This window comes from Eubalaena glacialis, chromosome 1 (assembly GCF_028564815.1).
Source record: "Eubalaena glacialis isolate mEubGla1 chromosome 1, mEubGla1.1.hap2.+ XY, whole genome shotgun sequence".
Taxonomy (NCBI): Eukaryota; Metazoa; Chordata; class Mammalia; order Artiodactyla; family Balaenidae; genus Eubalaena; species Eubalaena glacialis.
This window is the reverse complement of record NC_083716.1, coordinates 25032250-25235652: the sequence shown is the minus strand read 5'-3', so window position 1 is coordinate 25235652 and position 203403 is coordinate 25032250. Positions and strand designations below refer to the sequence as shown.

Below are 203403 nucleotides of genomic sequence, written 5' to 3'. Positions count from 1 at the left end.
AGTGGGTCTCTTGTAGACAGCATATAGATGGGTCCATTTGTATCCATTCAGTAAGCCTGTGTCTTTTGGTTGGAGCATTTAATCCATTCACATTTAAGGTAATTATTGATACGTATGTTCCTACTACCATTTTCTTAATTGTTTGGGGTTTGTTTTTGTAGGTCCTTTTCTTCTCTTTTGTTTCCCACCTAGAGAAGTTCCTTTAGCATTTGTTGTAGAGCTGGTTTGGTGGTGCTGAATTCTCTTAGCTTTTGCTTGTCTGTAAAGCTTTTGATTTCTCCATTGAATCTGAATGAGATGCTTGCTGGGTAGAGTAATCTTGATTCTAGTTTCTTCCCTTTCATCACTTTAAATATATCATGCCACTCCCTTCTGGCTTGTAGAGTTTCTGCTGAGAAATTAGCTGTTAACCTTATGGGAATTCCCGTGTATGTTATTTGTCATTTTTCCCTTGTTGCTTTTAATAATTTTTCTTTTTTTAATAAATTTATTTATTTATTTATTTATTTTTGGCTGCATTGTGTCTTCATTGTTGGGTCTTCATTGCTGTGCACGGGCTTTCTCTACTTGCGGTGAGCGGGGGCTACTCTTCATTGCAGTGCGCAGGCTTCTCATTGCGGTGGTTTCTCTTGTTGCAGAGCTCGGGCTCTAGGCGTGTGGGCTTTGGTAGTTGTGGCACACAGGCTCAGTAGTTGTGGCTCGCGGGCTCTAGAGTGCAGGCTCTAGTTGTGACACATGGGCTTAGTTGCTCTGTGCATGTCGGATCTTCCCAGACCAGGGCTTGAACCTGTGTCCCCTGCATTGGCAGGCAGATTCTCAACCACTGCACCACCAGGGAAGTCCCAATAATTTTTCCTTGTCTTTAATTTTTGTCAGTTTGATTACTATGTGTCTCAGTGTGTTTCTCCTTGGGTTTATCCTGCCTGGGACTCTCTGCACTTCCTGGACTTGGGTGGCTATTTCTTTTCCCATGTTAGGGAATTTTTCGACTATAATCTCTTCAGATATTTTCTCGGGTCCTTTCTCTCTCTCTTCTCCTTCTGGGACCCCTATAATGTGAATGTTGGTGCATTTAATGTTGTCCTAGATGTCTCTTAGGCTGTCTTCATTTCTTTTCATTCTTTTTTCTTTATTCTGTTCTGCAGCAGTGAATTCCACCATTCTGTCTTCCAGGTCACTTATCCATTCTTCTGCCTCAGTTATTCTGCTATTGATTCCTTCTAGTGTAGTTTTCATTTCAGTTATTGTATTGCTCATCTCTGTTTGTTTGTTCTTTAATTCTTCTAGATCTTTGTTAAACATTTCTTACATCTTCTCCATCTTTGCCTCCATTCTTTTTCCGAGGTCCTGGATCATCTTCACTATCATTGTTTTGAATTCTTTTTCTGGAAGGTTGCCTATCCACTTCATTTAGTTGTTTTCTGGGGTTTTATCTTGTTCCTTCATGTGGTACAAAGTCCTCTGCCTTTTCATTTTGTCTATCTTTCTGTGAATGTGGTTTTCGTTCCACAGGCTTCAGGATTGTAGTTCTTCTTGCTTCTGCTGTCTGCCCTCTGGTGGATGAGGCTATCTAAGAGGCTTGTGCAAGCTTCCTGATGGGAGGGACTGGTGGTGGGTAGAGCTGGGTGTTGCTCTGGTGGACAGAGCTCAGTAAAACTTTAATCCGCTTATCTGCTGATGGGTGGGGCTGAGTTCCCTCCCTGTTGGTTGTTTGGCCTGAGACGACCCAGCACTGGAGTCTACAGGCCCTTTGGTGGGGCTAATGGCGAACTCTGGGAGGGTTCAAAACAAGGAGTACTTCCCAGAACTTCTGCTGCCAGTGTCCTTGTCCCCGCGGTGAGCCACAGTTGCCCCCCGCCTCTGCAGGAGACCCTCCAACACTAGCAGGTAGGTCTGGTTCAGTCTCCTATAGGGTCACTGCTCCTTTCCCCTGGGTTCTGATGTGCACACTACTTTGTGTGTGCCCTCCATGAGCGGAGTTTCTGTTTCCCCCAGACCTGTTGAAGTCCTGCAATCAAATCCCGCTAACCTTCAAAGTCTGATTGTCTGGGAATTTCTCCTCCTGTTGCTGGACCCCCAGGTTGGGAAGCCTGACGTGGGGCTCAGAACTTTCACTCCAGTGGGTGGACTTCTGTGGCATAAGTGTTCTCCAGTTTGTGAGTCACCTACCCAGTGGTTATGGGATTTGATTTTGTAATTGCGCCCCTCCTACCATCTCATTGTGGCTTCTCCTTTTTCTTTGGATGTGGGGTATCTCTTTTGGTGAGTTCCAGTGTCTTCCTGTCGATGACTGTTCAGCAGTTAGTTGTGATTCCGCTGCTCTCACAAGAGGGAGTGAGTCTCAACTTCTTTCTTTGAGGAATTAACATTTTACTTTATTGATTAACTGGATCTTTCTAATCATTACAACAAAATGTTGCATTATTCATACTAATTAGGGGACGGGCCATTCCAAATAAAAGTTCTCAAATAGATCAGCTCGGTGCTTTGTGACCACCTAGAGGGGTGGGATAGGGAGGGTGGGAGGGAGGGAGATGCAAGAGGGAAGAGATATGGGAACATATGTATATGTATAACTGATTTACTTTGTTATAAAGCAGAAACTAACACACCATTGTAAAGCAATTATACTTCAATAAAGATGTTTAAAAAAAAAAAAAAAGTTCTCAAATAATCCCTACACCTGGAATCACTAGTTTGGCCAATCAGAGGTTTTGCCTTGCTATGTTTAAATTCACAGGGTTAATTTGCATTTCATTAATGTGCTAAAGACCTTCTAAACAGTTAATTTTCTAAAAAAGAGTTAAGCAAGACTCATGTTTTAGCAAAAATGTGGTCTAATTTTTTTGTTTAGTATCTAATAATAACAAACATTTATTTAACATTCATTCTGTGCCAAGAACTAAGTATTTCTTTTGTTTTGTTTTTTTAAGGAATTCCTTTATTTTATTTATTTATTTATTTATGGCTGTGTTGGGTCTTCGTTTCTGTGCAAGGGCTTTCTCTAGTTGCGGCAAGCGGGGGCCACTCTTCATCGCGGTGCGCGGGCCTCTCACTATCGCGGCCTCTCTTGTTGCGGAGCACAAGCTCCAGACGCGCAGGCTCAGTAGTTGTGGCTCACGGGCCTAGTTGCTCCGTGGCATGTGGGATCTTCCCAGACCAGGGCTCGAACCCGTGTCCCCTGCATTGGCAGGCAGATTCTCAACCACTGTGCCACCAGGGAAGCCCAGTATTTCTTATTTATTAACTAATTTAATCTTTCTTCAAACTCTATAAGAGAGGCATTAAGTTTCTACCACCACATTTTACAGAAGAGGGAACTGAAACACAGAGAGAACTTGCCCACATTCACATGGTTAATAAGGGATTATTATAATTCATATGGTTTCATAATAAATTTATAAGTTAAATTATGAAATTATGAATTCATAAATTCGTATGTTAAAGCCCTAACCCTCAGTACATCAGAATGTGATCTTATTTGGAAATAGGTTCATTGCAGTTGTAATTAGTTAAATTAAGATGAGGTCATACTGGAGTAGGATGGGCCCATAATCCAATATGACCAGTGTCTTTATAAAGAGGGGAAATTTGGACACAGACATGCACCCAAGGAGAAGGGCATGTGAAGATGAAGGCAGCTATTTGATGATACTTCTACACTCCAAGGAGCACCAAAGATTGCCACCTAACCGTAAGAAGCTAGAGGAGAGGCACAGAACAGATTCTCCCTCACAGCCTTCAGAAGGAACCAACCCTGCTCACACCTTGATCTGGGACTTACAGCCTCCAGAACTGTGAGAATAAATTTCCAGCGTTTAAGTCACTCAGTTTGTGGTATTTTGTTAATGGCAACCCTAGCAAACTAATACAGGCATGGAGTCAGGATCAAACTCAGGCAGGAAGCCTCCAAGATGGGCATGCTTATCACCTCACTCTGCAGCTCCAAATATAGAGCTAATCAAAATAAAAACACTCCCTGCTCCTTCCTCCCCAAATAAACAGCACAGGAGGTACCAGCTTGGAAATCTATGCAGACAAATAAAACATTGACTGCTCTTTTCCAGTATCTGTACTATGTGCCCTGGAACCCCCTCTTTCCTAATTGAGGCGGCTGATTGAGTGGATGATCTGGCCAGACATTTTTCATAGACCTGCAGACTAAATTCACTAACCCACCTGCCTGACTCTAAGCATGTGCCCCTACTAGGGCTTCAAAATCGCCGTATTTAATAGATTTTTGAAAGTAGCATCATCATTCTGAGATTAGTACTGTTTCCTTTGGGTTAAAATTAAAAGGATGTGTCCTAAGGGTGACAGTAGAGACAGTGACCCTCCCCAGTAGTCATATTAAGTTAGTACAGACAGAAAAAGGAAATGGCTCTCCAGGTGGCTGGGCGACCTGGCCCTGGGCTATGGAAAGGAGAGCATGTTCTGGAACCTTGAGCAAGCACTGGCCCCGGGGGCCGGCCACAGGCTCTGAAGTAAGGGCAGCCTTTGGGTGGAGGGAGAGCTGCAACCAAGTTGGAGCCACGTGACTGCGGCCTGGGCGCGCGTCCCTGCCGCCAGGGCGCGGGGTGTGGGAGGTCAGGGTCTGGATCCGGTGTGGACCCACGTGCCGGCAGACTGGAGACCACTATCCGTCGGGGTCAGGGAAAGGCTCTGAGGATTTTGAGCTTCATTTGTGCTTTTTTTTTTTTTTCCATTGCACCAAGAGAACACCAAGTCTTTATTACACGAATTCCTATGAAACAGCTCCAAGAAAAAACCCACACGTAGGAGAAAAAACAAAAACAAAAAAACAAAGCCACACACACGGACGGGGTGGGGGTGGGGGTGGGGCGACTGGTGCTCCCCCTCTTCTGTGCCCGGGCCACTGGGGGTCGGTGAGGATCGGAGGGCGGCCGCACTTCCGCACTCGCTCGGGATGCTGAGCCGGGCCAGGGTACCCCTCCAGCACCGTGGGGAGCCCACCACGCCCTCATTATCTCTGGGTGACTTAGGGCCACCAAGCCTGCTCCCAATGCCCCAACGCTGTGCGGCTGGGCTAGCTCGTCATGGGAGCACCTCTCGGCCAGCAGGCTGAACTTGGGTGCGACCGCCATCTGCAGTGTACGAAGCTTTGCCCCAGCAAACCGGGAAGGCCGGCCCTGGGTCGGGGCTTACTGGGTGGGCGTCTGGCTACGATCTCCCACAAGGCACGCGGGAGGCGGCGGCGGCGCGTTCCTTCTCGCAGAGGGTGGGGAAGCCGAAGTCAGCCTGGGCGCGGGGTCGGATCGCCCAGGAGGCCTGCGCGCGGGTTGCTGGCACTACTGGGAGAGACGGGGAGGGAGGGAGAGGGGGAGGGAGGGAGGGAAGGGGGAAGGGCGGGGCGACCGACTTTCTGAATCGCCTGCAAGCCCCGGCGCGAGCTGGGCCCGTGCTGCGCCGAGATGTCCGGAGGATCAGCCAGGAGCCTGGGGAAGGGTGAGGCCTGCCCGCCGCGATCCGCGGCGACCCTCAGACGCGTGTCGGGGCCAGGGCCTGGGGGCCGTGCTGCTCCGGAGCGGAGCCACGCAGGAGGTCTTCCACCCGCAGGAAACTGGCCCGGCCCGGGGGGGCGGCGGGAGGCTGGGAGTCCCCGCTGCTGTCGGGTTTGTAACCGCCTCCGCTTCTCCCCGAAGGAAGCGCGCCCCCGGGGCCGGTCCCCGAGGGCCTGATTCGCGTCTACAGCATGAGGTTCTGCCCGTTCGCCAAGAGGACGCTCCTGGTCCTGAAGGCCAAGGGAATTGGGTGAGGATCAAGGCGCGGGCCGCTCCCAGAGCCAGCCAGGAACCAACAGCTGCCGGAAGAGCAGGCGGAAATCTTCGATAGGGTCCCCGCAGCTTCCTTTACTACAAAATACACTACATCAGCCTTTTTTGGGGGGGAGGGGGGAACATAGAAAGTTATGAACCCTATCCTCGGGGGGCGGGAAGAATGCCACAGACACCACCAGTCTAGGACACCCCATTTAGATTAACCATTTTATGGATCAGAAAAGCTGAGGCTCCAGTAAAGTTGGTGGCATGCAGAGATCACTCGAATGGTAATCACAGGCAACTCTTTTAGCTCTGGCAGACCCCTGATTTCTGCTGTACTTCCTTCTCTTTCACCCCACTTCTTTCATGTCCTGTTTATATTGTTTGCTGTTATTCTGAGGCTATAGTCCCTTCCTGAATAGTCGGTAATTTACCCCCTTGAAGAGTCCAGACCTTGACCCTCCGCTGGACAGAGTGCTGAGTTAACTGTACTGTGAATATTCCTATAGATTGGGTTGTTGGTTGAATGAAATAAAGTGTTTATGCCTAAAAATTCAGACTTTTGGGAAGCCTCACTGAAACTATTAAGGTGACTGACATATGGGTTATCCACAGGAAATATGCAAGTCATTGGCTTTTCCCTGAGCTGAATAGCCATTGAACCGCCTCCCTTCCAATGACCTTTGGAATCTGTTGAACAGACATTAGATACCTGTAGTGTGGAAGTTTAAAACAAAGCCCCCATTACAAAGAAATTTTCCATGTATGTGCTTAGAATTTATAAACTAATTTTAGTCTTCTTGGGGGAGAATTAAGCAGGCAATTCTTTTCCCTAAAAAAAAAAAAGTAAGATATAGTCTAAAGAAAAAAAACTAATTACCTTTGGATTAGTCATCACTTCAGTAAGATCTGCATCTTATTTTGGATGAAACAGATTGTGAACACATAGCAAAATATTCAACAATTAGTAACTTTATCAAAACATTATTTTATCCAACTCTTGTTATGTTTACTGTATTAGTCAGGATTCTTTTATTGCATTTAAGAGATATCCAATTCAGTTGGATTGAAAAAAGACATATCTTGTGGTCATACAATTGAAAAGTCCAGGAGCAAGACACAGCTGGATCTGGGGCCACAAAGTCCTGGGTTAGTGCCCTTCTGGAACTCTGGGTTGAAAACAACCATATCTTACTGGGACAGTTTTCCAAAGGAAAATTGCAGTGATTTTATCATAAAAGTGTGTGTATGGAAGGTGAAGGGTGTAATAGCTGCCAGGCAGTGCGAACAACAGAGGTCTGCTATGTTTATGGATCAGTTTTAAGTTTGAGTCCCAGAAGGCTTTGATTAGAGAGGTACTAGATTTTACCACATGATAGAATTTACTAAAGCATGGTTTTCTCTAAAAGGTGAATCTTCCAACTTGTTGCAGCAGATATGTTGCCTTGTTGGCTCACCATGCCAGGTTAGCAAAATGCATGTGTGTTCTGAGAACTTTCTTTATTACAAAAGCCCAGCATTTACCTTTTCTTTTCATACTATAAAATTTCAGAAATGTTGATAATTCCTTAGCAGGGAACATCATTTTTCTTGCAGTAGCTTGTATCTGAAGTGTCCAGTAATCTGACAGCACACAAACCTTTTCATACATACACTCAGATGCCAGTGTTCAATCTGGCTATTCCTTTGTTTCAATGGGGGGAGGGATTGCATATTTAAATCCTCAAGATAATGCTGTTATAGCTAGCTACTGAGGTGGATGAGGAAATAGGAAACAAAAGGTGTTGGGTATATTATTTTTGAGTAGCTAATCTGTTCTATTGAACACTCATCCAGCTTTGACAATGATATGGACCTGGCTTTAACAATTATGTGAAACTTTCTTTTCTCTTATTTCCCCTAAAATCTCTTAGGCAAGATACAAGTTAGTTCTAAAAACAATCTTAATATAGCATGGACTTCACCTGTTTTTCACACTTAGTGTGATTTACCCATGTAACATTTTTAAAAAGTATGTGCATGGAGATTTAATCTGAAAGTTTATTTTGTGGATGGATTTTTTGGATTCCCTAATATTCTTGAAAAAAATGAGGAAATTTCTATTAAAATTAGCAAAAGGAATTGAATTTTATCATGTTGATTCTCATACAGTGGAGTGGCGGGGTGTGGAGAAACTCAATTAGTTGGCTCATATATTTTTACAATTAAGATTACCTCTTAGTCCCAAATGGAGTATCTAATTGACAATCTTGAAGCATTTCCACTTATTTATTCAACAAATGTGTACTGAGTACCTATCTGAAAATGTTTATGTTTCTTCATAGCATTTATAACTTTGCTCATTTACATGTTGGTTTATGAATATGACCAAGACACACAAGATCCCTGCTTTCATGGAGCTTACATTCTAGGGAGGTGACATAACAAACGTAATTAAGTAAGCAAAGTAATTTCAGTTACATATCATCAGTACAATGAAGAAAGTAATTCAAGAAATATAAAAAAGGCCAGTGTGGCCAGATCATAATGACCAAAGGAGAAGTCATAGGAAGCAGATGTGACAGGTAAGCAGGGGCCAGATCAAGGGGTTTAGAGTTTATCCTCATTGCAATGAGGAGCAATCGAGGGGTTGTAAGTAAGCAGGAGGGTGGCCTCATCCAATTTACTTTTGTGTGTGGAGAATGGACTGTAGGGAGGTCACAGTGGAAGCAGAGGGGCTGGTGGGACTATTGTAGAGGTCCAGGTGGCAGATGACATCTTAGATGAGGTGGCAGTGTTAAAGCTGAGAAGTGGATGAAGCCAGAATGTGATTTGAAGGTCTAGCTGACAGGTCTTGCTGATCCATTTGATTTGAGGAAGAGGTGGCAGGGGGAAGGAATCAAGGCCAAGCTGACTCCGAAATTTCCGGTCTGACCAGCTAAGTGGATGATAAGACCAATGAGGCTTTATTCAGGAGTACAAGAAAAATGTTACTCTCTTCATTGTCCTCTATGTGTTTTTCAGGCATGAAGTCATTAACATCAACCTAAAAAATAAGCCTGAGTGGTTCTTCAAGAAGAATCCCTTCGGCCTGGTGCCAGTTCTGGAAAACAGTCAGGGTCAAGTGATCTACGAATCTGCCATCACTTGTGAGTACCTGGATGAAGCATATCCAGGAAAGAAGCTGTTGCCAGATGACCCCTATGAGAAAGCTTGCCAAAAGATGGTCTTTGAGTTGTTTTCTAAGGTGTGTGTTCAAGAAATTTCAGCTCCTATATAACACCTTTGTTTTTTAAGCTAAATCATTGCTGTCACTGATGGTTCAGTGATTTGGGTGGGGAAGACAAACAGGATTATGCTTTTGTCCGCTCGGACATGTCCTATGAGCCCTTTCATGGTCCGGATCCTGTTTACTTCCCAAAGTTACGCCTCTCCACTCTTCTCCTAACACTTTATATTCCTGTCATGCTGAATGTTTTTATTTTTCCCAAACTTGCCACCTTCTTCTCAACTCTTGCTGGAAGACTCTTCCCCCTTCTCACTTTGCTGGTTGTCTCCAAGTCCTCTTTCCTGTACAGTCTGCGCTCCTGTATGTGCAGAACGTGAGGAAGCTGAGGGCCCACTATACTATGCCGTTTTATAAAGGACTTGTGCATCAGTGGATTTTGGTATCTGCTGGGGGCCCTGGAACCAATCCTTCAAGGAACCAAGGGACAACTGCCTTTGCTCAGATACCTTTGTCTTCCAGAAGCTTGTCCGGGCTGGGTTAATGCCCAGCTCTGTGTGCCCACGTGTGCTAACTTTCCCCTGTGGGGACTGCCGCCTTCTTGCCTGTATCTTGTACCAGGGCTGTGAGCTCCTTGAGGGTGAGGGCCGTGTTTCCATCACTGTTGGCCCACTGCCTAGGCTTGCGACCAGCCCTTCCTAGTTATGTGACGGTGAGCTAGTTGCTTATTACTTTACCTCTGTGCCTCAGCTCATGTGTAAACTGAGTATAGTAATTGATCCCATCCCATTGATAAAAATCAGTTAACACCTAGAGTCCAACAGATGGTAGATACTCAATGTTAGCTCTTGTTGTTCTAGCCACATTGTCTAGTTGTGAGCATCTTCTGTGTGTTGGCAATAGCTCCTTGTGGACTGAGTAAATGGCATTCCTATAGGTGAACTGCCTGTGTCTTAATTAGCATCAATGTTAAATCAAACATTTAGGTGAGTTCAAACAATTAGTATTAACAAAGAAATGACCAACAGTAGACAATGCGAATAGCATGGTCAGGTTATATCTCTATAATTCTGTTACTTTTGTCAGGATATATCTCAGCATAATAAGAAACATCTTGTCTCTAGGGAAATAAATGGTTAGAGAAATATCCAGAAGGTGAAACTTGTAGGGAGAACATTTTCTTAAAGGAGACATTGCAAAGGGAAGTCAATGGGGAAGGAAGAGGGAGTTGTCTGGCTTAGCAGAATGAGAGTGAAAGAATACTAGAGATGGTTGCCATCAAAGATGATGGACAGGGGATATGGCATTTACAAGAAAGATGTTGGAGAATTTTTAAAAATAGTAACGAGATTCATTGTACTGTCCAGAAAGAAAATGAGCTAACAGCTGGAGATGCCCACCATTACTTCCCTCCTCACACTCAGGGAAGAGGTGGCCTTAAGTACTATTATGACACCACCCTCCTGGCCCCAGTTCAGCAAACCAGAAATGCCCCCACCTGCACCCACAGCCAAATCACCTTCTCCTGGGAACCTGGAAATGAGACACAGAGACTAAGACAATAAATGTGTTGAGGTTTTAGAGGTGTATGTATATATCATTGGAGACGACAAATCAAAGTCACACAAAAAAAGAATTTTTAAGGAATCAAATAAAGAGCATTGCAAAGGGATCTGACATTTGGAAAATAACAAGGAGCAGACATTTAAGGAGAAGCAGAGATGAAAGACCAGGCAGGCCCAGATGGAAACATGGAAGGAAGGGCTGCCTGCACACCTTCAGTTCCAATGACGGCAAGCTGTACCCTGGGGTGGATGGGCTTTCAGGACGTTCTCCTGTATTTTTACAAGTGCCTGTTTACTTCCACTGGACGAGTGGACTTTTGTCTCTTGCAGTGAGACAATACCAAAGACCGAGCATTAAAACACAGACACCTCCACCACAAGCATGAAAGCATCTGACAGGACACCTGTCAAGTCTTCAGGTCATCAACCACTTTGAACTGTCTTCTCATGCCCTCCCCAAGATAGAAATCAGGAAAATCCCCTTCCCAGCTCTCTTTGCAGCTGGGGCCAAGGCCTGGACCTAGGCTCTTCCTCTCAGACACACACATGGTAGAGTTCAATTCAGAAATGAGACATGTGGGGAAACGGGCTTGGTGTGGGGTGCTGGTTCTACTGGGGAGGGTGGCTGGTGGCAGAGCTCCTGGCTTTCAGGAGCTGGGGTGGTTGCCAGGTTGAATTCCGGAGTGGCATTGGTTACCTCAGAGTCCAACTTCTGGCAGCAGCACAGACTGTAGCATCTAGTGCTCGGTTCACTGGTGGCAGTGGGTGCTTCCCATCAGGTCAGTTCCCAGCATGATTTTGAAATGTTCCAGACCTGTTTGTTCAGCCTCTCAACAATTCTATGAGCCACTCAGTGTCCTTTTAGGACATTTTGACCCAAGCTCACCAATCGGCTTCTCTTATTTGCAGCTTATAAAATCCTGACCAGTACAGCATCTAAGCCACAAAACTTTTTAAGATCAGTACCCGACCTCTGTGAGCAAAGGAATTGGTGTACTTTTGAAGTTTCTAGAACATCCTGACACTGGGACTATGAGGGTTCTATGGTGCTTTTATATGAGGGGGCTGGTATAGTTAGCCTCACACTGATAAACTAAGAAATTACTCTCTGTCTAGGTACCACCTTTGTTATTAAGCTTTCTTAGAAGGCAAAATAAGGAAGACTGCTCTGGCGTGAAAGAAGAATTGCATAAAGAATTCAGCAAGCTAGAGGAGGTAATTAATCCCTTCTCCTTGATTTTTATTGAAGTGATACATTGTATCTGCTCTTACCTTCTACTCTTTTCTTCATACTCCCATTTCCAAAATCACTTTAAGGTAATTAGCAATAACACCAAATAGGAAATTTTAGTTTACAACAGATAGCAGCTGTAAGCTGTTGTGTTTAAGATACAAACCAAAACACCTAAAAATGGTTTGTCATGGGCTTGCTTTTAAAACATTTTATCACACTGACATGAAAATATCACGGAAAAATTTCACCCACATTTCCAGTTTTTCACCTGTTGTCATTTTTCCATGCTTGTTTTCAGTCCTTGAACATATATATTTTTTATATATATAAATTTATTTATTTATTTATTTTTGGCTGAGTTGGGTCTTTGCTGCTGTGCGCGGGCTTTCTCTAGTTGCAGCGAGAGGGGGCTACTCTTCATTGCGGTGTGCGGGCTTCTCATTGCGGTGGTTTCTCTTGTTGCGGAGCACGGGCTCTAGGCACGTGGGATCAGTAGTTGTGGCTCGCGGGCTCTAGAGCGCAGGCTCAGTAGTTGTGGCGCACGGACTTAGTTGCTCCGCGGCATGTGGGATCTTCCCGGACCAGGGCTTGAACCCGTGTCCCCTGCATTGGCAGGCGGATTCTTAACCACTGCACCACCAGGGAAGCCCAGTCCTTGAACATATATTAAAAAGTTAACATAACTATAATCAGAGTATAAGTCATTGTGTTCTTTTTCCCACTTAGTATTATATAATAAACTTATATAAACTTATATAAAAAGAAATAAAATTATTTGTATAAAAACTTAAATAAAATTATATAAAAATGTTTATAATAAACATTTCCCACAAGAGTTTGCCATTAGTCAGACAGACGTTTGGGCAAGCCCAGATGTGTTTTTACCTGCTTTGTGGGAGAGCTGCCATTTGGACCTGTATATGGAATCATCATCCTCCATTCACACTCAACCTTAGGTTTTTACTGAGAGAAGATACAGTCCTGTCTCGTATGGGAATGCATCCTAACCTTTTATCATTAAGTATCATTAAGTATGAACTTTGCTGGAGATTTTTTCAGAAACCTTTTTTTTTTCATTAAGAAAGTTCTATTACTAGTTTTCTAATTTAAAAAAAAGTCATGAGTGAGTGTTTGATTTTTAGTGTTTTGTTTGCATCTATTACATCTATTGAAATGTTCATTGAACATTTAATCTGGTGAATATATATGGTGGTACTGACAGATTTTTCTGGTGTTGAACCATGCCAGTATTTCTGTGTAAAACCTACTTGTTTTCAGTGGATTTTCACATATACTTTAGAATTAGTTGATATTTAAATGACTTTTGCATATTTGTTCATAAAGGAGATTATTTTGTTCTTATCATATCTTTATTTGGTTTTTATATCAAGGCTACTGTAACCTCATAAAATGCGTTGGCTTACTTTCTCTGGATTTCTAAGGTCTGAAACCATTTGATAGGGTTTGGCTATTTCTTTAAAACATTTGAGTCCGGTGTCTTTTATGGGGGTGGAGTTTAATAGTATAGTTCAGTTTCCTTAATGTTAATTGATTTTCAGGATTTTTATATTCTTTCTTGAATCAGGTTTTGTTTGTTTGTTTGTTTTTTATTTTTGGCCACACCACATGCCATGGGGGATCTTAAGTTCCCCGACCAGGGATCGAACCCACGCCTCCTGCACTGGAAGGCAGAGTCTTAACCACTGGACCGCCAGGCAATCAGTTTTCACATATAGGGACACGAAGATAATCATGTTTCCTGATTTCAAATAATCTCTATGTACAACTACAGTTGACTCTTGAACAAGGTGGAGGTTGAAGGTACCAGCCCCTGGAGCAGTATAACATCCACATACTACCTGCTAAATTTGGGGTTAGTTGGGGGACATATAATTTTCTTCCCATCTGAGTTCACAGAACTCCAGGTTAAGGACTCACACTTTACAGTGAGTGGTACCATTTCCATGTTTCAGGCTGCTGAGAGGGCATTTCCTTCTGAGTGAAACTATCATACTTATTTTATTTATGCATAATATTACCAGGCACTACAGTTTAAGGACAGCCCCAAACAATAGTGATTCATTGTACAATTCTGAGTGCCTAATAATTGCAAGGCACTCTGCTGGACAGCATGGGAGGTAGAAGGTGAGATGCGGCCCATACTGCTCAGATGATTAGTTTGGTGGTAGACCAAAGACAAATACTCAGGTAGATATAAATGATCTATCTTAATGCAGAATGTTATAAGGGCCCTGAGAAAAACTATGGATGTTTTATAAAATGGTTTGGTGTTGATTAGCCAGATGATATTCTCAGTTCTTCTGTTTGCAAAACCATAATACCAATTCACCTTGTTAAATTTCAGAATCATAGTATTTGTGTTTGGTTTTCAAAGAATTTTATTTGGCATCTGTTTAACAGTTAATCTAGTTATTTCCAATATATTTTAAGTAAATTTTTTAAAAATTAATTATTTATTTTTGGCTGTGTTGGGTCTTCGTTTCTGTGTGAGGGTTTTCTCCAGTTGCGGCGAGTGGGGGCCACTCTTCATCGTGGTGCGCGGGCCTCTCACTGTCACGGCCTCTCCCATTGCGGAGCACAGGCTCCAGACGCGCAGGCTCAGTAGTTGTGGCTCACGGGCCTAGTTGCTCCGCGGCATGTGGGATCTTCCCAGACCAGGGCTTGAACCCGTGTCCCCTGCATTGGCAGGCAGATTCTCAACCGCTGCGCCACCAGGGAAGCCCTTATTGAAGTATTATATGCAGAGATTTACCCAAAGCATAAGAGTACAGCTTGGTGAATTTTTACAAAGTGAACACAGCCATGATACTAGCATCCATATCTAGAAACAGAATATTAGTTTTGGATGGTTTTTGTACTTTATACAAATGGAATCATATAATATGCACTCTTTGGGGTCTGGCTTCTTTCATACAATATCAAGTTTCTGGGGTTCATCTATATTGTGTGTAGTTCATTCCTATTCTTTGTATAGTGTTCCAATGTATGACTACTGTACAATTTATCCATTTTAGTCCTGACAGACAGTAAACATTTCCACTTTGGGGATGTAACAAACAGTTCTGCAATGAACGTCTTATACCTATATTTTGGTGAACATATGTTCACATTTCCAAGTAATATAATTACTGGGTTATACAGTATGCATGAACTCATGCGTGAAGCTTTAGTAGATACTGTTAAAACATGGTTGTACCAAATTATTGATACATTCCTATCAGCAGTAGATCCACACCCTTACTAAGTTTGTCTTGTTGTTTTAGCCATTCTGATGGATGTGAAGTGGTATGACATTTTGGTTCTAATTTGCATTTCCCTGATGACTAATGTAATTGAGCACCTTTTCAAATGGTTATTGGCCATTTAGACCTCCTCTTTTGTGAAGTCCAAGTCTTGCCCAGTTTTCTGATGGGTTTTCTGCTTTTTTTCTTTTTGATTCCCAGGAGTTCTTTCTATATTCTGAATACCAGTCCTTTGTTGGATATATCTATTACAAAGATCATGTACTCTGTAGCTTGTTTTATTTTTCTCCATTTTCCAGTTTATTTTATTGACCGTTTTGCTTCATCCCAAACCAAGAGATTCTAAAGCTTAAACTAATCAGACAAAAAGCTAACTTGAATATGTCAGGGTAAAACCTGCTGCTCTCACTTGCTTAACTTAACTCTTGCCTTCATCATTTCTTTTGATGAATCTTACCAGATGCACAAATAAGAAGTACTCTTATGCTGTTTAATGTTCAGGTTCTGACTAATAAGAAGACAGCCTTCTTTGGTGGCAGCTCTCTTTCTATGATTGATTACCTCATCTGGCCCTGGTTTGAATGGCTGATAGCCCCGGAGTTAAATGAGTAAGATATTTGAATATTTTGTGCTTAATTTAGGATAATGATAACTGAAATAGTATATACTAACCTTTTTTTATGAACAAAAATTAACATATCTCATTCAACTGGCATGAATGGGAGCAAGCAGACAGGAGGAGACTTGGACTTTCCAGGGCATGTCCTATACCTACACTGACCATTTTTCATCCTTGGGGCCGGTAGGGGTGGGGAGTTCTGTGACATGTAGTAAAATGTTTTCAAAATAATTTACTCCTTCCCTCCTGGTTAAAAATCCATAAGGATGTGCATTTTCATAAGGATTTCAGGAAGGATTGTATGACCAATGCTACCTCCCACTTACCATCAAGAGTCCCACACTATTTTCCAAACTCTGTGTTTCGAAGTTTGGCAGCGACCTTGGCTTACTGCCACTTCTTAGAGCTTAGAGCTATTCAGGGTTACTTTTAGTCACAATCTGACCATAGAATAACAAATATATAACATTCTTGGTTGTCTTTCATGTTCTCCTTTTAAAAAACTATCAGCCTCCGTTTGGACAAGTTCTCATGCTAACTGAGCAAGTCACTTCACTCTAGTCTTAGATTCCTCTTCACAAAACAAGGACCTCTAAAATATCTTCCAAATCTCATATTCAATGATTACATGCATCTTAAATAAGTATTTTTAAAGAACTATTTTAAAAAGTTAGAGGAAAACAATATGAAACTGCAGAGTGGTAATAATGATATATAGGAGAATTTGCAATGCCTTCCTACTTAGCCTTGCTCACACCTTCATTCTTTCCATCTCCCACAGATGTGTAGACCACACTCCAAATCTTAAGCTCTGGATGGCAGCCATGATGAAAGATCCTGCAGTATCATCCCTCTTCATTGATCCAAAGGCCTTTCGAGGTTTCTTAGATCTCTACTTGCAGAACAACCTCGAGGCCTGTGACTATGGGCTCTGAAGGGGACAGGAGTCAACAATGAAAATATATCTGACATTTTCCTTCACTAATATGAATAATAACATGCTTTTATTTTACCAAGTGCTCTCATGTCTCACTGGATCACCTTCTCTGATTTGACACTATGGCCTTACTGTGGGCTTTCCTCAAGTCCCTCCTGCAGAAATGTAAACACATTTCCTGTCTCAGGATGCTCAAAGGATGCTAAGGGTTCTATCACAGTCCATGCTGAAAACCTCTAAATCATCTCTAGTGAGAGCTGAACTTCAATCTGGGTTTCTAACTGCCCACAGGACATTTCCACTTGGATACCGTGTTGTCATTTCAAGAGATGCCCTTTCAAGTTTGTCTTCTGGGTTCTGAGTTAAGAACCTTTCAATTCCTCATTCTTTCCTTTCCATCACTGACTCAGTTTTACACCTTTCTTCTTACTGTCGTTGCCACTGAAGTCCAGACCCACGTCACCTCAAAGCCAGGTGACTAGGTGGTCTCCTATTTGTTCTCCCAGTCTCCAGTCACTAACCCCTTCAAATCCTTCCTACCAAATCTTATGCTGGGCACACAGAAGGTGTCCCATATATGTAACTGAATACTGTGAAGACCACCTCCATCAATTCAGCATATAAGGCTGGATTTCATTCTACAGATGATTCAACTAAGGTCCTGAGGTTAAGTGAGGCCTTAAGACGCTGGCAGAAAGTTCTGGGGAAACACACCCAGCACAGGGCTCTTATATCAGAACTAGGGGGCGGGCTGTCGACCTGCCCCAGTACAGTCTAGTTTCCTGTACTTATTCTTAAACGTAAGAGCGCGTTAACAGCCACCTAAGGCTCACCCCTGGATTTCCGATTCGGTAGGGTGGGCCGGGGAGTTCACATCTGAAATGAGTCCTCCGCCCCATGGTGATGCAGGCGACCTGGGGGCCGCACCCTGAGCAGCAGCTGATAATTGGCTGACTTCACAAACGGCCTCCAGCCGCCCACCTCGGCCGCCACCAACGCCCAGGCTCCGGGCGGACCCATCTCTGCCGCCGTCCGCCTGCCCCACCCGGGGCAGGCTGCGGGCGGACTTCAGTCGGATGTAGACCAGGGGACTGAGGTGCCATGACCAGCCACCACCTGCCTTCCACTTTGCCCAGCCACAGACACCCGCGGGGATCCAAGACTCCGGGACCCAGGAGCCTGTAACACGGCCGCCCATTGGCTCAGCTTGGCACTGCTAGGCCGGGGCACTTCCAAAGGCTTGGAAGATTGGCTGAAGCTCCGGGCGCCGCGGCCAATTGGCGGATAGGATCGCGTTCTAGGGGGCGGGTTCCGCCTGGGCCCCGCCTCTTTCTGCGGCCCTCTTCGCTTCACATCCGGTTTCGTCCGCCGTGCGCCTGGAGGTGCCTCGGGCTCGGCTTTCATTTCTGCTGCGCCGGGTGGGTTGCTGGTGCCTGCGTAGCATTTGAAGGGGCGAGGGGTTAGAGGTCAATTTTGAATTTTGAGATTTTTCACGAATTTGGTGACCCAGAATAGGGTTGCCAACTTTTAATTTTGCGTAACCGTTTTAAAAGAAAGCTCAACTACTTATCTTAACCAAAGTTTCATCAGATTTTACCATCAAAAAACAAAAGAAAGAAAAAAAAAGCGCAAGGGCTATAATCTGAGAGTAAGGAACAGGTCTTTAAAGCGAATACCTTTAACTTAAAGGGGGGAAAAAAGTCATTAAATTGTTCTCGTTTTCTGATTTGACTGGAGACAAGTAAAGACGACCCCATATCACTAATTGTCAACCCTGCATTGGGCACCACTAATTTAGCTACATTATAGGGCACTGGCAGACGGGCATTTGGTCCCCAGGAACGTTCTGTCTTGTCAGAACTATGGGTCTTCCCTGCAACATTCAAATAATAAAAATAATAGCTAACGGTTGCTACGTATTAAATGCTTCTCATCCATAGTCTGAATTACTTCAACCCAGACCATACAATGTGTTGGTACCATTAGCTCTGAATTACAGATGAGAACATCAGGGCATAGAAAGTTGCTGTGATTTGTCCAGGGTCGACCAGTAAATGCTGAAGAGGTGATTCAAACCCAGCCTGAACTCTTACAGTCATTCAGACCATTCTTAAAATAAGCGTTTAAATATGCCTCTGCCTCAGACTCTTTATTCATCAACTTTTAAGTTTTAGAGATTGAGCTGAGAGAGGACTGTAGCCACCTTTTTGACACACCACTATTGTTCCTGGGATAGGACAGGAAGTGTTGATGTTCCTTTTCGAAACCCAAACAAATCGAAATTTGTTTGATTTTACAAATGTTTGATTTTGGCTTATTTTAGGATCTTGAAAATCTGCCTTTGCTTATTCAAGTGTTATTATGTAAAGTTGTTAATTTTTTTTTCTTTGATCCCTTAAGCTATAAAATAGGGACGGGAAAGCAGAATCAGGTACTTAAAGAGAAAGTCTCCTTTGACCCTGCTTTCCCCAGTGGGAAGATGAAGTTCCCCCACTGACAACTTTAGTAATCTTATTTAATGTCCCAAAGACATTAGAACATAGGATTCTCTCTGATCCTAACTTCTTTGAAACAAGTCCTAAATCTAGGCCCATTTGAAAAAGAGCCTTTTTCCTCACTTGCCTAACTCTTTGAACTTGGTGAATAATAGTGGAACTCCCAGTAACACAATCTGTCATGTAAATTAGGCTTCTGAAATATTAAGAGGAATGTCCTCCAGGTTCTGCCACTATCAGAGGTTGGTAAAAAAAAAAATTTTTTTTTAATTGCAAAATGCAAACCCCACTTCCTCTCCTCAAAACAGAGACTCATGTAAATAGAGTGAAGAGATTATTATTAATGTGGTGGCACTGTTTTCCTAGAAGGCTTAAGTCATCATCACCCAGGACTGAAGATCTCCCCATTTTCAAAACAGATGCGATCATATTTCAGGTAGCTGGAAACCAATTTGGAGTAGGTTTAATATAGCCTTATTACCATTTGTTTCTTGCTTGAGTGACTCAGTATAATAGAGGTGTAAACATGATATAACATACAAGGAACATTTGCAAAGAGGATTTCAAAGAGGTACTTACTGAGTTTTAAAGAGGAAATAGGCTTAAGCTTAAAGGTCACAATTAAAATCTTTCTAGGGAAACCATAGTGTTCAGTGGTTAAGATTAAAAACCACATTACTGAAAGGTAGCCTGCAGCATTCAACCCATTCAATTGGTATTAAACTGGTAACTGATGAAATAAGCATTCTGAGTTAAATTTTAATTCTAATGTGCTTGGCAAAGCTGAATTGCAGTGCACTTTATCTTTTTGGATATAAAATCAGAATGCACTATGCTATTAAAAATGTGTCCTTATTTACTAGTATTAATCATTAATTTTGAAGTACACTAAACTCTTACTATACTGAGGACGGCCACCTGAACAATTTCATTCGCTACATCAAAACCCTTCAAGTAGGTACTTAGTGTTCTCATTTTACAGGTGAGGAAGTTGAAGGTCAAAGAGGTTAGATAGCTTGCCTAAGTGCCAAAGCCAGGGTTTGAATATAGTGCCCAGTGAGAACTTTGACATAATATAGCTTCCATTCAGAGGAAGAACTTTCCATCCCTTTGTCCATTCTCCCCTGACTACATCAAATAGACTTGCATCTCGGAATGTGACTTCCCATATACAGGTGTACAGTTGACCCTTGAACGACATGGGTTTGAACCGCAAGGGTCCACTTATACATGGATTTTTTTCACTAAATATGTACCGCAGCACTATATGATCCGCAGTTGGTTGAATCTGCAGGTGCATAACCACGGATGCAGAGGGCTGACTGTAAGGTTATACTTGGATTTTCTTCTGTGTGGCGGACCAGCACCCTGAAACCCCTAGTTGTTAAGGGTCAGCCATACTTTTAATAAACAATATTTTCCAACTCTCGGAGTTGCTTTTCTTGAAAAGGTGGGAATGAGGAGACACAACATGAAAATACATTCTCTTCTGGCATGGTAGAAAGGTGGATCCAGGAACCTTTTACTTTACAAATGGAATCCTTAGCTTGGCTATTGCTAATCCAGTCATTGTCAGTGTATACCAGGGATGGGCAAACTAAAACCAATGGGCCAAGTCCAGCCCCCTGCTCATTTTTGCACAGTTCAAGAACTAGGAATGGTTGGAAAAAACATCAAGTGAAGAATTATGATTCGTGACATGTGAAAATTACGTGGAACTCCTCAATGGTAAGAAATGCCCCTCCCACCCTGATGCAGGATGCTCATAGTCGGGGAGGCTGTGCACGTGTGGGGGTCGGAGGTTAGTGGGAAACCTCTATATATTCGGCTAAATTTTGCTGTGAACCTAAAACTTCTCTAAAAAACAAAGCCTATTAAAATATATATGAAGTTCAAATTCAACATTCATAAGTAATGTTTTATTGGAACACAGCCACACCCATTTATTTATATCTTATCTACGGCTGTTTTCACCCTACAAGGATAGAGTTGAGTAGTTGAGACAAGATGGCTTGAGAAGCCTAAAATATTTACCGTCTTGGCCTTTACAGAAAAAGTTTTCCCATCTCTCGTATAGATTAAGATCCTGGTTGGAGTGATGCCCCTGGAGTCAAACTTCCAGGCTTCATAGTACCCTTTGCACCTCTTACTAGATGTGAGGCTTTTGACAAGTGACCTAACCTTGCTAACCTCAGTTTACTGAGGCAAGAATACAACCCTTATAGGACTATTTTAAAGATTAAATGAGTTAATACACATAAAGCACCAAATCCATGTTAGTATAATTTATTTTGATTTTTGAGAATTTCACATTCCTCATACGGCCTTTCCTTTTAGAATCTGTTTATATTTTCTCTCAACTATTTGAAATATACTTTCTCTATGTGAGTGTTATATTTGTCTGATCAGGAGTCAGCTCCTTGTCTACCAGAAGCCCTCACATGACATGGTTATGTTGATTGTTCCTATTTTACCCTCCAGTTTGTACTTTTTGATCAAAATTAGCTCCAGAAGAGTAGTTATCTTATTACTTCCTCTGTCTTCCAGATGCAAAACTGCCAGCATGGCAAGTCAAGAACCAATTTGTCTTTTCCAATGCCAGGTTTCTTGGTGGCATATATGCATTTTCTTTCCAGAGGACATTGATTCAAACATTTTGCCATTCCCCAGTTCTTAGAAAGTGACAACTTACCATATCTTACATAAAATCACTCTGAGTAACTTGACAAAGAATGTAGTTGAGTGACTATTCTGAAGATTTTCAAAGATTCTTATTCAGCAGAAAAAAATGTAAACACTGTTAGCCAAGAATTTCTGGATAGGTTGGAATTCCAGAGACCAAAAAGTGCCCGTTCATAAGCTACATAATTAGGTTCTGTTATTTTAGTAAAAGATATTTAGATTCAGCTAACATTTGTTGAGCACCTATGATGCACTATATCTTTTTTGGGATTTATGTCCTTTCCTCTCCACACTGTTGCCAGCTTTAGAGACCAAGTCAATGAGCCAGACTTCGGACTTTTAAAGTTCTTCAACCCTACTAACTGGTCACTTTGGGCAAATAATTTTCTTTTTCTGTTTTTTTTTTGGCCACGCCGCGCAGCTTGCAGGATCCTAGTTCCCTGACCAGGGTTAGAACCCAGGCCCCTCGCAGTGGAAGCACCGAGTCCTAACCAATGGACCACCAGGGCATTTCATATTTTTCTGAGATTATTTTCTAACTTGTAAAATAGGAATAATAATAATAGCTGACTGAGTAGTTGTGGGAATCAAATAAGGTAACCCACGGAAATCATTTAGTCACTGTGAGTGAAACGTGATACTTTTCTTTCCTTCTTTACCTGTCAACCCCATAAAATGCATTTACAAGCAATTCCCATTTCAGCTCTATCCTGTAAAAATTAAAAGAATTATCTTTCCACCTGCTAAATTTTAGGATCTCAGCTTCTTAAGGTCAGAGCAAAAGCTAGCTACCTCCTTTATCTCATGTAGATGGGTGTGCTATCGAAGTGGCCCCTGTATTTGCTGGCTGTTCGCAATGTGTCCTTGGTAATTAAAAAGGGTCTTCTCTGAAATGTATACTGGGAGTTGGAAAGAGCTCACAAATTTGTCTTTGCCTCTAGGTATCTTGTTTCTGTTCATCACCAGTTTTTCATAGTTTGGGTAAAATCTCATAAATATGGCCAGAACTAGGGTGAGGCAATGAGGACACAAAATTTAAGGAGACACTTTTAGGGTCGTGCAAGATCTTAACACTAATACGTTTTTCTTCTTATCTGCTAGATCATGAAAAAGTTTGGCCTTATTTTAAAATAAAGTACTCATTATACAGAGGGTATGGCCAATTGTCTTAGGTACGCAAGAGGGAGGGTTTAGAATGGGAAAGAAAACGTTAGCATTACCCTGGTCAATTTTTATTAAACTCCTTTGAAATAAGTGGAGTTTAAATGCCCATTCTTCACGGATTCTTGATGCAGAGAAGAGACCGCACAGGATGTTGTGAGTTCAAAGCAAGGGGTACTTTTCAGGTGTTTTTTGTTTGTTTGTTTTTTGTTGTTTTGTTTTTTGCTTTTTGTTCTTTCCCCACTCCTGCTACGGCTTCTGAATCTGGGGCTATGTCTCTGCAGGTTGAATTATCCTAGCTGCTGTCCTGGATCACTACCCCTCTACCTCGCCACTGCCCTGTTGCTCCAAAGATGAATTTGGGGCAAGAGGGGAGAGCCGGAGCGCCGCTGTCCTTGGAGTCTGCAGCAGCGGCAGCAAGCCACACGGCCGCGACTGTGAGCGTTGGTCGCTGTGCAGACGCCAGGAGAGCATGACTGATGATGCGACCAGGACCTTGGGGAAAGGTGAGTCCTCTTGACAGCTGTCCGCGGGCTGGGGGCGCCCCGTGGCTGGATGTTGGCTCTGGTGAGGCGGCTGCCGGCCTTGGCCTCCAGACCAGCGTGGCGAGGAGGGACAGGGTTCCTCCGCACAAAAGCCACGTGCAAAAAAAAGGTGTCTTCTCTGGGACACGGGAGGCGGAGCGCCCGCGGCCCTCTTGGGGTCCTGGGGAGGCGAGTGAGCCCCTCTTCTCTCTGGGCTAATCCACCTCCCTGTATCCCCCTCCGCCCGCAGGGAGCGCCCCCCCAGGGCCTGTCCCAGAGGGCCTGATCCGCCTCTACAGCATGAGGTTCTGCCCCTACGCGCACAGGACGCGCCTGGTCCTCTGGGCCAAAGGCATCAGGTGAGAAGTGGGGTGGGGGGTGCCCATAGGCATGTGGGAACGTCTAATATCTGGGGAGCCCTGTTCAGATTTCAGAGGCTCTCTGTGCCTTTCTTCTGAGGCAAAGTCAATAAACGGTTAGCAAAGGACAGGTTCTTGACAGTGCCGTCCTGAAATGCAGAGACAGGCCTGTGCAGGAAACTTTTAGGACAACTCAGAGTAAACTGAATGATGGCTCTGGTGAGCTGCTTCCTCCCCTAAAGCTTGTGAAGAAAGGCACCACGGAGGCTACCGAGGCCTTCCCTGACTGCTCCATCCAATGTAAACCCCACCCCAGGCATCTTCAGGTCAATTCTGTTCTCTTCATTGCGCTTGCAATGTTTTCTTATTTGTTTATCCGCCTCTCCTTTACATCCCCCAGCCCCACTTCCACTGCCTCTCCCCCTCCCCCAACACACATAGAAACACACACTCACACACACACAAATGTAAGTTCTTGAAGGTAGGGACTTGTCTCTCTTATTCATGGGCCAGAAGAGAGCCTGGCACGTAGTAGGTGCTTAAAACTATTTTTTGAATGAATGAACAAATAGTTCCAAACAGTGAAATAGAAGGAACTGCTATCAAAGAGGTATCCTGAAGGTACCCACACACCTGATAAATAGGTACACACCCGTCCAGAAGGAATTTTGCAAGACGAGCTCCTGCAAAGGACATCTGGATTTGGAAGGCAGAGCAACTTTGCTGGAATGTGGACGGCTGGATGGAGCCAGCTCAAAGCCAAGGTGTTGAGAAGTATTACTCCAGCCTCTTGACTCTGGCCTTGGAGAATCGGTAGTTCGGGAGTTTAGGATTCATGTTAAAGAGATGCAGAGACTAATACAGAGACGTTTTAAAGAAAATTATGTAGTTCTGCTCTGTGGAGTTTCTATGGCTTATATTTCCAGGTTCTTCCCTCTTGCTCAATTCTACTTGGCCTTAAGGTTACTTTTTTTTTTTTTTTTAAGAAAAATAACAATTGATGTTTTACCCCCAGTGATGAAGTGGCAGCTTAGGAACTGATGTAAATACTTCTTTGGGGCAGGGTTTCTCACCCTTGGCACTGTTGACGTTCGGAGCTGGATAGTTCTTTGCTCTGTGCGTTTGGTGAGGGCAGGAGCTATCCTGTGCACTGCTGGATGTCTAACGGCGTCCCTGGCCTCTACCCGTTAGATGGCAGTAGAATCCCCCTCCCTCCAGTTGTGGCAAACGAAAAATGTCTCCAGATATCAGATTTGTACTTTCAAACTTTAAAATGTACTGAAATCTGTGGTGCCATGGTTAAGCTTGTGAGCTCTGAGTCAGACTGCCTGGCCTCCCATCTCGGCTCTGCTACTTCTTAGTGGGTGATATTGGGCAGGAGATTGAACCACAAGGAGCCTTATTTCTCATAGGGGCTGTGTTAAATGTTTTCTTTGCCTCCCCTCCGTTGCTCCTCATCATGATTCCCCGATTCACTGGGGAATCATGGGGAGCTAATGGGATAAGGCATCGAAAGCATCTAACACATCTTACTGCAGGAATGAAGACAGTGATGTTGTTATGTATTTTTCTTTGTAGAAACCTAAATTTTAAAAAAAACTTATTGCAAATTTTAATTTTATAGGTTGATTGCTTCTGCTTTCAAGATGAGTGTCTGCCTGCCTAAGCCTTTCATTTTTGTTCTGTCCTGTTTTCCCTTTGCTTTGTAAGACATGAAGTTATCAACATTAACCTGAGAAACAAGCCTGAGTGGTACTTTACAAAGCACCCTTTTGGCCAAATTCCTGTCCTGGAGAACAGCAAAGGTCAACTGATCTATGAATCTGTCATTGCTTGTGAGTACCTGGATGACACTTATCCTGGAAGGAAGCTGTATCCATATGACTCTTATGAGCGAGCTCGCCAAAAGATGTTATTGGAGCTATTCTATAAGGTATATCCAATTTTTTTTAAAGCCACTTACACTCTGTTTTACTTTGTATGTCTTTCCCAAACTCCAATCCATTTTAAAAGTGAAATCGTTGGTGAAATCGATATGTTTAAATACATATGTGTGCCTTAGGAGGATGACTGGTGTGGAATTATAGTAAAGCTGTGACCTCTGATATTAAAGGTTAAAGGCTTAGCCGATAGGTACTTTTCCATTTGAACTAGCAGTCTCAAGAGTTACGGTTATGGTATAGTTATGACTGTGTAACTTGAGACAGGAATATTGAAAGAATTGAAAACTGGTGATAGTTTAAAGGAACCATTTCCAAGATCCCAGGTTAAAAAAAAAAAATAGGGGTGTGAAAAGGGTAATGCACAGAAGGAGATTGTCCTTTATGGGGAACAAGAGTGCCAAGCATCCAGGAAATGTGTAGAAGAGAGAAAAGGGGGCACCTGTTGATAGTGGGAGAGAATATGGTGGAGAAATTTTAAGACAGTTCTCTTTGAAAAGAAACAAAAATAACTCAATGATATTACTAGCTGATGTCTGTTGAGCACTTGTGATGTGCCAAGCACTGTTCTAACTACCTTATAAAGGTTAACTCGTTTAATCCTCACCACTGCCCTTTAAAGTGGGTACTATTATTGCTCCATTCCTCAGATGAGAACACTGAGGCTTAGAGAGGGTAAGTGCCCTACCCAAGATTGTACAGCATGGAAATAGCTGACCAAGTAAGGAGCACCGGAGAGCCCCCTCTAAAGCACCTTGTTTACCAGGGTGCTGTGACAAGTGGATTCCTGAAACCACAGAGGTGGCCCTCAGAGGGAGCTGGGGAGCCTGGATGTGGGTGTTGTCCTGTTCAGCTGGAGTGACAAAGCTCTGGCTGCATTTTTAGGCAGAGCAGGAGCCCTCAGACTTCTCCACTAAGAACCTGTGTCCTCTGATCAGGTCCCACATTTGACCAAGGAGTGTCTGGTAACATTGAGATGTGGGAGAGAATGCGCTGATCTGAAGCTAGCCCTGCGTCAGGAGTTCTGCAACCTGGAAGAGGTACAAAACGGGCCCCCCTCCTGGCCAGATGCAGTGGAAGAAGTGATGCAGGTCCCCACCCTGGTCACCCTGGCACCCTCCACTTTCACAGACTTATTCTTTTCCTGCCAGACTTTGATAAGTTCAGTTACTAGGCATCTGATTTTAACTTGTGGGTACTTGCCCTCTGCTAACGTGCTCTGGAACTTTTCTTGGAAATCTGGCAAGGAGTGAGGGAGGGCATGTGATGAATTTCTTCCTTTCCCAGAATCACCACATTCCTTAAGTATCTCTGCACGGATCCTCTAGCTTCTGCCACTGAGTCCAAGATCTATGTTGCTTAGAGATTGTGTTCGGCTGCTAGTAATAGGGACCTAACCACTGTAAATTTGTCCTATAAGGATTTATTCTTTCACACACACACACACACACACACACACACACACACAGAGGTAAGGTAGTACAGTGCTGTTTTGATGCCTTCTTCATGAAGTTACCAGCGACTGAGGCTTTTTCTCTCTTCCTGTTTGTTATTTTTGGTGCAAGGCTTATATCCTCAAAATAACAAGATAGCTGCTAGAACTGCAGCCATCACATCCAAGTCCAGGTCACAGAAAGGACAACAGAAAGGAAAAAATGGCAAAAGGCCATACTACTTTAAAGGCTTTTCTAGAAGTCCTACCCCATGACTACTTAAATCTCATTGGCCAGAACTTAGTTGTAGAGTCATTAGTATCTGCAGGGGAGCCTGGGAAATTTAGTCTTTTAGCTGGGAACACCCTGCATAAAATCAGAGTTCTATAATCAAGAAAGAAGGGGAAAGTGTCTATGGGTAAGCAAGGAGCAATGACTGTTACCAGATCCTCCATTAATCTGGCAGTATGGGGAATTCTCTGGTGGTCCAGTGGTTAGGACTCTGCACTCTCACTGCTGAGGGCCTGGGTTCAATCCCTGGTTGGGGAACTAAGATCCCACCAGCCCTATGGCAAGGCCAAAAAAAAAAAAAATCCAGCAGTAATAGGGCTACTTACCCTGTACATCTAGAATAACCTGGAAGGCGGTTCTTTGACTTCCTTAATCTTTGTTCCAGAAACTGATAAATTCCCCCTATGAGTGGGTTGTAATTCTTTTGGCAGCCAGAGAATGCTATTTTTATCCCCTTAAGGGAAGGCTGATTACTAATATGCTTCCATTTGACCTTTGTTAAGTGGAAGCAGTTCGATTTATTTACAATTCCAGCTGCCTATCTTAGATTTATACAGTTGCAGTATTTCTGGATGATGAATAGTCATGTGTAAGAAATGTCAGCCTTTGGTCCTGAGAACACAGACTGTGGTCTTGACTCCAAGGAGGCAACTAACTAGGATGAGGTAGACTCTTGGATCCTAGACTTGGTTTTACTAGATTACAGAACCTTTGGCAAGGTTCTGGTCCTCTCTGTGCCTTGGTTTCCACATTTATAGAATGAGGGAGTGTTTTAAAACAGAGAGTTTCTGGGTTCTACAGAGGGACCACTGAGTAGGGGAGGTCTGGTGGGTGGTTCCAGATCCTGCTTCAGCCAGACCAGCCCTGCTCTTATCACCGAATTTAACAAGACATCCAATAAGGTCGAATTTGGAGAGGGAGGGGGACCTCTGCTTTCAAAAAGAAGTTTGAAAGCTCTTGCCCATAGAGAATGTTTAAGGTCTTTATTTCAAAGATTAGCTGAACTGATTTTATAATGTCTGGTTACCTTTTTACAGTTAATTGCTGGGCCAGGGAAAGGAGCTGGGAAACAAAACCCTTTAAATTCAGAGATAATTAAAAACACGTTTTGAACTGTGTTCCTCCTACTCTGTGTTTGGATGATGGATGAACTTTGAAAATTACAGATTGCTAAAGAAACGTATAATATTACGACGGAGGCACAGTTCTTTAGTTGGGTTCTTCCAGGGGAAGTGAACCTGCATTTTTATGCCAGGCATGATGCTACAGGTGCTTTGCATAATCCTCTCATTTAATCTTGCCAACAACCCTGTCAGATCTAATAAATAGCATCAGTGAAAGCTACCTAAACCAGGGCTAGTTTAAGGACCACTCAGTATTCAGCATTGTTCTACCAGATTTGAATGTAGCTTTTGTCCCCTAAAATGTTAGCAGGAATTATAACTACATCAAAGGCAATATCAGAATCTGAAACATGCCCACTGAGCTTGAATTATTTGATTCATTCCTCTCAATACCAGTATATTGACTCTAGGAGATTCTAGTGAAATTGAAACTTGTCAGAATAACTCTAATAGAGATGGTCCCTCTCTATTAATAGAGATGACGTGTACAATTTTTTCCCATGGTTTTGTACAATCAGGATTTTCTGTGAGTTGAAAATATCTTAAATATCCTTGGGCTTTCTGAGTGATAAACAACTCGAGACCAATGTATAATTTTCTGCTACATTATCCTCAAGCGAACGGCTCAGTTTAACTTTTGCAGCCTTACACTCTGACATTTTCTTCTTTTGAAATAAATGCCCTGTTTGACTCCTAAATTTTTCTTTAAAAAAAGTTTCATCGAAATTAAAGGCTTATTGTGCTTGTTATATAACCATATTTTTCTGTGTTATTTTTACAATTCTTTGAGATACATTACTGCTGTTTTTCTTTCTAACCAGCAGGCTCCCCACTTGCTTTCCTGTTCTGAACATTTTCCTGAGTTTTGGAAACTGCCGGGCTGCCCTTCTCTAACCACACGTTCTGTCTTCAAACCAATTTGCTAGTCTTTACTGAATCATTAATCTCAGCAGCATAATTTTTTTAAGGTTTAGTTTTTTAATCTTTATTGCTGACTTTCATTTCAAAATAGCACCTGATCCCACCTTTCTTTTATCTTTGTGGATTGGAATGTTGGCAGAACCTTTCAGCTGTTCTTTTTTCGGGTGGCAGTGCCTTCATTCTAAATATTTTCATTATGGAAGTAGTCCAATCAAGTCCAAGTGCAGTGAAGGACATGATTCAGCCAGATTACAGTCACTCCCCATCTCCTCCCAACCCTCCCAGTTATAGGCAACTACTAATTTACTTTCTTTCTCTATGGATTTACCTGTTTTGGACATTTCATATACATGGAATCATTTAACGTTAGCCTTCCATGTGCTTCTTTTACTTAGTGTAACGTTTTCAAGTTTCATCCTTTATTCCTTTTTATGGCTTAGTAGTATTTCATTGTATGGATACACCAATCTTGTTTATCCACGCATCAGTTGATGGATCCTTCGGTTGTTTCCACTTTTTGGCTCTTATGAATTGTGTTGCTGTGAACATTCATGTATGAGATTTTGGCTCGGACATATGTTGTCAGTTCTCTTGGATTTGTTAGCTAATTTAGCATGTCCACCTACGTGCCATTTTTTGGTTGTAATCACCATTCCTCCACACTAGGGAACTGGTTATCTTCTAGTCACCATGGCTACTTGAGCAGTTTTAGTGCTGCTAGTTTGGTAACTTAATTCATTGTCCAATTCTGACAGCTGCTTTCTAGGTAAACTAATATATGCTGTATTTCTTTTAATAAACTTCCTCTATACCTTCTCCCACCATGTAAACAATAGAATAATAGTTCTTCTTGTTATTTAAAAATTAATTTTACTCATCTTTGATTATAAAGTACTACTTGTTCATTACAGAAAGTTTGGAAAATATAGAAACTAAGAAAAGAAATTCATAATCCCACTACCCAGAAACAACCACTGTTATTATTTTTTTCTCTCCTTTTCTTATGTATATTATTATGTAGTTGAAATTGTACTGTATATAGGACTTGGTTACCATTATGACATAAGGATTTTTCCCATATTTTAATAAACTCTATAAATGCTTATTTATGGGTATAAGGGTGTTTATTAGAGCAGCCTTATTTGTTATGGTGAAAAATTATAAACCTTAATGTACATTAGATAGGGAATGGTTAAATGAAGGCTTCCCTGGTGGCGCAGTGGTTAAGAATCCGCCTGCCAATGCAGGGGCCACAGGTTCGAGCCCTGGTCCAGGAAGATCCCACATGCCACAGAGCAACTAAAGCCATGCACCACAACTACTGAGCCTGTGCTCTAGAGCCGCGAGCCAGAACTACTGAAGCCCACGCGCGCCTAGAGCCTGTGCTCTGCAACAAGAGAAGCCACCACAATGAGAAGCGTGCGCTCTCTGCAACTAGAGAAAAGCCCGCGCACAGCAACAAAGACCTAATGCAGCCAAAAATAAAATAAATAGAATTTTAAAAATTTATAAAAAAAAAAGAATGAGGTAGATCCATGTGTACTGAGATGAAAAGATTGCCTAGGAATATTAAATGAATTACACAGTAATACAAGTGATATGATCCAATTTTGTAGAAGAAAACAAAACTTAACTATATATGCATATATATATATACATGTAAATAAACGCCTGGAAAAATATCTGGACATTTTTCAGACACACATCAGACTCCTACTGGTGACTACTACTGGGAAGGGGATTAGCACTGGGGTGGGAAAGAAAAGTGGTTAAGAGCAGGGATAGGAAGGGAGAGTCTTTACCTTTTATACTGCTTTCTGTGTTTGAATTTTTTTTAAATAATGAGAATGTATTTCTCTATTAGATGTGTAATTATTAAAGATGGAAAAAAATCACTTTTCATTCTGCATAATTTGCCATATGTATAAGCCATAGTTATTTATCCAGCAACACTCATTAGAGTTATTTAGTTTGTTTCAGTTGCTTACCTTTGTGAATGATGCTGCCAGGAACAGCAGCTTCTTTGCATAAAAATCCTTTTCTCTATTTTAGAATATGTCCTTAGGCCGTACTTCCAGGAATGGAGTTACCAGATCAAAGGGTATGACCACTTTAGAGGCTGGAGCTGGATGTTGCGAAATTGCTTCCTCCAAGACATGTGCTGTATACCCCCCACCCTGAGTGTATGGAAAATGCCCTTTGTATCGTCCCCTTTTCACTGTCGGGAGATTTCATTTAAAAAGATATTTGCCTGTTTTGAGAAACAGTAGTTTCTCATCGTTGATTTAATGTATATTTCTTTGATTGCTAGTGAGGTGGTAGATTTCCCCCCAAAGTATTCCATCTCTTCGTGTTTTATTTATGAAAATGGTCTACTACCCATCTGTTTCTCAAGGTCTTACTGATTTTCCTTGTTGATTTGTTTTTTTAGAGTTCCTTATATATAAAGGATATTGGCCTGTTTTTAAGGCACATTTTTTGGGTTTTTTTTACCTTTTCATCTTTGTTTTGTACATATATAAATATAACATTATTGTTCTATAAGTCTTTCCTGTTGTAATTTCTTCTGATGCTTTTATACATAGGAAATCCTCTCCTCCTTCAGAGATTTGATATTCATTTATGTTTTCATCCACCACCCATCACTTTAAAGATATTTGACTTGTCAAGACTTACCCGACTAGCTTTTCCCCCCTACTATCTTACAAATATATTTTGACAAAAAAATTAAGCCCATGAAAAGGATTCCAGGATAGAATTTTCAGGGTGGTCCTTTGATCCCCCCAGATGTTGACAGGTTGCATTCTGAATCTTCACGGGGAGCTCCAGGTTGTAAGTGGTGATCAGCAGGAGGGGCGTGTTCTGCACAGACCCTACTTCTCAGGCTTCTTTCTAGAGAAGTGGTTTTATCTATACTCTAAGTTTGTTCTATACCCTTGGTTTGTTTTAAAGGGAATCAGTTCATCTTCGATAGCTCAGCCTCAGCTCTAGTATGTCAGTGTAGCAGGGACCTGAAATTTGAAATCTTGAGAATCTCCCCCTTGTCTTATATGAACTTAAAAGATTTCTGCCCTGGAGTTGAGTACTTTGCTTCTGCTTCTGGATAAGGGCCTGCATTGCTGATGTACCGGCAGGTGGCTTTGTGTATTTTATTGGGGGAGGGGGGTCTGCTTCATTTTTTTTTTTTAAATAAATTGCTATTTTATTTTTTTAATTTATTATTTATTTATGGCTGCGTTGGGTCTTCGTTGCTGCATGGGGGCTTTCTCTAGTGGTGGCAAGCAGGGACTACTCTTCATTGCGGTGTGCGGGCTTCTCACTGCAGTGGCTTCTCTTGTTGCGGAGCACGGGCTCTAGGCATGCGGACTTCAGTAGTTGTGGCAAGCGGGCTCAGTAGTTGTGGCTCACGGGCTTCAGTAGTTGTGGCACGTGGGCTCAGTAGTTATGCTGCACGGGCTCAGTTGCTCCGTGGCATGTGGGATCTTCCCGGACCAGGGCTCGAACCCGTGTCCCCTGCGTTGGCAGGCAGATTCTTAACCACTGTGCCACCAGGGAAGTCCCGGGTCTGCTTCTTAAGAGCTATTTCCATCAAGAAAAACCTCTTTCTTCCTCCTCCAACCAGGATAGCAGCACCCGCTGAGAGCCACCAGGCTGTCCTGGTTAGAGGTCCGGGGTTTGTCGGCTGTGGTGTAAATGACCACGTGCAGGGCAGGTGGCCAAGTCAAGGTCTAAAGTGCAGTTATTGAAGCTGCACTTGAGAGTCCAAGATTGCAGACTGAAGCGTTTTAGAATGCCTGGTTTGAGGAAGTCTGGGCTTCGCTTCTCTTTACAATCTTGCTCCTTAAAAAAATTTTGCAGATTTCCTTTTCCTCCTTGTTGAACCTCCTGGCGGGGAAGCCCCGGCCAGTGAGCCTCACCACGATGGCCACGAGGGAGAGCCCCGAGCGCTTCTTCCTTTTACGTGCGCTCTAGCGCGAACCTCCTTTCGTCCGCCTGGGGGAGCCCAAGAGGCCTTCGCAGTAGATGAGTGGCCCTTCCAGGCTTTTCAAGTTCAGGGGTGGAAGTAGCGATACTCACGTCTCACCAAGCAGTCCCTCCCTCTTGATTTGCATGCTCACTCCTAATCCCTTGTCACATCTAAAAGCAAGAAAAGGATCTGTAGTCATTTTTCAGTGAACTGGAGAACAGAAAAGTTTTAAAAATAGAGTTTTCTACTATTCCAGAACATCAAATGGCTTTCCCTAAAATATCTCAATTCTTAATCTGAATTGAAGATGTGCTAACACTTTAAGGAAGCCTGAGGGCTTGAAGCTAGAGGCTCAGTTCCCTCCCCAGGCCATGCATGGCCTTGTGGGGATGTCTAGGGCCTTGGTGGAAAAGTGTCTTCTCTAAGCAGGCCATCTTGCCTTGCTTGACGATTCCAAGGACAATAGTTCTGAGAGTGAGGGAGTCCATCATGAGAAAAGCTATTCAACATTAAGAATGGCCAATATCATTATATGTGGCAGGTGGGTGACAGGAATAACTCATAACAGAGTTTTTTAAAATGACATTGGATATTAACATAAGCACCACTAAGTGGGTCGAGGTATAGCCACAGCTTCCTGTTCTGTTTCTGATGACAGAACACTTAGGAACGATAAGACATTGGACATTGAGACTGTCGGTTTATTTTACTCCTGAGTATCTGAAAAATTGTCAGAGCAGCTAATTGGCTGTAAGCAAGGGACTTAGTTTAAACTGAGAACACAGAAGAACTATTTTAAGTCAAGTTGCCTGAAGACCTTCTTATCCATGGAATGAAACAGGAAGGAGAGAATTTTGAAAAGCTCTTTTGCCATGATTGTGTCATACCTCTTGGTTAGTTAGGTGCTCTGGCAGAGCCCCTGACAGAGAGACTGAGAAAGAGGAAAATTGAGCGGGAAGTTCTCACAGGGACGCTCAGAGCTGGGCCAGTCCTTGGATGTAGAGGGAAAGAGGCTTTCAGAGTTTGCTGATTCTAAGCTTTTTGCTGCTACTTAAATTTTAAGAACAGGCAAAGAATTCACAAGAGACTTGGGGAAGGCTCTGTGATTAGAGTCATCATACATACATATTTGAAGTTGAATGACACAGAGTTGACACTAGTCTGGGACTTAGGAGAATGGTGTTTTTGTCTCAGCTCTGGCACTAACCAGAGAGCCCTCTTACTTCCCTGGGATGGAGTTTCCTCCTCTGTAAGCGAGAGTCTCTTGTGCTTCCACGCAGAAGACAAGAATCAGCTCACCAGCATGTTTTCCTCTCCACTTGAACTGCCAGGAAACTCAAGTCAAATCCAAAGGTTTATTTATTAAAGAACTCTGCAGGAGCCTTGGTTTGATATCTTGAGACCGTTTTCCTTCCTTATTTTGACCTTCTGTTCTAACTTTTATTTTCCCTGATCTTAGCAGTTATTATTTTTCATATTTAATATTTTAGTGTACACGTTTTTGTACACTGCAACTCTAATCCTTTGTGTAATGAGCATGGTATAAATAAATGGAAAAATGGAAGGGGAGTCACACTAGATGAATCCCAGTAACCCTTCCAGTACTGAAGTTCTGTGATTCTAAGGGGACAAGTCATTTCACATGTCCGGAAAGTCTCAGGTTTGCAGAGGAGGGAGCTCTCCTATTGAAGATCCTAAAGACGGTAATAAACCTCCAGGGAGGCCTGGCCAGGTTGTGCTCCTGGGTCACTGCAATGTGTCTGTAGGGGAGCCAGCGCTCTGTGCTGGTTTATAGGAAGACTGCTTTTCTATTGGGATTTTTAGACTTGCTCTATATGAAATCTGGTGGAGAAATGCCTGTTTGAGGCAGGGCTCAAGAATCTACAGCTGTATCAAGAACTCCAAGGAATTTTGATGTCACACTTGGATTAAAGAAAGTCTGAGGGAATGTGTAAATGTATTTCAGGGGCGAGGGAGAGGCTGGCAGAAGATAATTGATGCCTCATTCATTTCATCCATATACTTATCTTGACTTTTTATTGTACCAAGCACCTTGATAAGGTTTAAATTGCTTTATGAGTGTTTATATAAAAATTGATTGTATCTATAAGATCATATATATTCAAAGGCATACTCCTACTCTGAGTAAATGAAAAGCTTGAAAAATATATACTAAATAAACATCAATTACTAAGCAGTTATTCATTTTCAAAATATCTCATCACTTTACCAAAGGACTCATCATGGGTTCTAGTAAATGTCCATATGTAGTCTGTTTTGACAAGGACTTTCTCAAGAGTACCTCTGCTCTGTAAAGCAGAAGAGTTATATAGAAGTTCCAGAGTCGATCAGTTTAGATTCAGTTCTCATTTGTGCCATGAAAGGCCAATAAGAAGCTGGAGGTATACGTTTCAAAGCCAGTGATAAAAGTTTGGGTGATTACTATCTGTTCCTGAACATAAAGAAGGTTTGGGGCTTTCTGGAATCCATAATAACTGAACAATTTGTTCCTTTCCCCTGTAAATCAGGACTTATTTACACATGGCTGAAAATAGCCTCTGTTTTGAGTTTTCATTGGCCAGATTCTTCCACTTTAGTACCATCTTGTGAGTTTCTTCGAACAAAGTGATGCCACCGAACATTTTTTCAGACTTTCAGGACACTAGTCAGGGGGGTGTCCTCTATGCCATACTGGGAGGTAATAAAGACATAGACTTTAGGGCACCAAGATTTGCTTTCTCCTCTGAGAAGGGTGGCAGGTGGAAGATCCCATTGATCTTTTCTGTTGGGGAAGGATTTGCTTTCTGCAGATGTAACCTCTGGGGGGTCTCTGTGCTTTCTTATCACGAGAGCTCACGTTTTTTCATGCATGATTCCGTCGCTCCTCACCATAACCTCTGAGGAGGGCACTAACATTACCACCATTATACAGATGAGAAAAATGAGGTTTGGAGGAGGAGGTGGGTAAGTTGCCCTGGGTTCCATGTTGAATGAGAGGTAGAGCCCAAGGTAGGACCAGGTCTGCTGGTACCAGAGCTCATTCTTTTTTTTTTTTGTAAATTTATTTATTTATTTATTTTTGGCCACATTGGGTCTTTGTTGCTGCGCGTGGGCTTTCTCTAGTTGCAGCGAGCCGGGGCTACTCTTCATTGCGGTGCACGGGCTTCTCATTGCGGTGGCTTCTCTTGTTGCGGAGCAAGGCTCTAGGCATGCGGGCTTCAGTAGTTGTGGCTCGCGGGCTCTAGAGCGCAGGCTCAGTAGTTGTGGAGCACGGGCTTAGTTGCTCCGCGGCATGTGGGATCTTCCTGGACCAGGGCTTGAACCCGTGTCCCCTGCATTAGCAGGCAGATTCTTAACCACTGCGCTACCAGGGAAGTCCCCAGAACTCATTCTTAACTTCAGCCCTAGACTACATCATAGAGGCAACAAGCTGTCCTGGAGTACGAAGAATCAAGCCTGAGAGATAGAGATAGGAAGTTTGAAATCTAGATAAAGGACACAGGAATCTAGATCTATACCTACGGGGAAGTATTTAGTTGATTATGCTTTTCGTGGGTCAAAGAGAGTCTTTTGCTTGATTTAACTAGGTAACTGGCGTCATACTTTTCTCTATGGGAAGACCTGGCCCAGCAAAAACCTCCGCTAAGCACTGTTGCTTTTTAAATTCTCAAGTACCTTTCCCCCGCACTGTCTTTGGCTATCTCTCTGTCAAGAGTTTGTTTTCTTGATGATTCATCTATCCAGGTTGATTTGTCCCATTTGGGAATGCGAAATTTTATTTTAATGTAAAAAGTTGATAGTGTTGGGTGGCCAATACGTGTGAAGTTCAAAGCGCTCAAATAAACAAAGAAAATATGATAGAAAGACAGTGTTGGGATTTGAACGAGCCCATTAGATAGCCCTGCTCTTGCCTGCCTTAGTTTTGAATTGATTGAGAAACAAGGCAAAAGAGGAAGATGTGTGGAGACTGTGGTATCCCCTTTTTTACAGACCAAGTGGACCCTGGAGAATGGGAGTCACAACTGCAACAAGTGGGGTTCCTAATGTGGCCCTTCCCTCCCAGTAACGGGCAATGATGGTCAGGGGCAGGGCCCCCTCTCCAGGGGCTGAGCTCATCCCTGGAAAGCTTAGCACAGGGAAGAACCTGTTCTAGGCCGAGAAGGAGTGGCTGGGCTGGGCTATCCTTCGAAATCCTCCAGTCAGATGAGCTGCACGAATGCCCCAGGGTTGAAAGGAGGGCAGGACTGAGCATGGCCAGGAGTACGACCCTAAAGGAGGTGGAAGAAACCTCAGGAAAAGGGAAGACGCATTCACCTAACAAAATGGAAGGCGAATCAAAGTCTTGGTTCTCCTTCTTTGGGAAATAATTTGATATTTGTACTTAGTGTCTATAAATACGTTAGCATATAGGTAAATTAACTTGCTTTTGCTCTGTTTAAACTTTCAGATTCTTGGCTATCAGAACACCATCTTCTTCGGTGGAGACTGTATATCCATGATTGATTACCTCTTTTGGCCCTGGTTTGAGCGGCTGGATGTATATGGAATAGCTGAGTAAGACATTTAACTGTGTGGCTGTGGATTCCTAGGGTCGCCCTAGTGCTTGAAATGGTCTGTGTGCCATTTGTCCTTCTTTGGACATGTTTCACATGAATGTGAAACACAATCGGGTTTTAAACTATGTGTTGCCTTGTTCAAAATGCATCTGTGCTCTTATGCCACTAGCTGTGGACCCAAACTTTACCCATATTTCTGCTGATAAGACCGTGTCCGAAAGCCTCCTGCCATGCTACAGAGCCCACTGTCCTCAACACCCACCCAGCACAGGCCGGTGGTGAACGCAGAAGCAGGGGAAGGGTCTCAGTCACAGGGTTTTGGCGCCTTGTCTGCAGCTCCCTCGGTGGCCCGCCACCTGGTCCTGCTGCGTCACCCAGTGGACCCCACACACCTTACTCACACCTTAGTTTCCCAAGGAACCTTTCCCCAGATAGGCATACCCTTCAAAAAATAAATGATTTTTAAAGTAATATATGCTTGATGTTGTACAAACAAACAAAATGGCCAGCCATACGCCATGGGAGTGTAGGGATGTTTAAAGTAGAAGAAATTGCCTGGTAGACTCAGGGAGGCTGCATAGGAGCCCTGGGCAGAACATGTGCTTTGTTCCCACGATGCTCACAGGAGAGGTTGAACTTGTGCTGCCTCTGCTCTCACGCCAGCCGGTTGCATGGTGGGTGCCGGCCACTCTGGTGTTTGGGAATCCAGTCCTGCCGAGGTAGAACTGCGTCTCCTTCATAATGCACACACTTGAGTCTACCCAGGAGGCATCTCCTGTACGTCCCACTTAGGGAAGTTCAGATATAACAAACTTGGATATTTTAAACTATGTCACACCATAAACTTTACAAAAACCTGTCTCTTCTGGGAACAGAGTGTTGAACCACAGATTAGGAACCCTCACCTCTTCTCCTGGATTTTACACTAACAAGTTTATTGCCTGGGCAAGTCACTTTACAGATCCTAGACCTAAACATCCCGATCGGTCTTTGAAAGGACCCAGTCAGCTCCGTTATTTCAAGGTTTAATGATTGTTTTACTCATTGCTTTCCAAAAAAAGTGTTTTTGGAAACTACTTGTCTTTATTTTTTTCAAACCTCCTAAAGTAAAATCTGAGAACGACAGAAGGATGTGTCTTTCAGGGGGTTGTCTTTTTGTTGGCAAACAGTGAAGCACAGATACCTTATTTCCCCAGAACACTCAATGCACAAGCATTTTAACTGCAGGGTTAGAAGCAACAGCTTTTGCAATTCTAAAGCACACACAGCCATTCCAAGAATTAGATTTTCCTCCAGTAAGTGATTGTGCTCAGTTGATAGTAAGGGAACTGAGATACCTTTATGGCCCCAGTAAATCCATTTCTTGTAGCTTGTAAGTCTAAAAAGTGATCCGTGTCCCCTTTGCCCTTTAGCTGTGCTAACGATTCTCTCCTGTCCTGCAGCTGTGTGAACCACACCCCCGCGCTCCGGCTCTGGATCGCAGCCATGAAGCAGGACCCCACAGTACGTGCTCTTCTCATAGATAAGAACATCTTCCTCGGCTTCTTGAATCTCTATTTTCAGAACAACCCCGATGCCTTTGACTATGGGCTAAGTTGCTGAGCCTTGCAGTCTACCCATTCACCACCCAGAATTCCCAAGCACGCTGTGATTCTGCATCAGCACTTGTTTTGGTGGGGCAGTCAATCTCTGTTCATTTTCTTTGAGGTTCCCAATAAACATGGAGACAGAATCATTTCTGATAATCATTTGTATGGCTCCTCTAGCCCACAGCGTCCAGTGATTCTCTAGAAATCTCAGTGCTAATGTCCAGGGACATTTTGAGAGCCTGTGTGCCTCCCAGTTCCACGGTTATCGACCCAGTTTGACCTCCAGGTTGTTGGTGCTGATGTTGAGGTTCAAGGCCGCCCCATCACTGATGCTTGTCACTACAGATGGCACCCTCCACAACTTCCTGGTGAGAGAGACGAGAGGGAAGAAAATGCTTCAAGTCCAAATACTCTCCATTTGGCAAATGAAAGCTGCAGTCCCTGTGGGTGTGCATGAGTTTCATTCTCCCTCAAACTTTGGCCGTGGGCCCGGGAGACACCAAGGGTCCTGTGACTGAAAGAATTCCAAAGCAGGAAATGAAACACCCATTATCACCCTGGACTACCGACGTCAGAATATCACCGGTGCTGTCAGGGCTCAGGATGGCTCACAAAATGTTCTATAGCCAACATCCTGCCTTAAAAAAGTACACACATCCCAAACCCAGTCAGAGGTAAAGGTCATTCTGTTGGATTTGCGTCACAGACGCTTTCAATTCATCCCAACACATGCCTCTGGTTGCCTGTTGTGTACCAAGCCTGGGCTGTGTGGGTGATAAAGATGACAGAGATGACAAAGACACAGGAGCCCCTGATCTCTCCACTCATCTTGGTTGAGATTTTAAACCTAGAGCTTTCGGAGCTGCTTGTCTTGCAGTGGGAATGCTTCTCTTTTTAAAAAAATTATTTTTAATTGAAGTGTAGTTGGTTTACAGTGTTGTGTTCATTTCAGGTGTACAGCAAAGTGATTCAGTTCTACATGTATATATTCTTTTTCAGATTCTTTTCCATTATAGTTTATTACAAGATATTAAATATACTTCTCTGTTCTATACAGTAGCTTCTTGTTGTTTATCGATTTTGTATAGAGTAGTGTGTATCTGTTAATCCCAAACTCCTCCTTTCCCCTTGGGTAACCATAAGTTTGTTTTCTACGTCTGTGAGTCTGTTTGTGGTTTTTATTTTTTTTTTAATTTTCCACGCCCCCTGCCTTGATTTGTGCCAAAATAAATGATGTTTTGCTTTTAAGATAAAAATCCAATTATTCCTTGATAATATGTAGGAAAACAATTGGCTTTGTACATTAACCTTGTATCCTGCAACCTTGCTGTAGTTGTTTATTAGTTTCAGGAGGTATTTTTTTTTCTTGAAGTATAGTTGATGTACAGTATTTTTTTTTTTTTTTTTTTTTTTTATTTATTTATTTATTTATTTTTGGCTGCGTTGGGTCTTCATTTCTGTGCGAGGGCTTTCTCTAGTTGTGGCGAGCCGGGACCACTCTTCATCGCGGTGTGCAGGCCTGTCGCTGTCGCGGCCTCTCTTGTTGCGGAGCACAGGCTCCAGACACGCAGGCTCAGTAGTTGTGGCTCACGGGCCTAGTTGCTCCACGGCATGTGGGATCTTCCCAGACCAGGGCTCGAACCCGTGTCCCCTGCATTGGCAGGCAGATTCTCAACCACTGCGCCACCAGGGAAGCCCTGATGTGCAGTATTGTGTTACTTTCAAGTGGAGAGCAAAGTGATTCTGTTTTATAAATATACGTATATATTCTTTTTCAGATTCTTTTCCTTTATAGGTTATTATAAGATATTGAATACAGTTCCCTGTGCTGTATGGTAGGTCCTTGTTGTTTATCTCTTTTATATAGAGTAGTGTGTCTGTTAATCCCAAACTCCTAATTTATCCCTCCTCCCCACTTTCCCCTTTGGTAACCATAAGTTTGTTTTCTATGTCTGTGAGTCTGTTTCTGTTTTGTAATTAAGTTCATTTGTATCATATTTTTAGATTCTACATATAAGTGATATCATATGATATTTATCTTGTCTGACTTCACTCAGTATGATAATCTGTAGGTCCATCCATGTTGCTGCGAATGGCAATATTTCATTCTTTTTTTATGGCTGAGTAATATTCCTGTGTGTGTGTGTGTGTGTGTGTGTGTGTGTGTATGGATATATATCTTCTTTATCCATTCCTCTGTTGATGGACACTTAGGTTACTTCCATGTCTTAGCTATTATAAATAGTGCTGCTCTGAAAATTGGGGTGCATGTATCTTTTCAAATTAGAGTTTTTGTTTTTCCAAGATAAATGCTCAGGAGTGGGATTGCTGGATCATATGGTGACTCTGTTTTTTTTTTAAATTTATTTAATTTATTTATTTTTGGCTGTGTTGGGTCTTTGTTGCTGTGCGCAGGCTTTCTCTAGTTGAGGCGAGCGGGGGCTACTCTTCGTTGTGGTGTGCGGGCTTCTCATTGCAGTGGCTTCTCTCGTTGCAGAGCATGGGCTCTAGGCGCGCAGGCTTCAGTAGTTGCGGCATATGGGCTCAGTAGTTGTGGCTCACGGGCTCTAGAGCACAGGCGCAGTAGTTGTGGCGCATGGGCTTAGTTGCTCCGTGGCATGTGGGATCTTCCCGGACCAGGGATCGAACCCGTGTCCCCTGCATTGGCAGGCGGATTCTCAACCACTGTGCCACCAACGAAGCCCCTATTTTTAGTTTTTTAAGGAACCTCCATTTGTTCTCCATAGTGGCTGCACCAGTTTACGGGTATGCTTCTCTTGGCTGGATATGGCACCTCGGCTGGCTCCATCCAACAACGCCCACCACTGAAGATGATAAGGAGCCCCAAAGGATGGCCAGGTGTGCCAGCAGGTGCCTTAGGAGTGGGACAGCTCTGTACAATGCCATTTTATCTCAGGGTCTCAGGATCAGCCTGTGATCATTTGCTTTGTTCACGCGAGATCTCTATCCAGCCTCCAGCCATGCTGAGACCAGGCAGCGGCAGGAGTGATGTTTGGACTTGTCAGTGCCCGTGGAAGAGCTGTCTGCTGCTCCTGCCTCTGACTCAGCCCAAACCAGCCCCTCTCTCCTCATCTCTCAGCCTGGCCTAGCCTGGCCATCTGCTGCCTCTGGGTGGATTTTGACCCATGTAAATACTTACCAGTGTGACTCCGTGCCAGTTGGACAGAGCAAGCCTGCTTGGGGAAGTAGAAGGTCTGCCAGAACAGGCGCCACTTGATGGGGCAGTCTCTGTACCATCTACTCAGGATGGGGTGCTCTGTTGCCATGGCACCTGAGCCAACACAGAGTGAGGTCTGTGAGTCACATTTCCCTGGGATCCTTTCTTGGCTTCTGTGGCCTCTCCTGGGACTCAGGGATTGATCATCTTTGCAGGTGTAAATCTTGTGTGCCGGCCAGTGTTTGGCATGGGACTGAGACTGCTGTTGACTCAACAAAGGCCTGTTTCTGGGTGGCCAGAACCAAAGATGTTCTCTTCTGGGGCTCCACATGCTAATTCAGAAAGCTTGGAGAACCAGGAAAGAAAGGATGGAGAAGAGTGTTCATGGAAAGTTTGCAGGCTGGCGGCCCATAGCCCAATTTGGGATTTGAAAGCCTTTCAGCCAGGCGTGCTCTGTGCAGTTGGCAAGGGTCACCTGCACTGCCTTACACTACTTCCTTATCTTTCCTTTATGTCACCCATCAGCCACAGAGGAATTTGAATTGTCAACCTCTGGATGAAACTAGAAGCATTTAGCCTGGAGAAAAGAGGCAATTAAATAAGGCTCCATGAGGAGCTTTCAAAACAAACACTTCTTTTATGGGTGGGGGTTTAAAAAAATTACATCAGGGTTAAAAAAAAATCAGTGAAAGAGAAACAGGAGGTCTTCCATCATCCCATATCTCGGAGATAACCACTTTCAACAATTGGAGAATATCTTTTTTTTGTTGTTTAAAAGGTCCTGGATGGCCAAGTCTTTTTTTTAAAATTAATTAATTAATTTATTAATTAATTAATTAATTTATTTTTGGCTGAGCTGGGTCTTCGTTGCTGCGCGTGGGCTTTCTCTAGTTGTGGCGAGCGGGGGCTACTCTTCGTTGCGGTGCATGGGCTTCTCATTGCGGTGGCTTCTCTTGTTGCAGAGCACGGGCTCTAGGGCGCACTTCAGTAGTTGCAGCACATGGGCTCAGTAGTTGTGGTGCACGGGCTTAGTTGCTCCGCGGCATGTGGGATCTTCCCGGACCAGGGCTCGAACCCGTGTCCCCTGCATTGGCAGGCGGATTCTCAAACACTGCGCCACCAGGGAAGCGCCTGGAGAATATCTTATAAAAGCATGTTCAACTATGGATTTAAGGTGAAATCTGTCCTCTATTAGAAAAAGAGAAAGACAGTTTAAACCACAGCATTGAAAGAGCCTCCTCGTCATAGATGATGATAACATCAGAACTGATGACTAGAGGCGGTCGTGTGGACGCCTTTCCTTGGTGGTTCTGGACTGGAGCGCATCTGGGCTGAGTCCAGTTACATCCTGGCACAGTGGGGGTGGGTTGGGGTGGCCAGGACAGCTGGCAGTGGTTGTGCTGGGTGATGGGGATGGTGAGTAAATGGTACTTGAGATTCCTTCTAGCTCTAAACTTCTCTGATCTCAGACAGCAGAGTGGCTGTGTTAGAGTGGATTAAACCTATCAACAAATGGTCAAGTCCAAGGGGGAGCATCTTCGCTGCTGCAGGAACTGCCCTTGGGTACCTCCACATTGCTCCTCGGAGCTTTTGTGGTGAGGGCTGTGGTGGGGTGTCTCTCCCGTAACTTCTTACCTCACATCCCACCTGGTCCACATTTCCTTTGTCAAAGTCAATGATCATCTTGATGGAGGGGAAACATCGCTGCTCTGCCTTAGGCTCCCCTGTGGTTTATGTCAGCCTGGTTCCATTTATTATCAAAAGTCTACACAAACAATCAGATATCCACCCCGAGGGGCTTCTCACTGATTAGCCTCCAGCCCCTTCCCCGCCTTACACACACACTGAGCACTGGGTCCACCCAGGAGCCCCATTTCCCATTCATCCACCCCTGTGAGTCCCTGGAAGGCTGGGCATTTGGTCTATACAAACATTTTGCTCACATATGGCTTGTGCCAGAGCTCTTGAGCCTTTGCGAATGCTGTTTCCTCCACTCTCTAATCTTCCCCAGAGCAGCCTCCTGGTGTTTTTCTTCAACCAGCTTTTTCTCTTGCAAAGTTCAGATAAGAATTTTTCTTTGGGCAAAGAGGTGGTGTACCATAGAGGATAATCTATGGTCATCCATATAAGGACTTAGCACCTTCCAGGGAAATGCTCAGTGAATGGCCAACAACCCTATAATCATGGCAAGGCTTCTGAGGATGATTACACATGAACTCTGCATTCATTCTCCCAACACTTTGTGGAACAAGATGTCTACGTTGCACACAGCTTGATGCATGGTTTGGAGTTGTTTTCTGGTTGCTTCATGTGTGCAGGTTTAGACTCAAATGACCTGTGAACCCTTTGAAGCTGGGACTATTATTCCTTCCCCCACCCCCATTCCGTGCATCCCAAGCCTAGTTTAATATTGTGAATCTTGGAATCTTGCCATGTTGCTGATGATGGCAAAATAAATACCCTCTCCTGTGTTATGGAGGAGTACTCAGAATCCAGCTTCTCTGCCCTCTCAGAGGATGTTATCATCTTACGAGGGTTTAAGTGTTAGGGATTTGAAATGCCCACAGGCCTGCCCAGATACGAGGCAGCTTGGATGCTGCATGGAACACAAAAGCACCCAGAACCATGATGCTCATGGAAAGGATGATTATACACACGCTCCCAGCAAGAACTGTAGGATATGCTGCCCTGTCATTTCCTCCCAAAGATCCACCACAACCAAGAATCCCCTTGCAGGCAGCAAGAGTCCCCAGCCCACTTAGTAGCAGACAGCCTTCCTCAGAGGGTGTGGTTGAACAGCAGCAGTCAGCTCCCTGGCAGAGAGCAAGCAGGAGAGAGCCATTCACAGGCCCGTCAGCCAAGGAGGAAAAAGCAGCTGAGGCAGGCTCTGTGCTGCCCAAGCAGGGGAGTCTGAGCGTGGCACCTCTCTCCCGGCAGCACAAGACTGGGGGCCTGGGAAGCAAGGATGTCTGTTAGCAGGGGTAGCCTTTGCTAAATCTGGGTTTATACTTCCAAAGCTGTGGAACATTTGGGTTATACTCAGAGGTTTAGAAAATCTCTCAAAGGTGTGTGTGTTTGTGTGTGTGTGTGTGTTTCTGGGCATTTCTGCCAAAGGAGGAAAGTACCAGGATGAATACTGAGGAACCCTATAAATAATCAGAGCAGGAGGTATTTTAAAAATTCCATCCTGGGCTTCCCTGGTGGCGCAGTGGTTGAGAGTCTGCCTGCTAATGCAGGGGACACGGGTTCGAGCCCTGGTCTGGGAAGATCCCACATGCCGCGGAGCAACTAGGCCCGTGAGCCACAACTACTGAGCCTGCGTGTCTGGAGCCTGTGCTCCGCAACAAGAGAGGCCACAATAGTGAGAGGCCCGCGCACCGCGATGAAGAGTGGCCCCCGCTTGCCACAACTAGAGAAAGCCCTCACAGAAACGAAGACCCAACACAGCCAAAAATAAATTAAAAAAAAAAAAAAAAAAGTTCCATCCTGAAATAAGTGGTACTTGGCCATTCATGTGCTAGACAGAAAGACTCCCTTTGGGGACTTTATCTGGGACACTGTTCTGATAATCTGCTGGCAGCAGGGGGTGGGGTACACACAGACTTTCCAGGTGCAGGGGCAGTGGGGGCTGCTAAGCCTGGAAACTGGAGTAAGAGTTAGCTGGGGCTCTGCTGAGGAAGCACTGGAGGAAGCTCTAATCTAAAACTGGCTTTGGATGTGTGGAGGAGGGAACCCGGGGTAGAGTCAGAACAATAGAAAGTCTTCTGTTTACTGAGTGCTTGCCATATGTCAGGCAATACTTTACATATACTAGTGATACCTCACAGCCTTTGAAGTAAGTGCTAATTACCCCCATTTTACAGATGGGTAAACTAAGGCTTAGAGATGAAGTAAAGTACCCAGATGTCACATGGCGAGTAATAGGCAGAGCCGGGGTTTGAATGCAAGCAGTCGACTCCAGAGGCCCTGCTCTTAACCTCTGCACTCCTCTGCTCCCCCCTCACCCATACCCCCTTGCCTCCTGCCCTCCCAAGCCTTCCCCTTCTGCTTCCCTCTGTAGACTGGGCGCTCTCTCAAGGCAGGAATAGTGTCTCACTTGAACTTTGTTTTCCTAGCAGCTAGCACAGTGCCGGTCATATAGCAGTGACAGCCACTCAGTGTTTTGTGAAGAGCAAATACGTGATTGGATGAAATAAGGGGTATATGGATGACGTAGAAACCTGGACCCCTTCCAGGGAGCTCATTATGAGGCAGCCGTCACAGCAGTTTCCCCTATTTGCTGTCCAGAAGAGGCACCTGGTCTCCCAAGAAGCAGGGATGCCCTGCCTGGTACCTTCTCTCTGGCTCTGTTGTTGCTATGGTAACTGCTGATCTAAGGGCTAGCTGTTCTGCAAAGGGACCAGGAAAGCAGAGGGGGCAGAGGGGCCAAGGAAAGATACCCCTTCCTATTCCCTCAAACTGGGGCCAGGGCTGCAGACCCCCTTTGGTTAAGTGCACAGACATTTCCTGAGCATGTGCCTGGCCCTAAGGTAGGTATGGAGGTCCTGCAGGTCCCACACTGTGTGCTGAAGGATCCCCCAGGGAAGACAGACTAATGTGTGATTAAGTGTGGCGGAGGAGGTACTAGAGGGACAGCCTCACTATCAGTGGGAGAACCACGAAGTAGGAGTTTGGCTGTAAGGAGCCCTCCTAAGAGCAAGGGTAGAGACCTCCCTGGTGGTCCAGTGGGTAAGACTCCACACTCCCAATGCAGGAGGCCCGGGTTCGATCCCTGATTCGGGAACTAGGTCCCACGTGCCACAACTAAGAAGTCCACATGCCACAACAAAGATCCGGCGCAGCCAAAATAAAATAAATAAAAATAATAAATAAACAAATATTAAAACATGGGAGAAAATTTTTAAAAAAAGATCAAGGGTAATAACCACTACCTTTTTAAAAAAATTAATTAATTTATTTATTTTTGGCTGTGTTGGGTCTTCATTGCTGCGCGCAGGCCTTCTCTAGTTGAGGTGAGTGGGGGTTAATCTTCCTTGTGGTGCGCAGGCTTCTCATTGTGGTGGCTTCTCTTGTGGCAGAGCACAGGCTTCTAGGCGCGCGGGCTTCAGTAGTTGTGTCACGCGGACTCATTGGTTGTGGCTTGCGGGCTCTAGGACGCAGGCTCAGTAGTTGTGGCGCACGGGCTTAGTCGCTCCGCAGCATGTGGGATCTTCCCGGACCAGGGCTCGAACCCGTGTCCCCTGCATGGGCAGGCGGATTCTTAATCACTGCGCCACCAAGGAAGTTCCAACAACTGCTGTTTTTGTTGTTTATTATTCATCAAGCCCTAAGCTAAGTGCTTCACAGGTGCCCTTTACACTCAGTCTTCTCAATGGCTCTATGAGGTGGGCAGCATTATTCCCATTTTACAGGAGAAGAAACGAGGCAAAGCCATGACTCACAGAGATTATGTGACTTGCTAAGCAGGATGTGGCGCAGCTGGGATTTGAACACAGAGTCCAGGTTCTTAGCCCCTGTGCCATCTGCACTGTCTGGAATCTCAGTCTCATTGGTCTTTGCATGGTTTTGTCACGGGAGAAGTCTGGGTCCCTCATGGGCAGAATTTCACACTGGGCTTCCAGTTTGAGTGGGCACATGGAGATGGGGCAGGGGGACCGCCCTTCCTTGTCTCTCTCTGGGTCATTGGACACTCAGGCTGAGCAATCTTGCTGCTTGAGGTCTTGTCTTGTCCTGGATAGGTGGGGCTTCAGTAGCTTCTATGCCTCGCTGATTACAAAATGCTGCAAGGAGGAAACAGATGTGTGGTGGGAGCTTCTTAGGAATCGTTCTGGTGGAAGCTGTGGCTGTCAAGAGGGCCGAACGCCACCAGCCTCCCTGGCCCTGAATCTGGTTCCACTTAAGGTTTCTGCTGCTGCATCCGTTGGCCCTGATTCCTGGGGTATCAGCAATCGGGAAGTATGTATGAGCTGACTCCTCATCTCTGGCTGGGAGATCTCAGGGCTGACCTGAAGTTCCACTCCTGGGGGGCTGACTCAGCACTAGCCATGTCTTTTGGGAGAGACCCAAGGCCAATATCCGCCTTTGGAGGCCCAACCACTGTCCCAAGAGACTTTGGTCTAACACAGCTCAGTTCTCGGCAGGAATAGGTGAGCAATGAGGCCGGGGGTGGCTGTGTGAGTCATCTCTGGCCATTTGGGAAGACAGGCCCAAGGGTGCCTTGTGAGAAGTGGCAGGAAGTGGGTCTTTGCTTTCTATTTCTATTTTAAACAAAGTTACCCTAAGAGAAACCTTACTGATCGGTGGGTTTTAAAGAAATAGATAGGACTGAATTTTTCCCAACTCCCTACCCCACCCGTGTCCTGAAAATCTCATCTCACACTTTTTTTTTTTAGGTTTTCAACATATGTTTATTACATTGAAGCCTTCAGTGCTAGGATCAGGGGATGACACAGGTCAATGGATGTGAGGATGCTGAGAACTCAGATGTAAGTCTCAAACCACCTGTCTCTTTAAAACATCCTCGGCTCTCTTAGGAGGAAAGAAGGAGGGGCAGCCTCCACCTGCCTGGGTCTCAGCATGTCTGAGCAGAAACCTCAAGTGTTCACAGCAGCCGCAGCTCCAAAGCAGCTGTGTTGGTGCTGAGCTGAAGGGGTGGGTGCAAGACAGACGCGGAAGTGCAGCTCAGCAGAGTTTTCGCCTTCTAAGTAGAGGGGCACCAGGAGGTGCTTCCCAGCCCAAAGGAGAGGGAGGGGCCTGAGCTTCCCGGGGAATGGGTGCAGGAGACCGGGCAGCTGTCCTCGTGCCCCCTCCTCTGGGCCGGTCACCTTAACACTCCTCCTCTTTGATGTGGGAGGTTGTGCCACCCCTGAGGCAGTGGGGCTTCCGGCGAGCCCTCTGGTGGGCCCTCCGAGAGCCAGCCTGGCTCTGATCCCGGGGGCCTTTGGGAACCAGAACCACAGCCTCCTGCGCAGGGAGGGCAAGGAGCAGAGCAGGAAACGAGGGAAGGAGTTGGGCCTTGGGGAGGGGGGCATCTGAGAGCACCTGCAGTCTCCTGAATTGCTGCTTCTGCTGCGCCATCGCCTGGCTAGCCTGTGGACGCCTAGAGGAAGACGTGTGGACCACTCATCCTGGAGGAGTCTGCAGGCCTCTCCTCTTGCACTTTTAAGACCTAACCTTTTCCCCTCGAAAAAAGAAGTAGTATCTTTGAACACCTCTGAGGTTTATGTGGTTCCATTTTGCTGGGAGAGAGTTTGTTCTTGACAGTTTTATGTTCTGTTTTCTTTCTGGGGCTGTAGAGGAACACCAAAGGGATAGAAAATGCCACTCTCACCTCTAAAGCAGGGTTCTACATTGTGCAGGAGGAAATAAGCCAGCCCTGGGCTCAGATGAATTTAACACAGGCATTTGGTGACAGAACGACAATCGTGTTGATTTGATTTTCTTTGGGGAGGCTCTTCACATTTTCCTGTGTATAAGGACAAAGTGTCTCACTTGAACTTTGTTTTCCTAGGAGCTGGCACAGTGCCTGGCATATAGAAAGTGATAGCCACTCACCAAGTATTTTGTGAAGGGGCAAATACATGAATATGTGATTGGATGAATGACGGTATGAAGGGGTGTATGCATGACGCAGAAACTTACAGCTCAAACCCAAAGCTGATCCGGCAGCTCACACACCCCTCTCGCCATGCAGGCCTCAGAGCCACTCGTTTCCCTTTCAATTACTTACCAGTCTTCATTGTTCTCTGGCTTATTTTGTGGCCATTGGTCTTGTCTTCCTAATAGATCCAGTTCACTGGGGACAGAGCCCTTCCCTTGTCTTATATTTCTGTTCCCCACATAGCATCTGACCCAGGGTGGAACACAAGCTGTGTTGTTCAGTACTTGGTTAAAAATGGCTTTTCCTCACTCCAGAGTCATGATGATTGAATAAATCCCAGAATAAAGGGATTCTTCTTATTTTTATGTTAAGATGCTTGGTGGTGAATCCATATACAGCAAGTTGGTGAGTACAGAATATAGCGATTACCAGGAGAGGATCACTTCAAAGCAGGTTTTACACACAGAGATGTTCACTGCAGTGTTGTTTAAACAGCAAAAAAGTGGAGACACCTTAAGTGTTCCTCAGGGGAGGGTCGGTAAATTAAGGTACATCTCTCACACAGGGAGATAGCAAGCAGCTATTTTAAACAATAAGGTAGAGCCAAATGTTCCAAAAAGATGTCCAAGAGAAGTTAGATGGTATGGTGCAATTTATGTAAAAAAGAACTAAAGGGATGCATCCACACACGTGATACGTACATACACAGAAAAATTTTGGAAGGATAAACAAGATACTTCCTACTGATTAACGTTGGGGAATGGGCTGAGAAGTCAGGCGTGGGAGCTTTTATCTGTTACTTAATTTTTCTGTGGTTGAATTTTTTTATCATGACTGTATTGGTTTTGTTTTTAAAAAGAACAGACACACAAGTTAGAAAAACAAGCTATCTTTGGATGGCAAGGAGAAATGTTAACTTCGAAAGATGTCCCTCCAGGGTAGAGGGAGGGGGCACGTCCGGGCAGGGCGAAGTGGGGGGCCGTGGTGAGGTGAGCCGAAGGCCCACACTTCCGTCACTGCACGGCTCTTGGCTCTCTCTGCTTGTGGTCTGCTGGCCACACCAAACAACGTTCCCGCTCTATCCCGTGAGGCGGAGACCAGATGGGGCATGAGAATGTTCTGAATCCCAGTCTGCCGAGTGACTTAAGTTAGAACTTCCGGGACATTCACTCCCTGCTGCCACCAACCCCGCTCTGGAAGGGTGCTTGGCACACAATAAGTGCTACTTAAATGCTGCCTGCGTCTATGGTGCTTTCCTGCCCTCGCTCCATGGTTCTGGCTGAAATGCTTTTCCTGGTCAGTCCTGCCCACCTTTCAGAAACAGTATCTGGCAGCGCCCTACCGTGAGGCCTTCCCTAATCCTCCAGTATCAGGGGTTCTTGGACTTCCAGCATCACCTGGGAAACTCGGCAGAAAGCAGATTCCTGTGCCCGACTCCTAGAGATTCCACTGAAGTCTGCAGTGTGGCCCAGGAACCTGTGCCCCGGTGATACCCATGCGTGACCTGCTAGAAAGGAGTGCTCACCAGCTTTGCCTCCCCCATCCCCTCTCTGCTTCCCATACCACTAGTGTAAGTGTGGGTGTACTCACGGATGTCTGTGGTGTGGCAGATGCCGCCTGGACCATAGATCCCAAGCAGGCTCATTGGCTTCTACCAGGCCTTTCTCCTAACAGTTTTGTAGGGAAAGCAGTCCACTTGGGTTTTCTTTCACTTTCCATTTGGAAAGGAAGTGAAGAGCCATCCTCAGCTAGGGGTGTCATTAGTCACTTGAGGGCGCTTTAGAAATAGAGCCTTACCTGGTTGCCACGTAGGTTCAAGGTGGGGTCTGGGCATCTGACCTAGCTCTCCATGGGATTCTGATGACACCCGTGATTACAAACAAACCAGTGCTGGCTGGTTTGATTACAAACCAGATTCTCAACCCAGGCTGTGCTTTTTTTTTTTTTTTTTTTTTGGCCATGGCCTGCAGGATCTTAGTTCCTGGACGAGGGATTGAACCCATGCCCCCTGCAGTGGAAGTGCAGAGTCCTAACCACTGGACTGCCAGGCTGTGCTTTGACAAGGCAGAGAGAGGGGCTGGGGCTTTTGAGGAGGAGGGGCCCTCTTTCAACCTAACCGACCTTGTGGCTTCAGGCCAGCCCTGCTCACTTCACTTGTCAAGAGGTGCAGCAAAAGTCCTGGGGCATTTGGTACAGCAAGTGAGCAGGTGCTGGGTAAAGTCAAGCAACCTCGGGAAGGAAAGAGATCCCTCGGAGAAAGTTGTCCTTAGTGGAAAGGCCTAAGTGCCCTAAAGGTCTAGAACTCTTCTGTTTAAAGACAGTCTCTTTCCTTCAAGCCAAAAGCTTCACATTACTCCCAGGGCCCACGTTCTTTGCACACATCAGCTCTGTGAAGTAAGGTTTTGTGTTGGGATCCACCCTATAGCCTGCTTTCAAAGGCCCTTTCTGGAACTCTGCAGGCTGCCTCAAAGATGGGCCAGAAATATTCTGTTTTGCTATTTTTTAAATTTCCTGAAAGCATAAGAATAAAAAGGGAGTGAAAGCTTCCGCGTGTCAGTAGGAAATCCACCCCCTCCTCAGCTCTGCCCTGGGAAACTCACAGATTTCCTGAAGTTAAAAACAAACACTGTGACCAGTTTCTACTCCTTGCAAGAATTTAATTCTTCCTTTAACATAAATAAGGCGGCATGAAACACCAAGAGTCCCGCTGCTGTCTGCTTCAGAAGCAGCTTTGGTGCATAAAAGATCCCCATTTCCCCGCTGAGTTGTTGTCTCTGTATAAACAAGAGGCCAGAAGGTAATTTTTCAGTGAATTTTCTCCTGGAAGCAAAGGGGAAGCCGAGGGAGATTCAGGCTTGGTCTTGGCTTCTGGAGGCTGGTTCTTGGTTGCTGGGGTCTCCTCAAAGCACATCAGATGAGGATGAGGATGGGAAAGGAAAGGCATGGGTGACAATAAATAAGGAAATTCCCCCAAACTGGAAATGGGGCTTTGGGGTTACTGTTGGAGACCATGTGGGCCTGGGGAGGGGCAGACCCAGGTGCTGCTCAGTCTAACCCCGGCTCACATGGAAGGAAGCTTCCTACAGCTTCCTATGGGCTTCGATGCCCCATAACAGCTGAGCCTCCTACTGTGAATTAACCCTGTCAGGCAAACTGTCCGTCTCCTAGAACACTCCGAGGCTAGGTGAGAGCACTCCTGGGGTAGAGACAGGATCCTTTCTTCAGTTCATGGTGAGCCCGACACCCCTGAGGAATTGGGTACGTGTCTGGGACGGCCAGCTTCAACCATGGAAGGGGAGTGCTGGGGAAGGAGCACTCATTCTTGCTTCCCCTTGGCCCTCTGCAAAGGTTACCGAAGCAATGCCACGAGAGGAGCCCCCAAAGGGCAAGTGAAGCCATAATTGGAGGAGGGAGTGGCTTCCCAGCCCCTCTGAACCAGGCCTGGAGACCGAGGCCAGCTCTGACCGCAGGCTCTGGTGCCTTCCCAGGGACCACAGCCCAGCAGTGCCAAGGTGGCCTCTCTGAGGTCTGAGGGCTGTGCTTGTAGTCTGTCCTTACATGTCCCAGTCAGCCAAGCCTCTGTCAGGCTCTTAGGGTGTTGGTCATCTGTGTGGCCAGGAAGGCCCATCCAGAAGGGAGGGTTCTGTGCAGTGAGGGAGCCCCACTGGAATGAACAGCCAAGGGGATTTTGGGGCCTGCATGTGGAGCTGGGTTTCCACAGCAATCTTGTTTCCAGGCACGCCCTGCTCTAGGATTGGAACCCTGAGGAAAACTCAGGGCTACAGCATCCCTCACCTCTCAGCTCTACGACCTTCTCTGAACTAGGCATCAGAGGCCAGACTGCAAACCAGACCCCAGCACCCCAGGTACCAGGCTCTGCCCTTTGCCCCAGTGACCCTGTGCTCCTCCTTCTCTCTCATCGTCTATCTTCAGTGCCCCCCACCTGCCAACATACTGGTGGCCAGAGAGACCAGCTGTGGAGAGAACAACGAGGGTGAGGGGCCCACATACCATGCTTGTACCCAGCATGGTATGTGGCACCCACAGGGTTCAGGACATAGCATCCTGGGAGAAGGGGCAGAGAAAAGGGGGTGCACCCTGAGTGAGATGTGTAGCTGAAACAACGGCCAGCTTAAACCTCTGTCTGCCACCAAGTACCCACTTCTGTGTAACAGACATTAGCCACCTGGGGCCTTGAATCTCTCTAGGTCTTTTCTCCAAATAGTATAAAAATGGCAGCCACAGTGGGGACCCCTACTGTGCAGGCTGTGGATGGAACACTGCAAATTCCCACACTGGTGCCCACTGCTTGGTTGCAGATGCCTGGGGTCAAGGGTTACTGGAAACCAGGGTGCAAGGTCTTAACACGGGTCCCTGTTAGCATTCCTGTAGATCTTTTGTTGATATTCAAGTAAAGACTGGACCTGGGATGTAAAAAGAATCACACCCAAATCGATGTTTGCATTGTCTGTAACTCAGCGTCCATAGAGTTCTGTCATCACCTTGGCCATTGGTGGTGATCCAAAAGTAAGCTGCAAAGGATCAGTCCCCAAACCCAGACAACAGCTTCACCAGCAAGCCCCAATGGCATGAAAGCAAACCAGCTTTGGCTTGGAATTCTGTTTCCTCTGTGCTATAGGGTCTGGCTCCCCCGGCAGGCTGAGCCACGGCGCCCTACAAAGCCTGTCATTTTCCCAGGACAGGGCCTGCACATGCCCCCAAGTGTGTGGACATGTAGGATGCCTTGTGTCCTGGCCCTCTGGGTCGTGGATGCTCTACAAGATGACAGCTTTTGAGGGCAGGCTGCCATGGTCTGAGGGAATATGGAGGGAGTACTCGCTAATGAGCGCTGGGGCATTCTTGAGCATCTCATAGAAGGAGTCCACTGTCTTCCGGTAGAGACTTCGCTGCAGGATGAAGGGCCGGAAGAGGTTGAGAGGCTCAGCCCTGCGTACGGCCTCAGGGAGCCCCATGGCCTCGGGCACCTTGCAATTGCCGATGAAAAAGTGATGGAGCTTCTTCTCCAGCAGGCTCTTCTCCAGGAAGCAGAGCAGCTCGTGCAGACGAGCATCGAGCTGCTCAGCCTTCCAGGCGGCTGGCCGCCGGGCGAGCAGGAGGTGCAGCAGGGCGGTCTTCAGGTGGTAGTTGCTGAGCCGGCTGGGGCCCGTCAGGCGGCTCTGTTTGGAGAGCAGGAAGGAGGCAATCTGCAAGCAGCTGAGGTGGCAGGCGCCCTCGGGCAGCGCCTTCGAGGTCATCCTAAGGAAGTGGCGCTCATAGACAGCGAAGGACAGGAGCCAATCTGTGCTGGATGGCGGGGTCCCCCCACAGGGCTCCCTGGTAAGATGGGAGACCAAGTACAGGTCAGAGTCATCATACTGGATCACAGGAATCAGGTTGAAGGGCATGAACTTCCCCGAGCGGAACCTGATCTTGAGGGACCCCGGAGTGTCCAGCTGGCCAAAGGCCAGGTCGAACTCGTACTTGTGGTTGATGCGGTGCCAGGCTCTGGTGAGGGCCGTCTGGAACCACTTCAGGACCCGCATCGTGTCCAGGTATGGGGAGTCTCCGACGCACAGCGGGTCTTCCGCCTCACTGCCTGGCCGCACCACGTTGTTCTTGCCGTGGAGGAGACACAGCATGTCTTCCCCGAGTTTGGTCTTGCCGCAGATACAGCCCAGCGTGTCCTCGTCGGCCCGGACCACCTTGATCTGGCCGTAGCCCTGGCGATCCAAGGGCACCGAGCGGCTGGAGCACCAGAGCTCTGGGTGGAAGCGGTACGGCTCCGGGGGCATGAAGGGCACAAAGAGGTCGCACAGCAGCGGCTTGTTCACCTGCCAGTTCTCGTACATGCTGTCCACGCCGATGAAGTCCTCCACCTCCATGTCCGTGTCCCGGCTGCACAGGCTCCTCAGGGCTTCCAGCAAATCATCCACGAAGCCTTCCACAAACTCCCGGGTGCGGGAGGCGTCGGCCGGGGCCCCCCGGATGCAGCGTTCGTAAAAGTGGTCGAGCGTGGCCTTGTTGGGCAGGGTGAGACCCCGGAGGGGGGCGCCCTCCAGGCCGGGCAGCTCGTCCTCGTCGGCGCCCAGGCACTCGGGCGAGGGCGCGTCCTGGTGGTCCTGCCGCCACACCTCGATCACCAGGAAGAGGATCATGCAGAGGGTGCTCCACAGGTCCCAGGCGGCGCGGCTCTCGTTCTGCTGCTGGCCCTCCTCCGCCACGCGCTCCAGCGCCTCCTTCTCGGCCTCCTTCTCGGCCGCCAGCCGCGCCACCTCCTCCTCCAGGCGCAGCTGCTCCAGCTGCAGCTTCTCCTGGTGCGCCTGCATCTGGCGGATGATCTCCTCCTCGTTCTCGGGGACCGTGGCGTTCTCTCGCGGGAAGAGCAGCGGGTGATTGATGATGGCCGTCACCACCACCAGGCACACCCGGAAGAGCCCCAGCGCCATGGCTGCAGCTTTCCTGGGAACAGAGAGAGAGAGGCCGACGGTCACACCGGGCTTCCCTCGGTGCCGCTTCTTCCCTTGTGGTTCCCTCCCACCGACCTCCGCCCCGCCGAGCTGGTGGACGCCTTACGGTTCTTCCCCATCCCCACGCCCAGCCTAGCCTCGGGAACAAGAACCCCGAAGTCCCACAGCAGCGATCCTGGCTACACAACCACAGCGGTGGACCTGTTTCGGTCTGCCCAGACAGCCCTCTTTCTGGTAGCAGCACCCCACTTTCCCTGGGAACCAAACCTTTTCTACTCCCAGTCCTTATGGTCTGGGTGGGGATGAACCCACCCCCTGCTTAAGGGGTGAGCATGTAACCCAGGCCCAAGGCTATTTCATGCTCCTCCTCACCAGCCACGGTGGTTGTTTCAGGGTGAGCTTATGACCCTATGCTGGCTACTGGGAGATAGAGGTAGGATTTGTTGGGACCAGTGGGGAGAAAGACTCACCCTGTTGCCTAGGGTTGCCGAGGGAACAGGAGAGGGGATGAGAAAGATGCCAGCATGGAGGAGAGCATATGCCCTGGACCCAGCTGTGCCTGAAGCCATCACCTCTGGACTTTGTAGTCATATAAATCAATACATTCTCTCTCTTTTTTTTTTTTTTATTTTGGTGGCACCACGTGGCTTGTGGGATCTCGGTTCCCCGACCAGGGATTGAACCTGAGCCGTGGCAGTGAAAGCCCACCAGGCCACCAGAGAACTCCCGATACATTCCCTTTTTATTTAAGTCAGTTTGAGTTGTTTTCCAACACTTGAAACCAAAATAGTCCTGTATAAGACATCCCCTCCTCCCCCCCGAGTGAATGCCTTCTAGTGAATGCTTGTTTCCTCAGTACAGTATAGCCTAGTGGTTAAGAACAGGAGGGTTGGGTTCCAAAGCCAGCCCTGTCACTCACTGGGTAGCTGTGTGACCTTGGGCATGTTAACTCACCCCTCTGAGCCCCAGTTTCCTTACTGTACAAAAGGAAAGCCAGAGCACCCAGAGGGTCATCGTGTTGATGGATGCGTTGATCCATGCAAACTGCCTACACAGCACAGTGAATGGTGCACAGCATACGTTCATTGAACAGTAACTGAAGCAGTCTTGAGCTCTTATCTTTCCCCACTGTAAACCTCTCCTTCTGATCTGGAAGGCTCCACCCCAAATTCAGACATTGATCTCCTGGCTACTCCTGGGTCTTTCCCCAGAACAGTCTAGGAGACAACCAGAGTGACTGAATCATTGGCTTTCCTCTCACGAGTCATCTGAACTTTAAAGCTGACTTCTTAATTGTGAAAGGAGACACACCATTCCTCCAGGATAAATGGCTTTTTAGCTCTCAGGTGACTTTTGGGGAAGGACTAACCTCTTACAACACAGTACTTGATATGCAGACTGCAGCTTCAGCATCTTCTGGGAGTTGGTTAGAAGTGCAGAATCTCGGGACTTCCCTGGTGGCACAGTGGTTAAGAATCCACCTGCCAATGCAGGGGACACGGGTTCAAGCCCTGGTCCGGGAAGATCCCACATGCCGCGGAGCAACTAAGACCGTGCGCCACAACTACTGGGCCTGCGCTCTAGGGTCTGTGTGCCACAACTACTGAAGCCCGTGTGCCTAGAGCCCGTGCTCCGCAACAAGAGAAGCCACCGCAATGAGAAGCCCGCTCACTGCCACAAAGAGTAGCCCCTGCTCGCCACAACTAGAGAAAGCCAGCGCGCAGCAACAAAGACCCAACGCAGCCAAAATAGATAGATAAATAAATAAAATAAATTTATTAAAAAAAAAAAAGTGCAGAATCTCTGCCCCACCCCAGACCTATTGAACCGGAATCTGCATTTTAATACCATCCACATTAAAGTCTGAGAAGCAGACTCACATGGTAAGTCTTATATTATACCCTCTTCTCCCTGGCTGGAATCTTGGGAAGTAACAATTGGCCTTTTCCACATTTGCCCCACTTGCTTCCTGCCGGGGACCTCAGCTAGGAGAGCAAATGGCCAAAGGAGGTCATTGTTGGAGAACCAAGAGCCCCCCCCCCGCACCTCCCCAATACATGCCAATACACCCCATTCCCTGACCTTGAATTCGCACCCTGAAAGCCATCTGTTCTGGTTCTTACCCTAATGGTGCCAAGAGGCAGGTATCTGTCATTAGGTAAGAGCACCTCTGCGGGTTCTACCCAGCAGTGCCAGGATGTATTGGTTTGGCCAGAAAGTTTGTTCAGGTTTTTCCAATGTTACGGAAAAACCCGAACGAACTCTCTGGCCAACCCAATAGATGGCCTGAGTTGCCACACTTGGGCAAAGCTTGCTGCTCAGACGTGATTCCACCTTGTCAGTAGGAACCAAAAGGCTGGGCAGGGAGGAGGGAGGTCCAGCAGCAGCAGAGTTCAGTGTGCAGACACATTCAGGCCTCAGAGGTGAACTCTGAAGCACTTATGTATTTCTACTTGAGGAGGAAATGGAGGACAGGAGAAAGTGGAGGAAGTCTCAGAGTGGAAGGGAGGTAGGGTGAGGAAAAAGAACGGGGGCAGCCAGCCAGCTTCTCTTCCCCAAGACAAGAAGCAGCTTGCTGGATAATTGCAGAAACAGGTCAGCCCCGGATTCTACGTTAGAAACATCAGTGGAAAGTTTGGCCAGGGTGGTCCAAGATAAAACTGTAAGGCCGGCTGATAAACGGGGATCAGAGTTTTAGGATAAAGGTGTGGAGTACTAATAGTAGAATACTAGGCAGCAGCCAGTTAGGAGATAATTTGGGGGTTTTGAGGCCCTTCCGGGCCTCTGTACTGTAGGCAGCCACATTTGGGCACAGCAGGCCCTGACAAGTCACAGCAAAAGTCTTTGGCAGCACCTGATTCCAGAGGTCAGTTTCCACGCCAACTCAGGGTAGGATGCTACCAGCTGGGGAGGGGTGCCATCACCAAGTCCTGTGACTGGGAAGTCCTCCTCCTCCCCAACAGCTTCCACAGGGCTACCTGTATATGTCCTCATGTCTGCTGGAAGATGATGGGCTGTACTGGGGCAGGCAAGTTTCAAAACTCCTAATCAACTGGAGCAATTGACACAGTGCATGAGGGGCTAAGAGGATGGACTCTGGAGGAGACAGACCGACTTAGCACCCAGCATGTGTACCTACTGGATATGTGACCTTGGACAAATCACTCAACTTCTCAGAACCTCAGTCTCGTCATCTGTAAAATGGGAATAATTATACCTGCTGTTGTAAAGGAGATAATGCATAGAAAGCACTCAGCAAAATGCTTGCCCCTGAGCAAGTTTTCTTATAAAAGGGTAGCTATGATGGGATGGGAATAGCAGATGAACTTGCCTGCAGGGGTTTGCGATGCAGCGGGCCACACAGATGCCCCTACAAGGGACTCGGGCAGGAAGCAGGCAGCCACAGGAACACTGGCAACAGCAGGGTTACAAACAAGACTCAACAGGAGCACAAGGGAAACAGGAAGGAGCCCAGGCTGTAGAAGCAGACAGGCCCAGGTTTGAACCGTGACTGCTCCTTGCTGAGGGGTCTTGGGTGAGTCACTTGGCTTTCCTGGGCCTCCACTGCTGTACCTGTGGGATGGCGCTCACAGCAGGCCCTCCTTCATAGGAAGGGGAGGTTAAGCGAGACCATCCATCTCAGGTGCTGAGCACAGTGCCCGGCATAGGGTCAGCACCTTACAATACCAGCTCCTTCCCCCTTGGCCTCCATGGGCCTATTTTCTCAACTGTCAAGCACACCAGCCCTGCCCAACTCCCATGGGCATGGAGGAACACATGCTCAAAAGTGCTCTGAAAGCACAAAATATTCCCCTGGGATTGCTGTTCCTTGGCACGCCACTCCTTCCACCCTGCCCCCAAGCAAATGGGGAGAAGCCTTTGGAGCCTTGGATCCTCCTGGAGGTGGAGTTCTCTCTGACTCACTCCCAGCTTAAACCACCACCACCCTCCCATGGATGGGATGGGATCCCAGCTGTCATTTTGCTCCTGGTACCCTCCGTGCAGGCTGGCTCTGCCTGCAGCACCGAAGTGATGGTGAACAGGGTGGTGGCTGCTCAGTGCCCACGAGGTGGGGCTGGGTTAGAAGCCTCCACTACTTCCCCTCCCCAAACCAAGTCACAAGAACACTGCCCTAGGGGCTGCGGGGGTCAGAAGAATGAGGGGAGAGAATCTGGATGTTTGGACTTTTGGAGACCACAGGGACAGGACAGTAGCTGAGAGCCTCTCACAAAACCGTGGATACATGCATGCACGCGTACACACACACACGCGCGCGCACACACACACACACACACACTACTCACCAAAGGGCCCCTTTCCCCCAATTTCAAGTATGTCCACCTCTGGCTTGGCCCAAAGCTCTCACCTCTACAAGGCTGCCCCATACATGTAGTCTGAGACATCCAGTTGGGTTTGGCTTTGAAAATAAACCTGGGCCACTTGGAGGGCTTTTGTTGGTCTGCTTGCCCGGAAGCAGGCAGGAAACCTGCTGAGTTCCTCTCCACCCCTGCCCCAGCCCACAGAGTGTAGCGGCCCATGCAAGTCACGGCTAAACTTAGCCTGGCAAAGGGCCAAGGTCACGAGGGCAGCAGGGGCTGGGGCAAAGGGCTGCAGGTGGTGGGCCCAGACTGATGGGTTACTCAGGCCCTTACTCTGAGCTTGGCCGGAAGCCCCAGACCCTGGGGGAGAAATCCAAGATGGCCCCTCCCTTCCGTGGGTCCCTCATTCCCACGGCCCCCAGACCCCTATAGCACACCCACCACAGCTTAATCCAATAAATGCCACTGAGAGCTGGCTAACAGTGGGACTTCTCTGGCAGTCCAGTGGTTAAGACCCTGTGCTCTCAATGCAGAGGGCACACATTCCATCCCTGGTCAGGGAACTAAAATCCCACATGCCACGCAGCGTGGCCGGAAAAAAAAAAAAAAAAAGAGTTGGCTAATAGTGATACACTAACATTTGTCAAGCCCTCACTAGGATGTGCCGGGCACTGCACACAGCGAGCCCTGTAACCTTCTAGGTGGTGGGTGTCACTCCTGTTTCACAGGTGGGTTAACCGTAGCCCAGGAGAAGTAATTTTCTAGCCCCACAACTAGAAAAGGCAAAGCTGGGCTGAGAAAGCCTGCTGACTGCCTCCGCCAAAGCCCAAGTTCTTTCCACTGTGTTATGTTTACAGAGCACCTACAGTGTGCAAGGAACATGCCGGGTGCTACAGGGCCCACAAAGATGAGTGTGCCATGATCCTCAGTAGTAGAAACACCACAATCCACGTGGGAGGCAGGCGGCCACCAAGTGCCCTCACAGGACAGGATGAGCAATAGGCTACAACATCGCAGAGAGGGTTTCATTGCCGTTCTTTTGGGGGCCCCTCCTTGTCTGTAGACCTTCCCTGTACCCATCTGCTTGGCTCCATGTCCACCATGCCCCTTCCTTCCAGACAATTCTTACAACAAACTGAGAATAGCAGGAGCCTGTGTCCAGCCCCACAACGTGTTCATCAACACCCCTCTTCCCTGTCACCCACCAGCCCCCTCCCAGGGCTGGCTGACCGTGGCCTCAGCAGCGGGGGCACCTTTCCCAGCAGCCCGGCAGCCCCCCTGGGACAGTGGTTCTCCAAATGTGTTCGCGGTTCAGCATCACCAATATCACATGGGAACTTGTTAGACGAGCAAATTTTCAGGTGCTATCCCAGACCTGCTGATCAGAAATTCCAGGGGCGGGGCCAGCACCTCCAAGTGGTTCTAATGCCCACTCCAGCTTGCGAACCACCCCTTCCCAAACCAGGCAGGCCTCCAGGGAGGAGGAGGGTGGGGCTCCAGTGACACTGCAGCCCAGATCCTGGAGCTCGCCAAGGGTTTGCCCCATGCCCAGCCTGTCAGATGCAATTAGCTCTGCTAATTACCACAGCAAAAGTAGCTCAGGCCCTGGCGTCATCTTCAGAGCCGAAAGGAGAGCTGATGTGTCCTTACGAAATGGAATAAGGAGGTGGGCTGATGGCAGGGGAGGGCACTTGTAGCCCAGGCCCCGTTGGGTGACTTGAGTCCCTTTCCCATTGCTTAGGTTCTGGGCCTCCTGAGAAAGAAGAGGCTAAGGGAGACCCAAACCGTTGATAAGTTTGGGCTGAACCCCTCCTGTGTGCTTGGCCTTGTGCTGGAGTTTCACAGTCCTGGCTAATGACATACATGTTGTTTGGGGAAAATAAATCCAAAAATTTAAGAAAGTCAGAGTTTAGAGTGGTACTAATCTAAGCCCCATTTTACCGAGGCATAATGAGGAGACACACTTGACTGAGAGGTGGGTGAAAGTGGAAGTGGTCCAGGCAGGCTGGACATCACCCTGTGGACCCTCACAGACAGGAGAGGATTAGTGGAAGGTGGTGATGTTTTCATAACAGCTGATAGGAAGCTAATTACTCTGAGTGTGTTTTGATATTTAATTTTCAGAACACCAGTTAGGTAGTTGCAACACCCCTACCTTGTGAAGAGACTGATGGTCAGGGAGGTTCACTGGGTGGCCCCTGAGATTCCCTGGATGGCAGTATGGGACGGAGTCTGCCCTCTCTCTCTGCTCCACCGCCATCCCCTAGGGGCTGATGGGAAACTGAGTGAGCCCTGCCACCTCCCTGGCATCACTGCCAGTGGCGACCACCAAAATCATCAGGTTGACTGTCCCCCAAGTTTCCCAGGCCTTGGAGAAACAGGACTGTAAGAAAAGAGAGATAGAGGGGACTTCCTGGCGGTCCAGGGGTTAAGACTCTGCGCTTCCAACGCAGGGGGCGTGGTTTCGATCCCTGGGTGGGGAACTAAGATCCCACATGCCACACAGACAAAAAAAAAAAAAAAAAGAAAGAAAAGAAAAAAGAAAAGAGAGGTTGAATGCAGAGCACAGAGTTTGACCCTGAGTCTTGGCTTGGAGTGTGGGCGCCAGGAGCAGTCCGCCTGAGCGCTGTGAGGCGCTCCTCCTGTGGTCCCGCCTGTCTCATCCCCGATTCCACGCTTCTCTCTGGCAGAGCCCAGGCCGCGTGCTGGAGTCTGACCAGCTTTCCTGCTGTTCAATAGCACCTGCCGTTCAGGGCCAGCTCAGGGACCCCTCCTCCAGGGAACCTGCCCTTCTCCAAACTCCTGCGGGTCAGGCCGCCTTCCTGCTGTTTACCGCGCTGGTTTACCCATGGGTCCCTGCCTTCCCGCCTACGGTGCCAGCAAGGGCCTCCTCCAGGCGCCAGGCATGAGGCTGGACACCTGCAGGCGCCCAGTGTGTCAGTGGGAGTTGGCTTATCCCATACTTGGGAGGAGACGGCTGGCTGTGCGAGTGATGGGTCTCCACACACTCCTTCCTCGTCGCCTCAGGGCCCAGGGGACAGACTGACTCAACACAGACAGTTCCAGAAGGGCAGCTCTGCAGCCACTGCCTGCCACCCTTACAGGATGGGGCTTCCCTGCTGGAGAGGAGGAAGGCCCAGCAGGGGCAAGGCCAGAGAGCCACTCTCTTCATCTGCATCCCACACAGTGATGGGGGAGGCGGTTTAGGGGGGAGAGGAGGGGGGCTGAACAGCACTGTGGGTGGGGGTGGGAGCGGGACGCTGGCAGGCCTCAGGCGTGGGCAGAGAGGGAGGGGCGTGCAAGGAAAGGAAGTGAGGAAAGAGGAAGGAAGAGGACCAACAAAAATTAATTGAGCAAGTAGGTAGAAAGGGTGCGGTTCTGGGCCCCCAGGGCCTCCTCTTCTCAGTGTCTTTGCAGTGACCGCCTCCATCACCTCCCACCCCTCCCACTGGGCAGGACCTCTGTCTTGGCCTCCAGCCTGTGTCACCTTGCTGGGACCTGCCACCCTCAGGGCCACTGGGCCCCTTCCCTTATCTCCTTTCCCCTTCCTGGGGGCAGGAGTGGCGGTGGGAGACATGCCTGGAGTAGGGACGTGGAGAGGGGACACTCCCCCACCACAGACGAGCTTGGCTGCCGATGCCAGACCACTGGGTCGCACAGCACTTCTCTAGGGGGAGCTACCGTACTGCGGTTCTATGCACCCAAAATGGCATAATCTTTTTTGTTTCCCCCAAGAGAAGCCAGAAATCTGGATTTTATCAAAATCCCAATTTTACAATGTCTTCTACTCTTTCAAAAATTCTTTAAAACCCATGTGAGCCAAATAAAATATGTCAGTGGGCCACCCAGAGTCTGCTGCCCCTCACACGCCTCCTCTCCCTGCCCACTGCTGCCCCCCACTCCCCACCAAGCATCCCTCAAGGCGGCCAGTGACCCCGGGGCTCTCCTCACTCTTCCCCCTTGTACCACCACCTGCTAGCACCTCTGCATCCAGGATTCCCCAAAATACCCCCCTGGCTCAACTTTTCACCCCAAGTCCAGGGCTGACTCTATCCCAGTGTCTCCCAGTCGGCCCTAGCAGCCACCCTCAGAATAACCCTAACCAGCTTGTGCTAGGGGCTTATACGTGCCTTCCCCGCAGCCTCTCTAGGGACTAGAAGGAAAGAGAGAGACCGTGTGGCCTAATGGGTGTGCACTCAGCAGCACTCAGATTACAGACCAAGGCCTGTGGTCCGCAGGACTGAGAGCTGAACCCCCGCCAGCCCTCCCTAACCCGGGGAAACCCCAAGGGTCAAGACTGGGCCCTGATGGAGGTTGGGGAGCAGGGCAGAATGAGGGGGAGAGCAGAGACCCCGCCCCCATGCCAGAGAGGTGGACCTACTGATGGGCCCGTGGGAAAGTGCACACTGCGAGGAGAGTGGCCTTTCCACTGACGTGAGCTCTGCTGTCACCACACGTGGCCACACTGGCCAGACTCACAGAGGATGCCCAGTCACACCTGCCAAAGTGTGAAGTTTCCTCGAGGCCCACTCTCGGAAGAGGGAGGCGTTTCCAAAAAGTCACCAGGATGCCAAACCCATCCTCTGGACTGGGGTCATGCAGCCAGCCAGCCCAGGTGCAGGAAGGACAGTGGGCCGGACTCCAGCCACGTGGGTGGGAGAGCCCACATCCTTCCTGTTTCCGCTCCTCTATCATAGCCCATGCATGTCCCTTGGTGGGCAAGGGATGGAAAAGGCAGGGAAGCCATCAATCTCCCAGGAAGGACAGGGCATCCTTCCTCCAAGCCATGCTGCCTGACTTCCCCACAGCAGAGGCCCTGACCCACAGGGAGTCATGGAAAATCACAGCATCTTAGGACAGACAGACAGACTGCGGCCTGGGGTCTCAGAGGCTAAGGGATGACAAGGAGGCCTGCAGGTCACAGAGATAAGGAAAGGCTCCCCTGGCAGCCCTGAGTCGGGGCCCACACCTCCCCACTCTCATCCATATTCCCCAGGGCTCCTCCGGCAGTCACTGCAGTGGGTCGAATGGCAGCCCTCAAAAAGACAAGTCCATGTGCTAATACCTGGACCCTGTGACTTTATTTGGAAGAAGAATCTTTACGGATGTAGTTAAATGAAGGCTCTTGAGATGAGACAGTTCTGGATTACCCTAAATTCAATGACAAGTGTCCTTATAAAGAGACAGAAAAGGAGAAAACAGACAAAGAGGAGAAGGTGGTGGAAGACAGAGGCAGAGGTTGGAGTGATACTCCACAGCCCAGGAAGGTCTGGAGCCACAGGAAGCTGGGAGAGGCAAGAGAGGATTCTTCCTTAGAGCATTTGGAGGGAGTGTGGTCCTTCGAGTACCCTGATTTCAGAGTTTTTGCCTCCCAAGCTATGAGATAGTAGATTCCTGTTGTTTTAAGCCACCGCGTTTGTGGTCTTTGGTTATGGCAGCCCCAGGAGGCCAATGCAGTCTCAAAGCACAATGCACCCCCCTCCCCTCCCAGTTTGGCCACTGACATTCCCATTTCTGCTGGGCACCTCCAATCTCCCCAGCTGCCGCAGCCATCACTGTGCACCAAAACCTGGGGCTTCCACACCAATGGGACTCTCCCTTCTGGCCCGGCGTGGTCCTTTGGAATCAGCTCCTCTAAGCTCTCCCTAATTCCCAGACACCTCAGGTAGCCCTGGCCCTGGAGGTCTCCCTGCCCCACTTCAGGGAGTTCTTGTGTCCATGAGACACAGGTCTGAGCTTTAGTTCAGTCTGATGTTCAGGGCCTGGTCTCAACCAGCCTCAGGGGACCTCTCGGGTCCCTTCCCTCCTGCCCGGGCCGCTTCAGGTTATCTACTGTCCTCTGAACACCTCCTAGACTTACTTTCCCACCATTCCCTGCAATGTCCATGCCTAACCCTACCCAATGGTCCTCACGGCCAGCCCCTTTCAGAAACCGCTTCCAAGATTCTTCCAGATCCCTCCCTCCCCCAACTTCTGAGACAAATCCTTCTTTCTTGAAAGGGATAGAAGAACAAGGGGAGGGAGATGGCCTATTTATTAAGCCCCTCCGAGTGCAGGCTGGTGTCTGGTGCCTTGTGTAGGTGGTGTCTCCATAGATGCGCCCCTAGCAGGGACCCAACAAACACTTGCTCCTCAAGCCTCTATTCTTAGCTCATTTCACCTGTGCAGCAGCCCCATTTCCCAGGCAGGAGCCCAAGGCGATGAGAGGTTGAGCAATTGCTCAAGGTCACACATGTAGGAAGAGAGCAGAGGAGCCAGACACCATGCCAGGCCCAAGGCTCCAGACCCTGCTGTCTCCCGGTGGACCCCAAGCTACTCTTTCATCACAGCGAGCTGCTTGCCTGAGATCTGGTCTTATCCCACTGCCTTCCTTGGTTGGGCTCCTCTTGGGTCAAGGTGGGCCTGTTTGCCTTGACACTCTGCAGAGAGCCTGGCAGAGACCAAATGCAGGGCTGCCTGCTTAGTGTGCTAAGGACGGGGCGGGCGACCTTGGGGGCCCACCAGCTCACACATTGCACATGGGAGACACCCGCTTTCTAAAGATGGCCTCTATAAACGCCTCCATTCTTAGGAAGGATGCATTTCCTACAGCAAGCGTGCACCCAAGGGCCTCCCTTGACCCCCAATTCCCTCATCAGGTTTCTAGACCTGAAATCACAGGGTGCGTTTTAATAACAGGAGCTCAGGGCTAACCATTTCCCACAGCGAAGCAGCCCTCATGACTGTCAGACGCTGGCTTGGCTTGAACTAGTGTGTCTCATGAGATCCCCTCTGCCCATGGGCCCCATCTCACTCACAAGAGCGGCTGCCCAGAGGGAACAGGAACGCCCACCTCAGGGCAGCCAGGCCAGGGCTCCCAAACTTGTCCGCTGTCTCTCCCTTCACCCTGTGTTTTCTACACCCCAGGCCTCCAAGCACAGCAGCAAATACTCAGGACAAACCCCACTTTTGCCATGGGGCAGGGAGGGCAGTCTGCAGCAGGGGGCGCGGGAAGCCGGCTCCAGCCGCCGGCAAACACACAGGCTTAGGGGAGGGGACTTGAGGGGGTGGAGCAGGAAGCAGAGAGTAAACACGAAGGACAACAAAGGGAAGACAAGGCCCTCGCTCGGCCACCCGCTCCCCTGTCTCAGAGCTGGGATGGATGGGATCAAATAGCCTGTCAGTGCCCAGCAGCCCCCTCCCCTGTGAGCCCTGGCCTCCCCGGCATAGGCGTGGGGGGATGGGCCCCGGTAGCTTTTCTGTGGCCACAGACGGTCAGGTCCCCCACTCCCTCCCTCCCCACCCAGCGCCTCTTACTCCTGTTACTCACGTTCTGGCTTAGAGGGATGCTGGCCCCCACACGGTGAAGTCCCAGGCCGCGTTCCCACCCTGGTCCCTGAGGCTTGGGTGTACCTGACACAATGCCTGGGCCCCAGCTGGGCTGGGAGAGGGGGAGAGAGATGGGGAAGAATGGAAGTGCTCTGGGCCTCCTGCACACACACACACACACACACACACACACACACGCACACGCGCACACACACACACACGAGTCATGCTCTGTGACTGCAAAGATCTAAAGACCCCTTTCATCTTAATAAAGGGGAACAGCAAGAGACACAAAGGCAAGAGGGAGGCCAACACAGCTGTAAAAAACTTAAGAGTTGTGTTTGGCCTCTTGGCTGTGCTCTCTGCTGCAGGGACCTGGGCTGAAAACAGAGCAGCCAGTCTGCCTGTCCTCCCTCACCAGGGCTGCCTCAGTCGTCAGAGCAAACCCGTCCTCCTCCACCAGGGGAAGCTGGGGGCCTAGGCTGTAAGGCCAGGAACTGTTAGAAAAACGACCCCCAGAATCATCTGTGAACACAGTCACCCTCCCTGTGAATTACACAGAACAACGATCCACAACCACATGGTTTTCCAGCCACAGGGATGGAGTGATGATGCGGTTGGGAGGATGCCCACGCTCTGTCCTGGCTTCTGCTCGAGGCTGCACACGGCACACAGTAGGTGTCCCAGAACCAACACACAGCTCAGGCTGGTGTAGGGTGCAAGCAGCCACTGACACTGCTGAGTTCACCTGGACATGTTGCACTCCCGTCCCAAGGCCGCCCAGAAAGAAATAGCTCAAAGCTCTTCAGTTCAGAAGCGCTTAACGCTTTGTAGAGGCTTAGCAGCAAAGGGGCCAAACTCTGGAATCAGAGGCCCGGCTTTGAATCCTGGTTCTCCCACTTGCTGTGACAATAGCACCTACTTCATGGCATGGCAGTCACATGGTCGTGCTCTGTAAAGGACATTGTGATTGGCAATGGTATTGGTGACAAGGCCAAGTCTCCGTTTTGATTTGTTAAATCCTGCTGGGTGCATCTTAGGGTCGACTCCTCTGGGCAGAGGGGGGTGGCCTGTATCCCTGCAGCAACTCCAGAAGCCTGGGGACAGGGTGAAGTTGTCTCCTCTACCTCCCCGTTTTCTTCTAAAGGCCCCCAGGGGCTGCCACAGAGGGAGAGCAGGAAGTCTGGCACCTGGGAAGTTCACAGCTCCCTCCTGCCCATCTGGCAGCGACACTGAAAGCTCCTCCATTGCACCTAGAAGGAGAAACCGGTGTTGGTCTCTGATGCCTGGCATTAAAGGTGCAGGCGCTCCATGGATGCTTGCTGAATGAATGAATGAATGAATGAAGTCAGGACTGGGAAAAGAACCTCACTGCCTTTACTCCCAGGAGCAGGAATTTGAGATGGGAATGGAGTAGGGCATCCTGGATGAAGTAACTTCTAAGTTTTTTTCCTGGGAGGCACCCTGCCGTTAGAAAAGCAAAGCAAAGCACTAACAGTGGTAAGCGACTCAGGAAATGTGAGCAAAAACCCAGGCACACCCCTGGAGACAGACCACAGCCACTTTAGGTCTGGACAGCCTTCAGCTAATTGCAGGCTGACTGATTCACCACCAGCGCTGACCACGATAATGACCCAGGAATGAACTCTGACACAAGTTATCTGACCCCCAGCTGCGTCTCTCCTTGACACCCACCTCCTCGCTTGAGAGCCTTCTAGAAATGGATGATAAATGGCGGATGACAGGGTTTGATGCAAATCAGGTAAGAGAAGAAGCAGAGGAGCAACCCTTGGTAGAGTGACGAGCAGCTCCCCCTTTCTGGAGAATACCAGACGAGCCGCATGGCCCTGACACCCAGGGGAGGGTTTAGTAAATAGCAACCAATGCACTACATTTATTGAGATTTAAACATTGTGCAAAATGCTTTACATTGCTATATCATCCTCACAATAAACCTCTGAAGGAGTCACTATCCTCATAAGGAAACTGAGGCACAGAGAGGGGAGGCCATCCGTTCAACATCACAGAGACAGGATTTGAACCCAGGACTGCCCAACTTTCAAGCCTCCAATCTTCCCATGACACCATGTTGCTCAGTGACCTGTGAAACATCAGTCATGCACCTGTGGGCTTTCCTTCCCTGCACTGTTTAGGGAAAAGCAGGTGACAATTTAGGTGAAATATGGGCATGAAGCAGGGAGTCAGACTTAATGAACCTATGATGTTCCTTCCACCCAGAGATTCTGGGAGTTTGGCCTGGGATATCGGAGATGGCTTTTCCTGGGGAAGCCTCCTCTGCAGTGGATTAGGAAAAAGGAGTGAGGTCTCTTCTAACCCTGGGTGGTGGGTTTGGGGGTGAGGCATCAGGAGGAAGAGGCATGGATGCATGGGAGCCTCCGGGGCAGCACACGGAGGTGGGGCCCAGGCATCCCCACTCTCTTCCCCTCCAGCCCAGGCATGCCTGCCTCCTCAGTGACTCTGAAACAAAGTCTCACTAAACAAAGGACCTTTTCATAAACTCCAGGCAGGTCCCCTGACTGCTACTAAGAAGGCTATTGAAACAGGCTCCCAGGAGAACAGTTTGTTATGAGCACGTGGCTTTGCACCAACCAGCAGGGCCAAAATGATGACAATGCCCTCCCTTTGGTTTGATGCAGGTTGGTAGGAGGCTCTCCTGCATCTGCTGCAGGGAAATAACCTGGAGGGAGAAAGTCCAGGAGAGCTTCAAGCGGAGCCCCTCCTCCTGGGCAGCAGAGTGCCTCACTGTGTTATTCACCTGTAAGTGAGCCACTTAAACGTTGTGGGCTTTGAATTTTTTTCTTGGGACGTCCATCAGAGGGTCTCAAAGTGCTCTGAATATGACCTGGTACTGGCCATTACTGTCCCCATTAAACAGACAGGGAAACTGAGCCCTGTCTGTCAATATCACAGAGCAGGAGGGGACCTGGGGTTGGTGGTCTGCCTGTTGTCTTCTCACCTTTGACACTCAGACTTTGTGGGATTCTGTCCTTAGGCAGGACACTGTGAACATGGCTGTCCTCTCTAACACGACTCACCAAATCTCTGGTACATCTCAAACACCTTCAAATTCCGGCATAAACTGCTGGGGAGGAAGGGATTCCACAGGTCTCATTTAGCCCACCTAGAATTCCACAGGGAATGCCAGAGCTGGGTGAGAGGTGAACTCTGAGACCTTGCTTCTATTTCCAGCTGGTACCTACTCCTGGGGCAGTGGATTCCGGACATTCCTCCTCTGTGCGCATTTGATCTGAAAGCTCTGTGAGGCCACAGGAGGCCCAGCAAGGGCCCTGGCACATCGTAGGTGCACAATAAGTACATACTCGCTCCATCAATGAATGAAGGTTCTCTCTTAAGTCAGCCCCCACAGGAAGGACATGGGCAGCCTTGTTTCTCACTTTCCTTTGGGGGAGGGGAGGGGTCGGTGAAGAAGGGAAAGCCACTTTTCTGATCTCCCCATCACTGCTCTGGCCTGCTCTTGCCCTACCCCCTTCATGGATTGATTCAGGCGGTAGAAGGGAGACCCAGAGCCATGGAAGCCACCAGAAGCCCCTTAGGAGTCATGCATTTTGCTCCCAGTTGCAGTTCAGAGAACTAAACAAGATAGCATGCTGACAGCTGTGCTCTGCTCCCTCGGGGCAAATCCAAGGCCCGAGGACCTTCCGCCAACTGGCTCATAGCCCAGACCTGTGACCTGCAGCCCCGCCCTCTTCCCCTGGCCCATCCTCTAAGAAACACACCTGTGGATGTAATGCCTTCTGAGCTCCTTCCCGTCAATGTGTCTTACAGTTGGGTGGTTCCTGTTCCCCCGGTCTGACTTAAGGTGGAGGTGTTGCCTTGGGCAACAGTGATGTCACCTGTGAGGTACTTCCATTCCGCTGATGTCATGGGGTAGGCCACGTGGATGGAGGGGGCTGTGCTTTCTACAGGAAAACGTCACAGGTCCCAAACTGCTCAGGAGGATCCTATACACCTCTTGGGCACAACCAAATGATCCTCTTCTTGTCCCAGAAAACGTTCTCACCCTTCTCTCCCCTCTGGATGCCTGTTTAGGCCATGCCTCAAACCTGACTTTCCCTCTCCAAGTGTCAGTCAAAAGGTTGGGATGGGCAGCTTTATCCTCAGCTCTGAACGAACCCCACGCAAGGGCACCAATGATCTCCTTCTCACTATCTGGGATAATCTGGGTCCCTGTGGCCTTGCCCTTTGCCCAGACCTCAGAGGAGGGAGCAGTGGCAGTAATGGGGGAAGTGAGGGTCCCAATCTGGCAGAGAATGCAGATCCTCCATTGACCTCTACTGTCTTTAAGAGCTCATACTAGCCAGATACTGGTCTGCACCAGGCACTGTGCTCAGTGTTTCATAAGCAGGCCCTATGAGGGGTTATCCACATTTTACCGATGACAGAGCTGAGGCTTGGAGTAGTCAACGCACTTGCCCAGCTACTGAGAACGCCCAACTCCTGAGCAGTGGAGCCAGGACTGAACCCAAGCCTTCCCTACTCCAAAGCCCATGTGAGTCATACCTCCTTGGCTCTGCGGCACCTGGAGGCTATGGCTTTCTAAAGATGAGCCATGAGTGGGCCTGGACAGAGACCAAGGAGAGCCCTTTAAATCCAAAGAGGCCAGCTGGGCAGGCCAGGTGGCTAAGGCAGCCAAAGCAAGCACTTAGGACTGCTTCACCATGCCCATGCTCACACAGGAGCTGCAGTAAGTGGCCAGTCCTGGGCCTTCCACTTCCTTGAGCATCCGTGTTGACTAGGGACCATGTTTCTTTGTTCTGCTTGACTTCTTGTTGACCCATCCAGGTCACCTGACCACCCCCTTGATTTGCGTGCAGCATTTACCCCTGTGGCCTGAACCTACAACCCTGAAATCTTATAGTAGTTATTTAACTTATGCAAATGCAACTCAATGTAGTCGGGAGCTAATGCTTAGAAAGCACTAAATGAAATAAGTAAATAAAATAAAAACTGCTAAATTATGAAAGAGGACAGGGAGAAATCCTACCGGTACACTGCCTTTGAGGGACTGGCCAAGGAGATACACATAGCATACAGGAGTGCTAGTCTACCTGGCAGGTATCTCTCCACTGGTGAGGGGCCACAGAAGTGAACAGAGCCCATGCTATTGGACCATCACTCCCCCTGCCCTCTCCCTCCCCTGATCTGAATCCAGCTTTGCCAAGCAGAAGCTGCCTTCTGATCTTTGGTTTCCCATGTGCCTTGCCCAGGACGCAAGAAGCAGGTATCATTCAGGCTGCACGATAGTCACAAAGTCTCCTTGCAAGTTAATACACTAGCAATTTTATTTGTACACTCACTTTGGGGAGCTCTCTTGAGATGACTCAGTAGCCCAAGTCCAAACCGTTCTGAAAATTGTGGAGATGGGGTTTCTAGAGGGCACAGCTAAGAGCCAGATTCTGGGACAGGTGACATGATGCAAGTAAACACCACCCTTCTGAGAAATCAGCTAGGCACCAGCCGACCCTTTCCAGGAGACATCGTGACTTTCCCATTAGCTGAGAAGCCTATTTTGTTTAAAATACTGTCTACAGACAGTACGTAGTAAAACGCTCTGTTGCACCTAATTAAGTGCTGAAATGTATAGTGTGAAAAATAAATGACCACATATATGGAGCTGTGAAATGGAGTTTTGGAAAGTCTTCCTGGACGAGCTTGGGAAGGGCGTTTGCACGTGAACAGCACTGGACAGGGATGGGGCCTGTGGGGCTTGGAAGTGTCAGGACAGCATGTTCAGATACTTCTCCCATCGTCCACTCCGGCAGGCGTTCTCTGCTTAGGTCAGGGGCCCTGAGTGGTGTCTTTCCTCTGCACCACGCCCAGGCAGCACTTACGCACCACCCTCATGCCAGGCCCCAAACTGGATTTGCGACCTCACACTGCCTAGCGATTAAGAAGGAAAGCCATCTGAGGCTTGGGCCAGGCCACCTCATCAGCCCCCGAGGCCAGGCCTGCCTATTTCTTTCCTTTCTTTTGGCTGCCGGGTGAGTTTTACGTCTTTTTCCATCTGAGCTGAGAGCAGGTATTACTTCCTTTGACAAAGAAAAAGAGCAACCGCCCTTCTCTCTTTTTCTGAATACTTTACTCCTCTGTGCCTTAGTTTCCTTGACTATAAAATGGGGGTACCAATACCTATGTCACTGGGCTACTGAGAAGATTAAATGAGTTAATACAGACAAAGTGGTTTTGGGGAAAAAAAAAGCCTGGCAAATGTTAAGCCCTCACTAATTGTTGGTTATCAGGGCTGCTGTGTACAGTTGTATGGGTGGTACACTGCTCAAGAACACCCGGCTGCGGGGTGGTGAGGATGAATCCAGCTCGCATGCTGCTTGCCCAGCTATGTGCCTTGGCTCTGTCCACCCAGATGAGGCCCCTTTTTCTAAATGGCACCAGGGTGCCATCCTTTTGCCAAGAGGAAGCACCTTATTCTAATTCATGCAAAGGATGGAAGAGGCCTGCAGCAGCCTTGGAGGTTATTATTATCAGCTCTCGGCACTCTCATGGCTATGTCCCCCTCCGCAGCAAGATGAGATTAGCCCCAGCCCCAAGTACGGTTCTGCTCCTCAGGTGCCCAGCATACCTGGAGCACTTGCCCCTCCCTTAGGACGCTCGTGAGGTAAAGCCTTCCCCAGGATCCCCCAGGGGCTGCCCTCCTATTGAGGGGACTCTGCACTCCAAACATGGAGCCACAGTGTCTTGACTCTGAAGGGACCTTCTCCTTCGTAATTGTTGATGGCCACCTGTCTGCTGACAGTGATGGCAGCGCTTTACCTACTGAAGAGCTCTAGTTGTCGGCAAGTTCCCCCTTACTTCTAAGTAAGTAAGATCTGTCTCCTGCTTCTCCCACCCAGTGAGTCTCTGAGGCCAGAAAGAGCAAGTCTCCTCTTCTCAAGTGACAATGTTGGAGATTCCTGAAGGCCAGAGCCAAGTCCCCCTAGGCTTCTCAAACCTGGGGGAAATATTGCCAGTTCATTCCCTTCTCCCTCACAAGAAGCCCCTTCCAGACCCTCCATGGCATTCCATCCTCTCTCCTGCGGACAAGTGGGAACAGGGCTGTGCACCCAGACCCCCTCCCAGATGTGCACCCTCTCCCTCAGACAGAATCCCCCATCTTCTTTCTCTTTATTGACCCCAGGGGGTCCAAGAAGGAAAAAATACAAAACCAGGTTCCTCCCAGATGATACCTTCTCAGGTGGACAATCTTGCCAGAGGTCTCTACCAGAAGTTCCTCCCCTTTCTTGCCCTCAGATAAAAAGTTCACCCACACACCCTTGTCTTTGTTTCCCTCATGGGCGCTGCAGGAGCCAGAAGGCGTTCTTGGTAAGGTGACAACTTCTGGGCTGATGGCATGAGGATAAAAGTTCAGATCCTTGCCACCCGAAAGCTGGAGCTTGAAACTGCTGCATCTTTGAAAATTACGGAGCTAGAGGATGGCACTTGAACAAAAGCCTTCCCGTTGGAGAGTCGGTCTAACCACTTTATGGTTACCCACAGTGGAAACTATGAGGGCAGGATGGCCAGGAGCAGCAGCACGCAGCGAACTAGCAAACAATGAAAGCCACTTAGGCACGCAGGCTGCGATGAGGATTCAGAAGCACAGCCTATTACGTTATTAATAAGAGGTGAACGGCAGCCATTCTACCTGTCTACCAGGCCATTTTCCAGGCTGATTTGGACCTGTGACTGCACCCAGCACAGATTTGCTTTACCTGGCAGCCTCTCCGGGGTAGAACTGGTTTGTAAAAGGGAAGGGCCCTGGGTCAAATCCAAAAGAGGAACAAAGGAAAAAAGAACAGGACTCTGAAACCGATTTAGATCCAAAAGCATAGGGTCCAGGGTCCACCAGTGGCTGGTACTCTTCTAGTTTGTTTGTTTTTTTTTTGGGGGGGGGGAGGGAGGGGTGGTTCTCAAACCAGTCAGAGGAGCAAAAGGCAAAGCGTGGTCCCTGAGAGGTTCAGTAAAATATTTTCCCTTCCTGGGAGGCAGCAGTTTTGTTTTTAAAGAGAAAGAGCATTCTGAATGGGAAGAAGCCCAGCCCTGGGGCGTCTGAGTCCCTCCAACCCAGCAACCAGGAAGTTGGAAACTCTGGGAAGGGGTCTGGGATGCTATCAGAGGTCAGGTGGCAGACTAGCTGCAGCCCCAAGAGAAAGTTCCGCACGGCGTGGGGTCTCCTCCACTAATAGGCCCGAAAGAGGAAGCGGCGGGGGCTTTAATCGGCCCCAGCAACCTCATAGCTTCACTACCTTAAACCGAGAAAAAAACAAGCTTCACACCTACTCCCTCCTTCCAGGAAGGGAAAGAAGGAGGGAAGGGAGCGAAGGAGCAGGACGACTCGACCACTCTTTCAGCTCTAGCACTCTGCTCGCAAGGTCGAAAGTAACGGATCTTCGGGGCGGTAGAAACAGCAACTTGGTCCCGCTTCCGGCACCGCGGCTCGGTCCGCGCAGAGGAGGAGCTGCCAGCCGCGCGGGGCTGCAGTGAAGCGCCCACTGGGGTCTCCGCGGCCCGGGAGAGGCCCGAGCGGAGAGGCTGGGACGCAGGACCCCGCGCGGCGCGAGGAGGCAGAGGACAGCACCCCCGCTTTTGCTCGGGCGCCGTAACCGGGTTCCCCAAGTCAGCCCAGACCCGGGAGGGCCGGGCGGGCACCCCGCTCCAATCCTCCTCCATCTCCGGCGCAGCTCCGCCTGGTCCCTCTTCTTCCTTCCAGCACTCGAGATGCCCGGGGAGGACGCAGAGCCTCGCGGCCGCGGGCCCGATACTTACGTTCAGCTTTGGTCCCCGCTCCCCGGCTCTGGAGAGACCGCGCGAGCACCGGCTGCGCTCGCGGGTCCCGGGAGCCCCGAATCCGCTGTCTGGCGGCGGCTGCGGCTGAGCGTCCGGCCCGGCAATTAGAGGGACGGGGACGGCGATACCCCGGCCGGCTCCCGCCTTCTGGCCCCCATCAACAGGCTCTAAAGGGCTTCAGACTTACTCATTTCCTGGATGTCAAAGAAACTTTTCCTCCTTATAAGAACAAAACACCCGCCTCTACTCCCGGCCGCGGAGGCTCCTTAAGGTGGACCATGAGGGTTAGGAGGGGCTGGACCCAGGGTCCGCCAGGGCGGTCTGCCCATCGACCACCCCAGAAACTCCAGAGGGGACAGCAGAACTGGAGGGTGATCGGGCGAGACGGAATCTGGCTACTAGAGTAATCTGGGGCGAATGGACAGGGAGTCAGGGGAAGACGCCCTTAAAAGTCGTTCTGGGCCGGCGGAAAGGAAGGGGTTAAGTTCCAGCACGCCTACAAGCGTTTTCCGCGGCGCGTTTTACAAGCTGTGGAATTCCAGGGGCCACCATATTTTGTCCTCTGGAGGGAAATATAAATCGAGACCCAACGCCGGCCCTTTTCTCTTTTGCCGCTTGAGTGGAGTAAAATAACTCACCAAATGCTATGATAAATGAATGCATCGTTGTCTTTTCCTGAATAACCGGGCACAAAGGAGAGTCATGACTAAATGCTTTTATCTGTAGAGGGCGCTTTACTGTCTGAAGCCTGTTTCCAGTTGGGATGTTAGACCCCTATTTAAGATGCGAGGAACAGGCCAGGAGGGACAGCAGCACCCTGGTCATACTTGATGGGTTATGAAATCCATAACCTATTATCTTCTCTTTGTGACCTGCCCAAATTCCACAGCCAGTAAAAGTGTCTGGGAAGGGCTTGAATAAATCCTACGTAAGTGGCTTTGCGGGAATCAAACGGCATTGAGGGTACTTCGGGGGAAATTATGAGAACACACTGTCCGAATGATTATCACCATTGCCACTGCTGTTTGGTTTTAGATCACCTTCTTCCTCTCCTCAGCAAGCCAGCCAAATAGCTTTAACAGTCGCCTGGAAGACATTAGGCTGAGTCTGAAAGATAAACAGGCAATGAGAACAAGTTCTAAAAATAGACCCCCTGGCCCTTGGCCCAGGTTACTCTTGTTTTCAAGCTTCTGCTGCTGCTGGCAGCTCTTTCCTTACATCAGGGACAGTTACGGCAGAGTTTTGGGGGCTGGTGGGGAGGGGTGGGGAATAGGGTGATCTGGGCAAACATTCTTGAAAGGGCGATGTATTTCCAAAACGTCTGCTAGTTGGATAGGTGGGGTATTCACCCACCTACCCCAAAGGAGGTGGGGGAAATTCCTGGGAGGTGGGGACCCTGGACTGAGCACCACTAAGCATGCCTTGTAATCCTTGGGGTAAGAAGTCAGGGTTATGCGTGGTGGAACGCCAAGGTTCGTGCTTGAATGCCCTCTGGGATTGTCCTGTGTGCAAAGTTGTTTCAGCATTTTCTAACGGGCTGTGTATATTTGCTTATACAAGCAACATCTATTACCTTTGTTTTTCTTTCAGAGCTGGTGATTTCACCCTCCGTGACCTGATGATTTCACCCTCCGTGACCTGATGGTCAGCTTCAGCTCCACTCTGTTCTCAGCACAAGGTCCACTGTCCTAACCAGGCCCATGGCTGTTCATGAACTGGCCCCTACTTATCTCACCAAGCGCGTATCTCATTCCATTTTCCACACCAAACTTCTTGTAGTTCTTGGAACTTGTGCTTCTCAGAATGTGATATGAGGTTTGTTTTCCCCCCTTGGATGTTCACATGGGCTCTATCTTCTGCCTGCAACCTTCACCCCACCTCTTCGTCCAGCCTGTCACCCCTGATGCACACACACTTTTTCTTTGCCTGGCTAATGTGTGCTCAGTCTTAAGGTCTCCGAATAGGTGATTTCTCCCCTAGGAAGTCTTCCTTGAACCCGCACGCCTGATTTAGACACCCCCCTACCATGTAGTTTCCATAGCACCCTGTGCTTATTCTAGAAAGGGTTTTTAAAAGACAGGAAAGTACAAAGATTCAACTTCTGGGAACATGAAGGGAATTCAGGGAACCTCTGCTGAACACAGAAATGCTGAAAAAAAAGTCAACAATTGAAAGAAAGAAAGGGGGATAGCCAGGTGTGAGACAGGAAGAAGGAACTCAGAGGCAAATAGGGGTATTTGACATGAATATAAACACAAATGGCTGAGGACTGGGGTTGGTACCCGCTCAAGCCTTGTGTTCTAGAAAAGCAGAGATCTGGACTTGAGACCCCTGCCTAAAGCTGACACCCTGGGAAGGATCTTAGGAGTGCCACAGCAAGGAAGTCTGTGGTTTGTCTGGGGGCTCTGAATGAATTAAAAAATGTGTGCTATAGAAACTGAAACCACTAGTCTGCCTCTGTCATGCTTAGGTGTGAGGTCCCAATCTATATTACCCATGTGTCCAGGGAATCCTGAAGTCAAGAAAGAATATAAAAGCTGGTTCCAAAGTGATGAATCCCCTCAGTCCTGTCAGAAGCAAATGCAAAACACAGTTGTTTTTTCTGATCTCTAACAGATAAAACAACTTCCATTGGAGATGAGTTTATAATAAGAATTATAAACCCAACTAGGAAATGAACCACATGCGGGACCGGATCAGTAATAAACAGGAGATTAGCCCTTTAAGAACTTGAGGCAGTAGAACAATTTGAAAAAGACTATAAAATAGTTACCTTCAACATGATTACAGAGACAGAATGATAGAACATAGCACTATGAAAAAATAGGCAAATTTGAAAAAGTACAAATATAATATGTAGAAATAAAAAGTTTAGTCATTCACATTAAAAAAACCCTCAATGGGTGGAATTCTTTTTTTTCTTAAGTCAGTAGTAATATATCAGTCAAAAATACAATAAAAATAACTCATTAAAAAGGGGAAAATAAAGAAAAGTAACACACTAATCTCATTTATGAATACTGTTTTAGAAATCCTAAATAAAATATTGACACAGAATCCCAGTAGCACATCAGAAGAATATTACATCACAAATAGATCAAAAAAGAAAAACTGAAATATCATCACCATAGATCTGAAAAGCTATTAGAAAAAAATTCATCATCCAAATATAGATAAACACTTCTGTAATATGATAAAAGTGAAGAGTGAAATTCAGCTCCAAAGCTAATATCATGCTTAATGGGAAAATACTAGAAGGCTTCATGTTAAAATTAGTGCAAGGTAAGAATGTCCTCTTTCACCCCCACCCCCCTTCTTTTCAGATTTATCAATTAGGAATGTGTTAGGTTGCAAGGAATAGAATACCTGACTATAATTTTATGTGTGTCTAAGCCTACAAGAAATTAAACAAATAGGACTTTATTTTCCTCAGAGGAGAAGTCTGTATATAGACTGCTTTAGTTCAATGCCTTCATAGTTTCAGGGCTGGTCAAAGGCTATGCACATTTACTCTTTTGCTATTTATTGCAAAATTGTCCTCCAAAGAAGTTTCACCAATTTAGACTCTCATAAATGCGTGAGAGTGCTTATTCCCCCACATCCTTTTCTGCATTGGCTATTTCCTAACTTTAATTAGTTTGCTTCTTTTATAGGTGAAAAAAGATATCTCAATGTCTTGATGTGCATTTCTTTAATTATCAATACAAATGAGGCTGAACAGAACATTATTACTGACCATTTTTATTTATTTGTGAATAATCAGTAATAACTTCACCTATTTTTCTGTTGTCTTCTTGTGTGTGTGTGTGTGTGTGTGTGTGTGTGAAAGTAAATGGAATTTTTTTCATGATCTTTGGTGCTAGACGTGACTTCACATTCCACAGTCAAAGGTGACTTGTGACCAATGCCGGACCAACTGCAGGACAGCCTCACACTGTACTTCACAGTCAGGAATGTTGGAAACAAAAAAACCAAACAAACATGGGGACAGATTTCCTGTTCACCCCAGCTGTGGTTATCCCAGTATATGGAATAAAATACATGGCAATGGGAGAGACAGGAAGCCAATGCTAGTCATGAAGGGTCTGATGGATGGAAAAAAAGAGCATTTTCCTTGATTTGGTCAATCCCTCACCATCCTGAATTCACCTTTGCATGCAATTTCGAGAGATAATAACAAGTTGGCTTATGGGGTTGTTTTTTTTTTTTTTTTTAATTATTTATTATTTATTTATTTTTGGTTGTGTTGAGTCTTCGTTTCTGTGCGAGGGCTTTCACCAGCTGCAGCAAGCGGGGGCCACTCTTCATCGCGATGCGCGGGCCTCTCACTATCGCGGCCTCTCTTGTTGCGGAGCACAGGCTCCAGACGCGCAGGCTCAGTAGTTGTGGCTCACGGGCCCAGCTGCTCCGCGGCACGTGGGATCCTCCCAGACCAGGGCTCGAACCCGTGTCCCCTGCATTGGCAGGCAGATTCTCAACCACTGCGCCACCAGGGAAGCCCAGCTTATGGGGTTTTTTCTTTGGAACAGGCTGCTTTGCTGAGACCTCAAAGGTGTCCATTTTACAGGATGGATGATTTGCATTGGGCTATTTCTTTCCTCCAGGTTTGTGTTGGGAAACCACCTCCCACCCCTTCTTGGAATGTTGGTGCCAGCAGGGCCTTTGGAGATTTTTTACCAATAAAAATGAAACCCACAGAAGTTAGGTCACATACTCAAGTTCACATTATTGGTTAGTGACAGCATAATAATAGCTAAAACCTATACTACGTGTTAAGTATTGCTCTAAGTGCTTTACATATGACAACTTGTTTAATTCTCATAATAACCCCATGTAATAGGATCATTAGCATTCCCATTTAACAGGTAAAGAAACTGAGGCCCAGAGAGGTGAAGTAACTTGCCCAAGGTCACACAGCTAATAAGCGGCAGAGTCAGGATTTGAACCAGGAACTTTGGCTCCAGAATCTTGCCTTCAACTACTATGCTAGCTATGTTGAAGTAAATCCCCTTCAAATGTACAAATACATTGAATTTCCCCAAGAATGAGCTTATAATAGTTAGAACATTTTTCAAACTTTTTTGAAAATACATTCTACCCCAGAACCCAATATACTCTCACATACAAGTACATTGTAAGTGAAAGACAGTTTCCTTAGAAACAATTCTTATGCTTACTACATGTGATAGACTTTGGCGTGTTCCCTCTTCTTTTTCTCTTTGCATCTCTTACCCTTTTTTGAAAAAAAAAACGCAGGCCACAACTTACTCATGAGTCATGATCCACAATTTGAAAAATATTCTTCTTTAAACTATTCTAGTTCACATCTCTGTTATGAAAGCTGTTAGTGGTTTGTACTTGCTAAGTTTCCATCCACACACACTACTTGGAGAGTGGGAAAGATAATTCCTACCAAGCTTATTTCTGGTCAGGAGGTATTCATTTCTCTCCTTGTAGTTAATGTCTAATGATGGTACACGGGGGCTTTAAGACAAATCACTATGCCATTACCTTAGGAAAATCTTCATTCCCTCATTTGTTCATTCACAAATTCATTCAATATATGAGCACCTATTCATTTGTTCATTCATTCATTCATTCAATATATGAGCACCTACTATATGCCAGGCATTGTGCTAAATCAGGAGTTGGCAGGCCAACTCTGGCTGGCAGGCCAACTCCAGAGCGCCACCTGTTTCTGTAAATAAGGTTTTCTTGGATCACAACCAAGCCCATTCATTTATGTGGCTGCTTTTGTGCTTACGGCAGAGTCAAATAGCTGCTACAGAGACCGTGTGGCCTGTTGAAGCCCAACATGTTTCTTAATCTGGTCCTTTATAGAAATAGTTTGCAGATTACGGTGCTAGATTCTAAAATACAATGGTATTTTAGGCTGGTGTCTACCATCCTGGATGTTTGAATTGTCCTGTTTAGCTTAAACTGGGTTTCAAGCTTGTTTGGCGGGCTTGGAGGGGGAGGCATCGAGGCTTTTTGCCTCCTTTGCATTGCCTCAGAGAACACCTGTTCACAGTAGATGCTCAGCAGACATCTTTTGTTATTGAAAATAACAAATTATAACAAAAATAACATTTTTGTTACTCAGTAGATCTGGCAGCAGATATTGGAAATAAAGCAACCTATCTACAGGGTAGAAAAGAGTTTAATCCTTTAAGATAGCAAAGAGTTTCACTTTACAGATGCTTATCTTTGCTGTTATGAGAAGCAAATCGTAATTTTTATTGAGTACCTACTGTGCATGCAACCCTGTGGGTAAAAAAAAAAAGACTTGGTTCTTTGGCACTTGCATCAAAGATGGAAAGAGAAATGAGATACGTGCATTTTATAGTAATACTTAATACTTCTGTTTGAGGGCCTAGTGTATACTTGGAGATGATTTGATTTCACTGCCTTAGAATCTTAAATGTTTGTGTTCCAATAGCTGTTAGCTAGTCACTAATCACTCCCAAGAGTAATTGCTGTGTGCCTGAGTGCATAAGCTAATTGTATTTTTCCTTCCTTCCTCCCTCCCTCTCTTCCTTCCTTCCTTCTTTCTTTCCATTTTCCTTCCTCACTTCTTTTACCAAACTTCCTGTTTTGAGTGTCTCTTATGGTTCAGCATCATAGATGTATTAAAGAAAAGAGTGGTCTTTCCAGTCTGGTGGGGGAGACACAGAAACAAACACATGATTATAATACAGTGCATTGATAGAGGGATGCTCAGATTGTCTAGTAATACAGAGAAGGTGTGCCAAACAGGGGAAGACTTCCTGGAGGAGGTGACATTGAGTTGAGTCTTAAAAAAGCTCACTGGACAGAGGAGATATAGGATATTCCAGACAAGGCACCAGCATACGTAAAGACTAGAGGTATTTGACAGTATGGTGTTTTCAGCAGATAGTATTCAATAGAAACAAGAGCATTGGCCCATCATCGAAAGGATTTGTGCTTTGATCTTTTTTTTTTTTTTTGCCTACAATTCCCTCTCTTAACGTGATTATTAAAAATTCTATTTATTCACTTATTTACTTCTTCATTCATTTATTTAGTCAATTTATTTGTTTGTTTGTTTGTTTATTTGTAGTAGGAACAGGTTGTGTGGATCTATTCAGTCTTTTTAACCAAGCTAACTGGTTAGCTGGTTGGTTTGTAGGACATCAAACCGCAACCTTGGCCTGGCCTCTTGGGCAAGAAGCACCCACTGAATAAGCTAGCCTATCCAGTCATACCCAGAAGGAATCTGACCAACCGGGAGAGGTGCAGTTGCTGTTAAGCCAATAAAATTCAAGGCAGTTAAGATGACTGGGTTGTGACACTGTCTCCCTCTAGTAAGATCGATCGCCTGCTGTGGCAGATTGCCAACTGCTTCCACCTCATGCCTGACCTTTCAATCTTCCTAATAAATCTGCCTGAGCTTCGTTGCCTCCTCTGGTATCAAGAGGGGAGTTTGTATGGAGACCCTTTGGGAATCGATGTCAAATGCTCAGCAAATGTTCTGTTAAGTTAGGTCTGCAGCAGGCTGGAAAAGGAGCAGATTAAAGGAATAAAATATGGCCCAAACAGTTTTGGAGAGCACTAGGCAGCTGGGACTCTGTTCTGTCATTTAAGGTGAGCATGGGGTCGGCTGATAAATGATAACAATTTTCTGCAACACGTGGGCTTTTAATCTTCCCAACAGCCTGGAGGAGAAGTGTTAGCTATGATGACTGGAGCAGTTTTTCCTATGTTGTTTTGGGGTCCCAAATGCAGTGTTTAGATTTCATGGATACTAAATCCAGTGATATCACAATGCCTATGCAAACAGGACCTGCGTTTGTCCTATTTCGTCTTTGGGTTGTTTTTTTTTTTTTGCGGGGTTGGCGTCGGGGGGATAAAGAGTGCAAACTCGCTGCTTAAACAAATACGGTGAATTTGTTAGGATGATGCAAAGTATCTGGCAGAACCCAAGAGAGCAGGTGTTACTGAACCGGCTCAGGGAGTGCAGCCAGGATGTGAAGAGGCATCAGCAACCAAGGGAGCCCCTCCCCCAGCCCTCCCTTCCTCTCCTGAGCCTGTGGATTCCCCTTCTTGTTCATTTACTCGACTCCCCCCAAATTGCTTCTAGAACCTCTCTGATCCATTAGAGGAGTAGGTTTCTTTTAGGGCACAGTTGTTTTGCATTGCAGGCTGGAATTTCCATGCAGAGCCGCATGTCAGCGTTTCTGCTTTTCTGGAGTTTCACTTCACAGCCTCACTGGATGCTGTTGAAGAGGTGAACACTGTGTACAGAAAATGCCGGGTTTTTTTGGTTTATTTATTTATTTATTTATTTTTTATTTTTGGCTGTGTTGGATCTTCGTTTCTGTGCGAGGGCTTTCTCTAGTTGCGGCAAGCGGGGGCCACTCTTCATCGCAGTGCGCGGGCCTCTCTTGTTGCGGAGCACAGGCTCCAGACGCGCAGGCTCAGTAGTTGTGGCTCATGGGCCCAGTTGCTCCGCGGCATGTGGGATCTTCCCAGATCAGGGCTCGAACCCGTGTCCCCTGCATTGGCAGGCAGATTCTCAACCACTGCGCCACCAGGGAAGCCCCCGAAAATGCTGTTTTTATTACTGAGTCACAGCACATAGCTTATAAGTCCTAAGGAAGCTAAAAAAGAGGCACTTATATCCAGGTTTAAACCAGGAGCTTTGCATATGTATTACAGATCATGATCATATATTTAAGTTATCTGGCAGAACGAATGGGTGCGTCCTTGGTTCTCCCTGGTCCTTGAGTTTGTAGCTACTTCTCTGTCATTCTTCCAAAGGCTCCACCATTCACCCAGACCCTCATATAAACACTAGTGTCCACTGGTCCCTCATAGGGACCCCACCCTCCCTGTAGCAGGATTTTTGCATTCTTGCCTTGGTATCTGCCCAGTGCTACTTCCCACACTTGAGATTCTTTCTCTTTTCTTCCATGTATCTAACTCATATGTATCATTTAAGGTCAAGTTCAAGACCCTCGTCTACCGTGTACCTTTCCCTTCTAATACCATCCTTCACAGGTCTTCCTTATTTCAGAACTCGTTCAGTAGTCACTCACTTAATAGTTATGTACTGTAGAGGAGTGATGGCCGTTTGTATTAGTTTGCTGGGGCTGCCATGATAAAGAACCATAGACTGAGTGGCTTAAACAACAGACCTTTATTTGCTTACAGCTCTGGAGGCTGGACATCCCAGAGCAAGGTGTTGGAGGGTTTGGTTTCTCCTCTCCGCTTGGCTTGCAGATGGCCTTCTTCTCACTGTGTCTTTCGTCTGTGTGCCCACATCTCTGGTATCTCTTTGTGTGTCCAAATTTCCTTTTCTTATAAGAACAGGAGTCAGATTTGGATTAGGGCCCACCCTAATGGCCTCATTTGTACTTATTCCCCTCTTTAAAGGCCTTATTTCCAAATACAGTCACATTCTGAGGTACTGAGGGTTAGGGCTCAGTAAGAGCCTAACATAAGAATTTTAGGAGGACCCAGTTCAGCCCGTAACACCAGCGGAGACAGGGCTGAACTAGAGAAAAAGTGATCCTTGTTCTCTTGTTGTTTGGCAGCCTGGTAGAAAAGATGAAACTGAGCAGGACCCTGTGGGGCCCTCATGGGTACAAAAGCCTTTCCTGCCTCCCCTTTCTTATTTGTAGGAAAAAGGCTTCAGCCTCCTAGAGCTTTCCTGAGTTCCAAAGGGCAGATTCAAACAGTTACTAATTAGGGAATGGAGGGAATGCAGAAACAAAGAAGAAACAATAATGTATATCCCAACAAAGGATGTACATAACAATGTATCTCTGAGTTCTTCTATATGAACTAGGGCCTCCACCCAGGTGGAGGATGGTAACTTCTGGCTGAACATAAGCAGGAGGAACCCAGACTGGTTGGAACCTGAAGGCTGATGACTGAGATTCCAGCAACACCACCTTTGTTACCTCACCAACAACCAATCAGAAGACGATCACACCCTGTAGCCCACGCCCCAAATTTTGCCTATACTTTTCCTCCCTACCCCCCTCACCCCCCACCCCCCGCCCCGTTCTGGCTTTTTCAGCATGAGCTGGCGGTTCTCCTTGCTGGACCCTTGCAATAAACCTTTCTCTACTCCAAACTCCGACGTTTCAGTTTGTTTGGCTTCACTGTGCATTGGGCACACAAACTTGGGTTCGACAACAAGGACAGATAGGAAACAACCATTTCCATGAATACATAATTAATTACCACGTGGGAATCCAAGAAGCAGAATTCGTTGTACTTGAAAAGGTAGTCTGGTGTTGGGGGCAGGTCAGGAAGGTCCCCTGGGGAAGCGAGATCTGAAGGATGGATGGATGGGAGTTAATCAGGTGAAGAGGGAGGGTCGAGTATTCCAGACAGAGAGATCAGCCTTTGTGAATGCCAAGCAGCAGGGAAGAACATAACATATACAAGGAATTGAAAGAAGCCATTGTGGCAAGGAGTGAGTGGTGGGAGAAGACACCAGAAGGCTAACGGGGCCAGATTACACAAGATATTATGTCTTGACATCCTCATTTCAGTGCTCAGGCATCCTGCCTTGGACTGTTTAAAATTTTTTTGTGTGTGGAGGAGGGGTGGCAAGTATGTTTTGTTTCTCCTTATGATCCTTTAGTGGGGAGAGCCTTTTGACTCTGATTCCAAAAGCTCAGCTTCTCTGTACCACCAGTGCAGGATCAAATCTTGGAGACAGAGTTTTGGGTGAAGTAGAAAAGGATAGCTATATTACTTTGCCAGGCAAGGGGAGACACAGCGGGTTCCTGCCTCGAAAAACTATATGTCCCAACCCAGGAGGATTTGATAAGGAGTTTTATGACAATACTTCCCAAGGGTGGGGTTGCTGACAAGATTAGGGTGTGTGCAGAGTCTCAGGTGGTCTCAGGTAATCTTGATGAGCTTTTTTGGTCCCTTTAGTCTTGCCTCAGGTGGTTTCTTGGGTGCTCCTCCCTTGATTAGCAACTGTTCAAATCTGCCCTTTGGAACTCAGGGAAGGTCATGGAGGCTAGAGTCCTGCCTACTAGAAATGGGGGACAAAAAGCCCTCCGTGCCCGGGAGCCCCACAAGGCCCCGATCGGTTTCAAATCCTTTATAGTCTCCACAGCGTGCAGGAAAGGGCTGGGCATATAGTAGGTGCTCAGTAAATAAATTAAGTGGGTGTCATGGGAAATGAGATTGATAGAAGCACTCTTATTTGTCGAAATAGGGGCTGACCCAATCTGGAGAGAGTTTCTCCCAAAGGCTCTAGAAGGTGAGGACTTTTGGTAGTATGATGCCACCTAGTGCTCCTTTTTATTACAACAACAAAGGGGAGCAGGGTGATGAGTAGTCGTCTTCCATAATCTGGAAAACTGGAAATGAAGCATTTTCTTACATCAGCATAAACTAATTTGTCCAGGCGCCCATCCTCTCATTCACTCATCCAGCCTTGTTGATGTCCACATGCATCTCTTTCCTGTGAGTCGAACATGTCACGTTCCTTTCTACCTCCAGTGGTTTCCTGATTTCCCATGTTCCGTCTTTCTGTCCCCACATCATAAGTAATACTCTCAGGAATCAGAGTCTAGATTCCCTGAGCCACCCATAGTGCTTGCTGTCAAGAGGGCCTGTTGTAAATGATACTATCACATCATGTTAGAATTAATTGTAGATTTTCCTTTCTCTCTTTTCCCCAAAGCCAGATTGTGAATGCAAAGGGGAGTGACTCTGCTTTAGTCACCTTTGTGGCTCCTGTGGCCAATCTTGTGCCTGCTAAAGTGTTCTCTGGACTGAATTGCTGTCACCCTGGCAGTCATCTGCTTGTGAAACGTCCCTTAGGAAATGGGGAGACACATAGCCCCACAATTGACACCAGTAGAAGATATGCGTGGCCAGGGCCCTCTAGGTCTTTCTTTATGGCCATGTACCTTCAGGAGTGTTATGGAGTCTCTCTGGATCATGGTGGTCCCACAAGCTGGTCCCAGGGTATAATCAAATTTTCTGTAAACACACAAAGCAGCCTGAGTTGTGTTTCCTGCTCCATCTTCACCTCGTTTCTATTAGCTTGGCTTAAAGTTTGGTTCAACCTGCTTCTCCAGCTTCATCTGCCATCTCTTTCACCCTTTTCCTGCACATTATGCCTCAGTCATATTTTTGTTCTGTTTGTCCACCAGATATACAGTCTCTGTTCATGAATGAGATATTGTACAAATGTTAATTTTCCCCAAATTAATTCATAAATTCAATGAAGTTCCAATTAATATTTCTCATGAGGAACTTGAAAAACATCCTGAAAATTATATGGGATAATAAAGATTTATGAATAGCCAATGCAATTTTGACAGCGCAGGGATGAGAGTTCTGCCCTTTAACCATGATGACTGGCTACAAAACCATAGCAATAAAACCCTGTGGAACTGGCACAGGACTAAACCAGAGAGCTCAGAACAGATCCATCTATATCTGGGAACAGAGATGTTGAAAAATGGGCTCACTCCACTGAGAAAAATAAAATTGGATCCTTATCTCACACCACATACAAAGGTGAACTCCAGAAGGATTATAGAACCAAACGTGAAAATGTACAATTATTAAGCTAACAGAAGAAAATGATAGAGAATACCTTTATGACCTTGGGGTTGAGAGGAACTTATGAAATTATACTAAAAAAGCATAAAAAGATGAAGGGCTATAAAATTAAAGATTATTGTTCTACAAAGGACATCACAAGCAACGTGTCCAGTCTTTGAAAGCAGATTAATATCTAGACTTTACAAAGACCTTTTGCAAACCAAAAAGAAAAAGAGCAATAGAGAAATAGACAAAGGCTATAAATAGACAATTCACAGAAGGGGACCCCAAGTGTCTTATGAATGTATGAAGAAATGCTCAATTTCACTCATAGTCAGAGAAATGCAAATTAAAACAAAAATGTGTTGACACGACTTCCATGATATTGACAGAAATTTAAAAATTGGCTAATCAGATGAGTCAGTATTTGTAAGGCACTGAGAATAGTATCTGGCACTTAGTAAACACTACATGACTGTTTATGAATACATAAACTACCACATGCTGGCAAGGATGGGAGTGGGGGACAGAAACCCTTATACTACATGCTGGAGTGTGGTGTAGTGCAGCAGTTCTGGGGTGCCATCTAGCAGTACTTGGTGAAGTCAAGTACCCAGGGCTTCCACTAGGCTACTAGGTAACTTTATGCCATGGGAAAATACTGTCCACCACAGTACGAATTTGAAGATAAATTTGAAGAATACATACCCTCTGGATAGTCACAGCCTGTAGGTTCATGGCTTGACTAAGGAACAAAGCTTTTGTGGGAACGAAAGGACATGTCTTCCTCCAGCAGGGCACATGACATGGGCAAGGGGGTAGGGTCTGTTTTTCTGCCCCCACTGGCCCTCTGGCTGGATGTCATTGTGCAGGACAAGTTGAATTTGATGGCCCTGTGCATCCCCTATGGTTTTAACAATTTCACTCATAGGCATATATTTCAGAGGAGTTTGTACACAGGTCCATGAAGGACCACTGCCAAGGATGACCATGGCTGCATTGTTTGTGGTATTGGAGAGGTGGAGTCAGCCTTGGTATCCAGCACTTGGAGGCTGGAAGTAAAAGGTGTGGATGTCCAACATGGAAAGCTATGCAGCAATAATTAGCAATAAACTGGGATTACAAATGAAACAGGGGTAGAGCCTTAAAAAGAATGTTGAGTGAAAACAGTAGAAAACAAGATGATCCCTAAAGTCCAATAACCATTATTACAATTTTTAAAAATGCACTTATGGAAAATGCTATACATTTTTCAAAAATATATATCCAAGCACAGTAGCATGAATTCCTATGGGAGCTGAGGATGAGGCATGGGAGTAGGGGTGAGGAAAATGAGAAAAAAGAATACAAGAGAGGCGTCTTTAAAGAGTTTAATTACTCCAACTCTGCACCTGAAGTCTAAACGGGGTGGAGGAGGAGGGAGAGGGAGAAGGAAAGTGAGGAGAAAGGGCCTTTAGACATGACCCCCAGATACAGGCAGATTTTCACGATGTGGCTCCACATACGTTTTTCCAGGGTACCTCGACCTCTGCACCCTATTTTCCTCACCACTAGTGACTGAACCCTTTGGGGGCAGGGTCTGTGTTTTCTCTACCTTAGTTTTCCCCGTGTCCTGCACACAGTAGCTGCGTCGTAAGGGTTGGAATTGACTCGAACTGGGATTATTTCTTGTTCCCGTGACCGAGTCACTTTGTGACAGAGGGCAGAGGGAGGCTGCCGGTCTTTCCTTCATCCAGAACCGTCTGATCCACATCTCCTTCTAAGCGTCAGTCCTTGGTTCTCCGTTATCTGCTTCCGGGTCGTGCCTTGCATCTCATTTCTCGGGTGTTGCTAACTTCTGCGCACGCCCTGGGACTCCTCCCAGCGGCCCAGAGGCACCGCCCCTCATCTCCCTGGTCCCACCCTTTTCAGGATATTTGCGTGCGACTCTGAGGAACACCGCCCAGGCGCCGGCCTCGGAGGCTCCACCCCTTTCGAACATTCGCTAGTGCCTCCAGAGGGCATGGCGGTTGCTCGGAGACCGGAGGACGCGCCGAGCGGCGGGTTTCCGCCCCCTGCAGGGGATAGAAATAACGTGGCGCCGTTTTAGACGCTGGGGGCGGTGCACAGCCCCTTCCTCAGACTCCGGCCCAGCTTGCGCGTTCTCCACAGCGGCCTCTGAGGCGACCCGCCGAGCGCGTCAGGATGGCCGAGGTCAGAAGTCAGCGCCCCTCTTTCTGTCGCGTCTCGTTCGACCCCTCCCCGTCGTCTCTCTTCTACTATCCCTTGTCACATCCAATGATTCCGAATATTCCCCCAGTCAACATCCTGTCCCCAGCCGCAGCCGCATCCCCCTCCCCCTTTCCTGTTGGCTCTGGCTCCATTATCTCTTGCCCCTCCTTCCACTGGGTGGAAACCACCCCTCCTACACATACACACCACCCTATTAAACTGGCGCGGTGCTAAGTGCCGTAGGAAATTCATACGTTTCCACACTCACACATGACAGGCCCCCACCCCTAGATTTTGAGCTATAATGTGATACCGCAAGAGAGAGACACACAGAAATATTGATGTCTGGCTGACTGGGAGGCCCTGGAAGAAGGCTTCATAAATACCTAGTGTCACTGCTGTTCACTGACCCTTGACCACGTGTCATACCACGATTCCCTATCATCTGATCACCTGCTATGACACATCTTCATTAAGCTTTTCAGCCCATCGCCACTGCCCTGTGTTGTCACTGACCACTGTTTTACTATCTTAAGCCCTCCATTCACTTCCCCACTTTGTAGCACACCCCAACTTGAGTCTCACCGATGAGAGGTTATTTCTGCAACCCTTTAGTGACCCCTTGCCTGTCCATTAGCACCCTCATTTATAACCTGGACAACCTCAGGTCCCTGCCATCACTTGCCAGTCACCATCTTCATCCATTATGGCCCTAATGCAAATCCTTTATCACCCCATCAGAGCCCTTCCCCATATTATCCTTCACATGGTCAGTCCCAGACAGGATCAGCTACACAGTTTGTGGGGCTCAAGGAAAGATGAAAATGCAGAGCCTTTTGTTAAACAAATTATTAAGAATTTCAGCAGAGCATTAAACCAAGGGTAGGGCACTTCTGAGCAAGGAGCCCCGTGCAACTGAATAGTTCACACACCCATGAAGCCAGCCCTGGTCCCAGCTTCTCTCACCACCATCATGCCCCCACCCCTGTTCCAGTTCCTTCTCTGGTCTCCTCTACACCATTCACATCCCCTCATCATTCCATCTCCTCCACATCTAGTCCCCCCCTTGCAAACTCCATCTTCCTGTGGTCAACAACTCTCTCCTTTCCTTATCATACAATCCCTGTCATACTCTCCATCTTCCTCCCTCTCCAGGCTCCATCACTGTCATCTCTCTCTTACATCCATCCTGCTTGGCCACATTTCTTATTTCCGGTACCCACACTCATTCATATCTCTTTTCCTCCCATTTCCTCCTCCTGCTCCTAGTTTAATTTTTCCATTATTTCCTTTTGAGTATTTTCTCCTTTTCTCCCCCACTAGTCATCTTGGTTTATTTCATTCTTTTTCATTTTCCCTATGTAAGCCCCAGATACAAATACTATAAACTAATTATTTCCCAGTCTCTCTTCCCTTTCACAATCTCCTGTCATTCCTTCATTTCTTTTATTTTTATTTTCAATTGACCTCAGCCAAGTTTTCCTCACCTCTGCTTTCATAAGTTGGCATTTCCACGCTGGCCTCATTTTTCACTGCAGCTCTCTTTTCCTTTTTCCTTTTCCTTCTCACTGATTGGTACTCCCAGCACCTAGAACATCGCCTGGCTAATCGTAAACACTTAGTAGATAGGTGTTGTATGAAGGAGCATCACAGTTCCTTTCTGATCAATTCATGTTGAAATCTTGCTTCTGAATTAGATAGCATTATATGCTATAGCAGTGTAGATACCAACTGGTTACTGGTCACAGCTAAGAGATTATTTTTGCTTTGCTTTTAATAGCGGTATATTTTAAAATGGCAACATAAACAAATCTCTTCTGTTCATAAAAGTTTCTTTAAAACTTTTCTTTCTTTGATATTTTTCCATTCCTGTGCTAAGTGCCAAGTGTACAGGGAAAACCTTTCCTGTGAACAAATCATTAGGCTAGTGATCAAGTGATGACATTAATACCATTTACAGGGATGGAACCTAGAACATTGCTGTGATAAATGTTTGTGTGTGTTCATGTTTAGCATCAACAAGGGGAAAGTACAGAGAAGCAGCACCATTCCTTAATATGATTTTTCCTCCTTTGTGGAATCGCTATATTGTGATCTTTGCGATAATCTGCTTTTTAGTCAGGAAGAAAACCTCTGTTGAGTTTAACGTTAGTACTAATGATGTTATACAAAATGTTATATAGATATGCTTGTGACTCCACATCTGTTTTAAGACGTGGACTCTGTTTTGTTTGCATATCATATTTAGAAGTGTAATCAAGAGTACAAGTGTTTTTTTTTAAAATAAATTTATTGTATTTATTTATTTTGGCTGCATTGGGTCTTCGTTGCTGCACGTGGGCTTTCTCTAGTTGTGGCGAGTGCGAGCTACTCTTTGTTGCGGTCCATGGGCTTCTTATTGCCGTGGCTTCTCTTGTTGCGGAGCATGGGCTCTAGGCACATGAGCTTCAGTAGCTGCAGCACGTGGGCTCAGTAGTTGTGGCTCGTGGGCTCTAGAGCGCAGGCTCAGTAGTTGTGGTACACGGGCTCAGTTGCGCCGCGGCATGTGGGATCTTCCCGGACCAGGGATTGAACCTGTGTCCCCTGCATTAGCAGGCGGATTCTTAAGCACTGTGCCACCAGGGAAGCCCCAGTACAAGTGTTTTTGAAAAGGAAGAATATGTAGACTTTCTCCATGTTGGGCAAGGCAGGCTTGTCAAAACAGAAGGTAAACTAGACTACTTACCCAAAATCTTCAGGGTGAATTTGAATTTTACTTTATTATTGGGATTAGAGATTGTCTCAGTTAATTTCTTTGATTAGCAGTAGAGTTTTTTGTTTGCTTTTTGCTTTTGTTTGTTTTAATTAAATTTTATTGGAGTATAGTTGATTTACAATGTTGTGTTAGTTTTGGGTGTACAGCAAAGTGAGTCCGTTATACATATACATATATCCACTCTTTTTAGATTCTTTTCCCATATAGGTCATTACAGAGTATTGAATAGAGTTCCCTGTGCTATACAGTAGGTCCTTATTAGTTATCTATTTTATATATAGTAGTGTGTATATGTCAATCCCAATCTCCCAATTTATCCCTCCCCACCCTCTTTCCCCCCTGGTAACCATAAGTTTGTTTTCTACATCTGTGACTCTATTTCTGTTTTGTAAGTAGGTTCATTTGTACCATTTTTTTAGCGTCCACATGTAAGTGCTATCATATGATATTTGTCTTTCTGTGTCTGACTTAACTCAGTATGATAATCTCCAGGTACCTCCATGTTGTTGCAAATGGCATTATTTCATTCTTTTTTATGGCTGAGTAGTATTCCATAGTATATATGTACCACATCTTGTTTATCCATTCCTCTGTTGATGGACATTTAGGTTGCAGAAGCATGTCCTGGCTGTTGTAATTAGTGCTGCAGTGAACACTGGGGTGCATGTATCTTTTCAAATTCTGGTTTTCTTCGGATATATGCCCAGGAGTGGAATTGCTGGATCATATGGTAGCTCTATTTTTAGTTTTTTTAAGGAACCTCCATACTTTTCTCCATAGTGGCTGTATCAATTTACATTCCCAGCAACAGTGTTAGCAATAGAGTTTTTATGTTAAAGTCCTTTTTAGTGTAGACTATCAAAGCATAATGTCGCAAACATAAATAAGACCTTTCAAACCTTATCAGTTCTTTGCTCAAAAGGCTAAGTGATTACCTGTGGCTTCCAGAATAATTCACTCTGTATTCCCTAGAATGCCATTCGAGGCCTCCAGTCTGTCCCTAACTCCCTGTCTAGTCTCCTTCCTTCTCCCTGTCATATTTCTTGTACTTTAAGCTAACTTGAGCTTCTTAACCAATCTCAAATCCTAGATACCTGCTTGTCCCTGAGCCTTTGATCAAGCTTTGCCATGGGCCAGGAATGCCCTTTCTTTTCACATCTACCTGTGAAAACTCCAGTCTCCCTTTTGTGCCTGCTCAAATGCCACTTCCTTTATGAAATTTGCTTTAATTCTTGCTGCTGGGAGTAATTCCGTCTTCCTATAGGTTCTTGTAGAACTCTGAATCCATTTTATGGCAGGTATCAAATTCTATACTTCCATTTTCTGCCCACATACCGCATCAGCTCTTCATGTATATATTTCCTATGGGAAGGCTGTGTAGTCCTTACTTTGATATCTCCTCCAGCCTCCATCATTCCAACTTACATACAGCAGATGTTCAATCAATATTTTCTGAGTAAATATATTAACCATAGTCATTCTTTTTTTATTATTATCGTGCTGTATGTAGTAAGAAGTAGGGCATCTGTAACATAGTGCCACAAACTGGATGGCTTAACAGCAGAAATTTATTATTTCACAGCTCTGAAGTCCTCGAAGTCTGAAATCAAGGTGTCTGCAGAGCCATGCTCTGAGACTGAGTAAAATCTTTCCTTGCTTCTTCCTAGCTTTTGGTGGTAGCCAGCAACCCTTAGCTTTCCTTGGCTTGCGGCTGTACCAGCCTAATCTCTGCCTTCACTGGTCACATGGAGTTCTCGTGTGGGGGGTAGGGTGTGTCTGTATCCAAATGCCATGCCCTTTCCTTTCTTAATTGAGTTATAATTGACATGTAACATTGTATTAGTTTTAGGTGTACGACGTAATGATTTGATATATGTATACATTTCTTTTTTCTTTTTCTTTTTTTTTTTTTTTTGCTGCCTGGCATGTGGGATCTTAATTCCCCGACCAGGGATCAAACCTGTGCCCCCTGCATTGGGAGCTCGGAGTCTTAACCACTGGACCGCCAGGGGAGTTCCATATATGTATACATTTCGAAGCGATTACCACAATAAGTTTAGTTAACATCCATCACACCACATAGTTACAAATTTTCCCCCTTTTTATAAAGACACCAGTCATATGGTATTAGGACCCACCCTACTCCAGACCTCAACTAATTGTATATGTAATGACTCTATTTCCAAATAAGGTCACATTCACAGTTACTGGGGGTTAGGACTTCAACATATCTTTCTAGGTGACACAATTCAACCCATAACACTAGGGAAATAAGAATTCATATATAACCATATAGTCTTGGGTTATCATCTAAGTCATAGTCAGACTTGCTTGAATTACATCTGTATGTCTGGGCTTACATTTTAAATAATTTGCTGCCCAGCTAATCAAGGAAAGCAAATGTGGAGAAGGCCCATGACCATTGCCCAGGGGACATTTCAAAATTCCTGTGGAGATGAACTAGGCTAATTTTTTAAGGGGTAAAAATGATGGAATATTTTTAAAGAGAATATTCCATATTCTGGAAGGGTTCCACTGTAAGTGTGGTTTCATGGTATCTATATTATGTCTGACCTCAACATACCGTGGCTTCCCTCTGCAGTCCTGGGGGCAGTAAGAAGCAGGCTTGGAAAAATCATAATAGCTCTCGAAATTTATTGAGTACCTTCTGTTTGCGGGCACTTGTCTAAGTGTTTAACATGAATTATCCCATTTAATCTAATCCTTAACACTATGTGGTAGGAAATATTACTATCCCAGTGCTATGTATACATATATACAGGTATCAGGGGATGAACAAGGAGCCTTCCCATCATATAGCCTTAAATTGTCTGCTTGTCAGTGGCTTTTATTTTGCTCATACGAAGGTCTTTTATTCACGAATAATAACAGTCATTCCTGAATAGTGATGGGGTAAATATTTCAATCTTCATTCCCGTCTTTGCCCTTTTGAACAGGAAAAGAGTGAAAAACTAGTGCTGGAGGAAACTGCGTATGAAGAAATAGAAAGGGATTTTCAGGAGGTTCTCAGTGAACTTTCAGGAGACAAAAGTTTGGAGAGATTTAGGGTTGAATATGAGAAGCTTCATGCTGTCATGAAAAAGTCTTATGACAATGAAAAGCGTCTGATGGCCAAGTGCAGAGAGCTGAATGCGGAGATCGTGGTTAATTCCGCGAAGGTCGCCACTGCCCTGAAGCTCTCTCAGGATGATCAGACCACCATCACATCCCTGAAGAAGGTCAGTGATCTTCTAGAAATGGAGCCAATGGCGAGCTTTCATAAATGCATCCTGTACTTAAAACATCATCCTTTCATTATATTGGCAGCTCTAGGCTGGTAGTAAAAGAGTTATTAAGTCAAAATTTACATGATTTATATATTCATTAAGCCTAGGGAATAATGTTAATTTTCAAAGAACTTAATTAGCTTGAGTGAATTTCACAATGCAGAAAATAAGGTAGAACCTTACTGGCTTGGTTTCTAAGAAATACTGTGTTCACAAAAACAATTGGCCATAAGTAAGTATAGTATTAAGAATATCAGTATGTCTTGTTTGACCCAAGATAAGTAATTAAATATGATGATAGCTTGTAAAAGATCTTTTCATATTTCTATGTTTTCTAATGTTTTAGGAGAGGTTACCTTGAGAATTTCCAGATGGTAGTTTTCATGATCTTTCCTCTTATCGCCCCTTTGCTTCTGCCTTGATCGTCCCAGTTCCTCATAATGCGAGAATAGGGATTCAGTCTGGGAGGGATATTGAGGAAGTATGGCTTTTTTTTACACTTTATTTTTTTATCCTCAAGTGTGTTGCATTATTTTGAAGGTGAAACACAATGTTCCTTGTAGATTGCAGGGTGATAAGAGGTTAAGATATTTTAATTTATAATTGAAACGCTAGTGCTGAGAAATAATTTGCAATTTTTTAGATAATTCCCTTGATATCATGCAATTAAACATACCCCAATTCTAATGAAGTTCCAAGACTAGTGCAAAATGTAACTTACCTGTTTTCTTAGGAACCACTATTTTTAGTGTCTTTTTCTCTCTATTGTTACTTTCTTCTTCTCCTTGCAAAATACCAATATAAGAAGGCTTTAAATCATGTTATGATGAGAAAAGACCCCACTTTTTATTGTAAATTAAAAAGCTGGAAATGGAAGTCATGAATTGATTAAAATATAATTGGTGAATTTGCTTTGGACAAGACTTCATATAATCATATTTCATTTAAATATCTTTCATTTGTTTTGCCAGAAATAGTATATATGGTTGCTACAGAAAAACATACCCCTTAAACTGACATTTTGTTTTGAATCACTAAATTATGTGCTGTAGTTACCCAAGAATCATCTCTCTCTCTCTCTAATGTAATAGCATGAATTTATTTAATTAAATAATTTTTTCCACTCATTTTATTCCTTGTCAACATAAAAGAGTATTTTCACCTTAAGCATATAGATTCTTACCTGTATAAAAGGACTCACATTGCACTTGATGAAATTTTGCAAGAAAATTAAGTGGCAGGGCAAAACTCAAGGCTGTTGCAACATTTACTGTCCTTTGTCCGTGTACTTGAATGGCTGTAATTCACTTTTCAGTATTTCTGTTAATATTACACTTTGTATTCAGAATAGTTTTGTTTTTCCCCTATGAGCATTTGATGAGAAGGCCTGGGCTTGGGTTTCTGGAAATGGGAATTATCAAGGCTGTTGTGTACAATTAGGTGACAGCCAAGACCTCATTTCTATGGATGGCTCTAAAGTTCACCTTGCCATCCAGGAGCTCACTTGGGGCCTGAGGGCAAAATATATTTTTAATATGGAATCTATCAAGAGCTTCAAATTTAGGACTTGGATCCAAGACCATTCCTTATGTGAAAAAGCTTTTTTTTTTTTTTTCCTATAAAATATCTGGACTTGGAAAGCACATAAGCTTTCATTTTCGATTTTGTAAACCTATCTTAACATCTTTACTAGAAATAATACCATTAGTTATAGCAGCCTCTGCAGTATGTGAGCCCTGTGGCCACATTTACCTACACAAGAGAAAATATCCTTTGCCAGTATCCCTCTTTAAAACTGCTTTTCAGTATTGACTAACTCATGTTGAACAATGCAGTAAGTCTATATACATTTAATACATAGTGTGTAACGTGTAATCTTCTTTCCCCATAAATAGCTTCTATAACGTAGGTAGTTGTTTTATTATTCTATTTATTCAATTTAGCTTGCATCTGGAACCTAGTTTGGTTTTTCTCACTGATATCCCATGACCCACCTAGGAGATTGAAAAGGCTTGGAAGATGGTGGACTCAGCCTATGACAAAGAACAGAAGGCAAAGGAGACGATTCTTGCCCTGAAAGAGGAAATAGTGAACCTAACCAAACTAGTCGAGCAAGGGTCTGGACTCTCCATGGACCAGGATAGCAAGTAGGTCATAGCCGTCTTGATTCATGTTGAACTTGCTTTTGCAGAGGCCACCTTCTTCAACAGACAGCCTGGGGCTTGCCGGTACCATCTTGAATGTTCTTTGTGAATGCAAGACTCCACTTTGTTGGGTTCCCAGAGATAGTTTTCTGTCTATTGCCATTTTTTTCTTTTTAATACTCCCTTTCTCCACACCCAAGAACTTCTAATTCATAACTTCTAATTCCAAACTTCTGGCTCTGTAAAATCAGTGCTACAGTTTTAAAATGAGTAAAGATTCTAAGTTTATTTCTCTCAAACTTGTGTGGAATGGCTGACTTTCTACCCAGATTCCCAGCCCCTCCCATACCCCCCCCTGCCCCATGATTAGCCCTATCACTATCCTTCCTACCACCTCAGATTCTAGGCCAGAAAACAGTTGCTCTTCACACTTGTTACTCCTTCATCCCTTAAAGCTTCCTCTTGTTGACTCAGTCTTCTAAATATCACTTCATTCTTCCCCTCCTCCCTATCAGCAGTGGGTCCCCTGTTCTCTGCTGGATTTGGCAGTAGACTCCTAACTGTCCTCCCTGCCTTTGAGGAGACATCTCCCCTCTTTACCATCTTCCATACCAGACTTAGTCTTCTAAAACATGTAGCTACATGCTTCCATCTCCAGCATATGCACCTTCGACAGCTACCCATTTCCTAAGGATAAAGCCGAAAGTCTTGAACATGTCTTGCAGAGCCCTTCGTAGATCTGCCCCAGTCAGCCTTGCTAGACTCACGTCCAGCAGCACCATGCTTGCTCATGCCTCCATGCCTTTGGACATACTGTTCTCTATGCCAGCGATCCTTTTTCTTCCCTTCTCCACTTAGTAAACAACTATTCATCCTTCAAGACCTATCTTAAACACCATCTTAACTTTATCACCGTCAGCATCTCTCTTCCAACCTCCTCCCAAGCCTCAGACCCAGTGACCAGGCAGAAGAGTCTTTGTGTTCCCTGTTTCCATAGGACCCAACATCTCCCTCAAGTTTGGCACTGATCACATGGTACTGAAATTATTTGTGCTTCTCTGAGCATTAAGCTGTAAACTACTTGAGGGAAGACATCTATCTTTACTGTCCCTCTAGGAATCTAGCACTCTGTAGGGCATGCAAAACCTTGCATTAATTAATGAACCAGGAATGAGCATACACTTCCTTAGGCATCCTTAACTAAATCTACCTGCTGTCTAGGTTTCTTATACTTTCTAGATACGTTTATTGAATGTTGAATAGGTAAAATAAACAGAAGATGTGGTGTTCATAATAATGGACTCTATTTTCTTATTAAAGAAGTCATGCACGATCAGAGCAACTATTGAAGAGCAACTGTTGAAGAGCAACGTGAGGGAACTGATTTGGTTAGGAGGAGTTTTAAGGAAAATCAGAACATAATGAGGAGGAGAACTGATGAAATAATCCAACTCAGAATTTTGTCTTCAGCAGTGCGCTTAGGTGTAGCTGTCTGTCTTTACAGTAACCTTAGAATTTAAGGTCTTGTTTATGGAGAAGAGTTCGCGGTTTTGAAGGTTCTTAATTAAACAATTATATCAAAGTTGTTGGTCAATACATATTATCGAATTACTGTGTTTCCAACAGTCATTTGATGTCTGTCAGCTGCAAGTGTCTCAAATGCAAGTTTTCTGCTTTCTCAGCTCTAAAGTAGCTGCCTTGTTCTAGATGAATTCTGCTGCACAGGTCCTATCAGACATAGTTTTTCTACTTTCAAAATGAATACTACAGGGATGTGGAAAGCAAGGAGTAGAAATCAGCCCCCCCCCAACTCTTCCACCCTAAATTTCACTCCTCAGAGATAACCAGTTATCAATTTGATGCCTATTTTTCTGGACTTCTATAAAAATGCCTATAGTACACACACACACACACACACACACACACACACACACACACAGACTGTAATTGCTTAAAAATAAGAAAAGGGGTCATACTATGCATATTATTATTGGAACATCCTCTTTTTCAGTTAAAAACTCAGAAACAGCTCCCACGTCAGGGCAAAGATCTTTCTCTTTCACACCTGAATAGTGTTGATCCTTGACCATAAGTCTTTCCCATGAAAACGAGTTCAGTGGATGATAAGAAGGCTCCCTGAGCAGATGGCCATTTAGTCTGACTCCCGTGTTCTTCTTTTTTAGTATCCGAGATTTGCTGAAGTTCAAAGAAGAAGTGACAAAAGAGCGAGACCAACTCTTGTCAGAAGTGGTGAAATTACGAGAGGCCTTAGCTCAGACCACTGAACAGCAACAAGAAATGGAGCGGTCCAGGGAAGAGGCAGAGCTGGCCATCAGTCAGGTCTGCTGTGACACGGAGAGCAAGACGAAGGACCATTACCTTCCAGAAGGAGGTTTTGTCCTTCTCCAGGCTTCCTTCCGGTCTTGTTCCTTTCTTAGATTTACGACCCTCCCTCCCCCGCCCCCCTGCCCCCGGCCCAGTCACCAAATGAAGCATCCATTGTTTTGCTTGTTTCTCTGGTTTGTTTTTGCAAGAGCAGTTTTACTTGAGTCATTCTCTGTCTGAGAAGTTACCAAGATAGGGCACTGCTTACATTTCTGGCCCAAGAAGATGTCCCCTGTGACAGCCAGGGCGCCCTGCACCTGGGGATGGTGAAACCAGTTCCCCTGGCCTTTCTCCTGTGTAAGGAAGCCATCCAGCTGAATCCTTCTGAATACTTTTCTATAAAACCAGAAGTCGAATAGATGGTACACAGGCGCAGGCTTGAGGAGAAAAACAGGAGACTCCTTTGATCATGAGACAGGAGGAGGACTTTTCATAGAATTTGGCTATCATGATAAAACTGTAGTACTTTGTTTAGCAATATCCAGGACTCATGGAAAATACACTTTCATATTTAGGGTAGCTGGCTACATTTTATTTAGTTTCTGTTGATGGAGAGTTAGATGAATTCTTTCCATGTTTGACTTCCCTAGAATTCTGGGCTTCCGTATTTAACTGGATTTAATACCTTTCTTTGTGGATTTGTTCCCACCGTCAGGGTGGCTGTTTGGTGCCAAGGCTCTGAAAAACAATACAGAATATTCTTGAAAAGTTTGAACATTGCAGTTCAAAGATGACTCTCCTACAGGAGAAATACTACTCCAGAGTCATTGCCCTGAAAATATCTGAGAGAGGGAGAAGCTCGGCTGGTTGAGACCCGTCCTAAGGGGCTCATCTCCCGCACCCCATCCCCCATCGTCCTTTCTGTGCCTGTAGTTCCAACAAGAAATCCAGCAACATCAGAACGAAGCTTTGCGGGAGACTCGGAAGAAGGAAAAACTGGAGAAAGAGCTCAAGCAGATGCAGACGGACATGGACACCAGGCAGACAGAAACCAAGGGCCTGCAGCAGTACGTGCAGAAGAGCAAGGAGGAGCTTCAGAAGCTGGCGCAGCAGCTGAAGGAGCAGAAGGTGGGCCGGGCAGGGCTGCGCCGCGGGGCCTGGCCGGACAGGAGCGGGGAGTTTAGAGTGTTCTCCGGAAAGCAGCAAACTCCCTTCACCGCAGATGTTGGTGGATGTTGGTAACACAGCGCATAGCACTGTACTGTGTTTGGTCTTTGAATGGCTCTTACAGGTAGATATGCTCTATCCCCCCCATCCCCCTCCTGCTGTGCTCCAACAGGTTAATCTCTTTTTATCCTTTTATTGATGTGTAACATACACATAGAAACGTGTGTAAGTCACAAGTATACAGCTTGATGAATTTTCTCCCCTTGAACACGTCTTGGTTACCTGCACCCAGCCTGAGAAATAGCACCCCGGGAGCCTCCTCGTGCCCCTTCCCAGTCACTCTCTCCCCCAAAGGTCAGCGCTCTTCTGAATTCTAAGCAGAGGTTAGTTTTGCCTGCTTTTGTACTTTACAGAAATTAAATTATACAGGATGTACTCTTTTGTGTCTAACATCTTTCTCCTAACATCCTGTTTTTGAGATTGACTTATGTTGTTGCCACATAGTTATAGAACCACACTATCCAATATGGTAGCCACTAGCCACATACAGCTATTTACATTTAAATTATTTGAAATTAAATAAAATTAAAAATTCAATCCCTCAGTTGCACCAGCACCATTTCAGGTGCTCCATAGCCACATGGGGCTAGTAGATACCGTATTGGACAGTGCACATAGAGAACATTTAGTTCATTGCAGAAAGTTCTATTGGACAGAGCTCAGAAGACCATTCACTCTCATTGCTCTAAGCATTCCAGCCTGTGAATATAACACGATTTATTTTTAACAGGTTTAATTTTAAGTTTCAAGTTTGGGAAACCCACACAGTCTTTATGCGTTTTAAATATGGTAATTTTTTTAAACATTTCCTCTGTAATAACAGTTTAAGGTAACACAAATGCTAGTCTGTTCTAATTTCTTAAAGAAGAACCATTTCATCTAATTGAAAAAAGTCATTTCTTGAAAATATGTTCTCTTAGGAAGTTTCCAAAGTATTTTTAAGCCATACATCATTTTTCTACTTAAAAAATTAGATAGTAGAACACATTTATTTGTCAGTTGCTTTATTAATTTTATATAAAGCCAGACATCAAATAGATAATATGCAGTGTGCAACATCCATGAAAAAAACATGTGGCTTCCTTTGAGCATGAAATTTGAGAGGCTTTTGGTTATCACGTTAAAACTATAGTACTTTGCTTAGCAACATCCAGGACCCATGGAAAATTTTATTTAGTCCCTATTGATGGGAAGTTGGATTGATTCTTTCTGTGTTTAACTTTTGCTTGAGTGGAAGTTAAATATTGGAGTAAGTGTCTTCTAAGCCATCTTCTCTCTTTTTTTTGATATCCCTCCATCTCCCTAATATTTTCCCAATAGAAATGACTTCCCAAAATATAATCCTCTGTTTTTATAAAACCTTGTCTTCTCTGAATAGTCAAGGTAGGGAAGGGGAAAATCCAACTGACACTGAAGTCAGGGAGGTAGAAATCATTCCACTACTACTCCACGGTTTTGACTTAAGTTGGACGAAGGGGAATTGTTTTGTGTTGGTGTTAGTGAATGGTTCTGTTCACGAAAATGTTGTACGCATGCTAATGCAGGATTTGCTTCTGAAGATGTAGCTTCTGAGCCCCACAGCCGATAAAGCTCGTTTGAATCTGTAGCTCATTTGCAATGATTATAGCAATTGTTGTGTATGCGAAGCCTGCCAAATGGCAAACAGGCATTAAAATATTTATCCACCACCTGTGAACAAGACTGCCCAAGGTGCCCAGAAAAAAAAATTATGCTCTCTGTGTTATTCATTAGAAGGCATCATTTCCCTCAGCCACTTAACATTCATCATATTTGAGTGCCTTCATGCTTTCACTGGGGAGAAGGAACAATTTCTGCGAAGACAAAAAAAGTGTGGTTGCCCTGCTTGTCCCAGGAGGTCTGCATGGCCTCCTGCGTGGAGGTGCAGCTACTGTAATCAGATTCAAAAGCGTTAACCAGCTCGTTCTGCATCTTTCAGATACTGAATGAGAGAGCTGCAAAGGAGCTGGAGCAGTTTCAGATGAGAAATGCTAAACTTCAGCAAGAGAACGAACAACATAGTTTGATTTGTGAGCAGCTATCCCAGGAAAACCAGCAGAAGGCGTTGGAGCTCAAAGTAAACACCAAGTGACATATCTGTTCCCTAGCACGCCCTCCTTCTTTCCCTATTAATATAAGTTGGCTGATGCTATGGGAGCCTTTGGTTGGATAACCTGTATTAGCCTTGGTCCTTCAGAGGCAGGTGTAAACCTACAGTGATTGCTTTATGCCCGGAAGCAGTTTGATAACTTCCATTCTTATAACATTGCTAAGCTGATTATTAATCATATGACTATGCAAATACTTTCCAAAGTGAGCTCAGATGTTCACCTCTGTAACTGAGCCTTGCAAGTAACCAGTTACCCAGAGCTAGAAACCATTTACACATGTGAGTGGCAAAGAAGTGAGATTGTATTTCGCTACTTGTATGGAATGGGAGGGGTGGGGGACGGACAGGTACTATTTGATGTCTACTCTTAGGACTGCAGAATCATGATTTTCACTTCTGTCCAATGTAAATTTCAAGATATGTCTCCTATTCTCCCTGCCGTGATTGAAGAGTGCTTGCAAATTAAGTTTGGATAACCGTTTTATACTTGGATACATATTGTCTGCCTACATGCTTAGCAGAGCGGCTTTATGTTTATCACCAATTCTGAAAAATCCACAAGCCCTACTCTAGTTATGTTAGAATACTGGGCATAAAATGAGTGACTAATCAGGAAAATACATTGATTCGAGTAGTAAATCTTAACAGTTTTTGCATCACAGCACCTTTTGAGAATCTGATGAAAGCATGTGTGTGCGTGCACATACACACGCACGCACGCACACTTATTTGCACATCTTGTGTCTTGTTTTGCATGCAGTCTTAGAGGTTTACAGGATTTTTTCTGAAGTCTAACCATGGGGTCTGGATTAATTTTTCTAACCATGGGGCCTGGATTAATAACTACTGAATTAGAACATCTTATTGTTTTAATTGAAAGGGGCCTTAGATGAACTAATTTGGACCCGGTAGGATCTGAGGCTGAGGAACATTTAAGCAGCCCAGAAATGGTCAAAACCATTGTTTATGAGAATGCTCCAAGTTAAAGCAGAAATGAAACGACTCCTGAAGGCAAAATAATGTATTAGCCCCGAAGGTGAAATTAAAGGAAAAATACTTACGCCAATAATTCTCTCCTTTGATGACATGCATGGGGCACCTTGAAAGATGGAATATTTTTGTTATCAGATCCTAAACCTATGGGATTCTGCTTCTAGCAGTGATCTGAGGATAACGTGCCCAGCTAAGTGCAGCCTCTTCATTGTCAAGAACTGGGAATAATTGCTACTCTTTATTTGCAGAAGAATCACTAGTTGCTTTCCCAGTCATTTCTAAGAATGGCACATTTTTTAAAAATGAATTTTTAAAAAAATTCATAAAACTTGAAATCCATAGACAAAAATCTGGTGCTTTACTTTGCTGGAATTGCTGTTTTGATACCTTTTGACATCGTGTAGACTTGCTTATTAATGCTACCCTGTCCACCTGTCCATATATACAGTCATTGACTAACATACTCTGAGGAAGGAGGGCCCCTTTTCTAATGTATGTAATTGCACTACAGTGGACATGTGGATCCAAAAGACTCAATATTTTATAGCACGTTAATAACCTCCAAGAGAGATCACTTTGTGAGTCTATGAAATTTGCTAATCAGTACAGCATTTGTACACAAATTTCACACATTTATGATACAACTCAGCATTCTTATCTTGCTTGATTCAACAATTCCATGGTATCCTGAGGTATCAGGTTTAATCAGTCTCTTCATTGTTTTTAGCTCATATAGCCATATATTTTATTATGGCTTATATAGACTTTTTCAATTTCTCTCAAAAACCAAACAGTGTGTGTTTTGATTTAATCCCACAGAACAACTTTACACTGACATAGGAACAATGTCCTTTTATTGGTTCTGAGTTTACCATCATCCAGTCACCGGCTCTTTATTGACTGAGTGTCCCTGGTTAATCCTCTCTCACTAATCATAGGCCAAAGAGGAAGAAGTCCATCAGATGCGCCTTGACATTGGGAAGCTCAACAAAATCAGAGAACAAATCCATAAGAAATTGCACCAGGTTGAAGGTCAAAAGGGAGAAGTGGAACAGCACAAGGAAACCCTGAAAAATCAGATCTTGGGATTAGAGAGAGGTAAACCAAGAATCATTTTGTGCTTTGTTTTATTAGTTTATGAGCGTTTCATTGGTAACTAATGTCATTTGGCAACTCCATGCATGCAAACACAAACCATGCCAAATGAATTCAGTAAAACAACATTCAAACTGGTAAGTAGATAATATGGAAGAGACATCGTTTTGAATACCTTGAACTTTCTTACCTTAAAAAACTCTTCAACAGGTTATACTGAGCCCAAAGTATTTTTCAGTATTTGTCAATGGAGTAAATAGCATCTATACTCTTAGGTCTGGGTTCTACATGTCTTTTCCTTCAGTCTTCTTTTTTCACAGAAGATGCGGGATAAATTCAAATGAATATTCCGCATGAGCGGTATTTGAGACAATAGTATACCCAGAATCAGTGAGACAAAAATTAATGGCTTCTAACTCCTTTCCTCTGTTAGTACTTTACCATATGGCGAACACTTGTTTTAGCCAACTATCACATTGACCTGTGGAGGGAAAATTTAAGTGCCACAGGAGGCTGTGTAGTACAGAAACATCATTAAGGATACAAACTCTGGAGTCAGATCTACCTGGGTTCAGATCCCACCTCTATCACATTTAGCTGTTGGGGATGAATGGCTAATATATAGAGAGCTCTTGGGACAGTGCCTAGCACACAGTAAGTGCTTACTAAATGTCATCTATTGGGACTTTCCTGGTGGTCCAGTGGTTAAGACTCTGTGCGTCCACTGCAGGGGGTGTGGGTTTGATCCCTGGTTGGGGATGCATGCCGTGCAGTGCGGCCAAAATAAAAAAAAAAAGTCATCTATTGTTATCCAGATATATTACCACTTATAAAAGTAATAAGAGAATATTATCTCATTCTGAAAAAGAATATAATTAAAAATAGGATACGCTAGTTAAACATGGTGTGGTAGAAACAGCTCAGAGACTTGGAGACAGAGGATCAGGGTTTGAATTCTGACTGCACCAGAAAATGTGAGGCAGGAACACCTCATTGACCTCAGCTGTAAATTACTGACTGAGATAACATACATAGAAGCATAAAAATGTACATTGCCTCCCTAAAAATTATGTAAAATCTAAATCTCTAGATAAGATTATTAGAAGTATTTGTCACGTCTTTGAGAAGTGCAGATATTTTTCCTCCTAAGACATCGGAAATAATCTTTTACTGAGGCACAGTTGCAGCTGATATTGATAATTTCTCCATTTATTTATTCATTCAGTAAATTGAGTACACACTATGTGCAGGCATTATGCTAGGCATTGGGTGCATGGAGGTTCCTGTCCTCAGGATGCTTACAGTCTAGCATGAGTTTACAGTCTAATGTCTTCAATGACAGATATGAAAAAAAAAAAATAGAACTAGTAGAGCATGTTTTGTAACTGGCTTAGTGAATTTCCAAAAACACTCCATATTAAAATTTCTGTATTTTTGCTGGCGATAGTTCTAAGCTTTGAAAAAAAATTTTATCCATTAAGTATTGAACCCAATCCTTCATCCTTAAATCACGTTTACAGAAGTCATCGTGCTTTCTCTTCTGGTTATTTTATAGATATCGTTAACATCATTATTTCTTCTTAGGGAGCACTTCCTTTTGATGTGCCCTATCAAAGAGTGGCATTGGACATAATGGTTAGGAGCATGATTTCCTACCACATATGTTATGATTTCCTACCACAAAATCCAAGAAATGAACTGAAAAATTGCCAGAACTAACAAGAGTTCAACAGGGTGGCAGGTTATAAAATAAATATATAGATATCAATAGCTTTCTTTCCTACAAAGAACCAGTTACAATATATGATGGAAAACCCCCCTTTCACAATAGCAACTAAAGTAATAAAATATCTATGAATAAAGTTACCAAGATATCTGTAAGACCTATATATATAAAACACTACAGAATTCTTTTGAGGGGTATAAAAGAAGACTTGAAAAATGGACAGCTACACCAAGTTCTCGATGAGAAAACTTGATATGATAAAGATATAAATCTGTCCAAATTAATCTACACGTTTAATATTTCCAATAAAAATTTCAGTGAGTTATGTTGCTTGGGACTTGAAAACTGATTCTAAGTTTCCTCCAGAAGAATAAACATGTGACAATTGCTATAAAATTCTGGAAGAGAAGAGTGAGAAGGGAGCATTTGCCTTACCAGGTGTTTAAATGTATTATAACACTTCAGTAATCAAATAGTTTAGTGAAAATGCCTGAATAAACAGATCAATGGAGATCAGAAAGGCCGCAAAAAGACCCACGATTATCATCTAAGATAAAGGTGTCATTTCATACCAGTGTGCAGTATGGATTATTAAGAAAATGGTAGTACGACAATAAACTACTTTTTGGGAAAAAAGCTAAGGTCAAATGTAGGAACAATAAAGCCAAGATGCAGAGATTTAATGACATTAAAGGTAATTTTTTTTTTAGCAGCCAAAGACTCTGTATATGAAGGTGAATTGACTAAAATATTGCCAAAGAGTTAGTATCCTTATTATATATAAGGAGCTCTTACAAATTCACAGAAAGGTAAACAATTCATGAGAAAAATGAGCAAAGGACCAGTGTGGGCAATTTGAAAAACAGAAAAACAAATAAATGATCATTAAACAGGAAAAGTAGTCGCCTTCACTACTAATCAAAGAAATGTAAATTAAATATGGACATACTGGTTTAGAAAAATCTACCAGGTTGTCGAAGATCAAAGAGAATTATCATTCTCTTAACAGTGGTGGTTTGGGTGTGGATTTAAACTGCTTTTAATTTTTGGAGAGAATTCGGCAGTAGGGGAGAAATGTCTTTAAAAAGAAAATCACTTTTGGTCCAGGACTTCCTCTCCTAGAGGAACAAATGAACAGGAACTTTCATAGGATTATTGTTTATAATTGCAAAAAAATTTAAAAAAAAGAAGCAACTTAAATGTTAAGATGGGGATTGGCTAAATAAATTATACATTTTTATACAGTGAAATATGAAGTCATTAGAAATTCTGACATATTTACACATTTATAATATAGAGAGGTATTTATTTTATGTTTGTTAATTATAAAACAAGTTACAAAACTGTATGTGTGGTATGATTCCCTCTTGGTGTATGTGGTGTATAAATATTCATATTTATATACACATGTATATTTGCATAGGAAAAAGTCAAAAAAGAGACCCATCAAAATCCTAAGTAGATTCTGATTTAGAAAATTTTCCCTTCTGTTTATTTTTATTTCCAATTTCGTCCTGTATTTCTAATTACTTGTATAATAAAAAAGATTTAAAAAGAGCAAGGACTTTTTGAAGTCAGAGAGACCAAACTTCTAATCTCAGCCCTGTCACCTCTTGGCTGTGGACCCTTGGCATATGGGCCTTTAAGCCTCAGGGACAGGAAGACCTACCTCACTGAGTTATAATGAAGATCATGTAACACTCAACGAAAAGTAGTTTTATAGCTACAGATAAATATATAAAGCAGTTTTTATGTCACTTTGGCTTTGGCAGATTCTTTCTTAGGTTTTCTTTATATTTATTATTGTTTTTCTCGCTGGTGATTTAGAGGTGGAGGCTTCAAAGAAACAAGCAGAACTTGATAAGAAAGCAATGGATGAGCTTCTGAGAGAAAGGGACCTATTGAATAAGGTGAGTTTGTTACAGTAACACTGGTAAATAAATGTCTTTCTTTAGTGCTATAATATCTGCCTATAACTGGTTGCAGGGGAGAGAAAACTCTGAGGCAAACAAAAGTAGATTAGAATTAATAATAGTGCTCAGTTTTCCTCTAAGCAGCTATCCACGTTCCACCATTCACTGGCTGTGAATTGAAACCGCATTATCACCTGTGAGCACAAAGGGACTTTGGAGAATTATCATATAAACCAGCAGGGGATTTCAGGGTGTCTTGTGGTTTCTGTTTTTATTGCTGGTGTGTTATTTGGCATCTTAGCAGTTGATCAAAATTTCTGATTTTAATAAATTTATTGATTGATTGATTTTTGGCTGCGTTGGGTCTTCGTTGCTGCACGTGCGTGGGCTTTCTCTGATTGTGGCGAGCGGGGGGCTGCTCTTGGTTGCGGTGCACGGGCTTCTTATTGTGGTGGCTTCTCTTGTTGCAGAGCATGGGCTCTAGGAGCGTGGGCTTCAGTAGTTGTGGCACGTGGGCTCAGTAGTTGTGGCTCGCGGGCTCTACAGCACAGGCTCAGTAGTTGTGGCGCATAGGCTTGGTTGCTCCACGGCATGTGGGATCTTCCCAGACCAGGGCTCAAACCCGTGTCCCCTGCATTGGCAGGCGGATTCTTAACCACTGTGCCACCAGGGAAGTCCAAAATTTCTGATTTCAATATCTATAATCTGCAACTTGTACTAATCCAGAAAATACAAGTGAGTGCTAATAAAATTTAACTTTTAGGTGTTTGAAGGATGGCTGGTTGGCCATATAAAGAGTCTCTAACCTTTCCTCCATCTTTTCAGGAGTGTTGTAGGTTTTGGTTTTTGTTTTTGGCCCTTATTTCTCCTGGTCTTTGAGCTCAATATAGTCCAAAGCTGAGGGAGGGGTTGGGGGAGCTTGAGGCCTGGAAATCCTCTATTCAAGGCAGACCACCCCCCCCCCTTTCCCCTCCTTGCCCCTTCCAGAGGATTCCTTTGATTGACAGTCACTCTTAGGAGATTAACTACTTTCAAGGATTTAGGGTAAACATTCCTGCTCAAGGATTTCCTCCAGGGAGGAAAAAGCTATGGGCCAGGTGTAGAGTGGGGAGGCTGCTTCCGGAGCAGACAGCCTGATGGCTTTTGGCCAAGATAGCTTCATCTCATCAAAGTAGGTACAGCCTATATTTGTTCATTCTGAATTTTTATTATTTCTTTAAGTTTCCCAGAATTGAATAAATGTTAACAAAGTATTGAATAGATTACCCTGTAGCTTAAAGTAGACTATTTGGGGAATCTCAGGAAATAGTATAAGATTAGATATCTTTACATGCTGAGCACTCCTTAAGAAAGTCATTAATTTTTTTTGCATAATCCTAGTAACTGTTTCTTTATTCTATAAATTTATATATGTAAATAATGTTGGATTTAGATTTTTAAATTTATTTGTAACACATACAATATTTAATCCATTTATATTTTATATATTCTGATAAACAACCTATAGGTTTTCTGCCACAATAGGACACCTAACACATTAATTTTATACTTATTTTGTTTGATCTGACTACGTCAACTCCTTCTTTAGGGCAGGGTACATTTTTAACTTTTTTTTTCCCGAGCCATTGCATCCTTAATGCCTGGCACAGCGCCTGCCCCTCTGCAGGTATGCAGTCAACCTTTACTGATAATACGTTCTTTCCCCACTGACTTGAAATGCCACCTTCATTGAGTGAGTGAGTGACATAGTTTTGACAGGCGGCAATGTTAATATATTTGGTTCTTTCAGTGTCATGTTGAAGTGGCTTTATCTTTCATAGAGCAAATGTTTAATTCAATACTTGAAAGTAAAGTTGACCTTTTCCATTTTCTACATTGTCATCCGACCAAGGTTTAATGTTCATTTTTTTTTAACCTGTTTATGCCAGTGGTTTTCAGACCTGGCTGAAGTTCTGTATTGGTTAGAGATCTGTGAAGGAATTATGAGGCACCTCATGGAACCCAAGGATACAGCTGGGCCTCAGGAACAGATAGGAACCTGGCCTAACACTCTTGGGATGCACAGAAAGCTCTCTCCCTCCACCACTAGACTTCCAGCTGAGTTTTTGCTTCATTTCTTTTAGTGAAGATCGTCTCTCTCTGTTTCCCTGTCCATATGGCAGAAAAAAGCTATCACCAGCAGCTCCCAAGTTTACATCTTTTACTGAGTTATAAAAATCTGGAGGCCCTATTTCAAAAGTCACTGGGTCCATTCAGCTGTGGCTAGAAAAGCAGACAAGCTCTGCTCCATCATGAGCATGGCTGCCAGAGTTGCACTCTATTAACTCTGTGTTCCAGAGGAACAACCTGGCTCCTTGGGCAGCCAACCCAAGGCATTTCCATTATAGCATCTGAAACCACCAGGGCAGCTTTTTAAAAAAATTTAGGTGCATAACAGCTCCACTGAATCAGAATCTCTGGAGTTGGGACATCTGTGTTTTTTAAAAAAACAGGTTAATTCTTTTTTACTGTTGTAAAATACATACAAAACAAAATTTGCCATTAGTGACATTTAGTACATTCACAATGTTGTGCAAACATCATGAGTCTAGTTCCACAACATCTCCATCACCCCAAAAGGAAACCCTGTACCTGTGAGGTGGTCACTCCCCACTTTCCCCTCCTCCCACCCTTGGAAATTATGAATCTGCTTTCTGTTTCTGTGGATTTGACCATTCTGGATATTTATATAACTGGAATCATACAATATGTGACTGTTTATGTCTGGCATCTTTCACTCAGAATAATGTTTTCAAGCTTCAACCGTGTTGTATCATGTACTTCATTCCTTTTTTTTTTTTTAATTTTTATTTATTTATTTTTGGCTGCATTGGGTCTTTGTTGCTGTGCACGGGCTTTCTCTAGTTGCAGCGAGCAGGGGCTACTCTTCGTTGCGGTGCGCGGGCTTCTCATCGTGGTGGCTTCTCTTGTTGCGGAGCACGGGCTCTAGGCGCACGGGCTTCAGTAGTTGCGGCACGTGGGCTCAGTAGTTGTGGCTCACGGGCTCTAGAGCGCAGGCTCATTAGTTGTGGCGCATGGGCTTAGTTGCTCCGCGGCATGTGGGATCTTCCCAGACCAGGGCTCGAACCCGTGTCCCCTGCATTGGCAGGCGGATTCTTAACCACTGTGCCACCAGGGAAGCCCTTCATTCCTTTTTATGGTTGAATAATATTCCACTGTGTGGATATAGCACATGTTGTTTATTTAGTCATCAGTTGATGGACATTTGGGTTATTTTCCCCTTTTGGCTTTTGTGAATAGTGCTACTATGAACATTCACGTACAAGTTTTTGTTTGAACACCTGTTTTCTATTCTTTTGAGTGATATTGTTGGAGCATATGTTAATTCTGGGTATCTGTATTTTTAATAAGTTGGTTTTATTTTATTTTGTAGTCAAAGCCTGTGTTACATGATTAGGTTCAGCTGTTCTGACTTCACAAGAAAAAGGCAAGAGCTGGAACAGAGGTTGGCTTTGGGGTCAGCTAGCTCTGGATTCAAATCCTAACTCCACTGTTGTATGAACTTGTAGGCAAGTAGCTTAACTTCTCATTCGCAGTTTCCTACCCCTAACATGGGAGCGATATAGTGCCCACTTCCTGGGGATGTTGTCTCTTAGTGCATTTATATGTATGTCTATAGTGCTCTGTGCAAAATTAACATAACAAGCCCTAAATAAGCTGTAAATAATATGATTATTTTTATTCATCTCCCAAACAATGCATCTAATTATTTTAGGATTAAGACAGGGAGTAAATTTAACCAAAAATCTCCAAACATTTTGAGTAATGGGGCTGCTGTGTTGTCCTTATTTTTAGAATATGCTTAAGGCGGTCAGTGCAACCCAGAAACAGATAGACCTGGTAAAGCTCCATGAACAAGCCAAGAGAAACCTGGAGGAAGAAATCCAGAACTACAAAGAAGAGGCTCAGAAGCAGAGAAAGATTATCTTTCAACTGGAAAAGGAGCGAGATCGGTACATCAATGAAGCCAGTGACCTTACCCAAAAGGTAAGCCACTCCTCCATGGTGTGGGTCGAGCACCGGCACATTCTTTCTGATTGTCACATTTCTGATTGCCACACACTGTTGTAAAGATGAATTATTCAGATTTCAGCTTGTGGTTCACATGCATATTTAAGATAGTGGGAAATAAGCTTTGCTAGGAAATCAACTACTTCCCATTTAGAGTAAATAAATGCTGAGCAGATATTTGCAGAATGTAAATTTGGAGCACAAATGCATATGATCAGTCCAGCCCTGGCAGGGCATATCTTCCTTGTAAAAGACCCCCAGGGATCCTCGTATCCCTGATTGGGAGCCACTGTAAAACAGCATATTTCTCTTGCGACTTGATCATTTAAGAACCTCCACTGATTGATTTACTGACTCTGAGAGGACTAGCTGTCAGTTCAGGCACTCATATTCTCTATCTTGGCTAGCCTTGTTAGCCTCTGTATCAGTCAGATTAAGTTTTAACAGATAACCCTCAAGTCTCAGTGGTTTATAGCAACAGAGATCTATGTTTTACTCACATTATTGGTCTTTGAGAGTCAGCTGTAGGCCTGCTTCACGTCCTCTTTATTTCAGGCTGACTCTGTTGGGATGTGCTGGCCTCTTACAGAGGGAAAACAGTGTAATAGTGGACCTTTGATATGCTCTCAGAACTTCTGCTGGCAAGGGAAGGGTACAGGGTCTGTCCACTCATATTTCATTGATCAAAGCAAGTTACATGATCAAGCCTGATATCCCCAGGCAGGAGTGTGATCCTACTAAGGGAGGGGCCCTACCTGGTGAGACAGCCAGTATGTCTGAACATATAATCTGTTGCAGCCTCCTACTTCTGCTTCCCAAGAGTCAGTCTTTCTCCACTGCTGGCTGCCGTCAAGTTGTTAAAAATTCCAACCTGACCTTATTATTACTCCCAGCCTTACAAACCTCTGTCATCTCTCAGCAACCTGGGGCAGTGCTTCCTAGCATTCTTTGCATCACAGCATCATAGAAAATTCTATATCTACAGTATGTGGAAATGAGAGAGATGAGAATGTGCAGGGCTGGAGGGGACTAACCCAGGGATGCTAGCTGCCCAGGTCCCACCTGGCCATCCTGTGGGTGATACATACCTGTATTTTGGTACATACCTGTAAGCCACGCAAGACACAGTATTTTGTTACATACCTGTAACCCATGCAAGACACAGCCATTGGTATATTCTGACTTGTGCAACAGAGTCTAAGCTCTTCGTTCTCCCTGGAAAGCCCTTTCTTCCCTTCTCTGCATAGAAAGCTCTTATTCAATACCCAGCTCAAATGCTCATCTCTGGGGTCAAGCCTGTTTTGACTCCCTAGGCGGAACTAGTCACTTCCTACTTTATTGGTTTGTTGGTGTCTCTGGAATGGCACTTATCATCTTCTAGTGTAATTATTTGTACCTTTGTCTTCCCTACTTTATAGTGAGTTCTTGGGAGCAAGGACTTTATCTCATTCTTTTTTTCACTTCCAGCATGCTGGTAAATAGTAGGCGCTGAAAAAGTGTTTGTTGAACAAATAGATAGATGATGAGTGATAAAAAGAATACTGCCACTGATTTTAACATAGGATTGTATATTTCTCTCTGTTTCATTGTAAAGGAGAGATACTGGTAACAAGTTTTGCTGGTAACTGTTTTTCACAGTTTCTGATGTTTAACTGCACAAGGTTACATAATGTCTTACCTAAATAATTTAAGCACGGGTTCTTAAAATGTTCTTTATCGACTATAATTTTTCTCTTACTTAACCCCTGACAGCATATATCAGTTGCTACAGCAACTTGTGTCACCTCTGGACTTCTTATTAAAAACATATATGTCTTTTTAACACCTTCCCATATTTCTTTCTTTCTTTACTGTCACACACACACACACACACACATACCTCATTCCCAGAAACAGAAAGTTCCCTTTCGTGCATTCTGTTTATAGGGAGTTGTGGAATAATACCAGGGGTGGGGAAGATGTCATGAAACTGATATTTTGATCTACTTCTAAAGTGAGTTGTTCCAAGTTTATCCTTTTGACCCAGCAATTTCTTTTGTAAAAACTGAATATATGAAAAAACAATAATGCAAAGATTTTTATAAAAGAATATTCTTCAAAATAAATTGTGCAAATTTGCTATGTACCATTAAAACCATGTTTTTGAAAAATATTTTTTAAATGGGGAACATGGTCACAGTATGAATCTGATAAAAACAAAATGCAAAATTATTAATATGGTTTGACCTAACTTTTATCTGTGTGCAGAGGAAAAGGCTTGGGGGCATATATCATGGGGTGGTGGTGAGGATTAAATGAGGTAATATCTATAAGGCATTTAGAATGATCTCTGGCAGATAATAAATGCTATGAAACATCTCATAAATAAGCAAGTAAATAAATAAATAAATTTGTTGATGAACAGCCCAGAATTTTTGTTCAAAGTGGCATTTGAATGTAGCTATTTTCAACTTCTTGTTAAACGTCAATAAGGTGCAGACATAGATGAAAAGTTTTAACAGTCTCAAACACTAAGGCTGACATAAAGCCTGATGCTAAAATAGAAGAAAAGAGACTGGATGAGAATTTTAAAGCCAATAGAGGTGAACTGAGGAAAATCTACCTGGACCTCAACTCACAGTCCCTTGAATTTGCTTGCAATTGGGAAGGGGAGGGGTGGTGGTGAGCAGGAAATGGGGGGAGATAGGAGAGGATGAGAGAGGAGAGCAGACAACACCAACAGCGAGGCAGTAGGCTGGGCTCTTCTGGAAGAGATGACCAGTTCTCAGGGCAGGAATGACCAAGGAATTGCTAAGAATGGGATGTCCGAAGGTTGATTTTAAGTTCTTTACTGTACTCTGTCCCTGAAACCTTTGGTGACAGTCTGCTACATCAACCCAGTGGCTGGATTGTGCTTTGTGGGGTCAGGGATGGGGTGGTGAGGGATGTGAGGTAACACATCCCAGAAAAGGGACAGTATGTGCCAGAGAAAAGTGCCAATTGAGAATCCGGAATTCTATGGAAACAGGAAATCAAAGCCACAATGAATAGGAGAAATATAATTCCTCTAAGAATTCTTGGAGATACTAGGTGGGATGTTGGTCTTCCTAGCACACAGAATGAAGATTCTAGATGTTCTGTTGTGGTTAAGAACAGAGTGACCCTGACAGGACAGAGAACTATCATCTGGGTTATAAGTCCAAGAGGGCATTACCTCTATGATAAAGCAGAGATGAAACAGAAAGGAAGTGATGGATAAAATAAGGAACAGTTGTAAAGAGACTAAAATACACACAAACCCCAAACCAAACAAAAGCAAGCAATGGCAGATTTAAAATCTACCTTGAAGTTAGTAAAGAACAGAACTGATATGGAAAATAGAGTCAGTGAAGTGGAGTGCAAACTTGAGTAGTTCTCTTAGAATGCAGGTGGAAAGAAAAGATAAAAATGATCAAAGAGAAGATAAGAGATAAGCAGGACAGGGAATGTAAACCAATCTACAGACTGTTGGTCTCTGATGGAGGAACTGAGCCCCAAGTCAAAGATGTAACGGAACAGATTTTCTGGAAATGAAGAAAGAACGGTACACGCGGCTTGAGCATGTGTCCGGCAAAATCAGTGACAGGAGAATCTTATAGAGACTTGCTCTGGGAGAAAGTTGTGTGTGTATTGTTTCACCCACAGTGATGCAGAAAAGTACTCTCTGAGAATTGGGCAAGAAGAAAATGCAGAAGCCTACTTGCCTTTTTCTTTTTTTTTTTAAAAAAGGAAGAAGAGTGGAAGGTAACACACCACCATGTGAATACTACTTATCTCTGGGTGGTAGGGATACAGATTGTTTTAATTTCCCTCTTTTGTGCTTTTTGTATTTTTCAAATTTTCTGAAATGAATATGTATTTCTTTAGTATCTTGACCAAAAGAAAAAAAAAAGAAAAAATATTTTAAAAAACTTTGCCTTTCCATCAAGGGCCAATAAAATCCTACGTTTCCCAAGGAGCTTTATTAAAAATGTTTTCTAACCCATCTGTACTTGGCTCCCCTCTCTGGCAGTTGAAGAAATCTGATGTTATTACCGTCTTTGCATTTCTGTGTCTGCCTCATGCTACTTACAAGCTCCTTAAGGGCAAGTCTCCTTCAATTTTGAGCTCTTCTTGTTACTTATTCACTAAATAGGTACTCAAATATATTTTGAAAGAGTGTATGGAAAGCATAATTAGACATCTGAATCAACTAGTCAAAGATTTAATTTTAGGTATCTATATTAAATTCTTCTTCAGTAATCTATTTATCACTATGGGTCTGCCCTCCTTTAAATTCATTTGAAATAGGTTGCCATAATGGACAATGCTATCTAAATTATCCTTGGCAATTTTAGCTGTGAGTGACTTCTGACCTGATGTCCTCTTCCTTCTGGGCTGCAAAAACAGTGTCAACATTCACTTTCTAGCTCTTTTCATTTAGAGAAATAAAAGTGACATCTAAGATGCTGAAAGCCCTACATTACATTTTATTAATTTAACTGGGCATTTGCAAATGAGAAAGAAGATACTTTTTTTGTGCCAGAATTGGATGGCTCAGAATCCCAAACCCTTTCTTTATGTGTTTGTCTCAGTCAACATGTGCCACAATATCGTTGCATAATAAATAAACACCAAATCTCACTGGCATGCAAAAACAAGCACTTATTTCTCGCTTACACACCTGCAGTTGACTAGCATCAGCTGATGTAGGCTGAGCTTGCCTGGGCTTGGCCTGGGGCTGTGGGTTGGGTCCAGATTTGCTCCACATGTTTCTCATCCTCCAGAATACATGGTATTCTCATGGAGAAAGGAAGGAACGCAAAGGACAGACCCAACCACGCAAGCACATTTCATGATTCTCTACTTACCAAATGTTCTCTGACACCCCATTGGCTATGGCAAGTCACATGTCCAGGCCCAGCCTCAACAGCAAGGGCAAGAGGTGCTGGGAGCGAATATTCACGGAACCGTAAAACAATCTACTACAATGTTGCAGCGCTTTTTATCTTCATGGTTTTTCCTCTGCTGCACTGTAAATTTTATTATTCAGGTAAATTGAGAGGCACCAGGAACGGCATCAGAAGTTGTGGTCCCCCGTATTTACTTCTTTTCTAGACTTTTATAAATTCTAGGTAAAATCATTTCCAGTAAATTATTAAATCTGGGGAACATTTTGCACATTATGCATTTGGCTTATTTTAGGACCCCTTCTTTTTCTTCTGGCTATCACCTCCCAGACAGCTTATATGCCAAAAAGCGTTTTTCACAATGAATCCCTACCTACAGGTTTCTTAGCTGTCTGTTTATTTGCCTATAACAGTGTCAAACAAAGCTCTTCTAGACAGAGGTTCCAAGAAATGAATAATAATGTGCTTGCAAGGACTTGGAAGTAAGTGAGGATAGCAAAAGTTGATCAAAGAGATATTGTTCACTGAATACGTACTTCATCATAAAATGAAACTTCTGTTTCTTCAATATTAATTTGAAGTTTTTTATACAGAGCGTCTTTAATAGGGTAGAACCCTGGAGAGAGCCTTCAAGGGGACATACACAAATTTTAACCTTTTCATGTTATAATAAAAGAAGTGTACTATGGATCACTGTTTCCCTGCAGGAGGACAGAATTTGATCCATAGAAAAAATCAAATTGATTTGTTAAGTGCTAATATTATATAATATCACATAATGTTAACCTATCATGATAATCTATTAACATTTATTAAATGATTAAATTATGATATGCCTGGTACTTCTATGATGGCATAAATATATTTTTTCTCACTTATATCCTCATAATAGCCCTCTGAGGCAGATATTATATCCCTCATTTTGTATCATAACATGTTATTAAAAGCAGATAGAAAAATAGATATGCCTCTCTAAATTTGAGATAGAGGATAAAATAAGAAAGCAAGAAAAACAGAGAAGACTTAAAATTTCACATGCCTGGGCATATAGATTTTTTTCTTTTTTTTCTTTGAGAATGAGTTTTCCAGTTTCATTATGGAGGTAAAGGCGTTGTCAGCATCAAAACCATTGACATCAAGTCAGAAAAACTTATTTGAGAAGTTTAGTGTACTGATATTTCATCAAATGCAAGTTAAAGGATTCCAAATTCAATGACCCACTTTCTCATCCTGCCTTTGTCCATATGATGTTTTGACTATGGCTGCAGATTTCCAGCATGCATTATTGATTTTTATCTCACTCGTTTCTATTGGCAGGTTGTTTTAACAGAAAAAGAAGAGGTAGTAGGTTATAAACTGAGATTGTACCCTGATAGCGCACCGCAAGCACTTTTGGGGCTCCTCTGAAGCAGGCCTCCACGTGCTAAGATCTCCAGCCCTCTGACTATAATAAAACTTTCTATATTTGGTTGTGATTTAGCTCATGAGTTGGTTTGAGGTATCTAAAGTGTAATCAATTACTTAAGCTCCAGCCCCATAGCTGGCATTCTACATTCTCTGATATATCCTTTTAAATTGGGGACATTATGCTGATTAAGGGTTTTGCTTCTACTTAACACTCCACGTATTTTATGAATTTTCAGGATTTGAACCTCTATGTGACATTGGTTTGAATGATTTCCATCAAAACAAATTGAGTCCCAACACTTAGAACTAAATTGCTTTGTGAATTGTCTTTTCCCTTTGTTTCAATACTTTTACAATTTTCGTTGTCATTTAAATGAAATACCCTTGATCTTCTTGGTATCATGATGGGTTCCTATTACTCCCAGCTTCAAGAATCCAGAAGCAAGTTTGATTTCGTGCATTGTTGTTTGCAGAAAGATGGACCCTGCTAGCTGGGTGCCCAAAAAAGAAATGCCCTTGTCTGCATCCTTTCTCTGGAGCATTATTCTGTCTGTGCGAAGGATTATTCTTGCTGTAATATCTCTGAAAGTGATTGAACAAGCAATTTTTTTCTTTTCTCTGACGTGCTGCTTGATATTCTGAATGCTGATGATGCTCTTCAAAGTATTTTCAATCTATTCATTTCACTGACCCCAACGAGGGTGGTCATGTCCATAGAAAGGCTAAATTTTGGGCTGAGATAGTCCCTTTCTTTTAAAAAAATCAAACAACTAACAGATCCAGGAATAGATACCTTATTTAGGTTTCACATTTGTTCCTAACTTATACATTTTAGTTGCTAGTGGTGGTACCTTAAAAGGCCACCTGCTACTCATTTTTAAGGATTCTAAAGGTACAGATCAAAAAAAATGATGGAAGAAGGAGTGGGATTTCTTTTCATTTCAGATCTGTCCATGTGCCTCTTCTCCAGACCTCCTCTTCTCAGATTTTCTAATTTTGTTCCTTCCAGCCCCCCAACCAATGATGCAAGCCATTCATCACGGAGTCTGTATACATTCTTACCTTGGGCCATTTTCTTTCCACACAAAGTGAGTGATAGCAATTAATAGTAATAAAACAGCAAAATCATATAAAAATACTTTGTACAACTCTGGTTGCATAAATTTAAAGGATTGGTTGAAATAGATAATTTTCTCGAAAATATGTACACACATCGAGGCTTGACTCAAGGAGAAGTAGAAACCATAGAAAGATTAATAACCATGGAAGCCACCAAAAAGGCTGAGAGAGAATTAGCTCCAGCATTGTCACTGGGGACCTAATTATTTTAGAATTGAGTTCCTTCAGACTTTTAAGAATCAGATAATTCTCAGGCTATATAAATTTTTGTGTGTGTGTGAATTTAGAAAAATGTACTGTATATTCTTTGGGGTAATATTGATTGGCATTACTATACTGACGTAACCCCTGCCTTCTGCTGTGTTAATGAACAAAGACTCTAGGCCGAGGAGAGAGCTTGGCGTGAGTCCTTGGCTAGGGTGATTGAGGAACAAGAAGGAAGAGGTGGTTCTCACAAATTATGTAAATACCAAATATTAACTTCTTAGATAAGATGTGAATGACCATCCTATTAAACTCCCAGTGTTTAATTCTGTCATAACACCCTATGCATATCTCAGATTATTGGTTGTATCCATTCCTTGATTATCCATTTTATGGTGGAGTCACTCACTAGAGGTGAACTTGAGGGTAGGGAACGCATCTTATTCTTCTTTACATCACTAGTGCTTTTACAGTGCCTGTCATAGATGGGTCCTCAATGCATGTTCAGTGAGTGAATGAATAAGTAGGTGAGTGGATGAATGAGTGAACAGAAGGGTACTCTGCTCACTTTATGAAACTAGCAGAAATCTTGATATTGAAATAGAAACAAAAAGAAAGCTATAGACTTAGGTCACTTATGAATAGGTATGCAGCATCCTAAATTCTAGCAAACCAAATTCAACAGTACAGTAAAAGAATCATCCAGTATGACCAAAGAGGGTTTATCCTGCAACTGCAAGGATAGTTTTCTATTGAGAAAACTGTTGCTGGCGGTATGGAAATGTAAATTGTTACAGCCATTTTGGAAAGCAATCTAGCAATATCTATTAAAGTTAAAAATATATATGTCTTTTGAGCCAGATATTCCACTCCTGGAAATCCATCTCAACAGAAGTAAAAGAACAAGTGCATAGGGACACATGTATAAAATGTTTATTGCAGCATGGCTCAGAGTGGCAAAAAAGTGGAAACCAAGTGAATGCCCATCAGAGGGGAGGAGCTGAGTATATGATGGCTCATCCACACTGTAGGGCATTATGTCCCCTTTAAAGAGAATGAATTAGAGCTAATCCACCTGATTTCCACAAAGTATTATTAAGTGATAAAAATCAAGGTGCATAAAGGTATGTAAGAGGATCCCATTTTGCTAAAAAATAAAGACCAAACTCAAAAAGCAAAAGGAAAACAAACAAATCCTTGTATCTGTATATTCACTAGGTGAACAGCTGTGAACTATATTACTTCTTTTGACTTCAGTTTCCTTGTTTGTGAAAGTGGGGTGATGATAATGCACATCTCATAGGATTTTTGTGAAGATTAAATGAGTTAATACATGTAAAATTCTTGGTATATAGAAAGTACCTGAGAAATATTAGCTATTGTTATGAGGATGTTATAATGATGACATTAGTAGACCTAAATAGAATATGCAGAATTCAAAGAAAATTTGGAAGAACACATAGTAGATTATTAACCTGGTTACTTTATGTATCAATGAGGGATTGATGTGGTTTGAAGGGAGAAGGAAGGTCGAAGTAAATAAGGAAAAGAAAATAAATGTATATTTGCCATTTATGCATTTATTTAGAACTGTGGCACATGGGACTATGTATAAAGAAATAAAATTAAAATACTTGTAAAAGGAAATATTTATTACTAAGTATATCAAATCAGTAGACCCAATAATGTAGTGCAAAATAATATATGCTAAAAAGGCATTTACTAAAATTTAATCCCATCCTTCCTTAAATATAAGCCTAAGAAAACTTTGAAAGGTGTTTATTTAAAGATATAAAGGAAAATATATTAAACACCAGCCATCATTAACTCTGATGGGAAAACATTAGAAGAGGGTTTCTTGAAGTATATTTTCTGGAATACTAATTCCACAAGTGGAGTAAAAGAATTCCCTAGTGCAGTGGTTTGGGAACATGATGCTCACAGATAGCTCTCACCTGAGTCACAGTATCAGCATGGCAAAAGGCCTAAGTCCTTTTTGACCTTTAGGTTCTAGGTAAAGTGCCTCTTCTTTAGAGGAAACCCTTTCTTCCTTCTCTGTCATATTGCTCTGTTTATTTCTTTCAACTGTAATCATTAATTAAGAGAACTCCACTGAAATGCAGTGAAATATTCTTAAGAAGTTTCTCCTGTGTGTTCTAACTGTTGTTAGATCATAAGCTCCATTGATTTAATCAGTCTTCCTTGCTAAATTTTTTTTTCTTAAGGGATTTTTGAAGAAGTTTGTCCTTAGAAAACCAATTTCTGTGGCCATTGCAACTGAGAGTCATGATTACCTTATTTCTACTGTATGGATTGCTTGTTGAGGGGTATAGGCTCATGGTAGAATTTCAGGCCTCAGTTTTTCATACTTGCAAAAAGGAGGCAGTTATTCATTTTTTTTTTTTTTTAATTTTTGGCTGTGTTGGGTCTTCATTGCTGCACGTGGGCTTTCTCTAGTTGCAATGGGCAGGGGCTACTCTTCGTTGCGGTGCACGGGCTTCTCATTGCGGTGGTTTCTCTTGTTGCAGAGCACGGGCTCTAGGCACGTGGGCTTCAGTAGTTGTGGCACGCGTGCTCAGTAGTTGTGGCGCACAGGCTTAGTTGCTCCGCGGCATGTGGGATCTTCCTGGACCAGGGATTTAACCCGTGTCCCCTGCATTGGCAGGCGGATTTTTAACCACTGCGCCACCAGGGAAGTCCTGAGGCAGTAATTCTTGCATCTCATCTTGCCTAGAAGTGTTTTATGCACAGTAGAACACATATTTTTATGGAGTCCTTTGGGTTTCCCTGAGGGATTGAGTTTGACATTGGCAAGACAGTGTTATGATTGCTATCAATGTTCAAAGGCCACTTTTCTTTCTCGTGGTTAACCTTATAAAGCCATGAGTATGGCCAAACAGCTAAGTTATCTCTTATCCTTCCTAGTGCTTTGTGTTAAGATCTGTTTAAGCCTGTGCTTTTTTTTTTTTTTCCTTTCCTTTTTTGGTGGGTGGGATGGTGAAGAGAGGTTCTCAGTATTGAAAGAATTTCTTTACTTTCTTTTCCCTCTTGTGATCACAGAATAGCTGTGCTAAACCTTCATGCTTGAGCAGAACTCCGGCATAGATAAAGTATATGTTTGCCCCTCATCAGCTGGGCTGAATGTCTGTGTTGTACTGCAGTGATTATAGCCACAGTCACATTTTCTGATTGGTGGCATTTCTACGAGCTACCCTTCGATAAAAAAATCTCTGTTTGTCCTGAACCGATAACCACCGATGGGCTATTCAACCATCTCTATTACTTCTTTCTCCTCCAGGTCCTCATGAACATGGAAGGCATAAAAGTCCGTGAAATGCAGATTTTTGACTACAGGAAAAAAATCGCTGAATCAGAGACTAAATTAAAACAGCAACAGAACCTGTATGAAGCTGTGAGGTCAGACAGGAATCTGTATAGCAAAAATCTGGTTGAAGCTCAGGTAAAGAATGTATTTATGTCTTTACATTTTGATTCCTCCCCATCCTGGGTTTAAAGCAGTTTCTGTTATCCTAATGGCAGGATTTAAAATAGATCCAGAAAGAAATATCGTGGAATTCACCTGAAAGAGAAGATCAGTTTATGCAGAACTGTCAGATTGTTTGAAATGGAAATAACAAAACTTGATTGGATGTGAAGATCATGGTGCTGGTTTTAATTATTATGTAGAATTGCCATTCTCCCCTTTCTAATTTTTAAAGCTGCTAATAGCTACCATGACTCAGAGGGGAGCAGTATACACTTGTCATTTAATTGCAGAGCTTTGCTTTGTAATCTTTTAGTTAAAAATGCTTGTGATTCCAATTCCTCTCTTGTACAGTGAGGAATAAAGTAAGTGTGTGTGTGTGTGTGTGTGTGTGTGTATGACATATTCATTATGTATACTTTATCTCATGAGAATATTTGGAGAGTTAATGCTATAAAGTACTTGGAGATTGATGGGCACAAGATACAAAGGAATAGCCCAGCTGAGACCATTGTTTTGCGTGAGTCTCCCTTAAAAGCTCTTGAATGTGTTTTGAACTTCCATAGGCATGGTGATGTCTATTTAATTCACTTTCAAACATTTCTCCTTTTATTCTGTTAGGATGAAATAACGGAAATGAATAGAAAATTAAAGATTATGACCCATCAGGTAGATCAATTGAAAGAAGAAATCTCAGCCAAGGAGTCAGCACTTGTGAAGCTACATCTGGAACAGCAGCATATAGAAAAGGAGAAGGAAACGTTGAAGGTACAGACCTTATAATAAAAGCAATGAACCAATAGTCAATCTATTAGACCTATTGGGGCCAGGCTTCATGCTCATGGAAGGGAGTAAGGGGGCAGGAAGAACAACCAAAGCACCTGGAGGATGACCTCCACCACCTCCAGGTCAGTCTTCCCTACGAGGAGTGCTCTCAGGTAGAATGGGGAGGGGCCGGTGGAGATGCAGAGCACCTAGTTTACCTGTGATGGCTGTCATGGCATCAGTGCAAGAGAACTTAGCAGGTCCCAGGAAGTCCTGGAACTTTCAGGCTGACCACAGTCTCTTTGCATTTACAACCCAAGTCCAACACTTTGCCTGTACTCAACCCTCCCGAACTCCTCCCTGGGGCTTCTATAAGGCAATGCTGGCAGGACCCTTTGTCCCTCTGTCCTAATCCTTGTTTACTTCATGTGCATGTGCCTTTGCTGCCTTCAACGTCATTAACTACCAGGTGTCAAGCTTTGTCCTCACTTGATTTGCCCTCAACTAGGTTCATTGTTCCCCTTAATTCTGTGAATCTAAGAACTTTGCAGCCACTCCTCTAGGGGATCACCTTTGTCTTCACACATATTACTAAGATATATCCTTTTAAATCTACTAATTTAGAACATTCTATGTCTACTAATATAAAGACTCTTCCCCAAAATACATGCCAAATAATTATACCATATCAAATCCTTGAACTAAATGTTTTACTGTATACATTCACTAAACCTAATGTATTTTCCTTTTCCTATCCAATCCAGTAGATTTCCCTTCTAATCCATTTGACCGAAGAATTAAAAAAGGAACTTCTAAGAGAATGATGCCACTTTTATTTTTTGTGTATGTTTATGAGCCACTTGCAGGAACTTTCTACAAACAATGAGACTGGTTATCTCGGTTTCTGCATATAATTAACTTCAGAGATAGTTCCTATCTTGAAAATGTGTATCTCGTGTTGGACAGGTTTAATGCCAAATTTCCTTGATTCCATGATGCCACAGATTGACCTATGCACTCTCAGTTTAATAATAGGTTTTGTCAACTTAATGATAGGTCTTCATGGAAACAGAACTACTACATTAAATTAAGATACATGAGGTTTGAGAAAGATTAAAATGTAACAAAAGTGCCTTTACAATAGAGATATGGTCATTGATTTATTTACCTAAAACTGTCATCTCCCCACTCTAGCTCATGACAGAAAAAAATAGAAAATTTTGTACTAAAGTTTATTTACATATAAAGAAACATAAATGTATTTTCTAAAATTTGAAAATATACTGTGTCTTTGTCCTTATTTTCCTTGTTTGAAAACAGTTTTATAGAAGGTAGTATGTTGCTATACCACCCTGGAGTCTATAGTGGGATGGGGTTTATTTATTACGGGCTGAATCAGAAGAATCTTATTGTAAACGTTGCTTCACCCATGGGCCTCATGGACCCACGTTAGCAAGGCTTCAGTGTAACTTGACTTGGTACATCATCTCTTCCTTTCAGAGGATGACATTGATCCTCATCTCTTACTTTCCCAAGTAATGCTCTTTTCAAAAGATTAACTATTGCTGCATAATGGGGTCCAAGGTAGACAAAATTCTGCTTTAGAATAAGTAATGTCCTATGCAAAAAAGCAATTACTCCTGATTCCTTAGTTTGACTTTGGTTAATATTGGTTTCAGTTACACCCTCCATCATTAGACATCTACACACGTAGCTCCAAAGAAGCATCATAATAAAATAAAGGATAATAGGGTCCTGTTTTTTGGTCCTGGGCCAGCAGAGTTGGCAGCTGGTGAATAACAGAGATGATTAAAGGGCTTCTGCTCTAGAGAGTCTGCTCTAAATGAGGAATCCTAGGTCTGGATAACTTTGGGTCATCGATTATAGGAAGATGGTTGCTTTGGACTTACTTTGAAACTAGGATGCCTTTTCCTCAGGTTTTCCCATTAAGGCAAGAATTAGGAACAGAAAAAGGCTGCCTCCTTGACTTATTTTTTGAGGTTATCCAAGGGGAACTTGCAATAGTGCTTTGACTGGATAATTTTGGCCTATCATTAAGCCCGTTTGACATTCTTTAGAAAAATGTGACAGCTTAAATGTTGAGTTTCATTTAGCCTCAAAGATGAATCACGTTTACAGAGGTCCCTGGATTTCATGCATCTGAGGTTCGCGAACCAAAATCCTGGAGGGGAGGGCAGATTTTCTAGTAACTTTGCTCCATGAGAGACATGTAGTTTATTATTATGAGTTCTACAAAGCTATGTGGCTACATAACCCCTCCCGGAAGGGCAAGCCCTAGCCTGTTTGGTAGACCGTGAGATGCCTTTTCACAGGACAACCCAATTTATGACTTCTCCAACTAGACAGACAAACAATCGTCCGTAATAGGTCATCCCCATCCTCATTCATCCCCCTCAAAAGAAAAGTCTTGCTTCTTCCATGTTTCTTTTTCTTTTTCAGTTGCTACCAGGCTCTACTGACTCCTCAGGATTCTAGACATTGTCAGCACATGATGGTTATGACAGAATGTCAGTAGATCTTTGTAGATGTTGCTGCATCTGCGTTCACCTGCCCATTGTGTCCCCGTCTTGTTTCATCAGCACTAAAGGGGCCGTCTCATGTGGAGTGTCTGCCTTCCAGTCCTAACAAGCTCTCGATTCTGTTTGTCACCTCCCAATCATCCCACGTCAATCTGACAGCACTTTGATTCTTGGTGAATAATTCAGCAGCAAATTCTCTATGTCCAGAGCTCAGCATCACATTAGCAACTGGCTTCAGGGCACCATATCCTTGTACTTAGTCGACTCTCTAGAGTGACATGGATGGGAACTGTCGGAGGGGAGTGGGGGAGACAGAGAGAAAGCCTAATTATTCTCACGGCTAGAAGACTTGAGGTCATCCTATTTGTTCTGCTAGAAATAAACAGATGGTTTCTGTGAAACCCAGTGAATGTTGGGATCCTGTATGAATGGGTGAAACTCCCTCAAGTATGATTCTTGAGATATGACTTATGCCTGAAGCAAGATTGGATGATATATATTCTGTAAACACCTGTCACAAAACTGTAAAATTGTAGAGGCAGTGACTAAAGAGTGTGTCCTGCCATTGTATTAAACTTCATACCTTGGGTCCCACCTAGAACATTACTTGATGAGCTTTGGGGTGCACAGTAGTTGTTACCATCTTTCCTGGATGAGACAGCTCAGATTTACAGCTGCTAAATGCATTAGACCTAAGGTATTTTGTTGATGTTAACATTTGCTGCCAACGTCTAATGGCACATCTTGTTTACAGCCCATAAATTTATGACATAAGGAGACCACTCAGAATTTTGATATATTATGGAAAAAAAACACCCAGCAATGCCAAACACATGAATGGTTTTACATTTCAGACAGATACTTTTACACACCATTGATTGCATTTTAATATAACAGCCACTTCATTTTGTTCTGCTGATGGATTCTGATCAGCTCTCGGCACTTAGGAACAGGGAAGTGAATGCCACACATCTGGGAAAATAAAAGTTTTATTAAAGAAAGCATGAGCCAAACGGGTATTTTATTGCTGTCTTTGCTGTCACCTTAAATGATTAGAGAAGTAGAAAGGCTGGTTCTCCACTCTCTTTCCTAACAGGCAATCCCCCAAAGTGGTAAATACTAGACCAGATCTTTTCTCACTAAGTATTTCCCTTTGCTTATCCCTGGACCAAAATATATTTCATGAATGAACAAACAAAACGTCATAAAGGAAACTCTGGGTTTTACAGTAGCTAGCTGCATTTAGTTTGTGACATTACAGGTCTGTTGCTAGGTGCATGGTATCTTGTACTGTTTGGGTAAGTTTGAGCTATGGAATTAATGACTCTTGGTCTTCATGGATTAGAGGCAGGCTGCAACTAGAGTTGGGTTGGTTCACAGGCACTCACTTGGCAAATATTTGGTTTTCTATCATCCCAATGACATTTCTGGGTGGATGGAGGTGGGGGACCCAATACTTTCTTGAAGGAGAAAATTATTACTTTTTCATTTTCACTTGTTGACCTGCAGGCCATTGAAACGTTGGAGCCTTTTTTTTTTTTTTAATATTTATTTATTTGGCTGTGCCAGGTCTTAGTTGTGGCACGTGGGATCTTTTAGTTGTGGCATGTGAGATCTTTAGTTGCAGCATGCAAACTCTTAGTTGCGGCATGTGGGATCTAGTCCCCAGACCAGGGATTGAGCCCAGATCCCTTGCATTGGGAGCGTGGAGTCTTAGCCACTGGACCACCAGGGAAGTCCAAAAAGTTGGAGCCTTAATATTGTCTTGTCCTCTCCCTTGTGATTTCAGGCATGGGTGAAAGCAGAATTCTTCCTGCATTTTTCCTTCTTGTGTTGACCTGGTTGTGATACCACCTGTCCTTCCTGTATGGGCTTGGAAGCTCTCGAAGACTTATTCTTCTTTAATATGATTAACTTTGTGGCTCCCCATTGCATACTGTCCACAGTACATACGGGGCCCTTCTCAGGCTGGCTCAGCTGTTTTACCAGCCTTACCTCCTGCTATTCCCTACCTAATACTCTAACTCAGCCACATTGGATGCTCTGCTGTCTGGTGAACACACCAGGTACTTTATAGTTTGCATGCCTTTGTTCACACGAGCCTGACCATTGACTGCTCTCTCCCCAGCACATACCTCTCCATTTTAGAAATAACTGTCAACTGCCAAAGCCCTGACTGGTTTTTCCCTCTAAACCCCAGGAAGAAATAGGAACTCTTTCCTGTTCTCCCATGTCCTTCTTCACACAGTAGAGAGCATTTCCACACCGTAGTGTAGTTGGTTATATTTGTCATCTTCGATGGGTGGTGAATCCCTCACGTCTTACTCATTTTCTGTATTTGGCTTGGAACTATTGTGTGGTGATAGCAAAAGGGGCAAAAGCTTTGGAATCAAAAGATCTAGGATGGAATTTCAACTCTGCGACTTATTAGCTGTGTGACCTTGGTCAAGTTGATTTGCTTTTCTTTGTCTCTGTAATTGCATTTGTGAAATGGGGATAAGAGTACCGAGGCAAAATACCTAATATCATGCCAGGGATATTGTAAGCCACAAATATACTTGTGGAATTGAAGCAAATGTGTCCTTTGATGAGAGGAATTTTCCTTCTGAAAATTACCAGTTCATAGCACGCTTTCCCCGTCACTCTTAGGATTTCCATGTAGCCTCAAGAGCCTCAAGATCTGAGTTCTCCCAGGAAGCCTTGCTAACAACTGCAGTCCTCTGACCTCCTGTAGCATCAATTCACTGTCTGTGTGATAATAAAGGTCCTGGAACATTATTGCCTGGACTTGTTAATATTTGCATAATACTTACATATCTTATCTTCTCATCTAGATTGTAATCGTCTTAAGAGTAGGATCTATATATCTTTTTATACTATAACATCTCTTCTGTTCCATCAAGATGTTTTATATGATAGACCCTTGGTTGTTATCGTTATTAATTTAAGTGTTGCTTGTAATAGGCTTTATCTCTGCAGTTGATATGCTGGTGGTGTTAGGACTGTTATAGGAGCTGGTACATACAGAGCTGCCCTCACCCAACCCCCCACCATGCTGCTCCCCACATCCTTCTCTGCACTATTTGTGAATTTCCCCCATGTTTAGCTGGTAAGAGAACTGCTGCTGAATACCAATGAAGTCCCTGCTATACTTATATAGAAAAATGATGGAAATCCCTCAAGGGCACAACTCATAGAATAAAACATGATCACCTTAATGTGCACTGTTGTTTCTTTACAGGCCGTGTGTGTGTGTGTGTGTGTGTGTGTGTGTGTGTGTGTGTAGCTTGCTTTGCTTGTGAGGATGATCAAACCATGCTAAATGAAACATCACAGGGAAGTATAAGAAGCACACTGTCCATCTAAATCTGGGCCCTGCCGTCCTGGTTTGTGCTGTTACAGAGTGAAATTGGTCTTTCACTCTTTGTCAGGCCGAGCTGCAGAAGCTGAGACAACAAGCGCTGGAGACCAAACACTTCATTGAAAAGCAGGAAGCCGAAGAGAGAAAACTCCTGCGAATCATTGCTGAGGCTGACGGGGAGAGGCTGAGACAGAAGAAGGAGTTAGACCAGGTAAGAACCTCTCCTCACCAGACCTGCAGACCTTATCAGCAGACACAACTGTTTGATGCAACTCTTCACAAAGCCTCATTCTTTTCTAAGCTCTTCCCTTCAGTCTATCAGAAGAACAGCCCCAGAGGCCCACCTTCTGTTGATTAATTATGAAATATTTATTCATTTATTCAGCTCCTATTTATGAGCACTTACTATGTGTCAGCCACTCCTCTAGGCTCTGGGGAATACACTGACCAACAAGAAAATAAGGTCCCTGTCCTCAGGGAGCTTACATTCCAGCATAATATAATTGCTCGTGTATAATTACAATGAATAATTACATAATTTGGGGGTTAGAAACTTAAATGCTTTCAGAGATCTGGCAGGTTAAAAAAAAGAGACATTGGCTAATGCAAGACAGTAAGGAATGGTAGAACTTGGCAAGAGCTAGCTCACCCTAAAGGCATTCAAATTTAAACACTTATAATGTGTTGGAGAAAACCAACCAAGCAAAGACGCATGGGCCAAGGATTATTGGATTATTATTATTATGGATTATTTGTTGTACTCTTTCCAACAAGGCTGCCAACTCTCATGGGAGGAGTCCAGTGTTGGTTGTCTAGCAGGCTATTTCCAGGGCCTCACCCACTGGGTGCTTAGCACATGTGGCCATTGGATGGGTGTTCATTGACAGACTGAATGCTGCTGCCGTAATGAAACATGAGACTTTTTGTCCCCTGGTGGCCATGCCCTTCCTTACCTTTCTAGGTCATCAGCGAGAGAGATATCCTTGGGTCACAGCTAGTCCGGCGCAATGATGAGTTGGCTTTGCTCTACGAGAAGATCAAGATCCAGCAGTCCGTGCTGAATAAAGGCGAGAGCCAGTACAACCAGAGGCTGGAGGACATGAGAATCCTCAAACTTGAGATCAAGAAGCTTCGCTGGGAAAAGGGGATTCTTGCCAGGAGTGTGGCTAATGTTGACGAACTCAGGTAATAGAAGACCCCCTGGGAGCTGAGCACACAGCACTCTGTGGGGAGGTCCTGAAATGACTTTGTGTTCCTCCTGTTGGTCATTGAAGGTCTTTATCAAGTTGCATAAAGTAATTTTTTTTATGTTGAAATGATTAGCAGATAATGAGAACAACTTTTCCATAATCCAGAATCTATATCGTGCCCATTCTATGTCACAAAAAATGAACTGGTTTCCTTTCAGGGGAACATAAGCAAGTGCAAAAGGATTTTTTGAAAACTTTATTCTGGATTTAGAAAAAGAAATTTCAAGTCAAATCATAACCACAAACTAGTTCCAACTCAGAAAAAAATTCCCCCAATGAGCTCTTTAGAATTTCTTTAATAAGGCAGTATGCAAGAAATGGAGCATCAGTATTTAAATTGAATCCTGGTAACGTCTGAACGTCTTTTTCTTGGAATTACATACAGAATGAAAAGAGGGGAAAAATTTAATTTTACACTGTTTGAAAACTCTGTTTCCTTAGAAGGCGGCCAGATTTTACATCTCACTCTTGATTTATCTTCTGCAGCTTTCATTTGAGCTTAGTGCACCTTCTCTTTGCTTTAAATCTTACATTATACAAGATCTACTTTCCCTTTGGGAAAACATCACCATGTTTTATATAGGCAATTGCAGGAAACCAAATAATAGGTCTGGTGTTTTCTCAGTAGCTGTCTTATTCTCCACAGACTTGTAGATGAACAGTATCCTTGGCCACCTTGGGACAAGGACACAGTTTGGATCTACTTCTTAAATTAATTGAATTAGATAGTTTTGATATTTAAATGCAGTGAATATGTTCAGGAATAGCAAGGGAAGTTGCCACCATCAAGGATAGATCAATACTCTTTTTTTCTTTTAAAGAGTTGCTCATATTTCAGACGATGAAAGTAGTACAGATTCATTGTAGAAAATATGGGGCATGCAGAAAAAATATGAAGACGCGATTAGAAAATCTCTCATAAGTTTACTATCCAGAGAGGCTACCATTGACATTTTGGAGACAAATGGATTCATTCTAAGTAGCTATTGAATGATCTCCAGGACTGTCACTAAACTTGCCAGCCATGTGTTATTTTTATTATATACGCAAACGACCAAATTCTACCCATTCTCAGTCAACATTGCTGGTTTGTTGATAATAGATTTTATCTTTCTTTATAATGGGAAGACAATAAAAATATTGGAGGCAAGCAGGCATGAATTCCAATCTCAGACTTGTCACCTACAAGCTGTGCGACCTTGGGCAAATCACTTACCTGAGCTTAAGACTTGCAGTTAAAATTAAACACGAAAACGAACGTTAATATGCCTAGCACAGAGTCTGGTACAAAAGAAGCCATCAATAACAGTAGCTAATACTCTTGCCCTTCGCTGCTGATGACACTATAGAAAATCATAGTGTTAAAAATATGGTTTTAATTCTAAGCAGCTTGAGCTCCTTGTTGAGTGAACATTATGCAGTTAATTCTAATGGTTTGTCTTGCTAATGAGGGGAAGTTGTATTATTGGTTTAAATGAAGCAATTAAGTAAAAGAGATGGCTTAGTAATCTGTGCACACACAGCAGATGAGGACAGATAATAATATCCTCTTCCCCGTGTCAACGCGAGTACTTGCCTCTTCTCCACCTCCCAACAGAGCTTCTCTTTCAATAGGGTGGCAGCCAGCTCACTGGGTACTGTGGATGGCTGTAGCACGTTACCTATTAACTAGAGATTCCTACAGATTTTAGAAGTATGTTTGAGCCAGAGCTAGTTCTTCGGGACTTTTTCAGCCATCTGTGTAGTTGTGGAACATGAGAGAAAAGATCACTCCTAAGTTGGTGTTTTTCAATGCTGGCTGCACATTAGAATTACCAGCAGGACTTAAAAAATCTATGAAACCCAAGCTGCATGCTAGACCAATTAAAGTAGAATCCCTTTGGGGGTTGGGTCCAGGCAAAGGTATGTTGTTAAGGTTCCCCAGGTGATTCCAGTATGCCATCAGGGTGGTGATGCACTGCCCTAATTGATGTCAGGTTCTCACCTGAGCCTCAGTCTCTTGCATTCAGATGCCATACCTCATGGTGGAATGTGGCTTGTTTTCTTCTGCTTCTGTAGGAGACGTTTAGACACATTGAACAATATATTGAAATCCTCATAATTTACCTCCTCCCTGTTCTTTCCATATACTTCTAAAATTCCTTGGGTATCCAGAATCATAATTCTGAAGCTCTGGTACTTTTTTTTGGTAAAGCTAAGCTGAAGTTTGCACTCTGCAAGAATTGATATCATCTGTGTCTTGCGCAGATTAGGAGGCTAGTCTCAGTGGTCCTGAAGTCTCTCTAATCCCAGCTTTTTGTATAAGACATAGTGGACACGTAAAGTATATTCAAATGGGTGGAGAACTTCTTTGCAAAAGAAAGTTTGTCTTATTCAGGCAGGAGCTTTTTCACACGCAAAGGGAATTCCTGAAGGAGAGGACAAGATGCCGAGCCCTGGAGGAGGAACTGGAGAACCCCATGAATGTGCACAGGTGGAGAAAGCTCGAGGTAACATTCGGGAGAGACCTCCTCCCACCCCCAAACCTCCTTCTAACCTGCTTGTCTTCTTACCTAAAGCACAATAAGAAGCATGGTTTTATTTAATGCTATGCCATTGTCACCTAAAATGCAAGGCTAGATCAAATGTAAATTGGATTGTTCTAGATTTGGGTTTTGTTTTTAAAAGTCTTGGACAAAATCCTTTCTGCCTAAAGAAGACCCAGTGAAAGCTGTGAACTGGCCTCACCAATTGACATTGATTATTATTATTTTTTGTTGTTATTTAAGCAGTTTTTGGTCAACCAGCTATTTTGCAGCTACCTGTTTGTCTTGGATGGTTAATTGCCTTCAGCTGCGCTGGCTACCAGCGTCTTCGCCATCTTTCAATTGGCCTTTGCACCCTTTTATTTCCCAAAGAAAATAGGGCTTTTGTGAACTTGCCCTCTTTTCAAAGAACTAGCATTGTGTTAGTCAAACTCCTTTTAGGATCTGGGAACACAGCCAAAGTCCCATTGGTAGGTGATGGATAATAAACCTCATATTTTATTTTATGACCTCCTTATAGACATTTCCACCAGCAGATAACAGTAACAGACAAGCTCTGCTTATTCAAGAAAAAGATGCCCATCTCCTTTAGTTGTACCCAGCAATGTGGGTGCCAGAAGGGGCTTTGACTAAGTGAACAATTAGGGTGTTGGGAGAATAGAAGTATGTGATATAAGAAAGAGCAGGGCAAGGGGGAAAAACAGCCAAGTAGGTTTTTGTTTTCCATTTTTATTTTTTCCTTTAAATGAAGAAAGCATTAAGGAGAATGCATTATAAATTGTTATGTAAACATGAGGCCTGAGTTTTAACGACATCCAGTCTTGCCAAGTGAATGTGTGCCAAATCTACTTCCAAAATATGGATATCGGTTGGCAGTGCTTAGTATTTCTTAAGCAAAGTCATAGTCAATGGAATATCTCCCCCCACCTCTTTTGGACCCTCATTTATTCCTCTTCAAATGCCAAGAGTGGGGTAGCTTACTAAACTAACAATAACATGGATGCGTCTGGGGAAATGGAGCTGAAAATTTAATTTAATTTAATTAATTAATTTATTTTTGTGGTAGCTTGGTTGTTGCACAACTTTTTTTTTTTTTAATTGGAGTACAGTTGATTAACAATGTTGTGTTAGTTTCAGGTGTACAGCAAAGTGATTCAGTTATACATATACATGTATCTATTCTTTTCCTAAGGAGCTGAAAATTTTAAATTCATTTACTGTCACATTAGTTTATTCCATGTGTTTTCAAGCAGATCTTTAAAGTTTCCAATTCCATGTCAATGTCTATTAAAAAAATTAGAAAATAGAGACTCTGGGAGGTAGTTGAAAATATTTAGCTGCTAGATTAATTCAGAATGTCAGTACAGTTGAAAGTAAAGCTTTGGCTCAACATCTAGAGGACAAATTATCAATGTATAACTGTAGATCTTGTTTGAATTGTACACAGATAGCTATTGAAGGTGCATCAGAGCCTTATGGATTGATAATGCCGTTTGAGAGCTAAATGCCATGGTCCTGTTCTGCTGCCAATTATTAGCAGATGTCCGCATCCTAGAAACTTTCCCCATCATAGGCTGTAATGAATCTTCTTGTTGACAATTACGAAAGGAGAATCCTGAGACCGAATGAATTAGGGAACCCTGTCTCATTCCTATGGAAACAGAAATGATGATAGGGAAAACCTCAGAGCATAGTAATTAAGAAGCCCAGGCTTTGGAGCCAGGCAAATCTGGGCTTGAATCCAGCTCTGACCTTTATCGGTGTGGGTAAATGACCTCCTCTGAGCCTCAGTTGCCTTATCTGTAAAAGGGGAAGATAATACTGTCTAGTAGGGCTGTCATGTGACTAAAGTTTGATAATGTATGAAAAACACTTAGCATAGTGTCCAGATGGAGGCAGAGAACCAGGTATCAGGCCCAGGAGCTACCATTATTGCTGCTGTTGTTATTATTTTCCCTGGTGGAATAAACATACTCACTTTCCATTTATTGGCTAACTAGAGCCAAACATCAGTCTGTTTTGATGACTGTCTCATCTGTTGTACTTTTTATTTTTTATTTTTTTGGTTCTAATTCTTTCTGTATTGGGTCTACAGCTTTGCAATAGATTTTAACAGAACAATAATTATTTTACATAGGGACCTCAGTGCTTTGAAACTGATAATTTCAGCTGCTTTATTTTGTTCCCCTTGAGTAGGCCAGTGACCCCAGTACCTTTGAGCTGATACAGAAAATTCATACCCTGCAGAAGCGTCTCATCAGCAAGACAGAAGAGGTGGTTGAAAAAGAGCTGCTCCTTCAGGTAGCATTTCCATTGTCTGTACTCATCGAACAAGTATATTTTCTTAGCACCATCATCTCCAGGACAATGTTTTTAGAATTAGTTATTTGGCAGTGTTGCATGCCCCATTTTTAACTGTAGATGGCAACAGAGACTCACACACAGAGAACAAACAATCTGATTAATTGGTCTTTTATGCTGCCATCACTGATATTTCAAGAACTGTAGAAAATTAAGTTCAAGGCTACACTTACTGCATTGGGTAATGTGAGCTCCCTGCTGCCTTGCAGTTTTATTCGTTAGATTCTTTTAAATACTTTTCTTCATATCTTCATATAATGTGAAATGCCATGATTTTGACGTTGAAAACTAGCTTTCACATAGAGCACAAATGTCCTCTTGAAGGTTTGTGAGAGTGAAATGGAAGGAAAGGTATCTTTCTGAGGATTTTATGCAGTAAGTTACTCTGGAGCAATTAACAATGGTAACATCCTTGTGGGCCTGTATCTTTGCAAGTACCAGTTGTCACCACCATCATTTCCTTCATCACCATTATCATCATCGTGCCAGATACTGTGCTGGTGGCTTTATCTCCTTGTCTCAATTCCTCTTCATAGTTCTGGGGTTGGGGGTTGTCATCCCCAATCAGCGGATGAGGAAGATGAACCTCAGGAGTTTGGTGTGGATAAAGAATATAAGCTCTGGTGTTAGGTGGCCTGGATTGGAATCCTGCCTCTGCCAATCTGTAGCTGTGTGAGGTTAACTTCTCTGCACCTGAGGTTCTTGATCTGTATTATGGGACAGTATAGAACCTATGAAAAGGGATGTTGTTGGGACATTAAGAGTGTACAAGACTAATGGCTCAGGATCCCCATCTTTGACATCATACCTTGTCCTATTTCGTGCACTCACACAGATGCTCCTGGGCTGCCTGGGTCCTAACTCCCCAGATGTGGGGAGAGAGCTCCTATATTTTGCTCCTGGCCCATATCCCTGATTTCTGAGGGCACTCCAGTGTGGGGAAAGCCTGTGATTCTCCCCAGTAATAAAATTAACCAGCACTAGGTAGAGAATTCTAGAATATAAGGCTACTTGTCCCCAGTAGTGTAACCATTTAACTTCAGTAGCTCCCTACGAAACTGAGTAATTCAGTGAAAGGAAGAGCATGGCTTCACTCTACAGGCAGCACAGAAACTAGCACGTAATTGTGCCAGAAGAATTCATTTATCCCCCTTCATTTTAGCTGCCCTCAGTCATAGTCTCAGGTTTCATCACTCTCGTTCAATGCCCACACGGGGAAAGCATGACACCTCAATGTCCTTGGTCACCGTTTATCATGTACCAACAGCAGTAGCTCCCTCTTTTGCCTGGGCCCTCCGAGTGGCTGGCCTCATGCAAGGTCTGTGTCTCTGTTCATTGTTTTCTCTACAGTCAATGAAATCTGAACATGGGATGTGTGTTGGATGACATTAAGAAATTAGTGTTGATTATATAAGGTGTAGTAGGAATGTTATGGTTATGTTTTGTAAAAAAAAAAAAAAAAAAAGCCTTTTTATAAGAGAGATGTATTGAAGTATTTACAAATGAAATGATACATAGTCTGGGGTTTATTTTAGAATTTTCCAGCAAAGAAATGAAGAAAGGGGGAAGGGATCAGAGACACATGGATATGGAGATGGAGGATCGATGAAATAAAATTGGCAAAATGTTAAAAATAAAAGGCATGTTGAAAGGAGGATTGAAAGAGCTTAGCATTATGCTTGGCAAATAAATGACCAATTATCCTTATTATTTCTAATTCCAAAGCCCATGATATTAACCGTACTTTGGGTTCATTCTGTTCTTTTTCTACCTGGTTAAGGTTGGTGCTCAGCTCATTAATGTTCAGCCTACTATTCTAATAGAAATAAGCATTTACAGGTACAAAATATCCTTGAAAAACTTTCGTTTCTTCCCACAGGTTTTGAAACGTGGTATTTTCATTTTCATCTAGTCCTAAATATTTTCTATTTTCAAAATTATTTCTATTTTGAGAGTAAGTCTTAAAAAATATCCACTATTTCTCCTATGATAATTAAAAGTACAAATTTAAATTTCCAGAAATATAGGTATTTAAGTTATCTTTTAGTAATTGATTTCTCACTTTTTGCATTGTGATCTGTATTATACTGATTCTTTGGAATTTGGTGAGACTTGTTTTGTGACCAGCTAAATAGTCAGTTTTATTTATTTATTTTTTTAACCAGCTTTTGGTTTTATTGATCTTTGCTATTGTTTTCTTTGTTTCTATTTCATTTATTTCTGCTCTGATCTTTATGATTTCTTTCCTTCTGCTAACTTTGGGTTTTGTTTGTTCTTCTTTCCCTAGTTCCTTTAGGTGTAAGGTTAGATTGTTTATTTGAGATTTTTCTTGTTTCCTGAGGTAGGCTTGTATAGCTCTAAACTTCCCTCTTAGAACTGCTTTTGCTGCATCCCATAGGATTTGGATCGTGGCGTTTTCATTGTCATTTGTCTCTAGGTATTTTTCGATTTCCTCTTTGATTTCTTCAGTGATCTCTTGGTTATTTAGCAATGTATTGTTTAGCCTCCATGTGTTTGTGTTTTTTACCTTTTTTTCCCTGTAATTGATTTCTAATCTCATAGCACTGTGGTCAGAAAAGATGCTTGATATGATTTCAATTTTCTTAAATTTACTGAGGCTTGATTTGTGACCCAAGATGTGATCTATCCTGGAGAATGTTCCGTACGCACTTGAGAAGAAAGTGTGATCTGCTGTTTTCGGATGGAATGTCCTATAAATATCAATTAACTCTATCTGGTCTGTTGTGTCATTTAAAGCTTGTGTTTCTTTATTAATTTTCTGTTTGGATGATCTGTCCATTGGTGTAAGTGAGGTGTTAAGGTCCCCCACTATTATTGTGTTACTGTGGATTTCCTCTTTTATAGCTGTTAGCATTTGCCTTATGTATTGAGGTGCTCCTATGTTGGGTGCATATATATTTATAATTGTTACATCTTCTTCTTGGATAGATCCTTTGATCATTATGTAGTGTCCTTCCTTGTCTCTTGTAACATTCTTTATTTTAAAGTCTATTTTAACTGATATGAGTATTGCTACTCCAGCTTTCTTTTGATTTCCATTTGCATGGAATATCTTTTTCCATCCCCTCACTTTCAGTCTGAATGTGTCCCTAGGTCTGAAGTGGGTCTCTTGTACACAGCATATATATGGGTCTTGTTTTTGTATCCATTCAGCAAGCCTGTGTCTTGTGGTTGGAGCATTTAATCCATTCACGCTTAAGGTAATTATCGATATGTATGTTCCTATGACCATTTTCTTAATTGTTTTGGGTTTGTTTTTGTAGGTCCTTTTCTTCTCTTGTGTTTCCCACTTAGAGGAGTTCCTTTAGCATTTGTTGTAGAGCTGGTTTGGTGGTGCTGAATTCTCTTAGCTTTTGCTTGTCTGTAAAGCTTTTGATTTCTCCATCGAATCTGAATGAGATCCTTGCCTGGTAGAGTAATCTTGGTTGTAGGTTCTCCCCTTTCATCACTTTAAATATGTCATGCCACTCCCTTCTGGCTTGTAGAGTTTCTGCTGAGAAATCAGCTGTTAACCTTATGGGAGTTCCCTTGTATGTTATTTGTCGTTTTTCCCTTGCTGCTTTCCATAATTTTTCTTTGTCTTTAATTTTTGCCAATTTGATTACTATGTGTCTTGGCGTGTTTCTCCCTGGGTTTATCCTGTATGGGACTCTCTGAGGTTCCTGGACTTGGGTGGCTATTTCCTTTCCCATGTTAGGGAAGTTTTCGACTATAATCTCTTCAAATATTTTCTTGGGTCCTTTCTCTCTCTCTTCTCCTTCTGGGACCCCTTATAATGCGAATGTTGTTGCATTTAATGTTGTCCCAGAGGTCTCTTAGGCTGTCTTCATTTCTTTTCATTCTTTTTTCTTTATTCTGTTCCACAGCAGTGAATTCCACCATTCTGTCTTCCGGGTCACTTATCTGTTCTTCTGCCTCAGTTATTCTGCTATTGATTCCTTCTAGTGTAGTTTTCATTTCAGTTATTGTGTTGTTCATCTCTGTTTGTTTGTTCTTTAATTCTTCTAGGTCTTTGTTAAACATTTCTTGCATCTTCTCGATCTTTGCCTCCATTCGTTTTCCGAGGTCCTGGATCATCTTCACTATCATTATTCTGAATTCTTTTTCTGGAAGGTTGCCTATCTCCACTTCATTTAGTTGTTTTTCTGGGGTTTTATCTTGTTCCTTCATCTGGTACATAGCCCTCTGCCTTTTCATCTTGTCTGTCTTTCTGTGAATGTGGTTTTTGTTCCACAGCCTGCAGAATTGTAGTTCTTCTTGCTTCTGCTGATAGTCAGTTTTTATAACCAATGCCTAGGTGCTTGAAAAAGATATGTATTCTCCAAATGTTCAAGATTCGGGAGTCTATATGATGTTCGTCAGACCAACCTTGTTAATTGCATTGTCCAAATCTATATCTTTCCTAATTTTTTTGTCTACCTAATTACTGAAAAAAAGTTTGGAGATTTGTCTATTTTTCCTTGTAGTTTTTGGCCTTAAGTACATTTTAGATTATGTTCACAAGGTGAGTAAAAGGTTATAGTTAACATTTCTTCCTGGTGAATTGTTCCTTTAATATTATGCAAGAACCCTGCTTAATCCTTAATGCTTTTACTTATAAAATTGTCTGATATTAATATAGCTTTACCAGTTTTTTTTGCATCATTTTTCTGTACTTTTAAACTTTTGGTGTCCTTATATTTCAGTGAGTCTCTTGTAATTAAAAAAAAACAAAAAACCTAATCTGATATCTTTGTTTTTTGACTTGTGTGTTTAGTCTATTTATATTTATTGATAATTTTAGGTTTATTTCTACTTCTTATTTTCTATTATTTACCCTGATTTGTTTTTTTTTTAATGCTCAAATATAGTGTGTTCCTGCTTTCTGTTGGACTGAGTTTTCTTTATTCCCTCTTTTTCCCTCCACCACTCACTTCTCTCTCCTCATTACTCCCTATTCTCCTTTTCCTGGTGTATTTATTTATTTTTGCTGAATAGTTATCACCACTCAGTGTAATTCCGTCTCTCTCTGATTTCCTTAAAAATTTAACATGCATAGTTGACATCAAGTCTAAACAAATGTAAAGTTGATCAATATCCTTATCCTTCTTACAAACAGTGCAGGGACTTGGAATGTTTTGACTCCAGTTACCTCCTACAGTCCTCCCAGTATTAGTCATCATCATCAGTATTTTATAAAGTCTATGAATTATTTATTCAGATTCACCAGAATATTTACCAGTTCTTTTGTTTTCTGTTTCTTCACCTCTCCAATTTCTTACATCTAGGTTCCATCTCCTTCTTCTTGAAGTGCATCCTTTCATAGTTCTTAAAATGACAAATTTTTCAATGACTAACACTCTCTTTTGCTTGTCTGAAAATGTATTTATTTTGGCCTTACTTGTAAATGGTTAAGTTGAAACCCTGTTTTCTACTTGTACTTTGAAGATGTTAGTCCTCTGTGTTAGCTTTTAATGATGCTGTTGAGGAGTCTGCTGTCAGTCTAATTATTATTGCTACTTTTTAAGTATCCTGCCCTTTCTTTGTTTGATTGTTAGAGTTTCTCTTTGTCCTTCGTGTTCTGGAATTTCAGCACAATGCACTTGGTATGAATTTAGTTTTAATTACTATGCTTAGGACTCATTGTGTTTCCTGAATCTGAGGATTCCTGTTGTTAAAAAACAAAATTCAACTGAGTAAATTTTAAAGATATTATTGGATTTTTCCAACAATTCATGAATTGGGCAACATTCCATCTAGCAATTAGAAAGGAACTCTAAAGAGCTGTACAAAATGGAAAACTTTTATAGGCAGAAGGGGGCAGGACAAGGAAGTTACTAGCAAAGAGTGTGTTGTCTCAGGCAAGGTCACCTTCCTTTGGGGTACAGCAGGGGTCTGTCAGGCAGATTTCCTCAATGACCAGGAATGACCAGTGCTGACCAGGTAATTTCAGACTGACCAGTTGAGATTACATTTCTAGGAAAGGCTGAAATTGCAATTGGGTTAGGCATTAAGTCTCAGTTTGTTGATGTGGGCTTAACACAAGTGACTGCATTTTGGGCCTTTTGTCTCTTTTTTTAACACGGTATCTTTGAATAATCTCTCCTTTATCTTTCTATTTTCACTCCTTCTGGAACTCCTATTAGATGTATGTTGGACTTCTTCCCATTCTTTTTTTCTTATCTACTGACCTCTTTGATATTTTTCTTCTCTTTATTTATTGTGTTACATTTTCTCAGCTTTATCTTCTTGTTCACTAAGTCTCTCTTGAGGTGTGCTCATCTGCTAATAGCCAATCCATCAAGATTTTATTTTCAAAAATTTAATTTTTATTTTCTAGAGATTCTTTTTCACATATGACTGGTCTTTGTTGATAATGTCTTGATATTTTATGTTTTTATTCCTTTCTTTATGTCTTCAATTAATTGAAACATTTATTTTATAGTCTTTATCTGATTGTTCTATTATTTGAAGGTCTTGGAGGTCTTTCCTATTGTTTACTGTGATTGCTGACTTTCATTCATGGTGGACTTTTTCCGTTTGTGTTGGATTTTGGATTATGAACTCATTTTCAGAAAGGCTTTATTTATGGAACTTGGGAATGGTCCAGGTTAAGGGTATGTCCTTTCATTTGTTTCTGTCAGATGCTCTAAGAGATATCACTTGCTTAGGATAATTTTTTATGTTAAATTCTCATTTTGGGGCTTTCTAGACTACCTGGTTGATGTATATTAGAACTCTAAACTCTTATGATAGAAGACCCATGGATACAGATTCTCAGGGTAGGCTTTTTTTTTCCCCCCACGCAGAACCCAGGAGAGATAGTTGGATTTCCTTGTGGTCTTCCTGTCCCAGTGGGTGAATTTCTCTTGGTTGTCTCTTTACACTGAGGCTGTAACTCTTTTAAGTCCCTTACTTTATGTGGAGGAGTCTCAGTACTAACTACCTACTTCACGCAGGCTCAGTACCTCATCTTTTATCCTCTTATGGCCGTTAAACTCCAAGCCCCTTGTTCAGTGAGTCCAGCCATTTGTCCCAGTCAGCCCCCAAGGGAGAGCTGCAGTTTCTATTTACTGCTCTAATACGCAGTTCACCCTTTGATTTTGACATTTGAGGATCAAACTACTTGCAAACTCCATTTTGTGATTAAAAGGATGTGTTGTTTTATTGAGCAAGTCTAATGCTTTGTGGACTTCAGTTTTCAGGTTATTTAGTATGCCATAATGCCATAAACAGAAATTTCTTGTTTATTCTAATCCCTAGTTTTCTCATCCATAAACTGGTACAATAAGTACCCACCCACAGAATTGAGTGGAAGTGCACATACAGGTTGATCAGAGTGTTTAGTTATCATTAACATTATGGTTATGATTGTTAATATTATTAACCAAAAAGCGTTTTTTTCCCAGGTCTCCAAAGTTTAATATCCTGCCTCACTCCCCTCTGTCCAGTTCCTCATTTCACCTTTCTTTTGGATGGTTGGGCTGCCCTGGGTCTGCTGTGAGTTTTCTTCCAGAGCTTGCACATCTGCTGACAAACAAGCCTTGGTATCTTGGTGAAACCCCGGGTTCTCCACGGGGTTTGACAGTTTCTCAATTTCATCTGTTTTATTAAATTATTAGAGAAGTTCTCTAAACTCACAACAGAACATTTTGCAATTAGGAAGATTTTTGGTTGAACTCTTCTGAGTATCAGAACATTTTTAAAATGATTGTTTAATCTGTTACATGGTGCTGAAGAGCCCCTATCATTTCCCAGCAGCAGATGTAATGGAAGTCTATTTGCCCCCAATAGACTGTGAGTTCTTTGAGGAAAGGCACTTGTTAATTAATCCTTCTAACCCCAATGCCTGATACAGAACCAGGCATATAATAAGTGCTCAGTAAAGATGGACAGGCTCTTTGCCTGGGCAACTCCTGTTCACCCTTTAGACCTGAGACTAAGTGCTCGCTCCTCAGGGGTCCCTCTTAGGTCTCTAGGTTAGGTTTCTTGGTACACGTTCCCATACCTTGACTTCACTTTCATACCACTGTCACACTTGTAATTAATGAAATAATTGCAATTGTGTGCTTAGTGACTTTCCTGCTAGACCATAAGCTTTCCAAAGGCAGTTCCCGTGTCTATTGCAATGATTATTTCATCCCTCGCAAATATTTATTTAGTGACTGATTAAATGTTGCAAGAACGGTGGTCCTTCAATAAGTGATGTGTCCCACAGTCATTTGAGTTCTGTCTTTGAGCTCTGAGAGGTTATGGGAATTATTGTTCCTGTTGCCTCTGCATTTGTGTTATTAACTTCTAACTTTGCAGGAGCCTGGAATTTACTGTGTTTTACAATGTTGTGTTAGTCTCTGCTATATAACAAAGTGAATCAGCTATACGTATACATATATCCCCATGTCCCCTCCCTCTTGCATCTCCCTCCCACCCTCCCCATCCCACACGGAGCTGATCTCCCTGTGCTATGCAGCTGCTTCCCACTAGCTATCTATTTTACGTTTGGTAGTGTATATATGTCCATGACACTCTCTCACTTTGTCCCAGCTTTCCCTTCCCCCTCTCCGTGTCCTCAAGTCCATTATCTACATCTGTGTCTTTATTCCTGTCCTCCCCCTAGGTTCTTCAGAACCTTTTTTTTTTTTAGATTCCATATATATGTGTTAGCATACGGTATTTGTTTTTCTCTTTCTGACTTACTTCACTCTGTATGACAGACTCTAGGTCCATCCGCCTCACTACAAATAACTCAATTTCGTTTCTTTTTGTGGACACTGAAATTTGAATGAGTAGTATGGAAAGCTGCTTCTTTCTTGGCATCTGGGTCCTGCCCTTTCAAGGTGAACTTTCTCTCTAATTTAATTTTATGACTGGATGAAAGTTTGGTTTACTTAACTGTAAAATGGCTTGAATGATAAGAGGGTTTGGATGGATCTGTGCAAATTATTAGCTGTGCAGTGAGAGCAAACCTCATAGAGCACATTTTTAGATAATTCTTTGGTAGGATCTTCATTTTTCTTTATCTTCTGATTGTCTTACATTTATTGAATGTTTACAGTGGGTTAGACCTTGTTCTAAATGCTTTGTATATGTATTATCTCATTTAATCATTGTCACACCCCAATGAGATAAGAGCTATTATCTTTCCCTTCACAGGCAGGAAACATGAGGCACAGAAAAGTTGAGAGACTTGTCCCCAAGGCCACACATCTGGCATTCGGTGGAGTTTTGAGTCTAACTGTGTCAGTCTGGCTCCATGGAAAACTAGGTCACTGATTTGATTCATCTGCAGACCACGTTGGTCATTAATGGGGAAAGGTCACATTTCTCATTGCGTCTAGAGCCTTGTCACTCTAAGCGTGGTCCTAGGACCAGTGGCATTGGCATCACCTGACAGCTTTTTAGAAATGCAGAATCGCAGGACCTCCCCAGGCCTTAATAAATCATAACCAGCATTATAACAAAGTTCCTAGGCATTCAGGATACTGGTTCAGACAGAGAAGCACTGAGGCCCCTTTCTTAGCTCCAAAGCAAGAGCCGTGGTTCAGGAAGGAACCCCACGACTCTTGGTTACTACATGCATGGCCTTGCCTAGTTATCTAACCTTCTTATACTTTGGTCTCCTTCTCTGAAACTTGGAGCTCATCATCTTATCAGCATCCTTTTGTTGTTGTGAAGATGAAGGGAAAGAACTGCATAGAGCACTTAGCAGATGCCAGGGGGCACGAGAATTGGCCAGTGCTCAAGAAATATCGTTACAGCTGTTCCTGCATATTTGTGGGTTCCACATCCGTGGATTCACCCAACTGCGGATCAGAAATATTTTTTAAAATTCCAGAAAGTTCCAAATAGCAAAAGTTGAATTTGCCACATGCTGGCAACTATTTACGTAGCATTCGCATTGTATTAGGTGTTATAAGTAATCTAGAGACTATTTAAAGTATATGGGAGGATGTGTGTAGGTTAGGTGCAAATACTATGGCATTTTATATAAGGGAATTGAGCATCCGTGGATTTTGGTATCTGTGTGGGGTCCTGGAACCAGCCTCCCATGGATACCGAGGGATGACTGTATTTCTGGGTTGGAGCATACTAACCTGACACCTTGGTCCTCAGCTCTTGAATTCCAAGGACTGAGATCTGGGAGGGAACTGACAAATGAGTGCACCCAGGGTTTGAGGCATGTTTTAGGACCCCATAAACTCTTGAAGGCTACTGATGTTAGTATGAAAAGTCTAGAATGTTTCTTCATTAATAGAGGCATGAGGATCCTTGATCCTGTTTGATAGCAGCCTGGATGCATTTGGCAGAAGCTACGGAGAGTTTTGAAGAGTGGAGGAAAATGACGGTAACAGCTCACGCTTACTGCCTGCTGTGAGCATGCGCAGCCACTCTGTGCTAAAACATTTTGCTTTCATTGTATCCATAGGAAACCTCAGTTGAGGTTGAGGCTGTTATTGTTTCCATTTTACAGAGGAGGAAACTGAGGCTTGGAAACAAAACTTGCCCAAGATTTTATGGCTAAGAAATTCCAGAGCTGCAATTATAAACCAGGGTTTAGTAAGCTATGGCCTGCAGTGGGCCATATCTGGCTCACCGCCTGTTTTTTTTTTTTTTTAATTAATTAATTTATTTATTTTTGGCTGTGTTGGGTCTTCGTTTCTGTGCGAGGGCTTTCTCTAGTTGCGGCAAGAGGGGACCACTCTTCATCGTGTCACCGCCTGTTTTTATATGGCCCACAATAAGAATAGTATTTGTATATTTAAGGGATTAGAAAAAATCAAAAGAATAATATCTTGTGACATGTAAAAATGATATGAAATTCAAATTTCAGTGTCCACAAATGAAGCTTTCTTGGTGCACAGCCATGCTTATCCACTCATCTATTGTACATGACTCCTTTTATGCTGCAACAGCAGAGTTGAGTATTTGTGACAGAGACTGTATGGCCCACAAAGTCCACAGGACTTACTGTCTGACCTTTTACAGGAAGGGTTTCCTGCCTCCTCTTCGAAACCTTCGTCACCGGAATCCAGAACAGAGCCTCTCACCACTGTTCTATGGTGCCTCCCCATAAAGCCACTAAGCATCCCATTTCCATGACCACTTTCTCTCCCAAATTCCAAAGTAATTATAAAATTATTAATGCCCTGCCTTAAGATATGGAAGGTGAATTCTAACATCATGTCCCAGTCGCTGGTGGTGTGATGGACACCAACCACAGTTCTTGCCCATTCTGTTCGAGGATAGCTAAGTGACCATGCTCCCCAAACAGAGCTGAAGTTGTTGAAGATGTTCCCTCCCTAGAGAGACAGAGGGACTGAAAGGCACAGTGTAAGCTGGAGCTGTTGACTAGAAGCCCATCTGCAGGCTTTTGTTCGGGTCTAAAATCAAAGGGAAGAAGAATGAGGTGAGAGGGGGATTACCTCCTGGAGAGCCTTGCTGTTCTCACCAGAGAATGTATAACGTGTTGGGAATGGCGGCGGTGGCTTCTTCCCCAGCGTGTTCCTGCTGGGCTGCTGTGCCCCTGCCACCTCTTCCAGGAATCCCGGGGGATTCCTGCTGTCCTGCACATGCTCTTCCATGTCAGGGAGGATGGAAGGAGCAATTGGAGATGGGTTGTTCAGAAAACAAGCTGCTAATGCTGGCCCGACACAGAGATGCGCACACATCTGTGTGGGCTGCCTGCGGGGCACCATCTACCTCTATCCACCTGGTCTGTCTGGGTCAGCCTCAGTGTGAGCGCTTAGAGAGGGTGGCACCTCACTCATGATCTTAGAGCACCACAGCAACCATTAGTGTCTGATGGGCACATTATCAAAGTGCCTTCCACATATTGTATCTCAGTCGTTCCCAAATGTTCGACTGGGGATTGGGAAAATCTGTATGTTTCCAAACAAATATTCTTTGGTTTGTAATGAAAGAGCACAATGTGTAGCATAAAGCCAATTTTACTTTTTAGTTTTGGGGACCTCTCTTTTTCCCTTGTCCTTCTTTCTTGCCTTTGGAGATGTAAGATGTTATTTTTTGAAATGGCATTCTCTTATTTTTTTGCGCATTCCTTTCTTTTTTTAAATTAATTTTTATTGGAGTATAGTTACTTTGCAATGTTGTGTTAGTTTCTACTGTACAGCAAGATGAATCAGCTATACATATACATATATCCCCTCTGTTTTGGATTTCCTTCCCGTTTAGATAACCCCAGTGTGTTAAGTAGAGTTCCCTGTGCTATACAGTATGTTCTCATTAGTTATCTATTTCATACATAGTATCAATAGTGTATATACGTCAATCCCAATCTCCCAATTCCTCCCACCCTCCCTCTTTCCCCCTTGGTACCCATAGCGTTCCCACAGCTGACTGGAGGGCTAGACCTTTGATTTGGTTAGGAAGGGTTTTGTTCATGTTATGTGATTTGAAACAAGTGGTTTTTGAAAGGGGCTGTCTTGATCGACTTCCTTCTCCTCACCCCTATTTTCATTTCAGTATTGAGTTAGGGTTGGGGCATTTTAAAGTGTCAGAAATCCAGGGCAAAGCAGGCCTGATTCCAGAGGTTTCATTAGCAAAGAACAGACAGACAGTAAGTCTGAGGTAGATACGGAGGCTCTTCCCTCTCCTCATGGGAACACCTTCTATACCCATGAGAAGAAAGGAACTTCTGCCCAACTTCCCACCCATTTCTCCAACCCCTTCCAAGACTCCTTTCCCTCCCCACCCTCATCCCCCCAAGACCGGAAAGGGAGTCATTGCTCATCTGATTGGTCACAGCCTGAAACTTGGGCCACTTGTTGCTGATGGGCCAGGTCATCATATGTTAAATAGCTCCTGCCCTTGTGCTGAAGCTCTCTTGCTCTTCCAGTTTCTGTGTCAGAGGTCAGCAGGCCAGGGCAAGATCCACCATGTCCACCATCCACCCTAAATCCTATGTATCTTCGATTAGGTGGATAGGCCTCATTGGATCTGTTCTGCCTGACCACTTAAGATATGAGAGAGAGAGAGAGATTTAATCTCTTGGTCCCAACAATTATCCAGCCCAATGGACAAGAGAAGCCTTTCATGGCAGATGGTGTGGGTGATATCAGATAGAAAAGCATAGTGATTAAGAGCTCAGACTCTTGAGCAAATCAGATGTGTGAGTCCAGGGTTACTCATAATACCGTGTGACCCCAACCAAGTTACTTTACTTCCCTAAGCCTCAGTTCTTGATTTGTAAAATACAGATTATAATAATACCTTTCATATGAGGTTTTTGTGTAGATTAATCAAGATCATTTGTATCAAGCACAGCCTCATGCTTGCACTGAATGAATGTTAGCTGCTATTATCATAGATTGCACATTGGATGTAGATTTTAGAAGGATTTCCAAACTAGTAGCTTATAAATGGCTTAGTATAACAACTCAGCATTTCATAGGCAAACTCACTATTGGGAATAATCACATAGACCCACACATTCTTAGGGAAGCCTCTCACGTTCCCTCTATGGTGACTGGAGCATTAACTGGTGTGCTCATGAAATAGGTTCTGTGATGACCTTGGTATCAGATAGCTTTTGCTGTATAACAAACCAATCCAAAACGTAGTGGCTTAAAACAAAGTCATTTATTAGATTTTGATCCTATCAGTTGGCAATTTAGGCTGGGCTCAGCCAGCCAGTTTTTCTGTTGGGCTTGTCTGGACTCAGTTGTGTTTCTGCAGGCAGCTGGCAGGTTGCTAGGAGCTGGTTGGCTTAGATGGTATGTAATTCACATGTATGGTGCTTGGTGCTGGCAGTTGGCTGGAGTGATGGGAGTGACAGACCACATGTGTCCACTAGGCTAGCCCAGGTTTATTCTCCTGATGTCAGTCTCAGGGTTTCCAAGAGCAGCAAGAAAGGACAAGCCCCAACATGCAAGTGCTTTTTGAGCCTCCATTTGTGTCATGCTTGCTAATGTTCCATTGACCAATGCAAGTAACATGGCCAAGCCCAGAGTAAATGTGGAAGAGGATTAAGATCATGAGACATGCAGCCATTATTGCAACAATATACCACAGTCTCCTTTCTTCTGTGAATCTGAGGGGAAATACTTTGCGTTTAAGCATTCAAGTGGTATAAGATCTCTTTTTTTTAATCCTTTGTCAGATATGGTATTTTAATATGCTTGGCATCTGGTCGCTCTCCTTGGATTTTATTGCTGACATGTTTTTCTTTTCTTTAATCTTTTATTTCCTTTATTTGGGAAATTATAGTTTGCTGCAGGACATAGTTCTTTTTATAGGCAAAACAGCTGTGATGTCATAACTGAGCACATTTCCTTAGGGATATGCATTTATCCCCATGCATTAGGAAACATGACCCATAATCCACTTGTTTATTTCTATTTTGGTCTCTGACTTCATATTGAATAAGAGCAAATATGTCAACCAAAAATATGTAAGTCGATAAATTAACCTTTTAAAAATGTTATTTACTATTTTCTTTTGATTTCTAGTTATTGAGCTCTAATAGATGAGGGAATGTTTAAAAAAATTCTTTCTTTTATAAGGGCCAGTTTGAATAAAGTTTCACAAAACCAAGTGATAAGCAGAATAATGTGAGGTTTTTTTTTTTTTTTAATTAATTTATTTATTTTTGGCTGTGTTGGGTCTTCGTTTCTGTACGAGGGCTTTCTCTAGTTGTGGCAAGCGGGAGCCACTCTTCATCGCAGTGCGCGGGCCTCTCACTGTAGGGCTTTCTCTAGTTGTGGCAAGTGGGGGTCACTCTTCATCGCGGTGCGCGGGCCTCTCACTGTCACGGCCTCTCTTGTCGTGGAGCACAGGCTCCAGACACGCAGGCTCAGTAGTTGTGACGCACGGGCCTAGTTGCTCTGCGGCATGTGGGATCTTCCCAGACCAGGGCACGAACCCGTGTCCCCTGCATTGGCAGGCAGATTCTCAACCACTGTGCCACCAGGGAAGCCCTAACGTGAGGTTTTGGTGTCAGAAACTATTCACGTTTTTTTTTTTTTTTTTTTTTTGTAAGAGCAGTGTTTAAACAGGATATTTTTAATGCAAAAACAGCAGTAATATGGCTAGTAACTGAAAATGGAAATAAATAGATTACTTAGAGTTCAAACAAAACATTCTCAATAAAGAATTTCTCAGTGGAACATTTAGGTTCTTATTGAATCTGTGCATAATTATATCTTACTCCCCAAACGAAACAGATTTCCAGTGATAAATGTTTCTGGACAGCAGCAAGATTCAATTCAGTTCATTTCAAGATGCAGATTTATTTGTGAAATTAGAAGAAAATAGTTGCCAGTGAGAACCTGGGGGAGTCCTATTTTTAGCTGCTATATTGGTGTTTCACCCAGAAATATCTCAGAGATAGAGGTGCTTCTCACAAGGATGAGAAAAAACTGCAGCTGGAGCAGAAATTAATTTGTATTTATAGTTCAGACGCCTACATGAATCCTTAATCTGTTTTTTTATGATTTTAGGGGAATTTATAGAATCGTTTAGATTGGAAGAAACCTCCAGTTGGTCATCAAGTTCCCTCTCCTTATAATGGCAGCACTGATTTTATTATCCTTAAAGCAGCTCTGATAGATGGGTCTCAAGTCTGGCTCATGTTTCATGCATTTAAAAATGTGTATTCCCTACCCTGAGTATATTTAATGTGTCGGAGACAGACCGGGAGCTGCCTATATGCCCAGGAGACCTTTTCTGAGTTCCTGACACACAGTCTTTTCTGGAACAGATGCCAAATATGTAGCATATTAAGCATTATATTGATGCCATCAAATCCAGTTTGCTTCAGGCTTCTGACAACTGGAAACATTTTTCCCAATGTGTACAGGGACCCAGGTGTGCTCTCTGCTCTGACATAATAACAGAAGGTCATTCCATCTTGGATCCTTTTGTCCTGCATACCTCCAGGGACCTGCCATTTCCCCCCCACCTCACCCCACCCCGCCATCCCAGTTAAGAAAGCCTGCTTGGAAGACCAATTATGAACCAAAAGGTGTTTTGGGGTATCTCTAATATCTGCAGAAGTTTGTGAGGCACAAAGAAATGCAAGATGAGATCCTTACCTGCAAGAAATTTATATTTGAGAAGATTCCTGAGGTATATCTGGGAAGAAATGAGACTGGTCTCTATGAGCAGTGTGTGAAAATCCAGATCATTACTTTATGGTTCCACTTAGCGAAGGATACCCAATTATGCATAATCATGTTATACTGAATATTGACAAAAGTGAGCGCCCAGTTATGCAGTATAGATGCTGTCTAGGACAGTATATAGTATGGTGTTTGCTGTTTAAAACAGCTGTAAGTGTCAAGGGGTAAGAGCAGGGGAGAGTAATAAGAACTGGCTCCCTCAAGGGCAAAGAAGATGTGATTGGGCTGCACTTTGATGTGTTAAGTTGACTCATCCAGCCATTACCTAGAAATATGAGTTGAGGAAGGATGGGATAGTGGTTGAGAGTGCAGACCTAGTTTTTGAGTCCTCGTTTTACCGGTGACTGACTTTGTGACCTTGGGTAAGCAACTCACCCTCTCACAGCCCCAGTGACTCCAGCTGTAAAGTGGCGAGAGTAATAGTACCTGGTTGTTGGGGCTGTTGTGAGGATGAAATGAGGTGCCTCATTCAAACTGCCCAGGACAGAGCTGGACATGCAGGGTGGTAAGAGCTCACTGCATGTGATGTTGGTGCTTCTGGGATGGAAAAGGCACTGTGGAGACACAAGCGTGGGGTAATACAAGGAGTTCCTGAAGGAGGCATATTTGGAAACAAGTGCAAAGGGCACTTTAGGCCGAGGGAAGATGGAGAGTCAAAGTTCTGGGATAGGGGTGAGTACATTTGGGGTGTGGAGATAGGACTGAATAGCAGGGATGCATAACTGGCTAATTTGTGTTGGGGAGTGCCTTGGATAAGTTGGGTGGGGACCAATTATATGGTCTTAGAGACCAAGTACCAGCATTAAACTTGCTCCAGCAGACAACTATGGACTCTAATCGTGATAATGACCACAATTCTCATGGCGACAGTGATGGGTTTTGAATGCCTGTTGTATTATTGTGTGTCCAGTCCTATGATGGGTCCTGTATTTTATGTATTATTTTTAATCCTCACAATAATTCCTGTTGCTATGCATTAGGCCAATTTTACAAACAAGGAAACTGAGGCTCAGAGTGATCAAGCAATATGGTCAAGGTCACAGAGCTAACCAGTGGCAGACTTGGGGCCCAAACCCATTCAGTCTGGTGTGAGAGGTGAACCCCGTATTCTAGCCCAGGTTGGTTGGCCTGCCAGGCCTACGTTCTATAGGATATTAACCAGTCAGGGGTGTGACACGGTAAAAGTGATGAGAAGGAAAGACAGAAAGTCCCCAGTCAGGGACTGGGGCTGAAGGAGCCGTTAAGAGATGGTTGTAGTTTAGGCCCAAGTTACTGAGGATATTGGCAAGGGACAGGTACTAGGGTTGAGGAGAAAGGAGTAAATGCATGAAATCTTTAAAAGGATCAATTTATAGGACTTGGCAATTGAATGTCTGTGCAGGACAAAGGAGAAGAGTCAAAGGTGGCTTTCAGTTTTCCATCCTGCTCAGTGACAACTCCCAGGTTGGTGCAGCGGATCACTGCCTTGGGGCCTGTTAACCACATCACACCCACCCTGCTCCTACTCTCCCGCCATTTTCCCACCTCCCCACCCACACACAGAGCTGCCCAGGCTGAAACTTGGACCATGAGACTCTAAATCTTGAACAGAAGGTGAAAATAAAACAGGAAAGAAACCCCATGTCACATAAGGGCTGCAGTTACCATTACAGAAAAACGAGGGACTCCAGTAATTCTTTCCTCCCCACTTTCACTCTTCCTAACTGTGCCTCTGGTGGGCACTGGCAGTTAGAGTGAAAGAAATCTTTCCCCCACTATGCGTTCCAGTTGGTTACTGCTGGCATATTGGGAAGCTGTTGATTTTTGCATGCTTACTTGTATCCAACCCACCACACTAAATAGCTTCTCAGTAAATTTTCTGGGCTTTTTAGGTATATAATCATACCTTCTCTAAGAAGTGATGATTTTCTTCTTCCTTTACAATAATTATTCAATTTGTTTTTGTTTCCTGCCTCATCACTTTGTTTATAATATTGATATTTTAAAAAATTAGTTGGAATAACAAAAATAATGTTGATTTTTTTTGAGCATCTGTAGGAAGGATTCATTGTAAATCAGAGAGGCTAAAGATAGAGTGAATGGCCAGGAGGCTACTGCAGTAGAATCATGATGTTATGATGCCCAAGGAAATTGAAAGGAAGGTAATAGTCACAAGAGAAAATGGGCTGGCCTTGTTATTGTGGCCCGGGCAAAAAAGATGACTTTCGGGCCTCAAATCCAAAGTTTGGTAATCTAGAAGTCACTGGGAACTTGCCTCTGTTGTTAATAGAGTTTGAAGTTTACTGCAATCAGTTCATCTGAAAAGAGGTGAGAAGATAGAAATTAATTAGAATTCTCAGGTTATAAACTGCTCCAGGAATGTGGATTTAAAAGAAATTAGCCAGTATTTTAATTTTCTTCAATATTGCCGTGGTCTGATTCTTAATCTACCTAGAGGCAAAACATCACATACTAATTACAATTTATAAATGTTTTTTCCAGTTGACAAAGCCGTTTTCCATATATTGTCTCATTTGGTCTCCAACAACTCTGTGAGATAGATGACGAGAGAAGTATCTAACATTTGCCCAGCAAGTTACAGTTTGCAAAATCCTCCCACCTACACGACCTCATTGAATACTCAACACTCGCTGATTTCTAATGTGCACCCAAAAGGTTTATCTAATGGTGGTTTGCTACATGCAGACTTTTCTTTTCTGTCTTTGAAAATGAAATTCCCCATGGAGAATGTCCTTCCTTGCCTTGTCCACATGCTGAACCTCTCTTCATTTCTCAAAACCCTGTTCAAGGAGGACATTATCTTTGCTCCTTCCTCACAAGAGAGAGGTAATGGACAGGGGTGGAGTGGAGGGAAGCTGAGCAAAGTAGCTCAGGAAGGGAGGACCCAGCCCTGTGGCCCTTGAGGGAGGCATATGGAGAGGATGGTTGACAAGAAGTCCTCTTGGCAATGCTGAGGGTTATGGAAACTTTGGTGTGGCCTTATCGTCTTTGGGTTTCCCCCAAAGTAGAGGCAGTGGAGAAGGTTGTGTGAGGGTGTGTAGTGTGCTGTTTAGAGGATGACATTTCATAAGCAAACACACATATGTGCATCTAGAGGCTCCCATTCTGCAGCTCCTGTTAATTCCTTTGATTTTAGGAGAAGGAAAGGGAAAGCTCCTTTGATTGCTTGTAGGATCTTTCAGTGAATTGTGTCCAGTTTTGCAGTGGAACTCAGAAGGCATCTCGTAGAGGCCGAGAGAGGAGAGAGTTTCAAAGAGGGGGTAGGTCATCACTGTTGGCATCTTCCAAGAATAGGACAGAAGGAAGGATGTGGCCACAAGGAAGCCGCCCACTGATGCCCTTTTAGAGTCCAGTTCTGCGAGGTTGTTGGGCACAGAAGCCTGGCCACCAGGGGCCCAGAAGGGAAGAGACGGTGAGAGAATGGAGGAGGTAGACTTGGGTTACTTGTGTAAGACATTTGGCTGTGAAGGATTGGGGAAAAAGTTTTTTAAAACATACATGTAAATTATTATAAAAAATTCAAAAACATACATATAAACTGTTACAAAAGATTCAAAGAACTTAGAAACACATAGAATAAACCATGCAAGACCTCTGTCCCTTTTCGTTGCATCCCCGAGTGTAATGGAGTGACACGTGCTCTTTCAATCCTTGGTAAACATTTTAGAGAGAAAGGGCGAGATTAATGTGAATGTCAGGCATGAGTGCAGAGAGTAAGCTCAGAAGAAGGAGAGGAGGAGATTCAAGGTAGGCATGATATGTGTGTGTGTGTGTGGGGGGTGTAGTATGTGTGGTTTTTTGTGCGTGGGTGTATGTCTACATATGTTTATTCATCCACACGTACTGGGAGAGAGGATGAAGGTGTCCAGCTCTTCATTCAACATGGACAGGAAGGAAGAGAGCATTTATTAGCACTGATGTCTTATGATGAAGACTGGGGTCTCTTAAGACACCTCTGTGTGTTCAGATCAAGTCATCTGCTGAGAGGGAGTGTGACCAAGGTGAAATTGGAGTCCCGAGGAAGGAGGTCAGGAGAGGATGCTGAGGAGGTGACATCTGGGTGTTCACAAGACATGAAAGTGAGGATTGCTGAGGAGAGGGAGGGAACACGCCACTGTGCACAGCTGGACTTAGTAATGGCCCCACTCTGCACGTCCGTTCTGCAGTTCCCTCCAGCAGCACTGCTGGCCTGGGAGCTGAGAAACTGGACAGTCGGACAGAGGTCGTACTGGGAGTGTGCATGGCAGGCATGACAGAAGGTTGGGGAGGAGAGAGTTGAGAGTGTAGAGGGCACTTGGAAGTATTTGACTCTGGGGTAGGAGTTGGGGAAACAAAACAGTAAAGCCAGGAGGAGGCTAATGGGCTGAGTGGAGCGGGAAGGTTGAGTGATTGTAGGTCCCAGGGAGGGCAGAGAGTGAAGGAGTGAGAGGAATAATAAGTTAGGAGTCTGCATTCAGAGAGGGGAACATGGAGCTGGAGGATTTTAAAGCCTGCTCTTGGATTAATGGCATTCATATTAAACTGGCTATGGAATTTCAGGTGTACTATTTCAACTGGATAAAAGCAAAAAAAAAAAAAAAAAAAAAAAAAAAAAGCCAGTGCCTATACTGGTATATCAGACTCTATTTCCTGAATTTGTTTATGAAAATTTCCTTGTTATTGAAGCATCCCTTAGTGTCATTTCTGAAAATCATTATGTCTTCCAATGGCATGTATTTGGAGAAGTCTCGATTCATCTTTAACATAGACTATTACAGATGCTCTCTGACTTGTGAAATCCTTCCATTCTACAAGGTCTGATACATCCTGAATTTATCCTAAGTAAAAAATGACTCAAGGTACATTTTTGTACCACCCCTCACCTTTTCTTTATAAAATCTGATCTTTTCAGATGTTTAGCTACCCATGTTGACCCTTAGAATAGCTTTGACTGGTTTGGACAAGACACCAAATATAAACTTAATTTTTCCCCCACAGCCTTTCCTTTTTTCTGCCTGCTCAAGAGGGTTCTGGCTTTGCCCTCTCACTGTCAGACCCTCCTCTGCACTTGGAGGGAGGTGTCTGTCCTTATCTGAGTAGTTCTATTGGCTTTTGAGATACATAATCATTGTAACAGTGAAGGATGGGTAGACGGGCAGCACATGAATGAAGTTTTTCTAGGAATTATGAAGTCAAGGATGTGGGAATAGCTGCAGATTATGAGGGAAGGAGGATTTTAAGAACTGATGTAGATAATATAGCCCCTTTATAGTAGTTGATACCAAGGAAGTACTGAAGTTAGTCTGAAATTACTTTTTTAGTAGCTTTCTTTGACCATGGTCCTTCTCTGTGACTGGACCACATAGGTCTTAGTATCAATAGGGCCACGCTAGAATCATCACTTTCCAGTCAAGAATAGACCACAGTAAAAAGAGAGTAACCCCATGACCATTGAAATAACATGTGCTGATGCAGTGATGATCCACGGGACAACAGAAACATTAGAAGACTGACAACAAAATGTCATTTCGTTATGGCTGTTGTTTTTCATGTTACCTTCTCACCTTATGGTCTTCTTTTGCAAATGAATCTATTTTGTATCACAAAACTTAATACAAAATTTTCCCCTTCCTTAAAATTTTATTAAGTGCTTTGTAGAACAATTTGCGTAAGGTCTAATTTTCCAGGTTGGCGGCTGTGCAGCATAATGACCTCATATTTTTTCATCTAGTTTCATGCCATTATTTATATAAAGATGTGGTTGATTTGCATTCAGATTTAGGCAAATGTGAAAAGTGAGCATGTTTTTTTCTTCTGTAATTTTAGATCTAAAACAACATTGTTTTTCTGTTTCATTGCTGTCCAGTAAAAATGTAATGTGAGCGATATCTGAAACTGTAAATTTCCTAGTAGTCCCAATAACAAGGGAAAAAGAATCAGGTGAGATGAATTTTAATAGTGTGCATTGTTCACTCTTTATCCAAATATTTATCCAAAATTTATCCAAAATATCATTTTAACATGAAATGAATTTTAAAAGTTATTAGTGTGATATTTTATATTTTTGGGATACTAAGTCTAGAGTATCAAGTATGTATTCCACATTTACAGCATATATCAATTCAGACTACCCATATTTCAAGTGCTTGATAAGCCACATATGGTGAGTGGCTACCATATTGACTGGCATAGATCTGTCTTACGGCCACGATTACTGGAATATCATCTTGGCTGTTAAATTCTTTCTGATTTGCTGAGTATGTTTATATAGTCTGAATTTGAGTGGCAGAGAATTATTTAGTCATTTAGATGAATTATTCATTCATTCTTTTCATTCATTCATTCACTCACTCATTTTTGTTGATTCATTCATTTATTCAAGTCATACTTTATATCCTAAATTTTAAGAAATATTGCACATGTTATAGAATAAAATAAAAGTGAATTTCTATATATTCTTGGAAGGTAGAGTAAGCCCCCCCTTTTTTTCATTTGGGAAAAAATGTTAACGCAGAAAAATAGAGTGTAATAGAACAAAAGAACTCACTACCCATCCAGAATGGTAAAGACTAATGTTTTGTCGCATTTTTTAAAGAGGGTTATTATAAAAGGTTTATTACTCAAACAATGAGGCTTTCTGGGGAGATCAGAGTGGCTGTCAAGCACATCCAAAAATGGCTTGAGAAAGAGCAGGGGCAGGAAACTTGGTTGGGGTTTTTATGGTGGTTGGTGGTGAGGCTGGGGTGTGCATTTGTTTTTGATTAAAAAATAAATAGAGTAGATCTTTCAGATCGGGTGAATGCCTCTTTGTACCCCTTCAAAGTCCGATTTTTTTCCCTGCCTTTCCTAGAGGCAACAACTACCATGAATTTGATGTTTATTCCTTCAGTATGTTTTTATGCTTTTATTGCAAATTGATGCATCTACAAACAACATAGAGAATTACTTATATTTATACACGTGGTAATATAGTACAGGTATTATTATTCATTTTGTTCTTTTTTCCCCACTCAACATTATATATATATTCTTAACATCTTTATTGGAGTGTAATTGCTTTACAATGGTTTGTTAGTTTCTGCTGTATAACAAAGTGAATCAGCTATCCGTATACATATATCCCCATATCCCCCGCCTCTTGCGTCTCCCTCCCACCCTCCCTGTCCCACCCCTCTAGGTGGTCACAAAGTACCGAGCTGATCTCCCTGTGCTATGCGGCTGCTTTCCACTAGCTAGCTCTTTTACATTTGGTAGTGTATATATGTCCATGCCACTCTCTCCCTTTGTCCCAGATTACCCTTGCCCCTCCCTGTGTCCTCAAGTCCATTCTTTACGTCTGTGTCTTTATTCCTGTCCTGCCCCTGACATACAGAGTGAAGTAAGTCAGAAAGGGAAAAACAAATACCATATGCTAACACATATACATGGAATCTAAAAAAAAAAAAAAAAAAGGTTCTGAAGAATCAACGTTATATTTTGAGAAATATTCATGAAGATACACATAGATGCTACAGGTAATTCTGTTGTATATTTCACCATATTTATCTACTATATTTATATTTTTACTATGTTTATTTTTTTACAATGCACATTTAGTTTTCCCCCCAAACTTTCACTACTGTAAACCTATTTCAGTGGGCTTTCTTGTACAAGTCTCCTTGTACACATAGATGGATATCCCTGTAGATTATGTACCTAGAGGTTGAGGAAGAACTTTCTAAGTGTAATGTCAAAGGTAGAAATCACAAAAGAAAAGAGTGATAGCTTTGTCTACATAAAGAGTTTGAAACATCATCAGTATTGCAGAAAACACTTTAAAAATGGAAAGGCAAAAAAAGAAAAAAAACCATTTGCAACAAATATGGCAGAGAAAGGATCAATATCTTTAGTATATAAAGAACTTTTGCAAATCAATTTGGAAAAGATGACCACCTCAATGAATAATTTGATAGAGACCATAAGCAAGTAATTCACAAAGGAAGAAATATGAATGGCTAATAAACATATAACAGTATGATTAACATTATTAGTAATCAGAGGAATGAAAATTAAAAGAATAACTATCCTTTTTCCTATCAGAGTAGAGAAGTTGAAAAAAGATTGATTATACCTAGTGCTACTGAGAATGTATGGGGTAATAGATACTTTTGTATACTGTAGGTGGAGTTTGAATTGATGTAAACTTTCTAGAAGTGACTTTGGCAGTATGTATTAAAGGTCTTATAATGTGCAAACTCTGACTCAGAATTTGTACTTTTTAAGAAATTAATTCAGAGAAAATAAGTCAGTTGTGTATAAATGTTGTACTGAAGATGCTTAATGTAGTGTTATTTATACCATGTATAAATTTAAAATGGACCAATGTTGAATAATGTATCATGAACTGAAGAATATGATTAAGTCAACCCAAGGTTAAACAACACTGTGATAATGCCAAGGATGCAGTTAATTGGAGGAAATTGGAAAGTCCTCCTAAGGAGATTACTCCTAACAAGGTTGAACAGGGTCTTGAAGGATGAGAAGGTGTTTGACCAAGGGTGGAGGTGGGAGTAGGGAAAGGGCTTTCTGGAGAAATGAGTGGCCAGTACTAAGGCAAGAAAGCTTAAAAGAGTCTGGTGGATCAGGGAGTGACAATGACTTAGCATGATGGGCTCACAGGGAACATGAAGGGGAGCAGAGTAAAGATGGAACGCTCTCTACTCTGAGCCCATCTTGTGATGTCATGGATCTATTTTTGCTTGGAAGCTTTTTAGATTTAATCACAAAATCTAAGTTACTTGGAGTTATTTCAACTTGAGTATGTAATTCCATCAGAGTATTTCTTATTTTTAAATTGAATTTGGCTTACTCAAAGCTATGCACTTTCTGAAGAATTTTCCAAGTTAGCAAGATTTCCCTGAGCTACCTCTCATTGACCACGTTGCATGTTTTAGTAACTTTGTTGTGTAGGGTCTTTTATGCAGCAGTTATCACTGTCGATGAACAGCTACACAGCTGCTCTGTTCTCCCCTGATCCCTCACTCCCTCTGGTTTGACTGAGAGTGGTGGAGGAAGTTTGACAACAGATTGGAAGAAGCCAAGAATGTGCTGGTCCAGGTCTGGAGTCACACTGGCCTGGGTTAGAATCCTGTCTCTGTAATTCATAGGTGTGTGATCTTGTGCAGGTTACTTAGCCTTGCTGAGACTCAGTTTCCTCATCTGTGAAATGGAGTTGATATATGAGGATTACATGGATAATGTCTGTAAAGTGTTTTTCAGATCTTGTGGTATGTGTTCAATAAGTGTTAGCTATCATAATTACTATTCTATGAATAATTGGAATCATCCTGCCTTTTCCTATTAATCCCCAACAGGTCATTCATATGATAGGCCTAATTAATTTTTTTATGGTTCTAGAATTTTCCTTGTATCTCCTGCCTCAGTGGTACCTCAGTGAGAGGAAGCTGGAAGTTCATTGTCTGACCTCTTTACCCCAGGCTTTAAGGAGAAGAGTATAGGAAGCCTTGAGATCTCCTTCTAATTTAGACAATTTAGACAGGGCCTGAGGAAAGAGCCACTTTTAGGACCAAAAAATATGTGTTTGATTAAAGCATCCCCCTAGGCTGTCTCTCTCTAGAACCCCAATATTCATGCAGCCTAGTTCAGCCACCCCTGAACAAATCACCAAGATGCAAGGGTCCCAGAGAGAGAGAGATCCAGGGGAAAGAAACATATGGACCCAGCCAGGCAGCCTTTGCAGATGAACCCCTTGAGCCCTTGGGAAATGATGGACCAATATTAGTTATGGAATCTCAGGGGCCTTCCTTTTTAGGGCTGTCTTTCTCTGATTCTTATGGTATCATTTGTGCCTGTCCAGAATTGCTCTTATCACAACACATTGTTGAGTCACTTGTCTGTCTGTCTCTCTCTCTCTCTCGCTCGCTCTCTCTCTCTCTCTCTCTCTCTCTCTCTCTCTCTCTCTGACTCTAAATCCCTTGAGAACCACACAGTCTACAAGGACCAGTATGGTCTTTTGGAATTAGGTTAGCTTCATAGCTCTAGCACTGGTGAGCTTGGTCCCCTACTTAACCTATTTCCCCATTTGTAAAGTGAAGATATCTACTCATTGAAAGAATTGTTATAAGGATTGGATATAACTTATGAAAAGTGACTGGCATAGAGTAGTTGCTTAAAATGGTAGCTGGTGATGATGAGAACAATCGCAACAGCAGTGGTGATGTCACTGGAGTGTAGCACAGTGCCTGCGGTATCCATGAGCACATGTTGAATGGGTAGATAGACAAATGGTTGGGTGAATGGATGTCAAACAAATGTATGTTTATTTATTTATTATTATTATTTTTAATTTTTAAAATTGATTTACAATGTTGTGTTTCAGATATACAACAAAGTGATTCAGTTATACATATATATCTATCTACCTATCTATCTTTTTCAGATTCTTTTCCCTTATAGGTTATTACAAAATATAGAGTCTAGTTCTCTGTGCTACACAGTAGGTCCTTGTTGGTTATTTATTTTATATATAGTAGTGTGTATATGTTAATCCCAAACTCCTAATTTATCCCTCTCCCTCCTTTCCCATTTGGTAACCATAAGTTTGTTTTCTATGTCTGTGAGTCCATTACTGTTTTGTATGTAAGTTCATTTGTATCATGTTTTTTTAGATTTCACATATAAGCAATATCATATGGTATTTGTCTTTCTCTGTCTGATTTACTTCACTTAGTATGATAATCTCTAGGTCCATCCATGTTGCTGAAAATGGCATCATTTTATTCTTTTCTATGGCTGAGTAATATTCCACTGTGTGCGTGTGTTTGTGTGTATACACACCACATCTTTATCCATTCATCTGTCGATGGACATATAGGTTGCTTCCATGTCTTGGCTATTGGAATTTACTTTTAAATAGACGAGTAAACAATGAGTGGATTGGTTTCAACCCTTGTCTTTGTTGACCTCAACCATTTTTGATACTGTCAAACACATTCTACACTTTCTTCTTCCTTTATCTCAGGGCTCACAAGCTTGCTGATTCTCCTCCCTTGCTGACTGTCCCTTCTCTCTTCTTTCTTGGCTCTTTTTCTTCTTTTCTTCTTCCCTAAATGGTAACCAATCTCCAAGGCATATCTTTGAATGTTGCTTTTACTGCTTTCTCCCTTGAGGATCTTGTTCTTTATTAAGGCTTCAATTTTCACCTTTATGTAGGTACAGTCCTGGTGGCTAATCTAGACTCTCCTGTATTTGGATTCATATTTCTTAATACTTGTTGGTCAAAAGGATGTCCTGTTGACTCACCCCTTAAAATTGAACTCGCCATCTTCCTGAAGCCAGCTCTGTCCTTGGCTTGTGTGTGCACGTTGTTGGTGTGGCGGCTTTTCCAGGTACCAAGAGGCTTCAAATACCAGAGTCATGTCTGACTCCTCCATCCTCTTCCCACCATGTCAGTTGCTGAGTCATGTAAATTCCATCTCCACATGCTCTTGCATCTGTTTCTAACATTATATTTTTGCTCCCAGCCACTGTCTTGATTTAAGTCCTCATTTCTATTATCTTAGACCTGTGTTCTTCAAAGTGGAGCACTTAAGACAATCCACTGAGTGTTGGAAGAAAATATTAGAATTTATACATACATGCATGCATACATATATATATATATTAATCTCAGTCTTTAAAATGTTCTATTTTATATATATTCAATATCTTGTAAATAATTTATTAGAGTAGTACATATATACAATATATAAGAATATATTAATATTATTACTATAGTAATAATATATTATCCACCAAGAAACCCTCAATGGTTTCTACTGCCTATTATGTTGAAAACAAATTCATCTGCCTGTTACTCAAGACACATGCAATCCTCCTTTCTAGTCTAGTAAGTCTGCAGGCTTCTGTGTTCTCACTCCTTACCTTTATACCTTTGTTTGTATTTTTCTCTTCTTTTACTCTCCACTTGCTGTAAGAAGCAGTACATGTGTTACATAAGAGCAAAATGGATATATCTCAGTCTTTGAAATGTTCTATTTAATATAGGTTCAGATCTTGGTTCTTCCACTTTCTAGTTGTTTCATTTGGCTAAGGCACTGACACTTCAGAGCTGCGACGTCCTCATCTGGAAAACAGGAATAATAACCATCAGTTCTCAGGTTTGTTGTGATGAGTCATTGAAATAACACATGTGTTGAGCTTAGCATCATGCCTGGCACATCCATAATACCTGTTCTATAAATGAGAGCTGCTGCTACTGCTTCTGATACTCTTTTTCCAGTTTTCTTTTGTCCAGTTATCCCAAATTGTGAGATTGTGCAGGAAAGTGTATGTTGTCATAATATAAATATATTCAATAATGAGGTTGACATTTATATGACTATTACTACTCAGACCTCCTAACCAGCATCATGTGACTAACTCCTACCCATCTTGACATCGTTGGTCTCATTTTTCAGTAGGATTGTCCAATGTTATTAATACCCAACAGGAAGTGCAAATACAATGCAAAGCAGTTGTAAAGTGAAAATGTAAACTTTGCAAAAGATGTCAGGTCTCATGAAGTCAACACAAGTGATATTAGAAAAATGATGGAATCATATACAAAGGCAATGACAAATCAGCATCCGGTGGAAAAAGAGAAAATTGAACAAGTAAAGTATAGGTACCTCAAAAAAGAATGTTTTAAATATCAAAGGATTAAGAGGGGATTTGGGAGAAATTAGTGAGGGCTTTGAATATTTCTGCTGAAGGAAGTCTTTTAAAAATAATTGGTCTGAGTACTTAACTAAGGTACAAAAAGCATTAACCATGAAAGGAACTATGGGTAAATCTTACTACATTAAAATTAAGAATGCTCCTCAAAAAAAGTCAAAGAAAGCAAGTCACAAACTTTATCTATCTTTATCTATCAGAATATATAAAGAATTTCAAGTCAACAAGAAAAAGACAACTCAGTAGAAAAACAGGAAAATGATGTATGTGAATAGGCATTTCTCAGAAGAGGAAACATGAATGATGAATGAACTTGAAAAAATATGTTCAACCTTATTTTATAAGCAGAGAAATGAAATATACAACCTCATTGAGGCACAATTTTGCAGTTTCTAGAGGGATGAAAGTTGTTTGTTTATCTATTGCTCTGTTATAAATTACCACCAATTTCACAGCTTAACACAATATACATTATTTTATAATTTCAGTTAATCAGGAGTATGGGTATGGCTTAGCTGGGTCCTCTTCTGAGGAATGCCTGACAACACCAAGTAATGGCAAAGATGCAGATCAGTTTTTATACAACACTTTGGAAAATAATGCTACATTGTCTTACAAAGTTGAACATTCATGTATCTTTAAGATTCAGCAATTCCACTTTTAGGTCTACATGCTGGGAAGACTTGTACTTGTGAGCTAGGGAACATGCACGAGAATGTTCATAGCAACATTGCTGGTAAAAACAAAACCCTAGAAACAATCCAAATGCCCACCAACCGGAGAATGAGTAAATTGTAGAATTCTTATCCAATAGAATATCAAGTGAACTACATGAGCAGAAACATAAAATGACATCAGTAAATCTAGAATCATCATGGTGAATAAAACAAGCAAGTCAAAGAAAATTAGGTCCACTTGGATATATTTTTATAAAGCTCACAGCAAAGCAAAATTAAATAATAGGTATACGATAAAACTATATGAAAAAATCTAGGGAATGATGATAATGGGATTCAGAATGGTGCTTACCTTGGCTAATGGTGACAGTTGTGTAGGCACAGGGATGGGACAGAGAAAGGGGTATACAGATTTAGGTATTGATAATGTTCTATTTCATAAGTTGGGGGATGGATTAATCACAAGCATTCATTTTGTTATTATGCTTTGTAGTTGTATATGGTATAGATATTCTTTTGTGTGGTTGAATAATAAAAATTTAAGAAAATGGTGTATTGCAAAAGTCAGATATATGAAGTCAAATTGTACTATAAAATAATGTTAGTTGTGTTAAAAACCCAATTATTTAAATTGATTTTTTGTTCTAGTAATTAGTATATTATTACAATTAAAATATAAAAATTTAAGTAAGACAAGATAAACTTCTTTTTATGAGTTTTAGATGAGTTTTTCAAGGAAAAAAATCTCATTCAAACTTTTTTCCTTATTATTTACTATGAAAAATGATCACATTTCAAGTGGATTGACTTCAAGTGGCTTTAGCTATTAAATTTGTCCTTTGATAGTGAGGCCCTTTTCTAATTCATGAATACAAATATTATTGCTGCTACTAATACTCCCATGAAGATCTAAATGAACTGTTTCCCTCTCTATGGCCCACCAATGGCTCTCATCTCTACCTCTGAACCTACTCACACACTGCACACCACTCCTACCACCTCTCTGTGGACCTGGCATTACTCTGTCTTGCTTTATGACTTATTACTTGTTTTTCCTCAACTGAATAGTAAACTCCTTGAAGTTTTTGATCTTACTTGTCTTTGTATGTATGAAACTGGGACAATCACATGCATGGTATTGGTACTAAATAAAAACTTAGTTGACTGGCAGTTTTCTAGACCTGTTTCATTACAAGCTTAAACTCAACACTATCATTATTTAACATGTGCAAATTCTTCATATACATTAAGTTGCTAGGTAAGGTACAAAGGTAAAACAAGCCAACAGTCGTGGTAATGAAGTTCAGGCTGCTCTAGACAATTATATACTTTGTACAGGACTTCATAAACATATATTTGCATTTGGAAATAAAATCCCTTGTGAAAAGATCTCTCAAGACAGTTTGTGTTAAAAAAGAAGAAAAAAGGAAGTTTGTGTTGCTTATATCAGAAAGCACCAGAAGTATTTTCTATTGTCACAAAAATGGTGAAGGTTAGTGCATGCAAATTTCTCATATGCCTCATAAAACACCTAATCATCTACATCTGAAGCCTAGAACCACTGTGTAACCAAGTAGTTCCATGCTCATAAGGAAGTCAGCTGTATAATTCTGTTTTATCCCCAAATCCAGCATCTCCCATCCTCTCCAGGGGGCTTTACTACTTCATGACATCATAAACAAGATAGATCCAGAGTTCAGTTTAGCTGACATTTTTGTTATAAAGCTAATAAACAAGAAAGCCCCAAGGTATCAGCTGTTATTTTTTCCTTTTCTAAAGCTGGATAGAAATGTAATATGTTTACAAAGTTTCTAATTTATTTTCCTACTAATGAAAACAGGCATTCCTAGATAAATTAGGCAGTGTTCTGGAGTTGCCTTTATTGAGAGAGGGAAGCAATTTTGTTTAAACATTTAAATCTTAGTCTTTCATCTTTAGTCTTTTGTTAAGAATTGTGGATGGCGGTGGGAGGATAGAAAAAGACTAAAACCAAGCAAAGAGGCAAAAGTGTATTGCATTTTTTTTTAATTATGGAAAAGAGTTATGTGTGCAATTAGAATTTCTGTGTTTAAGGAGGCTGTTGAAAAAGCCAGCATATTATTTAGTTGAGGACTGTAGTTTAAGAGTTATGCTTCCATTTTCATACTTACATGTATCAGTAAGTATGTGCACATACAAGTAGAGTTTTCAGAGCCAATTAAGTGAATACATTTGAATTAAAAAAGGCATTTGAAACAAGTTGAACTATCAGAAAACCACTGTAAACATATAACTAAAAGATCAAGTGACTTCCTCAGTTACAAACAGTATACACAATGAAAAAGTTTAGCTCAAATCTGTGAAACTTATAGTACTGGCTCACTGGGGTGAATTATATACAAGCTCTGTTAACAGGAAGATTGTACCCAATGGTCTAATTCAAGTAAAAGTTCAACATAAATATATCTTACCTCTATTGACGTGTCCTACTAAAGTATGATGGACATAGTTTGCTGACAACATAATTGCAAGCAACAAAATTACTGAGCACCTAGAATGAGTAGAGAACAATAGTAGTTGCAAGGGAGCTATGGAATGATCCATTGTGGTTCTGACCTTAAAGGCTCATAATTCAATTGGAGAGAAAGAATGGACTCATAAAGATTAAATACTGAAGTAACACAAATGGCATCTGTTGACATTTTGGAAACGAGATTTTCTGTATATTCTGTGAAATAGGCTTTCTCAGAAGTAGTGGTTATGGGATTTAAAAAAAAAATCAACTTCATCTTGAACCCATTGGGTGAGCAAGAGTGAAGGTAAGGCGGTGTCTCTTTCCTTAGAGTGTGTGATATCCAAGCATCTGAGTGGGTGACTTTCACCCTGGTGGGTGTAGATAAGTGTGTGTATTTAGATCAGGAGGAAAGCTGCCTGTTTCACATGAGGTAGTTAGTCCACAGGGTGACGTAATTATTCCTAATGCTCGCGCAAGCAAATTGATGCATCCAGGGTGAGCAGAATCAATGCATTGGCATTTGCCAAGCTCAGATTCAGATTAAAACGGAATAAATTAGTTTCTCTTAGTCAGTTATTGCCTCAAGTAGGTGAGCTGAGGAAGAAGAGTGTTAGGGTGCACATTGAATGTGAACTACCTTCTGTTTTCAGCCAAAGAGGCAAATCAGAAGACACAGAATAGAAACAGACAGTGAATATAAAATTGTAGCTCAGTGGGGAAAGGAGTTCTGTGAGCAACTCAATTTCTTCCTCTGAATTGTACCCAGAATAACACTGACTCTTATTTGCATAGACTGTTCAGAATGTAGACTTTTAATTTATTGTCAGATTAAATACAAATACCTGAAGTCTGAGTGGTTCCATATCTGGAGCTTCCAATATGGGGTTACAGACTGTCACCATGTAATGACAGCATTATTTGAAGCTAATACTGTAATTAATTTCTTACCACTGTACTCAGCCAATATTGACAATGAGCCGTGCTGTTATCCAGCATAACTTGGCAGAGACTCTTGCAGCAAAAGAATCCATAACCATGTCTGACAGTCTGTCCAACTGAGAGACTGGGCTGTCTAGAAAGAGAATATCATTTCAAGGATGGACGTAGTACGATTAATGCTATGCTCAGCCAAAGGGAAGGCTAGTCTTTTGGCGTTAATAGCCCAGTACAACTGTTCATAAAATAATTTAAAGAGTGAGGCATGCTACAAAGTAATATTGATGTGCATTATGCACAAACTGAATAAATAAAGAAGTGCTGACCTGAAGATGCTATCTTTTGTTGGTGGGGAAATAATAAACTATTTATGATTTTCTTATGATATTTCATTGACATATGGTTCTTCTAACCCAGTGACAAATTAATTGACTTGGTTTAAAAAGAAATGGATGCAGTTTAGTGAAGAAGGACAGGATATGTATTACAAGGCAGCTGGTTCTGCCACTGCTGGCTTATGGAGACGATATACGTCGAACAGCTAATGAGTCTCTGTTGCATAAGATAGATTCTCTTTATAATAGAATTGCATGCTTTGTCTCTAAATGGGGTTATTATACACACCATTGCACAATGTTTGAAGAGCTTAGTTGGCCCTTGTAGAGGGTTAGGAGAGAAATAAATTGGAAAACAATCGTACTTAAGACCTTCAATCCATCAAACACTCCATGTTTATCTAAATTACTAGCACGTTCTCCCCAAATACAAATCTGTGTGATACACACAGCTAGAATGTTAATGCTGACCAGCTTTCACTTTGCTTTTATCAAAAACTAGTTTTTTTGTTGTACACATAGACCCAAGTTCACACACGTTGAAGCCTGCCAGTGCGTTTCAACCAGAACCCTCCATTCCCTCTCCCACTGTCTCCGTCCCTGAAGTTTCATTTGGTATTCTTTCCATCCACCATGAATGAACATGCATCACTTCTCCTGGGTTATTTCACCCTCAGAACTTTTTGACTTTGAATACTCAGTTTTCATGGTTATTCACTCAGTTTCTTCATTTCCCCTCCACACTTGTGGGCCCTGACTGTTCACTCACTCAGTTATTCTTTAGAATAAATCCATTTCAATTCATTTTATAGCCTCGATAAAACCCCAGGAAGTTATAGAAGAAGACAGGATAAGTGGCAACATTGTCCACTCTGTATATGAAGATTGCGTGTCCTGTTAGAGGACACGGCAAGGCTCATTCAGATGGGGTGGGTCAGGAGAAGTGGGAGCTGAGTTGGGCTCTTACCTCTGATACCCTCTCACCTGGCTTTGAACCTGACTCCATTCTTCTATTGATGTTATCGTGTAGCCTTTAGGAATTATGTAGCTCAATTTGATCCAGATTCTTTCAGGGTTGTAACACGTCTTCAAGCCCCAGAGGAGGTGTTGCATGGGAAAAGTGATCCTTGAGTATATCATGACAAGGTTTTTGACTTGTTGAAGAATTGGATGCACCACTGATTCCTGTTGACCTTGAGATTCTTATCTGTGAGATGAGGTAAAGAGATTTGCTTCTTCCATTCTTTTCTGTGACTCTTTCCTCCCTCCCTACCAGGAGCAATTGAAAAGAATTATGCCTGTGAAACATTAGACGGTTCTCAGAGAAAGATGGCCTTTTCGGTTTAAGACATTACTATATCCCAAACCAGATTGCTTCCTCCTCGTCATTGGGAGATTCTTTACTTTTCAAGTCGACTCGTACTCTGGGTATAGAGAAATGTGAGATGACAGAAATGGACAAAACAGTTTTATGGGCTTCCCCATATATTTATTACCCTCTCCAAATTGAATCTTGAAGCCTTGTCAGAAGTGTTATTTTTCCAACAGAGCAGGCATTAAGTGGCTAGAGAAAATAAACTCACTTCCTGATATCTTTCTCATTGCTTGCTATATCCATTTACTGGGAACATTATATTGTAAGGTGTGACAGGAGGTATTGTACAGCAAAGGAAAATCACCACTTTGTAATTCTATTTGTCCAAGTTTTCTTCTTTTGCATGGACTTTTGGGTTTCTGTGTCATTTCTGGAATTATTTCTTAAATGGTGAGTATTATTATTATTTTTTAACATCTTTATTGGAGTATAATTGCTTTACAATGGTGTGTTAGTTTCTGCTGTATAACAAAGTGAATCAGCTATACGTATACATATATCCCCATATCCCCTCTCTCTTGCATCTCCCTCCCACCCTCCCTATACCACCCCTCTAGGTGATCACAAAGCACCGACTTGATCTCCCTGTGCTATGTGGGTGCTTCCCACTAGCTATCTATTTTACATTTGGTAGTGTATATATGTCCATGCCACTCTCTCACTTCGTTCCAGCTTACCCTTCCCCCTTCCCATGTCCTCAAGTCCATTCTCTACGTCTGTGTCTTTATTCCTGACCTGCCCCTATGTTCCTCAGAACCTTTTTTTTTTTTTTTTAGATTCCATATATATGTGTTAGCATACAGTATTTGTTTTTCTCTTTCTGACTTACTTCACTCTGTATGGCAGACTCTAGCTCCATCCACCTCACTACAAATAACTCAATTTCGTTTCTTTTTATGGCTGAGTAATATTCCATTATATATATGTGCCACATCTTCTTTATCCATTCATCTGTCAATGGACACTTAGGTTGCTTCCGTGTCCTGGCTATTGTAAATAGAGCTGCAATGAACATTGTGGTACATGACTCTTTTTGAATTATGGTTTTCTCAGGGTATATGCCCAGTAATGGGATTGCTGGGTCGTATGTTAGTTCTATTTTTAGTTTTTTAAGGAACCTCCATACTGTTCTCCATAGTGGCTGTATCAATTTACATTCCCACCAACAGTGCAAGAGGGTTCCCTTTTCTCCACACCCTCTCCAGCATTTGTTGTTTGTAGATTTTCTGATGATGCCCATTCTAACTGGTGTGAGGTGATACCTCATTGTAGTTTTGATTTGCATTTCTCTAATAATTAGTGATGTTGAGCAGCTGTTCATGTGCTTCTTGGCCATATGTATGTCTTCTTTGGAGAAATGTCTATTTAGGTCTTCTGCCCATTTTTTGATTGAGTTGTTTGTTTTTTTAATATTGAGCTGCATGAGCTGTTTATATATTTTGGAGATTAATCCTTTGTCCGTTGATTCATTTGCAAATATTTTCTCCCATTCTGAGGGTTGTCTTTTTATCTTGTTTGTAGTTTCCTTTGCTTTGCAAAAGCTTTTAAGTTTCATTAGGTCCCATTTGTTTATTTTTGTTTTTATTTCCATTACTCTAGGAGGTGGATCAAAAAAGATCTTGCTGTTATTTATGTCAAAGAGTGTTATTCCTATGTTTTCCCCTAAGAGTTTTATAGTGTCTGGTCTTACATTTAGGTCTCTAATCCATTTTGAGTTTATTTTTGTGTATAGTGTTAGGGAGTATTCTAATTTCATTCTTTTACATGTAGCTCTCCAGTTTTCCCAGCACCACTTATTGAAGAGACTGTCTTTCCTCCATTGTATATCCTTGCCTCCTTTGTCATAGATTAGTTGACCATAGGTGCATGGGTTTATCTCTGGGCTTTCTATCCTGTTCCTTTGATCTATGTTTCTGTTTTTGTGCCAGTACCATATTGTCTTGATTACTGTAGCTTTGTAGTATAGTCTGAAGTCAGGGAGTCTGATTCCTCCAGCTCCGTTTTTTTCCCTCAAGACTGCTTTGTCTATTTGGGGTCTTTTGTGTCTCCATACAAATTTTAAGATTTTTTGTTTTAGTTCCGTAAAAAATGCCATTGGTAATTTGATAGGGATTGCATTGAATCTGTAGATTGCTTTGGGTAGCAGAGTCATTTTCACAATATTGATTCTTCCAATCCAAGAACATGGTATATCTCTCCATCTGTTGGTATCATCTTTAATTTCTTTCATCAGTGTTTTATAGTTTTCTGCTTACAGGTCTTTTGTCTCCTTAGGTAGGTTTATTCCTAGGTATTTTATTCTTTTTGTTGCAATGGTAAATGGGAGTGTTTCCTTAATTTCTCTTTCAGATTTTTCATCATTAGTGTATAGGAATGCAAGAGATTTCTGTGCATTAATTTTGTATCCTGCAACTTTACCAAATTCATTGGTTAGCTCTAGTAGTTTTCTGGTGGCATCTTTAGGATTCTCTGTGTGTAGTATCATGTTATCTGCAAACAGTGACAGTTTTACTTCTTCTTTTCCAATTTGTATTCCTTTTATTTCTTTTTCTTCTCTGATTGCTGTGGCTAGGACTTCCAAGACTATGTTGAATAATAGTGGTGAGAGTGGACAACCTTGTCTTGTTCCCAATCTTAGAGGATATGCTTTCAGTTTTTCACCATTGCGAATGATGTTTGCTGTGGGCTTGTCGTATATGGCCTCTATTATGATGAGGTAGGTTCCCTCTATGCCCACTTCCTGGAGAGTTTTTATCATAAATAGGGGTTGAATTTTGTCTAAAGCTTTATCTGTATCTATTGAGATGATCATGTGGTTTATATTCTTCAATTTGTTAATATGGTGTATCACATTGATCAATTTGTGCATATTGAAGAATCCTTGCATCCCTGGGATAAACCCCACTTGATCATGGTGTATGATCCTTTTAATGTGTTGTTGGAGTCTCTTTGCTAGTATTTTGTTGAGGATTTTTGCATCTATGTTAATCAGTGATATTGGCCTGTAGTTTTCTTTCTTTGTGACATCTTTGGTTTTGGTATCAGGGTGATGGTGGCCTCGTAGAATGAGTTTGGGAGTGTATATTCCCTCTGCTATATTTTGGAAGAGTTTGAGAAGGATAGGTGTTAGCTCTTCTCTAAATGTTTGATAGAATTCACCTGTGAAGCCATCTGTTCCTGGACTTCTGTTTGTTGGAAGATTTTTAATCACAGTTTCAATTTCAGTGATTGTGATTAGTCTGTTTATATTTTCTATTTCTTCCTGGTTCAGTTTTGGAAGGTTGTGCTTTTCTAAGAATTTGTCCATTTCTTCCAGGTTGTCCATTTTATTGGAATATAGCTGCTTGTAGTAATCTCTCATGATCCTTTGTATTTCTGCAGTGTCAGTTGTTACTTCTGCTTTTTCTTTTCTAATTTTGTTGATTTGAGTCTTCTCCCTTTTTTTCTTGATGAGTCTGTCTAATGGTTTATCAATTTTGTTTATCTTCTCAAAAACCAGCTTTTAGTTTTATTGATCTTTGCTATCGTTTCCTACATTTCTTTTTCATTTATTTCTGCTCTGATCTATATGATTTCTTTCCTTCTGCTAACTTTGGGGTTTTTTGTTGTTGTTGTTGTTCTTCCTCTTTCTCTAATTGCTTTTGGTGTTAGGTTAGATTGTTTATTTGAGATTTTTCTTGTTTCTTGAGGTAGGCTTGTATTGCTATAAACTTCCCTCTTAGAACTGCTTTTGCTGCATCCCATAGGTTTTGGGTCATCGTGTTTGTTTTCATTGTCATTTGTTTCTAGCTATTTTTTGATTTCCTCTTTGATTTCTTCAGTGATCTCTTGGTTATTTAGTAGTGTATTGTGTAGCCTCCATGGGTTTGTATTTTTTACAGTTTGTTTTCCTGTAATTGATATCTAGTCTTATAGCTTCATTGTCAGAAAAGATACTTGATATGATTTCAATTTTCTTAAATTTACCAAGGCTTGATTTGTGACCCAAGATATGATCTATCCTGGAGAATGTTCCATGAGCACTTGAGAAGAAAGTGTATTCTGTTGTTTTTGGATGGAATGTCCTATAAATATCAATTAAGTTCATCTTGTTTAATGTATCATTTAAAGCTTGTGTTTCCTTATTTATTTTCATTTTGGATGATCTTTCCATTGGTGAAAGTGGGGTGTTATAGTCCCCTACTATTATTGTGTTACTGTCGATTTCCCCTTTTATGGCTGTTAGCATTTGTCTTATGTATTGAGGTGCTCCTATGTTGGGTGCATAAATATTTACTATTGTTATATCTTCTTCTTGGATTGATCCCTTGATCATTCTGTACTGTCCTTCTTTGTCTCTTGTAATAGTCTTTATTTTAAAGTCTATTTTGTCTGATATGAAAATTGCTACTCCAGCTTTCTTTTGGTTTCCATTTGCATGGAATATCTGTTTCCATCCCCTCACTTTCAGTCTGTATGTGTCCCTAAGTCTGAAGTGGGTCTCTTGTAGACAGCATATATACAGGTCTTGTTTTTGTATCCATTCAGCCAGTGTATGTTTTTTGGTTGGAGCATTTAATCCATTTACATTTAAGGTAATTATTGATATGTGTGTTCCTATTACCATTTTCTTAATTGTTTTGGGTTTGTTATTGTAGGTCTTTTCCTTCTCTTGTGTTTCCTGCCTAGAGAAGTTCCTTTAGCATTTGTTGTAGAGCTGGTTTGGTGGTGCTGAATTCTCTTAGCTTTCGCTTGTGTGTAAAGGTTTTAATTTCTCCAGTGAATCTGAATGAGATCCTTTTGGGTAGAGTAATCTTGGTTGTAGGTTTTTCCCTTTCATCACTTTAAATATGTCCTGCCACTCCCTTCTGGCTTGCAGAGTTTCTGCTGAAAGATCACCTGTTAACCTTATGGGGATTCCCTTGTATGTTATTTGTTGCTTTTCCCTTGCTACTTTTAATATTTTTTCTCTGTATTTAATTTTTGATAGTTTGATTAATATGTGTCATGGTGTGTTTCTCCTTGGATTTATGCTGTATGGGACTCTGCGCTTCCTGGACTTGATTGACTATTTCCTTTCCCATATTAGGGAAGTTTTCAACTATAATCTCTTCAAATATTTTCTCAGTCCCTTTCTTTTTCTCTTCTTCTTCTGGGACCCCTATAATTCAAATGTTGGTGCATTTAATGTTGTCTCAGAGGTCTCTGAGACTGTCCTCAATTCTTTTCATTCTTTTTTCTTTATTCTGCTCTGAGGTAGTTATTTCCACTATTTTATCTTCCAGGTCACTTATCCATTCTTCTGTCTCAGTTATTCTGCTGTTGATTCCTTCTAGAGAATTTTTAATTTCATTTACTTTGTTTTTCATCATTGTTTGCTCTTTAGTTCTTCTAGGTCCTTGTTAAACGTTTCTTGTATTTTCTCCATTCTATTTCCAAGATTTTGGATCATCTTTACTATCATTACTCTGAATTCTTTTTCGGGTAGACTGCCTATTTCCTCTTCATTTGTTTGGTCTGGTGGGCTTTTACCTTGCTCCTTCATGTGCTGTGTATTTCTCTATCTTCTCATTTTGCTTAACTTACTGTGTTTGGGGTCTCCTTTTCTCAGGCTGCAGGTCTGTAGTTCCCGTTGTTTTTGGTGTCTGCCCCCAGTGGGTAAGGTTGGTTCAGTGGATTGTGTAGGCTTCCTGGTGGAGGGGACTGGTGCCTGTGTTCTGGTGGACGAGGCTGGATCTTGTCTTTCTGGTGGGCAAGACCGTGTCCGGTTGTGTATTTTGGGGTTTCTGTGAACTTATTATGGTTTTAGGCAGCCTGTCTGCTAGTGGGTGGGGTTGTGTTCCTGTCTTGCTAGTTTGGCATGGAGTGTCCAGCACTGGAGCTTGCTGGTCGTTGAGTGGAGCTGGGTCTTAGCATTGAGATGGAGATCTCTGGGAGAGCTCTTGCTGACTGTAATTACGAGGGACCGGGAGGTCTCTGGTGGACCAATGTCCTGAACTGAGCTCTCCCACCTCAGAGGCTCAGACCTGACATCGGCTGGAGCACCAAGACCCTGTCAGCTACATGGCTCAGAAGAAAAGGGAGAAAAGAAAAAAAAAAAAAACAATAAAGTTATTAAAAATATATATATATTATTAAAATTAAAAAGTAATTAAAAAAAAAAAGAAGATAGCAACCAAACCAATAAACACATCTACCAGTGATAACAAGCGCTAAAAACTATACTAAAAAAAAATGGACAGACAGAACCCTAGGACAAATGGTAAAAGCAAACGTATACAGACAAAATCACAGAAAGAAGCATACACACAATCGCAAAATGAGAAAAAGGAAAAAGTATATATGTATATATATATATATTTTATATATATATAAAAAAGGAAGAGAGCAACCAAATCAATAAACAAACCTACCAATGATAATCTCTAAATACTAAACTAAGATAAACATAAAACTAGAAACAAATTAGACGCAGAAAGCAAACCCCAAGTCTACAGTTGCTCCCAAAGTCCACCACCTCAGTTTTGGGATGATTCGTTGTCTATTCAGGTATTCCACAGATGCAGAGTACATCAAGTTGATTGTGGAGATTTAATCTGCTGCTCCTGAGGCTGCTGGGAGAGATTTCCCTTTCTCTTCTTTGTTCGCACAGCTCCTGGGGGTTCAGCTTTGGGTTTGGCCCCTCCTCTGTGTGTAGGTTGCCCTCTGGCATCTGTTCTTCACTCAGACAGGACGGGGTTAAAGGAGCGGCTGATTAGGGGGCTCTGGCTCACTCAGGCTGGGGGGAGGGAGTGGGTATGGAATGCAGGGCGAGCTTGTGGCAGCAGAGGCTGGCATGACATTGCACCAGCCTGAGACGCGCTGTGTGTGTTCTCCCATGGAAGTTGCTCCTGGATCACAGGACCCTGGCAGTGGCAGGCTGCACAGGCTCCCGGGAGGGGTGGTGTGGATAGTGACCTGTGCTAGCACACAGGCTTCTTGGTGGCTGCAGCAGCAGCCTTAGCGTCTCATGCCCGTCTCTGGGGTCCGCGCTGATAGCCACGGCTCGCACCCGTCTCTGGAGCTTGTTTAGGCGGTGCTCTGAATCCCCTCTCCTCACGCACTCCGAAACAGTGGTCTCTTGCCTCTTAGGCAGGTCCAGACTTTTTCCCAGACTCCCTCCCAGCTAGCTGTGGTGCACTAGCCCCCTTCAGACTGTGTTCATGGAGCCAACCCCAGTCCTCTCCCTGGGATCCGACCTCTGAAGCCCGAGCCTCAGCTCCCAGCCCCCGTCCACCCCGGCGGGTGAGCAGACAAGCCTCTCAGGCTGATGAGTGCTGGTCGGCACCGATCCTCTGTGCGGGAATCTCTCCGCTTTGCCCTCTGCTCCCCTGTTGTTGCACTCTCCTCCATCACTCCATAACTTCCCCACCACCCCAACCCCACTACCCCCCGTCTCCACCAGTGAAGGGGCTTCCTAGTGTGTGGAAACTTTTCCTCCTTCACAGCTCCCTCCCAGCGGTGCAGGTCCCGTCCCTATTCTTTTGTCTCTGTTTTTCCTTTTTTCTTTTGCCCTACCCAGGTACGTGGGGAGTTTCTTGCCTTTTGGGAAGTCTGAGGTCTTCTGCCAGTGTTCAGTAGGTGTTCTGTAGGAGTTGTTCCACATGTAGATGTATTTTTGATGTATTTGTGGGGAGGAAGGTGATCTCCAAGTCTTACTCCTCCGCCATCTTGAAGGTCCTCTCGTGAGTATTATCTTGATATTTGTTTCTCCAGAAGCTTATCCCATCTGACTAATTTTTAACTTGCATACACTCTTTTGAAAGTAGAGTCATGTTATTTGTTATAAATTTTCTATAATTCGGCTAGGGAAAACTAAAACAAATGGTAACAATGACTGGTTAATGAATTTTCTTTTACCTATTTTTTAGATGACATTTATGTTCTCTGGCAAAAACAGATTATTTGATGACAGTGGTAAGATTAGTTAGCTCTAGGTAAAAATTAGTTTCCAGTTGATTGGATGTTTATTTAATGAGAGGGCATTTACTTATATTTTTTTCCTTAAACATAATTAATTACCTTAAGGAAGTAAATGTAAAAGTACAGAGACAAATGAGTAGACATGCTAGTCTTTTTTTTTTTTTTAATAAATTTATTTTATTTATTTTTGAATGTGTTGGGTCTTTGTTGCTGCGCACGGGCTTTCTCTAGTTGCGGCAAGCAGGGGCTGCCCTTCGTTGCAGTGCATGGGCTTCTCATTGCGGTGGCTTCTCTTGTTGCGGAGCACGGGCTCTAGGCGCACGGGCTTCAGTAGTTGCGGCACATGGGCTCAGTAGTTGTGGCTCGTGGGCTCTAGAGAGCAGGCTCAGTAGTTGTGGCTCATGGGCTTAGTTGCTCCATGGCATGTGGGATCTTCCCAGACCAGGGCTCGAACCCATGTCCCCTGCACTGGCAGGCAGATTCTTAACCACTGTGCCACCAGGGAAGCCCAACACGCTAGTCTTTATCAGTGTTTGTTCAAGTGACTGCAGTTCAGAGAAATGGGAATCCAGAATTGAGATGCCTTAGAAATAAATCTTGGCTCATGTGTAATATCTTTAGTTCAAGGATCTGAAAACACATTACAGGCAATTAAACTTCTGGGTAGAAATGGGAATTCTGTATTGCTTATTGGTTTAAATAAGTCATAGAATTATGATTTGCTTTGGGTTCCTAGGAAGTCCTTTCTTTTAGTTCTACAAATTTGTATATCTTAGGTTTCCTGGATTTTTACCTACTCCCTCAAACCAGTTCCAGATCTCATTTCTTCTCATGCCATGTTTCTTAAAAGACTCACTTCTTTTTTACTTCTGACTTGTTCTTCAGTCTCTGTGACCTTTATCCCCACATGTTACTCCAGCCTTTCTGACCAAGGTTGCTTGGTCCTCACAGCCCACCCCAGAGGCTGTTTTCAGTCCTTCTCCTGTTTCTTCTCTTTACCCCCTTTGATGTCACTGATGATTCAAATCTTTCCTTCCTTTTTAAACGTCTGCCTTTTCTTGGTTTGGGGTAAATTATTCTCCCTCATTCTCTTTCTCTGGGTCTCTCATACTTACCTACCCCTTATATGCTAGTTTTCTCAAAAATCTCGTTGCCTTGGCCCTCCCTGTAAGCCATCCCAGTACACAGATCCACTCCTATGGCTCTGGATGTGATCCACCTCTAGTTCCAACATGCTCCTCAATTCTCAAGTCTGAGACTTTATTTTCAACTTCTCTTCTAGGTAGTCCCACAGGGCCTCAAGCTTAACATTTCAGGAACCCACTGATCATCAGCAGAGAATGTAGTAACAGTTCCCTTCCCCTCTCCCTATATCCTCCCCTCTCCCAGCTTGTGCGCCTCCAATGCCAATACCTCCACCCCCCAAGGTGTCCACGGTAGCAACCTTGAAGTCCTATTGGCTCCTGTTCCTTCCTTCCTCCCTTGTCTGGTCATTCACCAAATCTCCCTGATTCTGCCTCAGAAGTGTCTTCACATCTACCTACTTTCCATTCTAGTGGCCTTGGGTCCAGCTTTCTTCATCTTCTGCTTGTACTGGTCCCCTGAGCAGTCCCCTCATTCTGTTCTCTGCTTTCCTGCTGGAGTTATTCCTCTGAAGACAAACCCAGGCATGGCTCATCCTTGGCTCCCAGTTGCTTAAAGGATGTGGTCTCAAACCACATCGCGTGTGCCAACCTACGCACCCAGCATTTTCTCTTCCTGTACCTGCCTAGTGTACCTGCTGAGCCGGACTCACCTCTCCCCTGTCCTATCACTGAACCTTGGCCTAAAAATTCCTTCTTTTCTCTCTCTGCTTGGGGAAAATGCCTACTCATTCTTCAAGGGACAGTTTAAGTGACATTTTTGTGAACTCTCCCCCAACTCCTCCAAACAGTTAGTCACTCCCTGCTATTACTGGCCACAACACTTTGTAGAAATCTTCTGTCACCATCCTTGTCTCTCAGTCATGTGACATAAGTTTAGGAAGAGAGGGACTGTCTCTTCCTCATTTGTCTTATTATTTGTATCCAAATGCTAACACATCCTGGGCCCTTGATCAGGGTTGGGATATGCACAACTTTTTAAAGTTGAAATATGGTTGATGTAGAATATTATGTTAGTTTCAGGTGTACTACATAGTGATTTGACATTTACATACATTATGAAATGATCACAACACTAAGTCTAGTAATCATCTGTCCCCACACAAAGTTATTACAATATTATTGACCATTTTCCTTATGCTGTATGTTATATCCCCATGGCTTATTTTTTTTATAACTGGTGGTTCATACCTCTTAATCCCCTTCAGCTATTTCTTCCTCCCCCTACCCGCCTCCCCTCTGGCAAGCACCTATTTGTTGAATGTATCTATGAGTCTGTTTTATTTTGTTTTTTAGATTCTACATTTAAGTGAGATCATATGGTATTTGTCTTTCTCTATCTGACTTATTTCACAAAGCATAATACAGTCTAGATCCATCCATGTTGTTGCATATTGCAAGATTTCAATTTTTTATGGCTGAGTAATATCACTTTGTATACATATACTACATATTCTTTATCCATCATCTATCAGTGGACACTTAGGTTTCTTCCATATCTTGGCTATTATAAATAATGCAGCAATGAACATTGGTGTGCATATATCTTTTTGAATTAGTGTTTTTGTTTTCTTCAGGTAAAAACCCATAAGTGAAATTCCTGGATCATATGGTAGTTCTATTTTTAATTTTTTGAGGAACCTCCACCCTCTTTTCCACCTTACAAATTGGCCATACCAATTTACAGTCCCACTACAGTGCACAAGTACTCCCTTTTCTCCATATCCTCGCCAACACTTTTTATAGTCTTTTTTGATGATAACCATTCTGATAAGTGTGAGGTGGTATCTCATTGTGGTTTTGATTTGCATTTCCCTGATGATTTGTGATGTTGAGCATCTTTTCATATGTCTGTTGGCCGTCTGTATGTCATTTTTGGAAAAATGCCTATTCAGGTCTTCTCTCTGTTTTTTAATAGAGTTGTTTGGTTTTTTTTGATTTGAGTTGTATGAGTTCTTTGTATATTTTGGATATTAACCCCTTGTTGATTATATTGTTTGCAAATATCTTCTCCCATTGAGTAGGTTGCCTTTTCATTTTGTTGATAGTTTCCTTCTCTGTGCAAAATCTTTTTAGTTTGATACAGGTTCTATTTGGGTTTTTTTTGGTTTTGTAGCCCTTGCCTGAGGAAACAGATCAAAAAGATATTGTAATGACTGATGTCAAAGAGTTTACTGCCTATGTTTTCTTCTAGGAGTTTTTATGGCAGGCCTTGCATTTAAGTCTTTAATCCATTTTGAGTTTATTTTTGTATATGGTGTGATAAATTAGTTGTTTTTTTTTCAACTTTTAAAAAAAATTTATTTATTTTTAATTTACTCTTTTTATGTGGGTAAGCATACAATTTATCTTTTCTATGTTCTTATTTTTTAATATTTTTAATTAATTTATTTTTGGCTGCATTGGGTCTTGCTGCATGTGGGCTTTCTCTAGTTGTGGTGAGCAGTGGCTACTCTTCATTGCAGTGCATGGGCTTCTCATTGCAGTGGCTTCTCTTGTTGTGGAGCATGGGCTCTAGGTGCATGGGCTTCAGTAGTTGTGGCTCGTGGGCTATAGAGTGCAGACTCAGTAGTTGCAGCTCATGGGCTTAGTTGCTCCGGGGCATGTGGGATCCTCCTGGACCAGGGCTCGAACCCATGTCCCCTGCATTGGCAGGCGGATTCTCAACCACTGCACCACCAGGGAAGTCTGATAAATTAGTTTAGTTTGATTCTTTTGCATGTGCCTATCCAGTTTTCCCCACACTATTTATTGAAGAGGCTGTCTTTTCCCCATTGTATATTCTTGCCTCCTTTGTCATAGATTAATTGACCATATAAAAATGGGTTTATTTCTGGGATCTCAGTTCTGGGATCTCAGATCTCAAATCTGTTGATTTATGTGTCTGTTTCTGTACCAGTACCATATTGTTTTGATTACTGCAGCTTTGCAGCATAGTTTGAAATCAGGGAGCATAATACCTCCAGCTTTGTTCTTCTTTCTCAAGATTGCTTTAGCTGTTGGGGTTCTTTTGTGTTTCCATACACATTTTAAAATTATTTGTTCTAGTTCTGTGAAGAATGCCTTTGGTATTTTGATAGAGATTGCACTGAATCTGTTGATTGCCTGGGGTAGTATGGTCATTTTAACACTATTAATTCTTTCAATCTATGAGTATGATATATCCTTCCATTTGTTTGTGCCACCTTCATTTTCTTTCATCAATGTCTTATAGTTTTCAGACTATAAGTCTTTAACCTCTTTGGTTAGACTTATTCCTAGGTATTTTATTCTTCTTGATGCCATTGTAAATGGGACTGTTTCCTTAATTTCTATTTCTGACAGTTTGTTATTAGTGTATAGACATGCAGCATATTTCTGTATATTAATTTTGTATCCTACAACTTTACTGAATTTCTTTATTAGTTCTAGTAGTTTTTTGGTAGCATCTTTAGGGTTTTCTATGTATGTAGTATCACGTCATCTGCAAACAGTGAAGTTTTACTTCTTCCTTTCCAATTTGGATTTCTTTTACTTCTTTTTCTTGTCTAATTGCTGTGACTAGGACTTCCAAAACTATGTTGAATAAAAGTGGCAAGAGTGGGCATCCTTGTCTTGTTCCTGATCTTAGAGGAAATGCTTTCAGCTTTTCATTAAGTTTGCTTTGGGTTTCTCACTTATGGCCTTTATGATGTTGAGGTATATTCCCTCCATATTCACTTTGTTGAGGTTTTTGTAATAAACAGATGTTGAATGTCAAAAGCTTTTTCTGCATTATTGAAAAGATCATATTATTTTTATTCTACAATTTGTTAATGTGGTGTATCACATCGATTGATTTGTGCATATTGAACCGTCTTTGTATCCCTGGGATAAGTCCCACTTGATCATGGTATCAAGGTGATGCTGGCCTTGTAGAATGAGTTCAGAAGTGTTCCTTCCTCGAGGAACCAAGATGGCGGAGTAGAAGGACGTGCTCTCATTCCCTCTTGTGAGAACACCAGAATAACAACTAGCTGCTGGACAGTCATCGACAGGAAGACACTGGAACTCATCAAAAAACATACCCCACATCCAAAGACAAAGTAGAAGCCACAATGAGATGATAGGAGGGGCACAATCACAGTAAAATCAAATCCCATAACTGCTGGGTGGGTGACTCACAGACTGGAGAACACTTATACCACAGAAGTCCACCCACTGGAGTGAACGTTCTGAGCCCCACGTCACACTTCCCAACATGCGGGTCCAGCAACAGGAGGAGGAATTCCTAGAGAATCAGACTTTGAAGCCTAGTGGGAATTGATTGCAGGACTTTGACAGGATTGGGGGAAACAGAGACTCCACTCTTGGAGGGCACACACAAAGTAGTGTGTGCATCGGGACCCAGGGGAAGGAGCAGTGACCCCAGGGGAGACTGAACCAGACCTACCTGCTAGTGTTGGAGGGTTTCCTGCAGAGGTGGGGGTTGGCTGTGGCTCACCGTGGGGACAAGGACACTGGCAGCAGAAGTTCTGGGAGGTACTCCTTGGTGTGAGCCCTCCCAGAGTCTGTCATTAGCCCCACCAAAGAGCCCAGGTGAGCTCCAGTGTTGGGTTGCCTCAGGCCAAACAGCCAACAGGGAGGGAACCCAGCCCCACCCATCAACACTCAAGCAGATTAAAGTTTTACTGAGTTCTGCCCACCAGAGCAACAGCCAGCTCTACCCACCACCAGTCCCTCCCATCAGGAAACTTACACAAGCCTCTTAGATAACCTCATCCACCAGAGGGCAGACAGCAGAAGTAAGAAGAACTACAATCCTGCAGCCTGTGGAACAAAAACCACATTCACAGAAAGACAGACAAGATGAAAAGGCAGAGGGCTATGTACCAGATGAAGGAACAAGATAAAACCCCAGAAAAACAACTAAATGAAGTGGAGATAGGCAACCTTCCAGAAAAAGAATTCGGAATAATGACAGTGAGGATGATCCAGGACCTCGGAAAAAGAATGGAGGCAGAGATCGAGAAGATGCAAGAAATGTTTAACAAAGACCTAGAAGAATTAAAGAACAAACAAACAGAGATGAACAACACAATAACTGAGATGAAAACTACACTAGAAGGAATCAATAGCAGAATAACTGAGGCAGAAGAACGGATAAGTGACCCGGAAGACAGAATGGTGGAATTCACTGCTGTGGAACAGAATAAAGAAAAAAGAATGAAAAGAAATGAAGACAGCCTAAGAGACCTCTGGGACAACATTAAATGCAACAACATTCGCATGATAGGGGTTCCAGAAGGAGAAGAGAGAGAGAAAGGACCCAAGAAAATATTTGAAGAGATTATAGTCGAAAACTTCCCTATCATGGGAAAGGAAATAGCCGCCCAAGTCCAGGAACCTCAGAGAGTCCCATGCAGGATAAAACCAAGGAGAAACACGCAGAGACACATAGTAATCAAATTGGCAAAAATCAAACACAAAGAAAAATTATGGAAAGCAGCAAGGGAAAAATGACAAATAACCTACAAGGGAACTCCCATAAGGTTAACAGCTGATTTCTCAGCAGAAACTCTACAAGCCAGAAGGGAGTGGCATGATATACTTAAAGTGATGAAAGGGAAGAACCTACAACCAAGATTACTCTACCCCACAAGGATCTCATTAAGATTCGATGGAAAAATCAAAAGCTTTACAGACAAGCAAAAGCTAAGAGAATTCAGCACCACCAAACCAGCTCTACAACAAATGCTAAAGGAACTTCTCTAAGTGGGAAACACAAGAGAAGAAAAGGACCTACAAAAACAAACCCGAAACAATTAAGAAAATGGTCATAGGAACATGCATATCGATAATTACCTTAAACGTGAATGGATTAAATGCTCCAAACAAAAGACACAGGCTTGCTGAATGGACACAAAAACAAGACCCATATGTATGCTGTGTACAAGAGACCCACTTCAGACCTAAGGACACATACAGACTGAATGTGAGGGGATGGAAAAAGATATTCCATGCAAACGGAAATCAAAAGATAGCTGGAGTAGCAATACTCATATCAGTTAAAATAGACTTTAAAATAAAGAATGTTACAAGAGACAAGGAAGGACACTACATAATGATCAAGGGATCAATCCAAGAAGAAGATATAACAATTACAAATATATATGCACCCAACATAGGAGCACCTCAATACATAGGGCAACTGCTAACAGCTATAAAAGAGGAAATCCACAGTAACACAATAATAGTGGGGGACCTTAACACCTCACTTACACCAATGGACAGATCATCCAAACAGAAAATTAATAAAGAAACACAAGCTTTAAATGACACAATAGACCAGATAGAGTTAATTGATATTTATAGGACATTCCATCCAAAAACAGCAGATTACACTTTCTTCTCAAGTGCACATGGAACATTCTCCAGGGTGGGTCACATCTTGGGTCACAGATCAAGCCTCAGTAAATTTAAGAAAATTGAAATCATATCAAGCATCTTTTCTAACCACAACGCTATGAGATTAGAAATGAATTACAGGGAAAAAAACATAAAAAACACAAACACATGGAGGCTAAACAATACGTTACTAAATAACCAAGAGATCACTGAAAAAATCAAAGAGGAAATCGAAAAATACCTAGAGACAAATGACAGTGAAAACGCCACGATCCAAAACCTATGGGATGCAGCAAAAGCGGTTCTAAGAGGGAAGTTTACAACAATACAAGCCTACCTCAAGAAACAAGAAAAATCTCAAATAAACAATCTAACCTTACACCTAAAGGAACTAGAGAGAGAAAGGAGGACAAACAAACCCCAAAGTTAGCAGAAGGAAAGAAGTCATAAAGATCAGAGTAGAAATAAATGAAATAAAAACAAAACAATAGCAAAGATCAATAAAACTAAAAGCTGGTTCTTTGAGAAGATAAACAAAATTGATAAACCATTAGCCAGACTCATCAAGAAAAAGAGGGAGAGGACTCAAATCAATAAAATTAGAAATGAAAAAGAAGTTACAACAGACACTGCAGAAATACAAAGCATACTAAGAGACTACTACAAGCAACTCTATGCCAATAAAATGGACAACCTGGAAGAAATGGACAAATTCTTAGAAAGGTATAACCTTCCAAGACTGAACCAGGAAGAAATAGAAAATATGAACAGACCAATCACAAACATTGAAATTGAAACTGTGATTAAAAATCTTCCAACAAACAAAAGTCCAGGATTAGATGGCTTCACAGGTGAATTCTATCAAACATTTAGAGAAGAGCTAACACCCATCCTTCTCAAACTCTTCCCAAAAATTGCAGAGGAAGGAACACTCCCAAACTCAATCTACAAGGCCACCATCACCCTGATACCAAAACCAGACAAAGATAGTACCAAAAAAGAAATTTACAGACCAATATCACTGATGAATATAGATGCAGAAATCCTCAACAAAATACTAGCAAAGAGAATCCAACAACACATTAAAAGGATCATACACCATGATCATGTGGGATTTATCCCAGGGATGCAAGGATTCTTCAATATACGCAAATTAATCAATGTGATACACCATATTAACAAATTGAAGAATAAAAACCATACAATCATCTCAGTAGATGCTGAAAAAGCTTTTGACAAAATTCAACACCCATTTATGATAAAAACTCTCCAGAAAGTTGGCATAGAGGGAACCTACCTCAACATAATAGAGGCCATATACGACAACCCCACAGCAAACATCATTCTCAATGGTGAAAAACTGAAAGCATTTCCTCTAAGATCAGGAACAAGACAAGGATGTCCACTCTCACCACTATTATTCAACATAGTTTTGGAAGTCCTAGCCATGGCAATCAGAGAAGAAAAAGGAATAGAAAGAATACAAATTGGAAAAGAAGAAGTAAAACTGTCACTGTTTGCAGATGACATGATACTATACATAGAGAATCTTAAAGATGCCACCAGAAAACTACTAGAGCTAATCAATGAATTTGGTAAAGTTGCAGGATACAAAATTAATGCACAGAAATCTCTTGCATTCCTATACACTAATGATGAAAAATCTGAAAGAGAAATTAAGGAAACACTCCCATTTACCACTGCAACAAAAAGAATAAAATACCTAGGAATAAACCTACCTAAGGAGACAAAAGACCTGTATGCAGAAAACTATAAGACACTGATGAAAGAAATTAAAGATGATACAAACAGATGGAGATATATACCATGTTCTTGGATTGGAAGAATCAAAATTGTGAAAATGACTATACTACCCAAAGCAATCTACAGATTCAATGCAATCCCTATCAAATTACCAATGGCATTTTTTACAGAACTAGAACAAAAAATCTTAAAATTTGTATGGAGACACAAAAGACCCCGAATAGCCAAAGCAGTCTTGAGGGAAAAAAATGGAGCTGGAGGAAAGAGACTCCCTGACTTCAGACTATACTACAGAGCTACAGTAATCAAGACAATATGGTACTGGCACAAAAACAGAAACATAGATCAAAGGAATAGGATAGAAAGCCCAGAGATAAACCCACGCACCTATGGTCAACTAATCTATGACAAAGGAGGCAAGGATATACAATGGAGAAAAGACAGTCTCTTCAATCAGTGGTGCTGGGAAAACTGGACAGCTACATGTAGAAGAATGAAATTAGAACACTCCCTAACACCATACACAAAAATAAACTCAAAATGGATTAGAGACCTAAATGTAACACCGGGCACTATAAAACTCTTAGAGGAAAACATAGGAAGAACACTCTTTGACATAAATAACAGCAAGATCTTTTTTGATCCACCTCCTAGAGTAATGGAAATAAAAACAAAAATAAACAAATGGGACCTAATGAAACTTAAAAGCTTTTGCACAGCAAAGGAAACCGTAAACAAGACGAAAAGACAACCCTCAGAGTGGGAGAAAATATTTGCAGACAAATCAACGGACAAAGGATTAACCTCCAAAATATATAAACAGCTTATGCAGCTCAATATTAAAGAAACAAACAACCCAATCAAAAAAATGGGCAGAAGACCTAAATGGACATTTCTCCAAAGAGGGCATACAGATGACCGAGAAGCACGTGAAAAGCTGCTCAACATCACTAATCATTAGAGAAATGCAAATCAAAACTACAATGAGGTATCACCTCACACCAGTTAGAATGGGCATCATCAGAAAATGTACAAACAACAAATGCTGGAGAGGGTGTGGAGAAAAGGGAACCCTCTTGCACTGTTGGTGGGAATGTAAATTGATACAGCCACTATGGAGAACAGTATGGAGGTTCCTTGAAAAACTAAAAATAGAATTACCATATGATCCAGCCATCCCACTACTGGGCATATACCCAGAGAAAACCGTAATTCAAAAAGACACATGCACCCCAATGTTCATTGCAGCACTATTTACAATAGCCAGGTCATGGAAGCAACCTAAATGCCCATCGACAGACGAATGGATAAAGAAGAAGTGGTACATATATACAATGGAATATTACTCAGCCATAAAAAGGAACAAAATTGAGTCATTTGTTGAGACGTGGATGGATCTAGAGACTGTCATACAGAGTGAAGTAAGTCAGAAAGAGAAAAACAAATATCGTATATTAACACATATATGTGGAACCTAGGAAAATGGTACAGATGAACCGGTTTGCAGGACAGAAGTTGAGACACAGATGTAGAGAACAAACGTATGGACACCAAGGGGGGAAAGCCGCGGATGTGGTGGGGATGGTGTTGTGTTTAGTTGGGCGATTGGGATTGACATGTATACACTGATGTGTATAAAATTGATGACTAATAAGAACCTGCTGTATGAAAAAATTAATAAAATTTAAAAATCAAAAAAAAAAAGAAGTGTTCCTTCCTCCACAGATTTTTGGAGTAGCTTGAGAGTAATAAGTATCAACTTTTCTTTAAATGTTTGGTAGAATTCACCTATGAAGCCATCTGATCTTGGACTTTTCTTTGTTGGGCATTTTTTTTACCGATTAAATTTCATTAATTGGTCTGTTTATATTTTCTATTTCTTCTGTCATTATTCAGTTTTGGAGATTGTATGTTTCTAGGAATTTATCCATTTCTTTTAAGTTGTCCATTTTATTGGCGTCTAATTGTTCGTAGTAATCTCTTATGATCCTTTGTATTTTGGTGGTGTTGGTTGTAACTTTTCTTTCATTTCTGATTTTTTGTTTATTTGGGTCCTCTCTCTCTCTTCAAAGGTGGCCCTGCTCACTCCCATTGGTGAGGTTAACCCCAACCCTAGCCCTGCCCTGTTGTGCTTTGATAACGTTTCAACTTCCAGTGATGCACTTCCTGCTGAGTCATTTCTGGCTGATGCAATCTCCACTTCCGGTTGTACCACTTGCTATGCTCCCCCCCACATGACCGCGAATGAAAGAACCAGATAACAGGGGAACTTCAGGGTGAGAGAATATAAGCAGGAAAAGCTGACCATAGTGCACTGCCATGGCAACTGATCGCTGTGGTACCTTCTACGAGGTTATCATCTGCCTGCCTTGTGACGTTGAGCAACATCTGTCTGGCATATCTGACAGCTTCATATGATGGCTGGACAGCACTACCATTAAAGTGCCCATGGATACCCTCTGGGACATCCAACAGGTGAACCAGCAGATGGCCATCCTTGCTCTGATTCTTTATTATTTCTCTATTTCATTTATTTCTGCTCTGATCTTTATTGTTTCTTTTCTATCCCCTAACTGTCAGTCTGTGTGTGTCTTTCGATCTGAAGTGAATCCCTTGTAGGCAGCGTAAATTTGGGTTTTGTTTTTGTATTCATTCAGCTACTCTATGTCTTTTGATTGGAACATTTAGTCCATTTACATTTAATTATTGATAAGTATGTACTTATTGCCATTTTGTTAATTTTTTTAAAGTTTTTTGTTCCTTTTTCTTTTGCTCTCTTCCCCTGTGATTTGATGACTGTCTGTAGTGTTACGGTTGAATGCCTTTCTCATTTTGTGTGTGTGTATCTATTATTATATATTTATATATATATGTGATATATATATGTGATTATTATAAGTTGCTGATCTCTTAAGTTTGAATGCATTCTAATCACCCTACATTTTCATTCCCCACCTACCACGGTTAATGTTTTTGATGTCATATTTTACATCTTTTTGTTTTGTGTATCTCTTAACTACATATTGTGATATAGACGATTGTACTACTTTTATCTTACAGCCTTCCTACTAGCTTTATACATTGTTGACTTACTACCTTCACTGTATGTTTAGCTTTACCAGTGAGATCTTTCCTTTCATAATTTTCATATTTCTAGTTGTATCCTTTTCTTTTTCACCTAGAAAAATTCCTTTAACATTTCTTTTAAAGCCGGTTTAATGGTGCTAAACTCTTTTAGCTTTTGCTTATCTGTAAAACTCTTTATCTCTCCTTCAAATCTAAATGATAACCTTGCTGGGTAGAGAATTTTTGGTTGTAAGTTTTTTCCTTTCATCGCTTTGAATATATTGCGTCACTCCCTTCTGGCCTGCAAAGTTTCTTCTGAAAAGCCAGCTGATAATCTTATGGGAATTCCCATGTATGTAACTAGCTGCTTTTCTCTTGCTTTTTAAATATTCTCTTTTTATCTTTAATTTTTGCCATTTTAATTACAGTGTGTCTTGGTGTGGTCCTCTTTGGGTTGATTCTGTTTGAGACTACTCTCTGTGCTTCCTGGACCTGGATGTCTTTTCTTTCCAAGGTTAGGGAAGTTTTCAGCTATTATTTCTTCAAATATTTTCTCTGCCCCTTTCTCTCTCTCTTCTCCTTCTGGGATCCCTATAATGCAAATGTTATTACACTTGATGTTATACCAGAGGTCTCTTAAACTATCCTTTTTTTTTTTTTATTCTTTTTTCTGTTCAGCTTCGTAATTTCCACTACTCTGTCTTCTGGTTTATAGTTCCTCTGTACCATCTAATCTACTGTTGATTCCTTCTAGTGTATTTTTAATTTCAGTTATTGTATTCTTTAGCTGTGTTTGGTTCTTCTTTATATTCTCTAACTCTTTGTTGAAATTCTTACTGTGTTCATCCATTCTTCTCCCAAGTTCAGTGAGCATCTTTATGATTATTACCTTGAGCCCTTTGTTGGATAGATTGCTTATCTCCACTTCCTTTAGTTCTTTTTCTGAGGTTATGTCTTGTTCCTTCATTTGTAATATATTCCTCTATCTCCTCATTTTGCCCAATTCTCTGTGTTTATTTCTACGTGTTAGGTACATCAGTTACATTTTCCAATCTTGGGGAAGTTGCCTTATGTAGGAAATATCCTTTAGGGCCCAGCAACACACTCCCCTCTGGTCACCAGAGCTGTATGCTCTAGTGGTGCCCCCTTTGTGGACTGCATGTGTCCTTCTGTTGTGGCAGGGCTGACTACTGTGGGCATGTTGGCAGGTGGAGCTGGCCCCTGGCCAGGCTGTCTGGGAGGCCATTCCTCACACAGTTGTTGCAAGTCCACTGGAGGGCAGGGTAGGCTTCCCATGTGGTTTGCCACACAACCTGGGAGTTGCAAGGCTGCTGGTGGGCAGTGCCAGGTCCCTATGTGGCTTGATGCTTGATTGAATGAATCTACGTGTGAATGTAATCAGTGTGGAGCTGAGAAGGGCCTTAGGATGATCCCAAATCATCCTGACCATGCTGTTAAAGGCACTTCCCTTGTCTTGTTGGGGTTATTTATCTCCACCTGTGGTTATACTCTCCACCAGGAAAAGGAGAAACTGTATGTGGAACTAAAGCACATCCTGGCCCGGCAGCCTGGGCCTGAGGCTGCAGAGCAGCTACAGATCTACCGCCACACGCTGCGGGAGAAGACCAAGCAGCTTAAAGTAAGTGGTAGCCTCTGCTCCTTCCTGGCTGAAGGACAGACACACTCTGGGGAATACCCGTGGACAAGTCTACTGCCTCAGCACAAGGAGCCAGTCTCCCAAATTCTGTCCTCCTTTGATATCAGCTTTTTTAGTGCTCCAGTCCCGGGAGGCACAGGGCAAGCCTTAAAGCTACCCTTCCGCTCCTAATGAACTAATAGACTCCCACAAAACAGGGAGATGAACAAGTGGAGAAAGAGCTGGGGAGAGGATGATGGCAATGGGATAGAAATTTGGGGAACAAGGTTTGTATAGATTATCTCAAGATGATTTAGAGGATTTGGATGGTGGGAAAGAACAGAGGGAATATTTTAACACCGTTGCCCACTGAAGCAGATCATTGTGTCAAAGCAGGTTTTTACTATTCATTCCGCCTGAAATACATGTACACAAAACACAGGCTACTCCCCAGTCCCCAGGAACCTTGCTTCATGACCATCTATGAAATAAGAAGCCATGAAAGGGAAGTAAAATCATTTTAGGATTCTGTTAGCGTAAGTTCCCTTCTAAGTGACATAAGAACATTAGCTGGGGAGATGGAATGTTTTACTATTATATGTGCCTTTTTAAAGTTTTCTCAAAAACTGTATGTTCCCACTATATCCTCAGCTTTACCTCCTAAAAAGTACTTAGATATTCTTGGCATGTTAGGGAAGCCTTATACACACACATGCACAGAATGTAGCACATGCCAGCTGAATTCTCGCACTTTCCTGTGCAATGATGGTAATAATCATTGCCTTTCTGCCTGGGGTAAAATAGATGCCACGCTACTAATATAGTACTAATCCTTTCACAAATAGAATGTTGTAAAATCACATCCTTTTACGTAAAAAAGGCAGATGAAACAGAAATGTAATGAGAGCATTAATTTTCAACTTATGCTTCACTGTAAGCATTCATTTTACATGAGTATCCTGAGACATAATTTGAGTTTTGCAGGAGGCATAATCTTTTGATTATTTTCATCCCTTTAAACAATTGAATATATCAAATAAAATAAAAACTTATTTTCTCAGAGGTGGGTGTAAATTAGAAAAGCACATGTCTTTACACTACTCTCAGATAGGCATACTTAGCGCTGGATTGTATTCAGTGGTTCATAGGAGACTTTTGTTACTTTAAACCTTTATCTGAGGATATCCAGATTTTTGCTCTGAATGACATGTGACCCCTGGTGGAAGATTCAGGGGTGGATAATACCAAGCCTGTCCACCAGTTTGTCCTCATTATCTGGGCTGTTTTAGAAAATTCCACATTCATTGTTTGGAAACAAAGTCTTTGTTCCTAAGAGTTTAACTTTTTTTTTTTTTAACATCTTTATTGGAGTAAAATTGCTTTACAATGGTGTGTTAATTTCTGCTGTATAACTAAGTGATTCAGCTATACATATACATATATCCCCATATCTCCTCCCTCCCACCCTCCGTATCCCACCCTCTAGGTGGTCTCAAAGCTCCGAGTTGATCTCCCTGTGCTATGCAGCTGCTTCCCGCTAGCTATCTATTTTACATTTGGTAGTGTATATATGTCAGTGCTACTCTCTCGCTTCATCCCAGCTTAACCTTCCCCGTCCCGTGTTCTCAAGTCCATTCTCTACGTCTGCGTCTTTATTGCTGTCCTGCCCCTAGGTTCATCAGAACCTTTTTTTTTTAGATTCCATATATATGTGTTAGCATACAGTATTTGTTTTTCTCTTTCTGACTTACTTCACTCTGTATGACAGACTCTAGGTCCATCCACCTCACTACAAATAACTCAATTTCATTTCTTTTTATGGCTGAAGACAGTTTTTCTTCCAACATGAAAATCATATTCTTTAGCTCATGATAACATCGTCAGAATCCTTTTCACAGCAGTTAAGAGGAAAGAGTTCAGAAGCAGACGAACACTCGAAAGATAAAGATCCACCTTTTATGCAAATTTTTAAAAAATGCAGAACTAGACGAAAAACAAATCAAATCTATTGCATGCCCCTTAGGACAGTAGCCTCCCTTTTTTCCCCTTGGTTTTTTTTGGGGGTACCCCTCACTTTAGTGTGCTCTACACATCCATTTAGGTGAGTAAATTCCCTCTTTCCCTGTCCAGCCTGAAACCAGTAGCATCTACTGAACATAGCAGTGCAAGAGGCAGGTAATTAGGCTTCCTATTAGAGCCCCTCGCATGCAGTACACTCTCCCTGCAGATGTCATAGCCCCCTGCTTCTTAGAGGTAAGTCCCAGTGCTGGGATAAAGAGAGAACCTGTGAATAGTCCCAAAGGGCACAGTAAAGAGGTGATTGACATTCAGCAGAACAAAAACCTTGGAAAACATATAAATTGAATACCTACTGAGTGGTGGTGGTGGCAGGATGATTCTGAGTAATTTTTACAATAATCCTCAGATGAATCACGCTCCCTCGTAATGACTTTTCTGAATGCTTTATTAAAAAAAGGCTTTAAAAGCAATTTTATGCTGTATGTCTGGGAGTTTTTCTGTTTTGACTCACAGTGTTCTTGAACCACATTACACCATTCATATGTGAGCCTGTGCCTGATGGTTCTCCTTTAAAGCAGGGGAATGAGGTTCCATTGTTTGCCACTGGATTATGAGTCTTCAGACCTCCGTCAGACTTCTACCCAGATACATACCTTGAACTGGTAGAAGTGTGCGGATTAACTGTTAAACCTGGGCATGGTTTTGTATCTCTAGCCTCACTGAGGTAAGTGGCCGCAGATTAAAAAGATTTTTCAGAAAAGGATATTGTCTCACCACGTATCTTCTGTTAATGCTGCTTTATTTGTCGTGCTAGGTTTTGTCTTCAGAATTGAATATGTATGAATCACAGAGCCAAGAATATAAGTATGAGATCGAGAAACTTAGCAATGAACTGCTGAACTTAAAGAAGAAATACCTTGCTCAGAAACGTAGAGAATACATTCAGAAGTAAGAATTAGTCAAATGTTCTAGTTTCGTTGTGCCTGTTAACTCCTGATAAGAAAATAATTGCAGACAGTCACAGAGTCACAGACTTCACTGGGGTAAACTAAGTCAGGGGTGAGCAAATTACTTTCTTCAGTGGGCTGGTGTCAGAGCAAGATGGGTGTCTCCTCTGATACTGAGACCCCTCCTTAGGACCCTAACAGGGATTCATTAGTATCAGCTCACTGGTGGACCTCGTGTGGAGCAGAGGAAACCTAGTGTGATTTTTTTCCCCACACTGTTCTCACGGTTTGCAGATAATCATTCCAAAGCTATGTCTGCAAAGGAGGTTCACGATTAGCCTTGTATGGGCTGAAGCATATTCACATTTAAAACCACTGTAATTATGAGCAGTTCACAAGTAATTTTCACCTATGTTTTAGATAAACTGTCTCTGAACCATTTCTATGTCTAGTACCTGACTTCAGTATCTGCTGTAGGGTATCGGCATGAGCATTCTTCTAGGAGATGATAATGCAGATATCAGGTGAATATTTTGGGTTTCAGGATGCCTACATGTTGAAGAGTAAATGTTCTTTTCACTTTTTTATTTTTTGCCTAATCCTGGGGTGAGTGAGTGGGCCCAGATGAATCAGCAGGTTTGAACCTTGGCTGTGTGCATTGCCCAAATCATCTTGTTCATTCTGTAGAAGCTCACATTGTGAGTTGAAAGTCAGGCTTGGTATTTCATTCACATGGGCGTTTCAAGGACATGGTGAAACAGGGTTTGAACGCATCCACCAATAATCCATTAGTGGCAAACAGCTACTTAAAGTAGCTGGATGCGAATTCATTTGCCAGTAAAAATCTATCCTTTTTGTAAATCAGAATATTCCCCCATTCCACATTTAGATGCCAGTTCCTTGGTAGACTAAAATATTGCTAAAAACTATAGCTAATTTAGATGGGTCTGGCTTAATGTGTGGGTCTAGCAACTATCTGATTCAGAATCACTGTTGAGATTTATTAAACATGCAGGTTCCTAGGCCCCATTTCCAGATATTTGGATTCAGCAGGTTCTGGATGGGCCTCAAAAAGCTGCAGTTTACTTGCTCTCTAGGTGAATTCCATGCACACTGATGTTTGAGAACCACTGATATTAATGATGTGAATTGAATGAATGTTGGAGTAGAAACACTGTAGTTTTCTTTTAGGACACCAAAGTTGTGCTTATCGAATGTCATGTCTAGTTTCCACGTGAGGCAGTTGTCTAGCTCTGTGACCTTCAAACTTTCTGAGTGTGCACCCTTATCAGAAAAACAGTTTTGAACTTGCAGCCCCCCTAATATATATGCATATAGTTTTTAAAATTAAAAAAATACTATTTTGGAATAGTTTTTTACCTCCAATATATTTTAATTTATAAAGTACACACAAATACTATTGTCACTTTGTGAGTAATTATTAGTAAAGAAAGATTTTTAATTTTCAAAGATAAAATATTTAATCTCTAATATCTTCTTGCCACTTGCCAACAGGTCATCCCACTCATCTTGTAGAGTTCACGCACTCCATTTTGGAGACCAGTGGTCCAGTTGAAACAGTTATAAACAGCTGGCTTGGCTAAACAGTTAATTGCCTTCCTAGAGCTCATTAACTCCCCTGCCTTGGCCCTGGGATTTGGCCTAGTTTCCATTGACCTTACTGATCCCCCGGCCAGGCACACACAGTTTTCTGGACACAGGGAGCATGCTGACAGAGGGACACCCCTCTGATAGCTCATTCCCTCCCAATGGCCCATCCACTAGAATTGCACTGCCCCCGGGCAGTGTGCCACTTGTGGCTATTTAAATTAAAGTGAATTGCAATTCAATCAAATTAGCAGTTCAGTTCCTTAATTGCACTAGTCACATTTCACCTATTTAGTAGCCATGTGTGGCTAGTGGATGCCACGTTGGGCAGCTCAGATACAGAGCTTTTCCACCATCATGGAAAGTTCTATCAGATAGCATTGCTCTAGACTCTGCCTTTGCCTTGAATCCTCAATCCTTGTGGCCAATCTGACCTGGCTAGGGCATCATTTGGTCGTTCCATTTAGTTGGGATCCATAAACTGGAGGGAGACAGAGAGTTATGAGTTCATGGGAGAACAGGGGGAAAAAAAAAAAAAGATTAAAGAGCTGAAGGAAAATATGCCCAGGCAAGAACAAAAGTGCTGAGATGGTTTAGACTGGAAGAAAGAAGGCTGAAGGGAGTCATTAAGATGGTCTATAAATACATTAAGAAGATCGTATAAAGGAGACATTATTCCCGTTAGTCAACTTAGATCAGGCCAGAAGCATTAAGCTTAAGTTCCTTCGGAGAGGAAATTTTAGGTTATTTAAGGAGAGAGAGGGCAGGGGGAGGGGGGCACTGCCTGCATCTAGCAACAGTCAGGAGGTAGACAAGTTGTCACAGTACTTGAAGGAATCTTCTTTGCTGGACCCACTCAAGGCTAAAGCTTTTGTCCTATTTATGGAGGACGGCTTTTTATGATAATGAAATCAATTCTGCTAAGGGACAGCTAGATTGATTAACAAATTCTCTGCAGGTTCTTTTCAAATGGAATAATTTAGAATAATCTCTGTGGATATTCTCCTCACATATACTCTTTATAAAATAGCAACTCATATCATTTTTACCTTTTTGCCTTTTTTTTTCACTTTTCTCAAACCCTGTTTTTATCATGCTCCAGTCCTGACCTGCACTCCTACCCACCTGCCCTTGACTCCCCTCCTCTGGACCTCCAGACTGGTCTAGAGTCTGCAGTACAATTCAGATTCTTTTGCAAAAGGTAGAATTCTCTTCCCTGAAGTAAATCACTTCTATTAGTCAAATCTAATTGGTTTTAGTCTTAGTAGTTTGCTCAGTTTTTATTTTTAAAAAGGGACTCCAAAGATGTTTTCCATAAGACCCCTAATTATTCAATGGGTAATTTGTATAAATTTAAGATACCTCTGCAGGAAACCTGAATGTGTGTGTGTGTGTGTGTATGTGTGTGTGTATGTGTGGGTATTTAAAGAAGATCTGCATAGAAGATACATTGTAGATTAGAATTTCCTTTATCTATTGCCAAATGTACTATCTTATTTATCTTTCCCAGCTTTTCTTGTATCTTAAACTATTTCTAATAATAACTGCTGCTCATCTAAAGTTATAGGAAAATTTGTATTTTATAAATGTCCAAGTTTGATGAAGATACCTTGTGTGTGTGATAAATATTTATGTTTCCACTGAAACTTTGGATTATAAAAGTTGATAAATGATGAATTAGTCATTATAATTGAGCCAAGAGAAGGATTCTTCTGACTGATCTTTGGAACTAAACAAATGCTTTATAAAATTGGAAGATGATTACAAGTCAGGAGCCTCCAGTCCACAGGGTCTGAGCTCTTATGAGGCCTTCTGTCCGTATTTAGATCAACATGAGGAAAGCACATTTAATTGTGTCTTTCCCTAATTCTGTGTGTTATCAGTAACACCTAATTAGATTTAAACCACCACCTTGTCTCAAACTGGAAGCTTTGATCAAAGCAGTTTTCAGTGGCTAATTCACCCTAAGAACTATCAAACATAGAAGAGGAAAAAGGTGGTAAGGAAGTTAACTTTCACCTCCTCTCTTATAGGAACAAGGACAGAATAGGCATGGAGAATGCCTTCTCAATGGCCAAACCAACTGGCCCTCGTTTTACGGGGGGTGGATTTCCCCTCAGCAAGTCATCCAAGATGAAGTCCTAACTCCAAGCTGCTGGCTGGGTCCAGCTGAACAGCTCATGAAATTCACTCTGGAACATTTTGGAGGAATCTCTTTGAAATCCCTTGGATCACAGACATTTAGGGAAATCAGTCCTCAGATTCCAGGATGGAAAGAAACGCAGAACTATCATAGTCATGTACATATAAGAGTGATGACGTTCTACATAGTCCACATGGATATTAACAGAGTGTAATTATATCTGTTCAATTAGGCCGACCCATTCCATGAAGCTGATCTTTTGTTACTACCACATTGATTTATTTTGAAATGCACCACATCTAGATACTCTGTATGGATGAAAGTTTGGATCCTAATGTCTCTATTATAGACATTGGTGCATAGGTTTTATATTTTTAAAAAAAATTTTTGAAATGCAATGCATTCTTATTAATAAGAATCTATTGTAATTATTCC

The 203403-nt window shown here is 42.8% G+C and overlaps 4 protein-coding genes across 6 annotated transcripts; 3 read left to right on the top strand and 1 right to left on the bottom strand.

The window, feature by feature from the left end:
• Positions 1-5374: 5374 nt before the first annotated feature.
• Positions 5375-16678, top strand: GSTO1 (glutathione S-transferase omega 1). Its single transcript, XM_061193563.1, has 6 exons — positions 5375-5466; positions 5664-5772; positions 8784-9006; positions 11667-11765; positions 15549-15655; positions 16448-16678. Exons 1-6 carry the CDS (start codon positions 5433-5435, stop codon positions 16599-16601), a joined length of 726 nt encoding a protein of 241 aa, XP_061049546.1. The 5' UTR covers positions 5375-5432; the 3' UTR covers positions 16602-16678.
• A 1264-nt stretch (positions 16679-17942) lies between these two features.
• Positions 17943-40574, top strand: LOC133093625 (glutathione S-transferase omega-2-like). Its single transcript, XM_061193552.1, has 7 exons — positions 17943-18021; positions 23226-23447; positions 23716-23824; positions 25535-25757; positions 26703-26804; positions 37948-38054; positions 39499-40574. The coding sequence occupies exons 2-7, from the start codon at positions 23414-23416 to the stop codon at positions 39656-39658; spliced, it is 735 nt and encodes a 244-aa protein (XP_061049535.1). The 5' UTR covers positions 17943-18021; positions 23226-23413; the 3' UTR covers positions 39659-40574.
• A 12496-nt stretch (positions 40575-53070) lies between these two features.
• On the bottom strand, positions 53071-77521 carry ITPRIP (inositol 1,4,5-trisphosphate receptor interacting protein). 3 transcript variants are annotated; one of them, XM_061197499.1, is made up of 3 exons: positions 77320-77521; positions 69708-69770; positions 53071-56882 (listed from the first exon to the last, which is right to left on the bottom strand). In XM_061197499.1, the coding sequence occupies exon 3, from the start codon at positions 56867-56869 to the stop codon at positions 55199-55201; it is 1671 nt and encodes a 556-aa protein (XP_061053482.1). In that variant the 5' UTR covers positions 56870-56882; positions 69708-69770; positions 77320-77521; the 3' UTR covers positions 53071-55198. The 3 variants fall into 3 exon arrangements, with proteins under 3 accessions (XP_061053482.1, XP_061053466.1, XP_061053490.1); XM_061197483.1 differs by lacking the exon at positions 69708-69770; XM_061197507.1 differs by lacking the exons at positions 69708-69770; positions 77320-77521 and adding an exon at positions 61195-61207.
• A 14370-nt stretch (positions 77522-91891) lies between these two features.
• On the top strand, positions 91892-202996 carry CFAP58 (cilia and flagella associated protein 58). The gene is made up of 19 exons (XM_061189768.1): positions 91892-91963; positions 92041-92235; positions 97813-98094; positions 100141-100289; positions 102470-102626; positions 103545-103739; positions 105796-105933; positions 107898-108057; positions 111608-111690; positions 115549-115740; positions 126700-126861; positions 127507-127653; positions 133622-133762; positions 134513-134736; positions 137179-137290; positions 139523-139627; positions 196135-196254; positions 199085-199218; positions 202859-202996. Exons 1-19 carry the CDS (start codon positions 91892-91894, stop codon positions 202968-202970), a joined length of 2880 nt encoding a protein of 959 aa, XP_061045751.1. The 3' UTR covers positions 202971-202996.
• Positions 202997-203403: the final 407 nt, after the last annotated feature.

Bases quoted from the DNA above. Each gene is read 5' to 3' on its own strand.
- GSTO1 (XM_061193563.1), top strand. From the start codon at position 5,433: ATGTCCGGAGGATCAGCCAGGAGCCTGGGGAAGG. The intron at 5,467-5,663 runs GTGAGGCCTGCC...TTCTCCCCGAAG, and splicing joins AGCCAGGAGCCTGGGGAAGG to GAAGCGCGCCCCCGGGGCCG. The intron at 9,007-11,666 runs GTGTGTGTTCAA...CTCTCTGTCTAG, and splicing joins TCTTTGAGTTGTTTTCTAAG to GTACCACCTTTGTTATTAAG.
- CFAP58 (XM_061189768.1), top strand. From the start codon at position 91,892: ATGGCGGTTGCTCGGAGACCGGAGGACGCGCCGAGCGGCGGGTTTCCG. The intron at 91,964-92,040 runs GTGGCGCCGTTT...CGTTCTCCACAG, and splicing joins CTGCAGGGGATAGAAATAAC to CGGCCTCTGAGGCGACCCGC. The intron at 139,628-196,134 runs GTAGCATTTCCA...ACTCTCCACCAG, and splicing joins AAAAAGAGCTGCTCCTTCAG to GAAAAGGAGAAACTGTATGT.
- ITPRIP (XM_061197499.1), bottom strand. From the start codon at position 56,869: ATGGCGCTGGGGCTCTTCCGGGTGTGCCTGGTGGTGGTGACGGCCATC.
- LOC133093625 (XM_061193552.1), top strand. From the start codon at position 23,414: ATGACTGATGATGCGACCAGGACCTTGGGGAAAG. The intron at 23,825-25,534 runs GTGAGAAGTGGG...TTGCTTTGTAAG, and splicing joins CTCTGGGCCAAAGGCATCAG to ACATGAAGTTATCAACATTA. The intron at 38,055-39,498 runs GTAAGACATTTA...CCTGTCCTGCAG, and splicing joins GATGTATATGGAATAGCTGA to CTGTGTGAACCACACCCCCG.